Source organism: Pogona vitticeps, chromosome 5 (genome assembly GCF_051106095.1).
Source record: "Pogona vitticeps strain Pit_001003342236 chromosome 5, PviZW2.1, whole genome shotgun sequence".
NCBI classification, from domain to species: domain Eukaryota; kingdom Metazoa; phylum Chordata; class Lepidosauria; order Squamata; family Agamidae; genus Pogona; species Pogona vitticeps.
Window position 1 is genome coordinate 77,135,276 of NC_135787.1, and position 288,358 is coordinate 77,423,633.

At 40.7% G+C, this 288,358-nt stretch overlaps 1 protein-coding gene, 1 long non-coding RNA gene and 1 other non-coding gene across 3 annotated transcripts; all 3 read right to left on the reverse strand.

Moving 5' to 3' along the window:
* Positions 1 to 49,048: 49,048 nt before the first annotated feature.
* Positions 49,049 to 53,184, reverse strand: LOC144589429 (uncharacterized). Its single transcript, XR_013545521.1, has 2 exons — positions 53,058 to 53,184; positions 49,049 to 52,122 (listed from the first exon to the last, which is right to left on the reverse strand). It is a non-coding gene; the product is annotated as an uncharacterized LOC144589429 (long non-coding RNA).
* A 2,091-nt stretch (positions 53,185 to 55,275) lies between these two features.
* LOC144589430 (uncharacterized) lies at positions 55,276 to 199,028 on the reverse strand. The gene is made up of 2 exons (XM_078394027.1): positions 199,017 to 199,028; positions 55,276 to 59,908 (listed from the first exon to the last, which is right to left on the reverse strand). Exon 2 carries the CDS (start codon positions 59,841 to 59,843, stop codon positions 56,889 to 56,891), a length of 2,955 nt encoding a protein of 984 aa, XP_078250153.1. The 5' UTR covers positions 59,844 to 59,908; positions 199,017 to 199,028; the 3' UTR covers positions 55,276 to 56,888.
* LOC140707939 (U1 spliceosomal RNA) lies at positions 196,649 to 196,812 on the reverse strand. Its single transcript, XR_012088068.2, has one exon. It is a non-coding gene; the product is annotated as a U1 spliceosomal RNA (small nuclear RNA).
* Positions 199,029 to 288,358: the final 89,330 nt, after the last annotated feature.

Below are 288,358 nucleotides of genomic sequence, written 5' to 3' on the forward strand. Positions count from 1 at the left end.
TTTAATAACTCAAATGATAAGACAATCAATGTAATAAAGTATCTCTCACTCACACACTCTCTCACAGACCCTCACTATATAGCACAGTTCTTCACAATAGGAACAAACCCTAACACCCTAACCGGTCCCTAACCAGTCCCTATCTGGTCCCTATCTAGTCCCTATCTGGTCCCTATCTAAAGTATTCACACCCATTCACTCCCCTTATATACACTGGCTCCACCCCTTATGTCCCACCTTCCGTCACGCTATTGGCAGATGACATGCCTCTACAGCAATGACAGACAGGTGGCTTCCAAGCTACCGTAACAGTTTCAAGTTCAGTATTCATGTTCCTTTCATGGGTGTTAGAGTAGCCACTTGGTCTGATAACCTGAAATTGGTGAAGGGGCAAGACAACACTGTAAGACTAAAAATTGGCAAGGAAGTGATGGAGGGATGAGTGTTGGGTCCTTTCCTCGTACCTCCAGTTGAGAATTTGAGAATGTCACCTCTGGGAGTTGTTCCCAAGAAGGCGCCTGGAGAGTTTCAATTAATCCATCATTTATCGTTTCCAGCAGGGGATTCTGTTAATGACAGAATACTGCAAGAGCTGTGTAGTGTTTGCTACATATCCTTTGACGAAGAGGTCTGCATGGCATGGAGATGCGGCATTGGTGCTCAAGTTGGGAAATGTGATATCAAATCAGCATTTAGACTTCTTCCGGTTCATCTAGAAGACTTTGATCTTCTGGGATTTGCATTTGACGGAAGTTTCTATATGAATAGGGTATTGCCTATGGGATGTTCTATATCCTGTTCAGTTTTTGAGTGATTTAGCACCTTTTTGGAATGGGCACGTAGGTGTAAAATCAGTGGCTCCAAGGTTGTCCATTACCTTGATGATTCTTTATTTTGTGGTAATCAGGATACGTCACAATGTCAGGAACTGATGTGGGCATTTCAGGGATTAGCCAGGGAATTGGGTGTCCCCTTGGCTGAGGGAAAAACAGACGACCCCGGCCAGAGATTGGACTTTTTAGGCATCGGGTTGGACACTATTATGCAGGCTAGTCATTTACCAGAAGACAAGCTGACAGACCTGCAAGCAAAGTTGCAGGGAATGCTGGCATGTCAAAAAGTTGCCCTGAGAGAGCTACAGCAAATGGTAGGACACTTAAACTTTGCTTGCAAAGTGGTTGCTCCAGGAAGAGCCTTCCTAAGGCGATTATGTGACGCAATGAAGGGCCTTAAGAAGCCTCATCATAAGAGATGCTTAACGCAGGGTATGAAAGAGAACTTAAAAGTGTGGCTGCAGTTCCTCCAGGGTTTTAATGGTACCTCCTGTTGGAGGAACAACCTGAAGCTAGGGGCAGATCTTCAGGTGCAGAGAGATGCAGCGGGATCCCTGGGTTACAGCATCTTTTTTTGAGGCCGATGGTGTGCAGGAACAATGCCAGTTCAGTGGCACACATGGGGCATTACGAGGGATCTTACGTTTCTCAAGCTCTTTCCGATTGAGGGGCCTGTACAGCAGCTTGTACAGAATTTTTCAATTTTGGGGAGAAAGGTTTGGGGCAAGTTTGACCCTCTCTGGATGATCATATGATGAAGTTTGCAGTGCATTTACACTGCAGAGGATCTGCACCCTGGTTGATCCAGGGGCGGATGTTGTGATGAGATGGGTTATGTGGTTGAGATCTTGTACTGAAGATGGATTATGTAGTAGTGAATAATGGAAGAGGGATTCCATATTGGTTCTCTGCATAGATGATTCCTGCAATGCTAACAAAGTATCTGCTAGTAGGAGGATGGGAGTATGCTCTTCTGTAGGCCTGAGAAGAACATTCCATGATAAGATAGATGGACTTTGTTGTGACTTATTGCAAACCCAAATAACATCTGTTACCCATGGGAAAGAATTGGAGCGGAAAGTCAGGAAGTAAAGAAGGACTGTTTACCCAACGACGTACCGTGATTGGATAACACCGTGAGAAGGAAAAGATAAGGGATATGCCAGCTAAGCTTGAAAAAGGAACTTTTGCCTATGGACAGTGATGAGGAAGTAGGGTACAATATGGCTTAGTTTGATCAGACAATATGGATAAGTTTTTAGAGAGATGTGGTTATTAGCTGTAGTAAAATTAATAGAATATGATATTTCTTTTACAGGATTTTTCTTTTTATAGGATAATGATGTACTTTGGACTTTTACACTTATTTGGATTATTTTCATTATTTTGCTTTTCCTAATGGATTACCTTTTTAGATTAAAGGGGAGGCACCTGCCTTTTTACCTCCTTAACCAGTTTTCACTTGTTTTCTTGGATTTTTGGAACTTTTAGCTTTTTTAAATACTTTTATATTTTTCATGGATTCTTTACTCCATTACAATTTTGTAAATAACTTGGAAAATGATTCTTGGCTTGCTTATGCTTGAACTGACTATTTCTTTATTGAATTTTCTATTTTCTTCAATAAAACAATGATTATAAAAATCAATTGGTCTCTTGAACAGTAAACTTGTCATAGGTCAACCATGATGGTATTGCCTTGGCCAAATTTTACTTAAGGAGTCCTTGCCTGTGGAGCTTAGTATGTCCAAGGACTACAAAACCCACATTGTTTTCTATCTGAAATATCCTAAGGTACAAGAGTGTTCTTATTAGGACAGACTTGTGAGAGGGGGTTGTGCAAGGCCTTGCTGAGATCCAGGACTCTCTCAGCACCAATAGTGTGTGCAAACTCTTAATTACTCTCTGTCCGCCATCCAGGTGTCCTCTAGGGCAGTGGTCCCCAACCTTGGGCCTCCAGATGTTCTTGGACTACAACTCCCAGAAACCTTCACCACCACCTCTGCTGGCCAGGATTTCTGGGAGTTGAAGTCCAAGAACATCTGGAGGCCCAAGGTTGGGGACCACTGCTCTAGGGGACCCTTGGTTGTTACAGATATCTGCTCTGGCTTTTTATTCCAGGGTGCAGGGCTGTTATTGTGTATATTTTAGGATAAAGAAAGTGATTGAGGGTTTGAGCAGGGAAAGAGGGGTTGTGAAGGATTCTCGGTCATCTTTTCCCCCAGCGATATTGGTAAAGTTGGCGAACACGTGGCATACGGTGTGTAGCAATCATTTTGAGGCATGCCTGTTTAAGTCTGTGACACTTATTGCATTTTTGTTGCCCTTAGAGTAAGTGAAGTGGTAGCTTCAGCAAAAGCTGGCAGGTCCCTATCCTCTTTGCAGAGGACAGACATAATTGTAAGCGAGAATCAGTTAATCGTACTCTTACATAGGTCAAAAACAGACCAAAGAGGTAAAGGAAAGTTTATCGTTCTGGGGCAACGTTCCATAACTGAGATTTGCCCATTTAGTGCTACGCTAGCTTATTTTCAGTTTAGGAGAGATGAGGATGGGGTATTTTTGCAGCATCAGGATAAATCCCCCTTGATGAAATATCAATTCTGGAAAATAACATCTCAGGCCTTGTGTAAGGCTGAGATGCAGGGTTGGTGCTTTGGTACACATTCCTTTTGTATCAGAGCTGCATCTACTGCTGCAGCCCTTGGCTAATTAAAAGAAGAGATCAAGAAAGTGGGGAGATGGGTGTCACAGTGTTATCGGGATTATGTGCACCCCCAGCCTCAGTCCTGTTGTGTGTTGGGTTCTTTGTTTCAGGTCCACAAAGACCATTGGCCCGGGTTCGTGTTCTGTTGGTTGGGCACAGTTACTTGTTTTGGGTTGTGAAGTATGCCAGTTGGACTGGTTGGGGTCTAAACCTGGGACTGGGCACCTTCGTGGTGTTGGATTGGAGGGGATGGAGAGGCCTGTTGTGGGATAGGTTCCTCAAAATGGAGCCCCTGGATCCCTCGCAGGTGGTCCCAGACATTTTGGTGGTCCACCTGGGGGTAACAACTTGGCTCAGAAGTCGGGCAAGTCTTTGATACTATAGATTTTAGCTGACCTGAAGGTCTTTACAGAATGCTGTCCATCAGCACACATAGTATGGTCAGCTATTGTTCCAAGATTGTTATGGAGGGCTAGTTGTGATCCTAGGCTTATAGACAAGGCAAGGAAAAGAGTTAACTGAGAAGTCAGCAGGGCCGTTAGGTAAGGCTTAGGGTTGGTTATATCACATTTGAACATTAGAGTATCTAGGCCGGAGTTATATCGGCGTGATGGTGTTCGCTTGTCTGCATGAGGCTAGATATAGATTATGTGCAAGGGGGCCTTAGGGCTGAGATCTTCGGCTTGGTGGGGGGCATGGGGCATACGTCATAGCCCTATTGCCATGGCAGGCAGTGCAAAGGGAATAGGTTCAAGTGAATTCAAACGGTGGCATTTAGGGGGTGCCAAGCACCCATCCTCTCAGGGAGGAATTAGCAGAAGTTAGCTGAGGGGAGGGGAAGCTGGGTACTCCTGTTACATTATGCCCGGGGGCGTGCTGTATAGTAGAACAGCACGCTTGCGCATCAGGAATTCGCTGAAGAGAGTTCTGGAACCGAGAGTCAAAACTGACCACAGTTACAGACCAATATTGCACTATGGTAGGCCCCCTTGTGAAGGGGGAATTAAAGTTATTAAAGTTAATAAAATTGTGGCCCAGTTACCCCATGTCACGTGTCTCATCTCTTTATTCCAGGCTGGGTGGGCAGTCAGAGGCTTCTTGTGCATAGGACAAGCTTCAAAGTCAGATGTGGGGAATATGTGGGCCTTCAATTGTTTAAGACTATAATTCCCACAGTTCTTTGCCATTGACTCTGCTCTTTGGAGCTGATGGGAGTTTTAGGTTAAAAGTATTTGGAAAGCCAGAGGCTCCCAACCTTTGTCCTATAAGAACCATTGCTTCTTCATAAATGATGGACAGCTTTTATGATATATCCCTCCGGGTGCATCATTAATTCATTTGTTCATGCTCGCATTTTTAGAGCACTTAAATTCCCTAAATATAAAACATAAGATGATAGTTCCTTTCAGCTATACAATCTAAGTACCTGTAGTAAGCTTTTTGATTGTTATTATTTTCATACATTTCTCTGGATGAGACTTGAGAACATCTCTTGAAACTATCTAGAAACCGAAAACCTATTTCAGTTATTTAATCTCCTTTTTCCATCAGTTAAAATGTTGGTTAAAAGGGGGTCCTCTAGTTTAAGCATTTGAGTGACATTAAAGAGGTTTATTACTACTGAAAATGCCAGAGCCTTATAACAGCTTACTAAATGTCCCTGCTAGTAGAAAGGTCAAGGTATAAGATGTGACTAATACCACTGTCACTGAGCTCATATATTTCTATGCCATTTTTATTGTGCCTTTCTTTGGCACATATTGGATGGAAGCCTCATGATTTTTCATCCAGTTTAGAAAAGGAGATAATGGATAGCACTCATTTGAAGCCACAATACTTTCATTAAAAGCACTCCAACATTAGATGGATCATCCCTATCTGTTTCCTTTCTGTTCCTTTGTGGTGAATTGCTTAGGGAAACCATAATAGTGACAAAGAGAAATGTCCAAACAGGGTAAATGTACAGAAGCTTGGGGGTTAGTCAGGTTTCTCTCTCTTTCTCTCTCTCAGTCTCTTTCTCTCACACACGTTCAATATACTATGAAAGAGATTTATAGGTCCCATTCTCAGCAGCATTTATTTCCGGCAAAATAGCCCTGTAAGGGTCCATCAGTATGTATTTTGTATGCTTCTTCCCCTCCCCAATATCTAATTGAGAGAGGCTGCAAGATGTTCCATTGGAGGGAATTCACCACTTGAAAAATATCCAGATACTTCTCCATATGTAAACATGAGAAATCTGGCCTGTTAGATTTTGGGAGAGGGAGATGGACTTTCCTGGTCCACTGCACCCTGACCTGGATGCACATTTTGTACAATTGCAATTCCACATTTTTCAAAATCTAGACAAACACATCAAAGAAAATGCTCACATTTTGAAACAGTACATAGAAAAAGGTGTATATTTCAAAGCTGAGGACAAACTCACTAGAGTCAGTTGGTGGAGGCATTTAAACAATGAATACTAACAGAAAAATGCACATAAAATGCACATTAAAGCACACAACAAAAAAGTATCTGTTTCTATTTGTCTGTTAAAAATAATCTACACAGTGAGAGCACAGATCAAATGTGGAGGCATGAAAAAGGGGAAATCTGTGGAAACAGATTTGAAAAATAGGCATAGTCCTACTTCTGCCATCAAAGAGATATTGAAAATTTAGGATTTTTAAATGGCAAAGCCTTGCTGCCAGTTCTGGAACTTCAGTGGTTTGCATCATCCATGTAGACAATGGAGCAAAATGAATACCTTGTCATGTAGGAAAATATGGATTGTTTCCACAGCAAACAGCCAGTGGAGATTGACTGTGCCTATAGTTAATTAGGTGTCAAAAAGGAAGGTTTACAGAAACAAACAAAAACACACACCCCCAAGGAGAGAAACCAACAGTACTAAAACCTTGAGGCTAGAGCTGCTATGAAGAGGAGGCTAAGAGAGAAGTTCGTCTCCCCTATCCTGAACGTCAGACTGATTGATTATTAATTATTTTTCAAGATCATATACTTTATTGATTTATTTAATTCATTCCTTAGAAGCCTTTCTGACTACACAAAAGCCTTTGACTGTATGGACCACAGCAAACTATGGCTGGCAGGTTCTTAAAGAAATGGGAGTGCCTGATCACCTTATCCATCTCCTGAGAAACCTATATGTGGGACAGGAAGCAACAGTTAGAACTGGATATGGAACAACTGATTGGTTCAAAATTGGGAAAGGAATATGACAAGGCTGTATATTGTCCCCCGGCTTATTTAACTTCTGTGCAGAATACATCAAGCAAAAGATAGGACTGGAGGAATCCCAAGATGGAATTAAGACTGCCGGAAGAAATATCAGTAACCTCAGATATTCAGATGATACCACTCTGATGGCAGAAAGTGAGGAGGAATTAAAGAACCTCTTAATGAGGGTGAAAGAGGAGAATGCAAAAAATAATCTGAAGCTCAACATCAGAAAAACTAAGATCATGGCCACTGGTCCCATCACCTCCTGGCAAATAGAAGGGGAAGATATGGAGGCAGTGACAGATTTTACTTTCTTGGGCTCCCTGATGACTGCAAATGGGGACAGCAGCCACGAAATTAAAAGATGCCTGTTTCTTGGGAGGAAAGCGATGACAAACCTAGACAGCATCTTAAAAATCAGAGACATCACCTTGCCGACAAAAGTCTGCATAGTCAAAGCTATGGTTTTTCCAGTAGCAATGTATGGAAGTGAGAGCTGGACCATAAAGAAGGCTGACCACCGAAGAACTGATGCTCTTGAATTATGGTGCTGGAGGAGACTCTTGTAAGTCCCCTGGACTGCAAGACCTATCCATTTTGAAGGAAATCAAGCCTGAGTGCTCCCTGGAAGGACAGATCCTGAAGCTGAGGCTCCAATACTTTGGCCATCTGATGAGAAGAAAAGACTCCCTGGAAAAGACCCTGAAGTTGGGAAAGTGTGAAGGCGAGAGGAGAAGGGGACATCAGAGGACAAGATGATTGGACAGTGTCACTGAAGCTACCAACATGAATTTGACCAAACTCTGGGAGGCAGTGGAAGACAGAAGTGCGTTGGCGTGCTCTGGTCCATGAGGTCATGAAGAGTTGGATACAACTTAACGACTAAACAACAAAAAGAAACCTTTCAAACCCATAGTCTTCTCAAGATGATTCAAAACATAAGACCAATGGAAACATATTAATAAAACTGTATTAAGTATACCTTGACAATCTGCAATGTCATTGCTGTGGATAGGTCCACTACCAGTATCAATGGGAATTATTGTATGCATAGTTGCTACTGGCAGCTTTCAGGGTCCTGGAATGAGGCTTCCCCATATTTAGGCAGGGTGGTCTTTGAATGACAGAGGGACTACCTCTGGAGCCATATCTGATACCTTGCTAGCTTTGTAGAATCTAGCAAAATTAAGGCTCCTCTCATCTAGTCTTTGAGGGCCCAGGATCACCTCCACAAAGCAACAAAACATGGCTTTATGAAGGCATATTGTCTTGAATTGCATTACTGTTCATGTAAGGCCTGCTCAATTTGCCATGGCTAATGGGGGATAATTAATAAGATGCCATGTATCATGTGCTCAGTTGTGCAACTAAGAACCACCCAACACCCTGTCAATTAGCTGCGAAAATTGAGCCAAATTACACAAACCTAAGATGAACACCTAAACATGACGTGGTGGCACTGCGGGCTAAACCGTAGAAGCCTGTGCTGCAGGGTCAGAAGACCAGCAGTTGTAACATCGAATCCATGTGACGGAGTGAGCTCCCATCGCTTTGTCCAGCTCCTCGCCAACCTAGCGGTTCGAAAGCATGAAAATGTGAGTAGATAAATAGGTACCACCTTGGTGGGAAGGTAAAACAGCGTTCCCTAGTCATGCTGGCCACATGACAACGGAAACTGTCTTCGGAGAAGCGCTGGCTCTACGGCTTGAAAACGGGATGAGCACCACCCCCTAGAGTTGGACACGACTGGACTGAAAAATGTCAAGGGGAACTTTTACCTTTTTTACGATGAACACCAATAGGATTCCAGTCAATAAAAATAATAATAAAAAAGATAAATCCCACTTCAATAAAATGCAGTTTCTGTAATTATCACTAAGCTTAAGAATTAATCACAAGAAGATTTTTCAAGTAGTTTTTCATAATTTAAATATACTGACGAGGAAGCCTCTGTGTCTTGTTTGAAGGTGAATTCAACTAAGACGCTGCAGCGAGATACAAAAGGATGTTTTTACCGTAATGAAGTAACATGCACAAGACCTGTACTAGATGAGCAGGTCATCCTGTCCTGTGACATGACTGGTTGAAGAGATATATTGCATGGAAGTGACCTGATCAATGTGTAAACAGTGTGAATGTGATGAAAGAAGGGGAGTTATCACACTTTATTGCTGCGAGAAAAGGAGTGTTACAAAAACACACCTGTCCCTGTTTTGATTTATAAATGGTGGAAGGGAAGAGGCTCTGAATGTTACCATTTTCTGATTCAGCGAGTGTTGAGGTGAGCATGCAATACTTGTTGGAAGGACCTTTTGAGAAGAGAGTAAATGATACAATTATGCCCTTCCAAACAGCCATATTGCCAAGTGTCTTTGCCATAGGTACTGTGCACCTGCACCTTCCATTATAAAGAATTTGATATCCAGATTTGATTGGTCATGTTGTTTCAAGCTATAGTTCCCAGTATAGGGCATCCAGTATTTCCACCGTATGAAGTTTCAAAAGGGAGCAAAAATGTCCAAGTGATTTAATAGCATTGAATCTAAAAATGCACACTTGATAAGTAAGCTCCCACATTTCTACCCATATTAGGGAGATATTTAGAAGACCATAATAAATACCAAGCCAGACTTCACAACATTTCTTAAAAATATTGATCCACCATCTTTCTTTTTGAAAAAGCTCAAGGTAGTATGTAATTAATTTAAAAGTAACATTGTGAAAAAGGAGGTGAAAATATAGATTTTAAGACAGGAATACTGGGGAAAGAGAGAGAGGTAAATTATGGGCACTCCCTTGTGTTTTCCAGGCCCAGACACATATTGCATTCCACAACCCACTCGCCCCTATACCATTTGAATTTGGCAAGCATTTATAGTGACTTTTAAGGGGTTTTATGAGTACTCTCAAATAATGCTAATAATCTGTAGATGGTGGAACTATCACTTGCAGATGTGGATCATGGGATTTGCATGCCAGCCTACTGTCACTGGATGGAAGTGATGTAGGCAGGACATGGGCTCAAATAGAGCCCTTATTAAGGAGGACAGGGTTCAGTTTTTGAGCTAGCCAGTTCAGCATTTGCAATGTTGCTGCTATAAACAGTGATTGGGTCCCTGGCAAGTCCTCAGGTATGGCTCCTTGGTTACTTTGAGCTGCATGGTAGATTACAAGATGCCCACACAGGTAATTTAAGCTGATATATAATTAAGAGTGTGTGAAATCTTGCATTACTTACAGATCCCTGTGCCTTTTTTGGTTGGCCTAATGAAAGTATCACCTCAGTCCAGTTTCAACATCTTTCCAGATAGTATGCTAAACTGGCTATGTCAATATGAAGCGGAATACCTTTAAAGCACAGAAGAAAGGCCTGGCTGCTATAGGCAGAGGTTACACATTATCCTTCCTTGGAGGCACTTCACAATTTGCCCGAGGCCATTCAGTAAGGCATAAATGAAAGGGCTGAGAAAAGGCCCCTGATGAGCAGGGGAAAGAAAAAACCTCTTATCGCTCACTGTAGACTAGAAGGAAACAATAAAAGAGAGAGAGGCTGTTGGCCCAAAACCAGAGAGCAAAGCTGGTTGCCTTGTGTACACTGAAGGATTGTAACTATTACAAGAGCTTTTATAAGTTAAAGTTCTGCTGGTTTGTTCTCTGGAGTCGGGGGAAGCAAATGATCCTTTATTTGCTGCTTTGCTCCCTTTTCAGTCACCACCGTGATCCTGACCCCAGGGTGAAAAGAAAATTGCTTAGTGCAAAGGTATGAGCTTTGCAAAGTGCCAGGAGGCAACTGTTTTGCTTCCTCTACCTCTCCTTCCCCCGCTTTTCTTGTCGCTGTGCCTGCAGCAATGGTTGTCAGCAACACACATACCAGCTACAATAGGAAGAAAGTATCATATCATATATTATAGTACTGACACTTAGCAGCTCCATAGTTATCCGTTATAATCCCCTTTAATTCTCACTGTGGTAGGATAATGTCCTCTGTGGTGGGAGAGTGCAGCCAGAGCAAAGCTGTGATTGATGAGAATTCAGCCTCGTACTTATTTAAGCCAGCCTATTCTATTTCTGTTTGGGATTCAGCTCTCATTCTCAGAAGGCACAAGTGTCCTGTTCTTTTAATTTCCTTTATTACTTCCTGGTTTCTTCCTTTAATGGCTTCTGGCTGGCAGATTTCTGTTGCTTAGGGAGACACACAGCCATCTATTTTATAATTTGAAGGGGGGGCACATCCCTTTTAGCAACACAAAATAATTCATGACAAAGCTATACCACACATGACCTCTTCAAGTCCAAAATTCAAGTAGTCTTGTCAGAATGTTTTAGGTTTATTTTGAACTTTTGCGCATGGCATACTTGAAAAGGCATTCTGAAACTATTTTCTCATTTAAAAAAAATATCTAAAGACAAGCTAGGAATTTATGGAATTCTCTTAATGAATACAATTAATCTCATTTTAAAAACCCCTCAGACGTATCATTTGAGAAACCATCCATTTCCATTTATGTTTTGCTTAGAACACAGTTTAGTGACAATTTGAGAATACATGTGGAGCCTCCCTGCCCTACAAAGTGGTGTGAATTCTATTACACTTTTCATTCATTTGTTTATCTCACAGTTCTTCAGATCTTTTGTTTGAGGAAGTAAACCCAGTTTTACTTTTATTAGGGCTCTGCACTAGTTTTGGATGAATCCCAGTTTCAGAACAGAATTCAGGCCTGTTTATATGAAATATGAATGTAAGTAGAATGGCCAGATTCAGTTCCAGAGAAAAGCAAAAATTTCTTAGATCTTCACCACCACCACCACCATCATCATCTTAGAACTGCAGAGCTTGAAGGGTCTAACCTGTCAAGGGGAATCAAAACGCCCAACCTAAACTATTGAGTTGTCCAGCTGAAGCACTTCAGACGGATTTGCAATTTGAGCATTAAGAATTAACACAGAAAAACCAGACAAGGTGAATCCAACATGACTAAATGAGGAAAATATGGCAGTGTCACCAAGAAGGATGCTGGTTTTACTCAATGTCAGCTCTACTGTGCAAACTGAGATAAGACTCTCATCACTGCTGTCCAATTACAGTGCTCATGCAATCACTAAGTTATACATTTAATTATCACAATAGTGCTTCATTATTCCTTTGTCAAGTTCAGCAGTATTAGCAGCAGTCAGATCAAAAGACCTCTGAGAACATATTTGTGCCACTTGCAGCCTGAGGTAAATCTGAATCATTTCCCTAACTTTTGCCTTATTAATATGACATCTGTGCCCTTTCTCCTAATCCTCCCTTTAGCTTTCTTCTTTATCTTTGTAACACATGTTTATTTTGAGCTATTCTCTGTGTGTTTTAGGCAGCAAAACTAATTCTATCCTATTTCTTCCTTATCCCATTGGCCCTAGTTGCTTTTAAGTGTCCACTTCCACCCCCCTCATTCTTCATATGTGCATGTGTGTTTGTGTGTATTTATTCATTTACTTGACACACATAGTATGATTATACTATGCATCTAATTGTATTATGAATGTGAATCATAACAACACTACTATTTTTTATCACCTTGTAGCCAGGCAAGACCACATATGGCAAAAACTATGAGTGCTGAATCCTTTGGCAGCAGTTTTGAGTATGCCTCTTGCACAGAATCTCGGCAGGAAACCATGAAGAAATTGAGGTGAGGAAAATAGAGGCCACAACGCAGAAGTTTCTGATACCAGTCTAGGTCACCAAATACCTGATGAGATGATGGACTAGGTAACTCATCAGGCCTTGCTGTGCTCTTCAGCACAGTACTTCCGGGAATGCACTCAGGGGAATCTGTCTCGGAAATGAAGGTGGGAGAGGGGGCTATGCCAGCTAGAAGAATATTTCAGTTATACGTACTTAGTTGTCTGCTTTTCACTGCCCCACCTTTTTGCCTGTTTGCTTCCACCAACTACAGTGGCCTTACCATGGCCATCAAGCTGTCTTTCAAGGAAGCATCTTGACCATTAAATTTGATCCTTGATGCATTGTTCAGTGCAGTAGTATATTAACTCTGAATGATATACTGTAGAGAAGTTCTTGGGAGTTCTAGTTTAGTACATACAGCAGGGGGGCTTTGCTTGAATATTATCTTTGAGTCAGTTGCCTATCTCTGCCTGTCAATTTCTGCCAAAGACAGAGTGCCCACTGTGCATTATTTCAGTGTGCTATTTTAACCCTTCCTCCAAACTTTAAAAAAACAAACAGACAAACAAGATCGTCTATAGCGTAGTTCGCCAGCTCTAAAACTCTGCTCTAAAACAGACCAATCCAGAAACACAGACAAATACATACACACACTATCCAAAAGACAACACCAGAAAGCCAGTTGGAGTCATTGGTAAAAGCTGGATAGCAAAATACTGAAACTCATACTTATTTAAGCACTGCGGGTTAAACTGGTGAAGCCTCTGTGCTGCAGGGTCAGAAGACCAGCAGTCGTAAGATCAAATCCACACAACGGAGTGAGCTCCTGTCGCTTGTCCCAACCTAGCAGTTCAAAAGCATGAAAATGTGAGTAGATAAATAGGTACCACCATGGTGGGACAGTAACGGCGTCCTGTGTCTAGTCGAGCTGGCCACGTGACCATGAAAACTGTCTATGGACAAACACTGGCTCTATGGCTTGGAAATGGGGATGAGCACCACCCCCTAGAGTCGGACATGACTGGATTAATGTCAAGGGGAACCTTTACCTTTTACCTTGATCAACCCCAAGAGTGTGGGTTTGAAATATTCTTTCTAAAATAATTCATACTGCACATGTAGACTTACTACTTGACCTGAGTGAAAAGGGGCACATAATTTCCTGTCTCCTGCACCCTTTTTAATATTTTTATAAAATATGAATAATATATTATTTTTATACCATTTATGATATTGTCAGTACAGGTACAGGAAAAGACTTCCATAATCCCTGGTTTTTATATCATTCTCCTGACACATACCATTTCTCTACCCATTACGAAATATTAACTTCCAATGTGGAGCTGAAAAACTAGCATTCATGTTGATTCTCTCTTCCACTTGTCACAGGGACATATCAAACATTAAAATCAAATATCTACAATATTTACTCCTTTTACAAAGCCCTCTAGACAAAAAAATCTTTCAGTGCTACATACCTGAGATACCAGACAGGCAGAGAAAGCTGCATTATCTACCAAATGACTAATTTGAAAACAAAAGCAGACTAATTTGCCAAATGCAGATTGAACAAAGCTTATGTTATGAATGAATGAATGAATGAATGAATGAATGAATGAATGAATGAATTTATTAGGGTCAGGTGACCAGCTCATAAAATATATTATGTGGCTAAAATATACAAACCCTTTCATGGATTGCTGCCTTGTCATGGTGAAGGGGCTTGAGTAATTCAGAGAAGCTATGGATCCTGAAGCTGGGGCTCCAATACTTTGGCCATCTGATGAGAAGCCTCCCTGGAAAAGACCCTGATGTTGGGAAAGTGTGAAGGCAAGAAGAGAAGGGGATGACAGAGGATGAGATGGTTGGACAGTGTCATCAAAACTATCAACATGAATTTGACCAAACTCTGGGAGGCAGTGGAAGATAGAAGGGCCTGGCGTGCACTGGTCCACGGGGTCACGAAGAGTTGGACACGACTAAACGACTAAACAACAAAAATATACAAAATTCAGTTTTAAAATGTACAGTCAGTTCATAAAACATATGTGGCTAAAATATACAAAATGCAATTAAAAAAGTGTACAACAAATAATTAATTGTGTACTGGTTGTAAAATATGTGGAGAATCAAATATAGCATTTTTATAGCTATCCTTTGAACCATTGGATCATCTAGGGCAAACTGATTTGGACAGGGTCTTTGGGTTATAGGGAGTCCTTCCTACATATTTGTAAAGATCTGTAAATATTTCCTCCCTTTGGTTGGGACCACAACATTTCTCTACGCTAGACAATAAACCACCCTCATGTTAGAAGCAGTCAACTTGTGAACTCATGAGACTATAAGGGAGAATTGTGCCATTGCTGCTGCACAAAATGTTGCTGCAGAGCATATAATAAGGGAGTCTTGTGTTAGAATAAATAGGCTGTCTTTTCCTTCTAAGGGAGTGGTGTTTCTCATGATCTTTTTGTCCTCTAGACCTTGGGCCTCCAGATGTTCTTGGACTACAACTCCCAGAAGCCTTCACCACCATCTCTGCTGGCCAGGATTTCTGGGAGTTGAAGTCCAAGAACATCTGGAGGCCCAAGGTTGAGGACCACTGCTCTAGACTTATCTACTCTAAGATGCTGTTATGTTACTGAATCAGCAATGGCCTTTATAGTATGAGTATCAGTTGCAGATGATGGAGACAACAGAAATGGACAAAATTATCACACCTTGCCTGGTGGTTTCCAAGCATCCAAGATGCCATGACTGGATTGACCCTTACTGTCAAACAGTAAGACAGTTCTTATATTCCTACAGGTGGGATCTGCAACAATGGTTGAAATCCTGTAATTTGCAACTGGAGTAAACCAGTTGAGTGACTGGGGATTTGATGAGTGAGCTGTGAGTTCCACTGATTAAAGTGTGTTGAAACTAGAATAGGCCCATTGAATCAGTGGAACTTGCAGAGGACCTGACTCACCAAAACCCCCACTCATTCAGCCAGTCTGCTCTAGCTGCAAATTACTATGTGAAACAATGAGGTTTCAGCCAGTATTTTGTAGCATTTTGTTACAGTCAGCCAAAGTAAGCCCCCACCCCTACCCCCACCCGCACAGCTAGATATTTTAAGACTGATATGATAAAGTTCCTCTCAGTTCACCTCAGTTCAGTATCTGTAGAGTGAACAAGCAAACTTGTTCTTTAGAGCAATTATTCTTGAAGAAACTCAAATCCCAGAGACATAGAGCAAACAACCGCAGTAGGGCAATAGATCCAATTTTGTGCTATTCATTTTCTGTGGCTACCTGAGATTATTCAGTGGCAGCTTGCTGTGCATTTCATCTTCAAGATTCAGTGTGCGATTATCTAGGGGTGGGTGGGGGAATGTCCTGTAGTTTCAGGGAGAAATGGTTTGCAGTTAGAACCGAATTAGATAACAATGGATTTCTCATCCTGATCAAACTCAGATACCTGTAGGGATGGAAAATACTGTCCAAGTTGCCTTTCAAGTGAGGAAACACGTTCACAGATAGTTGAACAAATCATCTCCCTGTTTGGGACTATTTTGGCTGTCAGTGGAAACGTATCCAACTGTTTTGATTTCAGGTGTTATCTTCAGAGAGCTAATTTCACTTTGAAATCTTCTATCGTGTCAGTCAGTTTGACATTAGCTGAACGTTGCCCTTGCATGCTGACATGAAGTAGCCTACAGTGTCTAAAAATACAAGTGATGGAAGATAGCTTGATGAACCACAAATGTCTGAAGAATGTGTTGATGCACACTCTTGCTTTACCCTTTTCTCCATGTCTTAGTTCACAAAAGTGTGTTTGTGCCTTGATGGCTGAAGCATGTGTGACTTGGATGTGAAGATTATCCGTCAAACCTAACATCCAACTTTTATTGCTTCATACTATTTCACAAACAAAAGTTTGATTTCAGAGTTACCCTTCAACGAAGTAGGGATGAAGTAGGGCATTCTCAGCATGAGACCTAACTTAAGCACTGCCTTCTCAGGAATATGTGTCTGGGCTTTTCAGTTGCTTGATCCTGTGCTAAAACCTGTCTTCCATCTTCCCAAAATTCTTTTTTGTTCTGAAAATGGCTCACCTTACTATTGCAAGTTGCCCAAAGGCACTAGCTGTTTCTTTCCCTATGTATCTCTAAGTCCCTGTGCTGTTTGGCTGCTCATAGCGCCTGCTCTGAAAAAAACAAAAACAAATGCAAACCACAGAAATATAGTTAGTTAGCTATGTGCTGTCAAGTCGGTACTGACTTACAGCAACCCTCCTAGGGCTTTCAAGGTAAGAGAGGTGTCTTAGGAGTGGTTCTACCAATTCCATAACTCCAGTGAATTTTCATAGCTTTTAAAAGGGCTTCAAATCCTGGTCTACAGAGTCCTAGTCCAGTTACTCTATTCAGCAGTATAAGAAGCTATTTGTGGAGTCAGCATGTTAATTCAATTAGTCCGGCATTGTGAATTCTCACCAGTGGTGGCTCTCTAGGGATTCAGGCTGTTTTTGTTCCAAGTAATACTAAGAGATCCCCAGTGAACTTCCATCCAAGAGCTAAACAGGCCCATCCCTGCTTAGTATTGTGGAGTGTAAGACAAAACAGGCACATGGGCTCTGTGGCCAAAGGTAGGTGCAAGTACCCGCCACTCAACCCACAGTAATTTTCCTGAAGTTTTCTTCTCTTTTGCATTTTTTAAAAGGGGCAGTTTCTTTTCTGCCAATTCAGATAAAAATGCTTGGAAAATATTACAATAAATGTTAAGCACAGCACAACTATTTACAAAGACTCAGAAATGATTTTCATGGATTTTATTAGTGTGCATGCTGGGCATTCAGGAAAAAAATTATGCTGGCAAAATTGTATTTTAATTTAAAACTTTTTCAATTATTGTGGGCCTTTATCTTGCCTTAATAATATTGGATAGCTCAGTTGTTTAGATATCTGGCTATGGGACCAGAGGTTGGGAGTTCGATTCCCCCACTGTACCTCCTGCGACTAGAGTCAGCTTGTGTGGCCTTTGCCTCCAGAAGCAGGGAATGGTAAACCACTTCTGAGTATTCATGAATGAAAGAATCATAGAGTTGGAAGGGGCCTATAAGGCTATCAAGTCCACCCCCCCACTCAATGCAAGAATCCAAATCAAAGCAGATCTAACAGATGGTTATCCAGTTTACTCTTGAATGCTTCCAGGTTTCGAGCATTCATCACCTCCTAAGGACTGCTGGATACCTGAGTGGTGAAGGAATCTGGCTGTGGAGCTGGAGGTTGGGAGTTTGATTCACAGCCTAATTTACACTTCCGTTCATTTGTACTGATCACACAGGGGTCACAGATTGATTTGGAGCCAGTGTCCATTTTGGCTCCTCAGTCTGATGTTCTGTAATCCTCCTTTCAGCCCATAACCCCCCTTCTTCCTGCGATCCTTTTATGCTTCCCTGTCCAGCTGCTGCTGAAAAAGGCTTCATCTTTCCAAAGTTCTTTATATAATACAAAGACATACATACTGTGGAAACTTATATAGTCTTTCATATTTCCTTGAGATTGTGCTGGATAGCTGGATATAAGTGCTGGTTTAGGTATTTGTTTCCAGAGCCAGAAGTTGGGAGTTTGATTTTCCACTGTTACATCCTTGACCAGGGCTGGACTTGATGGTCCACAAGGTCCCTTCAGCTCTGCAGTTCAAAGATTTTGCATACAGGTATTCTGGCAGCAACTTATCAATTGAGAAGTCCAGTTCTAATGTATGTATGTATGTATGTATGTATGTATGTATGTATGTATGTATGTATGTATGTATGTATGTATGTATGTATGTATGTATGTATTTATTTATTTATTTATTTATTTATTTATTTATTTATTTATTTATTTATTTTCTAGTGATCTAGGACTAAAGTAGTGTATCAAAAGCAATATTCCACAATAATATAGAAAGGGGTCTGCACAATATGTTTTCAAATTAATTTTATTCTCCCCCCCCATCCAATTTTCCTTGGACTGTTGGCACTCTCATACTGCAGTACAGTGCAAGGTGTCGTCCTTTGCCACAAAACTTAATTCTGCCACCTGCCAGTCCATGGGTGATGTATCCCACCAAAGCATGAGGGAACAGGCATAAGCACAGATGATGTACAGCAAAAGAAATAATTTATGTAAGCTATTTTAAATCTGAGGTAGCCGAGGAATCACCTATTTCTGAATGTGGAGGGGAGTCAGTTTGAAAACAGCTTTTTTTAAAAAAAAATCATTAACTCAAAATCCTGCTGTCCAAAGTTCCCCAAATTTGGGACAGAGCAAGAGCAGACTGTTTGCTAGAACTCAGCCATATTTTGTACTGATCTAAAACCCAGTTTAAAAGTTATAATTTTTTTAATTTGAACTAATCCAGTGTTTAGATTTGCCTTGTAGAATGTTATTTTGCTGTGCTGCACAATAACATAGAAGCACTCTCGTGCAACAGTAATGACTGGCTAAAGGGAACCTATTCAGCTTTATGTAAAAGCGAAGGATCTGAATCAAGACTCTGTGGTCTAACTCTAACATGCTAAGTAGTACATACTTAGTACACCCTCTTTGAATACTATGGTTTTTACATATAAGGACATAATAAAAATCATCTGGTACTTAGCAGGTCTGAAAACTAGGTAAATATAACCTCAGATGAACAACAACACATGACATCCTACATTTTGTTATGATTTATTTAACCAAAATAAAGGCAAAATGGATAAGCCATGTGTGAAGAATGAAGTATATGTTGATTCTTTTCTTTTTCTATCTTGTATGCTTGGGATCACTGTTCTGTTGCATGATCCCATTTTGGCCAAGCTATAGCTGTCAGACAGATGGCTTCACATTTGACTCTAGAATACTTCAGTATATAGAGGCATTCATGATCAACTGAATGACTGCAATGTGACCAGGTCCTTATTTTAGCTGCAAAACAAGCCCAAAGGATCACCCCTTCACCACTGTGGTTGACAGTTGGTATGAGGTGTTTGTGCTGATATGGTGTGTTTGGTTTTCACCAAACATAGCACTATGCATTATGGTCAAACATCTCCACTTTGGTCTCATCTGTCCAAAGGACATTGTTCTTTTTAGAGAGAATAGGCTTTCTCCTGGCAACCCTTCCAAAGAAACCATATATGTTCAGTCTTTTTCTAATTGTACTGTCATGAACTTTGACATTTAACATGCTAATTGAGGCCTGTCTCAGACATAACTCTTGGGTATTTTACAAATTATCTGAGCACTGCACAGCCTGATCTTGGGGTGAATCTGCTTGGACACCCACTCCTGGGAAGATTGGAAACTGTTTTTAATGTTTTACACTTGTGACTAATCATCCTCACTGCAGAATGATGGACTTTTAATTGTTTGAAAATGGCCTTATAACCCTTCCTAGATTGATGGGCAGCAGCAATTGCTTCTCTGCAATAATTGCTGATGTCTTTCCTCCTTAACATTGTGTTAACATGCACCTGAATGCGCCAGACCAGCAAACTGCTAAAATGTTGGCTTTTATAGGGTGTACTTACTTTTTCACACATGACTTCTCCATTTCTTCTTCTTCTTCTTCTTCTTCTTCTTCTTCTTCTTCTTCTTCTTGTAAAATAAATTATGGCACAATGTAATGTTCATCTGAGGTTGTATTTCCTAATTTTCAGACCTGCTAAGGACCAGATGATTTTTTAAATGTCTTGATACATATAATTATAGAATTATAGAAATTATAGAATTTCTTTTTCACATGACTGTATGTTTTTCAGGAAAGATTGTCTCCAAAGATTCTTCTGGCATATGCTGGAGAACATTTCTTGGGTACAAGTCCATTCCAGGCAGAAAATAAATTCTTGTCCTCCTCACTCTGAAATTAAATTGCATCAATTGACACTGGAAAGTGGCATATTTACTACTTTACTGATTTGTGAAAGTCAGTGGAATGAGAAGCGGTCAGATATATCAGTGTCACTTATATTTCACTTACAAAGCAAGAGGAAACTTACGATCTCAATGTATGTGGAGCCACAGGCACTGAGCACAGGTGATGATCTATCTGTGCATGCCAAATTTGATGATAGGTACCTCATATCATATACTGTATCTATTTCAGGATACCGGAAAGGGAAATCTATCTGAAATGAGTCCCTGATTCCATCATGTGCAAATTAGCATGTCAAGAACAATGACATGCTTCCTGAATGGTAGTTCTGAAAGTGCAGTAGATATAAGAAATGAAATGGTCAGCAAAATCAAATGGTAAATCTTTTCCTGAATGTCACAGTCTCAGATTTCTCATCAACACATCTTTGCATGCTTCATGAGATTTTTTTTAAAAAAAATCTAAACACACACATTAAAAACTGGGTTCTTTCTGACATTTTGTTCATGGTTAGAAGATGAAAGCAGTGAAACATCTTCTCACTCCTCCAGAATACCATGGGAAACACTTGGAAATGCAGCAGGTGCTTGAAGATGAGGGAAAGTGAAAATTCAGAAAGCCTGGCCATGCCAATCACCACTTCCCTCAGTTCCAGCAAAGCTAGTCCCCAATATGAAACAGCAATCCTGCATGGAAGACTTCACCACCCCTTCTTTCCAACTGCATTTGCATCAGGCTCAGATCTTATAAGATACCTGTGAGCATAAAGGGGAATAAAGAGGATAAACTACCCCCACTGTTCCTTGAGTCTTGCAAAATCTTTGTTCAGGAGAAATAAACCAAGTAGCAGGATCTGGCACGCACCACCCTGGGAGTTGCAGGATCAGGGCCAACCTGAGCCAGGAGTGGCCTGGTGTTTGCAGGCTCAGGCCCTGGCCTGTGTAGCATGAGGCTCATCTGAGGCCTGGAGCAAAGGCCTATTTAAGTAATGGTTCTCCCTCCCATCCCAGAACTTCTGTCAGCGATAAAGGTCTTTTGGCCATGCTGTGGTATGTTTGCTGCCTTGCTGCTCCTGAGCTCCAGCGCTCCTGTTCCTGCCTTGGTCCCTGCTCTTGCCGCCTACATCTATCTATCTATCTATCTATCTATCTATCTATCTATCTATCTGTCTGTCTGTCTGTCTGTCTGTCTGTCTGTCTGTCTGTCTGTCTGTCTGTCTGTCTGTCTGTCTGTCTGTCTGTCTGTCTGTCTGTCTGTCTGTCTGTCTGTCTGTCTGTCTGTCTATCTATCTATCTATCTATCTATCTATCTATCTATCTATCTATCTATCTATCTATCTATCTATCTATCTATCTATCTATCTATCTATCTATCTAACTTATATGCCGCCAACACTACCCAAAGGTCTCTGGGTGGCTTACAACAATTAAAATACAATTAAAATATATACTCTAAAAATTGCCATCAGGACCCACAGTTGATATTATTTCAATTAAAAGACTTCTGGAACAGGAAGGTTTTGGCCTGGCGCTGAAATGTCATCAGCATCGGCGCGAGACGAATCTCAGTCAGGAGGGCATTCCATAGTCTGGGGGCAATTGCCGAAAAGGCCCTTTGTCTACAAGCCATCCCTTTTACCTCCTTGAGGGATGGCTCTTTCAAAAGAGCCCCCTGGCTAGATCTTAACTGCCGAGTAGGTTCATGTGGAAGGAGGCGGTCCTTCAGGTATCCAGTACAACTCAGCATTGTGCCTCCAGTGTTCCTGCACCAACTTCTATTCCTGTTCCTGCCTTGGTTCCTGCTCTTGCCACTGCTTGCCCACTGTATCTTAGCACCTGGTTCCTGCCTTGTTTTCCTGCCTCTGCTTAGTCACAACCAACTGCACAGTGAGTGCCGTGGGACTTGATCCTCTGCATGATGTACTGGGTTGTGGTGCCCTTGCCCCTGATGCGGGATTGCCTGAGATATCCTGGACTGTGACACCAAAAGGTCAGCCAACTGATACATCATATGAGGCTACCTATCATCTAATCTGGTACACACTATCACAGATAGATGATCACCCTTTGCATGTAGGCAGAAAAGAGGATAAACCACTTCCACTCTGTCTTGTAATAAACCATGAGGCCAGCCAACTATTGACTTTAGTACTAAAGATAAATAGAATAAGAAGCACACAGTGTTTCTAAAGAGGAAAGTTTATGACAATGGGAAGAATCAGAAAATAGTTAGGAAATGGAAATAGAAGATAATAAAAAGATAACAAAGTCCCTATTCTCTACATACCATACTGTATATCAGTCTGAAGGTGGGGGGGGAGGGTACAGAACCAAAGCAACACAAAAAATAGACATAATACACATATGCTACAATGAACAGGAGCCATGGCAACCCTCATAATCCATAATCTCAGCAACCACAGTAAATTTAATCAACCAGCCACAGCCTTAGCAGTCATAGCATGCTCACGCTGTGTAGCTATGTGAGGTATCAAGTACCTGCCTTTAAAGCAGGGGGGAATCCATTTCCAGTCAATGCTAGATGAATTAAGTTACAAGGGCTCAAGAGACTTAGGCAGTAAATAACACAAGTGTCCTAATACTTCCATGAGGCCTCCTCTTAATAGATGTCAGGAATTTTCTGGAACCTCTTGGGAACACTGGACCCAATCTCATGTTCAATCAGGGTTTCTTCACAGGAGAACACCAAAATGATACTCTTTCTAACACTATCATCATTCCAGGTATATCCTTGGTTTGTAGAGCAGGCAGAACACAGGTGTTTGTCATGTTACCCTGTGCTAGATGAAGAAATAAAGCCCAGCCACCATGTAAGGCATAGCAAATCACATGACGTAGAGTGCCACGTTCATTCTTGTGCCCCACAGCTCTGCACTGAAAACATTTCCATGTGTCAGCCAGTGGCATGTTTTTATAATAAAAAGGTTTGGAGTGCAGGGGTCCCTAGAAGTGCTGGTGAGGTCCAAACATGGGGAAATCACCCTCATGTTCCTTGAAGGGGACTTAATAACCAAACTTTATAAAAGAATAAAAATAAAAAAGAGTTTAGAGTGCTGGAGGTAGGAGTGTTAGAGGTCATATTTAGGCCCCTGGTGAGCTCCATGTGAGCCATGGCCTACACTTTGCCCACCGTGATGCAGCACTTGAAGTTGTTATAGCATAGAAAAGATGCTACTCAGGGCAAATATTGTCACTCCCCTGGTATCTCTCTCTCCCGCCACCCTATGAATCCTGTGCCAGAAAGGTGTCGTTTGCTACTGGCATGGTAGCCATCTTGAACAGCTTGGCATTTCTTCCTGAAAAACAGCAGTACTAAACTTCTGACACATTCTGTGAGATTCCCCATGTGATTTCTTAGGAAATTTAAAAAAAAAATGTGCATAGAAAGCTTACTTTGAGAAGAAAGGATTGATTTTCTTCACCAATTCCTCTCTCGGAAGGAGAGGCAGCAAGCATCATACCCGTTCCTTATTGTACCAAACCAATTTTTCCCAAATTGTGATAAAGATTTGGGTTACTGTTACTTGGTTTTAATTACAGGACATAGTAAGTCTGTACCAAGCATGACCCATCAAGGCAAGGTGCAGTAGCGGTGACATGGAATTTTTCAAGAGAACCTCAAAGCCAAGAGGGATTAAGATGGTACCAGTCCAGCAGTAGCGAACTGTCAAATACCTTCCAGACATCTGTGTGTAGACAGTGGTCTGACTTTCTCTTGCTGAGTCACAGCTTGTGTAGACCTGATGAGCAAGGTATTTCATTCAGTGACAGTTTTTAAATGAAAACTCTTTTTTTTTTTTTTGCACCTGTCCTTATATTTCCTTTTGTTCTGTTAGGGATCCAGATTTATCAGGGAGAAATAATAATAAAAATAATAACAAGCATGGCATTGGGCAATTTTCTTTAGTACAGAGCACAGTAATAAATCTAATTAGCATCCAAATTAAATTCTAAGAATTATTATTACACAGTAATATACTGTACCATGCTCAGAAATGATTTATTCTACCAACTGATCAGGAAATTAATCTCTTGTGTGCATTTATACATATTTGTCTGGGCTCTAATTGTGCACAGAGAAAATAACAAGTTTTAGTAAAAATAAGTCTGAAAACAGAAATGTTAAGAAAAGGCATTCTTCATTAAGATAAAAAAGGCTCTCAGCTGCTTAGAACTGTGGAAGCTGGAGCATTATGGTCATTTATCTTTTGTTGAATGCAGCAGTTTATCAGCTCCTTTTTGCCCTCTGTTATTTTTTTTCCTTTTTCTTTCCCCCCCTCATCTCATCAAGCAAGTCAGCCTCCCTAAGGTATTTGGCCAGCAAGTGATAAAATAACTTTTGTTCTGCTATCTATCTTAAGGGGAACATTTCTCTATATGAACTTTACTCCTCTTTTTCATTTTCCCTATTTCTTTTTCTTTTCTTTTTCGCTTGGCCACTTAGATTGCTGGTGAAAGGCACAACTGCTGGGCAAAACTTGGCTGGGTGCTCAGACACCATTTTCTGTTAGAAATTGTTAGGTGGCTGCTACTGGATGGAAAGAAAGGACACACTAAGATTACAATTAAGAGTTGAGGAGCATGTCTGACCCAGGACATTCTGATGCATAAGACAGAACAAATAGTGCCTCCTCAATATAGTTTAGTGCATTAGGCATCCTTGAGTCTTGAGAGACTATGGTAACATACTCTGAATAGAGGACTTGGAACAGCATCTAGTGTGGCTGAGAAGGCCAATATGAGAGTGACAGTCGACAATCCCTTCCACACTGAAGACAAATACAATCTGTCCCCTATCCAGCTCCCAGATTTTGCTGGTTTCGGGACTGCCTCTTTGCCTCAACCTGCTGAACAAGTGTCTCTTCAAATTGGGAGAGGCCATGCTGCACTGCCTGCCTCTACACTGAATGCTCAGATGTCAAGGTTTCCCATCATGTTGAGGTCCATTCCTACCGCTTTCAGATCCCACTTGCAGATATCCTTGTATCGCAGCTGTGGTCTCCCTCTGGGGCGATTTCCCTGCACTAATTCTCCATACAGGATATCTTTTGGAATCTGGCCATCTGCCATTCTCATGTCATGCCTGAGCCAACGTAGATGTCGTTGTTTAAGTAATATATACATGCTAAAAATTCCAGCTCGTTCTAGGACTACTTTGTTTGGAACTTTGTCCTGCCAGGTGATACCAAAAATGCATCAGAGGCAATGCATATGGAATGTGTTCAGCTTCCTCTCCTGCTGTGCACAAAGGGTCCAGGACTCACTACAGTACAGGAGTGTGCTCAGGACACAGGCTCTATAGACCTGGATCTTGGTAAATGACATCAGCTTCTTATTAAGCCATACTCTCTTTGCGAGTCTAGAGAAATAGAACGAGGTGAGTCCCACACCCTGGCTCATGACTTGTGTTTTTTTCAGGCTGATTGTTAATCCAAAGTCTTGGCAGGCCTTGTAAAAGTGATTCATGAATTGTTGGAGGTCTTCAGCAGAATGGGCAACAACAGCTGCGTCATCGATAAAGAGGAAGTTCCGCATGCATTTCAGCTGGACTTTGGTCTTTGCTCTCAATCTAGAGAGATTAAAGAGCTTTCCATCTGATTTAGTCCAGAGATATATACCTTCTGTTGCAGTTCCAAAGGCATGCTTCAGCATGACAGCAAAAAAGATCCCAAGCAGAGTCAGCGCGAGGACACAGCCTTGTTTCACTCCGCTTTGGCTGTCAAAGGGATCTGATGTTGAGCCATCAAAAACTACAATGCCCTTCATTTCCTCATGAAAGGACCTGATGATAAGGAGTCAAGGTGGACATCCAATCTTGGGAAGTATTTTGAAAAGGCCGTCCCTGCTAACCAAATCAAAGGCCTTTGTGAGATCTGTGAAGGCCACAAAGAGTGGCTGGTTTTGTTCCCTACATTTCTCCTGCAACTGTCTGAGGGAAAATGCCATGTCTGGTGGATCTATTAGCTCGAAATCCACATTGTGATTCTGGATAGACTCCGTCTGCAAGCACCTGGGGCCTCTTCAGCACAACATGGGCAAGCAGCTTCCCTACAATGCTGAGAAGAGAGATGCCACGGTAGTTATTACAGTCACCCTGTCTCCTTTGTTCTTATATAATGTGATGATGTTTGCATCCTTCATGTCCTGTGGTACTCCACCTTCCTTCTAGCAAAGACAAAAGACTTCATACAGCCTGATGGTGATGATCTCTTTACAGCACTTCAGCACTTCAGCAGGGATGTTATCCTTCCCAGGTGCCTTGCCAGAGGTGAGGGAATCCAAGGCCACTTTTATTTCTGCTAAAGTTAATTCACTGTTCAACTCTTCCAAGACAGACAGGCACTCGATGTTATTTAATGCCACTTCAGTTACTACATTCTCTCTGGAATATAACTTAGAGTGGTGCTGCATCCAGCATTCCATCTGCTGTGCTCGGTCCTGGATGATCACACCCATAGCAGACTTCAAGGAAGCAGATTCCTTCTGTATTGGACCTAAAGCCTGCTTCATACTATCATACATTCCCTTGGTGTTACCTGTGTCCACTGCTATCTGTATCTGAGAGGAGAGCTGAAGCCAATAATAGTTGGAACATCTCCTGGCAGCCTGCTGGACTTTGCTACAAGCAACTCGAAGAGCCTGCAAGTTGTACTCACTAGGACAGGCTTTGTATGCTGCTAGAGCTCTCCTCTTATCCTCAATGGCTGGCATCAACTCCTCCGAATGGGCACCAAACCATTCTGCCGTCTTTTTGGTCTGCTTGCCAAATGTGGACAAGGAGGTGTTATAAACAGCATCCTTGAAATGTTCCCATCATTCAGATGCATTTGCAGTTGCCGGGCCTGGAAGGGTTTCCTCAAGTGCTTGGGCAAATTCCTCCATTTTTCTTTGAGCGTGAGTCTTGCTGATGTCAATATGTGGCCTTCCTGTTTTATGTGATACAATCTCTTTGTTTGCAGTTTTACTCTATTACACACCAAGGAGTGATCAGTATTGCAATCAGCACTCTGATAACTGTGTGTGATCATAATACTAGGAAGGCTAGAGTGTCTAGTTAAGATCAAATCAAGCTGATGCCAATGCTTTGATCTTGGATGTCTCCAGGAAACTCTGTGTTGAAGCTTCATATTAAAGAACTTGTTGCTGACACAAAGACCACCGTAGTAGCAAAACTCCAGCAAGTGTTGGCCATTTTCGTTCATCTTTCCAATGCCAAAATGGCCTAGACAAGTGGGTCAGGATTGGTGATCAACACCAACTCTAGCATTAAAGTCTCCGAGAATGAACATCAGCTCTCTGGGAATTTTTTGATAGCAGCTGCCAAATTGTCATATAATTTGTCTTTGACTTCTGTTGAAGACGAGTGTTGGTGCATATGCACTAATGAGGGTGACCGGTCCCACTGATACATACATTACTGTATGCATACATTACTCAAATCCAGAGGATATGTTTTGGGACATAGGGAGGAAATCCCACAAGTATCTTTTCTCATCTTGGTCCTTAAATTGTAATAGTAACAAACAAAATAGCATTTGATTTGCTACCCATTCATGACACTCAAACTCTGTCACCTGGTGTTGTCAGGTAATAATGCCTAACAGGAGTACTGGCCTTGGAGCGAAAACTTGACATAGAGCTGCTGTTTACTGGTATAGATTGAGAGTGGGGGGGATATACTCTAGGGAAAAAACTGAAGAACATCCTTCTTGAGAGTTTTGTATTTCTTTCAATGCTGTTTTGCTCCAACATAAAAACTACAACAACTATGCTGCAGATCACACTGAAGCCAGTCCCTGGTGAATGACACGAAAAGTTGATGGTTTCGCTCAAGTATTTCTAATGGCTTTTGTGAATCTAGAGAGGCTATGTTGGAAAGCCAACCTCCTTACATGTGACTTAGAGTAATGTGGCAGCTGCCATTAGGAGGCAGAACTGAAGAACCTCCATGATACATTGGGAAATGACATATTGATTTTACGATCCCAGCCCGAGGGCTTTTCTGGGAACCAGAGTACCTTATCAATAAGCATACTGACTTTTATTCAGTGCTGATGTACTTCCCAATCTTGAGCATGGGAAATGTTCCGTTCTAGTCAATCATGGCTACTTCCTTTCAAGGGAGGCACAAATTTTAAGGCTGTTAGCTTCCTGGTGTGCAATTTGTTCTTGGACATTGAACACCAAATATCTCCCTCACAAAGCTGGAACAGAAACACGGAAACACACTGATCCACCCACACTGATCTTAAGTAGTTTATCTGGCAGATTACAACAGATTAGAAAAAGCGAATTTTTCATATCATCCAATTTAAATGGGATAGGTACTTCAAAGGAAGAATATTATACTTGATAGGAATTGGAAGATAGGAGGATTTCCATTCACCTTTGAAGTACTTTACGGTATGTCAAATGCAAACATGCTGAATTCCTTTTCTTACAACACTTCATTTTTGCTTAGCTGACATTCCAATTTTAATACAGAACACAATATGAGGTTTGATAGATACAAATCTACCTTGTGGCAGGTTCATATAGAACCTCACTTTATTTTCCTTCTATAAGTGTTTATTTTACCTGATAATCCAACTGTTTGACTCATAGATGAATAAATAGCCTTGGTTTTAAAAAATATGGTTTGAATCTTCATTCCGCCCCTCCCCCCATCAATGAAATCGAGTTCATATTCATAGAATGTGGCTTTCCTGACTCCCCCTTCCCTGATCACCCCCCCATTCTCTTTTAGGGTTGGGAGATCTTTGGAAATGGTGTGGGTCCTCATGCATGGAACTGCATGAGGAGACAAAGCTGTCAGAAAGCAAGTTCTGTTCATAAATTAAGGTGAGCATAGAACCTAAACTTTTTTTGTTTGCTGTGATATACAAGAGTTCTATATAGTGTTTGGTCTATGAATGCTCATTTCCCCATATATGCAGAGGAACCACCTATTGAAAGTGAAAGGGGAATAACTTTCTTTCCTCGTTGTTTTGCCTGTTGTCCCAAAAGTAAGTTTGTGGGGGTTGGCTTTTTTTCCGGCGAGCAATCATTTTAACAGGGTATGTCTTCAAAGCAGTCCACTCTAGTCTTTCCTTTATTTGATCGTGCTAGAGACACAAAGCCTGTTCACACTGTGAAATTTGCTGCAATCATGCCTATGTCCCAAAGCCCCTTATCTTCAGTGCAATCTATTTCAAACTCATTCTTCCACTCACACTGGAGCCTCAAGGCTTTTGGAGAACTATCTGCAATTTAGAGAGGTTCACCACTTCTCTACTGCTCCCCTCCACTTCCTAGTTGATTGTGAGGCATTATCCACTTCCCAGCAGGTCAATGGAGGTGGGAAGCTGACAGTGGCGTCAGAGAGGTTTGCCACCTCTTCAGTTGGTCCCCTTGACTCCCTCTATGCCTGCTGGGCTCCAAAGCATGCTTAAAACATGCATGGCCAAGTCCTGTGTCAGAAAGGTGCAGAGCAGCCCTTAAAAGGAAAGGGTGGATCATTCTAAATAGAAATACAAGCGGACAACGTCTTTTTTTTCCTATGCTGAACAGTGCCATCAGTGATCTATATATCAAGACTATATGCCAGTGTAGACAGGCTTTTCCCCACTAACTTGAGATGTCAAATTTCTGAATCAGTCTGAATTGTTCCACATCTTTCCACTTCATGACATTTTGTGTTGATCTGGATTTGGTCTGAATTGGGCTGACCCAGTCTGAATTTGTAATTTAACCAAAGTAGACGTACTATATTAGGAAGTAGAGATGTGATGCATTTTCATTAAATTCTTAAATTCTTTTTCAAGTAGATTGTCTCGGCATGAAAGGACAGCATGTTAAGCATGTTTTTAACCCCGTGATATCTAACCCTCAGCACAAGAATCAGGCAAGGAGCAGTATTTTTTTTCCTTTTTGTTTTCAAGGTTCCTAAAATTTGCACAGAGGGTCTTTGTGCATAATTTATGTTCTTCCCTTTGTGAAACAAAGCAAGACCTGCACACACAGAGAAAGTGCAGAAGGACAGAGTGATTAATTTAAAAAAGAACAAAAAATGCACCCAACATTTTGTCAAAGCATTTGAAACTCCATGAGAAGCTACCATGGTTTGGCACAATCTCCACAATTTATGCAATCTGAGCAATTTTCAAGATTTATGCAATTTGCATAAAAATAGTTCTCACAAATGTAAGAACTTTTTGAAAGTTTCATAAAATATCTGACTTGTTGTCAGAGAAGGAAATTAAACATATGTGATTTCTCTTTCTTATGTGAGAGAATGAGACAAGTAATGGTTTACATCTCTAATGCTAAGTCTTCAAAAGTCATTACCAGCATGTCTAGTAAATTCTACTTAGGTGAATGAATATCTCTTATTTTGAAGTGTGACTGATGCTACAGTAGCTGAATCACCTTACTTTTTCAGCTTATCAGAAATTTGGGGTGGAAGAAGCTATGTTCGTCTGCTGGTGCAAAAATGACAAAGACTCTAACACATTTTATTTGGCCTAAGCTTTGGCAGATGGCAGCCTACATCTTCAGATGCATTAAAACATCAGAGAAAAGCAATTATTCTGAGAGGAAAAATGGCTGTTCTCTTTGCCTTCACTGATAAAACTTCTATGCCTTCTTGGGCACTTCTTTAGTTTTTTAAGATAAGTTGCTGTTCCTTAGTGTCATGAAGAACTTCTGTTTTTCTCAGGCTAATGCTGCTTCATTCGTTTGCACTGTGTAGCACAAGGTTCTTATCTTTCACCCCTGTTATTTAATCCTGATATAATTTATTATGCCACTCAAAGAAATCATTCACAGTCTTTTTATGACTCTCATGCATATGATAAATCACTCTGGGTGACAGTTTCTTCCAGTTCAGAGCAGTACTGTCTTCCATCTCTGCCTACTTTATTGATAACCATCTTTGGATGGAGAACTGGCTCCTGTCCAGCTCTGATGATTCTGAAATAGTACTGACTTCCAAAAGTACAACTGTTACTAGACAACAAAGAACTTTGTTACTTCTTTTTAAAAACAGTTATGTGGGTTATAATCATTTAATTTAAAATTTAATTTTTATTTCAAAGAATATATGTGTGCATGGGTACACACAAGTTTGTATAAAATAAGCCATACAGAGGCATATATATTGGCTAAAATCTAGTCATAAATTACAACAAGACTAGGCCCATTGAACTGAAGGGAGTTACATAGGTGTTGCATCACCAAATCCCCACTGCTTTAATGGACGTACCCTAGCTGTGACATGCTACTGGATATCAGCCTTTGTGTTGTAGTAGCATGTAGCATATAATTCATATGTAGTAGCATATGAATTATATTAACATGCCATTATGCATGTTTGCTATCCATGGAGTTATCCTTGTGGACACACCTTCATCTTTCTGTGACCATAGTTCAACTCCTTTGTGCGGGATCAGACTATTTCTTGCCTAATGGGAAAGGAAAGGATACAGTCTTATGATCCTCTGACTGCCTCAAGCTGAATGGACTACAAACCTATGCTCTGGTTGGGGAGCTATGCCACCTAGTGACTGAAGACATTAATGCAGACCAGTACATTTAAATTAACTAAAAGTAATCTATGCCAGAATCTTATAGGGATTTTACTCTGGAATAAGTGAAACCATATAAATCATGGTAAATTATACCTAATTCATATGATATTGTTTGTGGATGGCACATACCCAGGCACATGCCTGGCTTCTTTTCAGTTAGCCACAATTTGCTGCTACAATTTACATGATTTCACTTACTCCAAAGTAAAATCCCTATAAGATTCTGGCCAATATGTTTTATAACCAAACTATACTAGGATACATACTGTGGGATCCCCTTCCATATAAATGCCATGTTTAGGGTGTCTAGATTATGGCTATAATGTTATAGCTCTGAAAACAGATAGACCAGTGTACCGTATTTTTCCGTGTATAAGACTATACTTTTGTCTAAAATCTTTAGACTAAAAATTGAAGGTTGTCTTATACATGGAAGTAAGCTGAGGAGAGAACAAAACAGGTGGAGGGGAAAGCAGGGCTCAAAGTGATCCTGCAGGGCTTTGATCCTGCTTCCCCCTCCACTTGCTAAGCTACACTTAGATTTCTTAATAGTGGGGTAGGAAAGTGGGGGGGGCATCTTATACATGGGGGCGTCCTATACACTGAAAAATGTGGTATTTTTTTATAATAGATTTCCTGGCTTTATTGAAATTTGTCACAGACACACATTTTTAAGGCATGATATTTTCTTCAGGTTGCAGTTGTGATATGCCTGTGTTTGGAATCTAATTTGCTATTTTCTGGTGAATAGCTTTGTGAAATCCTTTAATAAAACCTGATTTGGAAAAATTAAATGAATGAATAATAAAGCTACTATGTAAAAAAGCTACTACATATGATTTTGCTTCAGCAAAATCTTCTCATTGTTCGCTAACAATCTATTTGCATGGATTTTTGGAGCAGGGGGAAATATTCAGACTTGCCTGCCAATGCTCCAAGGTGGAATACTCTAGTAACTTACATTGTACCGTATATGTTAAATGTTATTTTAAGAAAGTAATCCAAAGGTTCATCCTATATCCTTTATGATACACCAGAGATGCTTGCAATGTTATTAGTCTTTGGTTACAATATGCAAGAAAAAAGTAATCAGATAGGAAGTCTTAACTGTAATTTTGTAATATGGTAATTTTTAATGTTAACTTAGTTTGGTAGTATCAGAAACTATAATCTGTTTCTGTTACACATATGACCAAGTGCTGTTGAATAGTTCAAGAAATGGGTCACAGTGACCTCACCATGATAAATGTGATAAACACTAATTCACTGCATATCTTTCCACCCCACGATTAAGTATTTATATAGTTTCAATCATTTCTAACAATGTTATTAAACTGCTAAAACATTTATTAGTTTAAAATATCTCCAGACTTTAGGAATGTGCTGAATCCATATATTACAAACAACAATAACAATGGATCTGACAACCAGCGATTTAAATGGAATTAATTTCCCCTCAGGGTTTCAGTGAAACCATAAACCAATCAAGCCCTCTTCTTGTGTTATATTATATCGTCAGATTGCAAAACCCTCCATGAAATTATTTCCTTGTAAATCACTGCAGCTCATCCATTATGCTGTAGAAATATGATTTTTTTTCCAAAAGTGAGAAATATAAAAGGCCACAGAGTTTTTCTCCCTCTGCAAATATCTGTCAGAAGTTTCTTAGCAGCCTGAAGGGCCAGAGTTTAAGCAATCAGATATTTGAAGTGCAATGAATGAATGAATCTGAAAGCATTTAATACAGCAAGCAACATTGCAGTAAATAAATTGGCAAGGGTGGAGATGGAACACGCCAACAGATATTTTGTTGAATTGTTTCTCTGCTTCTCTATAAGCATTTCCAACAACCCTGCAGAATTTCTTTCAACTGATTATGCATTTCTGTGCCAAGTTCTGGTAGATCTTCATTACAGACTTACTATGATGTTGCTGTTACATGCTGTCAAGTTGCTTCAGAGTCATGACAATCTAAATGGCTTCCAAGCAGTACAGCGAATTTAGTAGCAATTTCCTTACTTACTAGGACTCCTCCACAAGCTGGCCCTGATGCAGTGGTGCCTCGCTTAACAATTACCCTGCATTACGACGAATCCGCTTTATGATGATCTTTTTGTGATCACAATTGCAATCACATAACAATGGTCTAAATGGGGGAATTTCGCTTAGCAATGATCGGTTCCCTGCTTTGGGAACCGATTTTTGCTTTACGACGATCAAAAGCAGCTGATCGTCGGGTTTTCAAAATGGCTGCCGGGTGTTTAAAATGGCTCCCCACTGTGCTTAGGGACGGATTCCTCGCTATACAGGCAGCAAAAATGGCTGCCGTATGGAGGATCTTCGCTGGACTGCGAGTTTTTACCCCATTGAAACACATTGAATGGGTTTCAATCCTTTTCAATGGGCTTTTTAATTTTGCTTTACAATGTTTTCGCTTAACGGCGATTTTCCTGGAACGGATTATCGTCGTTAAGCGAGGCATCACTGTAATCTATTTTTAACACTGCCCACATCCTGATGAACAGAAAAAACAAGCTACAGATTCCAGCATTCCCATCAAAAACGAAAGACTTCTGAACACATTCAGATATCTTCCATCCTGATGGTCATTACAGTGGTGTACCATATAAGTGCATCTGTACTTTGAATTCTAGAAGATAGGATGGGTTGTAAGGCATCCTTTGTGTGTACTCACCATAGATAAGCTGTCATATTGTAAGTCCTGTATTTGCAAGAAATCAGGCTTACATATTTAAGAAAAATTACAGATGCCTTTAAACTCCTTACCAACTGGGTTATTATAGCCAGCATGTGAGACAAATAACCCTCAAATTAAACAAGACAGTTAAAGCAACTTCTGTTTCCAAGGCAATACATTTATTGAAGAATAAAGGACATTCGGAAAGAGTTGGATGCTTTTAAAATAAAGTAAACAATTTATGAGCTAAATAAATTGATGGGTATTTTAAGAATAACCCACCAAACCACATCTGAGGGGAAGGACATCCTCAGTTTAACTGAAATACTTTTGGCCTGGCCTTGACTCCTTATCATCTGCATGGAGACAAAGACAATCTCTTCGGCAAGCAAATGGGGCAGAGGGTGGGGGAGCTACTCCTTCAAGAAAGAAATTCAAACTAGTCAAGCCATTGTCTTGAAAGCCTTGGTTATCCAGTTGATTTCTATAAGGGTGAGTTAGCTAGGAAAGTGAACAGAAATGCAAATCAAGGCCTAGCCATGTGAAGATATGTCTGAAAGGAAATTGTATGGATTTATTACATGTCATCCAAGCCTCATGGCACAGTGGTTACAGTGCAGTACTGCAGTCATGACCTATGTTCGATCCCAGCAGATTCAGGTAGCTGGCTCAAGGTTGATGCAGCCTTCTCTCCTTCTTAGGTCAGTAAATTGAGTACCCAGCTGAATGGGCAGCGGACAATCTATAGGCTGCATAAGTAGACTTTAAACTGCTCAGAGATTGCTTTAAGCACTGTCGGGTGGCATATAAGCAGCACACTGCGATTGTTTGCTTTGGTTTGCTTTATTTATTTATTTATTTATGTATTTATTTATTTGATTTTTACCCCGCCCCTCTAGACCATGTCTACTCGGGGCGGCTTATTTATTTATTATATTGTAATTGCTTCCAAAATTTATTGAAATTGCTTTGTCTAATAGATTTGTTGATAGGGTGAAAAGGGAGATGAAAGCTCCCTTGCCACCCTTTGTCCATTTTCTCTTCCTCATCCCTCCTGAGCACGTTGGTGGGTTTCTGAGTGTGTGGGAAATACAGGTGAGATGGCGTAGCACAGGACAGAGAAGTGGTGATAACGGGGAGGACTGCTCCTAAGCTGTTTTGTCCTGAATTACTGAAAGAGTAATTAAAAGGGTTTAATTAATTATTTAATTAGGTGGTTTTTTAAAATGTTCTTTCCTTTTGAATAAATGGTCTCTGATGAGATTTGCAACAGAATGAGAAGAAGAGGAGGAGGAGGAGGAGGAAGAGGAATCTTTATTCAGGGAAAGAAGCTGACCAGATAGGCGGGATAGAAAATAAATAAATAAATAAATAAATAAATAAATAAATAAATAAATAAATAAATAAATAAATAAATAAATAAATAAATAAACAAACAAACAAACAAACAAACAAACAAACAAACAAACAAACAAGTAAGTAAGTAAGTAAGTAAGTAAGTAAGTAAGTAAGTAAGTAAGTAAGTAAGTAAGTAAGTTATTCATTTCTTCACTTCTCTGGTCCCAAGGAAATGACCCGGAGGGGCAGCTGCTCATTTTCTGACAATGATTGGGTTGTAGCTGGTCTTCTCCTCACCATTACATTATTCTTTGTATAGACACAGGTATGACTCATGGGCATCTTTTGCTTCTCCCCTTTCCATCAATGATTGTACCACAAAGGCTTGGAAACACTCAAGTGCCCTGGAATTGTTCTGTCTCTTTTTACCTCTTCCTTAGGTCTTAAGGTAATGTATGATTCTATTAGGACAGGAAACAAATGAAGTTTATTACTAAATTTTATGAAAACAAAGTTAACCATATTGCTCCCTATTGGCAATCCCCTAGAGACAAGCACCTTCTTTAGAACCAACTAAAAAGATATATAGATGTAGGTAGGGTTTTAAAATCTTGAGGTGTTGTAGGAGAGAGAGGAAGAAGGAGATATGCTGTCTTGATGCATGATGTTAATGCTTCCCTACTCCTAATAAAGAAATCCAGACAGCATATTTTATCCTATTGTCATCCACTGAGGTTCATTGCAGGTATTTTCCTTGTCATCATGCATCTTGTTGTAGGTTCTCACATTTTACTTTCAAACTGATCATCACTCCCATTTTATAATAATAATTAGGCATCTGGAGCCAGAGGTAAAGAGTACTCAGAAGTGGTTTACCATTCCCTTCTGAGGACATCCCTAGACTGTGCAGCTTGCCCAGGGCAACACAGGTTCATCTTCTGGGATGAACAGTGGAGAACTGAACTCTGGCTCTGTATCCAGATGCCTAAGTGGGCAATCAGACAAACATAGCTCACTGTTTTGTTTACCTTTGTTGTCGTTGGATTCACTCTATTTTCCAGTGGCCACAAGTAAGAGCGATTGATCTCACCCCTTCTGTGAGCTGTTCTACTCCTTTCTTGCACTGCCCTAGGGCTGCAGTTTGGAATGACTGAGAGTTGACCTGATTATCCTATTCTAGAGTCAATGTGGTGGCTCAATTCATTCCCAAATAGAGCTGTGGGCAGCATTCTCTTTGGTAAGAAGTCTGGGACCTATGCAATGGGTTGTGACAATAAGATACACTGTTTCAGATACGGGAGTATCTGTCTTAGGTTGATGTATTTCTGTAGAACTATGCCACTTACTAAATTAAACAAGAAAGAGGGAAGTGGCTGCAGTCCACAAAATGAGAGGTGCAACGAAAGGCAAAGAAAGGGGTGGGGAAGGGGCACCAATAATTGTCAAGGGGAGAAACTGAAGTGATCTGAAGTGCATCCTTCTCATGAGAGAAGAAAGATCTTCCATGTCACTGGAAGGATCTCTTAAGTGTCAGAGAAAATAAGATTGCACCAAAAATAAAAGCCTTTTGAATGCAACCTGTATCACTCACACTTCCCCCTGACTAGTTGTGCCCTAACTCACTAAGCTATTCAGCCAACTGACTCCCCTACTACTTCCCCTTAAACTGCATTAAAAAAGCCCCTCAAACTGTAACAATTTAATTAAAAATAAATGTTAAGTTTTGGTGCAAGTTAGCAGCAGGATCAGCTCATGTTCTTCACTGATAGTTAAAAGAAGTGAGCAAAGTTGTATTTTCTAACAGCTACCAAATATAAAGACCAGTTATATCCGCCATGATGTTTAAACAGCCACTGACTAAAAACACTTTTAAATCAATGTAAAAGCACAGTAGTAAAAGGTGTTTTTCTTTGTTTGTTCTCCATTAAACATTAAAGCATCTCAATTAAAACTGTCTCCTTGGTAGTTAATCAGTTGCTGAAATCCTACCTGAACAGAAATGTTTAGTGGAGGGACAACAGGAAAGGGGCTAATCTGGCCTCCCATGGAAAAGAATGTGGTTGCTTTTAGAGCTCCTTCAGTTTATACTACAATACCCACACAATTCATTTCCCTGTGGCTTCCAGCATCAGTCACAGGGGTGGGGTGTTATTTTGCTTCTTGAAGGTCCTTTTCTTTCGTATAGTTTCTAGAATTTTTGACATAAAATTCTAGCTGTCTCATTTCTATGAAACCATATGTAACTACCCTCTAATTTTAGAATACTGGCTACGCTGAGTTGTAACCGCTCCAAAAATAATCTAGACTGGAATAAATTTATTTTGTTTTGCAAGGTGACACATAAGCTTTACCAAATAAGAGGATGTAATAATCCTTCAAATATCGATAAGAATTATTGAAGGCAAAGAGTTTTACTATCTTCTGTCTGCTCTCTGATATTTTGGGTGCTTTTTAAAATTAAATTCATGGGAGATAATATTGTGTCCTAGATATTGCTCCAAAGTTTAATTTCCTAAACTTTTCTTTTTCCGAAGATGGTACACAAAGTTTTTCATAGTGTGCATCCTCAGCTTCTGTTGTCTTTGAAATGGCAGATGTTGCTTTGTGTTTGGATGAGAAGTAGTTAACTGATGAAAAAAAAGGAATCAGGTTCTGAGATGTTCCCTTGCTTGTGTCTCTTTGTGATGGTAGTGGGCACAAGAGAGAATAATCCCATAGGCCATCTTGACTGCTGACTCTGGTGTTATCAACATTCAGGCTGGTACTTGCTATGTAAAACTTCTCATCCTGTTTCCTTCTGGCAATGCACGCATCATGTCAGGCCATTTCCTGATATTTTGAATGATGAATACAGATGTAGTATCCCACATTCATAAACTTGAGGTTTCTGGAAGGACTGAGTTATTCTCCAAGGTGCTGCAAGACTTGCTAAAATGTTAACATGGCTATTTCTCTCAAAAGGCTTTGTGAAATGTAATTGTTTAGTTATATCTCACCTTTTTCCCAGTGAAGAGACTCAAAGTGGCATATAACAGTTCAGATAAATATATTTTAAATCCCCATAAGTTGAGATATTAATAGATGATGAAATGGTAATAGTCACCGGTTAAAACAAATTTAAAATCATGATAAAGAATATGCTTCATCCACTAGCAAAAGCTCCATGGCCCACCAGGTACTGCCTAATATAAACCAAGTGATTTGAATGGATCTTAAATCCATCAATTTGGTCTGATTTCATCATATGTAAGCAACTACTTATAATGTAGTTGCTTCTGAGCATAGCAAGTATTACTCCTGAGTAAACAGTCATAACATTTCACCGACCAATTCCAAAAGGAAGTGATGTACAGGGTAATCTGAGGCACACATTAGAAAGTGAGTCCTATTAAACACAGTGAAATATATTTCTGTGTAAATGTATGTAGTATCAAGACTCATATTACCTTACATTGGCCTAAATATGAATCACCAGGGAAAAGAAGAAACTATTTTTTCTGGCCATGTATTAATTTCTGTGATGTAAAACTTCTGTTTCTCTTTAAATTAGACATTGCTGGTTTATTTAAAGCTTTAGAGATCTTAAAACACACTTTTAACTGTACAATTTCTCCTTCCGAGAGCCTTATCTAGTGCATTTTTCTTCTTTTTCATTGTCATACATCTAAAAGCTATCTCATAAAAAGTTTAGAAGATATTCAGAAGTGTACTAAAAAGGGAAACTGATGTCATGCATGTGTGTTTGTTTAAAGCTATGTTAATAATGAAGTGGCTTTCCCACTGGGTGCAGGATACAGTCCTACACAAGAACAAAGGGAAACATTAAATGTGGGCATCTTTATGAGAAACTAATAGAGTATATTTCTATAACTTTTTATCCTCCTCTTCAAGATAGCTACGTATAACACTGACAAAATTTCCTATCTTTCTGAAAAGCGATTTAGAGAAGATACAAAGAAAACTGTATCTGAACTTAATTGGATTTAAATAGTTACTGTATATAACTTGTTCTGTTTCTATAGCAGAATTGCAAGTAATCTGTGTGTGTCCAGTCTGTCATGAATTTGATTATGAAAAGTGTAAAAGTAGAATAGAGATGGATTTTGTTTCATAACAGCAACGAAACAACTAGAAGCTGACTAATGTCCAGGTGTTAATTAGGAAGAAAAAATTGTACAAGGTCAGTTCTTTTTCCAGCAGAAGAAAAAAAAAAGTAAAGAAGAACAAGCTGACCCTTATCTTATCAAAACTCCAACGAACAAGGACACAAAGGCTTAATTTAAGAAAGATGGGCGAAGAGAGACGAGGAGAGCGACGGAGAAGAGATGGAAGGGAGAGAGACGACACACCGAGAGATATGCAGCCGACAGGACTTTATTTTGAGATTGCGTAAGAATGCTTATTTAAGATATAGTTAGACAGTTCATTATTTTCACTTTATAGAGGAAATGACTGGTGGCTAAGGCTGGGGGTTATTTTGGAAATACTGAATGAAGTTAAAATGAGCTTGTTGAAATGATATCTTTTGTAATAAAATATAAAAAGACAAATTGTCTGTAAGCTGTCTCCTTGTTTAGACTAAGCTACTGTAGTAAATTGGATATTTTGGAACTAGGATTGTTTTGATCTGGCCACATTACGCTACCAAATTAGGGTCCTAAATTAATGAAAGGAAGATTAGATCTTCCAGAGCTCCTAGACATTGTTTATTTAAAATCGGGACAGACTTGGGCGAAAGGGTGAGAAGTCGCCTAGAGCAAAGTTACAGGACCCGATTTTGCTGGAGATAGGGACGGATCATTCCTGGATCCCTCTCTGTCCCGTGTAAGGGCCGTTCTAAGGAACGCTTTTACCACACAGTCAGAACATGGAACTGGTAATTGAGGCAAAATTTGGACTCCCCACAACATTTTGTTTTTGCACATTTTATTTGTTGTTTTGTGTGTGGTTCAGACAAATGTATTTTTATTTACTGATGTTAATTTCCTCCAGTGAGTTGAAGCAGGTGTGCATGGCTCTTCTCATCACCTCATCCTCAGAACAATCCTGTGTGTGGGTCAGGATGAGAGAATAGAACTGCCAAGGTACTGAATGTCACAATTCTGTGGAAACATCAATGTCGGCCTCTGCAAATGTAGAGCTACATTCAGTACACATAGCTATACCAACACGGCAAAAATTCCTGTGCAATCGATAAGGCAAGGAAAGATGATGCACATAAATATTCTGCCACTATTTCAGTGTCCTTGAGCCCATTGAATCTATGGGAATAGCTGTGGATGGTGCAGCCTTTTCTTAAGTCATGTCAAATGTGCAACATTAAGTCTCCTGTCTACCATTTTCTTCGGCAGTGCTGCCAATGACTCCTACTGAAAGTACATTTCTGTCAAATTGGAATCAAATATTGTGGGTACCATTGCCTAAAAACCTGTTGCACAACTTTGAAGGTACAATGGAGTTTACATCAGAAGTAACAACCAATTGCTGTGGATTAAAGATGATTTCAGGTTGCACACAATTTCCACATGATTCTTGTGCATGATTTGTACATGATTCTTGTGCACACTGAAATTTCCAATTTGTTTCTGCTGCTAGGCAGGGGATTTTCTACTTTAAGAACTCTCAGTTACATAATTTACTGGGAACCCCCATGGCTACATTATGAGACTGGGACTCCTCAAACTGGCAGAACATAAATCAGCCCTCATCTCCAGATGGTTCTGGTATTTCAGCAAACCACCTAAACCAATTAACTGTGTGCAACTAGAATTAGAACATTTACTTTGGTAGGACTTTGTGAGGTGTTTTCTGAGAAGTAAAACTCACAGAAGACAAACTGCACATATTAAAATTCAAATGGATGAAATGCCTATAATTTAAAAATGCACAGACACTTAACATAATCAGTGGAGGGGTTGTGCAGATCAGGTGAAGTGCAGGAAAAGGGCACATGCTAGAGAAAAACGTACATTTCTTTGTTATTCTTTGAATAACAAAAGAAAAAACTAAAAAGTCTCACAGTGTGTGAAATAATAAGAAATCTTTATAGTTAATAATGTGCACGAATATTTCCCACCTGATCCCTATCTATCTGAGACATGAAATATTTGCTGTAGAATAAAACTAAGAACAGAATATTCTTTGTGCTCTCATTATTTGTGCCCAGCCAAAGAATAGTTACTGGCTTCTTTCAGGCTACTAGTCGCTTTTAAATGTTTCATTCAAAGGCTTTAGCCACAATTATCATGTTTTAAACTTTTTTCTACTGTATCTAGCAAATGGTCACATTAACACTATTGAAGTAGCTCATTCTGGTCAAAAATAGTTAAATTAAATTTGTTTTTAATTTTGCTTGTTATACGTATATGCCTTCAATTTTAAAATGTGCAACGCTCTGCTATAAATAGCAAAAGACTGTATCTCTCAAGAACTTGTGACTCACAAATCCAAGCATTATGTCCTTTCTAGTGGTGCCACATCTCTGTGGAACAGAGAGGCATGACTAGTGTCTATGTCTTTTCAGTGCCAAACAGTGTTCATTCTTCTATGGTTTAGGCCTTCAGTCACATGTATAGGACCTATGGCCTTCTGAGTATAAGCCAGTCATGGCGTATACTAAATAATGAACAGTAACATGCTATCAAGTTGATTCCATCTTATGGAGATCCTTCCAGGGTTTTCTAGGTACAAACTATTCAGAAGTAGCTTACCTGTCTCTCCTTCTGATGGTGCTCTTGGACCGTATTGCTTCCCTAAGGACATAAAAATGGTAGGGCATGTAACTCCATCAGACACACATGCCCTTTGTGATCACAGCTGGCCGCTCTCTTGTGAGGCACAGTGAGGACTGGAATTTCCAGCCCTGGGCTATGCAGCTAGGTGCTCCAGTCCACTAAGTTATACAAGCGAATATGTGCATATTTTAAAAACTGATTGTGGAAGTGTTCCAGTGAGAACAGTTGTTGAACTGACCCCATGCCTGTCAACCCCTGGATTAATCCTCTAGGACCTTGTCAACCATGGGAGTTCACCACATGGGATGATAAGACATGGGCAAGTCCCCTAACTTCCCCATGGGAGTGGGTGGCCCCAGCCACTATGAGGAGACACTCCAGAGGGAGATTACCCTGGATTTGAACATTCTGCAAAAAACATAATATATGGGGGGCCAGGGTGAAAATACTTCTGCAGGAGGAGAGCAAGATAATGAGATGGATGGGAAAGAATGAGCAATTAGATACTATCTGATGCAACTATGCAAAGAAGCTACAGTTCTATATCTAGTTATATGGGAGTAAGTCCCATTTTATTGAGAAAACATATGTAAGATGACATTACTGAAATTGCAAGAAGAGGACAGGAGAGAGAATGTGTCTCTTTTCCAGTTATTTCTGTTTTATGACAGCACACAACTAAATGTGTCAGTGCCACTTAGCCAGGTTTTAGGTCAACTTCTGAAAGAAAGACTGTTCAATTAGTCTCCTTTCAGTTCTGGATAGGTCTCTCGTGTACAATTAGAAGAAAAGGCATGCCATAACTCTTTTAGTAATAAGTGTCCTTATCCTTTTCTTCATCTATATAACTTTGGGAACAGCACAGAGCTAAATGGATGTGAAGAATCACTCTTTATGGCACACAGTAATGAGATATAAATAAACTCTTCCCCCATTTACAGAATGCATGCTTACTCCCAAAAAAATTATAAATAAATAAATAAATGAATAAAAGGCAATATAAAACAAGACAGAAATATTTATTAATCACTTAGGGAAAATGTAGCTAATCCCCTTCCCTGTTACAATTGTACCATCTTGTCAGAGTTGACATCTGTCTCCTGGGTAGGCTTCACTAAGATAATTAGCATATAGATAGATAGATAGATAGATAGATAGATAGATAGATAGATAGATAGATAGATAGATAGATAGATAGATAGATAGATAGATAGATAGATAGATAGATAGATAGATAGATAGATATAGATATAGATATAGATATAGATATATATATATATATATATATATATATATATATATATATATATATATATATATACATACACACACACACACACACACACACACACACACACACCACATTTAAAGTCTTGAAACTGCTAAATATTAAGGATAAGCGGAACCACTTGCTCCTTCTCTAGGAAGTTTTGGTAGAATGAGCAATGAATCTGTTCTGCTTCACCCAAATGTCAACACATATTGTGGAATATGGTAGTTATATTCCTAATCCACAGCTTACCAACTTGATGTGCATAGAAGCTACAAATATATAGCAAACTCCAGGCAACTCCAAAAGCAGCTCCACTTCACTTAGCTGAAGAAGAAGTGGGGCAAATAAGTGGCCAAACTACAGCACATCTGACGCAAAGGTATGTTTCACTCTGAGGAAATCCTGACTGTATCTTTTTGAAGGGACCCCTTTCTATGGGAATGGTGGTAATTTTCATACAGCAGATGTTGCTGCTTACCTAGGGTTGCCAGACGTCCAGCAAAAGGAGGACATGTCCTCCTGTTTAGCGTAATGTCCTTCATCCAGCAGGCAAAGCTTTACTTTACTTTATTGGTTGATTGCTTAAAACCATAGATCATTGCAATATATCAATGACAACATTAAACATATGTGGCACTGTTATATCACAATTTCACTTAAAAAGAACGATATAGGATTTTGGATGCTTGGCACAAATCTTCTTTGCTGCCAGGGCAAATTTTGCTACTTGGTGGGTAGTAAATACATCCCTGTCCACAAGCAGCATGCAGAGTTGAGCCAGAGGAGAGCTGTCACACAAAGTTCTAAGTATGCCTGCAAGGAATTTGCTCCTGGGATGATCATATAAAGGACATCTTAACAAATAATGAGAAACATCTTCAACTTCTCCTGATCCATATACAAAGCCTTTGATCAAAAGGAACATTTTCATATCTTCCTACTAATATTGCAGTCGGCATACACTGAAAGCGCAGAGCTGTAAATGCTTTTCTTAGAGGGGCTGAGGTTAAATTAACAAAGTAGTCCTCCCAACAGAATGATGTTTTATACAAAGGGAACCAACAATTATACAACGTTTCTGAGATGGCACGGAGATCCATCTTTAACCAATTGCTTAGCTCTGTTTGAAACAAAGGTAGGAAGGGAGTCTGGGTCAATCCCATAGTTCTGCAAAATGGGTCTAACTAAATTCACCCAGGATTTTTGAGATGGATTCTAAGCTGTTCTGTGTTGCACTTCCTAGAAAGGCGAGAATCATTCATACTGGCCAATTTCAGGCAATACATGGCCAGCACAATATGAGAGTGTATTTAAATTGGAATCAATCCTACTTCAGCCCTTAGATATGCAGAGGGTGTGTTGTGAGGGACAGTTAGAAGAGATTGAATAAAAGAATTTTGGATCACTTCTTCAGTGTGAGTCTTTATATAGCCCCATATCTCTGCCCCATATGTTATTTGGGGTACTATTTTCTTGGCAAACACCTCAATTGCAGGGGCCACCAACCTCCCGCCATGGGTTGAGGTAAACCGCAAAAGAGACTGAGAGGACTGAGACGCTTTCAGATGAATTGCTTTCAGATGGTATTTCCATGAAAGTTGGGCATTGAAACAAAGGCCAAGATATTTAAAATTGCATAGCTGCTCGATGGGTTTGCCATCAAGCTTCCATGTATGGATTTTCCTCTTCTTTCCAAAAACTACAACTTTAGTTTTGGTGTAATTGATAGTCAGGTGTTCTCTTGCACAGAATTTGCTCAAATTGGTCAAAAGTCTTCGCATACCAACTAATGTTGTGGAGATCATTGCAATATCATCTGCATATAGAAGGATCAAGGGCTTGACATCCCTAATTGTGGGTGGGAAAAATTCTAAGCCGCTCAATTCTTGGACTTGTTGGACTTCTTGTTAATATAGAAATTGAAGAGGAAAGAAGCCAGCAGGCATCCCTGATGGACTCCTTTTTCTGTTGGAATAGACTCAGACAACAGGCCATTTGCCCCAAGCCTTACCCTGAAGCTGGTATTAGAGTGAAGCATCTGAATTAAAAACAACAGTCTCCTATCTATGTTGGTGGTAGAAAGTTTTTGCTACAGATGGGCTCTGTCTACAAGGTCGAAGGCTGAACTGAAATCCACAAAGGCAACATACAGCTCCTTCTTAACTAATTGAGAATATTTTTGTATTAGATGATAGAGTACAAAACATTGGTCTAAAGTAGATTTCCCTTTTGGAACCCTGCCTGTTCTTCTGCTATTACTGAGTCTTACTGCTATTTCTGCAGCCCAGTGTTCTAGTTTGCCCAGTGAATATTTGGAGTATAGCTTAGAGACTACATTAAGGAGACTGATTGGTCTAAAATTATTTGGGTCAGCTTTAAAGCCTCTTTTATGAATAGGGACTATTATACTTACACCCCAACCCTGAGGTGTTTTACCATGCTGGTTTATATATGTAAACATTCTGGCAAGCACTGTACACCACCAGGTGGTATTCGACTTAAACAACTCTCCTGGGAGTATGTCTTTGCCGGGAGCTTTGTTGCTGGGCAAAGAGGTGATCAAGTCATTTATTTCATCTGGGGTGACTGGGTCCCAGTCAGGACAAGATGAGAAGGAGAGTGAGACTGTGTTAAAGGGTGGTTCTAGTTTAGGCCCAGCAGTGGAATGACTATAAAGAGCTGAGAAGTGGGCTTGCCATTGTGAGGAGGTTATTTGATTGTCTAAAGCAGTGGTCCCCAACCTTTGGCCTCCAGATGTTCTTGGACTACAATTCCCAGAAGCCTTCGCCACCACCTCTGCTGGCCAGAATTTCTGGGAGTTGAAGTCCAAAAACATCAGGAGGCCCAAGGTTGGGGACCACTGGTCTAAAGCACCAGAATAAGTATTGGTTCCCTTTGACACTAATGACCAAAACCTGACCGTATCTGTTTTCAAGGCTGCTGCACCTAACTCTAACCAAGATTTCCTTAGGTGCTCTTCCTTCTTCTGCTGAAGCAGGATTTCATATTCTCCGCGGAGCTGAACATAGGAAGAAAAGTTTTCTGGAGAATCGTCTAACCTCAGTCTCCTTATTGCTCTTGCCAGGATTTGTTTCTGGGAGGCACACTGGGCATCAAACCATCCCTGATATAATTTTCTGTCTGTGCAAGCAGGCTTAGAAGAAGACAAAAAAGGTCTAATTACCTTAACAACTTTGTCAAAAATTTCCAAAGGATCAGAGGAAGTAAGGATTTGTTCTCTTAAAAATAAGAGGTTGGGAGACATTAGAAAAGAATTTATCTGTTCTTGTAAATTTCCAGTCCATCGCAACCTTCTCTCACCATGAACAATCACATTTTCTTTGCATGGCATTATTAAGCTAAAAACCTTTAAAATGTCCGGCTTTTGCTTTGGGAATGGGGTGCCCAGCCTCCCCTGAGGTGGCCCCTACGGCCGCTAGAGGGCACCTGCTGCCTGAAATGGGAAGGGACTCTGGTCTTACGTGGCATGGGGGAATCCTAGGCATCTGTTGTTCTACCGCTGGTGGGGATGAAAGGATGGGGGGGAGCGAGAGTGAGTGGGAGGGGCTTCATCACCCAAAGGGAAAAGGACAGCCAAAGATGGTCATGGAACAAGAAGCTGGGAGGGGCGCCTGAGGATCAGGCCCTACATGTGAGTTGTCCTGTTTTGGGAGGTGTAGGCAAGTGTTGTTTTCCTATTTAGGTCTGTGACGACCGCCTACGGCACTCTTGTCAATCATGGGCTGATTTGCATGAACCTATGACAGGGCTGGAGAGGCACAGTCAGCAGCTACATGAGGCTTGGCGGGAGAAGGAGGAATCAGATAGAGATTGGGATGACAGGGAGATAGAGATAGATAAATAGAGATAGGGTTGGTTAGTTAGACAGAGAGAGAACAGACTGAGATAGATAGGGTTAATCAGAGAGATGGAGCTGATTAGGAAAATAGGTAGAGAAGGTGGTAATGGGATTGCAAGAGACAAGAAGTATGTACTGAGAGAACTGTTGGTGATTTGCTTAAGTATAATGCGTATCTGAGAAATTTCTGTTATTATTCACTCTGCTTCACTTCAATAAATAAGTTCTGTTTCTGTTCACAAGACAAGTGTTCTGACATACATCATTTAAATTGTGGATTGAAGTAATCCACTGGTGGCAGTGAGAAGAAAATAAGCCTTTGTAAGGGGAAAACAAGCAGGGGCCATGAGGGCAAACGTCACAAGGTCTGTCTCCCAGTATGTGGATGATAGGTTTTGTGGTGTGTTTACCAGGTGGAACATGAAGGCATAAATTACAGTAAATAATAAGTTGATTAGTCTGTAATGTACTGGTTCGAGCTGCCCATGGCTGTGTCTTTTACTGTTGAAGTTCAAGTAGTTGTGAGTGAATTTAGGAGCTTGATGTGCTGTTGCCTCATTCTTAAGGGCTAGTTGCCTGTCTTTGTGCGAGATCTTGGTGAAAAGTGCTACTGTAGAAAACATTCCTTTTCCCCTCCATGCTCTGGATGGCAGGCAGCTGGATGCTTACCAATTCCCAGTCCTACACAACTATTAACACACAACAAGTTTTGATGTAAGTACACATGGTGGAAATTTTTATCGTGGGAATGGTACTATTAACTCAAATAAAATAGTGGGAGAGTATCTTTAAACCTGCTCATTGCTGGGGCTCACTGACTATCAGATAAGCATGGGCTGGAATTTATTTTTATTTTTTAACCTGACTGTTTCTTGGTCGGTTCACTAAGAGAAGTTTATTGGCAGCTATTGTAATAAAATTGTATTGATTGCGGGTTTAATCTGGAATGATTCAAATGAAACATCCAATACGTCCTCCTCTGTCCTCTTTTTTGTCTTTCTATGTCCTCCTTTTGGTACCCATGTATCTGGCAGCCCTATGCTTACCTAAAGTTACTTAGTGGCTTGGACTCAGGTAAGCTTCAAATCTGGACTCTCCTGGTTGTTTACATTTCACCCACCACACAACAAAGTTTCCTGGCAAAGATTATAAAAGACTGTAAACTGGCAGTTGGCAAATTGTCATATTGGATATTCTTACTTGGTTGGTGGTGTTTCTTTGGTTGGCACTAGTGTTTTTGTTACGCTTCTGGCGCAGAGTAAATGAAGACACTTTACCAGTTCTTCTTTGACGGTTATATTTACATATATGTACACTTATATACAGGCAGGTCTCTACAGCACATCTAGAAGTATTCACACAGTCCAACAGCATGCGTGGCAGAAAATCACATCAGAAGAAGAGAACATATCACAGACGCAGTCCATATTTATACATAATCTTGTCTCTGTCCAGTCCAATCAGGTTCCAGGTGACCTCATCTCTGCACCTGGGCTCTTTCTGGTTTCACCTCATTGCATCAGCTTAGGATGATTCAGCTTTTCTCTCATCTGCACATAATGGCAGCTCGTTAATGAAACATATATGGGTTCAGGCCTATAAAATTCTATACCCTGACAGTTTTGAAGTTGTTTTGTTGCATTAGAGTCTTTTATTGTGGTTTTAATATGTGAAATCCACTTATTGGACTGTTTAGGAGATATTATTACCTGTCCCAATATCCATCACATTATTTGTGCATTTCCAAATCTCTGTTAAAAAACAAAACAAGCCACTCCACCAGATATAGTGGTGGTGACACAAATGACTATGACCTGGTGCAGAAGGACACCAGTCCTTGTGGGAGTCTCTGAGGCGAGACTACTCTTCCTTCTTCTTTCTTTCTTTCTTTCTTTCTTTCTTTCTTTCTTTCTTTCTTTCTTTCTTTCTTTCTTTCTTTCTTTCTTTCTTTCTTTCTTTCTTTCTTTCTTTCTTTCTTTCTTTCTTTCTTTTTTTAAGGGACAGAAGTGTATTACAATGGTAAAAGTTAAGTTTTGGAATCTATCAAAAACTTAGGTGAAGTGTGCTAGAAGTCTGGGAGTACAGAGGTCTCGACTACATACTTGAGCTATTCCTGGACAGTAGCCATAATAGCGCCCGTAACAAGTACAAGTACAGGTACAAAAATGATATATTTGCTTGCCATTCACAGCAGCAGAAAATCAAAGGGAACGCAATGAAAAAAACACATTTTGGCTTTATCAGACAGGTATGACTTCCCTGTTCTTTACTAAACAAAGGTGGGACTAGCCATAAAAGGTCCATATTCCCTGACTATAATGTCATGCTTGATTCAGTATGCTTGTTATAGGCTCCCATGTATATCCAAAGGAGCTATTTGGAAGGTCAGAATTTAGATTTTATTTATAGGTTTGTCGAAGATTCTTCTTCCTCTGTGTTAAGGGGGAAATGAAGCCAAGCTGGAGGGCTCTGTGTAAACATAATGAACTCAGCAGAAACATACAACAATGAAATATAAGCAGTAAGGATGGAATTATTTTGAGAAGAACATGGGTCTCTCAGTGTTTGTGGAAAATCACTGTCATATAGGTCTGCTATAATGACAGCAGCCCTTGAAAGTTATGCCTAGCACTTGGATAACTCAGATTTTGAGGGAAAGGCCAGACTTAGATACTCATTATTCTAGATTATAGATGGCACAATAATTAATTACTCTTAAGTGGTGGAGGAGTCTCATTAAGTTCTTTGCGCTCATTGACCATTATCAGTGATCCAGATCTGGATTTGCAGCATTTCTCAACTCCAGTGTGAATTGGTTTGCTTTTTTCCGCTGGTGGTGACTATACAATGAGTGGACCAATTTTTCCCATTTCATCACCAGAGCATCCCAACCTGCAACTTTTTCAGCCTAGAGCAGAAGTTTCTGGTTTTTGTTGCGGGTTGGGGCACTGTAGTTTAGTCTGTTCCAGTATGTACGAGCATTGGGAATGGACCAAAATCATGCCTTGCAGCTGTCGAGGTTTCCGAGGCTCTTTCCAGTGTGAATTCCCAGTATCATGACCCCAGGACCCTCTGGAACCCCTTCACATGGTGATGTAACATATTAGCCTATATAACAAATGTTCACATATGCCTCACTACTGAGTAAGGAAGAGATCCACCCAGATTTATTGTTGAACAAATCATAGAGAAATAGAAAGAGACCAAACATTTGATGCAGTAATTCAGTGAAATTTATAACTTACAGAAATGTGCTTCTTATTGTGATCAAGAAGTTGCAAAATTTACAAGCACAATATGAAAAGAGATTTCCTCTAGAACCTATGACACCTGTTATATGGAACAATAGTTATCTATGAACACCATTACAGATGGGCACAAACCAGCCAAACAGTGGTTTGTTGTTTGTTGAAGTCTGTGAACCACAAAGCACAAACTTCCCAAACTTTTGTAGAAAACTAACCACAAACTGATTGGGTTTGGTTGGATGTCCAGGAGCTCTAGAATGTCCCTGCCCCACCCCAGCCACCTAGAGACACCAAAATCATGCAGAAGTTTTCCCTGGCTCTCCTCTCCCTTCACATTTGGTGAAGTTTGAATATTAGACATCCAAGCTTTACACCCTTAATATCCTATTGTAGTGTAAGGATTTATCTACATACCTGGCGCGTTGCCTGTTGCATACAACTGGTGGCACACCCAGTCCCACAAGCAGTGCAAGACCAGGCATGCAAAGGGGAGCCTGCTGGGACTGGGGGAACACTTACATGATTACTCTCCCACCCTTCTTTCATGATTATCCTTCTGTCAGGAAGAATGTTTTCCTGGAAATGATTTGCATTGCTGTCAAAACATTCTAGCATCTCTTCTAAGATTCATAATGTCTATAGAATTTGTAATATTGGTCTTTACATCATCCATTTCGTTTTCAGAATTAATTCAGTCTATTTCTTCCGTATCTTTTTCAGATTATTGTATGAAGTGTGTGTTTAATCTTGTGCCTTATTTCTTCCCTCCACTTTTTTTTTTTTTGCAACATCAGGGAGTTCGTCATGCATGTCTTTCATAATCTGTTCCTTAATTCAGCAATATATTTTTAAAAATCTCAACCTTTCAGAGATCCAATTTCTTTCTTCTCTCTCTGCATCTTCAAAAATGCAAAAGGACATAAATACTAGATGCTTAGTCTTTTTGATCACGTGTCATAACTGTGGCTTGCAGCTGCTGATCATACAATTTCCATTTCTATTGAACATTTCAAGTAATACTATATGGTCATCTTGGCCATTATCACATCCCAGTCTCTACCTAAAGAGAGAACACACAGAGATGCATATGCACAGTTTTACTCCCCCACATTCTGTGGTCAATGAACTACTATTCAATTCTTTACAAAACCTCCAGTTATGAATGTGGGATGTTATGCTTTGTAACCATGATTCAAAAGTCAGAAAGTGTCCCAATATTAATGAACAATATTGTGCCCGCACTGCCAGCAGAAAGAAGAATGACAAGCTTGGATGTTGATGACACAAATGGCAGCAGTCAAAATGGTGTACATGATGCCTACTTGTGCTCACTATCATTCACGTGTGCCAAAAAACAGCCATGATAATAGCTTTGTGTTTGCATGAGAAGTGGTTAACTGATAAGAAAAGGAGGCAGCTTCTGGGATTTTCTCTTCCCTGGTATCTCTTTGTGAATGACAGTGATACTGGAGTGTTTCAAAAGAAGCAGCATGCATACAGGAATGTGTCAGTGTGAAAAACAGTGATCCTAATACAAAACCATAACAGGTAGAGAAATGATATTTCATTGATTTATTTTAAAACAACCCATTGGACTATTTCAGTGATGTGGAGAGGGGGGATTTGCTGGTTGGGTAACAGCCTATCCTCCATATTATTTTACCCAGGCTTCGTGCCCTGGAGAGGACACTCCAGCTTCACGTACAGTGTCAAAACACTAGATGCTGCTCCAAGTCCTCCATACAGAGCACATTACCATCGTCTCTTGAGACTGAAGGTTGCCTATGATGTCAAAAATACTTCATTGTGAAAAGCAGAGATTAATTTACTACTGAGAACAATTTAGTCTCAGGTGAGGCCTTTTATCACGCCATTACCCTGTCTTTTGGTCACTAAATGTTGTAGGAGCTTCATTCTCCACCTGTAATCGTATCTGCTATTTCCATAAGGTGCCACACATTCATTTCCCTCACCCCTGCCAGGTTCCCCACTCACCAGCCAGAGCACACTGCATTTCTCCTGCTCTTCATGTAATCATCCAGTGGCAGCAGAAGCCTTCCCTTCTCTGCCTCCTCCAGCAGCTACTCACTCAGATGAGGAGGCGTGGCAGGAATTCCCACAGCGCTGCCTTTGAGATAGTGAAGAAAGACATGAACAAAGATCAAGTCATTTGAAATGTGGTGTTGTTAGAGATACTAAAGACAACAAGAAAAGCAGAAACGTGGGTGCTCAATCAAGTCAAGCCTGAACTCTCATTGCCCCCTTACCCCGGAATAATGATGTAAGACAAGTATTATGGGATAAACATGGGCCACACTTTATTAAATAATCAATATTGCCCTCTGTGGAAAAAGGAGGGTCCTGCCATAGTGCGGAATCAGGTTTAAGCACAGAGGTCTCAATGGACCCCTTACCAAACAAATGGGTGAATCCCTAGCCACAAGTTTTCGTGGTCATGAAGACCACGAGAACCTAGCTGGCCCAAATTTGATCACCTCTGGACCTCAGGCCACCTTCTCCTTATGTACTGTTGGTCCGGTTGTGGTCCCAGTGCATCTTTTCCCCAAAGCACTATAATCGCGTGATCTGCAGCACTGGGAGGTTAGATGAGCTATACATGACCTGTGATTGTGATGGGACTCACCAAAACCTGTTCTATCCGCACTACCTATCATAGCATAGGGACTAGCAATGCCACGTCCCATGCCTGCCATCCAGCTTCTCAAGCTCCAAAAGCAGGGCCCCCTTGATGTCTTTAAGAAAGACATCTAAACCTCCATTTGATAGGTTCACTCCATCCGGCCAAAAAAGCTCAGGCCTATCCACACAGATCTCCTGGTGAACAATCACCTATCCAAGGCCACCTCAGACAGCTCTGCATACTTCCCTGTTAACACTCCTCTGTGCAGTGTTAACTTGCCGAATGTGCCTTGCAGCCCTCCATGCTAGCTGAGGGATGATGGTTGACCATACAATGCTCATAGCAGGGTATGTCGCCCTCAACCATGTGTGGTCATGTATTACATCCAGGATCAAGGCCTTTCCACCATGCATAGCCAGATCATTACTGCCCAAGTGTATTACCAACACATCTGGGGGATGCCGCCCAAATGCAGCCACTCTGCATAACTGGCCCTATAGCTTTCCTGAAAGCCCTTTCCTTTCAATCTGGGCTCTAGATCAAAGGCCCATATTGCTTCTCCATGGTGATATGGCAGCATATCGTGCTGCCCAGGAAAATGTAACTGTGACCAATTATCATGCTGTGCCTCCGTCTCACCATCACAACCTGACCTGCAATGACAAAACAAAACCAGGCACCTGCCTAGATGTGAGGTAGTGTTCTGATATACCTGTGGCAAGTTGAAGAAGACCACTGCCCAAGCCGTTTTATATCCTCTGGATGGTAACCTAGAGCCGCTGCAGTAGATGCATCACCAATTCTAAAAGAATGTCTACCAAACTTTAAGCCCTGAATTCCCATCTTGTGCAATGCTAGTTAATAATTATGTGGCTCCATGAGGATCCATACATCAGATCCATGTTTTGCACCATTGTGCTGGGGGGACTCCTGATTTTTGTGGTGTAGTCTGTGGGCACAAATGAGCCTTATGACTGTATGGTTGTTTGGGGATGATCCTATGTAAAAATCATGTGGATCTAAACACTGCTGAATAGCTCAATGGCTTAGGTCTCTTGCTGTGAAGCCAGAGGTTGGGCGTTCAGTTCCTCACTGTGTTTCCTTGTCAGGAGCTGGACTTGATGATCCATAGGATCCCTTTTGCCTCTGCAGTTCTATGATTGTTGTTGCTATTGTTACCATTATCATCCGTGCCTTGGATCAGTGTTTTTGCACCACTCCAAAGCAATGTGGTGAAGGACCCATGATTTCTGTGGTGTAGTCTGTGGGTACACATAGGATCTATGATCTAACAGTGGTTTAGGGAGGATAACATCTAAGTCTGTACCAAATTCAGTGTTGTTCTGAGGTCCAGCTTTACAGTTATAAATTTTTGTTTGGGGCACCCCATCTTTTGATTTTGCTTGTAGAATGCTTTTTGGTGTGTATCAGCAAAATATAACATTCTAAAAAATCTCTGCAGTTTCTGACAATTGATAACTGTGACAAACCCAGACCTACCGGGATATGTCACACAGTTACACTAAGCTGCCACCAACCATTCCCTATAAGAAGTCACACAGACCAGGGATGGATTTTTAAACAATAAAAAGAATAAGGTTTATTTTAAATACACACAGGGAAAAATAAAACAATCAGGTGAATAAATAAAGTAACGTGGCTTATTCTCACTCATACATGCATACAGTTTGGTTCACACAGAACCCTTAACTTGAAGCACAGACCCTGAACCTATCAGTTCTGGCTAACCAACAGACACCTGAACCTATCAGGTTGGTACTCTGACACACAGAAGTACCCTGTCTGGCACACAGACTTCCACAACAGCTTCTTCTTCCCAGCTGCTGCTTCGTCACAACCCAGTGTCTCTCAGTATCTCATCACACAGGCATCACATATTTATACAGTACAGCCCCTCCTCCTGATGTCCCGCCTTCCACTCCCCATAGGATGGAACTTTCCCTCCAAACCCATGACAGACAGGTAACATCAGTGCTGTATGTAACACCTCCCCTCTTTATAAGTTGTTTTGTAGGGGGAAAGCTAACGTGCTTTTCACCAAAAAAACAACCTGAATAAAACATACAACAACATTTATACATACCATATTATACTTACTTATACTTACATTCTAAGTTAAACCATAGCAAATAGGCATTTAAACATTTACCATATACATTACATCAATTTACCTTTATTCATACAAACCAAATTCAAAAAAACAGGTACATTTTACTTTTTGTCATCATTATATACACATAGTCCATGTTCTTTCGCCGTCTTCATTCTTCAGGTCTTCTTGATAAGGCGTCAGCAACACAGTTCACTGACCCTCTGACCACCTTCACTTCAAAGTCATAGTCCTGTAGGTTTAAAGCCCACCTCATAAGTTTGCTATTGTGGGTTTTCATTGTCTTTAACCATTGCAGTGGTGAATGGTCAGTGCACAGAATAAAATGTCTTCCCCAGATGTAAGGCTTGGCCTTCTGGATCGCGTAGACTATGGCCAAACACTCCTTCTCCACGGTTGCCAAATGTCTCTCACCTTTTTGGAGTTTCCTACTCAGGTAGGACACTGGATGTTGGTCACCATTCTCATCCTCCTGGCACAGAACTGCTCCTACCCCGCTGTTAGACGCATCGGTGTAGATGATGAACTCCCGGTCGAAGTCTGGAGCACGCAGGACAGGATAGTTGATTAACGCCTCCTTCAACCTCTGGAACGCCGCCTCACAGTCGCTGGTCCACGGGATGCGGTCATCAGCCTTCTTCCTCGTCAGATCGGTCAGCGGAGCCGCAATCTCGCTAAACCTCGGGATGAACTTTCTGTAGTAGCCCACCAACCCAAGAAATGATTTGACCTTTTTCTTGGTGTTGGGTCTAGGCCAATCACGAACAGCTTCTATTTTGGCCTCCAGGGGTTTTATCATTCCTCCCCCTACCATGTGACCTAAGTATTTTATTTCTGGGCTACCCAGCTGACACTTGCTGGCCTTTACTGTTAGCCCTGCTGCACTTAACCTCTGCAGCACTAACTCCAGGTGTATCAGGTGATCTTCCCAGGTATTACTGAAGATCCCTATGTCGTCAATGTAGGCCACTGTAAAGTCACTGAGCCCTGCCAAGGTCTGGTCCATCAGCCTTTGGAATGTGGCTGGTGCATTTCTGAGACCAAAGCTCAGGACTCAAAACTCATAGAGACCAAAAGGGCTGCAAAAGGCAGTCTTTTCTTGATCCCTGGGATCAATTCTTAATTGCCAATATCCCTTTACCAGGTCCAACGATGAGATGAACCGACAACCCCCTATGGTTTCAATCAGGTTGTCTAGCCTGGGCATTGGGTAGGCATCAGGAGTGGTTACACGGTTTAATTTCCTGTAATCGACACAAAACCTAATGCTCCCATCAGGCTTGTCCACAAGGACTATCGGAGAGGACCAAGGACTAGAAGAGGGGACGATTATGTTCTCCCTAAGCATCTCGTCCAGCTCCTTCCGCACCTTGTCCCTATAGGGTCCCGTTACTCGGTATGGGGATACTGCCTGCGGGGGTGCATCCCCTGTATGGATCCGATGCATCACTCCCTTCACTATCCCCGGCTTGTTGGAAAACACCTGCTGATATTTACTAAGCAGCATTTTTAGTTCTTGCTGCTGGTCTTGGGTGAGTGCAGGACTGATCTTTACCTCCTCTGGGTTGTATTTTACTTCCCCTCTACCCTCCCAGAAGGGTAATTCAGCTTCCTCACTCTCAGCTGCTTTTATCGCGAATAAAACCCTCTGTTCCCCTCTGTAGTAGGGTTTTAGGGCATTCACATGAACCACCCTCCTTGCTTGGTTCTCCTCCTGCTCTATTAGGTAGTTCAGGTCTGACATCTTGGAAATGACCCTATATGGTCCTGCCCATTTGAGCTGCAGTTTATTCTCTCTGCAGGGCCTAAGCCAAAGCACTTCCTCCCCTGGGTCAAAGCGCCTCTCTCTAGCTTTGTGGTCATACCATGTTTTCTGTCTGACCTTCTGAGCTTGCAGGTTTTCTGCTGCCAGCTCTAGATTTCTCCTTAGGTCATTCATCAAGGTGTCTATGTAAGTCACAACGTCTTGTGGGTCATCCTGGGTGATCTGCTCCCAATCTTGCTTGATCAAATCAAGGGGCCCTTTCACCCCTAAGTGTGCAGCAAACATGTCAGAGTGACCCCTTTGTAAGATCATGGGGCGATACTTTTCAGGTACCACTAGCTGACTCCTGATCCCATCTCCCCCTTTTGAGATATTCCTCAGGGTTTCTCTATATAAAATCCCCTTTTTCTCCAGAAATCTCACTGGGGTTTCAGGTGTTAGCTGGGCGTCAGTCACCTGTTCAAAACACTTTTGGAGAGTGGCGTCTGCCTTTTGCTCCTGTCCAAATCTGCTGTCTGTGGTTAAGGTTTCCACCACAGCTTCTGAACTCCCCTCTGCTTCCGTCTCTGGCTCATCATTACCCCCCTGAACTGTCCCTGTGGTGGCTTGTGAGCGTGTAATCACTAGCACCCGTTTCACATGTTCAGCCAGGTCATTTCCCACGAGCACGGCTGCTGGCAGAGTCGATGAAATCGCTAGCCGCCAAACTCCCCCCCAGCCTTGAAAGTTGACAGGTACCTCTGCTACTGGCAGAGAGATTACCTGCCCCTCAATCCCTGCCACCTTCATGCTCTCATTTGGGATTATAAACTCCCTAGGGATGATATCTGGATGGCACAGGGTTACCTGGGAACAAGTGTCCCGCAGCCCCCTATACTGACGGTCAAGTATTCCTACGTCCACCCCTGCCGTCTCAAACAACTGAGAATCTGTTTTCACCAGCAAGCAGCGTTTTACCTCCACAAGAGGACCATTTTCCTCAGCCTGATCAGCAGAGGTAGCTGTTCCAGACTGAGTAGCCATGGCAACAGGCTCCCTCAGTGACACTGAGCCTTGCTCTTTCTGGACACAGAACACAGCTTTTGGCTTGGTCCCACTAGAATTCTGAGGCACCATTCCTTTTAGCTGCTTTAATTTCTCACACTCTGAGATTAGATGACCCTTTCCCTGACAGAAATAACATTTTCTGGCGTATTTTGATTCTCTCTCCTCTTGTTTTGGTTTTCCCTCCAAAACCTGAGGTCTTAGTTTCATGTCTGAGGGCTTCCCTTCACCATGGGCCCCTCCCCCTTGCTGGCTTTTCCCTGGTCCCTGAGAGTACTTGCTGTAGGTTTCTTTGGGTTTACCTACAGATTTCCCCTCACCCAAGGGCTTTCTTATTTGGGAAATAAAATCTGCGATCTCTGCGGCTGCTGCCACAGACTTCGGTTTCCTTTCCCTCACCTGGAATTTCAATTCCCCTTGCAGGACTGAATAGAACTGTTCCAGTGCTATCAAGTCTTTCAGCTGCTCATAGGTCTCTGTCCCTTCCTGCGATAGCCATTTCTCAAGCAGCCTCACCAATTGGGCCCCCACTTGGGTAAAAGTCTGTTCTGGTTTTTTTGTGAGGGACCTGAATCTTTGTCTCAGCTGCTCTGCATTTATCCCATGTCTGGCAAACACCAGTTTTTTAAACTCTGGAAAATCTTTCATCAGTTCCTCAGGCATCTCGGCATAGACCTCAGCCAGGCTACCACTGATTAAAGATCGCATGATGGTCATCTTCTCAGTTTCCCTCACTGAGAAGTCCACAAACGCTCTTTCCACTAGGGAAAAGAACACCTCAGGACAATCTCCCTTGTGGTACACAGGGAATTTCTTCAGGTCAGCTTTAGACAGTTGGCCTCCCTCAGAATCCCTATTGTTATTATTGTTCTGGTTCACCAGTTCCAATTTTCTTAATTCAAACGCCATTCTCTCTCTCTCCAATCTTTCCTCCCTCTCCATTCTCTCTCTCTCTAATTCAAATTGCCGCTGTTTCTCTCTTTCCCTTTCCTCCATTTTTTCTCTCTCTAACCTTTCCTCCACTTCAAATTGCCTCATCCTCAGTTCATGCTGTTGGGCTATGAGCAATTTTCTAAGTTCTGGGTTCTGCTCTCCTGTGCTGTCACCTTGCACTGAGCCAAATTCATCCTCAGAACCTTGGTCAATCTGGGGGTCTTTCACTTCACTCATGTCTGCTATCTGGCTTCGAGTCAAGGGCATAATCCCCCCTCAGAACAGGCTGCTTTAAAAAGTCAAGCCTCAGAATAAAACGACCACTTTTTTTCCTTCTTGCCTCAGAACCAGCTTTCTCTAGGCTGCTGTTCTTTCAGCACTAACTTGCAACAGTATCGAGTCAGAGCCTACCCCCCTCTGCTGGGCCTCTCAGCTGGCAAGCTAGATCACTGTTACTACGCAGTTTTGCCTCAGCGTTTTCCCGCCAAAACTAGGCTGCCTCAGAGCACCTTAATCTAAGTCTCCCCAGTTGGCACGTTCTTCTACTAGCGCACCTCCCCGTGAGGTACACCTAGAAGATTACCTACGCGCCTCAGACTGTCCCTGACTAGACCCCCCTTGCTCTGGGCACACTTGCCAAGGCTTTGCTGGACCGCTGGACAACTGGACCAGTCGTATCCCACACGCTGGACACCAATCAATGTGACAAACCCAGACCTACCGGGATATGTCACACAGTTACACTAAGCTGCCACCAACCATTCCCTATAAGAAGTCACACAGACCAGGGATGGATTTTTAAACAATAAAAAGAATAAGGTTTATTTTAAATACACACAGGGAAAAATAAAACAATCAGGTGAATAAATAAAGTAACGTGGCTTATTCTCACTCATACATGCATACAGTTTGGTTCACACAGAACCCTTAACTTGAAGCACAGACCCTGAACCTATCAGTTCTGGCTAACCAACAGACACCTGAACCTATCAGGTTGGTACTCTGACACACAGAAGTACCCTGTCTGGCACACAGACTTCCACAACAGCTTCTTCTTCCCAGCTGCTGCTTCGTCACAACCCAGTGTCTCTCAGTATCTCATCACACAGGCATCACATATTTATACAGTACAGCCCCTCCTCCTGATGTCCCGCCTTCCACTCCCCATAGGATGGAACTTTCCCTCCAAACCCATGACAGACAGGTAACATCAGTGCTGTATGTAACAATAACTTCCAGGATGGACTTCCATAATGTGGTACAGGTGGGTGGGCAGATTTAAAAGCAGTTCAGAAATTGCAGCTTGCTCAGAATGCTGCTTGTAGATTAATAACCGGGACTGGCAGAGCCTGGAACATACCTTTTTCAAAGAAACTCATTGAATTACTCATTATTTCTTACCAGGCAGGTTGCTTCTATCATCATTGCACCAGTTGTACAAGTAATTTGTTGCCTTTTGCATTATTAATGTGTCACTATGTCATCACTAAAGGGCCAGAAATATCTGGAGAAAGAGTCTCTGGTTCCCTCTCGGGGGTCAGTTCTAATATTCCATCCTGGAAATATTTATAAGAATGCAAAAAGCAAAACAAAAGCATAATGCATGGGTACAACTGGAAGGAGACTCATGACTTGGGACTAGAGAACTCCTGGGTAGCAACTTAATAGGAGGAGGGACAGCTACAGACCTCCTAGCCACATTGAATGTCTGAATGATGTCTTGCTAGATCAAATGACCAAACATTCAAAGAATAAAGATATGTCAGTTATGGAAGACATCAGCTACCTTGATACCTGTTGGAAGATGAACTTGGCCAAAAACATGAGCTCCAAGAAATTTCTCACTTACCTTGCTGACAGAAACAACAAAAGAATAAGCTATTCTAAATCTAGTCCTTTCTAACATGGAAGAACTGGTCAACAAGGTGAAAATACTGGGAACTTTGCATAGAAGTGATCATGCCCTCTTAGGATGTGTTAAAATAAGGATAGGGAAGCCGAAGAGCCATAAAATGAGCACGCTAGATTTGAAAGCTGATTTCAGTCAAGGAAATACTGGGTGAGAACTGACAGTCAGTAATACTCAAAGAGAAGGGACTGCATGAATGTGAGTTTCTTAAAGGTAAAGGCACAATCATGAACAATTCCTACTGAAAAGAAAAGTAAGAGGCATGTAAAGAAACCTGGGGGACAACATGAGGATCTTTCAAATAAACCAGGATTTAAAAGAAACATAGCTAGGAAACAGAAGGGGATAACTACCACAGAAGAATATGAATAATTAACCAATATTTTAAGAGAGATGGACTGTAGCTCAACATGAGTTCAGATGTGCAAGAGAGGTTGAACATTGGAGAGTGGGGGAAACTAGAGAGTGTGAGAAACAGCCAGGAAGCACTGTGTGGAAAGGAAGGAGAAATACTAATGGGTGACAGAGAGACAACAGAACCTCTCATCACCTACATTACCTTTGTCTTCTCCAAAAGGAAAAACACTACAGATAGAAACAAAAGAAAAACAAAAAAGAAGACAGAACTGTTGTCACACTGAAGACTAACTGTTATATTTTGAACTATAGCAGTCATCAAGATTCCACGCTGTCTTTGTCTTCTTTATTGTTGATTTTTCTTTTCTGTTTTCCTGATATGCTAGCACAAACTAACAGGACTACCTCTTTTATAGAGGACAGGTAGAATAAAGGAGGAAGAAAGGGCGCAGCTTTCAAAGGGATATAGGGAGACAGCTAAGGAACATGTAGCAACTTTAAAATAATTCAGATCTGCAGGGCCAGATAAACTGTATCCAAGGGTATCAAAGGAGCTTGCAGATGTAATCTCAGATGTAATCTGAAGAACAGGTGACAACTTGGAAGACTAGAAGTGAATATATATCATCCGCATCTTCACAAAAAAAAGAGGGGAGGGCAGTAGGTTCTGGTGAACTGCCAAGCACTCTGCTTGATACAGAAATGCTTTTAGAACAGATCATCAAACAGTTGATCTGCAAGCATTTAGGAAAGAATGTTGTTACTAAAAGGACAGGTTGTTGTTTTCCCAAAAACTAGTAATTGCATGTTAATCTAACTTCTTCTTTGGGGAGTCACAAATTTGTTACATAAGGAGAATTGTGTACACATAGATGCAGTATATTATTTCAGCAAGGCATTTGTCAAAGTTTAACAGGATGTTTTTGTGGTCAAGCAGGTAAAATAAGAGCTAAATGAAGCTACTTTTAAGTAGATTTGCAGGTGGCTGATCATCCTTACCCAAAGAGTGCTCATCAATTTTCACACATATAAGCAACAGATGGGATGCTCCACAGGTTTGTCTTGGGCCTAGTGTTTTCAACACCTTTACAAATGACTTGAATAAGGGTATGGAGTTGACATCAAATTACTGAAAACTAGCTATTATTTCAGAAGACATGATAAGGATTCAAGGTGACATTGACAGACTGGAGCAGTGGGCCAAAAGAAACAAAATGAGTTTCAGCAGGGAGAAATGTAGAGTTTCATTTTTCAGCAAGAAATATAGGACACACAAATAGAGGACAGGTGATAGTTGGCTTGGTACTTGTACCAAGGAACCAGGCCTTTTCGGCAGTGGCTCCTCGCCTTTGGAATAAACTCCCTCCTGAGATTCATATGGCCCCTTCACTGGCATTTTCAAAAGCCAATTGAAAACTTAGCTGTTTAAGCAGGCCTTCCCTCCAGGCACTATTTGATTTATGTTTTTTATTTCCATTTTGAACAATTGATAATTGATGTTATATATTGATGTCATATTTAAATTGTTATATTTAAATTGTTTTATTTTAAGTGTTGTTAGCTGCCCAGAGTGGTCAATTTATCATATGGGTGGGATAAATAAATAAATATGTGTGGAAAAAACCTAGGAATCTTAGCACCCTATCAACTAACATGAATAAACAGTGTGATGCATCAGCAGACAAAGAGAATGTAATACTAGGCTGTGTCAATAGGCTGTGTCAATAGATGTACAGCGGAGCCATGACTTATGAATGCGAACATACGAACATTTCGACTTACAAACAGCTCCGTTTGCAAAATTTTGCTTTGACTTGCAAAAGGAGCTTCGACTTACGAACAAAAAATGCAGGGAAAGCGGGAAATGGACTTTGGACTGACTGGTACTGTATTTTAAAATGTAAAAAATTGGTTTTAAAGGTGCTTGCTTCGGTTTAAAGCTGCTTGGTTTTAAAGGTGTTTTGTTTAAAAGGTGTTTGTTCCCTCCCTCCCTCCTTTCCTGCCCTTTTTTTTAACCTAATCCTCCTAGGTTTAAAAAATTTCTCCCCCTAGTGGTAGAGGATGGATTAACCGGCATTGCATTAGTTCCTATGGGAACTAATGCTTCGACTTACAAACCCCGCCTCTACATACAAACAAAAACCAGCCAGAATGGATTAATCGGTTTTCAGTGCATTCCTATGGGAAATGCTGATTCGACTTATGAACTTTTTGACTTACAAACATCTTCTGGAATGGATTGAGTTCGTAAGTTGAGGCACTACTATATTGTGCTCAGAATGGGGGAAGTAAAATTACCACTCTGCTTTGATCAGACCTCACCTGTAAGACTGTGTACAATTATGGGTGCCAAAATGTAACAACGATATTAAAAAGCTGAAATGTCTCAGTAGAAGAGCAACTAAGATTATGAAAAGTCTGGAAACCAAGCCCAAAGAAGAATGATTAAAGAGGTTGGGTAGGCATAGCTGGAAAAGATCTGTCTTTGAATATCTGAAGGCTATCAAATTTGAACTTTTAAAAAATATTTATTTTTCTCCCACTGGTGATGAAATCTGGGAATTTATGTACATTCTTACAAAGAAATCTGCAAAATTCTAGCTCAGTTCTCTTGCATTTGCTCTACATCTACAGAACACCTATAAAGGCCTTTTGCAGATATTAGAATGAAAGTGTATTGTTTCAGGGTTGAGATTGCTACGTTGAATAAGATATATAGTACAGTGGTGCCTTGCTTAGCGATCGGTGCAGAAAAAAACATCGCTCTGGGAAAACATCGCTAAGCGAAACACGTTTTCCCATACAGAGGCATTGAAAACCGGATAATCCGTTCCAATGGGAACGGATTGCTGTCCTTAAGTGAAAATCGCCACAGGAAAAATCACTAAGTGAAACGCGGTTCCCCCATTGAAATGCATAGAAACATTTTCAATGCATTTCAATGGGGAAAAAAATCACAAAAAATTCAAAAAGAGTCAGAACGAAGCCAAATTAGTTTAACAAAGGGTTTGTTAAGTGCACTAATGATTTCAAGCACTCTAAACCCTTTTTAAACAATTTAACACATTTTAAAAATAGCGAAAACGGAGCTGTCAAAAACATCGCTAAGCGAAACAGGGGGACCTAAACTGTCATCGCTAAGCAAAGCAAGGTCCCGAACATCGCTATGCGAAATTTCCCCATTGGAAACATCGCTAAACAGAGCGCAAGATTGCTCCTAAATCCTCATCGCTAAGCGAATACATCGTTAAATGAGGCACGCACACACACACACACACACACACACACACACACACACAGAGTGGTGCCCTGCATAGCGACAATAATCCATTCCGGATATATCGTTGCTATCCAGAAACGTTGCTATATGGGGCAGAAAACCCCACAGGAACAGATTAAACTCAGTTCCTATGGGGGGAAAACTCACAGGTAAGCGAAGATTCCCCATCCGGCTGCCATTTTCGCCACCTCGGTAAGGGAGGCCATTTTCTTCATCCGGCAGCCATTTTGGAACCGCCAGTCAGCTGTTCCCAAAACATCGCAATGCGAAGATCGGTAAGCGAAACGCAATGCGATGTTTTGCCTATTAAAACATCGCAATGTGATCACAAAATCCGCATCGCTATGCGGATTCATCGTTAAACGGTGCGCTCGTTATATGAATTATAATATATGAATTACTATATATCTATAATATATATATAATTGATGTATTCATATATGATTTATATAGCAATGCACTATTGTTTACAATGAATAACACATATAATAATTAGCTACAAATAAACAATAATAATTGACTTTAAATATACTGCCAGAACTCTATCCCCTATTACAGGCAATAAAAAGTCATACAGCTATCATTAGTTGTTTTTGTTATATGCTCTCAGGTCACCTCCGACTTATGAGAATCTATGAATGAGAGATCCCCAAATGTCCTGTCCTCAACAGCCCTGCACAGCTCTTGTAAATTCAAGTCTGTGGTTCCATTGGGGAGCCAATCCATCTCATATTTGGTCTTCCTCTTTTCCTTCTGTCTCCATCTTTTACCACCATTATTATCTTTTCCAGAGAATCATTATCTGCTCAAAGTATGACAGCCTTAGTTTCATCATTCTGCCTGATGGATATTATTTGGTCAGACTTTGCATTATAGTACCTAACTGCTTGTGTTGCATCTTGTTTCAGTATTAGAGCCACTTAATTTCTTCAGGATTTGGCATTTCAAGAGTAGGACTCTTTCTAGTTGTCTGACTGAAAATATCCTATTCCAACCCACTTTTGTTCTCAGATGCTAAGCACTGCAATGTTCATGTTCCATTTCTAGCTTTATGGTTTCCATGTTTACCTTGATTCATACTCCTCATGTTCCATGTTCCAATTGTATATGTTGTGCAACATTGGACATTCTTTTTTCTTTTGTACATATCAGGTCCACATAAAGTCTAACTTCTCCAGATAGGTTTGGTAGCATCTATCCTGATCCCTTAGGTCTTAACTTAGTTTATTTTACTTTATAACAAACATAAAACATAAATGCACAAACCTAAAGAAAAAAAGTAATAACACAAAACATGAAAAACAACTATACAAACAGTACTTCTTCCCATTGGGCTCATTTGGAGATATTACCAATTTTTCTTCCCCTTATGGAGCCCCATTCTCCTTCCAAAATTGTATTGACTCTTGGGAAGGGACTCATCCCTTTATTAATACAAAATCAATAAATTCCCCCCAAATATCTATAAAAGTTAACTTCCTCTGCCAGTTTTTGAGCTGAGGTGCTATTCAGCAGCCCTACAGCAACACTTCTCCTTTTAATGCAAATTTTACACTGCGGAAACATTTGAATTGGATGCTTTGAGACCTTTCTGAGAAAAGTATCTATTCCCATAAATGCATTTGAGTAAAACAAGCTGATTTCAATTTAAATTCTGCATAGGCTGAATGGAGTTCTTAAAGCAATTCAACATTTCCTTAAGTCCAGGATGAATGGATTTGCTGAATAAATAAGTAATCTTTTAAGACAGAGGACATGAAGGTGTTTATATATATAGAATTCATTACCATATATAATTCCAAAAAGATTTTTGTGTGTGTGTGTGTGTGTGTGTGTGTGTGTGTTGTAATGTAAAGTGATCAAGACATGCATGATTTTTCACTATTAAATAACTGATATTCTAAAAGGAAGCTGAAATTCTTTAGTTATCTGTTAGTGTGCACTGATATTCTTGTTAATGCCCCCAAAGCCAATGATATTTTGTTCATCTACTGCTCTGAAAAAGAGAGAGACTAAAACTTTCTCTTCTCTCTAATGCTCCCCCAAGCATTAATTTGCTTCTTTGACTGATTTTCTAAAGCTTATAATTGGGCCAACCACAGGAGCTAATCAGCTATCATGGAAATCCAGGCATATGAAGATCGGAGAGACAAGTTCATGGCTCAAAAGAACATATTAAAAAAAGAGAGGAAGAAAACCTCTGCTTTTAAAAAATGTCACAATAAAGCCAGCCATTAAAATTATCACAGTCGTTAAAGTTATCTATTTTGAAACAGCACAATATCTTCTCCTTAAGAAAAGAAAAATCAACTCTCAACATTTCAGCAAAGCAGGAACAAAGAGAGAGAGAGAGAGAGATTAATCCATAGCTGATCTTTAGGAGGCACTGCAGTACTGTTAAGGAAGAGATTTTTTATCTGCATGAAGGCAGCTGTCTCGAAATCAGTTCTTGCTGACTCAGCCCTTCTAGGTGTGGCATTCCTCCACAGAAGATGAAGCAGTTTGGTTTTAACCAGGGCAGTGTTGGCAGGATACAAAAAGTGCTTATGCAGATCCTCAGTTTTCGATTGGCTGTTAAGTGGGTAGCTAGGCATACTATGAGACCCACAAAGCTGCCATAACATTCTGTCTCTTCCTCATAATGTTTACTGCAGTCATAGGCAACTATGTGTCCTCCAAATGTTCCAAGCAGCAGTTTCCGTAATGTCTGATCATTAGCTGCAGTTACTGGTCTGGGGTTTAAAGCAAAGCAAAAAGCGTGCTGCTTATATACCGCCCCATAGTGCTTCAAGCACTCTCTGGGTGGTTTACAAGTTAATTATGCAGGCTACACATTGCCCCCCCCCCAGCGAGCTGGGTACTCATTTTACCGACCTCGGAAAGATAGAAGGCTGAATCAACAACAGCAGAGTCTAGTACTGTAGTACCTTAAAGACTAAGGGAGCTGTACGATAATGTTTCTGAAGGTCAAAAAGCTCCTTACCCTTTATCTCCTGCAACTCTGTTTGTGACAGGAGATCTTTCTACTGTGCATCTTCCTATCTCAACATCACACCACTGACTGAAAGAAGCTGGAATAGAGAGATACACCATTTTAGTGCTTTGTCTTCTGTTGTTTCGCACTGGTCTGCTCACATCCTTCCTGTATTCTGCTACCACAATTATTTACTGGTGCACACAGTGTCTTGAAAATACCTGTAGCACTACAGTTAGTCTTTAAGGTACTACTAGACTCTGCTGTTGCTGAAGCTTATGCTGTTAGATATTTTGATACAGGGGGTCCTCAATATGAGCTGCTGGGCAGCTCAGTGGTTAGGTATGCAGAGGCAGAAGTTGGGAGTTCAATTCCCCACTGTGCCTCCCTGACAGGTGCTAGATTCAATGATCCATAGGGTCCCTTCCAGTACTGCATTTGTATAAGTGTAGGATGTAAACCATCTCATGCATGAGGTATTCATAATACCTTTCAATGGTAAGACGGCTATTTCTTCCATGCTAATATGCCAAATTCCTCTCTCACCTGCCTACTTGGAGTTGCCATTATGTTTCATCAAGGATGAGTCAGGTTGGGCAATCAAACTGTCTTTGAATGAAAGCATGCTGTGATTGCTTTATTAAAAAAATACAGAAAAGAGTGACCAAAGAAAATATTGGCAATGTACTGTCCAGTCTGTTAACAAGAGCCATGAGTGAATGTAAAACTACAGAGGCACAATGATTTGCAGTAATTGGCTTTCTGCACCAAGTGTTACTTAAGAAATGGTTATTTGTATGTTACCGGACCCAAACTATAACCATGATCAGCAATAGTTTTAAATCCTCCCATGTAAACTATGAATGCATGTTTTCATTAAAATTCCCAGAATGAACAAATTAGACCATGTCACTTTCAGGTACATTTATCTCAAAAATCCATTCTGTCCCATTTCCACATTACATTATAATTGGAAACATTTATGTAAACACTGAATTTACACCAGCATTTCTACCACCATTTTTCTCAATACGTTTTTGTGTGCTTTTTGAGCCAAAAATCACAGCAGAGTTAAATAGCTCTGAGCCTCACTAGATGGTACTAGGAGGAATCTGTGCTTCCTCACATGACTAAATAAGTGTAATTGTAAAAAGAAAATGGCCAAAATCCTATTACTCAGCATAGTAAATTGCACTAGAGCAGGTCCATTGAATCAAAGGTGATTCACCTCCCTTGTAAGTTTTATTAATTCAAATGGGCCAACTCTCACTCCAGCTTACTTTAACATAGTAAGCTACAGTTAGAGTAGGCCAATTTGAATCAATGTGACATCAGTTTTATCTGATGGATAAAGTTTTAGTCAAAAAAAGTGTATATATCAAGCTTTACAAAATATGCCTCAAATTGGATTATTACCACAAATACCATTCCATTTTAATTAAGCTAAACCCATATAGAAGGAAAAAAAGGTGTGAAGTCATGTTTACGATTGAAGAAGAAGACGAGAAGGAGGAGGAGGAGGAGGATCAACAAGTCGGAATCTGCTAACGCTACCATATCTTCCTGTTACTGTTTATTAAAATGAAAAGCAGGCTCAAAAGCCACATGTGATAGCAGGCTTTGTTCCACAACAAATCTAGGAATAGTTTGAGACTAGAGTAGCCATGTGTCAAACTTCACAGTCTATTTAGCCACAACCTACAAAATAGTGGAATCAGTTCACACATTTCAATATGTATAAATAATTCAGTAATACTATATGGTGTTATCTGTTCTATGAGAGGATACCTCTGAAGAATGTTTAAAAGCTATTACAACCACAAAATGTGATGACCATATTCAAGGTGCAGGCACCACTTAAATATTTTGGAGGCAGGATAATTTATGTTGTAACAGCTGTAGCAGCATCTCATTTGTGGCACACACTCATAAGGGAGGTTGGGCTTCCCCCATTTCTACTGAACTTCCAGTGGCAGCTAAAATTATTCTTTTTAAATGGTCATTGGTTTCTAGGATTATTTAAAACATGATTGGTGTGAAGGAGCAGTAGATCCAAAGGAGAAAGAGCAGAGTGAGCCATCCTCTCAGCTAGAAACGTCGTAACAGGAGAAAGTTATAGAAGTAGGGAAGACAAAAGAAAATAAGGAGTTGAAAATAATGGAAGGAAAGAAAGAGCGCTCAAAGGAGAAAGAGAAGATTGAAATATATCTAGCGGAAGGGAGAGAGGGAGAAGAGGGGAAGGAGTTAATTTTACCCGTGTGGGAGGAGGAGATGGGGGGAAAGTGCGAGGAGACAGTTCAATATAAGGAAGAGGGAGGAGACGAAAGGGGAGGAAGAAAAATATGAGAGAATGCGCTCGTTGTTAGAGGACTTTCTGAATTTGATGCTAGGAGGGTTGCTACCTGATCTGGAAAAATCTAAAGAAAAGAAGACTTCGGTCGAAGCCCTATAATGGATGGTTGTGGTTTTCCTGTGAGGATAGGGTCACTTGAGGAAGATGATTTGACCAGACCGTTCCTTCAGCCATCTACCTCCAGAGGGTTATTGGGCCAGACACCCATGTTGTGGGACAATATGTGGGACAATATTGTGGGACAATTGAGCACTCTGATCCAGAGTGCTTCATTGAGGAAGCCCACAGATCGGGAACATTTTGGACCAGCCTCTCAATGAATCTTGTTAATTTACAGAGTTATTGTCTTCCTTTATAGAACAGTTACCAGATCTCAGTTTTTTTGAACCGTTAGAAGTTGTAGTAGATTCACAAAATATCAAGCTGAATAAATGTGTTAATGTTCAAAAAGAGACTCAGACATCATTTCCCACCAAAAAGGAGGAACTTTTAATGAACCTAATCACAATTGGCTTTTACAGGATATTTGGATATACTTTCAAAGAACATTTTAAAACTATTTTCAAATGGTTTACAACTGTTTTAAATAAATTTAAATCATGTAGATCACTTTGGGAGCCCTCTAGTGCAGAATATTGATAAACAAATTCATTTGACAGAAAGAGAGTGCAATAGAATGAAAATCTATATCCTATTTTGTCCTCTCTTTTGGCAATTGATTTCCTTTTTACTGGCAGTATGTCAGCAGCTACTAGGGTGGTGCATAGATACCTAGTTCAGGTAAACTCTGTGCTTTCGACTGGATGCTGATTTAGTCTAAAGTAATTCAGACTCTGTATGATTTAATCTGGACCCTATACCTAAATTAGGATTATTCATTAGAGATGGGATATTCATATTTGTCTCACGGGGGAGACAAATGTGAATATCACCACCATATGTGGCCAGACAGATTGGAACCTCCCTCCAGAACAGGGCCATCCACTTAATGCTGGTGGCGTGCATGGCAGTCATCATTAGTGCTGTGCCAATCACTGAAGTAGCTCGGCTGGGGTTTCCGCACCTCCCTGCACTGCTGACCAATCCAGTGAGGAGGCAGGATGATGAGTTTTCTTGATCCGCTGCTCAGTGGTCAGCAGTGCAGGGAGATGGGGAAGCCCTGGCTGGGCTATTTCCACAATTGGTACAGCACGAACAACAATGGGCTGTGCGTGCCATGCCGCAAGCGTTAAGGGGGCAGCCCAGTTCTGGAGGGAGGGTCCATTTGGCCCAGCCATCTGTGGTGGTGATATTTGTATTCATCTCATATTCATAAATTTACTGGGAGTACCACCTGACAGACTGATGCCTATAGACACGTAAATGTGTCTCACCTGGAGAAAGACCTAAGCAAGAAGGGTTTGTGACCTAGGTAGGCCTAGCTCCACCCAGCTTCTTGTGCAGAAAAGTAGCTGCCTCCCTAGGAACTTGCCACCATCATGTATCCTATTATAGATTTAAGTTGACTGAAAAGAAATGCCTGAAATAATTCTTATGAATGTTGCACACACACATAAACAAAGGAGGGAGGGAGGGAGAACTTTTTTTTAATGAACCACCCAGAAAAAGCAAGACAAATGTTTTCCATATTATGGAGAAAGAGATGTATTATAAGTGATAAAACTAAATGTTGATCAGATAGACTAGTAAAATAATAGTAGATATTGAACTGAACCTAGAGTGAATACCATCTAATCCAAATTGTACCGAGATATTTGCCTAAATATTGGCATCCATCCACCCCAAGGTGATTTGGATGCCACCTGAACTGATCTGTTGTCAAAGGAAATGGAGTTTCTCATTATTGAGATTTCTGATATGGTATTTTCTTCTTTTGTTACACCAATTCCTGTCAAGTATTTTTGTTAAAATCTCAGCATTTTACACACCCCACCCCCAAAACTGGAGCAAATGTCAGAGATTTTTAAGGGTGCCCTAGCCAACACAAACATGATTGAAGGCTTCTTGAACTGCATCTATCTGCTGTTGTAGTGTGCAAATATCTGTGCTTCATCTCATTTTCATACTTTTATCTGAAGCCAATGCAGACCCAAATTAAAACTATAAATGGTATATAAGTATTTGGAAATAATGGGAAGGTATAAAGGTCATTTAATGTGATTTTTTTGCACATAAAGATGAATGAAATGGCAAATAAAAATAGAAGTCTTTTTATTCATTTTCACCATATGAATTAAATCTGTACTATAATAATAATACAGTAGTGCCTCACAAGACTAATGCCTCACAGGACAAAAAACTCACAAGACAAATGGTGTTGGCAATGGGGTTTATGACTCGCAAGACAAATGTTCCTATGATCGTGCTTCGCAAGACAAATGATTTCCATTTTTTGTTCCTGCCTCATGTTTGCTGGTTTTAAATGTTTTCCTATGATGTTTAAAAAGTTAACGGTTTTTGATTGAAATTTTTAAAATCATCTGCACAACATGTATGGCTTTAAAGAGCACTTAATAAACCCTTTGTAAACCAAATTTGACTTTGTTCTGACTTTTTGGGCCATAGGAATACATTAATTAGATTTCAATGCATTCCTATGGGAAAACGCATTTTGCAAGATGAATTTTTCGCAAGACAACATTAACCGCGGAACGAATTAAATTCATCTTATGAGGCACCACTGTATATGTATTTTGTGAGTGAAAAGAAATGCCTGAAATAATTCTTATGAATGTTGCACACACACATAAACAAAGGAGGGAGAACTTTTTTTTAATGAACCACCCAGAAAAAGCAAACTAGAGCCAATTTGGATGAGTCGAGAGAAGACATTTCACTATCGAAAATATTCATAGACTTGAACACAATAGATTCCTGTTGAAAGACAGGTAAAAATAGGATTGTACTAAAGTACTCTAACTAACAAGGCAAAAAAACTGGGAAACTAAGAGGTAGAAACTCAGAGCAATCAGCATCAACTGTAGACCATTCAACACCAGCTCTACAATCTGTTCAGTTCGACAATAGCCGTGAAATGTAACAACTAAATAAGTAAAGAACTGCATGAGATATTTGATGAAATTATCCTCACAAGCATATTAATTGAATTAGGGGTGAATTTCTTACCTCAGGTTGGATTGACTCATCAACAATTGTAGTCAATTATGAGTCAAGCTCAGCTAGCCTCCTTCCCTTCCCACTCACATCACCTTGATGTCTCCTTATTTGGTTCAGTTTCAAGCACGCTGTTTGATTTTCCCCACCCATTTTAGATATCTGGATCATTGAACTGGCCAGAATCGCTTCAGAAACTGTGGCTCCAGACCTTATACAAATTGGCCTGATTTGGTCTGGAATTCAGCATTTGGCTGAAGTAGATGCACAGCCCTAGGGCTACTCTGTTTCAGCATAGAAGACAAAAACATTGTCAGCTTGTTTGTTCCAATTGAACTTCTAATGTTCTGGCAACCAGTTAGCTTAAAAAAAAAAAAAACCCAGATCAAACACATCTTCATATTAGCTCCCATCTGTAGAGTTTCAGTGCCAGTGGTTGTTGTTTTGTAGCATCTTTCTCATCTGGCAGTCCATCAGTGCAATGTTTTCTTTCAGCAGATGTCTGCTTCACAGGCTTTCTTTCAAGGAAACAACTGGAATTTAATTCCTATTGGGTTGGCTGTGTGTTTTCTCTGTCATAGTAAATGTCTTACCTTCAAATAAGCATTTGAGGATATTCAGCTACTTTACACACAAACATTCATCTCTTGATTACATTAGAACTGTAGTGACCCTTATTTGTGGATAAGCTGCCACAGCTGCAAAACAATAGGTAGAAGTTTCATATAAACTTCAAACATGTTGTCATAAGTGATTCTTCTGTTTATCTAAATTGGGCAAAGCATAGACAACTACTGGCGACCACAATCCCTCATGTTTCATGTGACCATGCAGAAATTGTACTCTACCCATATACAGTTTGGTCAGTTATGAGCTATGATAGGGATAGTTGTCCAGCAATATCTGGAGGGGTAAATCCCACACTATCTCAAAATGGCTCCTAACTCAGACATGTAGGTTTTAGGAAGGGACATAAGTCTGGAGAGAAGAGGGAGATAAGGTCACATTCCATGGCTTCTGTTCTGTTCACAGAAGGAAAATGAGCCATTGATTTTTTAAAAATATGGAATTAACATATTTAGTTGTTTGGAAATCAGATAATGACTATATCAACCAAAAATGAGCATCATAGAACCCTTCACCTTTTTTTCTGCCTGCCATCTCAAGTGGCACAGTCCAGTTTTGCCTCCTCAGTCTACCTATCTGTTCTATGTAATATGTATAGTTACCTCAGGGTGCAAAGTTAAGTGTCTTAAGTTTCATTGTCTTCAGGGGGATAGTTAATAAATGTATAGGGCTAAGAAGTGCCCTTTTGAACTTTCATAGCATACTGCTCCTAAGAGCAGTTTGTAGCAGATTAGGAATTAACATTCAACTGTGATCTGAATTTCTAGGATTTTTAATAGACCACTGCCTGAACATGAGTTGACAGGGGAAGGCCACTGCAGAAAAAGACAATACTTGTCATTCTAGGAGGCATCAACAGAAGAACAGTATTCAGTTGAAGGAAAGTAATGGTACTGTGCTGTTCTCCTTTGGTTGTACCTCATCTAAAGTACTGTGCCCACTTCTGTGTACCATGGTACAAGAAGTGTATCAGCAAGGTGGAACATGTACAGAGGAGGATACTGAAAATGGGTAAACAAGGAGTCTTGTGGCATCTTTAGACCAACAAGTTTTATTTGACATGACCTTTCAAGGGCTTTAGCCCACTTTTCAAATGTAAGTAGTGGGCTAAAATCTAGAAAATTATATGTCAAGAAAGCATGCTAGTTTTAAGATATGTCAAGATTTTTTCTTGTTTCTCCTGAAGCAGATGAACATGGCTAACCCCTTAAAAGATGATAAATGGTTTGGGATCAAAGTCTTATGAGGAACAGTTTGAGAGAGTTGAACATGTTTGGCTGTATGGCCAAGGCTAATAGAGTTTTGTCAAGAGAACAAGCTGGTCATAACAAACACTGTTTTCCAACAAGAGGCAACTGTACACATGGACATCACCAGATGGGCAATACTGAAATCAGATTGACTACATTCTCTGCAGCCAAAGATGGAGAAGCTCTATACAGTCAGCAAAAACAAGACCTGGAGCTGAATGTGGCTCTGATCATCAGCTTCTTATAGCAAAATTCAAGCTTAAACTGAAGAAAGTAGGAAAAAACCACTGGGCTAGTCAGGTATAATCTAAACCAAATCCCTTATGAATACACAGTGGAAGTGAAGAACAGATTTAAGGAACTAGATTTGGTGGACAGAGTGCCTGAAGAACTATGGATGGAGGCTTGTAACATTGTACTGGAGGCAGCAACAAAAAACATCCCAAAGAAAAGGAAATGCAAGAAAACAAAGTGGCTGTTCAGCGAGGCCTTACAAATAGCAGAGAAGAGAAGGGAAATAAAATGCAAGGGAGACAGGGAAAGTTACAGAAAATTGAATGCAGACCTCCAAAGAATAACAAGGAGAGACAAGAAGGCCTTTTTCAATGAACACTGCAAAGAAATATAATAGAAAGGGAAAAACCAGAGATCTGTTTAAGAAACTGGAGATTTTAAAGGAACATTTTGTTCAATGATGGACATGATAAAGGACAAAAATGGTAGGGACCTAACAGAAGCAGAAGACATCAAAAAGAGGTGGCAAAAATACACAGAGGAATTATACCAGAAATATCTGGATATCCAAGACAACCCAGATATTGTGGTTGCTGAGCTTGAGCCAGACATCCTGGAAAGTTAGCATGGCTAACAACAAGGCCAGTGGAGGTGATGGCATTCCAGTTGAACTATTTAAAATCTTAAAAGATGAGGCTGTTAAGGTGCTACACTCCATATGCCAGCAAGTTTGGAAAATTCAGCAGTGGCCAGAGGATTGGTAAAGATCAGTCTGCATCCCAATCCCAAAGAAAGGCAGTGCCAAAGAATGCTCCAACTACTGTACAATTGCACTCATTTCACACGCTAGCAAGGTTATGCTCAAAATCCTACAAGGTAGGCTTCAGCAGTATGTGGACCGAAAACTCCCAGAAGTACATGCTGGATTTTGAAGGGGGAGAGGAACTAGAGACCAAATTGCTAACATGCGCTGGATTATGGAGAAAGCCAGAGAGTTCCAAAAAAAACATCTACTTCTGCATCATTGACTGTGCAAAGGCCTTTGACTGTGTGGACCACAGCAAACTATGGCAAGTCCTTAAAGAAATGGGAGTGCCTGACCACCTTATCTATCTCCTGAGAAATCTATATGTGGGACACGAAGCAAAGTTAGAACTAGATGTCGAACAACTGATTGGTTCAAAATTGGGAAAGAAGTACAGCAAGGCTGTATATTGTCTTCCTGCTTATTTAACTTATATGCAGAATAGATCATGCAAAAGGCTGGACTGGATAAATCCCAAATCGGAATTAAGATTGCTGGAAGAAATATCAACAACCTCCGATATGTAGTTGATACCACTGTGATGGCAGAAAGTGAGGAGGAATTAAAGAACCTCTTAATGAGGATGAAAGAGGAGAGTGCAAAAAATGGTCAGAAACTCAATACCAAAAGAACTAAGATCATGGCCACTGGTCCTATCACCTCCTGGCAAACAGAAGGGGAATATATGGAGGCAGTGATAGCTTTTACTTTCTTGCGCTCCCTGATGACTGCAGATGGTGACAGCAGTCACAAAATTAAAAGATACTTGCTTCTTGGGAGGAAAGCAATGACAAACCTAGACAGCATCCAAAAAATCAGAGACATCGCCTTGCCAACAAAGATCTGCATAGTCAAACCTATGCTTTTTCCAGTAGCAATATATGGAAGTGAGAGCTGGATTCTTGAGAGTCTCCTGGACTGCAAAGAGAACAAACCTATCAATTTTGAAGGAAATCAACCCTGAGTGCTCACTGGAAGGACAGATCCTGAAGTGGAGGCTCCAATACTTTGGCCATATCATGAGAAGAGAAAGATCCCTGGAAAAGACCCTGATGTTGGGAAAGTTTGAAGGCAAGAGGAGAAGGAGATGACAGAGGACGAGATGGTTGGACAATATCACTGAAGCTACCAACATCAATTTGACCAAATTCTGGGAGTCAGTGAAAATAGGTGGGCTTGGTGTGCTCTGGTTCATGGGGTCACAAGAAGTCATACATGTCTTAACTAAACAACAACAACAAAAGATGCTACAGAACCTGTTTGGGGAAGTTAGATGTTATGTGGACCTAATATGCAGTAAAGAGAAAGGAAAGTCTGATGTTCTTCAAGACATACACTTGGAATATGGAACCTGAGAAGTATGAATCAAGATAAACATGGAAACCATAAAGCAAGAAATAAACATAGCAATATTGCAGTGCTTGGCATCTGTGAACAAAAGTGCAGTGGAGTGAGATATTTTCAGTCAGACAATTACAAAGTGTTCTGCACTGGAAATGATAAATCTAGAAGAAATTGTGTAGCTGTAATATTGAAGCATAGGCAGTTAGAAGCTATAATGCAAGGTCTGATGAAAAAAAATCTATCAGACCATGGAAAATCCATCAACATAACTATTATTTAAGTCTATGCTCCAAATACCAAAGCTGAAGATGAAACTGAAAGCTTTTATGCAAGCATCCAAGAAGAACCTGATCACACAACAAGATATGCTTTACAAGCATAGGTGACTAGAACTCAAAAGTAGATAACAAAGAAAAACCAAATGTTGGAAAATTTGGCCTAGAGGAATGAAGCAGGAGAATAACTCATAGGGCTGTCTAAAGCCAACAATCAGTTTATTGCAAAAACTGGTTCAAGAAACTGAACAGATGACTGTACAAATGGACATCACCAGATGGCCAATATAGAAAACCAATAGACTATGTAATAGGAAGCAGGAGATGGAGAAGGTGTATTCGGTTTGCCGAAACAAGACCAGAAGCAGATTGTGGTACTGATCATGAATTGTTACTGTCAAACATTAGAACAAAGCTACTGGGGTGCACAAAAGAATGAGAAAATGAAAGAAGAAAGTGCCAAAGCAAGACTGAACATTGAGAAGAACTCCATAGTTCTAATGCTGACAATGAAGAAACTGAGATTATTAAAGACTTTGTATACCTTGGTTCAATCATCAATCCAAATGGAGACTGCAGCCAAGAAATCAGAAGAATATTGAGACTTGGAAGGGCAACAATGAAGGAACTGGAAAAAAGTATCAAATGTAAGGATGTATTACTGATTATTAACACTAAGATCACCCTTTTGTATTCCTGATTGTTATGTATGGGTTTGAAAGTTGGACAATGAAGAAGGTTGACTGGAAAAAATGGATTCATCTGAAATATGATCTTGGAGAAGAACTTTGCGGATTCCCTGGACCATCAGAACAATGAAAAAGTGGGTCTTAGACTAAACCTAAACAATCTCTGGAGGCAAAAATGACAAAACTGAGGCTGTTTGTGCACATCATGAGAAGGCAAGTTTCTCTGGAAAAGATAATAATGCTAGGAAAAGTTGAAAACAGCAAGGACCTGGGTGGGCTGGGGGGGACATCTTGTGGTTTTTTTTACTCTATTTTATTTCATTCTTTCACTTTACTCTGGCTCTTTTGTCCTTATTCATTTTTATTAAACAAACTTATATTCTAACACTTAGAGGTGGGATGGTGGATGGGCTTTAGCTTTCCCTACACTAAGTTACAATAATTATTTAAATGGTATTAATGTTTTGCTTACTGTTATTTATTCTAATTTAAATAATAGTGTGCAATTTATTTTGCTTATGTTAATTGTTCCTGTTAATTATTGTGTATTTACTCTTACCTTAATTGAATTTTCTTTGCCATCATTAGGTTGTTTTGTGCTAGGAATGGAGAGGAATGCCTGCCTTCCAGTGGGGGCTTTAAGAACATACAGGTGATTACGGATAGGGGGAGATATGTACACCTGCTAGTCATTCCAGAAGAATGGTGAACAGATACTTGAAAGCTGTCCATTGTTCTGGCAGTGTATACCTGCCAGGCTCCAGGTAGCCAGCTCAGTCATTCCTCCACTCTAACTTTGTTGCTGTTGAATGCCAGGTCTGTATCCAATAAAGCCCAGCTAATACAAGATCTTATTCTGGAAAAGGATGCAGATCTGGCTTGCATAACCAAGACGTGGATGGGTAGTAAAGGGGGGGTGCCCCTCTCTCTTGCCTGAACCCCCAAAGTAGACTGGAAAGTTGGGGGGGGAGTTGCCATTGCTTATAAGACACCTTTGAGGTTGCCAGGCTCTATGCTGTGGTGATACCAGGCCTAGACACCCTCCACATGTTGCTTGGGGCCAGGGACGGTATTGGGATCTTGCTGGCATACTGTGCTCCCCACAATCCAGCCATCTCCCTACTGGAGCTAACCAACTTTTTCTCTGCGGCTCTGTTGGGATACCAGAGACTGATTGTCTTGGGTCATTTCAACGTCCATGCAGAGGTGGAGGTTACTAGTCTGGCTCTTGAGTTCTTGGAAACCATGGCTTCCTTGGATATGTCCCAGCATGTTAATGGCCCCACACAGATGGATGGCCACACTTTGGACCTGGTTTTCTCCACTAAGCAGAGAGTGTGTGGCCTGATAGTGACTGACCTTCGATTGGTCCCCTTGACATGGTCGGACCACCACCTGATAAAGTGCAATCTCACTGTGGCCCTCCCTCCCTCCCTGTGGGGAGCAGAGACCTATTTTCATGATCCGACCTTGCAAGCTACTGTGTGGGATTTCGACTGACCTGGTGGATGCTTCTGTTGAGGCCCTGGCTGGTATGCCGCTGCTGCCAGGGCTGAAGGCACAATCACTCCTAAATGCCCTCTCTGCTGCAGAGCCCAACCAGCGCCTTTGTTTAACCAGCTGCTGCAGGCTATGAAGTGGAATAGGAGAAGGCTAGAGAGCATCTGGAGGTGGAACCTGATCAAAAATAACTTAAAAGCTGTCAAGGTTGCATCTAAGCTCTACCTTGCTAAGGTAGAGACTGCTAGAAAAGCCTGCTTCACTGTCCGGATAAGTGAAGCATCTAATCAGCAGGTGGAACTTTTCTGTATAGTATGCAACCTATCTAGAATTGGCCACAACAATTGGCCTCCATCTAGCATTTCTTGTGATCGATTTGCAGAATTTTTAAAATCAAAAGTGGAGGCCATCTGCTGGGAATTTGTACCCTCTTTGAAAAGAGTGGATTTAGCTGAGACATCCAGCACAGTGCCTTGTCCATTGAGAATTACTCTTTTTCAACATGTGACGTATAATATACCAGATGGGCAGGATAGAAATCAAATAAATAAATAAATAAATAAATAAATAAATAAATAAATAAATAAATAAATAAATAAATAAAAGAAGAACAAATGTGAGATTGATTGACTCTCTAAAGGAAGGCACAGGCTTGAGTTTAGAAGAGTTTTTCTTTCTTCTTTCTTTCTTTTTTTTATTTATATCCCGCCTATCTAGTCGATTAAGACCACTCTAGGTGGCTGAACAGGGCTGTTGAAAATAGGCCATTTTGGATATCATTCCTTCATAGGGTTGCCATAAGTCAGAAGCTATTTGATGGCAGATAAGACCAAAATACTATCAGTTCTCACATTGATAGTATTTTGAACCAAATGACCTTTGAGGTTCTTTACAATTCAACAGTTCTATGGGTAATGAAGATTGTGCCCGCAGGCTTCAATACATAGTTCAAGCACTGGCTGAATAATAGCACCAACTGAGGCATGAAACACAGATCTGAAGACAGAGGGGAAGACAACTCTGTTACCTGTCAGACAAAGCATTCACTCTGCACACAGTGTTATTCTATGTGATATAGTGGCCCTGAATGTCAACTAGGGCCCTTTATTTGCCCACAGAATCTTGGAAAGGCTCACTGGTGTTTCTGTGCTTTGTTATGGATTTCAGACATCTTTTAGGGTTTTTTTTTTTTTTTAAAAAAAATATGTGGCACCTGCTGGAATGTATTGCTATACTACTGCAATGGGTTTTTCTACAATGGTAATTCTGTAGTTCTGAGACTGATAATAGAGATTTAGTGAGAGATATAAAGAAGGCTAAACTGCATAATGACAACTGCTCTCTCTTGAGGAAGGAGAAGGAAAGAAAACTAAAGGAACAGAAAAGGAAATATTTCATTTATCATTTTACAATTTATGTTTTTTATGGCACAACAGAGACAAGTTGAGCTTGATGAGTTTAGCTTAGCATCCTCTCGTAGAACTGTGCTTCAGCAGAAAGAATACAGAATATTTTGCATAAAATACCTATATGTATCAGGTTACAACAGCTCATATCAAAAACAAATTATATTCCTGAGAATTCTCCATAGCTAGGAGTAGGCTTGTGGTACATTCTGCTTACAAGCATGGGAAATTGAGCTCTTCTTTTCATTCTATTTTCTATGTATTACATATGTAGTTTTCCAAAATCAGGTTTCATGCTTTTTAATGTTTTCATTTTTCACTGCCAATTTGCAATACATAGTGAATAGTTATGAAAAAATCTTTATTCATTAACTCAAAGGTTGGCTAAACAAACTATCTAGTATCCCACGTTGCTAAGGTCTTATCTCATAATTAATTATTCTTGAGAAATAAACACTTCAGTAGCTTAGCTGCAACCCCAAACACTTTGCAAGTTAGCTCCATTGATTTAATGAAGGAGTTAGGTAAAGGTAAAGATTCCCCTTGACGTTTAGTCCAGTCGTGTCCAACTCTCGGGCACAGTGCTCATCCCCGTCTCCAAGCCATAGAGCCAGTGTTTGTCCATAGACAGTTTCTATGGTTACATGGCCAGAGCGACTAGACATGGAACACCGTTACCTTCCCACCGAGGTAGTACCTATTTATCTACTTACATTTACATGCTTTCGAACTGCTAGGTTGGCAGGAGCTGGGACAAGCGATGGGAGCTCACTCTGTCGCATGGATTCGATCTTATGTCTACAGGTCTCCTGACCTTGCAGCACAGAGGCTTCTGCGGTTTAACCCTCAGCGCCACCATGTCCCACACAATGAAGGAGTTAATTCTGAGTAAGATTGAAAAATACAAGTCTGTTTAACAGCTGAAATGAGCAGAATCTGAATTTACACACAACCCCCTCTCACACTTAGCAAATCTCTTGATAAAGAATGAAATGTAATTCACCAATTCTTTCATCAAACATGTCATGACATTTAACGACACCCTGTTGAAAAGATGATCTAACACAGAGATTTTTTTTCTTCCCTCACAAGAGCAAAAAGACTAGCTTTTTCTCCATCACCAGCAGTCATGGGCATGAGTGTACACACAATCAAGCTTTTCAGTAGCTGGAAGTCTCAGTTAAAAAAATGTTACATGGCACCGTGGTTGAACTGCAGTACTGCAGGCAAAGCTCTGCTCACAGCCCAGGGTTCTATCCCAGGCAGCCAGTTTGAGGTATACTCAGCCTTCCTGCCTTCAGAGGTCAGCTTGTTGGAGGGTGGGCAATATGTAGCCTGCATAATTAAATTTGAAACTGTACAGAGTGTGCTTTGAGCTCTATGGGGCAGTATATAAGGAGCATGTTTCGTTTTTAATGTTGGATCATATGAGGTGTAAGTATTTTATTTGAGGGATAAATGTTTGTTTCTTTTAGGCAGCTTGCTGTGTAGCAGGCTGTAATGACAGCACATGTATCCATGGTATTTAGCAGTGTAGTGAAATGCCAAAAGGTGATGTCATTCCTGCCTGTCCATCACAGAAGCTCAAGAGGGAGGAGCTAAGGATAGGGCAGGAGGGGTGGAGTTAGAGACACAGTTGGAGATGTGGAATGGGAGTTAGGGTTTAGAAGAGAGAAGGAGAGGGTTAGTGATTTGAGCGGAGAGTGTTAGGAGAGGGAATTGAGATAAAAGATATTGAATGAGCCAGAATGAAGTTACTGATTCCTAAATTCTATAATCCTTAGTTTTGGCAGCACAGAGGTATAATATAATTAGTATTAGGAGAATACCTGGTAGCAGTGTGAAGAAAAAAGGGTGTGATCCCTTGTGAGGGCCAAATAAATAGGGGCAACAAAAGTAGATCGTCACAAGCAGCAACATATTTCAGGAGTCACAACGTGTATATTTTAGGCTGATGGCATGCATGGACTTCCCATTTTCAAGTTAGCCATATGGGAGAGCTGATCCTCATAACAATGGGAGGGGGGAGACAATGTGATGCTGTGAGTAGAATCAGGGCTATTACAAACTAGTAATGTTTATGGTTTTTGTTTGGCTGTATTGACTTCCCAAAATGCCTACAGGTATTTCCTTGTTTCAGCTGGCATTTTTGTAATAATAATTTATGTGGATTTTTTTTTAAATGCCAGTAAATTTCCCTGTCAGTTTTCCATGTAGACTTACCTGGGACTTAAGCTTTAAACAGGTGATGACTCATGCTGATGTGTGACCATGGTGTGGTGCATTGGGTAGTGAACCACATCAAGGTTTCAGCTGTTGGGCTGTAGTTGGGAAGCAACTTGTGTGCTGGGTTGAATGGAGGGGCAGAAGGATACGGTGGGAGGACCTTCTGCCTTTGCCAAGGGAGTGGAGCTTTAGACTTCAATTGGATATTTTAATTGTTTACTTGGGAAGTAAATACTGGATTTGTTAAAAAGTATAGAATACATTTTGAGAATGGTTATGGATTTACAAACAGTTCAGAGTTAGTGGATCCAGGCCACCAAGTTTGGTCTATAAAGTTTTAAAGGTGACTGTGATCTAATGAAAATGAATAAAGACCATCTGTGATTCTGAGTTACCCTTTTATACCCTTTAATAAAACAAGTTCTGTTGTTGACAGCAAGTGTCAAAGTTCTTTACACTGTGGATAAAAGAAATCCCCTGGTGGCAGTGAGAGAAAAAGAAGGAATCTCACCAGTGTGGACCCTTGGGTTGAGGGAAACAAACCGGGGCACAGGGTGTATGTCACAGTTAGTTACAGTCAATTGGTCACAGCAGCAGCTAGTGTGAGGAGATGAGCTCTTGGGGAGTTCCTGGTAGGTCTCATGGTGCAAAACATTATATCCACCTTTTTTGGTAGGGATTGCATAGGCTGCAGTTCACCTAGGGTCACGAGGCTCAGTGGACTGTGGCACTGGAGATACCCCTATCAAGGGGCACCTAAACACATGTTGGTTAGAACACAGTACAATTCAGAAATAGGAACTACACCAGATTTCATGGGGGAAACCTTATTGTTTACCCTCATGAACAATGCAGTAGCAACTTTAATTAATACATTTTCATTCTTTTATGTTAAATATTACATACATATATTACTTTTATATAGCAATATTCATATATTCTCTTATCAAAATTTTACATACATATATTTCCTTTATATAGGACATATTCATATATTCTGACCAATTTCTCTTTTGATTAAATTAAACTTATTACTCTACCCATTTAAACATTTATTCTATTTATAACCCTTTTCATCAATTACCTCAATACAAATTACATTACTTTTTCATTTATTTACTACTTACCATTAATTTTAACACGACATTGCATTACTTTATATTTCAACATATGAACATAACCAGAACATTTTATACAGTGTTACTTTTAATATCAGTCATTACATGTTTTTCTTCACTTTTCAGTCTTCTGCTCTTTGAGATAATGCGTCCCATTACTTCGAGTACCAGGTATACTCGAGGAGTCATGTGGGGAATTGAGACCAGGCATCTGCAATCTTATTCTGACTCGTTCTTTTGCTTTGGGTCTCCCAATTAAAATCTTTCAGATTTTGTGACCCTCTTGCAAGTTTGTTGTTTTTGGATTTCACAGTTCATAACCTTACATAGAGTTTCAATCTTTGCAATGTCCAATCAATTGATAATCTTGCCTTCAAGTTGTCAAATAAATGTCTCTCACCTGCTCAGTCTTTATTGTTGATCAGAGTCCCATAGTGCAGGTTCCCTCTGCCCTCCACTTGGCACCACATAGCTATCGACTCCCCACGTGACTTCTCGATGTTCGCAGTGAACCCTCAGATGTATTCAGACATCACAAGGACAGATCCTGACATCCGCACTCTCCTCCAAGGCTCGTCAATCACTGGGCACTTTGATGTCCATTCGATCTCTACTAGTCTCTGTTTCCCAATAAAGCCTGTTTTCTTTATGACTTGTGGCTTTATTAATTGAGGAAAGAACAGGTAGTGTCTTCCCCTTCTCTAGAACGTATATGGCTGTGGCTGTATTTTTCTTTGTATTCTTATATCTTAAGCTTTTATCCTCATCTATTAATTCACTTATAAGTATTTTTGTTAAGATGGTCTCCCTATGACTGGAATTACTATCACAGGTCATCTCCCTATTTACTGGCAAGTTTCTTTGGAGTATCTTCCTAATCACTAGGTCTATTTTTGATTCTCATTTGCTTTACTATGTAGGGGTTTGTCTTTCAAGGTTCTAAGTGCTGTTATCTGTGCAGAATGAATAGGTTTCTTATCCCTCCATTGCTGCTGCACTAAACTCACAAATACCGCACCTGCCAAAAGCAATTTAACCCCCTCTATGATATTCAGATTCACTACTTCTTCCTCCTGAATTATATAGTTTATGTATGTCCTTCATTTTATCAATTACTCTAAATAGACCCATCCATGCTAGTTGAAGTTTATTCCCTTTTATGGGTCTTAACATTAACACTTCATCTCCAGGGTTATACACTCTTTCCCTGGCTCTTTTATTGTACCATTGTTTTCGCTTGGTTTGCTTGTTTTTCAAACTTTCGGCTGCTAACTGCAAAGATTGATGTAAGGCGTTCCAGTGCATCTATATATTGGATCACTGATTCAGGATCCTCCTCCCTATGTTCCTCCCAGTTTTAGTGAAGTAGATCTAGGGGTCCTCTAACCTTCCATTCAAATAACAATTCAAAAGGGGTAAATCCTGTACCTTCTTGGGGCACCAACCTATAGACATATAATAATGGTTGTAGTTTATAGTCCCAGTCATTTGGATTCTCTGCTGTATATGCACAAATGATTCTCATTAGCATCCTATTAAACTTCTCAACCAACCCATTTGTCTGTGGATGATAAGCAGATGATGTAATATGAGTAATCCTGCAGACTTGCCACAATCTTTTCATTAGTTTAGAGGTAAATGAAGTCCCCAAGTCGGTAATAATCTCAGAAGCAAAACCCATGTGACACATATAGCTTATTAATACATCTGCCACAGTCTAATTTCAATGTTTTGCAATGGTACCACTTCAGGATACTTAGTGGTATAATCAATTATGGATAATATAAATTTATTCCCTCTTTTGGTCACTCTGGGTAGTGGTCCCACTATGTCCAGGCCTATTCTTTGAAATAGAGTAGGGATGATTGGCAAAGGACACAACTTAGCCCTGGTCCTGTCGTTTCCAGTCCCTTGTCTTTAGCAGGTGTCAAAGTTTTGACAATACCCTTTGACTTGCTTCCCCATTCCAGGCCAATAGAAATTTTCAACAGTTCGTTGCTTAGTTCTTGAGATCCCTAAATGGGCTGCAAATATATCTTTGTGCACCTTTTCTATAATTCTTTCTCTATATTTAAAAGGAATGACTAGTTGTTTATGTATACTTTCCCCTTCCCTCTTAGGATTCACTCTGTACAATAGGTCCTTCTCCACACAGTATCTTTTGGGGTTTTCAGGGGTCAGTGGCCCTTTCTTAGCTAGTCTAAAACATTCATTTAAAGTAGAGTCTTCTTTTTGTTCTTGTCTAAAAGACTGATTATGAGGATTCCTCATAGAGACTGAATCAGCTGTTTCATTCTCTTCTATTATTTTGTTAGGGTTATCATATTCTTCCTCAGGTGCTTCCCTTTTTTCCTTTCTGGGAGTGAGCAGTTACTAGAACACTCTTCACATGCTCAGATAGATGAAGTCCTACTAAGCATGGGGCAGGAATTTGATTGGATATGGCTACTTTCCAACCTCCATTCCACCCTTTATATTTTATTTGTATTTCAGCCATTGATAACGTAATTAATTCAGTTCCAATTCCTTTAATGGTAATTGTAGCATTCACCCTTATTATGTTAAGCAGTCATGCATATTCATGTTGCAGGCTAATGTTGCTGAGAGGCGGAGCCAAGAGATATGTAAAAATAGGCACAGTCAGACAACAGTCAGTCAGTCAGAGTGAAGAAAGAGATCAGAGTGGAGAGATAGAGTGTGGTATTTGGGAGATCTGAGGTGTGATTAGAGTGAAGAGTGAATAAGAACTGTTATAACCAATAGAAGGTTAAGATTGATGATAAATAAACCAGTAGAAGTTACCTATGATTAATAATCAAACATCTGTAATCAATAAACAAATTTTATTTAAAAGACAGTGAAGTTTGGACCTTCATCTTCATCCTTCCATAGTTAATGTTGATTTAGTGATCAACTGGTGGCAGCGGGTGAAAAGAAGTATTAGTTTGCCTTCGTGTGCTCTGTGTTTGGAGAGACAGACAAGGGGCACGAGGAGCAAACACAACAGTAATGTTTTCATTTCTTATTATATTTTCATTAGGAATTATGTCAGGGTGACATAATGTTACTTGAGAGCAAGAGCCTTTTAATGCCAGATACTTATTATCATTTACATAAATAACTTCACCAGAGCAGCAAAGAAGTTCCTGGTTACTTTCTATCAAATAATATTGTATTACTCTCATTAAAGGAGGTTCTTGGTCTTGGCTTTCTGCTCTTGTTGTGGTTGTTATGGCTACTGGTTCAACTGTCTCTGTGGTATTTCTCTTATGCTGTACACAATATATCTGCTTTGGCTGACTGGAATTTCTCACCTCTTTTTGCTGACCAACATCTCTATTCTTGGTGGTCTGGCATTGAGCCCAAAAATGCCCTTTCTCTCCAAATCCATAACATGTCTTATTTGCTCTATTCTGTTTTGTGTTAATGTTGGAATCTGTTATTTCATATTAATTGTTTTTATTACATGTTTTTGTGAGCTGCCCAGAGTAGACTATGTCTAAATGGGTGACATATGAGCTCAATAAATAAAATAATAAATAGGTTCAAAATATGGTTTATTGATATTTCCTTCAGACCTATGTTGTTTCAGGTGACTTAGCTCTGGGGATGAGGGTTTGTTTTTAAAATGGCTTCCAGCAGCTTGTGTACTCCTGAGGTATTCTCTATTGCCTCTCCTTCTGTCATCCCACACTTTCCCTCCAATTTTTACTTCAGAAAACTTTGGATTTCTCATTTCATTTATATCATCTGTTTTTTCACAGGCCTCTTGTACACTTTTAGGGTTTTTGTCCTTTACTAAATATCTCAACTCCCCCAGTAAAATTGAATAAAACTGCTCCAGCCCTATTATGTTTTTCATTTCTTCTAGAGACGTGACTTTCTCACACTGCAACCATTTCTCCAGGTACTAGACCAACCTTGACCCTAGATGTGAATAAGATTCTTCAAGTTCCTTTGTCAAGGTACGAAACATTTGCCTCAGATGTTCAGCATTAATGTAATATTGAGCATAAACCATTTTTCTAAACACCTCAAAATCTCTTGCTTGATCTAGGGGCATTTGTGAATAGAGGTCTGCTAAATCCCCACTTATTTGAGATCTTAGCACAATCATTTTTTCACCCTCTTTCACATTAAAGTTCCAACAACCTCACTCAAAAGAAATAATAAATGCTTCTGGGCAGTCTCCTTTTCTATACTGTGGAAATTTCTTAAGATCTATTTTACATTTCTCTCATTAGCATCATCAATATTATTGTTGTTATTATTTAGAGGTGCCAATTCTAATCTTTTCAGTTCTCATTGATACTCCATTTGTCTCTTTTCTTGTTCCATTGCGATTTCTCTCTCTTTTAGGAGCATATTTATATGTATTTATTAGGATAAGTTGGTTTATTCTGCAGAGAGATAGTCAAGCTTCTGTTTAAAAATACGTTTTCCCTTGTCTGAGTTACTGTTACTCTGTAGCTTTCCTTTGGCAGCTAAGGATTGCTACTTTGTTTCTACTGGCACCCAACCAAGCTGTTCTTTGATCTGAGACAATCTATTTTCTTGTCTCCAGACTCAAAACTATTTCAGATTATTTTCCCAAGCCTCTGCTTGTTCCTTTTACCTCAGACCTGTTTCTGACCCTGGCTTCCACTTTTGTCCACCAACGCTCCCTTAGCTCTTGGAGCCTTGGATATAAAGCTAACACACTGGTCTATTCAAATCTTTTTTATTATTGCTTTAATAACTTGGGTTAAGGTATAGGGTACAGAAGGTAAAAGGGGGTGTGAGGGGGAAAAGAGTTGGGGTTGAGGAGGAGAGAAGAAACAAAATATGCAGGCATCCATTCTATTCATATTGCTATATCATAATTCAAATTCTGCTTTTCTACTATTTTCTGCCTTCTAGATTTTAGTTCACATTTTGCTCTATGTTATTCAAACATTGTCTGGTGACTCTAACCATTTATAGAATAAGTCCTATCTTTCAGTTGCTTTTTGTAAAGGACAGTCCTTCATCACTTCTGATAGAATGTCCATTTCTGCCATTTCCCTTATCTTCTCCATAAGATTTTCTTGTTTTGGTAGCACCAGACTTTTCCAATTTTTAGCATAGAGAATTCTGGCTTCAGTGACTATATATATATAACTATTGCGTGGATTCGATCTTCAGCTGTAAGATTGAATCCACGTGATGGAGTGAGCGCCCACAGCTTGTCCCAGCTCCTGCCAACCTAGCAGTTTGAAAGCGTGCAAATGTGAGTAGATAAATAGGGACCACCTCAGTGGGAAGGTAACAGTGCTCCATGTCTAAGTTGCTCTAGCCACTTGACCACGGAAGATTGTCTTCGAACAAACACTGGCTCTATGGCTTGGAAACGGGGATGAGCACCGCCCCCTAGAGTCAAATACGACTGGACAAAAATTATCAAGGGGAACCTTTACCTTTACCTTATACACTTCTTTGCTTTATCTATTTTATCTGGTATCATATTCAATAAAAACAGTTCTGAGGTTAATGGAACCTTACAAAGCAATATTTATTGTAACACAGTATGCACTCCTATCCCATATTATTTCGCTACTCTACAAGTCCACCACATATGATAATAGCTTCCCACGTGTGCTTCACATTTCCAACAGACATTTGATACATTTGTATTCATCTTTGACAATTTTTCTGGAGTCATATGCCACCTATAAAACATCTTATTTATATTCTCCTTAATATTAACCAATTTTGTGTGCTTTATATGATTTTGCCATATTTGCAACCACTGATCAATATCAGTATTATGACCTATATTTTGTGCCCACTTAATCATATATTCTTTAATCAATTCATCTTGCATTTTAATTTCATACAGATAATTATACATTTTCTTAATTATTCTGTCTTTTGAGCCTAATAAAAATTTATCAAATATCATTTGTTCTGAATAGAAACCCTCTATTTTCTCTTTTTTGTATTTAGATTCCAGCTGTGCTCTGGACCACCAAGCCTCTAGCTCTTCTTTAGACCTTAACTCACAATCCTTTTAAAATAAATCTTGATATCTTAGAAGTTTTGCTTTTGTCATAAGATTAGGTTGTGTAAAGGCCTCTATAGGTGATACCGATGCTGGTGTTTTTTGTTGAATAATCTTTTTCCAAGTTCCTAATAAAGCTCTTCTTCTCATATGTGAATTAAAATGTTTTTGCTCTTTATCCTTTTTATACCATAAAAAAGCATGCCGGCCAATCTGCAAATCATGTCCTTCCAAATTGAGTAATCTATCATTTTCCAAATTTATACATTCTTTTATCTAATCTAATACACATTATCTATAATACAGAACCCAATCTGGAAGGCCAAAACCCACCCTCTGTTTGGCATCTTGCAATGCTTTAATTTTAATATTTGTTTTTTACCTTGCCATAAAAATCTAATAATTATCTTACTGAGTTCTTGAAGAAAGGACTGTTTTAATATTATAGGGATTGTCTGAAATAAAAATAGAATTTCTGGCAAGACATTCATTTTGATAGTTGCAATTCTTCCCATCAACGATAGTTGTAATTTGTCCCATCTCTCCAAGTTGATCTGTATCTCTTTAATCAATTTCATATAATTATCTTTGAATAATATGCTTGTCTTCTTTGTAATTTGAATCCCTAAATATCTAATTCTCTTTTCCTCTTGGAAGTTAGTCTTTTCTATTAATTTCTGTCGTTCTTGTTCTCTCATATTTTTAACAAGTATTTTTGTTTTTAGTTCATTCTCATTTTCATTTATTCTCATTATTCTCATATTTTTTGGTTTATTCTCATTTCTGCCATGTCACCAAAGTTTTTCAGCATCTCCATCAAGTCTTCTATTGAGTCCAATGGATCTTCCATAATAATGACTAAATCATCTGCAAAAGCTTGGAGCTTATAAGTATGACCTGTTACTTTCAGTCCTTTTAATTCCTTTTTGTCTCTGATTTGTTCAGTTAAAATTTCTAGAGTCAAGATAAATAGTGCCACCTGATCCTGGGTGTCCTATGAAACAATTAGCTGACCCATGGGGCACACCACAAGTGGTGCCTGAATCTGCACTGCTCTCAGGAACAGGACCCTTTGGCATTGAATTCCAGCAGACCAGGCAGGGTTGAACCAAAGCCAAAGAGCAGGGAGCATTATTAGTATAGGACCTTTGAATCAAATGACCACTATAAAAATGATCCCCCAGGGCAGGGGAAGAGGGGGTCATCAACTGCAGCCACAAGCCATGATGATGCATGTCCTAGCACATTCAAGGTGTATTGCCGTTCTCATGCAGACCCCCTGATCGTAGAGCAACCACACATGTCCCAGGAAGTCTACGTAAGCCCTGTATATTATGTCAATGTACTGGATCAAAGCAAAAGCCCTTGAAAGGTATGTCTTGACTATTGTCTCAGCGTACATCAAAAAGCCTGGGAGCCAGTTAACCCAACATCTCTCTGGCTTCTTTTTCTTGAATTTCTCTTTCTCTCTATCCTCCTCTTTGTCCCCTTTTACCTTTTCAAGCTCTTTATTCAGCAAGTCAAATACATCTACATATTTATTTCTCTAGATCGTCTCTATAGTAGCTGGGAGAAGGTGATTGCCCAAAGGCAGAGATTGGTCCCCGTATGGAAGGGCACTCCGAGGCACAGAATTGTATCCTGTGTTGAGTATGACTGGGTGACTAGGTTGGCAAAGACCTTCATAGAATCCTGGCACATGACTGGGTGAGGGTGACTTGGAATAAGGGGCTGTCCAGGGCTTCATGGCTGGTGCAGACACTCCCACCGCAGGTGGCACCGCAGCACTGCTACTAGCTGTTAAACCATGTGCCATTTGAGATACTGCTGGAGGGCTAACTTCCCTCCAAGGCCACATCCCTTCCACTTTTGCTGTGCTAGGTGTATGTGCAAATCCACCTGGTGCTGACAGTGTGTGCACTGCAGCACTGGAGGAGGTCCCAGACACTTGAAGGCCAGGCCCCACCAAAGCACCATCAACCTTGATCTGCCTGCTGGTCTGAATTCCTTCATCCTGGCAAAGACGTTCCACCAAGGATGTTCCTGCTGAACCAGCACACTCCTTCTCTAAAAGAGCAGTGCGTGACAATATTACATCACCCAACTGCCGCAACTCTGCCATTGTACAGGCCTTGGACTCCCTACAAGACCTTCTAGGACTAGGTGTATCAGTACTCTCTGCACCATGAGCCATCACCCTTTTCCTTTCTAACTCACTTAATTTCACCAGAATAGCACTATAGTCGCGCCAGTCTTCATCCTACGATGAAGCGAGTGCAGGTGGTGGTCTTGCAGGGGCCCTGCGCTTAGCAGGCTGCTTGCCTTTCTCTGAATTTTGTCCCTATTTCGGCCCCATGCTGGGATGCTGAAATTTATTGAATAACTTTAAGCTGTTGTTGTACTATATTACTGTTCACCAACTATCAAGGAAATGCTGTTGTTATGTAATTATTACTTTACATATAACAAGTAACTACAATTGAACCAACAGGGGGCAGTGTGTCTCTACTAAATAAAGCATAGCAATAATGAAAATATAAACTCCTAATGATTGTTAGGTTCAAGACAAATTACTCCAAACTGGATATGAGCAGCAATATGTCTCCAAGCTGCAATAAAGACTATTACCAACCAACACAACATTTTAAAAATAAATTATATATCAAAAACATATAATGACACAAGCAGCCTGATAACCAATTACCCCCCCCTAAATTATTCCAAGGCAACTTGTACCAACACCCCCCCTTCCCAAAGTGGCTTTACCAGTGCCAGGCAGCCCGTGAGCTCCCTTGCCTCAGTGAGAATTCGAACTCAAAGCCCCTAGCCCTAAGTGGTGCCTGCTTTTTTAAAATTATTATTCTTTTATTCTTATTCTTATTCTTATTTTTATTCTTATTATTCTTATTATTCTTATTATTCTTATTATTCTTATTAAAATTTGAATTAAATCAAGGGCAAAAAAGGAGGGGAGGTACCAATAAATCTCCTTGACCCAAAGATCCGATCTTCCTGCAGCAGCCACGTGCGAGGAAAATGAAAGCGCTCAGACAGAACTGCTCACCTTTCCCTGTTCAGCCGATCGAAGAAAATGGCCAGGCAGGAGAGACACTGAGCCTTAAAGGGTCCATCCTTCCTCCCCTCAGAAAAAGCAGTGTCATTGCTTGCGACACCGATCTCCGAGCAGGTAAGCAAAGCATCCCCACCATGGCAGCCGTGCGCCCGGTGGAGCTATCACTATGCAGCAAGGGGGGTGGTTGAGTTAAACGTTTAATAAACTGTGACCCCAATTTTAACTCATCAAATGTGTCTGGCCTTTTTATTTCAAGTGGTTGGGCAATAAATACCCCACACTTCTGCCCCTCACTTCCCTTAGGCATGCATAACATGCTACCTCTGACAAAATTATTTATTCAGGAAGGCCCTGTATCCTCTTTAGTGTTTCACCCCTCAACAAGGAATGGGAAATGGAGTGAAAATGGGCTTTGCTGTTATGCCATGATGTACATTTTGTAGTGCAAGGATGGGCAGAAGGTGCTTTTGCCTATGGATTTCACATTTCTTCACTATCACCCATGCTGGCAGCAGTTGCTGATGGATAAAGTTCAACAGACCTGGAGACTAACCTTCTACCCACCACTGCTGGTAGGATACCCTTGCCTGGTATACCAAAGCAACCAGTGATAGAAAGGGACAAATGATTCAGAGGAGTGTTGGTACTAACTTCAGTTGCAGCATTTGTAAATATTGTTTTATATCTCAGAGCCTCTAGCTTCATGTGAATGGTCAGTGGAACATGATGGCTCCAATTTTATACGTTCATGGAATCTGCTCCAACTTTTGCACCTCAGAATAATTATCTGAGGTGCTGAACTTAACCCTCTCCAAAAGATTCGGCACCTTGGATAGCACATTAAAATCTGGATTAAAACCTGCTCTACATTCATGGTACCTGAGGAACTGGAGTGACCCAATTTCTGTGTAAATGTTTCAAGTATGAGGATAGACTGTTGGAAAAAAAGAAATGCAGATGACAGGGTATGTGATGTGTATTTCAGAAGGAAGGAGAAATGAACCCAGAGGAGTACTTAAATTAAAATAAATTGCACTAAAGATAAGGAGGTTCTAAGCACTGGCTGGATCATACTAAATTTCACACTGTGTACAGGCCCTTAACTAAACAGCTTCCAAATAAAACATTGATAATGTGTTGAGATGGCAGGACAAAATGCAAATCCCTTTGTGATCATGTGCTGATTTATATTTTTTAAAGAGTTTTTAATGAAACACTAGGAATTGGATGTGATAGATCTCAGATTTTATTACATAGAGGCATATTTTCAAGAGGCCATTGTAAAGGCTGAATTGTCTTCTTAATTAAAACACCTAGGGTGAGAAGAGCACTTTTGTCTCTGCTTGACTGGGTGAGTGCCCTGAGAGGTCACCGACAGGATAAACATGTTTCCTTTAAATTGGAGATTTACAAATATATGTCAAATGTATTGAGCTGCACAGGGAAAACATTATTCCTGAATATGTATTAGATTTAATATCATTTTATAATTAAGTCTGTAAATAAATGCCCTGTTGCTGGCATGAAGAATAGCCTCCAGGTAAACAGGAAAGGAAACTTAAAAACAAAACAAAATGAAAAGAAATTGGTTCTTGTCTTTCAGGCCATAAATGTGTTTCTTAAATAAAGCAAAAGCTAGCCTATCTGTCCTAAGTAGTAGGACAGATAAGCTGCAGTATCCTTATTTGCAGATTTACAAAGCTGTGCTTTTTTTAATTACTAAGGTCCAGAATCCTGTTGCCATTTTTTCGTGCACATAAGGGGAACTGCACAATGATTCCCCCGTCCCCTCCACTTGCAGACCTGTGGCCTGCACTGTACTTGAACTCCAGGCATACAAATCAGAATTGATCATGATTCTGAGAGACATGAACTTTCTTCATCTGGAATCCATGACACCGCTTGCCCCACTTTCTATTTCTGGTTCTCCATTAAAACAGTCAGACAAACAAATGCAAGCAAGGGGGTAAATCTTATCCATTTTGGGGACATGCTAGTCCTTAATATTGTAGACAAAATTCTAGTAGGTAGTAGGTAGTATTTGTTCCAATATACCAAAAGGAGAAAAGAGAGAAGAAAATATTTCTGGTGTGTAACACTAAATCTCATTAAAATTCTTCAAATTCCAAAGGCATGCGGATAATAAGCAGATCTGTTAAAAGGCTGATGCTGTAATATTACTCTTTTGAGAGAGAGAGAGAGAGAGAGAGAGAGAAATAAAGTGCACATTAAAAGAGATCAGAAGTCTTGGCCTTTAGATGTTTGAAAGACATTTTCTCTTGGAACTAAAGTACTTTAAGAGTTCAGAGTTTCACTAAGGCGATCGGCAAAAATCAATGCTCTTGCAAAGATAAAAGGTGTAACAGTGGGACTTCCAGGGATCAAAGCATTTTAAAAGAATGATTTCCTCAACTCCTTAACCCCTGTACAAGTCACAGAAATCTTTTAAATAATATAGCTTATGTTATTGTTACAGATGGTTAAACACAGTCTGAAACAAGGAAGTGACACCTCTAACTGCTCAGAAATGGCATTCAGAATTCAAGTACACCTTTCAATGATACATTACAAATGGTATTTAGTATTCTCAGTAAAATATGCCAGTATTTCAGTTTGCATGCAACAAGGTCCTAGTTGCGGCTTTCAGGAAGTGGTGTCTTAAGAAATTCTCATTTAAAAACACAGCCTGATAGGGTCACAGCTTTTGTATGAATGAATGAATGAATGAATGAATGAATTAATGAATGAATGAAAAGAACTCCCAGAACCATAATTCAGTGAGAACAGTCCAGTCCTAATTATATGAAGCAGAGATGTCAAACCTCTACGGTCTTTTTTTAGAGGCAGCATCCATAGAGACTCTTTTGCCCATGCGCCCTTGCAGGTCACATGGAAAACATGTGACTTGCAAAGGTATAGCAGCATCTTTCAGAAGCTTGAAAAAACAGTGCAAAGATTGTGTGAAGGTAAGAGGGCTTGGCAATGGTGCGGCTAAAAAATATTGTAAATAAATAAATAAATAAATATACCTCCTGCCATTTCTTGGCTCAACATGGGGCCTTCTGGATGTTTGTTGGACTGCAATTCTCATCAGTCCTCACAAGCACAGCCAATTGTTAAGGATCTCTGCAATAACATCCAGAGGGATACAGATGCCCATCTCATCTTAATAAATAATGACCAAAGATAAGCTGTATGAAATGACTGCAGTGATATGTTGTTTTAAAGCTGAAGTCCTATACACACCTACACAGAGTGGATGTAAGTCTTACAAAACTCAGTGGGACTTCCTTTTGAGTAGACATGGATAGAAATGTAGTGTAAGTTCACAAATATGGTCCTAAACCTATCATTTGGTTCCAAAGAAGATCATTAATACATCCATAGTCACAAAAGATTTAAAGGAAAAAAATGAAAGAAAAAAAAGAGAACAAAAGGATCCACATAGCAAATAGTCTGGGAAATGGGAAAGACCTGCTACTTTTGGAAGAAGTTTGAAAACTTCCCTCTCTTTGGTGTGATTGCTCCAAATACCAAATTATCTTTTAAGGAGTAGATGTATTGTTCAGATTCTTAGAAAGCGGGGAAAACCATGTGGACAGATGTATGATGCTGCCAAATGTTTCAGTTTTCTCCACAGATGATTTACAGTTCTCTATTAAAATAAAAGTCAAGGAGAAACCAAATTCCCATTGAGCCTGGAAGAATTTTGCTGCATATCTGAGAAAAGAACAGGGCAGGGATGTAGAAAAGAACGAAAAAAAAATCTCAGCTTTCCTTACATGATGCCATGGGAAATTTGTGAAGTGCGTTGATCAACAAAACTCACAAGCACATTTGATTTTATCCAAAAATTCTTGAAAAAGAAACACTTTACAATTTTCTTTTTAATGGGGCTTAATATAAAGATGGGTGAACATTCCAAAGCTCTTTGCAGATTAATTATCTTTTTTTCTATGTAAGCACTGAGAAAATCGAGATAGTTTCTGGAGTCCTCCAGAAATATCTTGAGAAAATGCTACTGTGAATCTTTGCCATTCCTAAATGGTCTTTCAGCAATCCTACGTATATGCCCAAGACATCCCCACATCTTTTCATTTGCTTTGCTAGTTCTGCTGCTGCTTCTGCTGCTACAGGTATCTGGTTGAGTGTGCATTTGATCCAACATAGAGACATATTTAAAGATTTTAGAAGCTTACATCTCATGGGGAAGTGGTGCTCCCTTGGAATTTGCATGAGGAATGAAGAGATAACCCTGTCCTAGCCATATACTATATGGTGTTCAAAGTAAGACTTTTCATCCTTCAGCACAACTGAAATTGATGTCTTAAAAAACTCCAAGAGATAGGATTTGGCTCAAAATATCTCGGATAATTGATCACTGTCCAAGATCCTAGCACAGGGTGAGCAAAGTGTGGTTCATAAGATACACACAGGTCTTGAGGACTCTAACACATCCACAGCATCCTTACACCCCATTTAATTTTTCTTTCTCCAAATGTCACTTTGCATCTTTTAGGATTGTGGGGAAATATACTGCCCAGAGCAGCATTTGGCTAGATTGGTGGTATATACATTGGATAAATAAATCAAATATCTATAGAGATTTGCCATATCTGCTCCCACGCTCCCAAACTGTGTGAGGCTGGGGAAGGACCCCCCCCCCAAAAAAAACCCTATGAAGTAGTCTAGAAGAGGTCTGGTGCAGCCAGAAAAAAAAGTAAAATTGCTTCCTGGACCTATTTAAAAAGGATTGGGGGCTTAGAGCAAAACTAAGAAAATTATTTTTGGGGTGGGGCTGCAGAAACTGTTGGCCAATCAACAGTGGGCATGCCTCAAATTCTGGGAGTTGTCCACCCCAAGCTAGCATCATGTTTTCCAAACTGGATTTTTCCTGTCTGTTGGATCTGGATTGTGCATGGTTAGCTTCATTGCTTCTGCATTCTCCAGACATTTATTCGTCCCCTCCTGCCCGAGCCATGTAATTACCAAGGTGAGAATGTCTTCTGTATCTTACATTTCTTACCTCTAATTTTGCCAACATCGCTTCTCTTTCTCAACGCATTTCTAGAGCTATTCTATTTCTAGGGCTCTCACTTCTGCTGCTTTAAACTTTCCAGTAGAGAGAGATAATTACATCTGATGGATAAAAGTGACAGAACTTCTCACCCCCAGTAGAGATTTATTAAAGGGAGGAGAGGCTGCATCAATTGGTCTTAGGGAGATAAACCAGTCACCTTTCCTTTTAGGCTCACAGGTCAAGGTACCATTACAGTTGGTAAAACAATAGTGGAGAAGGCTTGCATTTTCCCCAGGGAACTAACATTTTAGACTCTTAGGCAGAAAAGCCCAACAGAAAGACCACAAATATGCTTCAAAGTTTACTCAAGAATCTACATGATATCCAGCAAGCGCATAAAGCTTCATAAAATGAGCATGCCATAGAGTGGTCCTTCAGAACAGGTAACCAGGTCCTGGTCTTGAAGATATTCCAGACCAATAGAATGGACACATTATGGGATGGACCATGTAAAGTGAAAGCAGAGGTGACTGGCTCATCTGTTTAAGATCAATTGATGAGAAATTTTGTCACCTTTATCCATCAGATGTGATTATTTGATCCAGTCACTTTTAAATGAGTAGTTTTCATGAGACATCTTAGTGGGACCCATACAGTAGAAATTACATATACTTAGATTTGCGGGACAGGGAATTTTGTAGTACAGAGTCTTTATAGCAGAGGGTGTGGATGAGAGAGGAGGACAGAAAAAGAGATGATACCATATTGATATCCCAGGATGGAGTCCAGGCATTAGGGAAAATCAGGTATAACTAGCTCTGATTATTAATGAAGCAATGAGGTTGTTAATGAAGCAATGAGGTGGATCAGAAAGTGCTTGACAGCTGTATGTAGGTATTGCTCTTATTTTAACACAACTTCTTCAAGCCACATGTGAGGATTGCTAATCATAGCTGGCACAGAGAATGGCTTACTTTTTAATTTCTTTTATTCAGCCCTGGGGCCTTTTTAACTGCTTGTAATTTCTTCATCCTCCAGAGAAAGATGAATCTTTACCTTTTTGATTTGTTTCTATTAGCCTTGAGAAAGACACTTTCAGATTTATTACTTTATCCTATTAATTAATGTAATTAATATATTTACTTCCATCCTGAGAAATGTATAAAGGCTTTTTAATTATCCTGTGCTTCATATATTTTTCCCCAGTCTTGGGAGACACAGACCTTATTTGAATAATGAAACTTCATCAGCCTTCAAAGCCCTGTTTCTCAGCAGCCTGGATTCATACTGTCAACACCTCAGTCACCAGAAATGGATTTGCATTCAAAACAAACTTGTGTCATCTGCATGTACCAGACCCTGGGACGCTGATCTAGATGAACTCTCAGGAGTCTAGATTAATATTCCAAATACATAGCGCTCATCATAGAAAGCGTCCCTATCTGTTACAGCAAAGTTGGGGTGGCATATTTGTGCCCTTTTCAAGGGGCAAATGCTGCTTCTGTTGCCAAGTAAGCAATATTGAATTCCTGAGATTTGAGGGCCAACACTGGTGACTATGGTTAAATCTTTGTGTTGTCATAGAGGATGAGAAGACTAGAGTTGATATCAGAGGTTTAGATTTTATCCCTTCAGGTTTTATGCTATAGCTACCAAGGCTTCTGCAACAGGAAGTTCCATGAGTTGTTATGTTGGTGCTCTACTCCTTGCCTCATCTGAAATGCTACAATGGGCCCAACTTCAGAGCATCAAAATCTAAAATATGAGTGAAGGGTAGTGGGGACAAAATGGCAGATGTATGTACGTGGATCCACTGTGCCATTTGGAGAAATGTAAAAAACAAAACAAAAAACAAAGTCATCATGTTGAGTCATGGAACCTAGTGCCATCTGAGAAAGGTGAAGATAAGATCTAGGCATTAAAGCTCCCCCCCCCATACATATCACCTTTTCCATTACTGTTCATTTTAAGATTTGTACCCCTTCTGGAGACCTGGAAAACCAGAGAATAATTTGAAACTTCCTTTTAGCAGCCATAGACCTGACAGTCCTAATTACTATATTTTGCCTGATGTCCTTCCCTTCAAGATCAGCCACAATGTCCAAATACTTTTGTGCTGCACAATATCATGCCTATATTGTCAGCAGGAAAAAGGATGCCAAGTTTTACATAGCAAAGGGCAGCCGGAATGTTGGCAACACCAATGGGAACAATCAAGATGGGATACAGGATATCCTCTTCTGCTCACTACCATGCACAAAGCGACATCAAGTGAGGGAAAACCCCAGAAGTGGACTCCTTTTTAATCAGTTAACCACTTCTCACTCAGACACATAACAATCGTCAGGCCTGATTTTCAACAAGGGTGAATGGTAGTGAGCAGAAGAGAGTATCCTGTAGACCATCTTGACTGCTGCCATTGGTGTTGTCAACCAAAAGGCTGCCTTTTGCTGTGTAAAGTGTGGCATCCTTTTTCCTCCTGGCACTGTGGGCATTATATTGTGCAGCAATATTGGGTCATTTCCTGGTGTTTTCAATCATGGATACAGAAGCATAATATCCCACATTCATAAACCAAAGGGTTGTTTTTTTGTTTTGAAGAATTGAATTTCCAGTGCTACATGGTTCTAATAGTGTGATAATAGTTTAACATTTATGGTTCAATCCTATGGAATCTTGTAGTTTGATGAAGTACTTAAAATTATCTGTTACAGAGTATTACTGTGGTACCCTGAACTACAGAGAGGGTTTCACTGGATTTTTGTCTCCCACAACTGACCATCCCACTTAACAAGACATGAAAACACTTTGTGTGATGTTTCTTGGGACCTGGAGAAGGTTTCCATGAGGAGGATGAGCAGGAGAATCCACCTCAGATAGCCCAGATGCACATACTGACTTCTAACAATATTTTCTTGATATTTGTGGTTTTGATAATGTAGAAGAAAAGGCAGGAATCCAGAAAATAATTGGAACTCCACGTATTTCCTTCCAGTTGTGTCAGGTTGCAATTCTTCCTTACGATCAACAACATCTGTCTTGCCCTTAAATTGTTTTTCTGTACAGAAGATAAATATTCCTGATATGTTGTACTTTATGTAGTGTATCACTTCTTTAAAAAAATACTGCTTTGCCAGAGGTGAAACATAATTATGCTGCATTTCATATCCAATCAAAGCTTGGCTTTATAGTAATTTCCTTACATGGACTCTGAAACCTGTATTTTGTAATAAAGGCAATGAGAGGAATTATAATTAAGAAAGATGCTATTTCATATAGCACCTCCTATAATGCCTCAGACAGGGAGCTTTCTGGTCCAAAATATGTTGCTGTCTGAGGTTGAACAGGAAATGTTTTCCTTGCAAAGATTCAGAGGCTAACCAAGTTCTTTAGGCATTTGCTGGAAAAAAATCCAACAGGCACCTCACTTCATAAGAGGTAATAAAACATTAAAATGCAAAAAGAATAAATGAAATAACTTATACATCTGCTGTCCTCTAAGTCACTGAGGCTCTCACCTCACTTTGCCTAACTGTGGGGCTGGCCATCTTCAGTAAATGTAATGCAAATTTGGAAAGTTCTGCTCAAGTGAGAGATCTGAAATAAAATTCAAAGAAAATCAAAGAAGTGTGCTAAGTAGAAAAATGCCTTGGATGTATGCATGGGTTATAGATCTCTGAAAATTTTCATTTATTTATAAGGTATGAATGTGGAGTTAGCTTTTGATTTACCATTTCTTAACTCACCACTTTGAACTTCCAAATTTGAAAGTCACTGTTGGGTGCTCTTTGTGTCTCATGAAATAGAAACTTGTCCCCAGAATTTGCTGAGAATCTATGCTGCATTGCCTTTTAGTTGTATAAATAGCTGATAATTATCCTGTCACCATGACCAATGAATTTATCTAAGATATTTTATAAAATATCTTAGAGCTATAAAATATCTTATAGCAAATAATTGGTCATGGTGGCAGGATAATGCAATAATATTTTATAAAATATTTTGCAAAATGCCTCATTTTCATGTACAAGATGATTTAGTGGTAGACATCTGCAAAAGTATTATATTTCCATCCTTCTATTAATCACTTATGCAAATTGTCTCACAAACCTGTGAGAAAGTATATTCAGCGTTAAAAAAATATATGTATTTACCTTTCCTTTATATTTTCTTCTATAATATGCTGTAGTATTGGGTGAATGCAAATGACAGTTTATCAGATGCTAGTCATGAATTGCAGCCATACAACCAGCAGAGTTGCCAGGTCAGGAACTTACAATGCCCTCGTATTTCAGGGACAAAGCAGAAGTAATTTCAAAATTGTGAGTGGTGGATAGCATAGAGCAGCCATTCTTAGGGTTGCCAGATATCCAGCAAAAGGAGGACATGTCCTACTTTTCAGGATCATGTCCACCATCTGGCAGGCAAAGGTAAAAAATTATAAAATGTCCGGCTTTTGTATCTCCACCCCCACCAACCAAACAAGCCACCTCTCTCTGTTACTTCCTTAGTTGCGGCAGGATGCTTGGTTCTTTCAGAGATCGGAGATAAGCCAGCTTGATTGTTTAGGGCTGCTACAGCCCAGGGCAGTCAATCCAGGGCTTGCAAGAGAGAGGGAAGGGTGGCTTCATAAAGCTTGTTTATTGCTTCCGCCTGAGCTGAATAAAGCAAGAAGGAAGGTGCGAGAGAGAAACCGGGTGGAAACGGACTGGAGAGGTGTGGAATGTGCTTGTTTGCCTGCTTTCCTCTGCCAAAGGGGAGGCTGGTCTGTGGTTCTAAGAGGGGTGGCAGTTCAGAGCCAGGGAAAAAGGGGCTGGTCCAGTCCTTCCTTCCTCCTAAAGCCCAGGAAGATGAGGCACTTTTATCCCCCCTTCTGCCACGACCCCATGCACCCCTGACTCTGGGGCATGTGCATAGTGTGTTTCCAGGTCCAGGAGCCAGAAGCATGTGCAGAGTTATCCCCCATGCTTGTAGGAGCTGGGAATTCATACACACACAAAAGTGGATTTCTCTCAGCTTGAAAAATTGCAAAGGGTGGAGAAAATAGCTTTGTGTCTGTAGCAGTCAATATCAATTCAACACACACCCACTACTGTCATATATCCACGGCAGCAGAACATTACCATCATTATACATTATTCCTTCACAAACTATGTATTTTGCAGATTTTTTTCAGCTGTGTATCAATTTTCTAGTCCTGAGAGTTATGTTACAATGACTTAGTGATATCTCCCAGGTCTTAAGTTACTGTACCTTATGAAATATTCCAGGATACCCTAGATGCTTATGTTCTATTTACTTGGAAAGTTGTTACAATATATTTTATAATCTGCATATTATTATATTTGTCATTTTTGCATGTAAAGACAAATCACTAGTATGCATATGAATTAATTTATCTATTCATTTAATTGGTTTTGCACAGGATTCAGGTCTGCAGAAATAAGGAATGTTCTTTCGAACAAGTACTTTATAGGTCCCTTCATTACTGCTCCAAGGAAATGTAAGTCATTTTATTCTGTGTATATGGATTTTATGAAATTGAGCTAAGATCATTGCAGTTTTCACTGCAATGCCAATGAAAATGGCCTCATCTTAAATAATAAATACTTAATATGCCATTCCTTGTGCAGGTCATGAATGTAATTTGAATAAAATTTGACTCACAGAGGACACCTTTTTGGCATTGAAATGATAATCACTACAAATGATGTGTAATTTGTAACTGTAAGGACTTTCTATCCTTTTAATTTAAGCGAGATGCATACCCAGAATCATAAAAAGAGCAGAAAGACTGATGAGCTGGTGTCATGAAACTTGAGATACTGACATGGTCTTTTGAAGTTCTTTTGATTAATACATTTATTTATTGGATGCATTTATGTTGTTTATGAGAGGATGAATGATCAGCATTTAAAATTATGCTGGATTATACTAATCGGCAGAATAAAGAGCATATTCACAATATTGCTCCTGTGTTGTCAACAGCAAAGAGGATGCCAAATTTTACACAGAAAAGAGGAGCCAGAATGTTGACAAAACATCAATAGCAGTACTTAAGATGGTCTACAGAATACCCTCTTGTGCTCACTGCCATTGACAAAGTGATACCAACCAAGGGAAAATCCCAGAAGCCGAGTCCTTTTTTCATCAGTTAACCACTTCTCACCCAAACACAGAGCAATTGCAGAACACGATTATTGCTGCACTTTAGTATAACAATAATTCCTCACTGATACTAAGCCTAATCTCTATGAGCACAAGGTTGTTTTTTTCATTCATTTTGGATGGGGAGGACTACAGACTTGAAAAATTGCAGAATGGTTCATTCCTATATTTCTATAATATCCGGGTCAACTATGCTTCTGATTGTATGGTGGCTATTGCCATCATGTATCTGAGATTGATGATGGCCTCCATGTTACTTTTCCCAGAGAAATAAATGGTGGAAACTGTGCTTTATTTCTTTTCTTTTTCACAACCTTTCTTTTGTGCCTTTCATCCAGTGATACTACTGTTCTATCTGTCAGTCTGCCACCTTCTAAAAGCTGGACCTTAGTCATGGTGAATATTTTTGTTTTCTAATAAAACATTGTAAAAAAAAGGAGGTGGCATTATACAAGTTAGAGGAAGTTCCACACTTATTGCTTTGTTATGGTGGCTTGGTCTCTAGTGGAGCTGTTGCAAGTGGTCCCAACATTCTCCTTCCTGTGCTACTTTGGCCATCTTTTCTCGACTGCAGCCTCCATGCCACATACTGATTTAAGGTTTAGGGCAAAAAATGCCTTGTGCTTCCCAACCTCTGGTATCCTAGAGCCTTTCCTAAAAAAACAAAAAAAAAAGTAAATAACTTGTCCCGCACCTACTCATGGATTCTGATTCAGGGCAGTCTTTCTAGTAAGGTGTCCACTATCAGTCCTGTCAACTAGCTAGATCCTGGCTGGGGTCATAAACTGCAGCCAGAGGCACAGCAGGGGCTCATCCCAATGTAAATTTGGGTTAATCGCTCCCCTCCTATGGAACAATCCATCATACACAAGCCATGCTTGTTCTCTGAAGTCCACATATGCCTTATAGATCAAGTCTAAATATTGGAATAAGGATTGCGCCCATCAAGGCTGGGCATTTACTACAACCCTGGTGTATATTGAGAACCTGGGCAGCCGATTTGCCCGTGTCCTGTCTGGTCTCTTCCACCTGCATTTCTCTTTGTCCTTGTCGTCCTCCTCATCCAAATCCTTCTTTCCACATTTCTGTTCAGCTCTTCAAATAAATCTATCTATTTTCTTCTCAAATCTTTTCTTTAGACGCTGGGGTGAGGTGATCATGCAGGGGCATAGCAGATCCCCAAACAGCAAGGCTTGCAGTGGCACGGTGTTATAACCCGTGTCTGAGACCGATGGTTATGGCCAACCCCCTTCACTCACCATCATATTTATCAGGACTGGAGATGTAACTAATGTGTCTGGAGTAGTCCAGCCACCAAAGTGAGCATTCATACTAGGCCATGGAGTATTTGGAGCCCTAACTCTGAGTATTATATGCTGAGTAAATTGGGGAATTAAATTGTCCATTGCCTGGCCAAGGCCAAGCAGGTGACAGTGGAGAAGTGCATTAGCTGACTTACCTGACAGAGGCATCATCACCCTGGCACCTCCCTGCTGTACATGCAGTCTGCATCAACATCATCCATCACCTGCTGCCTGCCAAGTACTTCAGCCCTGATTGTTGCTGTGATCATGGTCAATCTCCCTTCTTCAGTGCACTGCTGCAGTGGTGTTACTACAGCCCAACTGCTTCTTGTCTGGACGCCCCCTCCACTTCCAGGACCACAAACTAAAATTATGAGCCAGATCTCTGAGATCTCATGATGACTCTTAGATTCCTTAGCCAATTGGGGTGGTTGCGCCTTGCTGGACTGTGGGGCCTATTTCATTGTTCTTTTGAATTCTAAGGCCAAAATTTTTCCCCTCCACTGCTGCCAGATGGAGCAAGCTTCTTCATTTGACAAAGAATGAGGCAGTGACCCTGAGGTTCAGGCCATTTCTTGGCCAATTGTTTTTTTCTAGTAATACCCTGACCCCTTCTCAAGGCCATTTTGTCACCTAAAATTCAATTCTAATTAAAAGCACAGCGGGCTGAGGTATACTCCGACCCCGCTTGTGCAGCAATCCTCAGTATACCATTACCATACTGAGTGGCACAATCTAGGCATGAGAAATGCGACCCACTGTACCAATTTATCCCCTCCTATATTTTTCTTACAGGGAAATACTTATTTACTCCAATTACTATTATGGTTATTCACTCTTAATAATTAATCAATTCATTTAAATAATTTCAATCAATTAATTAATTTCTCCATTACTTATGTATTCAATTATAATCACCTCTACTCTTTAGCAAATATTAGTTAATTATAATACTATTTATTAATTTATTTATTGACCTAATTTTATCAATTAATTATTTAATTACGTATTTATTTAATTGAAATGTCCTCTAATCTCAATCAAGTCTTAGGAAAGGATAACAATTAACTCTAAAATAATGAATAATTATTTATGCTAAGTGGATATCTAAATGTCGTTGTTTAGTCATGTCCGACTCTTCGTGACCCCATGGACCAGAGCACGCCAGGCCCTCCAGTCTTCCACTGCCTCTCAGAGTTGGGTCAAATTCATCTTGGTCGCCTCGATGACACTGTCCAATCATCTCGTCCTCTGATGTCCCTTTCTCCTCTTGCCTTCACACTTTCCCAACATCAGGGTATTTTCCAGGAAGTCTTCTCTTCTCATTAGATAGCCAAAGTAGTAGAGCCTCAGCTTCAGGATCTGTCCTTCCAGTGAGGACTCAGGGTCGATTTCCTTCAGAGTGGATAGGTTTGTTCCCGTTGCAGTCTAGGGGACTCTCAAGAGTCTCCTCCAGCACCACAATTCAAAAACATTAATTCTTTGGCGGTCAGCCTTCTTTAAGGTCCAGCTCTCACTTCCACACATTGCTACTGGAAAAACCATAGCTTTGAATATGGAGACCATTTGCAGCAAGGTGATGTCTCTGCTTTTTAAGATGTTGTCTAGGTTTGTCATTGTTTTCCTCCCAAGAAAAAGGTGTCTTTTAATTTCGTGGCTGCTGTCCCCATCTTCAGTGGTCATGGAGCCCAAGAAAGTAAAATCTGTCACTACCTCCATAACTTCCACTTCTATTTGCCAGGTGGTGATGGGATCAATGGCCAGGATCTTAGGTTTTTTGATGTTGAGCTTCAGACCATTTTTTTGTGCTCTCCTCTTTCACCCTCATTAAGAGGTTCTTTAATTTCTCCTCACTTTTTGCCAACAGACTGGTATCACCTGCATATCTGAGGTTGTTGCTATTTCGTTCGGCAATCTTAATTCCGGATCAGGATTCCTCCAGTCTTGCCTTTCACATGAAGTATCTTGCATATAAATTAAATAAGCTGGGGGACAATATACAGCCTTGTCGTAGTCCTTTCCCAATTATGAACCATTCAGTTGTTCCATATCTAGTTCTAACTGTTGCTTCCTGTCCCACATATAGATTTCTCGGGAGATAGATAAGGTGGTCAGGCACTGCCATTTCTTTAAGGACTTGCCATAGTTTGCTGTGATCCACACAGTGAAAGGATTTTGCGTAGTCCATGAAGCAGAAGTAGATGTTTTTCTGGAACTCTCTGGCTTTCTCCATAATCCAGCACATGTTAGCAATTTGTTCTCTACTTCCTCTGCCCCTTCGAAATCCAGCTTGTACTTCTGGGAGTTCTTGGTCCACAAACTACTGAAGCCTGCCTTGGAGGATTTTGAGCATAATCTTGCTAATGTGTGAAATTAGTGCAATTGTACGGTAGTTGGAGCATTCTTTTTCACTGCCCTTCTTTGGGATTGGGATGTAGACTAATCTTTTCCAATCCTCTGGCCACTGCTGAGTTTTCCAAACTTGCTGGCATATTGAGTGTAGCACCTTAACAGCATCATCTTTTAAGATTTTAAATAGTTCGACTGGAATGCCATCACCTCCACCATCCTTGTTGTTAGCCATGCTTTCTAAAGCCCACTTCACTTCCCTCTCCAGGATGTCAGGCTCACAATAGTAGATATGATAATCATCTCAATCAAATTTGCCCATTCCTGTCCATTTTCGTTCACTGATGCCCTAGATGTCAATGTTTATTCTTGCCATCTCTTGCTTCCCAAGGTTCATAGATCTTACATTCCAGGTTCTTATGCAGTATTTTTCTTTGCAGCATCAGACTTTCCTTTCACTTCCAGGCGTGTCCACAGCTGAGCATCCTTTCGACTTTGGCCCAACCACTTCATTAGCTCTGGAGCTACTTCTACTTGTGCTCCACTCTTCCTCAGTAGCATGTTGGATGCATTCCAACATGAGGGGCTCATCTTCCGGCCTTCTTGTTTCTGTCCATGGGGTTTTCTTGGCAAAGATATTGGAGTGGCTTGACAGTTCCTGCTCCAGGTGGATAGTGTTTAGTCAGAAGTCTCCACTATGACCTGTCTGTCTTGGGTGTCCCTGCATGGCATAGCCCATAACTTCTCTGAATTACTCAAGCCCTCTCACCACAACAAGACACCAATCTATGAAGAAGAATATCTAAATAGGTAAGGGCAATTAATAAATTGAAGGAGCCTACGAAAGATAATTAATATTAAATTTATTTAAAGCCATTGTCTACTAACAGAAACATACTTGGACAACCGCTCCGTACTTATTTCTAATTAATTCCAAGCAGGGCCAAAATACTTTGAGCTAAGCCTTTCCAAAGAAGGGGGGGGGTGGAGTGGTGTGCCAAGAAGCTTAGGAGCTTAAAGGATGAGCCAATCTGCAGCCAACTCCAGCAGACAAGCACCAACAAAAGGTAACGTGTTTCTCTACTCTCACGTGTAACTAAATTAAAAGCCAGTGCCTGAACTAATATTCTTACTATATATAATTTTTATGATGAACCCTAAAATGGCAACTTAACTCTTAAAGTTAACCCCAGAAGGCTGTTCGCGCCGCTGCGCTTTCAAACCCACCCCCTTTGTGCTATACTAATCCAAATCAACTATAAAGAAATAATTCAATAACCAAATCGATCTGAGAAAACAATATCAAATTGGAAAATAAGCAAGAGATAAATGTCAGTCAAACTGAGGGAGGGAACCAATGCTACCTGCCCAATCCGGAACGCTGAAATATGCGGGCCTCACAACCAACTACGTAGTTGGATAAACAACCAAGCACCCAGACTCCTTCCTTGATGGTTGGCAGGAAAGGAAGAGGGTGGGGAGAGAGGGGAACATCCTTAAATAGCTTTCCCCCCTCTCGCCAACAATGATTACCGCTACACTGGGAGTCTCACGTCATCCAGGGAGGGAGACAAAGGCGAGCTGCGCTGCTGAAGCTTCCTGCTCAGCAACAGCTCAATCAATCTGGAAAAGTGTAGAGTCTGCTACTTAGATACTGAGATATTCAAACTCTGTGGTGCAGCCTCAGTCCTAAAGAGCTGCTGCTAAATGAGACTCTGCATCCATTCACAGCAGGTGAGCCCAATGAGGATCTCAGAAAGCAATTGAGTATGGCAAGATAATAGTGATTTACTGGAGCAGAAGGAAGTCTTAAATGGGGCTTTAAAATATTCTTGCAAAACAGAATTTTGATCTTTTTGTTTTTTAATGAAAGCATAAACAATTCTACAATACTACTGACATTTTTCACCACAATCTTGTTATCCCTGTGTTATGTACATATTGGTTTACATATATGTACACATGTGTTGGCATATCAAGAATGTTACCATAGAATCATAGAAAAGTGAAGTTGGAAAGGGCCTACAAGGCCATCAAGTCCAACCCCCTCAATGCAGGAATACAATCAAAGCATATCTGATTCCCACATATCAAAGTATGTTGGAATCAGTTTCATCTTATGTAGGCTGACAGAAGAATGCATCTAGCCAATTCAGAGCTGGTGAATGTAGTACAACTCCCAGGATCCCCTAGCCAGCAAAGTCATTAGCCATAGGTAGACAAGAGATTCTTCAAGCTGTAGTTTCAACAGATGGCTTTTCCAAGTTGTAAACCACGCCCATTTTAACAAACAACATAATATGAATGCAGCATGCGGATGATGGTTAATGTGGCACTCAGCCATCTTCTTCAGTTTCTTTGGATTCTTTTCTCTTACGAACTTCAACAGTGATTTTACATTGTTTTAGTTTTTGAATATATATATTCTACTGAAAGATCTTTGTGATTTTTTCTCCACCTTTGTTAGGAAATAGAGCCCCCAAGATGTTCCCTGAAGATGCGGTTATATTGAAAGAGAAAACTCATAATGAAATGAGTGCTGATTAAGGATTTTATCAGTTCATTAAAGATGCTCATATAACAAGTTCATGAACATCTTTGATAAACATTTGGATTTGCTGTGCATGAACTGCTGCTGAATAGACCTTAAATTGTCCCTACGTTTATTCATTATGGATGCTTATTAATTTCTCATGAATTATTATAAAAGTCACACTCCTGTGACAAGCATGCAGATATCAAAAATCATCTTCTATGGCATAGTTCAGTTACTACTATAACTAAAATAATATTATTGTCTATTATAAAGGTGAATTAATTAATTGAAATATATTATTAATGCATTAATCTTCCTTTGATTAGATTTAATTTAATCAGATGTATTCTAAGAAACACATGCAGGGGAATAATCAAATAGTTATAAATGATCACCAGATATCAAAATGATTATTCATAACAATATATCTCATGTTCAGTATAGCTGTATTCAGTTGTTCCAAAGCCTGGAATCATCAACATGGTGAGAGAGGAAAAGCTAACCCTATCCCCACCCCCTTTGTCAATCTGATCACATGATCTTTTGGACCATCAAGTCAGAACTCACTTACAGTGACCCTAACAGGGCTTTCAAAGTAAGTGAGAAATTTAAGGAGTAGTTTACTAGTTCTGCTCTCTCAGTGAGTTTATGTGGCCAAGGAAGGATTTGAACTCTGTTGTCACGCAGCCCAGTGTCCCCTGTTTGTTTTCCTACTCACAGATTCACCTTTGGACATGACGTGTTTTTTTCACCCTTTTTCGCTGCCATCAGAGGATATTACCCTCACTGTACCAATTATGAATCTCAGACTATTGCTGCCAAATATAACAAGGTTTATTTATGGTTGGGTAGGTAAATCACAGAAGAAAAATCATGGATGTTCTTTTATTTTTCATTCAATAAACGTGGATTTGATTACAGATACGCTTGCTTGTATTCATTCACTTTAATCAAGGTCTCAATATATTTTGACTGTCTATATATTTCTTATTACTTTTAACTCTTTTATATTCTCTAACACACCAACTTTCCAGTCTCTTGTCTAAACACTTATCGATCTTCTCCCTAACTGACTCTCTGTCTCACCCAATTCTCCTGATTCCTCCCCTCCTGTCCTGTCATAGGCTCCTGCACTAGAGCTCTAAAATGACTGACAGGTGTGACGTGGGGGCTGTCCGCCACACCTGTATTCCGGAGTCACTCTATTCACTGCACCACACTGGGAATCTGTACTTGATCACATGAGTAGCAATAAATCTGAACAGAACTCTGTGCCCGCAGTCTGTGCTACCGCTGCCACTGCTGTCTGCAACTCTGCTGCCGCCATCCACTGCCACTCACTGCGGTGGTCTCTGCTGCCATGGCCTGCCTTAAGGGAATCCAGGCTGCCCTTTGTAAAGATGGTGGCTGCAGCTTCCCTGCTCTAAGAGAAGCTGCAGCCACCATCTTTGCAAAGGGCAGTCAGTGTCCCTTAAGGAAGGTAGTGGTAGAGGAGGCCACTGTAGCAGGTGGCAATGGATGACATCTGTGCTGGGTGGCAGCAGATGGTGGCAGCAGCTAAGGTAGGGAGGGGAAGAGGAGGGGGAGTGCTGGAGTGGGTGGGTGGTTGTGGTGCTCGTAGGCTGCCTGTGGGCTTGCCAATTAGCTGCTCTGTGGGCCCATAGGCAGAGTGGGAAGGCCATAATTTATCCCCTATGGGGGATAAATAAAAATGCACAAATATTTGTCCCCTCATATTTGTCGGGGTCTCTGGAATTGATGAATACAAAGGTGAAAATAAATGAAACAGCAATTTTTAAGAAATATCACAATTCTTTTTTTTTTTTAAATTCACCCCTATGTCTACTCATCACTGCCAATTCTGGTCCTGTTAGTCAGTATTTTGTCAATAATGTTAATGTCAGGAAGCAACCATATAGTTATTCAGACCTATATTCTGCTTTGGGTGATTGGGGCAATTTCAGTGGCAGCCTTCAAGCATGCATTGAAGGAGTGCTACCACTGTCCATCCATTCCTTCTCTTCACCAGACTAGTTCATCCACACTCCTGTTTGGTGGAGATAAATAAGGAGAGTAAAAACTATCAATATGGCAGGGGCTATAGCTGACTGAGGAAACAGCCCACCAGAGGGGCCTATGTTAACTGTTCCTTCAACCAAATTTCAGCCATTATACTAGTTCTCAGCTAAGTCCTGTTGATTAACTGTATAAATGGTGTCATCAGCTGGAGATGGAAATCTTTAATTTAATTTGATTTAAAACTGCCTATCTCTCCTTTTGGGGACGTGGTGGCGCTGCAGGCTAAACCGCAGAAGCCTGTGCTGCAGGGTCAGAAGACCAAGCAGTCGTAAGATTGAATCCACGCGATGGAGTGACCTCCCGTCGCTTGTCCCAGCTCCCGCCAACCTAGCAGTTTGAAAGCAAGCAAATGCAAGTAGATAAATAGGGACCACTTCAGTGGGAAGGTAACAGCGTTCCGTGTCTAAGTCGCACTGGCCATGTGACCACGGAAGATTGTCTTCGGACAAACGCTGGCTCTATGGCTTGGAAGCGGGGATGAGCACCGCCCCCTAGAGTATGTATGTATGTATGTATGTATGTATGTATGTATGTATGTATGTATGTATGTATGTATGTATGTATGTATGTATGTATGTATGTATGTATGTATGTATGTATGTATGTATGTATGTATGTATGTATGTATGTATGTATGTATGTATGTGTTACATACAGCACTGATGGTACCTGTCTGTCATGGGTTTGGAGGGAAAGTTCCATCCTATGGGGAGTGGAAGGCGGGACATCAGGGAGGAGGGGCTGTACTGTATATATATTTGGAGCTTGTGTGGAGAAGTTTAGTTGGGGGAGTTGGAGTCTGCGTGTCAGACCGGGTACAACTGTGTGTCAGTTGGTACATACCTGATAGGTTCAGGTTTCTATATAGGTAGCCAGAACTGATAGGTTCAGGGTCTGTGCTTTACTTTAAAGGGTTCTGTGTGAACCAATCTGATGTATGTATGATTGAGACTAAGCCACGTTACAGTATCTTATTTACTTGATCTTTTTATTTACCCTGTTTGTTATTTAAATAAACCTTGTTCTTTTGTTTAGTAAAATCCATTCCTGGTCTGTGTGACTTCTTATAGGGAATGGTTGGTGGCAGCATATTTATAGTGTGGCATACTCCAGTAGGTCTGGGGTTGTCACATTGATTGGTGTCCAGCGTGTGGGATACGACTGGTCCAGTTGTCCAGTGGTCCAGCAAAGCCTTGGCAAGTGTGCCCAGAGCAAGGGGGGTCTAGTCAGGGAAAATCTGAGAGCGCGTAGGTAATCTTCTAGGCTTACCTCACGGGGAGGTACGCTAGTGGAAGAACGTGCCACCTCAGATTGGGGACTAGATTAGGGAGCTCTGAGGCAACCCGTTTTGGCGGGAAAGGGCTGAGGCAAAGCTGTGTGAAGTAACAGTGATCTAGCCTGTCTGCTGAGAGGCCTAGCAGAGGGGGTGGATTCTGCCTGGCAACAGTTGCAAGTTAGTGCTGAAGGAACAGCAGCAATCTATAGAAGGCTGTTCCTGAGGCAAAAGGAAAAAAGTCGTCGCTTTATTTTGAGGCTTGACTTTTGAAGGCAGCCTGTTCTGGGGGGGGATTATGCCCTTGACTCGAAGCCAAATGGCCGAAATGGGTGAAGTGAGAGAACCACAGGTAGACCAAGGTTCTGAGGAGGAATTTGGCTCAGTGCAGGATGAGAGCATGGGAGAACAGAACCCAGAACTCAGAAAAATGCTCCTAGCCCAACAGCATGAACTGAGGGTGAGGGAAATGGAGGAAAGATTAGGGAGAGAAAGAATGGCGTTTGAAAGGGAAAAGGAAGAGAAACAGGAAAGGGAGAGGCAAAGGCAATTTGAAATGGAGGAAAGGGAAAGAGAGAAACAAAGACAATTTGAGTTAGAGAAAATGGCGTTTGAGCTGAAGAAGCTGGAGATAATGAATAGAAATAGTAATAACAATAATAATGAGGGGAACCCAGGGAATGGGGAAGGCAGCCTGTCTAAAACTGACCTGAAGAAATTCCCTGTGTACCACAAGGGAGATTGCCCTGAGGTGTTCTTTTCCCTCATGGAAAGAGCGTTTGTGGACTTCTCAGTAAGGGAAACTGAGAAGATGACCATTATGCGATCTTTAATCAGTGGCAGCCTGGCAGAAGTCTATGCAGAGATGCCAGTGGAACTGCTGAGAGACTTCGCGGAGTTTAAAAAATGGGTGTTTGCCAGACATGGGATAAATGCTGAACAGCTGAGGCAAAGATTCAGGTCACTCACAAAGAAACCAGAGCAGACTTTTACCCAAGTGGGGGCCCAACTGGTGAGGTTGCTAGAGAAATGGCTGTCTCAGGAGGGGACAGAGACCTTCCAGCAGCTCAAAGACCTGATAGCGCTGGAACAGTTTTATTCAGTCCTGCATGGGGAACTCAAGTTCCAGGTGAGGGAGAGGAAACCGAAATCTGTGACAGAGGCGGCAGAGATCGCAGATTTTATTTACCAAATAAGAAAGCCCTTAGGTGCTGAGGGGAAATCTGTAGGTAAACCCAAAGAAACCTACAGCAAGTACTCTCAGGGACCAGGGAAAAACCAGCAAGGGGGAGGGGCCCATGTTGAAGGGAAGCCCTCAGACATGAAACCACCAAGACCTCAGATTTTGGAGGGAAAACCCAAACCAGATGAGAAAGACTCCAAGTACAGCAGAAAATGTTATTTCTGTCAAGGAAAGGGCCATCTAATCTCAGAGTGTGAGAAATTAAAGCAGCTAAAGGGAAATTTGCCTCATGATTTGAGTGGAACCAAGCCAAAAGCTGTGTTCTGTGTCCAGACAGAGCAAAGCTCCTTGCCACTGAGGGAGCCTGTTACCATGGCTACTCAATCTGGAACAGTTACATCTGCTGATCAGGCTGGGGAAAATGGTCCTCTTGTGGAGGTCAAGCGCTGCTTACTAGTGAGGACAGATTCGCAGTTGTTTGAGACCGCAGGGGTGGACGTAGGAATACTTGACCATCAGTATAGGGGGCTAAGGGATACTTGTTCCCAGGTGACCCTGTGCCATCCAGACATTATTCCTATGAAGTATATAATCCCAAATGAGAGCTTGAAGGTGGCAGGGATTGAGGGACAGGTGATCTCACTGCCAGTAGCTGAGGTACCTGTGAGCTTTCAAGGCTGGAGGGGAGTTTGGCGGCTAGCGATTTCATCGACTCTGCCAGCAGCCGTGCTCGTGGGAAATGACCTGGCTGAACATGTGAAACGGGTGCTAGTGATTACACGCTCACAAGCTACCACGGGGACAGTTCAGGGGGGTACTGAAGAGCCCGAGGCTGGAGCAGATGAGGGTAGTTCCGAAGCTGTGGTAGAAACCTTAACCACAGACAGCAAATTTGGCCAAGAGCAAAAGGCAGACGCCACTCTCCGAAAGTGTTTTGAAAAGGTGACAGACACCCAGCTAACACCTGAAACCCCAGCGAGATTTCACGAGAAAAAGGGAATTTTATATAGAGAGACCCTGAGGAATATCTCAAAAGGGGGAGATGGGATCAGAAGTCAGCTAGTGGTACCTGAAAAGTATCGCCCCATGATCTTACAAAGGGGGCACTCTGACATGTTTGCTGCGCACTTAGGGGTGAACAAAACACAGCAGAGAATCACACAGAATTTTTACTGGCCTGAAATAGGGAAGCAGATCAAGGAGTTCTGTAAACAATGTGATGTGTGTCAGAGGCAGGGGAATAACCGTGACAGGACCAAAGCAAAGTTGTGCCCTTTGCCTGTGATTGACACTCCGTTCAAATGCATAGGGGTGGATATTGTGGGACCTTTGCCCAAGGCCACAAAGAGGGGGAACCGGTTCATTCTCACCATTGTGGACCATGCCACGAGGTACCCCGAAGCCATTCCCTTGACTAACATCGAAACTAACACAGTGGCAGATGCCTTGGTGGGGTATATGTCCAGGATGGGATTTGCCTCAGAAATAATCACAGATTTGGGCGCATCGTTTACATCGAAGCTCATGAAACGCTTATGGCAAATCTGTGGAATTAAACACAAGGAAACCACTGCCTATCACCCCGAAAATAATGGGTTAACGGAGAAGTTCAATGGGACTCTGATGCGCATGATTAGGGCTTACTTGGCAGAGAATCCAAACAATTGGGACCAGAAGCTGCAATCCCTTTTGTTTGCTTATCGATCAGTGCCACAAGCCAGTACCGGGTTCAGTCCGTTTGAACTTTTGTTTGGGAGAAGGGTGAAAGGGCCACTTGATTTAATCAAGCAAAATTGGGAGCAGATCACCCAGGATGACCCACAAGACGTTGTGACATATATAGACTCTTTAATGAATGACCTAAAGAGAAACCTAGAGCTAGCAGCAGAAAACCTGCAAGCTCAGAAGGTCGGACAGAAAACCTGGTATGACCAGAAAGCCAGGGAGAGGCACTTTAACCCAGGGGAGGAAGTGCTTTGGCCTAGGCCCGGCAAAGAGAGCAAACTGCAGCTGGGTATCCCAGAAATAAAATACTTGGGTCACATAGTAGGGGGAGGAATGATCAAACCCCTAGAGGCCAAGATAGAAGCCGTTCGTGATTGGCCCAGGCCCAACACCAAGAAAAAAGTCAAATCATTTCTTGGGTTGGTGGGCTACTACAGAAAGTTCATCCCGAGGTTTAGCAAGATAGCGACTCCGCTGACCGATCTGACGCGGAAGAAGACTGATGACCGCATCCCGTGGACCAGCGACTGTGAGGAGGCGTTCCAGAGGTTGAAGGAGGCGCTCATCAATTATCCAGTGCTGCGTGCTCCAGACTTCGACCGGGAGTTCATCATCTACACCGATGCGTCTAACAGCGGGGTAGGAGCAGTTCTTTGCCAGGAGGATGAAAATGGTGACCAGCATCCAGTGTCCTACCTGAGTAGGAAACTCCAGAAAGGTGAGAGACATTTGGCAACCGTGGAAAAGGAGTGCCTGGCCATAGTATACGCGATCCAGAAGGCCAAACCTTACATCTGGGGAAGACATTTTGTTCTGTGCACTGACCACTCACCACTGCAGTGGTTAAAGACAATGAAAACCCATAATAGTAAACTTATGAGGTGGGCTTTAAACCTGCAAGATTATGACTTTGAAGTGAAGGTGGTCAGAGGGTCAATGAACTGTGTTGCTGATGCATTGTCAAGAAGACCCGAAGAGTGAAGACGGCGAAGAAACATGGACTATGTATATTTGGTGACCAAAAGTTAAATGTACCTGTTTATTAAGCATGCTTGGTTTGTATTAATAAAGGTAATTTAATGTATTGTAAATGTTAATGTTTAAATGCCTAATTTATATGTTTAACCTAGAGTGTAAGTATGGGATTGTGTTATTGTATATCTGTTTTTGTGTGTTTTGATCCTGGTTGTTTTTTTGGAGAAAAGCACTTTAGCTTTTCCCCTGCAAAACAACTTATAAAGAGGGGAGGTGTTACATACAGCACTGATGGTACCTGTCTGTCATGGGTTTGGAGGGAAAGTTCCATCCTATGGGGAGTGGAAGGCGGGACATCAGGGAGGAGGGGCTGTACTGTATATATATTTGGAGCTTGTGTGGAGAAGTTTAGTTGGGGGAGTTGGAGTCTGCGTGTCAGACCGGGTACAACTGTGTGTCAGTTGGTACATACCTGATAGGTTCAGGTTTCTATATAGGTAGCCAGAACTGATAGGTTCAGGGTCTGTGCTTTACTTTAAAGGGTTCTGTGTGAACCAATCTGATGTATGTATGATTGAGACTAAGCCACGTTACAGTATCTTATTTACTTGATCTTTTTATTTACCCTGTTTGTTATTTAAATAAACCTTGTTCTTTTGTTTAGTAAAATCCATTCCTGGTCTGTGTGACTTCTTATAGGGAATGGTTGGTGGCAGCATATTTATAGTGTGGCATACTCCAGTAGGTCTGGGGTTGTCACAGTATGTATGTATGTATGTATGTATGTATGTATGTATGTATGTATGTATGTATGTATGTATGTATGTATGTATGTATGTATGTATGTATGTATGTATGTATGTATGTATGTATGTATGTATGTATGTATGTATGTATGTATGTTCATTCTTTCATTTTAGGCCACAAGGGACCCAAGGCAGCTCACAAATTATTTAAAAGGAATAAAAACTTTGCCATTAAAATCAACCAGATCTATAATGATATTAAAACAATTAGTTAAAACAACTAAAAACACCCTAAAACACATTAAAACGTAATAAAATAATAATAAAATCAAGCACTCAAAATCAAAACCTTTCATTTGCCCAAATAGCTATTAAACACATTTAAAAGAGATCATTTTCATATGTCACCAAAAGGATAAGAGAGAGGGGGCTAACTTAGCTTTCTCAGGAAGAGCTTTCCACAACCTGGGAGCAGCTGCAGAGAAGGTCCTCCTTCATGTTCTCATCAGATGAACCTGGAAAGGCAGGGAACTGAGAGAAGGGCCTCCCATGTAGATCTTAGGAGCCAAGAGGATTCATATGCGGAGATAGCCTGGACCAAATCATATAGAGCTTTATAGGTCATAATCAGCACATTGAACTGGACCGGGAAACAGACTGGTGAGACAAACTGTTGTAAGAGAGACGTAACATGCTTCTAGCAGAGGTCTTTGGATAGTAAATGTTCACCACCACAGCAACCCACCCTGAAGCTTTGGAAAGCTTCTCCAGGGCAAAAGGAATCTCGAGGGAGTCTCATAAAGTGGGTGGTAGTGGAGAAAATAGGAAGTTTATATTAAATTAAAGATCTCTGTCAGCATCCTATGACATCACCATTTACACTGGTGGAGTTGTGCCAGTTGGATTCCAGCCATTACATAAGAACACAGAGCACATTTAAAAGAAGCAGAAATGTCATTTTCTGCTATTTTAGAGTTCCAATTAAGATTTTTTTCTCCTGCAAAAACACCATAAATATGCTGATTGCAAAAATTCCCTCTACAGAACATGAGCATCTGCAAGAGCTAGTGATGTCTCTAATTTCAGATAAATACTGAAGTGAAAAGAATATGTCCTCCCTTAATGTTTGAGCTAAACATCCATTAATGTTAATGAGAGTTAGATGTGCATATCGCGGGAATGATGTAGCCCAGAGCTACTTTATTTATGAAATCAGGATCTCATCTTATTATCTAATTATCTGTGTCTTATCCAAAATGATAATTGCCCTTTGGTAAATGAGAAGATCACTGAAACCGATGAGAAGATAACTGTTGCTCTTATTCTTCATGCGGTATATGGTATAAAGGCCATAAGCTGCAGATAGATTTATAAGAAAGCAAAATGTTCCACTGGTAAGATTAACATTTGAGCTGTCTATACTGAGGCCTGCACACATTCAGAAGGTCCTGAAGTAGGAACCAGAAAGATGTCAAGTACGGATTGTGTCAGTGTGCTATTGCTACCTAGTTCCGCCTAAAATGTCATGGAGGACAGCCTCACCACCAACAAAGCCTCATAAAAACTGCATAATGGGCCAGAGTCAGCCAAGGTAATACTTTCTGTGCCCATAAGGGTTTCAAGAGCAGACTTGCTTAATAGTCTGGACAACAGCAGTCCAAGTAACTTTTCACAGTACAATGCTGTGTATGCTTACTGAGAATTAAGGTCCATGGAATTCTGTGACTTATACCCAGGTGACTGTGTACATGATAGCCATATCGCTCTCCCCTGTGCTGGACACAGGTTTTCATGGCAACTTGAGCATAATTCTAGTGTGACCATTCAGAATCACTAGCTTCCTCAGAAGGCCTTCTCCAGATTACCTTTGACAGGTGAAAACAGAGAAGGAACGGCTTCTCAGAATGACACTTTTTTTGTTGTTTATTTGATGTTTAAGTTCAAGTTTATTTAAAAGCCAGACATTTTTTAAAAGAGGGAAGAGAGGTCAGGCAGAAGAATCTCTGCCCAGATGGTCATATATGGAAGCAATTTTCATTTTTATGAAGAAAGATCTGGAGGTCCCGGACAACCCAGACAGTATGGCTGCTGACCTTGAGGCAGAGATCCTGAAGAGTAAGTCAAGTGGGCCTTAGAAAGCATGGCTAACAACAAGGCCAGTGGAGGTGATGGCATTCCAGATGAACTATATAAAATCTTAAAAGATGATGCTGTTAAGGTCCTATACTCAATATGCCAGCAAGTTTAGAAAAATCAGCAATGGTCAGAGGAGAATGCTCCAACTACTGTACAATTTGACTCATTTCACACACTAGCAAGGTTATACACAAAATCCTACAACGTAGACTTCAGCAGTATGTGGACCAAGAATTCCCAGAACGACAAGCTGGATTTCAAAGGGGCAGGGGAACTAGAAACCAAATTGCTAACATGTGCTGGATTATGGAGAAAGCCAAAGAGTTCCAGAAAAACATCTACTTCTGCTTCATGGACTACGCAAAATCCTTTCACTGTGTGGACCACAGCAAACTATGGCAAGTCCTTAAAGAAATGGGAGTGCCTGACCACCTTATCTATCTCCTGAGAAATCTTTATGTGGGACAGGAAGCAACAGTTAAAACTAAATATGGAACAACTGATTGATTCAAAATTGGGAAAGAAGTACGACAAGGCTGTATATTGTCTCCCTGCATATTTAACTTATATACAGAATATATCATGCAAAAGGCAGGACTTGATGAATCCCAAACCGGAATTAAGATTGATGGAAGAAATATCAACAACCTCAGAAATGCAGATGATACCAGTCTGATGGCAGAAAGTGAGGAGAAATTAAAGAACCTCTTAATGAGGGTGAAAGAGGTAGCGCAAAAAATGGTCTGAAGCTCAGCATCAAAAAAACTAAGATCCTGGCCACTGGTCCCATCACCTCCTGGCAAATAGAAGTGGAAGTTATGGAGGCAGTGACAGATTTTACTTTCTTGGGCTCCATGATCACTGCAGATGGTGACAGCAGCCACAAAATTAAAAGACCCCTGCTTCTTGGGAGGAAAGTGATGACAAATCTTGACAGCATCTTAAAAAGCAGAGACATCACCTTGCCGACAAAGATCCGCATAGTCAATGCTACGGTTTTTCCAGTAGTGATGTGTGGATGGGAGAGCTGGACCATAAAGAAGGCTGACCGCTGAAGAATTGATGCTTTTGAATTGTGGTGCTGGGGGAGACTCTTGAGAGTCCCTTGGACTGCAAGGAGAACAAACCTATCCATTCTGAAGGAAATCAACCGTGAGTGCTCACTGGAAGGACAGATCCTGAAGCTGAGCCTCCAATACTTTGGCCATCTAATGAGAAGAGTAGACTCCCTGGAAAAGCCCCTGATGTTGGGAAAGTGTGAAGGCAAGAGGAGAAGGGGACATCAGAGAATTAGATGGTTGGACAGTGTTATTGAAGCTACCAACATGAATTTGACCAAACTCTGAGAGGCAGTGGAAGACAGGAGGGCCTGGCGTGATCTGGTCCATGGGGTCATGAAGCATCAGAAATGACTTAATGACTAAACAACAAAAAATGGGATCCAAATGTTAAGAATTATTATTACAGATATTTAGACCTATCTGATTTGAATATATTTGGAACTATCTGACTATGTCATTATTTGGTGAATTTTAAATATTTCAGCATCTGAATGCACATCCCTATGAATCACCCATACTGAATCTCTCTAAGGTTTTCCATTGTCTAATAGTGTTGAACTGTACAGTGGTCAGTAGGAAGGATATGAAATCTGTGTCATCTTCCAACCTTTTGCATATTCTTCCCCCTTAAAAATGCTTATTTACCTGGAACAAATTTGGAATTTGGAAAAGGAGAAAGTCTGCAGAAATATGCTTGATAAATCTGGCAGTTCCTAGTCAAGCGTACCCAGAATTCGTACTTTCCCCCAGAATATGGTTTCAATAGGTCACTTCAACTAATGCATATACAAATGAAAATTAATTTAGAATATATGTAGGATACAGCCATTTTCACATATTGTTTGTGTGAAAAGACAAAGGGATAGAGAAGCTGGACAACCACACTAGAAACCTCCGTAGCTGTCTCTCTACTCTTCTGACCCTGTGTACATAACTAGTGGGAGTAAATGGGCTGGGGATGACTTCATGTCTTTATCTTTTGGCATGGAGGTTTCCCCAGAACTTGGAACCCTAAATTACTAGAGTTCTAGGACATGGAGAAACCTCTGTCTTTTCTGCCTCTGGCATTCATTATAACATATGGATGATTAGGACAGCAAAGGTATAGTCCCTCAGCTCCTCTCTACACAATTTACCTTTAATGTGGTAGGAATTTATGCTCCCCATATGGTGAGTTACACTAACCAGAACCAAAAAATCTGAGAGTGGTGTTACCATTTTCAAATATAAAGGAATCTTTATTGGGAGATTTATGAGGAGATTTTATCTGTGATGTTATCTGTGGGGGGAAAATTCTTATTGAAAATGCTTGTCCATCCTGACAAACATGCGTAGGATGCATTCATTCATTGATCCAAGGCAACACACAACATGTTATTGTTTGAAGCTCAGCACTTTGTTTTGTTGATTTCAGCAATGATGTTCAGGAAGTGTGTAACTTTTTCCTACTGAATTCAATGGGACTTCAAAGATCTCATTGCCCCTCCTCTTCCATAACATCCAATATTGCCTGAAGAAGTGGACTTCACTCCAAGGAAGCTTATGCTCGGTAACCAGTAGCATGCATTAGCCTTTAAGATACCACAATACACTTCTGTTGTTTTTGCTGCAACAGACTAACTCAGCTACCTCCTGGAAAAATGTAATATTTCATAGTTGTATACAATGTCCCACTACCATTTTCTATATAAATACAGTAGTTGTCAGACAATGATGCGGTGCAGGATGTTCTGATATATCGATTTGGGTTTAGAGTTAATAGACAATACCAGAGAACTAATAGATGATACCAGAGAACATCTGTGGTGATGATGGTGAAGGTTAGCCAAGTTTTTACCATCATATCTTGTTTGGATCTTCCTCAGTCAACCCAAAGCCCAAAACTTCCATATCTCACCCTCAAAATTGTGCTTGAGATGTTTTATTCCACTGCTTGACTATTTATCATCTACTTTAGAGTATTTCTGAGTTTACAGTAAATCAACGGATATGCTGGAAATCCTACAGAGGGAGATGCCAGGAAAAAAATGTGTGTGCGTGTTTTATATATATCCAGCATCTGCACAGTTCCTTGGTGTTCTTTCTTCTAGCACAGATTAATGTACTCTGTACCATCCATTTCAGCAGCCCAACAGAAAAGAATATATTTACATTCACACTGTTTGTTTCTTCAACCTATTTATTGGGTAGCTTAGCCTCAAGTTGTTTTTAATTAGTTGATAAGGGAAGCAATGATTCTAAGCTACATGAACATTTTATTATGGAAGCATTTGAGTATTAATTGCTGCCAATTTATCTGCCCCAAAGCTCTCTGGTGCTGTGGGGAAAGAATGGATTTATTATTGTTTGCTCTATATTTATGAGCCCTATCTCAACATCAAAATATTAGTAAACAACAACAACAAAAACCCTTTTGAATATGAATTTTCACTCTTTTTTTGTTCACTGCTTGAAGAACAGACTCTGGTTCTTATCAGTTGCACTTATTGCACAGAAACTGATTTTAATTAAGATCTTCTGATTCACTGCTTGTTAAAATTTGGCTGTACCTGTTTGAGGCAGTGTGCATGGGCCACAAATTGAGACTCTCTCTATGGGTGGAAGCCAAGATACAGAAACAATTGGGTGTCCAGTGTCTTGTGTGTCCAGGATCAAAACCAAAGATAAGACAATTGGGACTTTGATCCAGGGGACTAAATATTAGAAGGGACTAAAATCTAGAGGTGAGGGTTAGGAAAATACCCCCCGGTTTCACTTACAATCCATTTTTGCTTGTTTGTTTTATTGCCTTCTCTTTTTTTTGTGAGGGATAGGGACACTTTTTTTCTCCTCCTTTGTCTCAGTGGTGGCTCATGCCCATGCCTCTGAGGGTGGAGCGAGTTGGAGACTGTTGTTTGTCTTGGATACCAAAATAGCTAGTTTCACTTCTGCGTGTCTCTAATATTATCCTCTTCACTCCAGCAACATTCAGTGGCTGACTTCAGAACTTGGGAAGGTGGCTTTTAATCAGGAATTGGTTGTAGTGATAGGCCCTATTCAGACATGCTACAAGTGTTAAGTAAACACGTGAGGATAGGAGCGTGCAAGCCCTGCCCCCATTAGAGAGAGAGAGAGAGAGAGAGAGAGAGAGAGAGAGAGAGAGAGAGAGGACAATGGGAGGAAAGAGTGTGCCATGAGTACTGTTCAAAACACCACAGTACACAAACCCTAGGAGCCACAGAATCCAGCAACCATTATTCCAGCAAACAGACCCCCTCAACACAAAAAGAGCATAGAGAGAGAGAGAGAAGACAATAGGGGGGAGAGACTTGAATCTAAGCCACATTTTACAGCAAGCATGCCAGCAGCACAGCAGACCCTTGCAGAAAATGTTCTGATTTTAAAACAAAAGAACTTTGGAGTATAAACTCCATTTTACAGCAAGCATGCCAGCAACACGGCAGACACTTGCAGAAAATGTTCTGATTTTAAAACAAAAAAACTTCTAAACTCTATTTTACAGCATGCATGCCAGCCAACACAGTAGACCCTTGCAGAAAATGTTCTGATTTTAAAACAAAAAAACTTTGGAGTCACAATTTAAAGCCACACATTTTAAAACAAAAGAGAGGTCACAGTACACAAACTCTAGGAGCCACAGAATGCAAAAAATAAATAAATGTTACTGTGGCGATCTACCCTTTGTGGCCCCCATTTCTTTGGGTCCTACAAAGGAACATGCCCTTTTTGCTGCCACCAGATATTCTCCTAATACCAATTTATGTCCCACACAAGTGCTACCAACATTAAGGGTCATAGAACTTAGGAAGCAGAGGTTTGAATTAAGTATTATTTTATTATTAAACAAATCAAAAGGTAAATCACATATGAGTTGGATCAGATGTTAATACAGTGGTGCCCCACGTAGTGATGTTAATCCGTTCCAGGATTAACATCGCTATCCGGATTCTTCACTATGCGGGGGGGGGGACCCATAGGAATGCATTAAACTCTATTTAATGCATTCCTATTGGGGAAAAACTCACCGGTAAGCGAAGAATCCCCCATCCGGCCACCATTTTCGCCACCTCGGTAAGCGAGGCACAAAAACGCGGCGGGCAGCCATTTTCCCCCAGCTGGGCGGAGCTGACTTCCGAGCGCCCGCTGTGGACGTGGACGCTTCCCCGGAGGTTGCTCTGAAGCCTGCGCCGCCCAGCTGGGCAGCGCAGGCTTCAGAGCAACCTCAGGGGAAGTGTCCACGTCCACAGCGGGCGCTCTGAACCTTCTCCCCCCAGCTGGGCGGAGCTGGCTTCCCAGCGCCCGCGGTGGACGCTTCCCCGGAGGTTGCTCTGAAGCCTGCTTCAGAGCAACCTCTGGGGAACCGTCCACCACGGGCGCTCTGAACCTTCTCCCCCCAGCTGGGCGGCGCTGGCCTCAGAGCGCCAGTGGTGGACGCTTCCCTGGAGGTTGCTTTGAAGCCTGTGCCACCCAGCTGGGCAGCACTGGATTCAGAGTGACCTCCGGGGAAGGGTCCACCGTGGGCGCTCGGAAGCGCCCGCCGGTCAGCTGGGGGGAAATGGGGCCTATGGGGAAAAATCGCTTTGCGAAACACTGCAATGCAATCGCTTTTGCAATCGCAAAATCCGCATCGCTATGCGGATTCGTCGTTAAACGGGGCACTCGTTATACGAGGCACCACTGTATATTTTGGTTCATGTAGTCAATCACTTTTATTCTGAGCTGTTGTGTGCTTTCAATCAATATCTCTCAGGTAGTGTTTATACATTCATTCCTGCTTGTTCAATGTGTTCTAAACTTCTCTATTTCCTCTCCTAACCCCCTTAGATCTATTCACTAACCCTCTCTTTCATTCTCCTAAACCCTAACACTCTTTAACTCTCCCTAACTCCAATTGCCTAACTGTCCCTTCAATTCCCTGTCACTGTAGCTCCGTCCCGCCTGCTCTATCCTCAGCTCCTCCCCCTTGAGCTCCTGTGATGGAAAGGCAGGAATGACATCCACTTTTTGCATTCCGCTACAGTTAGATTTTAAAATTACAATCTATTTTCCACATTTAATTTAAATTTAATATTACATTCTACATTTCTCATTTTAAATCCACATCGCAAAACCCATCCGAGTACAGAAACATAAACTCCCCCACCTAGCTCAAACCCAAGCTGCAAAAACCTTGTACAGTAAATACAGTGCACTCACCCAGAACAGGCAGTCTCTCTGTTTTAAAAAAGGAAAGTCAAAAATCCAAAGAGCTACCAACCCCCCCCCCCAAGCCCCATTGGAAATGGGGGAAAACAAACAAACCCCTCCAAGACCCATCACAGCATATAAATATAATCCCACCACCCAGCTCAAAACCATGCTGCAGAAACACCCAGAACAGTCTTTTAAAAGTATGAAACAGTACCTTACCTCCCTGCAAACACATACACACTCATTCTGAAGCAGAAAGAGGCAGTCCCAAACCTTCAATGATGACACACACACACTCTAACTGCTGGGGTGAAAGAGCTACAAAGAAGCAGCCTCATTCCCACCTATAGTTAGAAATTTGAATTTCCCGCCTTTTTTCTGTTCATAAGGGGAAGCTCCAGTAGCAAGTAGAAGCAAAATTTTGCAACCGGAGCTGTTCATAAGTTTAAATGGTCATAAGTAGTGGCGTTTGTAAGTCGAGGCACCACTGTATGTATGTATGTATGTATGTATGTATGTATGTATGTATGTATGTATGTATGTATGTATGTATGTATGTATGTATGTATGTATGTATGTATGTATGTATGTATGTCCTGAGGAAGGTACTGAATGTTGAAGAATGACAGTGCATGATGGCCTAAACATTTTAATGAGATTTTTTATGTCTTTTTCTCCCTAACAGCTTAGAAAGGAAAGTCTTAGAGACTGATTTCCAAAAACAATCCACCATTTTGGATATTCATTATTTCTCATGTTGTCATCAAGCAACAGAATGACATGAGGGAGAAGACTCAAAATGATGGCTTTGATACCAACACAGTTGCTGTTGAACCTATTACTGACAATGCATAAAACAACACAGTTGCTATGGTCATTAGTATTGGCAGTGAATAAAACAAGAAGCCCTAGGGAAAAAATAGTTTCAACTTTTTTGAACTGTTGCCGTCTGGCAAAAGATATAGAACAATTAAGACTCAGACCACACGTTTTCTGAATAGTTTTTATCCCAGAGCTATAATTGTACAGTGGTGCCCCGTATAGCGAGATTAATCCGTTCCGGATTAACCTTCACTATGGGGAAACATCGCTATACAGAATGGGGAAACCCATTGGAATGCATTAAACTTCGTTTAATGCGTTCCAAATGGGCACAAAACTCACCGTTCTGCGATGTTTCCCCATAGCGGCAGCCATTTTTGCGCCCTCGGTAAGCGAGGGCAGGGCGCAAAAACGCTGTGCATGGCCATTTTGGGTCGGCCGGTGGCCATTTTGGAACCGCCGAACAGCTGATTCCCCGACATCGCAATGCGAAGATCGGTAAGTGAAATGCTTACCGATCTTCGCAATGCGAGTTTTGCCCATTGGAACCGTCGGTATGCCTTCGCATTAGTGATCCAAAAAAATGGATCGCTATGTGAATTCGTCATTATATGATGCACTCGTTAAGCGAGGCACCACTGTATTTAATAATGAGCTTAAAGACCACCGGTAGTGAATAGTTGGACAGTGTTACTTAGCCTGTTGTGTAGATGTTTGTATTATTAGTAGGGGATTTTTAGTGGGTGGGGAGTGTTTGGGGATTTTTTATGTGTGTGCATGCGGGTCTGGTCTCTGGGTGCCTGTGTGGATTCCATTGTATGGGTGTACTATGTATGTACTTACAATGACAATAAATGTATTTGATTTGATTTGATTAGTTATGCTAAAGATAATCCCCACCTTTGGAACATTGCTGGAGAATTTATCCTCCCTTGGAGGGAAATTGGGTGAAATGGTTCCCTACTCTTCTCTTCCTACTAATCAGGAGGATAATTTGAAAAAGCTATGTGTACATTGTTATGGTAATTAGAAGCACAGTTTGCCTCAAAAAAACTTCAAAATGAGCTTCCACCACAGTAGCCTCCAAACTCAACTTGTTTTTTTCTCCGTTCTTCCATTAAATCAGTTGTCCCAACAGGCTGGCATTCAAAGACTTACTCTAGGTATTTGTAATCCTTCTTGATGTAGAAGCCTTGGCAATAGTGGCACAGAATATCAGAGAAAAAATCCACATGGATTTATGATGAATCTTACACAAGACCCAGCAAGACAGTAGAGTCTGGGGAAACACCTCATGTGTTGTGGGTTCTATGAGAAGTGAGCCTTGCTGCAGCTGGTAAGAACAACTGGTGCAGGTGCTGGGCGCATTTTCCCACCTTCCCAATTGGATAGGCACATGCATGCACATGTATGCATATACAGACCATCAAATTTTTATTCTGGATTGCCATATTGCCAGGTTAGCCTAGATTCTGGATTTATAGTCACCTCATGATCACTTCCACAATGAGCTAGCCCTGAAGGAGTTGCCCCCTTCTCAAACCTGCCTTTGAAACATTGGAGGAGTTCCCTGCCTCATTTCACTTTTTGGCCTTGTATCTCAGGGAATGGGGTGACATAAGATGACAATTCTATTGTAGAACTACATTTTGCCTATTCCTGACTGAAACAGAAGGGATGATGTGAGCAAGAGAGAATAAATTGGTATCCAGACTGTGGGGAAGGTTATGCTTGTGTGGATGAAGGAAGTCCACCCACATAGTCCCTTTCTCTAGAGAAAGTTTGCATAACATGTGACCTGCCAAGCTGAACACAAACCACCGCTCATGTGTCGGGTTCATTTCTTGTTGCTCAGAAAGGAAGAGAAGTGATATGTGCTTGAAGAACCATCATGTTGGGCTGGTAACCTCTAATATTTTATGATAGCTACTAGAGACGGGCGCCAACTGCCAAACTGCTGGTCTATCCAGCATTCTGACCACACAGTGACCAAATATAATGGTCTATAGAGAGTCCAAAAGCAGAACTGTTGGGCTTTCTGTAGAACCAGAGTCTAAGGTATCTGAGAACTACTTAGTTTCTTACTTAGGCCACTAAAGCCTTTCCCAAATCTTGTCAAATGAAGAAGCACAAACTCACAATCACTTTCTGGAACTGCTAAATTGTTTGTTCCTTCCTTGGAAGTGGTACCATTGCTATCACCCTGAGTATTACGCAGGTTCCACTTTTGCAAATTATAACAGTGAAGAATCCCATTAAAGAAGACAGCATGAATTCTCTACAAATCCCACACAGGGCTTTTTAACTTTACATTATCTAAAAAAGCCGTTTGTCCAAGACAGAATGAGAGGGGGACAGAACATCAAAGCATAACAAACAACGTGGAGCTGTACAAAGAATATGAGAAGGAGAGCAATTTCAGACAGCTGCAAAAATATTATTTCTTACAGCTGACCTTGCCTGAATGTTATTTTCTATTTAGAAACTGTTCGTTTTACAATCCCATTATAGCATACAAAGCATTATACACTCCTCCCAGCCCCCAATAATAGAAGGAATTCAGTGAAGAAAGAAAAACATTGCAGAGCACATAAGTCTGACAAGTGAAACCAGTGGCAAAATTAACTATTCCTGATGGTTACTATGAAAAGCTAGTTACTTTTTCATCTTCTTCATTTGGTGCTTCTAATGAGTTAATGATTTCCTGTGCCACTGAAAAGTAGTTGGACATATCCTACGCAGAAAAGATTTCAAATAACAATTGTGGGTGTTAAAAATATCATTAAATTGTAACATAACATAGAAAACATATCCATCAAACCTCATATGTTATTCCATATTCAAGACAATGGCCCAAATCCAGTTGTTTAGTGAAGCAAATTGCACTAGTGTATGCCCATTGAATCCATGAGGATTTGGTTAGTCAAGTCCTCCATATGTTGTACTGATTCAAATGGGCTTACTCTAGTTGTGACTTATCAATGTTTTCAGTCTACATGATGCAAACATACATGCTAGATATTTGTTCAAATGGAAATTGAAGGTGGAAAATAGCAGTTCTGCATATGATAATCAACTAAACAATCTGATAGAAAGAACTGCATGAAAGAATGCCTGGAATTCTGTTGCTTTGCATAACAAAAGGCATAACATTCACTGGGTCCTAGCTGACAATTAAAGATCTCCTGCTTCAGTTCTCAGAGGTATATGCACATGCTGGCTTAGTGCATGCTTGAGAATCCCAGCGGAGATGTCTTACTTGCTAGCTAGAAACCAATAAATGTTACATATTTTATTGCACAAAATGACAAATTTTCAGTCAATAACTGAATGACCAGAACTCTGCATGGATGAGTCAGCAAAGTTGATTAATTGCCTTTGACCATTTTTGCCTCTCCAGGGTGAATAAGATCTTTATCCACATACATTTTTAGCAAGGTACACATGACTCTGTTTTATGCTTACTGTTAGATAGTGGGGTTCGACACCAATAAAGAGCCATGACACAGTAATAATTCCACTCGATTTACTGAAGACTGAGAAACACACACACACACACACACACACACACACACACACACACACACACACACACACACACATGTATAAAAAACCCCACCTCTCATTTGGAGGTTTCCAACCCTCCCTACTCTATTGGCTAATTGCCCAGTGTCTATACTCAGGCTCCTACTAAAACCTGGAACGGACAACAGTGGAGTTGATCTCTATACACAACACTTACATAATTACGTTCTTTATACCTTTAGTCACTCTGCACCTAACTGTTCTGTGAATGACCACTCAAAGGTAAAGATATTTTATACCTTTTCCATTTTTTTGGAAAAAAATGTAAGCATTAATCCTAATTATTATTTAATTAATGTCATTTCCCTCCCTGTAACCTATGTTTAAGGTTTTGGGTGGGTTTGAACATGTTTTTCAATAATCTGGTGAGAAAGGCATGTTTCAACTTGCTTATGGTTCAAATGTAGGTTGCAGAAGTGTTATAGAAATTCCCTAGGATAATTAAGAGTACTAGTCTGAACACATTCAAGGACAGATGCTCAGGTTTTTCTGAAAGAGGATTTGTGCTCGCTAGAGAAATGACTGACCAGATATTCCACAATTAAAAAAGAAAAGACAGACACAAGGCATACTTGCCTCTAGCTTATGCCCTGTGTCAGCAGCAGTTTTCTACACATCAGTAGTCTTTCTTCATTGTATAGTCATAATTTATGTATGAGCCTGTTTCAGTTCAAAATATTTATCTTTTTTTTTTACCACTCCTTTCCCCAATATTTCCAATATCCACTCTCTAGTACTTGCCATCTTTTTATCTGTCTCAGGCACCAAAATACATTGGGACAATCCTGACCTTGGATCATAGAGTTATACAATAGATTAGTAATTACATAAAAATCTACATGCCATTTTCAGCTACTTATGTATCCTCTTCATACAGAAAAAAACACCCCTGTATGATGCATGAATGAAACCCCCAGAGAAATTTTATGAAACTTATCAAAACTCTTTTTTGTCTTCTCTCAAAATGTCTCAGCTGTTTCGCCTGAGGAGAGATCTCCAAACTTGCATCATATTCAACTTGAATCAAAGTTTGAGGCATGTAGTCTTCTCAGACTTCTTTGGGCTTGGCTTGAAATCACTCAGATGTAGAGATGTGGACAAATATAAAAATGGATCATCTTTTTTGATTAAAATAGCCAATTTGTTAAAATTTCATCCATTCATATTTGTGGGTTCCAGAGACCCCCACGCATACGAAGGGATGGATATTTTACCAGTTTTTAGTCATCCTTCATATTACAAAAAAACAAGCAAACAACCATTCTGCCTACTGGCCGCCAATTAGGTTATCAGTGGCCGATAGGCAGCCATCCGCCCACAGCCACCCACCTCCACAGTTTACCCCCACCCCCTTCCTCTTAGTACATTAACCCCACTCCCACCGACACCCCCTTAATCACCACAGCCAAGGTCTTCATCTGGCTTCCCAGCCATGGCATGTAAAAAGGGGAACTGTCTGCCCTTTGCAAAAATGGCAGCTGAGACTTCGTTTAGGGTAGGGAAGCTGCAGCTGCCATCTTTGCAAAGGGCAGCCTGGATTCTCTTAAGGCAGGCTAAGGGAATCCAGGCTGCCCTTTGCAAAGATGGCAGCTGCAGCTTCTCTACCCTAAATTAAGCTTCAGCTGCCATCTTTGCAAAGGGCAGCAAGTCCCCCTTTTTACATGCCATGACTGGGAGGCCAGATGAAGACCTTGGCAGCAATGATTAAGGTAAGGGAGTGTCAGGGGGAGCTAAGGTAGGAAGAGGAAGGGGGTGAGGTAGTCTGTGTGGGTAGTTGGCTGTGAGTGGGAATGGCTTCCTTTCAGCCATGATCACCTGATTGGCGGCCAGTAGGCAGAATGGCTTTTGTTTGTTTTTTTAATAGGAAGGGGGTATCGGTGGGGGGTGGAGGGGGGTGGTTGCAGCGTGGCGGTGGGAGATGGCAGTGGTGGTGGGGCAGTGGCAGCGGGGAAGTGGGATAGTGTGATTTTTTAAATACCCCCCACAAATCAACAAATAATTTCATTATTTGTCACTTCATGGGGGCAATTTCATGCTTCGTGAGTCGTCAGCTTTTGACAACCCATGAAGCAGGACGACTCACCAAAACACTGAGTCGTCCCCAACTCTACTCAGATTTTTCCTTGAGAATGGAATCCCAAACTTGGTTAGTGTTTCGCTTTAAGCAAAACTTTTGGAGACAACAGTAGAAAAATAAATGAATATATATAAAATATCCTGTCTAGCCTGAGAAGTGGATCTAGAAAAAGAGCATTCAAATCCCAGCTCCATCATCACTGCACTAGATGGCTTGGAGTTGTATTTTTATTGCTCACAGTCTGTTCCTCTTCCCTGTTTCAATTGCAAAGAAAGAACTGCAGATGGTGATACAGTCAGTATAAAAAGCAACTAGTTTCTGCGGTTCCAAAGGAATAAAACCCATGAATATTCCCTGCTGAAAACAGAAGGTCCTGTTCTGTAACTGATAACTTGAGGAAAAAGTAGCCAAAAATTATCAATTAACTCCTTTAAAAAAGTACTTGTTTAGGTATAATAAAAGAGACTCTTGTCAGGACAAGCCTTGTCATTAGGCAGGATGATGTAGCATTTTTTTTCAGTCATCAAAGGGCAGCATTTTGTTAGTTATTTCATTTGTTATTGTTATTTTATCACTAGCAATAAAGAGAGAGGTTTGTGGGTTCTTCTACATCATGCACAAAAATAGGTCAGCTTGTTTTAGATACCAGAAATCTTCATTTGGATAAAAAGGTGTGTGTACACTGTTTAATTATTTGCCTCATTCAACAAAATGTCCTGGATGCTGTGGTAACCTCTAACATTTTATGATGGCCACTAGAGATGGGCACCAACTGCCGAACTGCTGAATCAGCAGTTTGTCTTGGTTCATCTGTCAGCCAATCTATGCTGTCCTCTGAAGATGCTGGCCACAGAGACTGGCAAAACGTTAGGAAGAACAACCTTCAGAACACGGCCAAAGAGCCCGAAAACCCCACAACAACCGTTTCCTCAACTCTTGGGAACATATTTTAAGGTGCATAGGAGGATGCAATAGTGAAACTAAATAACCCGCCTTTTAAATACCCCCCCCTTCAGGTTCTGTTTTCAAAAAAATATTATGTCAATTCTAAAATGGCCTTGTTCAATTCCTCCTCTCCCTCCCGTGGTGGCATTTTCTTAGGTACTAAAGGGATGCCTGGATAGCTCAGTGGTTTAGGTATCTGGTTGTCAGGGATATTGACAAGTCTTTGGTAACAAGTCCCAAGTTCCAAGTCTCTATTAAAAACAAGCTTTTTTCTCTAGAAAAAAAGGGAGAAGGTGGGTGGATTCCAAGTCATGAAACAAGTTTGAGTCAATGGGGAAAAAAAACAAAAACAAAATGAGTTGAGTCTGTGTAGAGTCACTGGTGCAACTTAAATCTGATTTGACAGAGATTCCCACAATTTGAGTCCTCATCCCTTCTGGCTGCAGAGCCAGTGGTTGGGAGTTTGATTCCACACTGTGTCTCCTGGGAGAAGAGCCACAGTCCCTGGGCATCCACAGAAGAAGGGAATGGTAAACCACTTCTGAGTGTTTACTACTTAGAAGACCCTGGAAAGAGGCACCATAAGTTGGAATCATCTCAACAACACACAATTAAGAATGGACAATTCCTGTTTGTTTTTTTTTTTTAATTCTAATGGATCAACATCTTCCCCAACTCCTTTTGCATTAAGTTTTATTGTATATTTTTGCTAGTATTTATTTTATTTTATTTGTTATGATGATGTAGGTAAATTTCTTCTAGCTTTTCCCTTTTATGACAGCAACATTAACTATTATCCATCTACCAGCACCCCCAGGGACAGCTGTTGACAATTTTTTTTTAAAAAAAAACCTATCTGTCATGGCATATGTTAGTGTTATGACTAAAGCAACCCACTTTGCCCACAAGTAAGCCCTTATGCCTTAGGACATCAAGCAAACACTGCTGCTGCAAATTATGGGCTCTCTCCTATTAGATGATTTCCCTGCTTGTCAGGAATTGTACTTGTCACTGTGCTGAGATGCAGTTTATAATGAAAGTGATAATGTACCATATGGTACTTGCTGTAGGAAGGCAGGAACACATTCAGCTACTCACAGGCTATTAATCAAGTCCTGGCGTTCAGCACTCTGAAACTACACAATCCCGCTCCTGCATTCTGGACTAGGAAAATCACTCATCCAAATTCCTTCAAGGATCTTTGAGTTACTTATTGTACGATTCCACCAAAAGCAACAATGTATTATCAGAAAACTGGTTTCACTTTCCCCAAAGCTGCTGTGTAAAAAAAAAAAAAAAAAAAGCGGCCACGATTTATGTGTGCAATGGCCATCAATAGCATTTTCTTTCTTCCTCCCTCCCTCTCTTACACACACAGTGATCAACTTTGTTATAGTTATTCACAGAAAATAACAGACTATTTCTCATTAGTGATTCAAGGCTTTGTTCTCCATTCCCCTCATGACTTTTCCCCTATGTATGTATGTATGCATGTATGCATGTATGCATGTATGCATGTATGCATGTATGCATGTATGTATGTATGTATGTATGTATGTATGTACGTACGTACGTACGTACGTGCGTGCGTGCGTGCGTGCGTGCGTGCGTGCGTGTGTGTGCGTGTGCGTATGTATGTATTATTTATAGGACATGTAGTGGTTCTCCAGGTCTGACAGTCTAGTACCAATCATTCTTACCAAGTCCAACAAACATTTATCAGAGGAAGGGAGGAAGGATTCATGGTTTCAGAGGTGAACAAGACCAGCCCCTCCCCCCAAGTTTTCTTTCAAGTCTTCTTTTAACTTGTGGAGAGATTGAACCTGGAGGTACCTCCCAGTTCTAAATCAAGGATTTTTGGACCTTGAAGTGCTAGAACAAGAATAGCTGGATTTCTTGCACACACTAGTCCTTCTACGCTAAATGTGGTGCAGCACAAACCAATCACCTTCAAAGGAGCTGGTGCTATTTAGCAGTAAGATCTCTTTTGTTAAGGAGCATCAGCATTCATCTCCTAACATACAGCCCTTGCATATGTTGATTAAGATTTGATACTGCTGAAGAAATAAAATGGCTTGGGGTGTAGGTGCTTCTTGCAAGCTATTTTTGATGCATAATATAGTTTAGACAGACTTCTACAATGGCACACAGCAAAGGAGTTATCTCTGTTAGAGGGAGATATGGTGTAGGTGCTGTTGCTATGTGTTACAGAAGAACGGTGAACAGATGCTTGAAATCTGTTCACTGTTCTAGCACTGTGACCTCCTGCCAGACTTGAGGTAGTCAGCTGGCCCTCCATTCTAAACCTGGTGTTGTTGAATGCCAGATCTGTATCAAATAAGTCCCAGATCATACGAGATCTGATTCTGGAGGAGGATGCAGATTTGGCATGCATAACCGAAACATGGATGGGCGGAGATGGGGGTGTTCCCCTGACTCTTGCCTGCCCTCCCGGTTATGCAGTCCAACATCAGGGTAGACTGGCAGGGCAGGGTGGGGGAGTAGCCATTGTTTATAAAAACACCCTTCAGGTTGTTAGACTCTCTGCTCTGGCGACGCCGGGTCTAGAGGCCCTCCACGTATTGGTTGAGCCAAGAATGGTATTGGGATCTTGCTGGGTTACTGCACTCCCTGCGACCCAGCCATTTCCTCACTGGAGCTGGCAGACTTTGTCTCCACAGCACTGTTGGTGTCCCCAAGGCTTTTGGTCTTGGGTGACTTCAATGTGCATGTGGAGGCAGAGGTTCCCGGTCCAGCTCTTGAGTTCTTGGACATCATGGCCTCCTTGGACATGCCCCAACATGTCAATAACCCCAACCATGTAGGTGGCCACACAGTGGACCTGGAGTTTTCCACTGAGCAGAGTAAGTGTGCTCCAATGGTGACTGACCGTCTGTCTGTCCCCTTATCATGGACAGATCACTGCGTAGTGAAATTCAACCTCACAGTGGCTCCCCCCCACAGGGAGAATAGACCGGTTGTTATCGTCCACCCTCGAAGGTTACTGGATCCTATAGGATTCCAGGATACCATGAGAGGGATTCTGGCCAATCTGACTGGTGCTCCTATTGAGGCTCTGGTGTATAGCTGGCTGGCTGCCACCACCAGGGCCGTTGACACGACCACATTTAAATGTGCTCTCCAGTGCAGAGATTGCTCTTTGTCCTGGTTTAATCCAGAGCTGCAATTAATGAAGCGAAATAGGAGAAGGCTAGAGCTCATATAGAGGCAGAACTTGATGGAAAATAATCAAATAGCTGTCAGGATTGTGACTAACCTTTACCAATCTAAGGTGAAGGCTGCTAGTTGATCATACTTCGCTGTCCGGATAAACGAAGCTTCCAATCAGCAGGCAGAACTTTTCCGTATAGTTTGCAATCTTTCCAGAACTGTTCATGGTGATTGGCTGCCCTCTAGCATCTCACCTGACCAATTTACAGCCTTTTTTAAAATCAAAAGTGGAGGCCATCCGCTGGGATCTTACCCCCTATTTGGAAATAGTAGACTGAGCTGAGATGTCCAGCGCTGTGTCCTGCCTGATGAGACTTAACCACTTTCAGCCTATGACATCAGATATGGTGGACAGAGTGCTTGACTGCAGTTGTGCCACCTCCTCCTCCTCCTTGACCCTTGCCCGGCCTGGCTAATCAAAGCAGCAAGGCCTATAACATCTGAATGGGCTACAGCAATAATTAATGGGTCTCCCTAGGAGACAAAACTCTCAAGGAGACACTCATTAGGCCCATTAGGAAGAAACTGTGCTTGGCGGTGGACGATATTGGTAATTATAGGCCCGTCGCCAATATTTCTTTCCTTAGCAAGGTAGTTGAGAGGGTGGTGGCCAATCAGCTACAGGCTCTTCCGGATGAAACCAATGCCCTGGATCCATTCCAGTCGGGCTTCAGACCATGCCATGGCACAGAAACAGCATTGGTCACCCTGTTTGATGACTTGCTGAGGGAGGCCGACAAGGGCAAAATCTCTCTGCTACTCCTTCTCAGTATCTCAGGCACCTTTGATACCGTCAACCACAGTATTCTCGTGGGGAGGCTCTCTGAGTTGGGAATCAGTAGCCTGGCTTTGGCCTGGCTCCGTTCCTTCTTGGAGGACCGTCCCCAGAGAGTGCAGATTGGAGAGAATTTCTCAGCCCTGTGGAGTCTCAACTGTGGGGTCCCACAGGGCTCGATTAGCTCTCCAATACTGTTTAACATCTATATGAGGCCACTGGGAGGGGTCATCAGGGGATGTGGGGCTTCATGTCATCAGTACACTGATGATACTCAGCGCTACATCTCCTTTTTTCCAACAACAATGAATGCTATCTTGTCCCTTCAACCTGCCTGGGGGTTGTTCAGCAATGATGGCAAGAGAAAGGGCTGAATCCAGGCAAGACAGAGGTCCTTTGGGTGGGTGCCCCAGACATCAGTGGTCTGGGAAACTCCCCCTCTTTTTTGGGGGGGCGGGTGACTCTTACCACCAAGAGTGAGGTTCACAGCTTGGGTGTACATCTGGACCCGGTGCTCACCATGGAGACCCAGGCGTCGTCAGTGGTCCATTCCGCACACTTCCACCTTCGGCGGATTGCCCAGCTGCATTCCTATCTTGATGTGGGGGCACTCACCACTTTGGTCCATACACTCTTGAGACTACTGTAATGTACTCTATGTGGGGCTGCCTTTGAGATTGACGTGGAAACTTCAGATGGTACAAAATGCTGCGGCCAGACTTCTAACTGGGGTGAAGAGACACCAATATATTTCCCCCACGCTGCCCTCCTTGCATTGGTTGTCCATTCGCTTCCGCATTGATTTAAAAGTTCTTACAATTACTTATGAAACCCTAAACAGTTTAGGACCTTATCTTCCAGAGTGTCTTCCCCCATCCAGTTCTACCAGAGACACTCATTCTAGTCAGGCTGGGCGACTGAAGGGCGTAGCGCCAAGAGAGGCCTGGAAGGAAAGAGCGAGGAACTGGGCCTTCTTGGCAGTGGCCCCTTGCCTCTGGAACAACTTGCCCATTGAGATCCACCTGGCTCCCTCTCTGGGTGTCTTTAGAAGTAAACTTAAAAGACATGGCTATTTAGGCAGGCTTTCCTTCCTGCTGTATCTTAATATTTACATTTTCACATCTTAGATTTTTGCATGTTTATTGATTCTATTGTTTTTAGATTTTATAATGCCACCCAGAGTAGACCACTGGTCTAAATGGCGGGATATAAATCTAATAAAATAAATAAATAAAAGATGCTCCCCAGTCCCTTGGACCAGATGGCAACGAATTCAGAAATACTTGTCTAAGCAGATGACCTCAGTCATTCACCATTTGTGTAGTACCTGCCTGCATTAGAGAGTCTAAAGCAGAAAGGGGGGGCAACATTGAATGTGCACTTTGTGTCCCATGAGTAGAAAACTCATGCATGTTGCATTGGGAAAAAGCAACAGTGAAGGGTGAGAGAGAAAATCTCATTATTTGTTTGCAGAAGGAGTGAACTGTATACCATTGGTGCGTTCCCTGCAGAAATATATCTTCTTTGGAACACTGTTGCTGGTTTGCCTGTGTAACAAAGTCACAATTTTTCCCTTTTGAAAGGCCTTTTTTGGTTGATCCATATTTCAGCCCCTGCAACCTGAATTCTTTCTGAATAAAAAAAGTGGTCAGAGCCAGTCATTCTTTTTCAGAATAGGCAAGTTTGGGCTTTTCAATTTATTTGATTTGACTTAAATCTGGGGACTCTCAAGGTCACTTGTTTCTCCATGTGGGGGAGACAATTTTACTTTTTTCAAAAAAAATCATAACTCTAAAATCCTTTGCCCAAACTTCCCCAAGTACGGCACAGGGCAAGAGCAGACTGGCTGTTACCTGTGTGCCAAATTTGCTGCTAATCCAAAGTCCAATTTCGACATTATATATATATTTTGTTTGGGCTGCTCCAAGTTTTAGAATTGCCTTGTAGAATGATGGTTTGCTGTGCAAGAAAATCTGGAAAGTAAAAAATTGCCTCATGTCCAGAGCCGCCCAGAGACCTCTGGGTAGTGTGGGCGGCATATAAATTGAATAAATAAATAAATAAATAAATAAATAAATAAATAAATAAATAAATAAATAAATAAATAAATAAATAAATAAATAAATAAATAAATAAATAAATAAATAATATAAAGGGTCTGTGGCACCTCAAGAAGCAGCTCATTTTATGGCATATGTGTCTGTGAACATTGTGCATCATCCGCATAAACTTATGCTTTAATAAATATTTTAATCTTTAATTGTTTTTGTAGCAACAGACTTCCAGACTAACTCAAATATGTGCTGCCTGTAGAGGATTTCGAACAGGCAGAAATCTCTTCCAGAGGCAGAAATCCCCATGTGTCAGGAGAACCCTGTTTTGCTGGCTGATCTCAAATATCTCCCGGTAAATGAATCTGCTAGAATTGCATTGCTAGCTGTGATTTCTCTCCACAGAAGTTTAAAAAAAAAAGGGAGAAGGGTGGGAGAAAAGAATTGGAATAAAGAAAGAATAAAACTATGCCAGATCCAATTTTCTCCAATGCAGGGACATAGACTCTAAGCTTGTGCAAATTTAGGCCACAAGGAGGAAAGACCTAAGTAATTTCTAAAACCCCAAACCTAGGAGAAGTTTGGATTCAGCACAGCTTCACCTTGTGCAGTGGCAGCTAGCTAAGATTGTACTCTATTACAGCTACCACCCTCCATGGAAACTGTAGAATATGAAGTGGCAGGAACATTTTAGAAACTATTAATCCTGGTGGATAATACTTTGATTTTAGCAAAAATATTGGCTTTATGCCTCATTGACTGTTGCATTATCTTTCTTTCCTTTGTTTCACACCTCATTTAACCATATTCTTCTGGAGTATCTGTCTGACCCACATCTAATGGGTCACTTTGTTACAAATGACCATCTCCAAAGTCATTTCCAATGATGCCAACCACTTACAGTAAAAGTTTTGAAGTGCTCTAGTATGTTTCAGCTTGAGGACGGGGAATGGAGCACTGGAAAACTGCAAATCTGAATGGAGAGACCGTTGCTTAATCCTTTTCTTGACAGCCTTTCTCTATTAAACTCCTTTCTACCCTGTCCCTTTCTCTCACTGTTGAGTTTTCAAATGCATATGATTAGATTATTATTTTTGAAAGGTGCATTGAGATAACAATGGATCATATTTCATAGAACCTCAAGAGAGACTCCCAAGGAAATATGGAGAAGGGTTGAAATATCCAGCTGATAATCCATATTTATGAAATATTTATTGAGAAGGTTTTGCCCTAGTTTCCAAAGTTTTTCTATCTATCCAAGAGGTCTATAGCCTCAGAAGGATTGTGTAGCCCTTTGTCTTTGTAAAAGCTGTACTGATTGCTCCTCAGAAAGAAGAGTTCTTCTGTAAGGTTAATAGTTTTATTTTAAAAACATTTTCTGCCAGTCGACCTAGAACATTGATTAAGCTCACTGGCCCATAATGTTCAAACTGTCTCCACATCCCTTTTTAATAATTGATCTTTACTTTTGGGAACAGATCACTGATGCTTATAGCAAAGGCATGGACCAGTGGCAATGGCAGCTGGCAGACTGATAGTCCAAGAGGATTTTCACTTCATATTTTTGCCTGATCTACAGAGACATTGTTAACCTTAGTCTTCCTTTCTGTTTCTCTGATTAGGGTCACATAGTGTTTCTTCTTCCTTCTACCTAGGTTCAACTTAAACAGCTTCTCCATAGCTGCTGAACAAACCTGCACACACAGATGTCTGCTTTATGTTCTTCTGAAACCAAGTTTAATGTTCAGTTCTCTTCCTTTCACATTTCTGGGGTAACCGCTGCTGTTTAATAGCCACAAACTGAGTACACACTTGCTGTGCTCTCCTAGTGTAAGCTAAGCACCAAATGTTTTCTAATCCTCTATGGTGAAGGCTGATTTTAGGGACAAAATATCTCAGTTTCCCTTCCCTGAAAAGCCAGTTTAGGCACTGGTAGTTCAGGAATAAAAGGCTTGTGCAATAAAGATAGATGCACATTTTCAACTGGGTTGCTTATTTGCTTGCCTGTTATTTATTGGTCTAAATATTGTTAACAATGTTCTTCACATCGACTTTTTTATTTCCCCTTTTCCCCTCCTTGTTTGAGCAATAAACCAAGTGTTCTGGAGAAATCTGATCCTCTAATTTCAGTTTGAGCTTCCTCTTTATCAGTATCATTATTTTTGAAAAAGTTGCCTCTTTTATTTTTGTAGTCAAAAGTCACAGTAACTACAAATGTTACCCAGCAATTATCTTTTTTTTTTTTTTTTGCATGTATGGATTGGATTGTCAATAGAAGACTAGAAATGACAATCAATAGAAAGTTAAAAGTCTCTCAAAGTTCTTTAAAGCCATTTTTCACACAACAATCTTACTTCCTCCACCACTAGCAATTTCCACCCTGATTTTTTTACCCCATCTAGAGGTTCTAGGAAGCATATCAGTTTCCTCAGACTTCAGCCAGCACCTTGAAACCTGATAACCCTATCTGGCATCAATCACTGCTTCATTCTTAGTTTCACACATGGAATTCCTACAAGTACATAATGCCAAACCATGTCCCAGTGTAACAGCAGCAACTGTCAAATGCTCCACTAAATACCCACCACAATTAACTGAACATAAACTGAAAGGCTGTTAGGATAAACAGATCTACAACTACTCTGAAAAGAGTTCAATAAAAAGATAGGGTTTATTAGACCAAGGCAGAAAAAGGGTAACTATTCCTCACTAGTTTGAATTCCTGCTCTTGTGTCATCATGGCATGTGGAAAAAACTAATAGGATTTTATTTTAAAGGGATGATTTATCTTCTGCCAGGCATTTGTACAGTGAAGATATTCTTAAAGATGAATCTGTAACAAAAAGAAAGATGACACTGGAAGAAAATCAATGTGCTAGCATCACTCTGGAATAGTGTTTGAACTGATACAGTGAATAAACTCTTTTGGAGTTCCTTTTCCCATAATAGGAGTATTTGATAGCAAGATTTAATACTTAATACAGAACAAGCAATTATAGAATCATAGAATAATGGAGTTGGAAGGGGCCTATTAGGCCACTGAGTTTACCCTCTGCTCAATGCAGGAATCCAAATCAAAGCAGATCTGACAGATGGTTGTCTAATTTTCTCTTGAATGCCCTCAGCATTGGAGTGCTTGCTTCCTCCTGAGGTAATTGGTTCCAGTGCTCTAATAGTTAGGAAGTTTTTCCTGACATTTGGCCAAAATCTGGCTCCCTGTAACTTGAGCCCTTATCTGTCCTGCACTCTGGGATGATCAAGGACAGATCCTGCCCCTCTCTCAAGTATTTGAGAAATGCTATCATATCTCCCCTCAGACTTCTTTTCTCAAGGCTAAACATGTCCAGTTTTTTTCTGTCTTTCTTCATAGGGCTTCATTTGCATTGCCCTGATCCTCCTAATTACTCCCCATTGAACTCATTCCAGTTTGTCAGCTTCCTTCTTAAAGTGTGGTGCCCAGATCTAGACACAGTATTCAAGATGAGGCCTAACTGCAAATTTGATAAGCAATTAATATTAGCAAGGGTGGAGCAACCCAGAGGTTTGATGAAGGACACCCAAATTCAGAGGACATTGAAACTTAGAGGTAAATCCACTAATTGGTGTTATGAAAATAAATGGCAGCACCTCCTGGCCCATTTCAGTCACCCCCCCGCCTGAAAACATAAATTTTTTTTGCAGTAAACCATATTGTTTTTCATGGGGAGGTTCATTCCCATAACTCAGGACAGAGTGGGTGGGACTTGCCCTGGGTGCCAGGCTAGCCAGCTATCACAGCCATTGAGTTTCAGGGGCCAAACTGAGACCAAGAGGCAGGCCTGTGTTGATATCACAGAGACACAGTATGCAAAATAGATAAGTCTAATGCTTAGGTCTAATGCAGTGGTCAGAAAACAGGGGTAAATTATCCCAAATGGGGTAAAAATCAAAATCCTGGGGGGTAATGAGCAGAACGCTACCCCCCCACTCCCACCCCCTGCAGCCGAATCTCAAACTGGAAGCCACCTCTTCTTCCTTGGTTGCGGCACTTGTAAATCCTCTGTTCTTTTAGAGATCGGAGATAAGGTGGCTTGATTGGTTACAGCTGTAGAACAGCCCCGGGCAGTCAATCCAGCTTGTGAATGACTGCTTCCGCCGGAGGTGACTGCAAGCACGATGAGGGGAAGCTGCAATTAAGGAGGGAAGGGAGGTGCGAGAGAGTGACGGGTGGCTTCATCAGCTTGTTTAAATGTATGTAGAAAATTGAGGGAGGGAGGGAGGGTGAGTGGATGTGTGCATGTATGTGTGTGTCTATGAGAGAGAGAGAGAGGAGAGAGAGAGAGAGAGAGTCTGACTCAAAACTGAAAAAAAGAACAGGCAAGAAGGATGGAAGGCTTGAATTAAGGGGGGAAAGGTGGTTTCATCAAGCTTGTTTAAATGTAATGAGAGGAAATGGACATACTGAATGAAGCAACTGATTGTTGAAAATTGAGGGAGGAAGGGTTTGTTTGTGTGTGCGTGAGAGAGAGAGACACACAGAGAGAGACAGAGACAGAGGCAGAGACAGAGAGACTTGACACTTTCATAAAACCATGAAAAAAGGAACCTTCTAATATTTAATCTCCACTGCATTTAGCTCTGCAGTTTCTGCTGAGAACAGCAGAAGCCTGACGTGTGTAGCAATCATATTTCACTATTTCTCATCCCCAAAGCAGACAAGAGTATAATAGTTTATTCCCAGAATCTGAATCCCAGTCATTCTGCTGCTGGTCCTACTTTGACTGCAGCACCAAACAAAAGACTGTGGGTTTCTTTACTGAGTCAATCTATCTCATGTGCAGTCTTCCTCTTTTCCTACTGCATTGCACTTTTTCCTGCATTGCTGCCTTTTCCAGTGAGCTTCTCTTCTTATGATGCCACTGTAGTACAGTACCCTTTGTTTGGTTATTTTAGCTTCTAGTGAAAGCTCACATTTAATATGCTTTACTTATATTTCTGACAAGTCATAATAAGTTTGTCATCGCTTTCCTCCCAAGAAGCAGGTATCTTTTATGCCTCCATATCTTTATTTGCCAGTAGGTGATGGGACCAGTGGCCATGATCTTAGGTTTTTTTTTTATGTTGACCTTCAGACCATTTTTGCGCTCTCCTCTTTCACCCTCATTACGAGGTTCTTTAATTCCTCCTCACTTTCTGCCATCAGAGTGGTATCATCTGCATATCTGAGGTTGTTGATATTTCTTCCGGCACTCTTAATTCTGGTTTGGGATTCATCCAGTCCTGCCTTTCACATGATGTATTCTGCATATAAGTTAAATAAGCAGGGGGACAATATACAGCCTTGTCGTTCTCCTTTCCCAATTTTGAACCAATCAGTTGTTGCATATCCAGTTCTAACTTTTGCTTCCTGTCCCACATATAGATTTCTCAGGAGGTAGATAAGGTGGTCAGGCACTCCCATTTCTTTAAGGACTTGCCATAGTTTGCTGTGGCCCACACAGTCAAAGGCTTTTGCGTAGTCAATGAAGCAGATCTAGATGTTTTTCTGGAGCTCTCTGGCTTTCCTCCATAATCCAGCGCATGTTAGCAATTTGGTCTCCAGTTCCTCTGCCCCTTTGAAATCCAGCTTGTACTTCTGGGAGTTCTCGGTCCACATACTGCGGAAACCTACCTTGGAGGATTTTGAGCATAACCTTGCTAGCGTGTGAAATGAGTGCAATTGTACTGTAGTTGGAGTATTCTTTGGCACTGCCCTTCTTTGGGATTGGGATATAGACTAATCTTTTCCAATCCTCTGGCCACTGCTGAGTTTTCATTGATGATGATAATAAAAATAGTGCACTGGTCCATTGATATTGGGCTGTGGTACCAGGGTGGGTGACATGACCTTTAGCCTGGTTTGTTCCTTTATGTAAAAAACACACAGAATGATTAAAGTGGTAGGAAACCCCCCCCCCCAACAACTCTGCGTTGGCTGTCTCTAGTCATTGCTAGCACCACTCTGGCAGCCATTGATGATGATTAAATCCTCTGCGAGCTAGCAAAAATTTAATGCAACTTGCTAGGCACAATGGACACCTTACTACTTCCTATACCTCCCCATGGCTGGAATGCAATGTGTTCCTGCAATAATAGTGCACATCTTTATTAAATTTGGTGCATCCTGCTAGTTTGGTACATAGCTTGGCAGCCATTGAAACTAATGATATATCCTGCTAGTTCGGTACACATCCTGTGTAGATTCAATAATATTTTGAATTCAAATAATGTATGATTTCCTTCCTTTCAAATCAAGGGGTAATGTCAGTGCATATAAAATTTTTTTTGGGGGGGTAAAAGGTAAAAAAAGTTCCCTGACCCCTGGTCTGATGCTTAACTGAGTTTTGTCTGGATTCTGGGCCGACCCTTGGGCCAACCTAGAATCCAAACAAAACGCAGCCAAGCAGATAATATAGCAACCCAGAGCTGAGAAAACCCTGCATCATTTCCAGCTTCTGAACAGCTACAGTGGTTGCCATCATTCCCATTAGATCTCACATCATACAGAGAGATTCTTTTCAGATTTTTCAGTGCTGTTGGGGTTTACAGATTGCTCACTATCAGTCTGTGGGTCTCCCCCCCACACACCTCATACAAGACTTGTGGAAAACGAAAGCCTATGAATCTCAACTTTGGCATTCTACTTCCTATCTTGCTCCAAATGGCAGTATGAGTCAAAGTGGACACATTCACCAGCTACCTCCTCAGTCCCCTCCTGGCTATTTAGTACATTGACACTGCATATGTAGTACATATTCAAAGATCTTTCCACTGAGCCAGTAAGTCCTGGTGCAAGCTGAGAATGCATATAGAATAGATGCTCAGGCTTTCAAGCAAATTCACACACAGAAAACCCCAAGAATGCTTCTCCTACACCACTAATCTTAGTGAGATTTGTCTCACTGACTGAAGATCTGGGGAATCATAGCAATCCCCCAAGACATCAGCTGGAACTCTCAGATCTCCAGACCCTGGTTATAAATTGAGAATGGTATATTTTGTGGAAGCAGGCTGTCACCATAGTAGAGGAATCCATAAGAGAGTCTGACCTATGAAATAACTTTATGGTGAGTCAATGCTGTAAACCTCCTGCCATTACATGTTGTGAGTTAAGATCTCCTGCAGGAGAGAGATCAGGGTCCTCAGCTCTAAGGAGCTCCACTTAAGCACATTTGTCATTTCTAAATATATACATACAATTAATGTAGAAAATTCTTTTGACCATCTTTCCTGCCCCTCTCTCAAGAAATGCTGTGAAATCTTCTTTAACTTGTACTGCCTAGAGATAATGACTAGGGTCAGTTTACTATGGAAATAGTAGATATTTGTTTGATTTAATGGGTCGGAGACCACAAATAAAGATTGGATTGGATTGGATATTTGTTTGATTGATTTACAAGCTGAAATCCAGTAGTAAGTCACAACTAGCATAGGCCCATTGAATCAGAGGGGGTGTGCGGAGTCCACTCCTTTGTAAGTTCCGTTGATTCAATGGGTTGGCTCTAATTGTGACATACTACTGAATTTCAGCTGTAATAGTTTTGCTCTTCACCAAGAAAGAAAGAAAGAAAGAAAGAAAGAAAGAAAGAAAGAAAGAAAGAAAGAAAGAAAGAAAGAAAGAAAGAAAGAAAGAAAGAAAGATCCTCTTGATTGGTGAATAATAAGGACAATATCAAACTAGAAATAAAACTGTGGCTGATAGTTAAGGAGAAAAAAATTGAAAAAATGTATTTAGCAGATGTCAAAACCAGAGAGTATTAGTGCCTGTTATATGTTCACAACAGAGAGAGAGCTAATGCACCAAACACTCTGCTTTCAGTAGACCTTAATGGATCTCAATACCATGAAGAATTATGAGGACCAAGATGATTGGCTGCATAAATAGGGAAACCTTGATGGTGTCATGAAGTCATAACAATTGAAATTACATCTTCGGGCAAGGTCAATGGTGGAACACATGTTATCTTTCCATTTATAGGGGTTTGAGCAGAAGTTTGGAAGTTTCTTTTTAAAAAAACACTTTACAAAATGTCTGTTACAGCACAGCAGCAACAGAAGGGAGAGAGACAATTTTCTTCTTTTGTGATTTCCTCCATTTTTATCTTGCTCTTCTACTCCTTTCAAGCAGCATATGTGGAGAGACACTCAGGGAAAGCAATAGGGTTGTATAAATGTTTTACGTGCCTAAAAATTCTGTTGGTGATGGCAGTCATCGTGCTGCCAATGGCAAGGTGGAACCCACCTTGAATACTTAGAATAGTTGGGCTGTGTATTATGAGAAATAAAACAAATGATCGGGGAAAGAACTGATAGGTCTAATGAAAAAAAGAAAAAGAAAGAAAGAAAGGGAGAGAGAGAGAAGGCGAATGTTCCTCTGATATGTATTCCAAGACAATCAATTGAGCTGTCCTACCTACCTATTTGTAATGCTCTTATAATAATAACAATCAAGGATGGTCTCTCAAAAGGCTATTTGTACAAAATCACAACTAATTTCTTGCCAAATGCCAAATGTTCCCATCAAGTGCGAGCAGAGTTCGCATTTGATTAAAATATCTCAAGAGGTCCCCTGCCTGTCAGAGATACCAAATTAAAATTGTTAGTTGAGATTCATCAGTTACAGAACTTCGGGTCCTGTGATTTGAAAAGTCGCAGTGGCAACTTCCCACAAGGCTAACATCATTATCTATATAAGACCAGAATTAATGAGAGCCAAGGGAATTGTGCTGCCAAAATGAAGCAAAGGAACTTAATTTTTAAAAACTCCATGGACTGGCTCATCCTGAGTTGATCTGCAGGGAGTCTGATGTGATGCCTGGAGTTCTCCCCTCCCTGCCTCTCTATCTTTCAAAGAAGGCCGAGGGGGATGCTTTCACAACTGCTGCATCATATTGCTATGCATAAAAACTGGCAGACTGGGCACAGGATCAAGAAGCTTTCGATATGTAGTGATCTTTGGTATTCACAAAAGACTTGATCAGCATGCTTTAACTTTGGTCTGCATAGGAACAGGATAGTATCTTAAGGTCTGACATGTAGCACAGTCCTGTCCAGAGCTTTGAAATGGTTCCCTTTTCAAGTATAACTACCAGAAAACCCAGCTGGTGTCTGGTCAGTTCCAAAATTAAGCCAGCTAGTCACTGTGTTGGCTGCAGGAATCTGGGAGATGCAGTCCAGAGAAGCAACTGCTCCCAGCTCTGATCCAACCAAATCTGAGCATTTGTAAATCTCACAATTCTGTTGGGTCATTAACATGGGACTGATGGTCCAGATCCACCAAATGGTATATTTGAAGTCCCAAAATCATTAAGAATGAACCTTAGTAATATCTTTTGCAAAGCTTTTTCTGTGAAGAGGAAAAAGTGGCTGTCTATAATGCTTGTAGGTGAGTTGCCATTAAATACGGACAACTCCTGAGGTGATGTGGAACGGTTGCTTACAAACTTTTTCAAATGAAATTTGAGTTGCATGGTCTCCTAGAGCCAGGTCACTGCATAAAATAAGAGCGAGGATGTAACACAGTTCATCTGTGAAAAATATTTTTTTTTTAAACTCAAGTTTCTGTAGGGGCTTTTTAAATCTATAAGGTACTATTGACCTGTTTTACTGCTTGTGGTGATAAGATGGATTTCTGTATTATGAAAAAGAGAAACATAAACATCCCTTCATATGCTGCCTTTTCATAAGCCATGAAAGAATGTGTTCTAGGGTAGTTATTTACAGATATGTTGATTAAATGTGTTATGTGCCCTCAAGCCACATCCAACCCTAAACAGGGTTTTCAAGTTAAGTGAGGTGTTTAGTGAGTGGTTTTACTATTGCCATTGCCTACTCAGTGAGTTTCCGTGGTCAAATAGAAATTTAAACCTTGTCTCCTGAATCCTACTCCATTCCTCTGTCTACTCAGTACTCCATGCTTAACTAGTGTCTTTAAAATATTATCCATTACATGTTGTGTACATTTTTAAAAAATTGTTCAGTCACTCCAGTTGGATTTCACTCTCTGCTCCAGATAGTCTTGAACTCTTGTGTAATGCAAATTGCCACATGAGATTACAGGATGAAACCCATGCAACCAAAATTAAAAATAATCAAAGCAAAATATCCCCAGTATCCTAATCAATAAAAATTAACAAAAAATGAAGGTGACCTACAGCTGACCCTTGATATAAACAACTCCAACCAAATTACAAAACCATAAATAATAAACAATATATACAATACATACCAAAGAATAAAAAATAATAAAATGTCATTAAATCCAAAACAAACATATAGGCCACAAGAGATTAACACTGAGTGTTGCAATTCTGTCTTCAGTAATTTTCTGAAAGTTTGTAGGGAAGGGGCCTGTCTAATCTGTACAGGATGCTTGTTCCACAAGGAGGGTGTCACTGATGAAGACACTCAGTTCTTAAAGATAGTTTTCTTTACTTCCTTCAGGGTAGTTATCCTCAATAATGAGGTCTGAGATGAATGGGTTGATAGGATAGATATTTTTGAGAGAGCCACTCTGACAATAACAAGGTATGGCATAGAAGAAAATGAGATCAGTGCAGGTGAGCCAGAATTTTGGTGATATTATCAAAATTTCTCATCCTAAAAATTAACCTGGCTGCTGCATTCTGGACCTGTTTGAGCTTCAATACCATCTTCAAGGAAATCCCTACATAATGACCACTGCAGTAGTCTATTACTGAGATTACCAATTCATAGATTGATGTTTTAAGAAATCTCTCGTCCAAGTAGAGGTGCAGCTGAGCATCTGAGATGGAAAAAAAGCTGCTCTAACTTTTGGTGCAGTACATGGACTGATTTTAGTACTTTAGAGCAGAAAGCTTCAAAAGGGGAGAAAAGGAGGAACCTGGGAACTACAGACTAGTCAGCCTGACATCAATCTTTGGAAAAATCCAGGAGCAGATTAATGCAGTCACTCTGCAAACACCTTGAAAACAGTGCAGGAATAACCAGAAGCCAACATGGATTTGTCAAGAAAAACCCTGCCAGGTTAATCTTATCTCATTTTTTTTTGATCAAGTAACTTCCCTGGTAGACAGTGGAAATGCTATAGAAATAGATGCAATATAGTTTGACTTCAGCAAAGCTTTTGAGAAAGTACCCCTGATATTCTGATTATCAAGCTAACTAGGTGTGGGCTGGATAGAACAACTCTCAGGTAGATACACAGATGGTTACAGAATCAAACTCAGAGAATGCTTACCAATGGCTGCATCTCAAATTGGATGTACCCAGTGGGGTACCACAAAGCACAGTCCTGGTTTGATGCTCTTCAACATTATTATTAATGACTTGGAGGAGGGAATGCAGGAACACTTTTCAAATTTGTGGAAGACACGCAAAGCGGAAAAAACCATTTAAAACATCATTTTGTGATCGCAATTGTGATCGCAAAAACATTGTCATGAAGCGGATTCGCCATTAAACAGGGTAATCGTTAAGCGGGGCATGACTGTAGACTGAAAAACTAATAAATGGGAGCTTACCATTAAGTTTAACTGGTCATAAGAAATGGCAAGACTCATATCAGCTCATAGATCCGTAAGTTTTGCTTACAACATAACAGGACTGACATGTGTTGCAAAATGTAGAACAGGGACAAAGTAAAACATAGAAACACCAGAAGTTGAATGTATGTTTTGCTTCCTGATTTTTATGTTATGCTTCACAGTATTTTTCTGTTAATTTTCCCCTGAGTCCTGTTCCCCCCTCCTTTCTTTGACAGAGTTCACATTTGCAGTCAATTAAATCAGATTGCCACAACTTGCTAAAGAAATGCAAACACAGGGAGAATTATTGGCAGTATATATCTTTTCGCTCTACTGCACATATTAATTTCAACACTGCTTTTGCCATCTGTTCACAATCTAATTTTAAATACAAAATAAAACACACAAATGTGCAGGTGGAAATGGTGTGAGCCCACATGCCATGGAAGTGTATATGTTCATGCTATGCTTCAACACATTGCACAGGAAAAGTCAAATAGACAGAGTAATAATGAAGTCAAAATTGCACATGGATAATTGCAAGGGGTGGATATTTTTTTATAGAATTGACTGCAAGTTTAAGTTCAGTCACGAAACATGTACTATAAATTATATTATTTAAGGGCTGTTCCACATACATAATTAGTTCTCCATATTGTAATTGATTTAGCATTGATATATTGATTTTTCCCCCAGCATCCATATAACAAAGGGATTGCTTCAGCTGAAAAAAAAAAATCAGAATCTATGACTTCTTGTTCCCACTTGGGACTTTTTAAAAGCATATTAGTTCATTCCAAAGGGGTGGGGTTTAGCACTAAGGCATTTCCCAGAGGAAATTCTCTTCTATGAAACAAGGAGCTTTAAATTAAGCTTTGAATTAAATAAATGAATAAAGAAGCTACAGAACAGAAAAGTAACAGTGAAGTTGAGTTTTCTTCATATTTTGGAAATAAATAAAACATTCAAGGGATTTCGTGAGGAAAAACTATTTTAAGAGAAGTGGCTTGTAAAAACAGGGTCGGAAACAAATTGCAATTAATAATGCAGCCCTTCATTTGGGTGTGGGAGAAAGGGCGCTGAATTTCCTAAATGGTAGACACCCCCAAATTCTGTTGGAACAAAATTAAGTTCATAATGAACTCCAGCACAGAAATCAAAGCTTAACCTTGGGACATTTTTATTAATCATATTTATGTGTATATCTATTGTATATTGATATGTGAGTCAGAATTCTGTTGGTTAGTTAACACTGTAGCTCTCTCGAGTGCCTAAATTGAAAGATCACTGTATTCTCTTTATGCTTAAGCTCCATGGGTAAGCTTACTTGCAAATAAATATAGGCTTACATATAGAAATCTCTGTTTTTCTATAGGCCTTTATAGGCTTTTCTTATCCTGAGGACAGGTTAGCTATCTGTTTCACAATGCTATTTTCCAGTTTTGTTTTCCTTCGCATGTCCTTTCTTTGACTTCAAAAATAACTCTCAAGGAAGAGTATGTGCTTACCAATTAACTATATGGGAAAATAGAAGCTTATGAAGATATGTGGAATAGCAAATGGAATTTGTTTATATAGCTGTGCTGGCCAAGTCTGTGATATCAGACATCTGTGCCTGGGAACTCAACATTTTATCAATTTGCTCAATAGAGAATGTCTCTGAAGAAACAAATGCTATCATTTTGCAAATCAGTGCGGGATCTCCTTCTCACTATCCCAATTAGTAAGCTTCTCTTCAAGCATTTTGCCAATTAGGAAAGAATGTGTTATGATCCTAGCCAAGGAGGCAGGTGCTATCTGCCTTACAAGTATAAAAGGATTAGTATTTGGTGTCAATGTTCAACTTCAGCATAGGTTAATTTGGTCCATATGGTCTGCACAGGCGGTGTAGGATTTGGATAACTGGAACAAGCCTGTTACTGTTTTGAGGGGCTCTCCTTGCAGAAGAGTTTTTGGATTGTATCTTTCCTTCACTGTCTCTTTGCATTTGAGTTAGTATTTTATCCTTTTCATACCATGGCTTTTCTCCTTTTTTAATTATTATTCTTTCAATAAAGTTTTGTAGCCTTTTTCCTTCACTGATGTGTTATTGCCTTGGGTCTAAAGGAACCCCTTGCTTGTGGCAAGACAGCTTGTGGCTGACCTTTGTCATGTATCAGTCATGTGAGTTGGTGTACAACAAGGAATACAAGCAGAAACACATTAACTGGTGGAACTTTGCTACTGTTATTTATGTCATTGTATTTACTCTGCATAATGATCAAATAAGATTTTAGGCATTCTATTCTGTTGATTGATTTATCTTTTATTATACAGGTCCAGAGCACAGCCACACAAGTATTAACATTGAAAAAGTAATTGTCAGAAAACAATCTTCTGATATAAGAAATAGTAAGCACCAAATGCTGCTGTGCATGGGTAATTTGGCAGCCCTACACCAGTTTACAGGGCACATATTCAGCACTTTCTCGAGATCAGAGCCTGCATCAATAATGTATCACTATTAACAAAATGTTGAGTTGGCAAACAAACAACAACTAACATGGGACAATTCACAAGAGGAGTCTTGTAGCAATGCACTAAGGAGATACAAGAGCAGCACCTGGTTCTAGACATTTAACCCTCTCCACCTGGATTGGGGCCTGAAACACCAAGTTACATCATGGATAGGTGGAGGACAAATTGTAAGAAAGTACAATTTATGATATTGCACAACATCATTTCTGATCATGGAACATGTTTTGGTAAAGCATCAACCTTAGCTTCCAGCTTCCTGGCTCTGAATTTCACCCACCATGAGATTTTGGGCTCAACTAGTAGCATGATTTTAGTGTATCCAGAACATATGTTTTGGAGGATGCATGCAAGCAATGCTGCATGATCAATTGCACTATTAGGCAAGTGGTCTATTGTGCCAGTGGTTGAACAACCAATTGCATAACAGATACCTTACTAAATAATGAAACTACATCCATAACATATGTTGGTTACACCCATAGAAATTCCCAGTGGAATATTGGCAAAAAGCCAAATATGTTGTCTCATGTCATCATTTTTTAAAATAAGCATCCTGCGAGTCATTTTTAAAGCACTTAGTACCTTCTCATTAAAGTCCACAAGAACCCTATTCACAAGAACCCTATGAGGTAGAAGAGGCTAAGAGAGAAATATGATTTTCTCACGCTGGTATACAACTCTATGGAAAAGATAGAAAATATTACCTTTGTGATTGGTTTAATTTAGTGTCTTTCCTCTGCCAGCCCATTGACAAAAGTATTCACAACATCAGCCAAGTATTGAATTATTAATTCCCTGCCTTTGCAATCTGGCCACTCCATGTGCATTGTCAAAAGCTCAGTCTTTGCTATCCTGGTGCCTTCCAGGTGTTTTCAGTTACAAATCCCATGCGTATGTGTGTGTGTGTGGGGGGTGTTCACCAGATAGGAAAAAGTTCAGCAGTATATTTTAGGCCAATTCATTTTCTCCCACATAGAAACTGTGATCAAAATGAAATTGGAACAGATTTCCACCCAAAGCAATGATGGTTAACAGAATGTGACTGAGAAAAGTTCCTTTGGAAGAACAAGGTGACTTCTTCAGAAGATAATCTTGATGTCAAAACCCATCACAGGCAGTTCCACAGTTTGAAAAAGAGAGGTCAAGGGGAGGCAGAGGGAGAATTGCAAAGCCAAAGAGGTATATAGTCAGACTTCATATAACCTAGCCTTCATTTTCCCCCTATTTCATTCCTCAAGGCTGCTATTGAATTGACATTTCTCTAAGTACCCTTGCTATATGTAGTCATTTACTGGGTTTTGAGAAGTACACAGCCAAATTCTAAGTAATTTGAAACCTTTCCTCTGGGTTGAGATATCTTGTGAAAATGTGATTTAGCCACAGAGCCTGCACCCTAAGTGAAGGTGTCAAAGGTTGCTTCTATGTGCAAGGGGAAAGCAAAGGAGATAGAGTTGAGACCAATCAACAGCTAGTAATAAAAAGTGATTTCTATATTAGGGTTGTGTGGAAAATTTACTAAGGATGAAACAAGATGGCCAGGACTGTCATTCTATTAGGCTTGGGGAGGTGACCACCTCAGGCAGCAGATTATGGGCATCATGGAAAACACTGCAAATCCTTAATTATTTCATTTGTTGCTATTATATTTTTAAATATTTTTTTGTTGGGGAGCAGGAATGAGGAGAGTAGCTTGTAGAGTTTTCTATATCATGTGCAACAATAACTTGGATAGTTTTGGACACTAAAACCTTGATTTCAGAGATTATTCCTTCCCCACAGAAAACTGAAGGTGGGTTCAAAACTGTTCTTGATGGCAAGGCATTTTAAATGGCTCTCAGTAAAATGAGGTATAAAAAGAAAAAAGAAAAAGTGTGAATGAAAAATCTTCAAACAGCAACAAAAATAAAGCTTGTAAAAGTAATCACACACGGGGTTTTCATGTTGTCAAACTGGGTGCACGACTAATTATGCAACTGGTGTCTAAGTATGTCACAAAGGCAACCAGCAAGGCTGCTGGGTTACACTCTGTGACTGCAACAGGATTACAGCCTATATGTCGATGTTATGTTAGGTGCTGTCAAGTCAGAATTGACGTATAGCCCTAATAGGGCTTTCAAGGTAAATAAGGTATTTAAAGAGTGTTTTCACCAGTTCCACACCCACTGTGAGTTTCCATGGTTGAGTGGGTCTTTGAACTCAGAGCTCCTGAATCCTAGTCCATCAGTTTATCTACTATGCCACACCTGGGTATCTCTGCAAGTCAATATCAAAAGTGAATTAATATAAGTTTCACTGAACAACAAATTGGAGTGACCATAGTGGCCATTTTGGAAGACACATTCATTGACTATGCAAAAGCCTTTGACTGTGTGGACCACAACAAACTATGGCAAGTCCTTAAAGAAATGGGAGTGCCTGACCACCTTATCTATCTCCTGAGAAACCTATATGTGGGACAGAAAGCAACAGTTAGAACTGGATATGGAAACACTGATTGGAGGAGACTCTTGAGAGTCACCTGGACTGCAAGGAGAACATATCTATCCATTCTAAAGGAAATCAAGCCCGAGTGCTCACTGGAAGGACAGATCCTGAAGGACAGCTCCAATACTTTGGCCATCTCATGAGAAGAGAAGACTCCCTGGAAAAGACGCTGATGTTGGGAAAGTCTGAAGGCAGGAGAAGGGGACGACAGAGGATGAGATGGTTGGACAGTGTCATCAAAGTGACCAACATGAATTTAACCCAACTCTGGGAGGCAGTGGAAAACAGGAGGGCCTGGCGGGCTCTGGTCCATTGGGTCACAAAGAGTCAGACATGACTAAACGACTAAACAACAACAACAACAACAACAACAAATGGACACAAAAAACTAAGCATGTCTGTTAATTCTAATGCAAAGATGACATATTTGCTCCTGCAGATCAGTCTGAGAGAACTATCACCTATTTTAAAAGATGATACAGAATTATGGCAATTGTGCATATATTATAAAACTATGCTCTGGATCTGCATTTCACCGCTAAGAGAGGTATCTGTTCTTCTGAACGGGGGACATCATTCATGTCCTTTAAATCTGTTTCAGAAAATGATATGCATATAATGCACAATGCTGTGACATACATTACAAAAACAGCATGCCTGCATTTTCAGATACGTGTTCTGAAGATGTAGCACTAGCATGCAGAAAAGACAGAAAACTTGGGCATATAAAAATAGGTGTTTCACACATATCAGTGTTGATTGGATTTGACCATTGAGCGTGTTGTTTTGTCCTTTAAAGTACATTTTCCATGTAGTGAGAGGTACACAATGCACTATTGCCTATTTCAAGGGAAAAAGATGACATGATGATACTCTGAATCAGCATGCAAGTGTGCTAGAAAACAATTATCTTTGATGGTGCAGGTGTGCTTTCATTCCTGACTCCAGAAAATGTGTGTCAGAGAGACTAAAGGGAGCATTTCTTCCATTATTAAAAATAAATTATCTGCAGAAGTGCGGCACAATTGGGATCATTCAAATGTTTTAGAGTAGCAAAAAGCAAGGAAGGTGGTGAGGCTGGAGCGGGAGGAGAGAAAGACTATTTTGTATAATTAACAGTGGAATATAATGGAACATAATGCAGAAGTGACAGGCCATAAGCCAAAGCAAAATTAAATGAGCCCCAGCCTTTTTTTTTTTTTTTTTTTTTTTTTTTTGTGGTTAGTTAAAGATAAATGCACAGGATCTTTTTTTTCTCACCAGAAGTAATTAGTGTAAGAAAATTGTAAGCTATGAATGTAATGTTGATGACTAGGGAAGAAAAATCTCTTACTCTCCACCACCATCATCTGAGATCCCATTTGACTATTCCTTAGGACAGGGGTCAGGGGAATTTTTTTACCTTTTACCCCCTAAAAAAATTATATACGCCAACATTACCCCCTTGATTTGAAAGGAAGGTTCTCAGTCACGTGCGTCTCGGTTACGCGCAGCCAGTTGACCACCGCTGCCAAAGCCTCACTTCCCAGGCCGCCTCTGCCTGGTGGGGCCATGCTCAGTTCTTGGCCCCGCAGGGGCAGCTCCCTTTCTCCGCCAGCAGGCAGCTCCCGGGTGGCCATCGAAGAGCAGCAGGTGGCTCACCTGCCTGGGACCGCCTCCCGCACTGGCTCCAGCGGCTGCTCGCCAGGGTGGCCGCATCGGGCCTCTCCGTCAAAGCACTGCAACACCTGCCACATGGAGGGCGAGAAGCTCTGCCAGGCCCGGCTGGCCAGCGCAGAGGTGCTGCTGAAGGAAGCTACACGGCTGGGTGAGCGCTGCTGCCGCCCCACGGGCTCCTCCAGGAACAGGGATGGGGCGTGGGGTGGCATCAGTGTCCTGCCACTGGGAGGCTGAAACTGGCCTGGGCCGTTATCATGGCCACACCCGCCCCCCTCTGCTGTGATCTACCTCTCCAGGCACTGGAAGGAGACGCTCCTCCTGGCTGGGGCGCTCCGGCCACTTGCCCTGGCCTCGCCCTCTGCCATGGCTGACCCTGCTGCCACCTCCTCAGCTGCTGTATGCTGCTGGCCGGGGCCCATTGCTAGCCGCCATCCACCATGGCTCAGTTGCAGCCAGGCTGGAGAAGTGGGCAGAAAGGAGGCAATCAGGCAGCTGAGGACCCCCCCTCCGGGCAGAAGAGGAGGAGGAGGAGGGAAAGGGGTTAGGGTCGTGTCCTCATTACCCCCAGGATTTTCATTTTTACCCCATTTGGGGTAATTTACCCCTGTTCTCTGACCACTGCCTTAGGACCTCCTGTAGATCTAGACCAGCAGTTCTTAACTTTTTCTAACCCCATTTAAGTATCTTTTTTTGCTGCAGACCATCAAGATTTATTTATTTATTTATTTAAAATCTTAAAATGCATCAAATATTTATTTAAAGATTCTCATGAAGAGTTTCATTGATAGATATTTCTTGTTCTAATGGTGACACTTTTTAAAGATTACTGGACGAAGCTTCATTTTGCTTTCAACAGGATGCACCCTCATCAACAGCATCAGTTCTTTTACAGTTCAAATTCAGCCAGTGATCCATTCTGAGGCTCAGCCAAAATGTAGTTACAAAATTCATTGTGATAGTATCAAAAAGTCTCTTTCCCTGATGATAACCAAATGGTTTTATTGGCAGAAATCAAAGAAGAAACACAATCATGAAGTCCATCTGAACGCACACTCACACTGACACTGACTGACTCTTGACTCTCTCTTTCCGTGGCTTCTGACTGTCCGTGCAGTGGCAAGAAATGTCACGTCTTATCTCTCAGCCACTCAGTGTCATTCACTTGCATATTCTCACCATGTTTGATATTCTCACCATGTGAGAAAATCAAACAGTTATTTTCATAACCAAACAGTTATTTGCTATCAAGCAGTTATCTTCACATCAAACAGTTATTTGTTATCAGTTATTTTCATAGCCATTTTTACTTTTGTTTTTTTAAAGGTGGCAGTAGGTTAGAAAAGCCAGCTTTTACACAAGTAAGCAAGGGAAATTAAGATTTTTATTTTACGTTTCCTTTTCTTTCATTCATTCATTCGTTCATTCGTTCGTTTGTTTGTTCATTCATTCATTCATTTTATTTTAGCTGCAAAAGATCATAACATTTCTTTAGGCCTTCATGAACCCCCTGTGAGGACTTCATGGCCCCTGGAGATTCACAGATCACAGGTTCAGAACCTCTGGTCTAGACAGCTCACTCATTTATGGACATTGATATTCTGCTAGTCAGAGCAATTGAATAAGTACTTTAAAAAGGTCATTTGAAAGAAAGCAGGTCCTTTTGCTTTGAAAAAAAGACATACATAATCTAGCTCTGGGCAAAGAAGACCTCTCTCTCTATTCCGCTGCAAGCTTCTTCCGCTGTTCCCTCCAATCAGTGACCAAGATAACACACACACAAACACACACATATTCTGTTGGCGCTGGGATATATTCTTGCCCAAGTAAAAATTCCAGAGTACTGCAATGTATAACAAAGTCCTATATCTAAAGACATATTTGTGTGTGCAAAATTATGTGTGTTCTACAAGAACCGGGCTCAGAGCCTGAAATCAAATCCACACCAGGTAGAAGGTTTGCTTTGAGTAGCTGTCACCCTTCTGTTCATAAATAGTGTTACCTATAACATTTCTGTATCCTAAAAATATAGTACCGCTACTGCTATTCCCAATTGAAAATAATAAGAACGTTGTTTTGAACTAAACATATTAGGAAGCAAATAGAAAACCCAAGACTGTATTTCTCAGCTCTCCCAATATCCAGAACACAGCAAACTCTTTAAGAAATCTGTAGAAATAGCACTGAACTGCACAGTCTCTGATGTTCCAGGCAATCCTCAGTTCTTTGATTTATTTGCAAAGCAAGCAACTAATTGCATATTATCTCCCTCACAAAGAGGACAAAGGTGATTTTCATTAGCAACAGCTTATTTAATCTGGTGGTGAGGTTTCAAATTTGGGCAAGGGTTAGAGTTGTTTTTTATGCAAGCACATCAGATTCTCTCCAACCTGTTTTGATTTTTTTTAAAGCATGCAGTGTTTTTTTTTTGTTCCAGAAAATTTCACATTAGGGGTGGGGGATAACAACAATAGATTTGTTGGGCCATTTTTGTCCCAGCCCTTTTTTTTTCCATTATAGAAAAACAATGTACATGGCAAGGAGATGTAAGTTGGGGACAATAAGTTACTATTGTCCTGGGGACAATGTCATAAAATGCCTAAAATGTAAGTCTGGTTCTCTGTGGGTTTGGTATCAGTATCACAGATCTGAGGGAGTGAGAGTTCTCATCCTGGTGTATAAAAATTAAAGCTCCGGGAGTTCTTGCATGAGACTGAGCTCTAGTTTGCATGTTGAGGGAAGGTATTGCTTGAAATTTGTCACTGTATAGATATGATTGCAAAGAGAGATAGAAAAGGTGAAATATAAATTGTTCACATGGGTTTTAGTAGGGCCACGTTTGTCAAAAGACTCAGATTTCTGAGGGATGTCAGTGCTGACACCTGAATGAGTAAGTCTTATTTCGTGTGTCATTGTGGGACATCTGATTTATGAATGTTGGCAAATTCTTATCAATATTGAACTGAAATTAAATAGTTACCCATCCCTACTGAGCAAAAGCATTCTTGCTCATTGACTCCAACAGGCCCATCAGGAGCTTGGTCCAGGAACAAGGCTGAATCCAATTCCACAAGGAGAATGAAACCACATTCAAAACAGACCATTACATGTTACCAATTAATGTTCTTGCTTTACTCTCTGTATGTGGATCATGTTCTAGCTTCTTAGTCCTGTTCTACTCTTTCCCTAGATACCAGTTCAAGACAGTCACTGAAAAGTGAGTTCCTCATTGATGAATATTTTGCTATATCACAGAGAAAAAAAGGCAGTTACTGCTCAAGATCAAGAAACATGTTTCTCTGAGTAGCGACATATGCCTGATCAACTGTGCTGATTGCCATTTAAAAGCTCAGATCCTTCCACTTTACAGTACTATATTTTTACAGGAGTTCTGTTATCTCTTCCCTTCTGGCATCTTATATATAATCAGACTCATCAATATGTCACCAGGCAGCATAATTTCAAAGCTATGAGCTGGCATTTAGCAACGTGGTTGCCATAAGCATTAGCAGAGGTCATGCAGCTAAATCCTCACCAACTTGTATGAAACCTTTTCTCCCAGTTGTTTGGGGCAAATATAAGGTTATTACACTAAAGAATGAGCTGGTAGAGATAAAAAAGCAGTGTTAAAAGAACAGTACCTCCCGATTTGCAGGAGCTGTTCATTAATTTCAGCTTACAGGCACAATGCTCTCATAACCTAGAGAAAAGGGGTAGTTTGTTAATGCAGAATGCTGTAATCCTCTCACATGATCAGTTGAGAACTATGGGTATAAATATGCAGCCAAGTGCACACTGTTCTGTACATATGAGCAAGGATCTCATCTATCAACAATGTATAGTACAGTGGACCCTCTACTTACGGAATTAATCCATATTGGAACGGTGGCTGCAGGTCAAAAAGTCTGTAGGTCAAGTCTCCATTGACCTACAATGCATTGAAAACCGATTAATCCCGTAACCGGCCATTTTTGTCCCATTTTTGTTCCATTTTGGTTTCTTTCTGGTCTGTGGATTGATTCTCCAGCTGCAAGTCGAACTTAAATTTTGCGGCCAGAGAAGTCTGTAACTCAAAAAGTCTGTAAGTCGAGCCGTCTGTAAGTTGAGGGTCCACTGTATAGTGTTTGTTTGATCCTTTTTCGTACAGTGATGCCCCTCTTGACAAAGATAATCCGTTCCAGGAAAATCGCTGTTAAGTAAAATCGTCGTCAAGCAGAAAAAAATGCATTGGAATGCATTGAAAACTGGTCAATGCATTCCAATGGGGAAATACCTCATCGTCTGGCGAAGATTGCCCATAGAGAACCACCAATCAGCTGTTAAAAATCGCTGTCTTCCAAAACAGGGGTCCGGAAAGCAGCCATTTTGCAAAGGGAGGGAAGCCATTTCGCAGAGGGAACCCATTTTGCAGAATCAGAAAAATCGTCATATAGCGAACAAGCGGTTCACAAAGCAGACTCCTAATCAACGTAATGCGGATTTCCCCCATTGGAACCATCGTTTTGTGATCGCAACAGCGATCACAAAAAAGTCATCGTTAAGTAATTTTGACGTCATGCGGGGTAAGCGTCTAGCAGGGCAACACTGTATTTGTACACTCAGTGTTTTTAGCTTTAAGTACTATCCTTTTATGATGTAAACTGCCTTGGGTCCTTTTTAAGAAGAAAAGTGAGGTAGAAGATATTTTAAACAAACAGCTTTTAAAGAGAAAGTGCATTAAAATGTGCATCATTTGATACTAGTCTCATAGACTAGCATCAAAAGTTCTTATTATCAAAAAGAAAAACATAAAACATCTCCCAGTTGATTTAGCATACGCAAGTTACATGCCTGTTACCTGTCAATACAGAATTTATAAAACTGGTCTTTAATGGACTTTAAGTATGCAGATGATATCTGCTATAAGTTCTTCCCCTTACAGTTATTTGTCCCATGATAGCCAATCTGGTTTCCTCACCCAAGTTCCAAAGAGCGTGTTAGCATGTGTGTGTTGCACCACAAGACCAGAATCCAGCTGTGTGCTTCTGCTTGTTCCCTCTCTTTTCATTGAGACTGACTAGCCCTTGTCCAGCTTGCAATTTCAACCACATGTATCCAGAAAATCTATGGGCTGGGACATCCTGGAGCAGAGGTTTTTGGTATCATGTCAGACCGCAATAGAGGGGAGGAAAAGAAATGTCTATTTTGTTGGCTTTGGCCACCACACATGGTACACTGTTGGATCTTAAGCTAAGAAGTCTTGTGACATCTTGAAGACAGACATGTTTATTATGACATAAAGTGCATGTATTGCACTCCACTTTATCAAATGCATATAGTATTTGGTTGGGGGAGGGTGTTTTTACACAATCAAGGTGGAACAACGTGCAGAAAGCATCAACAGTGACAATCAAATTATTAATAGAAATCATTCTGGCAAGAATCAACGGGAGTCATTTTTGTTGTTACATTTACAAGCCTCATCAGGTTAAGTACTGTATTTTACAAGTTTATAAACCAATCAATGATTTATGCTAGGGGATTTGGGGACCAAATTTATTTCTGAATCCAGACATTTTTTGGGTTGTGCTAGTAATAAAAATCAGCATGTCATATTAATTCAGGATATTTCTTTGTTTTGAGGAGAGGGGATAGGTATTTTATAGCATAGCATAGAGTATATCCCAACATTATCGTGGCTCACTTTACAACCCTTTGCTTTTACAACCACTCCAATATTACCCACTGGCATCTGTTTTTATGACCCCTATGATATCAAAATGTGCAGCAACAGAGGAGTATAAAAGTAATCAAGTGGAATGGAAGGAAGAAGCAAAACAGCAGAGTACAGCTGGGGGAAGAAAGAGATCTATGGTGGACAGAGAGAGCCAGAAACATAGTAGTAGATGTGGGGTGGGGATGAGGAGAGAAGAGAGAGAATGGAATGGGAGGGCAGAAAGAGCAAGTGAGATGATGAAGGATGGATAGATGGAGAGAGAAAAAGTAAGATAGAGCTGATACCTATCTGAGGAGCAAATCTCTATTTAACATCGTCCACACTGGCATATACGTATGATATATGGTTTGCTGATGGCACAGCTTGGATCTCAAAAACAAAAAAACAAAAAACAAACCCACATCTGCATGTGTTTCTACTTATACTGAAACATATTTCCCCTTTAAGAATTGTCATGCACCTTTATGACCCAGCAGGAGGGCATGCATTCTTTTTGGCATGCTACTTGTTTAGCCTGCTTAGCTGGCAGACAGCAGTTATTGTGGATGCCGATTCCAAGGGAGAGTGAGAGAGAAAGTGGGGGGATAAGAAGGGAAGGGAAGCAGGGAGAGGGAAAATGGAAAGGACACAGAGAGAGAGAGGAGTGATGTGAAAAAACCCACTAATTTTACTTCACCTGACCTTCTGCAGATGATGAGGGAAACTGATTAATAGACAGCTGATCGATCTACAAGGGGCCATTTGCTGTTTGGACAGGAGAAGCACACCATATGGCACATTCCTCTTCCTTCTGACCTCAACATATCTAGACAGTCCAAGACATTACCTTGTAATTTTTATAACAACCCTATAAGTCTTATTATTATACCTCTATTGAAGCTAAAGGGCTTTGAGTGAGACAGAGAGAGAAAGGTTTGTGTAAGGCCATTTTGTGACTTCATGTCAGAGGAGATATGAGATGTAGAAAGGGAGCCTTCTGGAGGTCAGCAGCAAAGAAAGATGGAAGAGGAAGAAAAGGCCAAAGTCTGCAAGGGATGAATGTGAAAAAAAAATACAGGTCCATAGAGTTCAAACTTTTCCTTGGTTGGCAGTCAGGACTAAGTCATCTAGCCAAAAGTTTTATAGAAAGAAAGACATGGTTGCATCAAGATATCAGTTTTATCTTCCAACCATTGTAAAAGATGCATATGTGGAAGTATTCTGTTACAATTTTCGGCACCCTCATTTAGATTCCCCCCCCCCCGCTGTTCATAGAGAAGCTAAATATGAATGTGTGGACCTAAATTCACTAATCAAAATGTTTATCTGAACTAGAGCAGAGCCACTGAATCTATTGAAATGACATGCAGTATGTAGCGGCTTACCCAGTGCCCATTGATTCAAGCGGCTATTGTAAGGGGGACTAACAGTTTGATTTAGGCTATAACATTTCCCTGGCACACACATTTCTTACAAGTGGAGAAAGCAGCTAAAGAAGCTGGTAAGATTCATGTTTAATATATATATATACTTTTCAAACAGAAGCAATTATGTCAACTACAGTTTCCTCCTTGGATGTCAGATCCTCTTACAGAATTAATGAGTGGTTTAGTGAGACTTACAATAATGTAATGGGATAGAGGTTAAGACTAATTCAACAGAAAATAAATGGATGATTTATTGAATATGTCAGTGTTAAGGTCTGAGACAAATAGTGAACAGGAAAAGAAAGAATGATAAAGTCAGAAATGCAAGAACTAAACATGTTGCCATTCATCCACATGGAATCAACAGAATTACCAGCAGATCAAAAGTTTAACTCCCTCCTCCAATAAAATACTTCATATTGGCATCCGGCAACATGACTTCATTACAGCTTCTGGTATATTTAACATGGTTTCCTTTTTACCGTATCGATATATATATCTGATGATCCTGCATCACCATCATTTATCGAAACAGCACCATTCACTCCTCCACAGCTAAGTGCTTTCCCTTGCTTCTCTTATGAGCCCTTGTAGCAGAGATTTATCGCCTGTGCAAGTTTCACCTTGAGCTTTAAACTTGGAATAAAGACTCCAAGTGACTAATCACTAAAAGCCTTTGAATTCTGCTGTGGGAGAAGGAGAAGAGAAACCCTGAGACTTGGACATTTTCCCAGAAGCAGTCATTTTCCTTTCACTCTATTTTCCTGGATCCCTTATGCCACGATATGCAGCTCATTCCTAATTATTCAGTGCTTTTCATAGTTTAGCAGCCCAGATCATAGCAAGTAACAAAATGTATTATGAATGGTGCTGTACAGTTGCTGTTGTGTAGCAGTGGCTGGGAAGCTGAGCTATAAATTAAGGATCCCCCTATCAGAATCATTCCCCTTTGAGAGTCTCAGCGCAGTTATCTGAGGAGTGCTTAGTCTCAGTTTCCAAATATCCAAATCGGTGGGTAATGACACTAATCTATCTGGTGTGATTGTTTCAAAGATTACAGTAAATAATGAGTTGGACTTAGTCTTGTTCTCAAATCACATATTAAGGGAAATGCATATTTTCTACTATGACAACATTCCCTCAAGGCACAGTTCTTTCAGAGAACAGTCAGAATTGTATATGAAGCCATGTTGTCAACCAATCATAAAACAAAAGCAAGCTTGTTTATGGAATGCAGGTTGAAGCAAGCTTGGATAATGAGATTTCTTTCTTTACTCCAGGCAGCTCCATCTAATTGCATCATTTAGGTTGGACCCAAGTCATTCTTGGTGTAGACCAGTGGTTCTTAACCTTGGGTTACTCAGGTGTTTTTGGACTCCAACTCCCAGAAGCCTTCACCACCAGCTGTGCTGGCTGGGGTTTCTGGGAGTTGCAGTTCAAAAACACCTGAGTAACCCAAGGTTAAGAACCACTGGTGTAGACCATGGAAATCAATGGGACTTAACTTCATGCTTAGGTGCATTCCTAAAGGAAAGAAGGGCCGAAGGAACAACATCACAAACATGAGAAGCTCCAATATATTCCAACCCTTCCCGGGCTCTTGGTAGCAGATTGGAAGTTTCAGCAGAGTCTCTTTTTAAAATCCTTCTCTCTTTTATAGGTCTTGGTATTTTCTTTCATTTCACAAAATAAACTTCGTAAAATAAGGCATTGTGGAAAAACTTTGTAGGAAGGCATGGAATTGATGGTGGCTCACACCACTTAAGACAGCAGGAGAACATCCTGAGAAACAAGAAAGGGTTGTGGTTGTGAAGTGCAATGACCCAATGCTGAATTTGTGACTAAAGACTATTGAAGGGAAACGATGGCATTAGGCCAAAAGAAGTGAAAAGGAAAGGAAAAGAAAAGAGATATGCTTGTTATTATACTGGAGAAATCCACTTATTAATATTTCAACAGGGAAAAAAAACTCTTTAAATTTATTTTCAGAAGCACCTACAGTTGCCTTTCATGTTTCCAAGCATGTCCCTTTGTTCTTGTTAGCAGGAACAGAAACAAATAGGAAGTGACTTCAGAGAAGGAGGAAATAAATAAGCCTAGTAGTGCTGATCTACATGTAGCTCTTGAAAAGAGAAAAGAGGGGAAAAAAACTTGCTACATGTGTTGGTGCCTTGTTCCAAAACGCTCAGCATACAGCTTTGCTGCCTTCACCTTTACTGGCATGCCCTATGCTTCTGAAAATGCTGTGATTTTCTCTCATATTCAGAGAATGCTGCTGAAAACATCTTCCCCCTTAAGTGGCCTGTGGGCACATGTAGGCATGTGGGACACTATGTGGACATAGTTGTCTTAAAGGGAGGATATCCTTTGAACAGCTCTAGAATGCCCACCAGCTCCTGCCAAAAAAAAGGAACAAGAAGACTTTTTTGAGGCAAGTTGGTCTGGCCTGAAAAGATGAAGCCATAACACATTATGAAGTTTCCCGACAGGTTTACTGCTTGGTTTGACACCTACATGATTCTGCTCGTTATTGCCACATATTGAGTTCACCTTACCGTATCTCAAATTAGCATGTAATAAGTCAAACAATATTATTTATTATTTATTTAATTTATATGGTATGTGGAAGATATTAAGGAGGACTAAAGAACTTCCATGTTAAAGACATGGGTACTAACCAACAGTTTGTTTACTGAGTTTCCATATTTGTTACATTATAGGCAGTTCTATACCCTTCATATTCTTATCATTTTCCTCTAACCCAACACCCAAAACCAAGCAATTTATGCACATGATAACATATCAGGTGGGCAGCAACAATAAAAAGGTCAGCAAGGGAAGGAAGGAGAGGGAAGGGGAGGTCCAGAAGCAAGTTAAGGTCAGTTACACAGGCACAATAATAAAGCAGGAAATGATTATACCAGATTTTAGAGATTGATTGCATGTATGTCCCAGAATGCTTAAAATGACACAAATAGTTCCAGCTTTTCAGTTTTACTGTCCCAACAGCCCTCTGAAATAGGAATTGGCTGTGAGACACTGGTCCCCTCAATATCACTGGGGTTTGTTCATGATAAGAGTAAAAACGTCATAGTTTCACACTCCAGTCAGTGTACCACATATTTCTCATGAATGTCTTGTTTACTATATGCTTTCTCTTTGGCAACTAATTATAGAAGCTCATAAGACAATTTTTCTACCTGTGATAAGTTTGAGGCTTTGCAATTCAGAGGAATGACATATTTGGTTACTGTGGGATCTCTTAAAATCAACAATCTCTACCCTGGGTTGGTTTCAGTAATCTATGATCAAGTGGAACACCAAGGTGTCTAGACTGGAGGTTCTTGAACTGTGATACTTGAACCACTAATGGTCCACAAAATGCCTCTAAGGTGATCTGTGGAACAAAGAAAAGTCCAGAATATCTGTATTTTATTAATTTTTCCCCAGGGATGGAGATTGTGCCATTTTACGCTACTTGTGCAGAAGAGACTTTTCAGGGCTTTCTGTCCTGAATCAGGATGCATGTGGAGCCTGACGCACGGTTAGAACTGACTAACATTATGGGTGACTTCACATGCATTGTGTCAGAAAGACAAGATGACACTATCGAAAATATGATGTATGTGTGTGTTTGGGTTTGTAGAACCCAGACATTGGCCAGAGAGATCTCAGTGAAAGAGCTCCAAAGGTTGTTAGACATGAAGTACTGGAAATGACCGACCAGATCATCAGCCCTAGACAGCACAGCCCATGGTGAGGGATGATGTAAATTGCAGTCCAACTACATGTGGAAGGTCACTCATTCCTACAGTGAAAACATATGATCTAATTAATGAAAGGAGGAAAGAAACAGCACTAAGAATAGGATGCAGGTTGGAACAATGAAATAATATAACCACAAAATGAGAAACGAATTAAAAATGAAATCAGAATAGCCACAGAAAATACAGGAAATCAAATTAAAACAAGCAATGAAAATTTATGTGGTTAGATTGATCAGCATGAAGGCCTAGTGAATTCCATCAGTCCATCAGGTAAATAGAGTTCTAAAGGGTGCCATTTGCTGTATTTTTCAAATTCAAAGAGAGCCCCATCCTTCTGCCGAGTGTTTCCTCCCCTCTCTTTCATTGGTTAGAAGCAGTTGTTTGTTTGCTGTTGATCTGTTCAATTGGTTGCTAAGCATGAGTGCAATAAAGAAATTACAAGTCTGTAATTCCAAACAACTGTTATAAAAGATTTTTTTTTACTCTTTCTACTACAAATGTCTCAGAGTGAGTTGTTGAGGCTTTTTAAGTGTGGTTAATGAGAAAGGGGTAGCTATTGTCTTCCATAGATCGCTGTACTTCTATTGCATAGCAAAAAAGGAATTTTACCAGAAATTCAAAACTTTGCAACACCATTTTCATGCCATGGTGTAACACAAGAAGCAGATCCTGTCAAAATTCTTTTTAACTGGAAGTGGTATAGGATCCTGATCTTCTATAGGCATAGAATCCAGAGCAGGTATAAGATCCTGATCTTGCTTTCCCTGGTTACATTATTTACTTTTAGGAGTCATTTATCAATCTATGCTACTTAAGTTAAAAGCCGTGTGTTTTTTTTTCTTACATAAAGAAAGCTTCACACAGCAGTAGGCTGATTAACAGAAATGAGAGATAGGACCTAAAACTTGATTAATTTATTCCAGAGTTACAAATGAAATCTGATCAACTTAATAACTAGAAAATAAGAATCAAAGTGGGTGGTCCATAGCACTACAGATAGGTCTGAAATCAAAGGCATCTGTCAACAACAGTACGGTGTTTAAATTTGTAAGACTCGTATATAACACCTTAAATTTATATGCAGTTTTCACATACGGGTATGTGAAAATTCTGGGTTTCTGGGATTATGGATTACTTTCAATGATTGAAATCCACAATTAAGTGCCATTTATTTCAAAGGAGTCAATCCATAAGGCAGAAATTCATATTGGGTCAACTAGGGAGTGAAGATAAGTTTATTTTTCATTCTGATACACACATTTTTGCACTTCTGAATCACCATGTGCAAAGCACTGAAAGTAACTATTTTAAAAATCTATGCAAACATGCTTCTATTGGGGGAAAGCATACATGCGCACACATGCAAATGTGTGGTATAGTAAAAATGTGGAGAAATGTGTACATGGGGCAAAGTTTTCTACAAAAATGCATATATTGTGAGAAATGTGCATGTAAAGTATAGTACAATATTATTGTATACAGTTTAATAATTATGTGTCTGATTTCTTTTTAATTTTTATTCATATTCAATGGGAATAGGATTTGGGGTCAAGATATGGGGGGGTTGGGGGGATGGATATGGGTAGGAAAAGAGTAAAATTCCAGAGAGCAAGAGAGTATTTTTTTACATTGGCTTATACAGTTCTTCTAAGAGGAAGATCACAAAACAATTTAGCACATTTTACCAGAATTTCTATAGTTCTATAATAAACCTCTCCATTCCCTACTTGGACCTTCATACTCTTCTTTTATCTATACTTTCCAATCCATATTTTGATTCCAATTCCAAAATCGTTCCCAGTTTTTGAGAGTTTTTGGGGATGAACTTTCATCCAATATCTTTTTTATGAACTCCTCTAGGGACAGTACTTATTATTTCTTCCAGTATTTCCCTAATTATGTATTATCAAATATCTCATTTCTTTATCTACAATCTCAGGCATAATGTTCAGTAAAAATAGTTCCGGTTTAAATGGTACCGCGCAAGATACAATTTTTTTTTTGTAACATTTCATGTATTGATCTCCAATAATGTTTTGTTTCCCTACATGTTCACCAAATATAATAAAAAGTACCCTCCTGCATTTTACATTTCCAACATTTGTTGGAAACATTTTCATACATTTTAGACAGTTTAGCTGGAGTCATATGTTATCTATAAAACATCTTATATATTTTTTCTTTGAAGCTTACTGATTTCGTAAGTTTAATATTATTCTGCCAAATTTGTGCCCAATGCTAGTCTAGATCAATATTATGAGCAAAATTTTGTGCCCATTTTATCATAATTATGTGTCTGAATTTTTATGCAAATATGAACATCTCTCCAAGTTCTGGATCAAATGAACTGCAAATTGTACAGATGAGAAACTAAAGGAAAACTAAAGGTGACTTTTTGTCCATCTTTGTTGTTGGTTTTCTGTAATAGACATCCAGGGCAGAAACCTATTGCCTAAAGTGACTGAGAAGGGCTATTGTATAAGCAATGTCATTTATTTGCTGGGCTATTCACTGTATGTCCAGTCTTCCCTCTGTTACACAGCTAATTGTGCAATTAGTCATCCATCCACATGCATGACAAAAAGATGTGAAAATTGCTTATACAATTTCCCTTACCAGTGTGCTGTTTTTCCAATAGGATTTTGCTCTAGATCTCTTATTTACTAAAATTACAAAGACAGGCCAGAACTCTGTGCAAAATCTTTTAAAAAAGAGGATCAAAAGGGCTTAATTTGGGCATTATAAGGTCTTCCTCCTGCCCTCTCTCTTGCCTTCCTTAAGAATGATAAAGATAAAGAAGATGAAGATGATGATAAATATTGGCAGTAGAATGAACATTTGAATTGCAAAAGTCCAAGACATGAACTGATGGGAAGAACCTGGTAATTGAGCCAAGTAAACAATTTCATATGTGAGAAATAGCAAAAGCACACATGCTTCAGATTCCTAGTTCTCCAGAACATACTGGTGAGTCTTCAAAGAGTTATCGACAGAGAATAATACAGTATAGTCCTTCAGTTGCATCAGTAGCAGTTACACAGGTTGCCTTGACATCCAGTTCCAGAGTGCCTTCTGCAGTTCTTTCACCATACAGCATTTACTAAGTGTATGAATGTAATCAGTTTATCACACTCTCTGCCTAGTGAATGCCTGGAATGACATATGACAAAGAATATTATTAGAGGTTCTCATAAAACTAAAACATGTAAGGAAGGCAGGGGAAAAAACTTAATCCCTGCAGTAGTAGCAGTGGCAGCAGCATCTATAACAACAGTACAAAATATTAGATTGCACACACATATTTAGCCCACTAAATCTGACACAATAGGAAGCTTTAGTATTAGTTTTGGTTCTACTAAAGATCATTAGTCCTCATTTCCTGATCTCCCCTAAATTCCATCATGTGTTTCCACAAGGATACCAGCAGAATCTGATAAACCTCAGCTGAAATTGAAAAGGAGATGTATATTATGTGTATGCTTAATTTCTACGAGATTACAGCGTCTTGGTACAGAATCTGGGTTATCATGCCACAGAATGTGGAGTTTTACATTATCATGTGTACAGAGAGTGTGACTACACAATGAGGGAAATGCAAATTCACACTCATGAACTCACTGCAAAGTCACACTGGGGAACTCAAGTCTGCTGATTTTAAGTAGCCACACTTAAACCAAACTGCTTGCTTGCAGTGCTGCTTACAACCCCACAAGTAGTGCTGATCAAAGGACTGCATTAACAAGATTCTTCCTCTTCCTCTTCCTCTTTCATCAATTTCATCAATTGTCAGTTCTGACATGGTGCGTTGGTCTCTGTTCTTAACCTCTTCAATAAAATAAAATAAACAGGAGTGTTTCTGAGGAGGAGAAGCTTTAAATAAAAAATAAGGAAAAGTGTGAGGAGAGAGATTTTGCTGTAGAAAGCGTGTGCTGTTGTTTCCTTGTGTGTGAGTGCATGCTCTTCCTCCCACCCTCATAAAGTAAGAAGCAAAATGGAAGGTGCTGTGGTTCTGGGTGCATGTATAGTTCATCCTCCCTTCTGCATTGGTTCACACATTCAGACTCCTTTGAACCAATTAACATGGTTAAGCAAGGCACCACTGTATATCAGATTATCACTTCTAGTGAAAGATTCATGCTATTATTTTGTTCCTGCTTCCATGTTCTTTCAATCATGATTTTAAAATTGTAAACAAAAAGTATTGTCAGTCAATCTTAAGTAGGAATAAATCTAGAAATGTTTAAACAGGTATCAGTTTATAGTGTTGTCGGTGGCAACTGATGTGGTTCAAGTGTTACTCAAATGAGTTATTGTTCTTTATATCCTGGGGAGAGGGACCATGACAGGAGAGAAAGAGAGAGAGAGAGAGAGAGAGAGAGAGCCCAGCCAGACTACTGACAAGAAGACCATACACCAATACTTTTGGGTTAAGCAATATTCATGTAACATTTATTGATGGGGCATAAGACATAGAACATAAGACAAAAGGTATCAAGAGACCTCTATTTTATACTTCCCATTCACAGAAGATACTCACTCATCCAGAAGGCCCTTCTTTGACAGAGGATCAGTCCTCAGAAAGGGTGATGGGAGTAATTGTTGCAGTGCTGTTGAAGCCCTTCCTGGGTCATCCCTCTTATAGGCCTTTTCCTTGTGGGCTGTGTTAATGGGCTACACCTGGGCTGGCACAAGCACATGAGGGCAGACCCTGGCTTCCTGGGCAGATACAATTTGCTGATGTCAAACGAAACTGCTCTTTGCACGTATCTCCCGCTGCAGATGTGGTCGCTTTTTATTTATTTATTATTTATTTATTATTAGATTTTTATCCCGCACCTTCTAGACAAAGTCTACTCAGGGTGGCTTACATAAAATCATTCATAAAATAATATACATATACAGTTAAAACAGCAATTTAAATTAACAAAATTGACATTGGTCAAGATGGAATGAATAAAGAAAACTAAATAAAAAGAAAAATCAAGTATTGATAGGAGGGAAGGCCTGCATAAAGAGCCAGGTTTTTAAATAGCTCTTAAAAACACCCAGCGAGGGTGCCAGGTGAATCTCTGATGGCAAACTCTTCCAAAGTCGAGGGGCCACCGCTGAGAAGGCCTGGTTTCTTGTTCTTTTTTTTCTGACCTCTTTCGACATTAGGCCCCTCAACTTTCTTTCCTGACTATGATGAGTGACTCGAGTAGATCTAGGTGGGAGAAGGCGTTCTGCTAAGTATTGAGGTCCTAAACCTAAACTGCTTCCCTCATCCTCAAGCCTGCTTTCTCCAGTTTTAGTTATATTTGGACTTCTTCTTCCAGTTCACTTCCCTCTTGTCTGGGCAAAACAAATGCAAACGTTCAAACCTTTGCCCACGCAGCAGTCTCTTATTAATAATGAAACTGTATCTGTCTGAAACTTGCACCTTCTTTTGCAACTCTGTATTAGACACACTATCCCTTGCTGTCTTCCATCTTTTGTTTAGGCCTGGGTGCTAGTCTTTTCTGGAATCCATACACTCTCTGTTACACACTACCACTCATAACACAAGTTCAATCTTCAGACTTCTCACTTTGTTGCACAGAAATGCTCTGACTTCATTTGCTGACCTTGAAATTAAATTAAATTTCAAAAATGTAGTTCAGAAGACGACTTCCTTCCCAACACAGTAGAGATAAGAAACGGGGGTTATTTATTGACTGAGAAGTAACAGCATAGTAATTTTTTCATGCTGCAGTTCAGAGAATGGGAAATGTTCAACTCAAAGATCCAAGTTAAGACATCTGTTGGAATTCTTTAAAATTAAAATCATTACAATTAAGATGATACTGGAAATTGTATATGTTTTATGATCAAGAGAACTGAATGCTGGAATATTTTGTCTGGTGGCAGACAGTTGAGGCCTCCTGGACGTTTAACTAAATCTCTTATAATCTCTTATTGTAAATTATACTGATTAGGGCTGATAGCAACTGTAAGCAGAAGACATCTGCAGGACCACATTTGTGCTTGCCTGATTATTTTAGATGGGGCTTTGCAATTAGATTCTAAACTATTTCCATGATTTTCCTTCAGCCTCTTACTTGCCCAGCCTGCTGCCTGGCACAGCCATAATCTAAGGTCTTCTTGAAAACAAGCCAATAATGTATGATATAAAGATTTAAACTTTTGGCGATCTAAGAGCGGTTTTTTTCCTGATTGCACTCTATGAACCAGCTCATTTCCAGTTCTAGTCCACTGGATCTGTGCACAAGGCAATCTGGAGAGTTCATTGATGACACTTCATTTGGACTTCTATAAATTAATCTTCTAAAATTTAATGTGAATCATTCAGTTTTTTTCCCTAACAGGTATTAATTCCCTTTTGATGCTCATCCAAAATGGGTAGTTCTGGAAGCATACTAAAACTGTTCATAAAGAGTCTCTACTCTCTTTTTTATTTCTGAGGATTGTTCTTTTATCTAAAATCACTTATAAACAATATAATATTAATAGATCATTTAAAATATAGACACAAACTGTTTAGAAAAATGATATTAATATTCTTTGGAACTCTTGCTGATGAGTTTTTAAAACTCATGGAGAAGACCAAGACTTCAAATTCAGCTTTTTCCTTGAATGTTTGACTTTTGATTTATTCTAGATATAGCAGTGTGAAAATGATTAACTAATATTGCCATTAAATTTGTGCAAGGAATGTGTGCTGAAATGTCAGTGATATTTGAATTTCCATTGACTGCACTGAGGACTTATGTGGAAGAAAAAACTATCATGTTAAGTAACTACCTATCACTGCAGAAATCCCCTAGACTATATATTTGTTTTTATCCAAGCATAGGAGCTCAAGCATACCTCACTCTCAATACACAAATTATGCCTTCTGGCTTATGGTGATCCCAATATGGGTTTTGAAGGTCAAGAAATATTCAAGGAGTAGTTTACCATCACCACCCTGTGAGTCTCTGTGGCTGACTGGGGATTTGAACCCAGGTCTCCTGAATCCTAGATCGACACTTGTATCAACAACACTATACTGGTTATCAGTTTTCCTCTCAGTTAATACCATTTGACAGGAACCAAAGAGTAGCTAATTCTGGTTCATACTACTTCTACCTTGTAACAAGTATTTACAAATCTTAATGACCAATATCTTTCTGTGTACACTGCTGAACTTCACGTTTCTCAAAAGTGCCATGAAGAGTGCCTCCCCAAAACAACCAACCAACCAACCACCTGATTTTCACCTAACAGATTCAGGTAGCCTGTTCAAGGTTGATTCAACTTTCCATCCTTCTAAGGTCCTTAAATTAAGGAAGGGAAGTAATGTGTACCCTGCATAATTACATTGTAAATCACTCAAATAGTGCTTTAAGTACTATGGGGTGGTATATAAGCAGCACTCTTTAACAGAACTGATACTAGCCTAGCCTGATATGGCTGTCATGGGACAAATAGCTACTTTCCATTCCAGTATATTTTTATTAAACTACAATTAAAAAAAATCCTTTTAAAACCTGGACTCCAAACTATTTGTAGCTGTTCTACCAAAGAGTGGCTTACCTTTCCTCCCAAATCAACAAGGACTTAATTCCTGTGTGATATGTAACATACTACTAATAATAATTGCCATAACAGCCATAATTGCTATCAAGTCAATTCTGACCTATGACAGCCCTTTTCAGGATTTTCCAGGTAGAGAATACTTGGAAGCTGTTTACTATTCCCTTTTTCTGTGGGTGCTCTGGAACTGTGCAGCTTGCCCAAGTCTACATAGGCTGGTTCTACTCACAGGACACACAGTGGGGAATTGAACTCCCAACCTCTGGCTCTGCAGCCAGTTAACTAAACTTCTGAGATATCCAGCCAGCTGATATTTAATATAGCAGGTGCCAAACTGAATAACAATGTCTAATGACCTCTTGTAGGCTTTCAGCTCTGCTTTTCATTAGCTTAGCTATGCAAGGAAGACATGCAATAATAATTTTATTTTTCCAATGTGCTCTCTTAAAAAGCAGAAGCTGCCGTTTACCTGAACAGAAGATTATTACAGAGCTATTCTTGATAATGAGCATTTAAAATGAATAATTAGATGGCGAAATCATAACTAAAGGAACTTTTCAAATGATATCGTGATGATTTTTTTAAAAAATGAATCTATTTTCTTGTCTTTTCCAGAACATCTGCCTTGTTCCTATTTCGCATCACTTTCCTTTTTTCACTGCAAATAGTCTGTATTTTCACTCTGAACAGTTCCTATGTCAGTGTGACTTCAGTTCACAAAGCAGAAGGAACTAAATGCATATTGGATTAGGAATCCATGAATCACTTCTTAGGGTACCAGCATCCAGTGACTGCTACTGAATTTCCCATCCTTGCCACAGCTGCAAAAAACAAACTCCATGGCATATGCTATATCTCACCCTATGCTGGCTCAAAGCCAGGATCTTTAGAATTAATCAAAGCTCTCTAGCTGAATGTGTAAATTTCTCTGTTATGCTTTCTTCCTTATAGGAACATTTTAACATCTCAAAACATTGCTTCTTCAAATTTGAGAAATGGATCATTTCTTATAATTTTTTTTTAAAATTCCAAAATGTGCTTTGCCAGGGACACCCACCCACTTTCCTTCCTTCCTTCCTTCCTTCCTTCCTTCCTTCCTTCCTTCCTTCCTTCCTTCCTTCCTTCCTTCCTTCCTTCCTTCCTTCCTTCCTTCCTTCCTTCCTTCCTTCCTTCCTTCCTTCCTTCCTTCCTTCACATCCACAGTGGCTTATAAACAAAAAAATATAATGTGGAATAACTACAATAACAGCACAAAGCACTGAAAAAGACACAAGATAGCTGCAATAAAACATCATAAAAGCCCTCTCTCCACTGCACCTAAAAAGAAAGAAACATAGTATTGGTGATCAAAATGAAGTTTTTCAAGACTATGGGCCTTTATAGAAACCGAGAGTGGGCAAAATGTAGCACACTGGCCCCACACATGACCCACAGCAGCAATTCTTTAAACAATGAAATAGCTGCTTCTGCTCCCTGAGGCATCCAGAGGTGACATTTTTGGCTAGGCACTGGAGGATGCCCTAGAGCTTCCAAAATAAAAAATCCACATTGTAAGTGGCTGTTTGGGCATTTAGGTTTTGTTAGCTTAAGTTTGGGACACACTTCTGGGCCTACTTGGGGGGTGGCAGGTTGTGGGATCACATATTTTGCCTCTATATCCAGCTATGTTAGGCACCCAGATATAAACAGGAAGCTTTTATGAAAATAGCAGAAGTCTAATGGGGATGGGACAAAGTAGGAAGGATGTGCCAAAGTCTGGGCCCATTATCTACAGAAATCTGACATGTAGGGCTGCCCACTCTCAGGGCTGAAGATTCAGGGAACTGCTTAGCTTACTTTTTATTTTCTTCTCAGCCTGCTTTGGTTATTCTTGAATTCTTGGCAAGCTGAAGTTGGGAGTATCATACCATTTGGAGGAACAACACTGTGACTAGAAATGGGCATGGACCTTTGGTTCAGTGGTTTGGCCCTCAAAGGAACAGGTGTTTGGCAGTTCTCAGCCCTGCCTGCTCTGGTGAGTGCCCGCTCAAAGGCAGAGCCCTGGACTTCCTTGCCCCACCTCCTCCAGGTGCTGCCTCTGAGTGAACACCCACTGGAGGAGGCAGTGCTGGGAAGTGCTGAACGCCTGTTCATCCAAATGAGGAACCAGCACAAACTGCTGAACTAGTGACTTGCGCCCATCTCTACTCATGATTCATGAGTAGAGATGGGGATGAATTGCCATTTTGGAGAGTTGTTGTGCTTTGTGATCTGTCAAAGTTGATGAAGCACGAAGCACAAATATCCTCCCCATGAACCAACAAAGCACGAATATATTTGTTGGCTTATGGGGGGGTGTCTTTAAAAAGCTGACCCCTCCACTCCCACAGCCTGCCCCCTGCCCCCTGCCACTACTCCTGTTGCTTCCCTACCTTGGCTGCCGCAGTCTGTGCCGCTGCTGCTGCCGCCATCCATGGAGGCTTGTGCCATGGCGGCCTCCTCAGTCACCATCCAGCACTGCTTGCTGCTATGGCCTGCCTTAAATGAATCTAGGCTGCCTAAGAGAAGCTGCAGCCGCCAATTTTGCAAAGGGTAGCCTGGATTAACTTAAGGCAGGCTAAGGGAATCTGGACTGCCCTTTGCAAAGATGGTGGCTGTAACTTCCCTGCCCTAAAAGAAGTTGGAGCTGCCATTTTTGCAAAGGGCAGCCAGTGTTCCTTACAGCAGGCCATGGCTGCAGAAGCTACTGCAGTGGGCAGCAATGGATGGCGGCAACAGCGGGTGGCAGTAGATGACAGCAGTGGTGGGCAATGGTGGATGGTGGCAGTAGCTAAGGTAGGGAGGGGAATGGGGCAGGGGATAGGCTGTGGGGCTGGCTGGCTACCTATCAGCCCACTGATCAGCTGATTGGTGGGCCCATAGGCAGAATGGGAAGGCCATATGAAGAGTATGGGGGATGAATAAAAATTGGGAAATATTTGTCCCTTCCTATTTGTTGGGGTCTCTGGAATTGATGGATATGAAGGGATGAATAATTAACAAATCAGCAAGTTTTTGCAAACATCATGATCCCTTTTTTTATTCGTCCCCATGTCTACTCATGAGACTTCTTATTGCACAACCCCTGGTGGTAGCAGCACAAAACTTAGAAAATCTTTGACTTTCTAACCCTTGCCTGTATTGCCTCTGTAACATCATAAAGCTTTTCCTTTAAGCTGAGATTTTGGCCATAAAACTTCTGAGAATAAGATGTTGATGGCTTGGCAATTCTACATGGGACAAGGGGCTATTTCATTAAATTCTCCTCCTCCCTTTCTGTTCAGCCTTATGTCAAATTGCATTTACTATCTCTTGTTTCTAGACAATATATAAGCTAGTATCTTAATAAGAATCACCACTGTTATTAAAACAATGTACTTAAAAATTTAAAAGGTTTTGTTAACAGGAGGAATGCAGTGCCTTGGGCAGGCAATGAGGGGAAATGAGGTGGTTTATAAACCTTTGACATCTATCAGCTTTCTGCTCATAAAATAATCCCAAGAAGATTAAAAAAAAATCTGATAATCATTGCTGGGTGCACTGTGCTACGATTCAGCCTTGAGGGCACAACAAGCTGTGAACAAGTGTATTAGCCACAGATCAAAAGAGCCCATGAATGACTTTGCATTTTTAACCTCTGACCGAATCACACACTTTCCTGAGTATTCCTGCTGTTAATTGGGTGCACTTAACAGATAAGTAGCAATAAGGGGAAAGCTGCTACTGGAAGGGAAAAGTCTATGATTAATTATGGCATACAGTTTCAATTATTTGAAAGATTTGTGTAAGACACATATTTTTCCAGCAACAGTATTAGTATCCCATGCCATCCCTTGAATGTTTTTTTATTAGTGTGTTTTGCATAGAGGAAAGTATGAATCACAATATTAAAAAGATTCAGAAATATTATTAAATTAACATAAAAAACCATTCAGATGAATCTCTCTCTGTGTGTGTGTTTGTGTTTGTGTGTGTGTGTGTGTGTGTGTGTGTGTGTGTGTGTGTGATATTTTACAGAGGCTGTGACAAAACAACATTTATATATATAGGAATATAGTGGGCAGTTTTGAAGAATAGCTGTGCTATAAAAATATGTGAGTTTAATAAATAGTTTCACTAAAGATCCCCTCAAAAAACCTTTGAAAATGTTGTTTGACAGAAATACTGATAATTCTCTTGTATGTCACAATTAGAGATGGGGCAAATCAAAAATATGGTGATTTGTTTTGATCCGTTATTCCTCAAGGTTAACAAATCAACGAATATGAATATACGCATATTCTTCAACGAATCAACAGATCGATCCATCGATTCATCTGCACTTTAGATGGCTATAACACTGTCCCCCCGATGACCTAGAGACATCAAATTTGCAGAAAAGCCTCCTCAGATGCTTTTCTATAACTCCTAAAAGTTGGTGAACATTGGATCACAGACCCCTGAGTTATATAGTCACAAAGAGGACCCCCTTAGGAAAGCTCCTCCCAGGTACTTAGAGAATCCAGAATCACAACGGAGCTTCCTATGTCTTTCCCCAACACGCCTGCCCACTTTGGTGAAGATTGGATATCGGAATTCCAAGTTATTCGCCCACAAATTGGGTCACCCCAGGAGAGTTTACCACACGGCACAGAAGCCCCTGGCATTGAGGGAGTTATATTTAGCCCCAGCAGAATGAGAGATCCCTTTGGCAGAGGCATGCATGACATTACATTTGCCAGTGAAGCAGAGGTTGCCCTCAAGAGGACTGGAGGCAAGGAGGTATTTGGCATCACAGCAGGCTTTTTGGCTCCGTCAGGCACTGAGAAAGTTGGCAGCAGGAAAACAGTCTCTCTTGACCCCATTGGGCACTGAGAGAAAAGGCAGCCGGAAAGCAGGCTTTTTTGGCCACATTGGGCACTGAGGTAGTTGGCAGCAGCAAAGAACCGTGTCTTGCCCCATCGGGGCCCTGAGGCAAAAGGCAGCAGAGCAGACTCTGGTCTTCTTCAGCAACATCAGATTTGCCTACAAAGGAAAGGTTTTTGTCCCCAGGAAGCAACTGAGGTTGCTTGCAACTCCCAACAGCACCAGCAGCACCATCAGATGAACAGGGTTGGTGCTACTAATCCACAGGGCCATGGGGCTATCGGAAACAGATGAGCTCTGCAATCTGAAGCCGGGTGATGGGGCAATAAAGATGCTTGTTTAGAATGAAAAACCTGGAAATTGCAACCTGGCTGCTGAGACCATCCGGATATGATAAAGATAGCCCTCAGAGGTTGGGGGGAGCTTAGACAGAGAGGCCCTCTTGGCACGGGTTGAAAACCAGATGAGTTGTGCAGTCTGAAGCTGGGCAATGGGATGATGCCTGGACAGGCTTTGGGTGGGGCTGAGACAGGCCCTCTTTGGCACAGAGGACACCCGGACAGGCTTTGGGTGGGGCAGAGCCTAGGAGACTCAACTTAGTTCCTGAGACTGCCCGGATATGATAAAGATAGCCCTCGGAGGTTTTTTGGGGGTGAGACAGGCTGGCCCTCTTGCCACATTCGAGGATGGGGACAGGCTTTGCATGTACCAAAAGAGGGTTGGCTAGCACTCTAGTCACATCCAGGGATGCCGGAACAGGCTCTGGGTGTGTCAAGAGGGTTGTCTGGCCTTCTTGTCTTGTTTGGGGGTGCCGAGACAGGCTCTGGGTGTGCCAAGAGAGAGTTTAGGCTTGGATGCTAAGAGGACCAGCCTGGGTCTGCCCCACCAAAAGGCTGTCTGCACGTCACCCCATCACCAAATTGCCTGGCTTCAGATTGCAGAGCTGATCTTGTTTAACCTGTGCCCAGGCAGGAGTTCTGTTAGCCCACCAGGACTACATAACACAGCAGGCAGGCAGGGAGGCAGAAGGTGGGACAAACTTTGCCTGCCGGGACTACGTAACCCAACAGGCAGGGAGGGAGGCAGAAGGTGGAACAAACTTTGCCTGCCGGGACTACGTAACCCAGCAGGCAGGGAGTGAGGCAGAAGGTGGAACAAACTTTGGCTGCCAGGACTATGTAACCCAGCAGGCAGGGACGGAGGCAGAAGGTGGAACAAACTTGGAAACAGCAGCAGGCATGAGTTCTACAAAAATTGGCCCACTGGGCCAACATGACCCAGCAGGCAGCAGTTATCCTGGTGAAGCACCTGGAAACAGTAGCAGGGAGGAGTTCTTTAAAAATTGGCCCGCTGGGCTGACGTGACCCAGCAGGCAGCAGTTATCCCGGTGAAGAGCCTGGAAACAGCAGCAGGGAGCAGTTCTACAAAAATTGGACCACTGGGCTGACGTGACCCAGCAGGCAGGCAGGCAGGCAGGCAGGCAGGCAGGCAGGCAGGCAGGCAGGCAGGCAGGCAGGACTTAGTTAGAACTTGGCCCAAGGAGGCGACTGGAATCAGTAGCTGGAATTTTGATGGAGTGGCAGGTTTACAGGCTGGCAGCCAAGTAGTCAGGTCTTTTTTTTCTAGGAGGACTGGAGGGTGGGCAGGTGGGCAGGCAGGCGGGCAACGGGCAGGTGGTGTGTTATTGGAACCCTACCTCTTTGGGTTCAGTGAGGGGAAGCCCAACAAGAGAAGATTCACTTTGATGAATGACAGTCTCCCAACAGTAACGGGATCCGAACATGAGCTGCGTGATCGGAGTATGTCTCTGAGATGGGAAAACACATGCTCGCTCTGGACACTGGTGGGGGGGATGGAAAGGAGATCCATGGCCACATTGAACAACTCTGGCCATATGACTAGTTTCCTAGCTCAGTAATGGAGGGGATTGGACTGGTGGGGCTGAGGGGGCTCAGCCAGATATTCCCGCACCATTATCTCTGCCAAACCCTCCTCAGCTGGCTATCTTTCTTCTGAGACAAGTGCCAAGGTCACCACAGAGCTCCAGTAATTTGGTGGTGAATGGAGCCTTCTACAGAAGTCCTTCCCTGTGGTTTGGGCAAACCACTCTGCCCCTTGTGATCTGATGTTCCCATTGCCCCACACAAGCGTTGTGCCCCCAACACCCTGCAGACATCAGTGGAGAGCTCCGTTCTCCACTCCTCAAGGTCTGAGGTGCGTGCTGCCAAGCCCCCTTGTTTCAAGCACACAGGCAGGCCAGGCAGTAAGCTCTGTCACTGTAGACAGGATGGAGTCGCTTCTGCCTGCCTGCCTGCAACCTCTTCACCCAAGCCCTGGTCCATGGAAGGAGGGAGGATCCTGGTGCCACAGGAGTCTCCAGGGACTGATTGAGGGCATGAATCAGGGGGATGACGTGCCCCAGGCTGCTATATAACCACACAAGATGTCCATGATTTCCAGGAAGGGCTTGAGCACCTCCGCGATCTGGGAGAGGGCCAGCCAATCCATGGCACTGATGCCACCTCTCTCCCCCTGGGTAGAATGGGCATGGAGGACATGATGTCCTCCAAAACAGCCTTCTGCTCCACCAGGCGGGACACCATGGTGTAGGTGGAGTTCCACCTGATGGGCAGGTCTGTCAGGAGAATGTGGGTCTCCTGACCCAACTCCTCCTGACTCTCACGCAGCTGGCAGGCAGCTTTCAGGCTGTGGGAGAACTGGCACACCAGTTGGTGCCATTGCTCCAGGAGTGCCCATGTCTCCTGGGTGCCTGCATCCCACTTGGATTTGACATGGCTGACCAGGTCTAGGGCACCACACACCACAAAGTGTAATTTGTGCGCCATGCATACGATGCCCTCAAAGCCTGTATATTTGGGTGGAAAAAGAAATTCACCATGGAAAAGGAAATAGAGGGCCAACTCCCGTTCTTAGATGTCATGGTCCTATGCAAAACTGACCTCTGACGGGACACAAGGTCTACAGAAAACCCACCCACACAGACCGGTACCTACACAAAAACTCCAACCACCACCCACAGCAAAAAGAGGCATAATCAAAACACTGGTAGACCATGCAAATCGGAACTGTCAAGCTCAGTTTCTCAGCACTGACCTCAACCATCTGAATTGGGCCCTACAGGCAAATGGCTACTCCAAAAATGAAATCACAGGAGCCATCAAACCAAGAAAACAACACTGAACTGAAGAAGAAAAACAGCCACCCACAAATAAAGTATTTCTGCCATACATCAAAGGGGTCACGGACCGCATGGGGAAATTTTTGAAAAAGCACAACCTACGAACAGTATTCAAGCCCACCACAAAAATTCAACAAATGTTACGGTCAGCAAAGGACAGAACGGACCCCCTCACCACTGCAGGAGTATACTGGATAACTTGCAGTTGTGGCCAGGAATATATTGGAACCACAAAACTAATCATCCACACAAGAATCAAAGAACATGAGAGACACTGCAGACTAAAACAACCAGAAAAATCTGCAGTAGCTGAACATGCCCTGAAACAAACTGGACATGAAATTCTATTTCAAAATACTGAAATACTGAACATCACCAGCAGTCATTGCGGTAGACTGCACAGGGAAGCCATTGAAATCCACAAGCACTAGCAGAACTTCAACAAAAATGAGGAAAGTGTGAAGTTCAACAAAACTTGGCTCCCAGCTCTCAAAAATACAGCGTGCAAAAGGTCAACAAACTCTACCGAGCCACTACACACAAAAGACCAGCTAATAACACCCATCAACCACAGTGACAGATAATCTCTTCTCCTTATTACAACAATACACCCACAACAAGACACACTAATCACCCATCTACAGAAAAAGACAAAAAGCCTATTTCACAGCCATAAATACTGCACTCCCAAGCCAACTACACCAGAGCACAGAGTGCTGTCCTCTGAAGATGCTGGCCACAGAGACTGGCGAAACGTTAGGAAGAACAACCTTCAGAACACGGCCAAAGAGCCCAAAAAACCCACAGCAACCATTAGATACCGGCTGTGAAAGCCTTCGCAAATACAGTATGTGTAAATTTTATTTTTAGAATGATGGTGGTGTAATTCTTTTACTAAAATGTGACCTGCCTGCCTAAACAAAGCCCCCCTCAGTATAATGTAATTAGGGAAATTCCCCCCAACCCACTGTGGCAGAGAAGCCAAAAAAGTCCAGAAAGAAAAGCCTTGCCAGCAAAGTCTCAGTCAGACACCCCTACACCCAAATACGTTTTGGAAGAAAAAGGAATGATGGATCCAGCCACCCACCAAATTCCCTGAGAGACACAAGCTTCCATAAAATGAACTTTTGAAAACTGAATAATCCTCCCACCTAGACACGTACACACAACAAATTTGGGGAAAGGAAAAAAATGATTCTTCTCAAATAAACGTTTGAAAACTGAATATAAAGGAAGAGGTTCCACAGTCACACGACAACAGTCCACACACACACACACACACACACACACACACACACACACACACACACACACACACACACACACACACACACACACACACACACACACACACACACACACACACACACACCCCACAAGCCTCCAGGAAAAAAAAATGGTTTGATTGATTTGAATTTGAAATGAAATTAAGCCCTTCTGAAGAAGTAGCCTAAGCTACTTGAAATCCCTCCCCAAATTCCCAGTAAAGTTGTTGATGATTGATGAATGATGATAAAAAAGAAAATATATAAGTCTTTGCTTTGCTGCTGCAAAAGTGAAACTGCAAGAGCACCAGCAAGCAGCAACTGTCCTCACTCCAAAGAGCACAAACAGATGTGGGGAACGGCCTGACGGGAAAAGCTTATATGAAGCATCTGTAAAAGTAGATACATCTTTCAGCAGCGCTATTGGCTGCCGGACATGCCAGTCCAGGATCTCTGTCCTGATTGGCCAGAACTTCGAATTGGTGCCAGCAAGCTCAGAGAGGTAACGAATATAGACAAAAATGAACAGATCGATAAAAAAAAAAGAGGAAATATTTGTCAAGCCATATTAATCCTGATTTAAAATTTTACAAATATGTATCGACAAATATATGATAAATCGGCTATATTTGTCAGAAAAACTGATCCATTTTTATATTCGTCCCCATCTCTAGTCACAATCTCTTATGCCTATTTCCTAACTGAAGTCTCATTAACATCTGGGGGATTTACTCTGAAATGTGTACACTTTGTAAAGGAATCCTTTATTTCTTTACCAGAAAAATGTATCTGTAAAATAACCTAAATGCCTTTGAATAATAATTTGAAATAAAGAGAAACAGAGAAGCAAGTCTGCATTCAAAAATGAACTGAACAATATTGTTAAACCGGCCTTTTACATTTAGAAATCCTACAGTAATTCTCTTGTCTTACACATGAGGTAATGTTTTTGCTTGGTTGCCAAGCCGTGGATTTGTTTGGAAGAGGTTTGTAGAGTTTTCCTCGCCCAGCAATGGGCAACATGTTACATATGAGACTCTGGAGCCCCAGGGCCAGGCCAGGTATTCTCTAATATGCCTCCCAACCATCAGAGCAACAAGATCCCTTTTACTTTCTAGATATCATAGGGGGGTTATTTCAACAGGTTTCCAGCTATCATTTAGATCCAAAATGACTTCTGATTACTCTTGATTCTGGAAACAAAACAGAAGAGAACCAAATAACAAACAGGCAGGCAGATAAACAAACGAATGAACAAACCCAAAGCCACCACTCTTTTGCCTGGAACAAATCTGGAGGAGTAATGTGGTAAATTCTTCTCTATGCTTCCTAGAGGGGATGAAGGCTATTTTAATTTTTTTAAAAACGTTAATTGACAAATTTAGGGATGTGATGAGTACATGCAAAATTGTTCATTATTTGTAATTTTCAGAATATTGCCATGCCAAGATCCCCCACAAGTTTCATATCCACAGACAAGCATCCAAACAATATTTTAGACCTGAAACCTAATGAATATTACTCTTTCCTTAACCCTTTATTACTCCAAACCTGCTGGAATAGAATAAAGTAGCCCAGAATAGCAAATTTCAAGTAGGATAGCGCAACCAAATTCATAACACACATGTGACTAGATGAGATAAATGCAGCAAGCCACAAATCTTCTGCAGAAACAGCATGCCATTTTCTACCCATTCCAGGTAGAACATTAATTTTGAAAAAAATATATGCTGGAACAGAGATTTCTGAGACAGTCCAATCAAATTCAAATTTTCTGCCTGGTGATGTTTTGTGGCTGGTTGCATCAATCCTCTCAAGCTGTAGGGGTTGGGTGAATTTGGTTGGGCTGGCCGACTCGGTAGTCACCCTTTTGGGCTGTTTTTTACAATATGGATGTTCTGTTTGTAATGGGTACTGAAACGTTGCTCCAGGGCCATTTTTTGGCCGGTTCCATTTGTGCCCCTTTGTTGAATGGATCTGGTAGATTTAGTTGGGCTGTTCCAGGCTGTTTTTTGCTACATCATTTTTCTGCCCTGAATGGTACCTGTTGCTGTTTCTGAAAACTGTCGCTTTTTGCATCCATCATGTGCATTGTGAATTTAGTTGGGTTATCCTATGTGGAAATCGCTGTTCTGGGCCATTGTGTTCCATTTTGGTGGGTTTTGGGGGGTAATAAAGGGTAACGAAAGAGCAATACTTATTAGGTCTATTGTCTAAAATATTATTTTAGTATTTATCCAGCACATCCCACTGTTATTGGCATCTATTTTTATTAAGAAATCTCCATTGTGTTCCATTCCAGCTTTTACCTAGCCCTCAATTAAGCACAAAACATGATGAAAGATATAATCTTAAAGCTGTTACTTTCTTTTATTCTTTCTTTCTCTGTTTATGATGACAAAAACTGACATGCACCACAACTACACCTATGTCCAAATGTGCAGTGAATTTGCAGCAACTTTGGATATGTCACATGATGCACATCCTGGTGTGGTTTAAAAAGTGTGCCTTGGTGCCATTTTTCAAGCGCACCGGGGTTCCCATCATTGGCCAACCAGCTCTGGGTGATTTCCCGGCTATTGGCAACAATGGAATTGGGTCTTGACATGTGGTTGAAAAGGCATTACTGGAGATGTTCTTCAGACAAGTACAGCATTGCTGCCCAGTCGCCTTGGCACTGGCTAGCTGGCAATGATGTTCTTTTGAGGAGGGGGAAGCTCCAGTAACTCCTTTTCCCCGTCATGTCAAATGGTTGAGCAGCTGCTCTGACACACCCCCCCCAGCACTATCATCAGCAGCAGTAAGCCTTCTGACCGGCAGCTACTCCATGTCCTTCTTTGATGCAAGGAATCGCATTAAAGCAGGACATGTGAAACAGGTATTTTCGTGCCTATTTTCGGATAACTGCAGTAAAACGCTTACTGTAGGTTATCTGAAATGTGTAGTTCCTGCTATGGCTGCTGTTTTGAAAATTGCCACAGTGATGGACCAAGGAAATCATAAGAGTTCTTCAGCAGAGAAATATAGAAATGGTCCCTAAAGGATGGGGAATTTGTAAAGGGGGAGAAAATTCTCAATTGCCAGGAGATCTAATATTTGATGTGAAACAAATACCATATCTCTAGACAATTTTAATTGGCTTTTGATATTCCTTCACCCTTTTATTTTGCTGTCTTTATAGTAATAATAAATCTGTAAGTCAGTTATTTTGAGCTTGATGTCTGCATATATAAAGGCAAAACTGACTGAAATAAAGGAACATATTTTTATAAGCCATGTCTAATAATGTTCGCTGTTACATTCTTGACTGTGAGAATCATTTCCTAGTGCTTTGCTTCATGGAGTATCTATTCCTCCATAAGCCTATTTAAAGTGCTAATAGACTTAAGAACCTGTTTGTAATGGAATATGTATATGGTCTAAGAAGTAGTCTAATGCATTCAAACTCAAGACTCTCATATTAATTTTCTCAAGACTCTTGAACACTTTATAGTGCTAATTACGTCTATTACTGTGTCATTTGCTTGGGAACGATATGTATGTTTGCCTTCAAAAAAAGAGAAATCCCTAATTTTGCTTAGTAATGAAGAAAGTTCTATTTCAGTAAGCTTCTCAGATCTAATGACTCTGATTTCATTTAGAAATAATAGGTTTACGCACACAAAGAATAGTGACACATATGTTTAATGCCGATAACTGACTGCTTATCGAATGTGCTCTAATTAGGCACTCCTGCATTACAGGGGATAATATAGATTCTGCCAGGACACAGTATATGAAGCATGTGTCTTTTCTAACTGAGACAGTGATTTTGTTATGGCTGTGATTTACAGTAATAATTTCACTGTTAACAAGCTTCTGGGGGAATTGGTTAAAAGGGCTGAGTTAGCTTACAGTCACACTAGCTAACTGGGATCTCCTATACATGAAAAAAATAAAACAAAATGAAGCAGGCCTGCCTAGAATCTCCTAATCAGACAAAACAAAATTGTTGTCCTGGTAACAGAACACACATAACAGAGAGACACCAGAGATTACAATTTTATTGCCCTGCTTCTGGTAGCCCACAATGATAAGAATGTTCTGTGACTGTGTCTGAACTGAACAAGGAACGACTGAAGTGTTGACCTCTGCTAATTTATCTGTTGCCTTCATCAACATAGTAGAATACTTGTTGAACAAACCAGGATGTTAACATCCAGTAAAAATCAGACCTGATCCAAAAGTAGGGATAGAAAAGAATATTATTGTATGCAACAGTCTCCATGGAAGTAATCTTTTATCACCTCCTGAGACTCATTACATGAGCAAAGCCTTCTCACTTTTGAACAAAGGGAAGAAAATAACAGTTTTCTCACTCCAAGCAGGTGTGCATTTGCAAGTCTTACAGGGTGTTTCAGAGAAACAGGATGCACACAAAACAATTCACACGTGGAAATGGTTAAAATGCACACTTGAAAACATGTACAATTTTAATTATTAAACTTGAATCAATGGGAGTGAGTTGCATAATTTATGAAATAACTGTACACATTATTTAAAAAAATGCACACTATAAAGATCACCCACATAACTAGTGGTGATCCTTATGTACTGCAAAGGGCCACTGCAGCATGGTTAAATATAGTATAGTGGAGGACAGGGAATTCTCAGCAGGCCAGTTGCCTTAGAATTGGCTTCCTTGTTTTTCCTCTGCAAGCCACAGGAAATCAAAGTAAGAACAGGAAGCTGGTAATAGCAATGATGCCAAACGGCCTCCTACAAATAACCTTTAGCACAGTACTGCTTGCATCCTAGAAGGTGCTGTTTATTTCCTTGTTCATGCTTAATACTAATCCCTTAGAGCAGGGGTCTCCAAACTACGGCCTGCGGGCCACATCTGGCCCATGTTGCCATTTTGTCTGGCCCATTGTCTTCAGCCCATGCACGTGCATGGGGCAGCAGGCGGGGTTACGGGCATCCGGGTGGGCAGGAGTGTGTGCACACATAGATACACACACACACACACCTTCAGTCCTCAAAAACATTGCAAATATATTATGTGGCCCTCATTGTGAAGTTTGAAAACCCCTGCCTTGGAAGAATAGTTCCCTTGGGTCTTCGACTTAAACTCCCAGAAGCCTTCACAACTAACTATGCTGGTTAGGATTTGTGGGGGCTGTGCTTCAAGAACACCTAGGTTGGGGCCCACTGCCTTAGAGTCTGCAGTTGCAATTTAACCCATTGGATGAGAGGGTGCAATGCAGGAGATGACCTGTGGTTGTTTATAGGTGCAGTTAATTTGAAAATTTGTTCAAATCACAGCAGATCAATTATTACAACTGATAAATCTTACAAAGCAGAGGTTAGAAACATTCTACAAGGCAATTCTAAAAATGGGGGAAGCTCAAAGAAACAACAAAAATACTTTTAAATTGGTCTCTGGATCATTACTTCATTTCAACAGCAGGTTGTTCCATTCTATAGATCTATAGTCTCTTCTATAAGCCATTTATCTATAGGCCAATCCAAGCCACATGTCCACAAGTCATGTTCCCAATGCTCCCTTGGACCCTAAAAATAGGACCTGATTAACAAAAAAGAGAAAAGGGAGGGAGGAAACAGGACAAAAAGGGTAGAGGCAATAGAAAAGGAAGTATAAAGTATAATTTTGAGTTTCAAACCTGACTCAGTGTGTTTTATTTATCAGAGACATCATACAACACAAATTGTTCAACAGGGAACAATAAGGAACTCTGCATTGGCTCAGAGGCAGCCATCCTCAATTAGCTTGGATAAGGAGAGGGAGGATATTGCCAGTTAATGCTGTGACCACATATTACTTCAGCATAAACTTTATGGAGCAATGCACTGGAAGATGCTGACTTCTTTTGGACCTTGCAGGCATCACACACTACAGGATTTCCATGCATTCTGCCAAGTTTTTTTAAAAATAGTTTCATGTCTGAACAAGGGAAAATGAAAAGAACACCTAAGGGATTCAGTAATGTACGGATTGAGAAATGCACAAACAGCAGAAAGAAAGAATTTGCTGAATAAAGTGAAAAAAGTATTGGGAATTACAAAATATTATATTGACAGAAAAGGATTACACAGTTTAATTAAAAAGAAAGGGAAATATTATTAATTCAAATAGCTTATATGGTATCTGGGCAAATGGAATCCCGGCAGGAGGTATATAATACAGATTATTTTGAGGCCAATTAAAAATATTCACCAGGAGAATAAAAATGCAAGGAAAGCATGTTATGAATGATCACAAAGTCATCCTTCATGCCCCTGCAGGGCCAGGTTGTATTCCTATCCAGTTCTGCTGACAGAACTTTCCATGGGATCAGGGCAAGAAACTTGACTTATAAAAATACAATTATGAGGAACAAGAGCAATGTGCTTCATTAAGCACTTAAACACTCTCAGGAGCTGGAAACATATGTCTTGTGTGATAAACTGTGAGATACCTTGATTGCTAAATTATGCCTATTTCTCATAAGAATTTATCTACAGCTTGAAAAAGAGATGGCATTGATTTGGGGCCCAGATTTCATCCCATCGCAGATCTCTTCCAAATGAGTAAGGTAAAGGTAAAGGTTCCCCTTGACATTTAGTCCAGTCATGTCCGATTCTAGGGCACAGTGCTCATCCCTGTTTCCAAGCCATAGAGCCAGCGTTTGTCCGAATACAGTTTCCATGATCATGTGGCCAGTGCGACCAGACACAGAATGCTGTTCTATTTATCTACTTGCATTTGCATGCTTTCGAACTGCTAGGTTGGCAGGAGCTGGGACAAACAACAGGAGCTCGCTCCATCACGTGGATTCGATCTTACAACTGCTGGTCTTCTGACCTTGCAGCACAGAGACTTCTGCAGTTTAACCCGCAGCACCACCACATCCCTCTTCAAACCACCACCCCCGTGCAACCAATGCAATAACCAATAACAACACATCTTGCCACTGCTATAAAAGAGGGAGAGATGGAGGGAAAAGAGGAAAGGTGATGGGTGAGCAGCAGACTGGATGGTGAGTAGATGTGCCCATCAGCTTTTAAGCTGGGCAGGCAGACCAGGGGGGAAAAATCTCCTTTTCCAGTCCACTTGCACCATTTTGATCTCTCCCTGCCAGCCAGCACCAGGCCAGAAGGAAAACCCCACTCCCCACTAGCCAATCAGTCAAGTAGCCACCCCTCACCCATCCACTAGACCAGTGGTCCCCAACCTTGGGCCTCCAGATGTTCTCGGACTACAACTCCCAGAAGCCTTCACCACCACCTCTGTTGGCCAGTATTTCTGGGAGTTGAAGTCCAAGAACATCTGGAGGCCCAAGGTTGGGGACCACAGCACTAGACTGCATGGCCACCACCATGCCTATTCTGTTGTTCTGGCCTAAGTGAGCTCTTCTTGGCAGCAACTGGGGTGCCCAGGGAAGTTGGGTTCCTGTTTTAGCAAAAACTGGGATTACTCTTTTGTTTCCTATCTCAAAGCCTTTTTGTACTAAATACTAGAGTTCTCATTTTCCTGCAGAAGGTGTGGGTGTGATTTCTTTTCAAAGAGTAATGTGTTTGCTCTTAGTCATCTTAATGTCCAAGAGCCCTGACCAGTTAATTTAGCTATTGTTTGTTGTGTTGGCAGATTATGAACTCAGATCCCAGAAACTAATCAATTATTGAGCAGTAAAAGTTAACAAATAAGCAGAGTCTGAGCACACAGTAGCAACTGAAATTAGTTTCAAATGGTTGTGTGTAGAGTTACAAAAATTCTGTAGGGGATACTACCTCAAATGCAAATCATGCAGGACTGTCAAACATATCTATCAGTGAAAAGTATATTTAAGTATACACTACTACTCCGGGAAACCTCCCAATCTCTATGGGGGGTCCCTTATCAAAACATTGCCAAGCATTATTTACATCCCTACTCAGGCGGAAGCCAGAGACCATGCTATGTATTGGTCGCTGTAGCGTTCACCCTAAGTTATGTGTTGTTATACATTATTCATGTTATATGTTAATGTAGTTAACAGGTGGGGCCGAAAGAGATGTTAAAAGGTGGAGCCTGAGAGGAGAGAGTCAGTCAGTCAGTCAGAGTCTGAGTCTGGAATCAGAGAGAGAAAGATAGTTTGGGGGGGGGGTTGAGGAGTGATTAGTTAGAATGTAACCTGTGATGATTAATATGTTAATATTGATGATTGATGAATCTTGAAGAATATGCTTATGAATTATTCCAGAAACCACCTGTAATTAAAAAACCTGTTTTGATGAAAAGTCAATACTGGATGGACATTTGTCTTTTCTACGTAAACTACATTGATCAAAGAGATCAACTGGTGGCAGCGTATCAGGGGGTGTGCTGAGGTACCTCGTGAGCTCTGTGGTTGGGGAAACAAGCAGGGGCCACAAGGGTAAACAGCACAGTTGCTCTAATCTGTGTTTTACAGTATTCATGGGGAAGCTTGGTACTGATACAGGGAACTTACTGTACCTTCAAGAATAATCTATTTATCTATCATGTTTAAGGATGCTTCACATATTCTGCTGCTCCTACAGAACATTTAGGGGATCCTATATCAGCACCTTGACCTATTTCCAATGCTAATTGCCCCGTGTATGCTGGCAGCAACAAACATTTTGCAGGTAGGCTTTCATCCCAGCTGAATGTCAAGCAGGCATTCCAGAAGTGTTGCTGGGTTGATAGCCTGGCAGCCAAGCTCCCGTGTGTCTGTAGTGTACCACCTTTCCTCCAATCTGGAAGTACTAAGTACACTGCCAAAAGTTTGGATGAGGAAGTTCAACTTTTAGATCTTCACACAGCAGCCGACACGACTGCTCTACCTACCTGCAATCGAATGGCTGAGATCCTGTTGCACACTTATACAAACTTTTCCTCATGAATTTTGATAAATTAAGCAATCTCTGTAGACATTATGTGTTGTGTGCTGAGTCACATGACTTGGTGGGGAACAGATAGATAATGCCTGTGGAGATTTTTTTAAACTTACCGTATTTTTCGCTCCATAAGACGCAGTTCCACCCCCAAAAGAGGGGGGAAAGGTATGTGCGTCTTATGGAGCAAACACTATAAAAAAGGTTCAGGCATTATCACCCAGAAGCTTCCCACTGCCATGCTGGGAAGCCTCTGAACTCGCACCAGAGGCTGCTTGCTATGGCAGCCACATTAGACCTCACCACTCTGCCAACTACACTGCTGGCTTTCCAAGATCTGCCTCCTGGAACCCACCTGGAAAACCAGCAGGGCCAACAGGCCTATGGCAGCAAATTTAAATGACAGAGGGCAGTGAAAACAGGCAAGGACCAAAGGGGAAAGAGTGATTCTAAAAAGACCAGGGGAAACCACAAATGCAGACCCCCACTACCATAAATTAGGCAGTTGATTTTCCCACATTTGAGGAAATCACAGGGATCAGCACACCCAAAGTGCAATGGATAAGCCTTACCCCAGGAAAACCACTTTTATGATCATGGTATCTCCCCTGCCAGGTATGAGTTGGAGTGGCCCCTACACCTACACCCCTGCCCCCCAAGGCATGGTGACCTCCGGCTGCACCTCCTGCTCAGAACAGGGCTGCACAACTCCAGTCCCGCCAGAGGCTAAGAGAGCTCCACAGTGTTTTGGGGTGCCCCACGGGGCTAGGTGTTTCTCCCACAATCCTCCAGTGCACAGATATTAGCATACTGAATGTGCGGGGAATGCAGGGAAAGCGGGAAATTCAGACTTTCAGTTAGTGAAGAAGCTGCTTATCTGCTTCCTTGCTAGTCCAAGCAGTTAGAGAGCCAGGAGAGAGACCGGGACTGCCTGGTATTGTCATTTTAAAATGTAAAATTTAGTTTAAAAGCTGCTTGTTAGTGCTTGGGTGAAAAGGTGCTCCGTTTGAGTTGAAACCTGCTTGTGTAGAAATGTGCATACTTGCTTTAAAAGCTGCTAGTTTTGCTTTAAAATCTGCCTGGCAAGCCTTTCAGACCAGCGCCAATCAGCTATTAGGTGTTGAGGGGGAAGGGGGAAGGAGCGGAGAAGAGCACAAAATGGCTGCCGGCTGGGTGCCGGCTTTTAGCTGTCTGGTGCTCTTTTTCGGCTGTTCAGGGGGGCTACCAAGGCACTGAGGAGCTGGGCTCAGTCTACAGTACCTGGTAAGTGACTTTCTTTTAATTTTTAAAAGTTTCTGACCTTTTTTCCCCATAAGAATGCATTAATTAATTTTCAATGCATTCCTATGGGAAATTTGGATTCGACTTGCAAACTTTTCAGCTAGTTCTGGGCATCTAATAGAGAATATATTTCCAAAGAGTGTTGAAACAAGGAAACTAACTGTGCTTTATGAGCCAGAACACAAACTTGGCTGCTGATCACAAATTAACCCTGCATACATGGGAAAGCAAAATTCAGTCTTACTTTTAGTTGTTTTCAAGTCCTTATGGTTGTGGTATCTCTTTGATGTATCCAAATCAGAACAGAGCCAGGAAGTCTCAGAGACAGGGCATAGTTATTTGGTTAGTGTTTTTGGAACAGAGTACTTGCCTGTAACACATAGTACATTTGCTGATACAGTAGTTTGAAAATTAAGAAAGTCAAAATTCTTCGAGACTTCTAACTGGATTACAGTATCTGCTTCCTGATTTCAGCTACTATAGTTTGTATTCAGTTTTTTTGGCTCACCAAGAACATTGTTCCTGGCTTTGTGTTGAATAACCTGTTGTGCCTTGCATGCTATAAACGTTCAATCATGTCAGAAAACTGAGATTTGGTCTTATGCTGAGAATCTGCTACTGCTGGTGAATAGGATTAGGTTAAGCTTTGTGTTGCTTTTCTTTTGCATAGCCTAAAGTAAATAAGGAAAACCAGCTATTACATAGTTTAATTCCACTATGTATCCTCCACACAACTAAAAGGGACCTCTCAATGCAGTGCCAAATAAGGCAAACCATTTCTAACTTAATATAGGCTTGAGATGTAGCTGGGCAGAGTTGCCCAACAATCTCATCTATCATTGAGACATTTCTATAAGAATGGGGAGGAGGTGGATGAAAGGAAATGTAAAATATAAGTAGTATAGGTCTTATCACTAGCTGATAATGGTCTATAGGTACTTGACTTAAATTTATGGTACATAATCTAAAGTACACAAACCTTTAAGTCTCTCCATTTGTTAATGACAGTGGTAATGGTTCTTAATGCCACTGTTGACTGCTGTTCACTTTACATGGTTCAAATGTTATTCTGTTATAGTTTATTCAATATTTTATTACACTATTTGGTTCACAATATTTTTTCCTGTGTTCCTCTTCTAAAAATTAGGTGTGTCTTAAGGTCAGGTGCGTCTTATGGAGCAAAATGTGGTAATGCAAATCACGTCAAATCACGTCTAAATTTGTAGTGTTTGTGTAACTGTGCAACAGGATTTCAGCCAATATATACTTCCATGAAAGAGAAGCAACTGAGTAGCAAGCATCTTTCTCAATACGTATGTGTGACGATCACCTCTTTGAAACACCTAGTTTTTGAGCCCTCACAAAGGTTCCAGTCTTTGCTTCCCTCGCTGCCACCAGTGGATTACCTCTGTTTGTCCATACACTTGTCTGGTAAATGAAAACAGAAATTATTTATTGAAGTGTAGCAAAGTTAATAATAATCACAGATGTTCTTCAGTTGTTCATTGTACACAAGCAAATCATTCACAGGTCTCTCTATACATACTTTCTTCTTGCCATATAATTAATAACCACCTTCTCTATCTATTTATCTTAACCAGCTTAGCTCTATTAATATCTGTTCCTTCTCTCTCTGACTCTATTGACTCTTGACTGACTCTTGACTGACTCCTCCTCTCAGGCTCTGCCTTTTAACCTCTTTCTCGGCTCCACCTCTCCACCACATTTGCTTAGAACATGAATAATACATTACTTATTTAGCATAATAAGGGTGAACGCTACATACCTCCCCCTTTAAATATGTTTGTTTAGGAGGGGAAACACATTTTCCATCCCAAACAAACACGCATAATGGCATAAAAACTACTTACCCTCAGGCACAATTTTGCAAACAATACAAAATCATATATCTCTATAACACAATATCTCCTCACTTTACACCTTCCAATACAATACAATAATATACTTTACCTTTTGATGGACACTTACGACATTTAATTTTACAATCCTACAGAACCATAACATTTTCATGAAAATTTTACATAGATAATTAACCAGTAAATCAATAGTCCATTCCAGTTTATTTTAAAAGTCCTTGCATCCTTCACGTTTCAGTTCATCAATATTCAGTTTTTCCACACTATACACAAACAAAACAATTATTATAACATTACCAATTTTGTTTATTCCCCCCCCCATTAGTCATTTGGCTTTTGAGGTGCTCTCTGAGTCTCTTTTACTCTGTGGTTTGCAGAGTCCCAGTATTTCACCTTTCCATTGTAGTCAGGTGTGCTGTGGTCTGGTCTGGTCATTATCACCTCCTTCAGCTGGTCACAGGACTGCTGGCACTCAGGGGTCCCTCTGATGATCACTGGCTCCTTCTTCCACGTTCTCTTCCATTGACTGGTGGTCATCGGACACTTGGTTGTCCACTGGATGTCCTCTGCTGGTCAGTAGTTAGAGACGTGTGCTTTAAGTCTGGCTCAGGGCTTCACTTTTTCAGCTGGGGAAAGGGTAGGCAATCCCCCCTCCTCCTCCCGAATGCCTCTGGATGCATCCCTCTTTAAGAAGTTAGGGCTTACACCTTTCTCCTCACTCACACATTCACCCACAGGTACTTTCATTGAAACATTTTCCCTATGTGGGGGACCACTATCATGGGTCACTTTAATATTCTCATGCAAGTTTTTCTTAAGTGCAATTAACAATTGGTTTGTTTTAGATGCACTGAGTATGTTAGCTTATTCTATTTCTTTATTCAATGATATGCTAGATAGGGGGTTGCCTTGCAAGGATTTAAGGACTACTTGTTCTGCACCTGCCAAAAGCACTTTTCTCCCGTCTATAATTCTCAGTTCTACTACTTGGTCCTCAGGACAGAATACTCTTTCCTGGGCCTCATACAAGCCTTTCCCTTTTTCAGTACTTCCCAAGCTTGGCTCTGCCACTTCTAAAGACTTTTTTATATATATAAAAGCTCCTTATCCAGGCAAGACGTTTCAGGGCATTCAGTAGATAATAAAGTGGGTGTACTGGTGGTTGCTTCAAAGCAACCTACCAGACTAATTTCCTCCTTCTGCTGAGCCAAACTGTGTAGCCTGTATAATTAAAATTGCAAACTGCCCGGAGAGTGCTTGCAGCGCTATGGGGCAGTATATAAGTCCAAAAAAAACCCCAAACTATTTTATTTGAATTCTTTAGAAGCATAAGATCAGCTTCTGGATGATAATTAGGCTGACTTCCAAAGAGACTTTTTCCCTCCAGGCCTCCCTCTGCTACTGTACCCATTTCTGCTGCAGTGTGTTCCTGGCCCCCTTGTGAGCATGTAGGTACAAAAGCACTCTTAACATGCTCTATCAAATGTAAACCCTCTCTATATGTCAGGTCTTTATCAGTCATAGCCCTCTCTGGGTGTTCAGGGGTCACTGGAATGGGATTCTCTCTAACTTTTGTAGTACAGTAATTCAAAATACTATCTTCCATCTGTTCTTCAATACAGGAAGGATCATTAGGGGTTTTCAAAATAACCTCATCAGCCAATTTGGTTACCTCATGGTTCTTTTCTAACTTGGGGGATCTCTGGTTTGACTCAGATGTATGGGATTCCATTTTTCCCTCAGGGATTGTTAACTGCTCTTTCATGGAACCTGTTACTTCACAAGCACTCTGCACATACTTAGTGAGATCTAGCCCTATTAAACAAGGTGCAGGAATTTGATCAGAAATTGCCACGTCCCAATTTCCAATCCAATCTCTATAGCTTATTTTCACTTTAGCCATGGGTAAAATCACTGGAGTAGAACTTATTCCCTTGATGGTAACAGTCTGGTTTGGGAGAATTTGTTCTTCAGGAATCACCTTGGGATGACACAGTGTTATGTTAGGACAAGTATCAACCACTCCAACATAAGACTTTTCATTAATAAGAATTCTCTCACTAGGGTTATGTATTAAAATATCTTCTGCCTTTACTAGAAAACAATGAATGGCCTGGCTAATGTCAGATCAGAATTTTCTGTTGTGCCAGTTGCCATGGAGACAGAACTACCATTGTTACTGCTTCTCTCAGTAGGTTCAGCTGGTTTTAAACAGTAAACCTTCTTGGTCTGACCATCATCCTTCCCAATATTAAATTTATTTTTCATACAATTGAACTGTAAATGACCGAACTCTCCACAGTTATAACATTTGTAAAACCTTTTCTCATTCTGAGGCGATCTGTTCAACTTTAACTTTTCCTCAGGGTTCATTTGGGTCTGAGAACTAGGTCATGCTAATTTAGGTGAAGTACTACCCTGGCCTTCTTTCCCTAAAGCTTTGCTGAGGTGATTTTTATTAAAGGGTTTCTTATTGTTCTCCCAGTTCTGCTTGCTAAATTTACCTTGAAGAACTTTTAGTCTCGAATCTCCCCAATGTAATCCACTGTTTCACCTGTTTCTAATATATTTTTAGGATTTTTGTCCTTAACTAAGTAATGCAATTCTCCAGGCAAAATAGAATAAAATTGTTCCAACCCAATCAGATTTCAGCAGTTTATCCCCTAGCTGAGAATAAGATTCCTCAGGCTTTTTGGTCAGGGAATGAAATGTTCACTTCAGGTGTTATGCACTGATATCAAATCTAGAAAATACCATTTTTCTATATGATTCAAAATCTTTAGCTTGCTCCAGAGGCATCTGAGAATACAACTCGGCTAAATCTCCACTTATTTGGGATCTCAAAACCATCATCCTTTCATCATCCTTAATATTAAAGTCCCAGCATACTCTTTCAAATGATATGAGGAAAGATTCAGGGGAACCTCCTTTTCTATATTGAGGAAATTTAAGTCGATTTTTGAGAGATTTCCCTCACTAGTGTAGTTATTGTTATTACTATTATTGTTTTGAGCAGCCAATTCTAATCTTCTCATTTCCATTTGAAACCCCATTTGTCTTTTTTTCTTGCTCCAATGCGATTGTCTCTCTCTTAATTCTATTTGTCTGGCCTCAGCTCTCTCCTTTTCTCTGATTTCTAGTTCCCTGAGCTCTAACTCCTTAGCTTTCTCTTCAGCTCTAGCTTTTTCTCTAATTCCTTCAATTTAAATTCTTGATGTAATTTCCATTTTTCAAAATCTAGGGAGCTTAGACCACTTTCTCTCCCTGGGGCACCCTCATGAGTCTCCTCCTGTTCCACAGCTAGAGGGTCTCAATTTCCCTCCACTTCCTGAGGTAAACTTTGTGCCTCTTGAGGATCAATTACCTCCATTACTAGCTTTCTAATTCTTTGGGTGGCATAAGTATGTGTACTTCTTTTATAAGAGCTGGTTAGTCAGGCCTCTTTTTAAAACACTTTCTGTTGCTTTCTTTTTTACAGTATTTTTCTGGGGTACTATGTAGCTCTCACTTGGCAGCTAAAGACAGCTACACTTTTTCTGGCACCGCGGCAGCCATGATGTTTCTTGGTCTGAGACAACCTTCTTGCCCCCAGACACAAAACAATTTCTGTTTTCAAGCCTCAGCTTTTTAAGTTCCTTTCAACCTCAGACCTGTTCTGACCCTGTCTTCTACCTTCTATCCACAAGTGCTCTTTTAACTCTCAGAGCCTTGGATTTTAAGCTAGCCCACTGGGAAGGTTCAAATCCTGAGGTAACCTCAAAAGGAATTTTCCCTTCAAAGTTGTTCCCTATCTTAGTCCTCCTCCCCCCAGATCTGGGATCAGAAGCCCTGTGACTAAGCTTTACCACTAAAGGTCTAGCAGGTAACCCACTTCTTTACCACAGACCTCTAACTAAAAGATACCCTTGAGTCCAAGAAAATTCACATTTAACTCTGGCTTGACTGAGTTCTTTTGCATCCCACCTCTGGACACCAATTGTGATGATCAGTTTGTTAATATCTGTTCCTTCTCTCTCTGACTCTCTTGAATGACTCCTCCTCTCAGGCCCCGCCTTTTAACCTCTCTCTTGGCTCTGCCTCTCCACCACATTTGCCTAGAACATGAATAATACATAACTTATTTAGCATAATAAGGGTGAACACTACAGTATGTAAAGAATTATATTATGGGGGTGTAGCTCTTGAGGATCAAGAGCTCATTTTAGCTCATTCCTTCCGCTTAACCATCCATATTTATTCAAAACCATGTATGGGGGTCCCCTTGAACAAAATGGAGTGGGGGCCTGCTGGGAAAAAAAGAATAACTAAAAATTCAGATTGAATCAAATAATAAATCCACTTTCCTCTTCTTCCCAGCAGACCTCACAGCCAATCTTGCATAGTTCCAAGTGCAGTCTGGCCTTCCAAAGAAGTGTTTGGGGCTCCCATATGAGGAGAGAGTGGTAATATTCTTCTGTGAACTTCTTTACATTAACTTATCTGAGAACTCAAGTCATTGTTAACAAAAGCTGGGACTGTTATTCTTCTACAAAAGCTGCTAGACAGCATTTAACTTGACAGGTTATTTATAATAAAATTGGACCCTTTTTATCAATATATATTAAAAAGGTAACCATTTTGATAAGAGCTATTATTGGACATCTGAAAAAAGTTAATAAATTGATTATATGAAGGCTTCTAGCAACAGATGCAGAAGCTCTTTGGGAAAAGTACTTTTATAAATGACAGGCTACAATCAGAGAAACTGGAAGATCTAAATGGATTGGCAAGGCCTGCTGGTAAAGTCAAGGAATAACTACAATGTTGCATTTACAGGAGAAGTAATAAATCTCAATTGTAGAAATAACACTCTAAGGAAAAAAGGAACAATCTTTCAGCATTCTACTAAAATCTAATTCATCAGATTGAGGAAAATAACCCAGTCTAGAATATAGACCTGTTATTCAATGTAGCAAAAGAGCTGTTTCACTCATCTGTACACATCTATTTGTGTGCCTGTGTGTGTATGTACACACATGTACAGCTCACACACTTCTACATGTGTGTACATACACACACATGGCTTATCTATCTATCTCTGGACCGTTTGGGCAAATGCAGACTGCCTATCAGCACAACCTATCCTTGACCAGACCATATCTATATGCCTCCTTTCCTCCAGTGTGTATGTGAAGACCTGTATGGTGTATGGGTGAGAAAGATAATACATCTGTATGCATGTGTGGTTCTGCCTCGTAACTCCAATTGCTGACCACTGGTTCCTTTGTCTTCAGTGCAACCAACCCCAATGAATACCATATACTTGAGAGAGAAAGAGAGTACACACGTATAGATTCAACTGACTTCAGTTGATTGGAATTAAGCAAGTATTTCATGCTTTTCTATTGAAATGAAGGCTATTGTTGTTAAAGTCCTCAGGTAAACACTAAGAACCATCAGTGGCCCACCCCCTTTTGAATAATATGACACAGGACAAATATAGAGAACAGCATTTTATTGCAAAGTAAAAGAAAGGCAGAACAACCCTGAAAATTAAAATATCACCAAATTCTTTGGCACTTGCTTCAAACACTCAAGCAGCTTCAAACAATGTAATAATGATTTATGTCTTGAAAATTTAAGGGCTGCAATTATGAGATTTTGAAAATCATCATGGAAAATGATATATATCATTGCTTGGTTATATTTTTAAAAATGCAGCTGAAAGAATAATTCTCTGTTGAATTCCGTCTTTCTTTTAGAAGATGATTTACAATAAGGACAGTCATCCCTCTGGGCATTTTGAAAACAATATGACACATAAAATGAATTTTGTGAATGTCACTGAGTAAGTGAAGAGAAAGCAGATACATGCACATTTTTGGAAGCTAAAGAATATGCTGGTTAGCTATTAATTAAAAAACAACACTGCCATTCATCAAAGTTACTTTCTTGTAAGGTTGGATGCAAACCCCACTGCTGTTACTCATTCTGCTCTGCTTCTGCTTATTCTGAGATTCACTTACACAACAGTGTACTTATCTTTTTATATAATCAATATAAATTACATGACCAGCAGATGCACATGGAGCCCAAAACAGAGGATAAAACTGTAAGGTAGGATCAGCACACTGCTATACCTACTAGAAACAGTAAAAGACTGCTGTTACATCCTGATCCTAATTTCAAAAATTGGCAACACCTGAATGTTGTAGTTTTCCTCCTCCTCCAGTTTTCATTGTGTGCTGTGTCTATGAGCACTGATTAGGAATTACTTTATCCAGTATCTTTGAAGAAATCCTGCAGTTGTTGATATTTCCTTATAGTTGTGTGAAGAGAGGTTAATTGCACCGAATATGCATCTTTCACCATCTACTGTAATACTCTGGGATTTATATAATGATTTTACCTCACATTTATTACAATAGGAGGGAAATAATTTAAACAACAGCAATATGGAAGACTGCCCTGTGAAGGAAGTGAGGCTGCAGGCTAGTAAAATCCCCAACCAAGGAAAGGGAGAAGCAGGAGCAATCAAGTTCACTAAAGCAGATACATAGGTGCACAATCCAAGATCATAGTTCAAGAGAAAGTCCAAAGGGTCAAAGGTACAGGCAATCTAGAGCAAGGATTCAATTAAATGGGAAGAAGATAGAGTCTGTTCAATAAAGTGCTTCCAGCAGTTTGTAGAGCACACTAAACACTGTTTCCTAGCTGTGCTGCTGGAGACCTGCCCAACACATATCTGCAGATGTTCCGATGCCAAATGAAGAACCCAGTTGCAGAGTTTGGTCCCTGAGTCTCTCTGGGATAAATAGCATGTTTATGAGGAGACTGCCTACTCACACCTCCCCTTAGATTAGATTAGGCATCCTTCAGTCTCGAGAGACTATGGTATCGTGCTCTGTATGGAGGACTTGGAACAGTGCCTAGTGTGGCTGAAAAGGCCAATTTGAGAGTGACAATTCCCTTCCACACTGAAGACAAATACAATCTGTACCCCGTCTAGTTCCCTGATTTTGCTGCTTTCAAGACTGCCTCTTTGCCTTGGCCTGCAGCCAAGCATTCCACCTTGGGGTTTTAAGCCAGGTTCATACCTTCAAGTTTCTTCAATCTCAAGAGCTGAGAGATCATCCCACCCACCCCCTTAGACTCAGGTCCTGAGTCCCCTTCACCGATAGGCTCAGCTCCTGGGTGCCTGCTAGTCCAAGATTTGCACAGCCAAACAGGTCCTCTAATCCATCAAGCTTTTGAGTTTCAATCCGTCAGACTCGCCTTCTGCTGTGATCATGTGTCACGTTTCCAGGTGTTTTAACAGGCAAAAGTCGAGCAAACCAGTCCAATGTCAGACGTCCACTAGATGCAAAATAGATACCAAAATGCCAGAGCCAAAACACAAACCATAGTCCAAAGTCAGAGTCCAAAGCCAAGGGTCCAGAAGACAAGGTCCAAGATGAGCAGGAGCGTGGATGCAAGCCAGAGGATTGACTTGTTGCTTCCATGAGCTTCCCAGCCATCTGGGAGCTGATTATATAGCAAAACAGTCATTGAACTGCTGGAAGCCTTTCATTCTGTCAAAACTCAGGACTAGCTGACTGGATGTTTCTGCGGGCAGCATTCAGACGATCCTCTGACCTTCGCGTCAAGTCTTTGCCGAAGCCTGGCCCTTACCCTGGCTACTGGGGGAGGAGAATTTGGTGGTGATTCAACTGTCTGTGCTTCTAATCTCTCAGCATTCTCCTCAGCTATAGTTAATCCCTCAGGTTCCGGATCTTCGGCTGAACTCATGACATCATGGCAACAAAGGCAGTGACAGTTCTCCCTTTTTCCCACTCTCCTGGCAGAACCCTACGAGAACGTGAGATATGGCAGCTGCTCTGATTTTAGAGTGCTGAGGTGTAAATCATACCATTGTGCTGATCAATATTAATTACTTTTTAAAAATTGTATGCATACCAATGAATTATGTTATCAGTTACCACATTTTTACCATGAATGTCTCATCAATTACTTTCCAGAATTCTTTTCTAGAAATTTCTCTAGATATCATGATTGGAGAAAGAAGAGCATTTAGGAGACTTCAAATAAAAGGCAAATATCGAGGAAATCCAATTGATTACCTCACTTTGCTTGTAATCGTTCTATGAACTGCTAATGGCTTCAGCCTGAGCTGGTGCTGCTTGAATGTTGATATTGGCAGTCAATTGTTTTTATTTTGTTTTGTTTTCAATCTTGGATGAATCTGCCCACAGTTATCAACCAGCAGTGGTGATGAATCAGCATGCCAGCAGCTGCTCACTAGAATACTTTACACCCACACTGACTAATTTGAATGGAGTTCAGATTCATTGATCCTTTCCCTAGTACTGTGGTGCAGCATCTGCTTTCTTTTGCAATAGTCGACCTTTGAGCCTTGCTTTGGTAACACAAATACATGTTTTTTTCTTCTCTATGTGTTTGGAATATACATGCTTAGTCACTATGGTGATTGTATTATAAAATGTTGAATTATTATCAGAGTTGCTGTACTACAAAAGGTGATGAGCCCATGTGATCTGGAATGTCCCTATTCAACATGCCACTTCTTCCCTACACTTACTGAGTAACTTCTCCAAGCTACTGCTTGGTCATCTGTGATGTATGTGAGAGACAATCTTTCAAATTTTTAGACCTCCTGCTTCCTTCAGCTACAAAGAGCACAACCAATGTCAGGGAAATTACCCCCCCACACCTCAGAATAAAGACACAAGACAACTATTATGGGATAAACATGGCCCACTGTGAATGTGTTCTGGGTTCTTTGCAGGCTGTTCCTCTCCTTGCACCACAAAAAATGACTCAGAGTTATGAATAAACAAATTTTTATTGTTAACACCAACTGCTTCATCTCTGCTTATTTCACTTGGAGAACGTATAGATAACTGGGGAGGGGATTCCTCCCATAACCATAACATAGAACTTTCATAGTCAACATTGTTAATAATAAGTTTTGGCTTCTTTCTCATTTTGTCGGTTCCCTCAAACAATTGCGCACCGCATACAGTGTCCCACAGCACGGGTGATGAGCCCACTCTCCTTCTAACGGCTCCTCTGTCACCATCTTCGGGTCCACTGGGTACACTGGTCGCTCTGGACCTAGACTCCTTGGATAAACTAGGATGGTCCATTCTAGGGGACTCAAGACAGAAATGATTGGGCGAAATCGCCCTTTAGTAGATGTTCCTTCTCCTATGTCCTCTAGACTCCCAGCCACTCTCTTTTGTAGTACAGAGAAAGCATGTACATTTTCACGAACTTTTTCTGCTTTTTTTCTTTGTATACAATCACTTTCTCCGTTTCCTTAGAGGACCCTCTTGCCTCTGTTGTTAAGAACAAGTCCACTTTCTCTCAATCTTCACCTGACTCCCCTACTTTCTCCTCTTTCCTCGCCAACTGCTCTAACGGTTCTCCCCCCTCATGTCTTTCCTTTCCTCAAGACCATCCTAGACCTTCTGCGTAGCTGTCTTTCTCCTTCTCCTCCTCTTGCATCTCAGTAACTTGTTCTTTTGTTCCTTTTATTTCTCCTTTATTTCCTTTCTCTGTGTTTTTATTTGTCTGTCCTAAGTTATGCTCATGAGGAGACACCTCACTCTGGCTCCTGTTCTCACACCCACGCTTTATTGAATATTCATAATTAACCTCAATAAAAAGGGGGGAGTTCTGCTGTAGTACGGAATCAGGTTCTGCAGAGAGGTCTCAACAGACCCCTTACCAAACAAATAGGTGAGTCCCAAGTCCCAGGTTCTCGCAGTTGTGAAGACAGTGAGAACCTGGCTGGCTCAAATTTGACCACCCCCAGACCTCCAACCCCCTACTCATTGTTGACTGTTGGTCTGGGAATGGCCCCATCAGATCTTCTCCCCCAAGCACTGTAATCACATGATCTGCAGCTCTTGGAGATCAGATGAGCTATATGTTAGCTATGGTTGCAAGGGGATTCACTGAAACCTGTTCTATCCACACTACCCACCTGTGTGACCAAATATGACCACCTCTCAAAATGCCGCTGCACCTTATCCAGTATGGAATAGGTGAAAAATCTCATGTCCAATGTCTAATCAGGAGGCAGGTCAAAATTTCCTATCCAGCCCCAAAAGGCAACCAGTAAAACTCACACTAGTACATAGGGCAGGTGGGTGGGTTGCCAAAAAAGGAAGAGGCGGAAGAGAGGGGGGAACATGCTTTAAATATCGCCCTTCCTCCCAGGTTGTTCTCACAAGACCGCAGCATCTTGCAACATCCAGGGAGGGAAATAATGGCAGCCTGCACTGCTGAAGAAAGCTCACCAGTGGACTGAACATTACCCCAGCACTGTAATCACACGATCCACAGTGCTAGGAGATCAGATAAGCTGTATGTTACCTGTGGTTGCGAGGGGACTCACCGAAACCTGTTCTATCCACACTACCTGCCACAGCGTAGGGACTAGCTGCACTAAATCCCATGCCCACCATCCAACTACTCAAGCTTCAAAAGCAGCCCCCCGAGGTCTGCAAGAAATATCTCAAACCTATATCAGATAGGTGCATTCCATTATGCCGAGAAAGCTCAGGCCTATTGACACGGATCTCCTGGTGACCAATCACTGATCCAAGGCCATTGCATACTGCTCTGCACACTTCCCAGTTAACACTCCTTCATGCAGTGTTAACTCACTGCACTTGGTGTTCATCCTGCCACATCAGCCAAGTGATGACCATGGACCAAATAATACTCAGGGTAGGGTACATTGCCCTCAGCCATCTGAGGTCACGTATGACATCCAATATCAAGCCCATGCCACCATGCCTGGCCAGATTGTTATCACCCAAGTGTATGAGTAACACATCTGGGGGTTGCACGCCAAATGTAGCTGCTCTGCAAAATTGGCTCCATTGCATTCCACGGATCCCTTTCCAGACAATTTGGGCTTTAACTCCGAGTCCCAAATTGCTCCCTTATGCAGACTTATCTGCGTATCTTGCTGCCCAGAACACATAATTGTGGCCAAGTATCATGGCATGCCGCCATCTCCCCAGCGGTACTGGACCTGTAAAGACAAAAAGGCCAGGGACCTACCTAGATGTGAGGGAGTACTCGGACATACCTGTGGTAAGCTGTTGATGACCAACACCCTAATTGTTTAAAATCATTGAGATGTTAGCCTAAAGAGACCTTTGGGTAGTGTGGGTGGCATATAAATAAATAAATAAATAAATAAATAAATAAATAAATAGATAGATAGATAGATAGATAGATAGATAGATAGATAGATAGATAGATAGATAGATAGATAGATAGATAGATAGATAGATAGATAGATAGATAGATAGATAGATAGATAGATAGATAGATAGATAGATAAAGTGGCTGCAGTTGAAGCTGCCCCAATTCTAAAAGAATGAGTGTGAAATTTCAGACCTTGAATCCCCACCTTACTTAATGCCAAATCGGTCTACTGTATTTCCAAAACTGATACCTCATTAAAGGGGACCCATCTTTGAATATGAAAAAATAATCCTGTCCCTGCCCCCTAAGTTCGAGATATACACATCACTCTTACCAGATATAGCTGTGCTAAGTGGCCAAATTAAGATCAGCACCTCTACCCCACTGGTCGGCCTTGGATCGGCGAATGTGAATCCAGACCATGTTGTCTTTCAACTTAATGTCATGCCATTGCAAGGCTACTTTCGACACATTGCCTTTCCCTGTAGCTACCACCTCACTAATCCTCAAAGTGCTGAAAGATGTCAGTAACACTGCAGCCCTAAACAACACAGCCTCATATTCATCCTTACAAATGACAAGCCATTGCTGGCAGATTTTTTTCCAACAATGCTGGGGATATTGGGGCCCTGGAATCATTAATCTGACCCCTTTCTTTAGTCCAGCTTTCAATCATTTTCTTGATGCAAAAGTCAGAAGTATAATCCTGATACCCTTATATTCTAGCCTGAAAGGCTAGTGCTGACATTCTACCCTGGATGGATCCTGGTGCTAGACCCTTCCTATGCAAATACACTATGAATTTATTCATGAAGGCTTTCATGGCCAGGATCTAATGGTTGTTGTGGATTTTTGGGGCTCTTTGGCTGTGTTCTGAAGGTTGTTCTTCCTAACGTTTCGCCAGTCTCTGTGGCCAGCATCTTCAGAGGACAGCAACCAAGCCTGCCCCATATATATATGTATATTTAATTATTAGTATTCATATTCTATTTTATTGCTGAAACACACAATCAATTGCTATGAATGTCTAAATGAACAATGTCCAAGGCAAAGCTGCTATGGAGCCAACCCAGCCAGTGTCCAGGCACCCCGCCCAGCTAGACCCTATGGGCGCACTTCTACCATTCATGATATGCAATCCTCCCCCTTTGCTATGATTTTTTTTTAAAAAAAGCATTGCAATAAAATGAAAAATATCCATGCTGTCAGTCCCAATATTCAAGACCGAAGCACACAAGCAAACAATTGGGGGGGGGGGGAGGGATGATGCAAAAAAAAAAAAAAAAAACACCATCCACTAAGTGCAACCATCAAGTCCAAACCAGGCCAGAGTGATGGAGGTCAATAAAAGGCAATTGAGCTGCAGAGCTCCATCCTTGTCTGTTGCCAGAAAGGAAGAGGCCAAAGGGAGGGGGAACATCCTTTAAATATTGTTCTCGTTCCCCCTCCCTTCCCAGTGTCTTGCAATATCCCAGGAGGGAGATAATGGAGGCATGTGCTGCCAAAGTAGAGTGGTCATATAGACCAGGTGGGTGGGATATAAACCAACCAACCAACCAACCAACCAACCAACCAATAAATAAATAAATAAATAAATAAAGCAAGCTCATCAGCGGACCGGACAATGGGAGTTGTTGTCCACTATATCTGGAAAACCACAGGTTCTCCCATTCTTATATACGCCAATATCAATTTCATTCTTCTTGTGATTGTAGTCCTAAAGCTAAAAAATCACAAGAACCATGTAGATGTGGGATGCCCCTGAGGGTTGTTTGACAAAATAATGCCATTATATAATTAGCATTATTATTTCAGTGATCATAGAACTGGCAAATAATGTATCAGTAGCAATGTGCTTTTGAGATTAGCAAAACAAAATGTATGATACCCCATTTCTTTGGAGACTTTGGACCAAATGTTTGGAAGTCCTACAATGCAGATATTGAGCCATCTATATAAGACATCAAAGAAAATATAACAGGGATAATCCAATTTCTTTTGATTTTGGTTTGTGGGATTGTGACAGGGCAACCCTGACTGGTAGGTATGGCATGACTCCACTTTCTCCTTTTAATTCTCTGCTTTATTTTATTATCATTGCATACCAAAATCAATTGGTGCTTACAACTTCATGAGAGAATATGTTAGTGGAACAGGGGGAAAAGCATCCAAATCGGAGGAATCACATACTATAATAGGAAGAAGCAGACAATATAGATATACATTCTAACATGAGCTGAGCAGAGTTTGAACTGTCATTTATATTCACATATCACTTTGGAACAGGATTGGAAAAGTATCTGGTCATATATACATTTGATAATTTTTCCCGTGTCTGAAAGAAAATATGATGTTAATCCAGTGAGACTTGGACCCCATGCTGCTTCAAATAAGATTAAAAGGGCTCTCTCTGAGGGTGAAGTTCTATTAAGTTTATAAATATTCATTGCTATATCAAAACGCTTAAAGCAGTCTGGATTCCACTTAATTTCACATGGAAAGTAATCTTTTCAAAGGAATACTGTTAATTAGATTTACAGGCAGGAGGAAAAATCTAGAATTTTCAGTTACCAAAGAAGAAGGAAGGAAGGAAGGAAGGAAGGAAGGAAGGAAGGAAGGAAGGAAGGAAGGAAGAAGATGAGGAAGGCGACTCAGGGAGGTCATATCAGTTACTTAAGGTTAGCCCTAATTTGTACTTTGGCACCCCATTACGTCTTTTTGAAAGCTTTAATGTAATTATTAATTGTTAATGATGACTGAAAATGATATTTATAGACCCAAAGTTTAACTGTGTTTACACAAGTGATATTGCAGAACAGAGGAGGCTCAAGAGGTTTTACCTTCCAAATATGAGAGAGTGGGGGAGGAAATTGATCTTCGAATGTGTTAACAAACCACAGTAACATGGAGTCCAGAAAATACAATGACACAGTAGTTGGGGGTATGCATTAACACTAAAATTTGAATTCAGAATTTAGATTTGAAATTCAGAATTACAGCTTCTCATATATGGAATCCCGAATTTAGGATATGGAATTTTAAAAATTCAGAATGTCCCACTATTCAGAATTCCATTAGAGTCAATATGACTACTACATAGTCGTTATTTCCCCCTTTTAAAGAGCACAAACAAGAAAAAGGTTTCTTAAATATTTTCCCTGTGTCCTCTGATACCTTGCCAGTGACTGTACCAAATGGAAATTGTACCAACACCCAATAGTGCTTAGGCTTTTGGAAAAGACTACAATGGGCATACTGATTGAACCCTCAACTGTGGAAATGCCAGCAGTACTGGAGAAGCAGAGGACGGATCTTATTCTGCCATGGGCCAAGATCCTAAGCAGCACTGGCAGGCAGACTGTAGTAGCAGATAGCCTGTGGTGGATGAGAGAACTGTGCCAAAGCACGGGGCAGAGCACAGTTGAGTGAATGAGTACAGTCTTGGAGCAGCAGTTAGAAGAATGAAAGAGGCAGAAGAAAGGAACAGCAGATTCAATATCTAGTGTTGTGAGAAGACTCTGCCATTCTCTCTTACTTAAAGGGGACTTCAGGGAAGCCCAGCAATGATAGGCTGATCTTTTTCAACAGATCCAGGTTCCAGGCATGAGGAGTGTGGACTGACAATGTCCCCTGCCTGAAAGAACATTTTTTCACTGGGCCATGTTTATAAAGACAGTGTCCCAGAAAACTTGCCCTGTTGTTGCAGGAGTGGACTCTAGTTTACAATTGCTGGTGCTACTGTTTGGTTACTATGAACATGAGTGGTTTCTTCATGGTCTCTGTAACCACTCAGTGCTAGCCGGACCTTCTTCACTCAGTGCGACTGCTGCATGTGATGAAAAGCTGGCTGACATTATTCTCCCCCTTGCTGTTTCTTAATATTGCCCACTGTTTAATCCGGGCATCCAAGATGGTAGCTAGAATGTCCTCTTTCTTCCCCAATGAGGCAAATCTGCAGTGGAACAGTTCTTTAAGCTTACAAGTCAGGGCCACCACTTCAGGTAAAAAAAAAAGAGATTGTTCTCCCTCTATGGGATTCCTCATCCAACTGGACTGCCACCTTATTATGTCCTCCATCATGCCAACCAAACCCTGGAACATTGAGATCACTTGGCTAAGGATGGTTGTCTCCTCACTAAGTACCTGGGTCATATTCAGAAAGCTTCAGTGGACACAAACTGCTCGACCCATTACATCCACTCTTGTCCCAGAGGAGCAGCCTCACCAATGGAAGTCTCCAGTGCCAAACTGTGCCGTTTGCCACTCCAGCACTCTTTCAAGCAGGCAGAAAATGGAGTTCCACTGGGTTTCCACATCCTGGATTAGGTGGTGCAATGGCAATCCCAATTTGTCTTGTTTCCACTGTAGTAGCTGTCGGCTCTTGACACTGTGACAAAAATGCCCTGCCAACTTTCTGGACCACTCAATTATATGAGGTATGCATGTGTCCTTCATTCCATGCAAAGCATCCAAAACTACTAGGTTGAAAGTGGGAGCTATACACTGCAACTCTTTCAGAGTCGTTTGAGATGGCAATTGGTATTAAATTAATAAAATACCAATAATTCTTCAACAAACATACAGAAACCAGTGTTCTCCATCAGAGAGAATGGCTAATCATCTAGAGCTATTATTTCCCCTAGGTGATGAGTCATCCTGGCATTTTTATGTTTGCAGAAGATCTTCCAAGTATCTCCAGGGTAGCTTGGTGCTTATTTCTGAAATTTGGCTCTGGAATTTGCTGCCTTGCTGCTATTTAACCATCTTCCTTCTTGTGTCTGTGGGTTGGTGACTCAACCCATGCCCTCTGATGAATCTTATCCCTCACAATAAGGAAATCACTTGCCCGCACAGTAATAATTTCTCTTGCCAAAAGCAATGCCCTGTGCCAAGTCTTCATGAGGCTGAGTATGCAACTATTGGAGAGATGGCCCAAGTCCTACTGAAGATTGAATATCTTCTTGCAGTGCCAGCAGTCAGCCATGCCAGCATCTGTTGCACACTGTTGAAAATGCCTTTAGATTCTTGACTTCTTGGGAGCTCCTGCATATTTTGACTGCATGCTTCCAGATTGTTAACTTGTCATCACCATTAATTCTGGCAACTGGTAGGGCAAGTGTAGCTGGAAGGGCAGGGATAACTTCAGTATCACATGCTTCTTGACCTCCACTTCAAATTTGTATGTACTTGAAGGAGAGCTCCCACCCACCATCAAGTTGCTGTACAGAGGAGAAATTTGCTGGAAATGGGGTCTGGGACTAAATGCTTCCTTAAATATGAGGGAGTTGTATGGTATAGGTATGTAAGGCAATGTCTGATGCTCTTCATCAGTCTCTTTCCCAACAACAATAGCAGCAGCACTGCTGCTGCCATGCTGACAGTGTCAGTCTGAGTGTTGATGGCATCCTTGTCCTTCTTGGGCACATCAGCTCTTTGGAAGAAAAGTGACTCCTTTGTTATATTTTTCAGCCCCTTGCCCTGGCTGTATTTTACAATGACATCACTGGAACATGTGTGAGATTCCACTCATATCGGTCTCTCCTTGAACCAGATGCTTCTCTGCCACATTCATGGCAGAGACACACACATACTGTACTGCTGTCTGCTAATGTTTCACAGTAGCAATACTGAATAATACAGTATCAACACAGTATCAATTCCGAACATGGCAGATGGGGGTGACTGATTTTATTTGGGGGGGGGGCTCAGAATAACAATTGTAGGCTGCCTTTTTCCTCTCCCACTCCTCTCAGTAAAAACTGCTGCAGTGGATGCAGGCAGCATTCTTGCAGCCTTCCCAAAGCACCCACTTTTCCTACTTTTTCTACCATACTCTTCTATTACATTCACATTTCATACTGCCTGCAGGTTCTACTCAAAGAAGAACAGTATCTGATTCTGCTGCAGCACAAACCATTGCAATGAAAATCACACACACACACACACACACACAGAGAGAGAGAGAGAGAGAGAGAGAGAGAGAGAGAGAGAGAGTCTATTAACTTAATCAATCTATAGAAAACAAAATTTTATTTTCCTACTGATAGGGGCCTATACCTAATATAATATTTCCCTGTTAATTTGTAAAATTATCAGTCTATAAATAAACTAATCCAAAATCTTATTCCTAATGATATGAAGTAAACAATATACAATTAGAACATAAATGTAAGTTGAGGGTTCAGAAAAGGACACAGAGAAAACTGCTGCAGTACAAGTTTGCAGTAGAGCAGGACCTAACTGTTGGAATTGTATTTATGACCTTGCATGCTATCTGTAGTTTGACTGACTTGGAGGGACTTTTTGGGATGGGGATGATTGTCCAACACTAACCAATCATTCCTTCCAGCCTTTGAATTCAATCTGCTGAGTGTTCTATCCTTCACTTTGTCACTTGATTGTAGTTGCTTTGTTGCTGTTGATCTCTTCAGTTGGTTGCTAATGTCTGTGCAGTAAAGAATGCAGTATAAATTCAGTGATTTCAAGCAACTGTAACTAAAGAAACATCCTTTTATTCTTTTTTTTTTCTGCAAATGTCTCTTTGGCAGACAGCCCACATGTCACTCTTGTCAGTCATTTTAGAGCTATAGTGCAGGAGCCTATGACAGGACAGGAGGGGCGAAGTCAAGAGAACAGGGAGTGCCAGAGAGGTGGTTAGGGAGTGACAGAGAGTTAGTTAGGGAGAAGGCTGTGAAGTTTTTAGACAAGATATTGCACAATTGGTGGGTTAGAGAATATTAAAGAGTTAAAAGGAATGAGAAATACATAAACAGTCTGAATATATTGAGACCTTGATTAAAGCAAATGAATACGAGCAAGCGTATAAGTAATCAAATCCATGTCTATTGAATGAATGATAATAGAACATCCATGATTTTCCTTCTGTGATTCACTTACTACTCCATAAATAAACCTTGTTATATTTGGCAGCAAGAGTGTGAGGTTCATAATTGAGATAGTGAGGATAATATCCTCTGGTGGCAGTGAAAAAGGGGGAAAAAACAAGTTGAACAAGGTGAATTTGTGTGAGAGGCAAAACATACAGGGGTCACTGGAGGTGCACAACAGTCTCAGAGTGAGTTATTAACACTTTAAGTGCCTGTTAATGAGAAAGATATGGACTCTGGAGAACTTACAACTATTATCTTCTGCAGATCTCTGTACTTCTACTGTGTAGCAAAAAGAGAATTTTAGCACAAACTCAAAACTCTGCAACATTACAGCAAATGCTTAGGGGAAATACAAGCAGCCACCCATCAATTTTAAATAAGCAATGGGACATCATTTACAGATTGTGTTCTCATCATTTACAGATTGTGTTCTCATCCCAGCCTCCTTCCTTGGGAAACCCATAGCAACCCCAATCAGGAGACTGAATTCTCTGCCACTACTACCTTGCCAGAATGTCTTGAAGTTTCATTTCTGAAGAAATCACTCCAAGATGCCTGAGAAATAGGTCTCACTTTCACTTCTTCCTCCAGCAAGCAAAAAACTAGTCTTTTGTTCTCTAATCTATAGGAGTAGATGGGACTCTGAATATTAGCAATTATTATTACAGATATTTGAAACTATCATAGATTGATTTGGGTATATCATATGGCATTATTTGGTGAATTCCAAGTATTTACGAATCTGAATGTACATTCCTAGAAAAAAGCCCTATATTTCTCTATTACTCCCTGCAGTGATTGTAGTGATTGGGATCCCTGATGACTGCAGATGGTGACAGCAGCCACGAAATTAAAAGACTTCTTGGGAGGAAAGCGATGACAAACCTAGACAGCATCTTAAAAAGCAGAGACATCACATTGCCTACAAAGGTCTACATAGTCAAAGCTATGTTTTTTCCGGTAGAGATGTAAGGAAGTGAGTGCTGGACCATAAAGAAGGTTGACCACCGAAAAATTGATGTTTTTAAATTTATTTATTTATTTATTTATTTATTTATTTATTTATTTATTTATTTATTTATTTAACTTGTATGCCGCCCACTCTACCCAAAGGTCTCTGGGTGGCTTACAACAATTAAAATACAATAAAAATACAATAAAAGATAAAATGATTACAATGCAATTAAAATAGATATTCTAAAAATTGCCACCAGGACCCACAGTTGATGTTATTTCAATTAAAAGCCTTCTGGAACAGGAGGATTTTGACCTAGTGCCGAAATGTCATCAGCGTTGGAGCCAGACAAATCTCAGTTGGGAGAGCATTCCATAGTCTGGGGGCAGCTGCCAAAAAGCCCCTTTGTCTACAAGCCATCCGTCTTACCTCCTTGAGGGATGGCTCTTTCAAAAGGGCCCCCGGCTAGATCTTAACTGCCGGGTAGGCTCATATGGAAGGAGGCTGTCCTTCAGGTATCCAAATTGTGGTGCTGGAGGACACTCTTGAGAGTTCCCTGGACTGCAAGGAGAATAAACCTATCCATTCTAAAGGAAATCAACCCTGAGTGCTCACTGGAAGGACAGGACCTGGAGCTGAGGCTCCAATACTTTGGCCATTTCATGAGAAGAGAAGACTCTCTGGAAAAGACCCTGATGTTGGAAAAGTGTGAAGGCAAGAGGAGAAGGGGACGACAGAGGACGAGATGGCTGGACAGTGTCATCAAAGCTACCACATGACTTTGATCAAACTCTGGGAGGCAGTGATAGACAGGAGAGCCTGGCATGCATTGGTCCATGGGGCATGAAGAGTCAGACATGACTTAATGACTAAACAACAACAACAAAAAGTGATTGTGTGCTGAGACTTTCCCCCATACAGCAAGTCTGTATGTCAAGGAAGACATGGTTTTAGGAAACATATTATCCATCTGCTGTCTATGTGCAATAGTAGACCAGACTAGAAATGGAATCTCACTTTAACACTGATGTTAGGACATAATATTTATCATACTGAGGGTAGTAGGCTGATGTGGGGGTAGTGGACACAAACCTGGTACATGCAATTCTGTTATTCAACACTTCAGCACCTCTTAGCACATATTGCTTGAAGCAACCTTCTCATTCGGTTGGATGGGAGGGCCAGCCCTGCCCTTCCTCTTCAATATTTAAGCCCTCAGTGCTTGGAAGCTGGAAACTAAGTTCTACATACTGCTCATATTCACTTTGAGCAACCCAGCATGCCAAATGTGAAAAAAATATTCTACACAAAACACTGGAAGCAGGGCAAAATTATATCCTTAATGAAACAAAAACCTTTCTGCAATGTAAGTCTGAAATGACTTGAAGTGAAGTGAAAGCAAGAGAAAATAAAGGGCTAACATTATTAATGAAGGTTACAATAGCTACTGAATCAGAAAGTACCATAATTTAATTCTAAATGTGCATTTCTAATCATATCATTATCATCTGAACCATAGAGTAATGGGCGCTAATGTGTCTATCTTTTGAACTCCGATTCATAAACACAATATGAAAGGGAAAATCACCAATTTAAATGAACCATAAGTATAAAGCAAGGTCTTAGACCAAAGAATTAAATGGGGGGGGGGGGGTATAACTTTTAAACAGGCAAGTGAAGCACTCATTCATTGAATTTATTATGCTGTCTCTGAAAAGCTAGCTAGCTTTTTCATTGCTACTTTTCAGGAGGTGGGGTTAATTTTGTCAACCATTTCATTGCTCACCTTCTTGCAGAATTAAACAAATGCATACACTTTGGCCGAATTCCCATTGTAAAATACCACACACATAAGGGCTATCATACAAGCAATTTTGGCATGTTGTTGCCTGTCTGTCAAGTACCCAGGTGAGACCAAGGTATAGCCAAGCATATAGTGGATGGTTAGCTCAACTGTGCATATAGCTTTTAAAATGACATGCTTCCACTGCATGGTTCCAACAGAATTATGTGGCATTTGTATATGCACAAGACTGCTCTGCACAACTGTAACCTACCAACCCAAATTCAACCCAACAACCCTGTTGATGGCATCCTTAGTGAAAATCTTGCCCCCATTATGCTGTCAAAGGGAGAGAGAAGAAACAAATTTATCAAGTCCTTGGTGGACATCCAACAGCATTTGGAGGTGTATGGATCACCACATTTCTAGAGGAAGAAATAGTGACACCATCCTTGGACCTGGAAAACCTGATCATTCATTTCTAATCTATGGAGACTGTCTATAGTTTTTCAGGAACATTACATGGGATATGTGGAAGCCAGATGTCAAGGTAAATTTATAGGCCTGAGCAGAATAAGGTGTGTTAATGAGCAGCCATAATCAATAGGTGTGTAGAAATGCTGAGTCATGATGACTCAGGAGAGCTGACTCATGTACGATGCAATGTCTATTGTGATTGGACACAGATAGATGTGCATATGTGTACTCTGTACAGTAGATGTACCTTCTGTTCTGATGAGTGTTATGCTGTTATGCTGCCAGACTATATTGCTGTATATAGCCTGTAAATACACACTGATGTTGGTGAAGCTGCCTGCGTGTGCGTGATTCTTTTGGACTGCCTGGACTGGACTTTATTCCACTTACTCTGCTGAATTTCCGTGTTCTTGTGCTAACACCAGTGTCCCAGCTATCCCTCCTTCTTTCAATGTGCAGCAGGTCAAAATTCTTAACGTGACGTTATCTTGATATACTGTAGTTTCTCCCACCCATGGCAAATGAAATTACTAATGGTTAATAGGAGAAGAGCCATGTAATTTGAATTAATATCACACTACATGTAGTTTTATAAAAAGAAGGAGAGGAAAAGAGGAGAGGAGAGAAGAGAGGAGTATATTGAGTAGTGGGAGCTGCATGTCCTCTGCTCAGGGTATCCTTTATAAAATATCTTTATTTTGCATTTTTTTGGTTTGACCTAAGCACTCAAGTGTATTTCAGGGCTCAGATCTGACATAAGGAGTGGAGTTGATTTCAGCATATCGAGTCACTATAGCATAAAACCTTCACAAATTAAACATTACTCATTATTTATGTTAATAATGACTAATTAATGATATTACTGGTCTTCATAATGGATCAGATTTAGAATATGCACTTAAACAGTTGTATACCAGTAATATAAGCCTTTGATTCCCCACCTCTGTGTTTATTCTCTAGATCTGATGGTTACCTGGGACAATAGAGAATACTTAATTTTATTCTTTAACTGAGGCATTGGCGTCAATGCTGCGATTGCTGGCAAGGCATTGCCTTTGGCCAAAGCAATCGACCATTGCTATCCACCCGGGATGGAGCGAGACTGCATTTAAGTCTCACGAGTGGTTGTGCGAGAGGCAGGAAAAGCCCTGGGTATTTAAGGGACTTCGCCCCTTGCACTGCCCTCTTCCTTTTTTGGGGGCTCCCACCCGCCCTCCTTTTTTCTAGTGTGAGTTTGTCTGGTCGCCTTTCAGGGGCCGGATAGGAATTTTTGACCTTCATCCTGATTGGATTATGGATGGGGGGATTTTTTTGCCTCTTTTGGCAAAGGATTGCCATTATCGTATTTTGATGTTAACAACAAAGTGGCCCATATTTAATCCATATCTTTGTCTCGCATCATTATTCCGGGGTTGGGATAGCAATAGAGAGGGTCTCTGTCTATCTTTCTTCACTCCTCTTTTCCTTCTGGGTGCTTCTCTTTTGTTATAATATGGGGGAAGATTCAGAAATAGCCTGGCACTGATAGCTGTAATCAAGTCTCAGCTGGGCTCACAATTAATGCTCATCACTCACTGATAGTAGCATCTACTGATGATTCACATGAGACTGAGCCATTAAAGAATAATAATCACAGACACTACTTTCATAATCACTCTCTGTTGACTTGAGTACAAGATGTCTTTAATGGAGATAGTTCACACTTGAGCTAAGAACCCTCTATCTTGAATAATATGAAGGGGCCAACAAGACACAATATGGGAGACACTGAACAGTCCTATCATATATATATATAAAACTTATATATATATATTCTCATATTTTTTAAATGGAAACAATGGTCAGAGGATAAAAGTTTTGATAAGAAAAGATAAGAAAAAGCCTATGAAGAAATTATTAAACATTCTCTCTACCCACTACCTGCAGTTAAACCGCAGAAGCCTCTGTACTGCAGGGTCAGAAGACCAGCAGTTGTAAGATCAAAGCCACATGACGGAGTGAGCTCCCGTTGGTTGTCCCAGCTCCTACCAACCTAGCAGTTCGAAAGCATGCAAATGTGAGTAGATAAATAGGTACCACCTCGGTGGGAAGGTAACAGCGTTCCATGTCTAGTCACATTGGCCACGTGACCACAGAAACTGTCTTCGGACAAACACTGGCTCTATGGATTGGAGACAGGGATGAACACCGCGCCCTGGAGTCAGACATGACTGGACTAAATGTCAAGGGCAACCTTTACCTTTACCTACCCACTACCACAATGAAAATAATGATCTTGACAGCAACACGTGAGTACAATGTACTCCATACCTACAAAGTATTGGTTCCCTATCTTTTGCACCATGTCTAAATTTGAAAAAAAAAATCCTACACCATGCCGAGCTTGAACTTAAGTGATGTGCATGTTCTCTAATTCTGAAAGACATAAGATAGTAAACCTATTTATTCTCCAAAGCCAGTTCTGCTGTGTTCTAAGGGACATACTCTCAAGCAAGTGGGCATAGGATTACAGTCTGTAATCCTGCATCAGCATATGCAGATGCAGTAGAAATTTCCTGTGAGTAGACACATACTGTATACCTGCTTCATACCCATTCCCCTCTTCCAAGCACAATTAAAGACATTCAGAGGATAATGACAGCAACCGTCATCATTTCTGTACACATGATTTTCATAATGCCAAGACACATCAAAAGCACTTTGTCCTTTTCACACATGTACCTTCTGGGTTCATGTGTCAGCATCTTCTTCTACCATAGGAAAAAAGGATAATAAATCTGCCATGGGAGATTACTTTTATACAAGTAATTTCTAGTAACTGGATGAATTCACCTACTGGCTGGTCTTCAATACTTCTATTCAGTTATGTTACCAGTGTTGAGAATAGACTGGGATCTGAGGCAGACAGATCCTAACAATGCTTATTCTGACCCTAGCAATACTTATTTTGGTATCAGCCCACTGACTTCAAGGAGGTTTACACCCACATACTTCTTTAGGACTGTGGTCTGCTCCTCTAAGCTAAGCACATTCTTTTTAGTATTATCATTTACTCTGTAACTCAATAAATTACATTTTGCCATGTTAATATAACTAGATATAAATTGTTGTATGGCTATTTACTAATGTCTGGTATCATTGTGCAAACCATTGCCTCAGGCCATGCCATCGCATTTGATTCCATAATCCCCAACTGAGTTCACTTTTTTCACTAACTAAACTTTCACAATTGCATAATGCAGTAATTGGGCATTTAGTAATGGAAATGAAAGCTAGACACACAGGAATGGGTTCACCTGGAGTTTCATCAGGCCATCCAATATCACATTCATTTAGGGCTCAAAAAAATCACCATTTGTTACAAAGTGGGGTATTTGGAGTGAAGGAAACAACATGGTGTGGCATCAGAAAGCCTTAAGTTAGAAGGAAAAGAAAGGAAGGATAAAAAAAAGGAAGAGAGGGAAGGAAGACAGAAGGGAAGGAACAATTGTGTTCTGGCTTTTAAAAAAGAAGATAAAACAGCTTCTTAGACTTGTCCATTTTGATTTCCTCAGTGCTTTTTTCCTCTCTTTTTTTCAAGTTCTCTATTATACATAGAGTGAAGCTGCACATAACAATGCCTGCCAGAGAAATATACTTAAAAGCTATTTACATATTTATATGTATTGTGCAGTGTGAAGGATAGTTCGACAGCAGGCATGCCGTGGAGAGTTAGCTAAATGGCAGACAAAAATTGTTTTCCTTTGTTGTCTCCCAATCTTACAGGGCTGGAGGCAAACAGACCATGCCTATCTCCGTTTCCTTTGGATTTGCTCCATACATTTGGTCATGGAGGACAGCTATTCTTTTCTTCTTTTCTGCCAAACAAACCTGGATAAATGTTGACAAGCGATGGACATTTGTGTGGGCCAAACTTTTGACATTCATTTCTCTCAGGCATTCAGTGTCTATTGTTCTGGGTGAATGCAGAGGGGGGAAACCCACACAAAACCAAACCAAAAAAAAAAAAAAAGGTTAAAGACATTGAACAAATGTTACCCAAAAGAACATTTAGGTGTGTGTAAGTGTGGATGTCTTTAAAGCTTAACAAACCAGGAGAAATGGATAAAAATGACGGGTATGGTTCACACATGCATATACATCAACTGATTTATCTGTCTTTGATTCCTATATATGTCTTATTTGCACATATGTGTTCATCACTTATTGGGAACAGTAGCAAGGGATAACTTGACTGGGAGCATCAGTCACCATAGCTTTCACCATAGGTTGAATTCTAATGTTCCGCAAAATGTACTGCTTTTCAAATGATCCAATTCATACATTCAGCTTCTGCTCTTCAAGTGTGCAATAAATGAACACCAAAGACAAAAATCCCTTCTTCACTTTGATCTATGTATGTATAAGCTGCTACAGTTCAGGACAGAAAATAACCACTGTAACAGCCTCCTCATGCGTCACAAAGGGGCTATTACGTCACACTCACTCATTCTTAATTCACGCTGCCACCAACCATTCCCTCAAATAATACTTCAGGCCAGTGTATGATTTTAAAGTAAAAGAACTTGTGTTTATTGTGTACAACAAAAGGAATGGTAAATCACTTGAAGAAAAATAATAAGGCAATCACTGTAATAAAGTAACACTGACACACACACTCTCACAGATCCTCACTAGATAGCACAGTTCTTACTTCACAATATCTTCAAGCCCTAACCTTCCCTATCTCGTCCCTATCTCCCTATCTCAAATCCCTATCTCATCCCTATCTAAAGCACTCACACCATTCACTCCCCTTATATACACTAGCTCCACCCCTTAAGTCCCACCTTCCGTCACGCTATTGGCAGATGACATACAGCTTCCGCAGTGATGGACAGGTGATGTCAACGTTACTGTAACAACCACCTTAAAGAGTTTTGGTTTACTTTTTTTTTTTAAAAAAGAAACTAGCACTGAACCAAACTTTTTGTTTAAAATGGAGGCCTAAAATGTTGTTGGGAATGGGCAAGAATGGCAGCAAAAGTTGTAAAATAGCTTTCCTTGCTTTTTCCCCTCCATTTTTGGGTGCAGCACATCCTTTCCCAGGAGGAAGTACTAAGCATATACAGTTTTGATCAGCTGATGGTATTCTGTGAGGAGAATGTCAACCACCATAGTAACTGAGCTGCAGAGTTAGAGGTAGACATTTCTGCTCAGCCCTATTGGCTGAATATATCCCAAGACCTACCTCCTTGTTCAAACATGTGAAAGGGTGCCTCTTTACATTTTAGTATATCCCTCATATATGACATTCTGAGTAATACAAAAAGAAGCTGATAATGTCATTTTTGGAGGTCGGCTGCCCGTGGACATTGTTTGATATTGCATCAGGCATACTTTAGATTTACAAATTTCAAATATGACGATAATTGTGAAGAACCATTGCCCTGGTTGATTTAATCATTGAAAAAGTCAATTCCCTCTCATCAGTGCACTTCCTATAACATCTGGTTTCTTTCAGTGCAGTAGCAAAAGAGAACAAAGCAGATTTGACAGAGCACCTCAACTGACATAAATTGAATATATTTATACATGATTAAAGCAAACACACATTTATTTCTGAGTCAGAAGAATGAAGGGATTGATGTATTTGAAATTGTTTTTTGTGACTTAATCATGTATCCCAAATATGCTATATTGCCACCACAGATATTCATATCTGAGAGCACATTCTGTAACGGCCTCTAAGATCTTTGCAGGATATGCAATTAACCTTTGGTGATTGCTCTTAATAACACTAGCTGGGACTTTCTTCCCACACTCACCTTTCACTCTCATGCACTAGGGTTTTAATCAAACCAACTTGCACAGAGTCAGGTCTGACCTCATTGGAATTGAGGGTTGGTATTGGGTTAATAGTGAAGGATTTTTGAATACTTCCCATATTTCCTCAGCCCACTGAGGATCTCAGCACTCCTCAGAATGAGGTCAACCTACCAACAGCCAGAGTACATAACATCTGCTTCTCACCATCATGGTTCACTGAAATAACAGCAAGGGGCATTTTTGGTCTTGTAAATTGGCTGAAACAAAAAAAAAATGCCATCAACAAAAGTAGTAGATTTCTTGTGACAAATGTTGTCCTAAGGTGTGTTTTTTTGGTCTTTTTTTTTAAAGGGCTGCACAAGTCTGGCAGGCACCTGAAACTTGGGGAGTTTATTTGCAACTGTTCAGGAGAGAATGCAATAGAACCTGAAGTTCTAGTTCCAACTGAATTCTGCAACAGAATATTACTATAGTGGACTAAAATGTTCTTTCCTTGTGCACGAGGGTCAAAGACATGTGAAATGGCTTAGATATTTGTGATACACATGCTTGACAAATTTCGCTATGAGAGAGGGAGCTCTACTGATATTAATTGGAAGGAAATGGACTAAAACAATTCCAGGGTTGGTATAGTTCTTCCCCCATTCTAGGGGCATGCTGGAGCAGACAGGACACAGAAGGCCTGAGGAACCACACCATATTCCAATGTAACCAGAGAATGCCCACAGAATTCTTCCTTTTGTGGCATCCAGGGTTGTTGTTCCAATATTAGACAGGTGTTCTGGATATTTTCAACAGCTAATGGAGGAGAGTTGAAGGGTTAGCCTCTGTAAGAGTGGACCTTTCACTCTGTCTTGAGAGGGTGACATCCAAAAGAAAAAGGTCTATAGCCCCTGGGATAGCATTTCAGGAAACATAGTATTGCAACCTTATCAAATCACAAATAGTGAGCAAATTTGTTACTTCTTAAAGATAGAAGGAGAGCTAGTTATATCAGCTCCAGACTGACATTGCTGATAGGCCTGATCTTGGAACTTCTAAGGTGAACAAAGGAGTTTTAATCTGGTGGAGGTGAATCGTTAAACATCCCTATTATTCGCTATGTGAATGTTGTGTTCTGGTAAACCTATGCCAGCTAAGTTCTCTATGGGCATAAATGGGGCATCTGGGACATATATGTCTCTGGAGTAGTAGATCTCCTTTCCACTGGTGGAGACACATCTCCACTCCCATCCTTTTGAAGATCAGCAGACCTGAGGGTTGTGTTTCCTCTATTAGTCAGGAACATGAGTGGGCATTAACACTGCATGATAGCAATAGAAGCACTGTGTCTTTTACTTCCAGTGGAACGACAAGAAGTGGGTGGCTAATCTGGCTTTCCAGGGGAGTGCATAAGAATGCCTCTAGATTCATAGGGACTCAAAAGCATTCTTAAATACTTAAAGGGATGGGCTGCTGCAGGTGCAGTGTCTACAGAATCAGGGTACGTAGTGCCAGCAAATAGAAATAATAAAAAGCTGCACATAATTTCATGCATAAACCATATCTCAACAAAATGTCCTCTCTAATTCATTGCTTGTTAATGTGGTAGTGAATGTGACTGAACATGTTGTCACTCAGCACTGGTTTCCATGCCTGCACCAGGAAATGGCTTGGTCACCATGTCCTTAGAATGATGCAATCAAGGCAGCTCCATGTGATAAAAAGCTCATTTATGCAACTGAAGTGCTGTGGAAGCCAAATAAAGGAAGGGGTGTTCTTTTCAGCCTGCTTTTTAACACCAACTGTGTATTAACTGTGCTTAGTAACAGCAGAAACCTAAAATCAGACAAAGCACCCAAGTGTCACAAATCAATTTCAAGTCCATCAACCACAATAGCCACCTATTGTGAACAAAATATTAACTCGCAGAAACAATACTGAGAGTCAGTTTTTATTCTTGCTCTCCCAAACTCATTTCATGGGGGTATGAAATATTGTTTCATATCTATAGGGAGGCTCAAAGTCTTTTTTTTTTTAAAGCATTTTCTACACTTGCCAAATGTGAAAAATACTATGGCACCCACTTATTTCCAAAAATATTGGTGAAGCTGAAATGAAATTCTACACTATGAATTATGGCTAACTAAAGCCTGCCCGAGTAATATGTGAACATGGAGAGCCCCTAACGAAACAGGCTAAGGTTGAAAGTTTTTGTTCACTGACTAAGGAAAGTTGCTCAATGCTTTGCCCTCCCACTCAGGAATAAAGAGGTGAGACTCAGATGATGGGATGAAACAGGGCTACATTTTATTAACCATAAGACTTATTCAACTTGTAGCCCAATTCAAAACATGCTGTAGTGTGGAATGATGCTGATGGTGTAGGTCTCACAGGGCCCCTTCTTCACAACAATGGGTAAGTGTCCTGCCCTGAGGTCGCACGGTCCTGAAGACAGTGCAGCCCTGGCTTACTATGATCTGACCACCCCCAGGCCTTTAGCCCCCTGTCTACTGCCAGCCTTCAGCCCAAAAGTGACTCCAGAGTGTCCTCCACCCCCTACACCGTAATCTTGCGATTCAGAGCTCTCAGGGTTCAGACACGTTATAGATCGCCTGTTCTCCATGGGGAACTCATCGATCCATTTTCACTACCTACCACTGTCCATCTCCAAATATAGGCCCCTTTGCAGATCCTGCAAAAAGATCTCCAAACCTAAATCCGACAAATGCACCCCATCATTTCTAAATAACTCCATGTATTCATATCTCTGGGTGCTCAATCACCAAGCCCAACTCCTTGCATACAGCTCTGCACACTTCACTATTTACACTCCAGTGAGCTTTATTAATGCAATGAGGGAAACAATCAGCCCTCCACACCATCCTGGGGATCATAGTGGACCACACAATTCGTGTGAACAGATGTTCATACACACAAGTCCCATATGATGTCAATTATTAACGACTTGCTGCTCTGCTTAACTAAGTCATTACTATCCAGATGAATGACCAGCACATCAGAGCAGTGGAAAGCCATATTGCTAAACTCACCTGGCAGATATGCTTTGATTGTATTCCTGTGTTGAGCAGGGGGTTGGACTTGATTTCTATGAACTCGTGCCAAAACATCCTTCTCTGTCCTTTCCTTCTATGCAAGCTGAAGCCTCCAGACCTAAATTGCATCCCCAGGCCATTCTTTCTGCATAACACGAAGCCCAAAAGATGAAACTATATCCAATGTTGAAAATCCGTTTCCACCTCTTGATGCCCCATGTACCTGCAAAACAAGTAAAACAAACAAACAAACAAAAAACAGCCAGCAGCCAGCCTACACCTGTGGCAGTGTATGGACATACAATTGGAATGTATTCGTGGACCAGCAACCCATCCTTTTAATCTCCGCGCAACCATAGCCCAGTGCAGCCGTGTGTCCCAAAATGCCAGCCGTGTAAGCCAATCTGCTGCAGAGTGAGATCTGTCACCTTCCAAAACTGGTATTTAGTAAGCAGCTGGCCAACGCTATGGCAAAAGAAGTATGCTCACCACTTAATGCTAGGTAACTCTCAATGGCACAAACAGGGCATATATGTATCCTTGACAGAGCACTGTTCCAATGCAATATCCTCTCCCTTTCCTCTTTGGTCCATCTTGGAACGCCTTATGTGCATACAAACCTTTCTTTCAACTATCTGCATGTCATCTTTCTGCAATGCTGCGTGCGCCCTATCCTCTTTTCCTGCAGCTACCACCTCACTAACTCTAAGGGCACAGAGAAATGCCACCAGTGATGTTGCCCTGAATAGTGCCACTTCATAATTATCCCTACAAATATTCACTCATTGGGAAGCCTAACCCTTTCCTTACTCCAGGCCTCTATCATTTTCCTGATACAAAAATTCCCTGTATGATCAGGGTAGCCTTGTGCCTTGGCAGAAAAGGTCAAAGCTGGCTATAGCCATCACCCTGTCATGCATATTCAGCAGTGCATTTGTATGAATCAATAGGGAGCTGTTGGGAGGCAGAGTCAGATATATAGAAGGTGGGCTGAAGCAGTTAGGGAGTAAATAGGGAGAGATAGGGAAGAGATAGAGGAGAGAGGTTTGAAGAGAAGGTTTGGGTTGTGAGACAGAGAGAGTGTGTAGAGACTGAACAGTCAGAGTGTTATCTGTATTAGTTTATAGAAGAGGTTAAAGGAAAATACTGAACGCTTTGTGTAACTGTAAGAATGTGCTTAAGAACTATTCCTGAAACAACTTGTAACCAATAAACCTGTTTTTATTTCAAAGTTATGTACTGAATGGATCTCAGTCTTTCACAGGAAACATAGTGGTAAAGAGATCAACTCGGGGAAGGTTGTTAAAAGATGTGGTAGGACAGTGGTCCCCAACCTTGGGCCTCCAGATGTTCTTGAACTACAACTCCCAGAAGCCTTCACCACCACCTCTGCTGGCCAGGATTTCTGGGAGTTGAAGTCCAAGAACATCTGGAGGCCCAAGGTTGGGGACCACTGTGGTAGGATACGTAATGTGAGCTCCTTCTTTGATGAAACAAGCAGAGGCCACGTGGTAAACGTCATACTGACATTTTACCCTGTATGGAACTAGGTGATAAACCCTTCCTGCGCAGATCTATTGCGAATTGTTGCAGATGCTCCACCAGGGCAGGCCAACTAGTCTGTAAACCCAAACTAACTCTAAATTCTTGAGACTCTGTATTCACAGCCAAATAGCCTTCCATGTACTTGGAGCCAATGCAAGCCCTATTGCATCCTCAGCTTCATCCCACCAATTAGCCAGACCTCCAGAGGAAGACTCTTGGACACTCTTGGACACTCTCCTTGAACCACTCCATCTGTTGATGGCATCAGCTATGCTCTTCTTGAGCCTAGGGATGTGCCTTGCCTGCAGTACAATGTTAAACTTCAGGGTGCTCAATGTGAAAGCCCTAACTAACCTCATAACTCATTTGGATTGGGAGAAAAGTTTAATGACATGAAGAACAGCCTGGTTGTCACACCAGAAATGCACCACAGAGTTGTGTTTGTTTGTTTGTTTGTTTATCTTACCCCCTCATACACATATATGTTAAAACCTTAAAGGGATGGGCTGCTGCAGGTGTAATGTCTACAAAATCGGGCTATGGGTTCTGCCTCATTCCCTATTGTCTCCTCCCCCCCCTTGGGCTCCCAAGCCTGACTTCAGCTGCCCCCAAATGGGAGCAGGCCCTGGAGAGACCTTGCTCCCTTAAAGCCCCCCCCCTTTGCTTAGTGTTCCCTTATCCCCTATTATTTTATTTTATTATTCCAATGTCCCTTACGGTAACAAAAATGGAGGGGAATCTAGTCCCCAAGGCCAAACTACTAGGGTGAGTGTGCCGATGCAACCCCCCAAGTCTGTAGAAGTCCTCTAAGGAAAAAAGGACAGCTGTGTCACAGAGGAAGGTATGAGCAGCCTCTCCTCCCCAGTTGCAAGCCTCGTAAGAGGCCGATTAGGGAAGGAGCACCTGTTAAATTAGGCGCTTCTTCCGGGCAAATAGACGCTGTGTGGCAAAGTGCCTCACCCACGGAGCCTGCCATCCTTCCTGCCAACATAAGATTGGATACAAGTTTTTTTTTCAGAATCCAAGCAAATGAAGTAGTTACCTTTTCCCCAAAAAGTGATAATGGCTTGAAGCTAACCAGGAAGAATTGACAACGGAGACCGATTGGAATGGAATATGAATGACTGATCAGAAATTTTGTGTAAATTTAGCACACAGAACAAGTTGTGTGGAATTCAAATGGCACAAGCTTTATTCGAAACCAGCATATTTAGCTGAGGTGTTCACTATATTGTTTTATTCAGATATTTATATAGCTGTGCATCTGAAGTAAACACAAGGAAAACTTAACTATATGATTTACTTATAGTTTTGCTGTAAAATTTGAAATCACCACTGCCTAAAACATAAGGAGAGATGCAAAACAATGAGCCCCTTTATTTTCATTTAACCAACTGGGTGCAAACGTGGCCTGAAATCAAATTCTAATACCATCAGGGAGATGTTTTGCATTGTGGGATGAAAATTATTTTCACACTTTCAATCTTCCCCTTTTCCTTGATATTGAAGATGCACTCCAGAGAATCAGATAATTCTGATTATTTTACTCTTCACTACACTCAGAGGTCTCAAAAGACGACACTTATTACTTCAAATGTAAGACACTGCTGTGCGAATGAAATAAGTTTGCAAGTAATAAGAGCAAATTTTCTCTGGTAGCAGTATGCTTCTTTGAAAAATCCTGAACAATGTTTGGTTTCTCTCTTTTTTAATAGACAACAGTAGACCCCGGGATAAAGGGCAATATACAGTGAATTTGTTGGTAAATCAATTGGCAATTGCTTTTTTCCTTTTTTCCCGAGGAAATAAAGCTCCAGAAAAATGCAACAACCAGCCACGGAATATAAGCACTGACTAGGCAGAAGGGATATTATTAGTTTTTTCTCTCTCTCTTCATTAGTGTGAAGGATCTACCACTACTTTACATAACTTTGCATGTGATAGCATACAGAGCCATTTAATTGTCTTAAAAAACCTGAAATCTCCACATGTTGTTTGGAGTGCAACACCTATTAGAGCTTTGTGGAGAGTAGGGTGGCCATATGTCCTTCTTTAGGGACATATGTCCTCCCTTGAAGAGCTATCCTTCTATTTTGTGATGCATGTTCTTCCTTTTGATATGTAAGTGACCTGTGAGTTTCTCTGGCCAGACAGGGAAAGTACAGACTTTGGACCGGTAAATGTCAATCAGCCTTCTTTCATTTCTTATGTAAAGTAGTTCTTTTTTTAAAGGGGGTGTGTGCTATTTTGTAAGAAAAAACAGAAACCACTCACACTGGTATAATTACTGATACATGGGAGGAAGGGTATGGTTTGGTAAGTCACTGTATGAACATCAGATGTGAGGTCAGTCCAATGGGAGGGCATTCTGAAAGCACTGCTCAGACCATTCCTCTGAAATAACTGATTGTTGACTACCTAGATATTCCAACAAAACAACAGTGACTCCTGTTTATTTTATTTTCTGTAAACTGAAAAAATATACAGCACAGAGGCATTACAGAGGATTATTAAACATTATGACTTATTTATGTATTTATTTGATTTATATCTCATCTTTCTCTCAACGTTGTGTCCCACAATGGTTACCTAGTTACAAATTCATGTACTATGGTGAGCAATGGTTTGTTTCCAATTACCTATCCAATTGTGATATCAGCATATATTTCTTTAAATTAACTTATGCAAATGTAATGCAAAACTGTCTTCATTTTTGTGAAAAATGTCCTCCATATTGGAGTTCCTTATCTTTCATGTTCCCTTTTTTTTGCCTTTGATGTCTTTGGTTGTGTGTGTGTGTGTGTGTGTGTGTGTGTGTGTGTGTGTGTGTGTGTGTTTGACAACTGAGCAGTGGCTGCTTTAGTGAAGAAATAGGGAGAACATGAAAGTAGCCCAAATGTTAGCTTTCTGTTAGTTTGTCTCTACATCAGGAGTCTTCAGATGTGATGGGGTCAAGGTCCAAGCCCCTCCCATAGGAGAAACTGTCTTGGTTCCCACCATACTGCTATCATCATTAATAAAATATTTAGCTACCAACAACTCGATTCTGACCTAAACTGACCCTTTCTAGGGATTTCTGGGTACACAGAACTCAGAAGTGATTTACTCTTCCTTTATTCTAGGTTTGCTCTGGGACTGTATAGTTTGCCCAAGCCTAGCTCTTCTCTTGTGAGGCACCGTGAGGAATCAAACCCTTGAGCTCTGCCTCCCTAGGCAGATGCTCAACTCCCTGAGCTATCCAACCAGCTGTTAGCATTAACTGATGCTAAAATCTGGTGATAGAAGCAAACAGCCCTTCCCTCTGTATTGGTAAAAATGCTTTCCCCCCCCCTTTAAAATGATGCAGAGGGAGCATACACCTTGTTCTAATAACTGAATCATACTTTGTGTTAACTTTGCTTTAAAAATAAAAAAACCCCACACATTAAGTCGTGTATTGCTTACCCCTTCTCTAAGCCAATTGGCTGAGGGTTATGTTTTAAATTTAATACTTCCTTTTAGAATAAAAGGCACCAGCACTGCACACACTTAATGTGCATCCTTTGTGATGGGTGAGCTCATGTGGACTAGGCCTGGTCTATGCTGTGCAGTTGAGTGAGATGAGAATGAAAGAACCCAAGTCTTAAGATGGTAAGATGGGCTGGACTATTTACAGTCCCTGGAGGGAGATAACTAATTGAATGTACCTCTGGTATTTAGTAATATACCTGGCACTTTACAGAATGGCATAAGCATTTTTCTCTCTTCCTACCCCAGCAAAGCTTACCATATAATTCATTAAAGGGAACAGCATAGGACTGAAGTAAATGAAGGAATATTTCCAAAATACTTACATGTTCTTCGGCTTGGGTTCTGGCAGGGAAGAAAGATATAAATGAACATATAAGGAAATAAGAATGTTATAAATAGAGTAACGAGGGGAGAATTTTGATTTGGTTGATTTTTGCTCAGAATGTTCTTAAAAGCTGTCCATTTCTCCATATCTGGTGAACAAAGAACTTGATACCATCATCATATCATCAGATAAGGCAAAAGTGACAGATTTTCCATCTTTAATATGGAACAGAATTGAAAACTATTATCTGGCCCTATTCATACATTATTCACATCTGATTATGTCTATGTGCAAAAGGCCCTGTGCAGATCTGAGCCTGCGGATGGAGCCAGCAGTGTGCCCTTGTTCCTGTTTCAATTCAGAGATGGCATCTTATATACGGGCCATTTGCAACAAAGGCTAAAAGTTACCAACAACTAAGTCCTGTTGAAATAGGATCTATTTCTAAATAGGCAGCCATAGGACTGTAGTGTATTACTGCAATCTTGTACACATACGGGGAAGTGTGAAACATACATACATTCAGTTGTAATTGTTAAAATGATATTTTCCTGTGGAGCAAGTCCCAGTTTATTTAATGATTGTCTGAACTAGCAAATATCTAATTATATGTGTATGGACTTACAGCCATTCAAAGCACAGGTTTTCATTTACAAATGTATATCAAGTTACTAGAAATTAAGTGAAATTGGCTCCAAAGCACCCCAACTGTATACCAAAGCCCTAGTTTATATAAATGGATTATTATTTCCCCCTTGACAGGGACCATAAGAATACATAGGGGGAAAACTGTATAAATGATTCTTTCAGAGATTTTGACAGGTAACAGAAGGTTATTCTCTGACTGAGGGACAGTTCACAGATGAATGTACTGTTTCATGACTACATCAACATTTGGTAATTTTCTTGTGTGAATGATCTGTCCTGCAATGACACTTACAAACAGCTTAACATGAATCAATGCCAACTCAAATGCAATTATCTTCAATGGAGGCAGCTTACATATTTGACTAATCAAGTAAGCCATCAAGCAACCAACATGCATCTATCCATCAGCTCTTAATGACTCACAGCTGAATGTATTAGTGGAGTCCTTTAAAAATATGGCTGTGGTACTTGACATGAAATGCAACATTTGGTTCAGACCTTAATTTGATGTTTCAGAAATCATCCCAATCCAGTCTGGGGGAATTTAAAAATCATCTTATTTGACTAAGATAGTGAATGGGAGCTAAGATTCAGTAAACCAAAAATGTATATTTGCCATGATAAAATCTGAAACCTCACGTTTTTGTATTTTTGTCCCCCTTTGTCAAAACTGGAAGGAAACTCCAGTAATAATTTGTCACTAAAGAGGGAATTATGCCTACCAAACTGCAGATAAATAAGGGCAGAATAGTTATTTTTTGTTCTACACAACTTACAAGTTTCACAAAACTGGAAGGCAAAGATGATCCTTCTAAAGGCTTTTAAGTTTCAGGATAACAAGAACAAGAACAACAAGAACAAGAACAAAAACAACGATGATAATAATAATAATAATAATAATAATAATAATAATAATAATAATAATAATAATAATAATAATAATAATAATAATAATAATAATAATAATAATAATAATAATAATAATAATAATAATAATAATAATAATAATAATAAAAGAGTTGAAGTTAAAGAATTGGAAAAATTAACAATATACAGAGACGTGGCAATTGAAACATTTTGCTTGCAGATGAAACATATCTCAGTGATCCCCATTATCATTGGGGCTTTGGGAACAATATCAAGAAATTTCACACAGTATTATAAGCAGTTGCAGAGTCCAGAAATAACATCACTAGAGCAACAAAAAAAGCTATATTAGGAACAGCATAAATACTATATTGATATTATTGATATTTAACATATACTTAGGTTTTTGCTTAAAACTGGACTGGAGTGGCTGTTTTAGAACTGGCTGCTTCATTTTAGGGACGTGGTGGCGCTGTGGGCTAAACCGCAGAAGCCTGTGCTGCAGGGTCAGAAGACCAAGCAGTCGTAAGATCGAATCCACGCGACGGAGTGAGCTCCTGTCACTTGTTCCAGCTCCCGCCAACCTAGCGGTTCGAAAGCATGCAAATGCAAGTAGATAAATAGGGACCACCTCGGTGGGAAGGTAAACAGCGTTCCGTGTCTAAATCACACTGGCCATGTGACCACGGAAAGATTGTCTTCAGACAAACGCTGGCTCTATGGCTTGAAGAGCGGGATGAGCGCCGCCCCCTAAAGTCGGACACGACTGGACAAAAATTGTCAAGGGGAACCTTTACCTTTACCTTTTACCTGCTTCATTTTAGATAGATAGATAGATAGATAGATAGATAGATAGATAGATAGATAGATAGATAGATAGATAGATAGATAGATAGATAGATAGATAGATAGATAGATAGATAGATAGATAGATAGATATGCATGTCAACACTACAGGTGCATGGGAAAACCAGACCCTCCCCCCTCCCAAACTGGCAGGTCCACTTACCACTCACTGCACAGCATGCATGGCCAGTATTGTTCTCATTGCTTCCCCACTTGCCTGTGCTGCTGACCACTCTGGCAAGGAGGCAGGATGACAAACTGAGTGATCAGCTGTTTGAGGAAGCAAGGAAGTGCCAGCCAGGCTGCTTCCCAGATTGGTGTGATGGGAAAGATGCCAGCTGTGAGCGTCATGCATGTCACATGGCAAGCAGTAAGTGGACTTCTTGGTTCAGGGGGAAGGTCAGGTTTTATATAAAATCCAGTCAACTCTGACTTATGGTGACCCTTTGAAAGGTTTCTTAGGTACAGAGTACTTAGATTTTTTTTTTTTACCAGTTCCTTGTTTTGGAGTGAACCTAGGACTGTGCAGCTTACCCAATGTTACATAGGGTGGCTGTTCTGCTGGGGGAGGGGATACAGCATAGAAGCAAACACTAACCTCTGGTTCTGATACCTAGCTCATTGAGTTATCCAGCCAGCTCCAGATGAACAGGTACATGGATTTATGTGCAAGAAAAGATTTTCCATTTGAATAATTTCCAATGAAAGACATATTAGTGCCCCTTAGTGCCTTTTGGAACATTATTCTGAAAAGGTGAGCACATGTGACTTTGGGCAACAAACCTGCAAAGTTTCAGATATATAGATGTATGTGGAAGTGAGTCTTCAGCCATGGTTTGGGGTGGAATATATTACAGAAATATACCTAGGCAAAAATCCTGTAAAGTTTTAAAAGGACCAATATAGATACTGGGAAGTTATGGTGACTCAACAAGAATTTAATGTTATTAAAAACAGTCAAATACAGCAGCACTGGAAGAACAGCCATGACGCTGTTCCACTCTTGCCCTTCCCAGCCTTGCCTAACAACTGTGATGTTTTGTATAGTTGCACAGTGGTGACAGTCTTGTAAGGACAGAATCAGCAAGTCTGATAGAGATAAGCAACACAAAAAGAATTGCATGAGTTGTTCCTTGAAGGTGCACTAAGAATGTCCTGGAGAAAATCTATTCAGACAAGAGCCATACAGACTTTGGGCATTTTACAGAAGACATGGTACGCTTGTTCCCGAATTTTAAAAATAAAATAATTTTCATTTTTAAAAGACAATTCAAACTTTAAAAACATATTTTTTCGATTACTCAAACAGACAAGGAATTCAGAAGCCACTGGCAATGGTGCGGCTAAAAAATATTGTAAATAAATAAATAAATAAATAAATAAATTTTCATTTGTTTAAATTTTTGTAAAAGGGAAATGTGTTAACTGGTCTAAACTGGATTGTTCAGAGAAAGCAAGATGCACAAAACAGTGAGGTACATTGAAGAAACTGTATATGTACAAAATCATCAGCATTATCACTACTACTAATTTAAAGAAACATTATGTTAAACTACTGACTAAAACCTGGGGCAGAAATACAAGGGAAGTGAATCAGAATGGATTGTGATTTTTTTTTTTTAAAAAAAACTTTTTCTAGAAACATCAAACAAAGACTGTTTAGGATTAAATTTTTTCCCACCACTATGTCCTGCACAATTAAATACAATGTATGTAGACAAGTGACTAGCGTAGCATGGCATGTTGGTGTTTAATAGAACTCACAATATACACAAAGGAATACATTTGGATAAAATAGTCTCTTTTTGATAATTAGGGGAAGTGATGATGATGGATTCATTGCCTAAATTCTACACTTTGAACATGGAAACACAAACAACACAGAGGTTAAATTAGCAAAAACTCAACAAAGATAAGAGTATCATCATGAATAAAAGAAAAGTTTTTCACTACAGGAACATGTCTGAGAAACATTGATTAAAATATTGCAATAGCAAGAGAAAAGGGCTTTGAAATCATAGACAAAGAGAAACTGAAACCATCCCAACCCACAACCCAGCAGAGAAACACTTGCTGGTTACTACAGAATTGACTGCTCTTGTAAAATATGCCTGTGGATTAGAAAGTTTACCTATCAATTAATCCCAGTCCTCTCCCCTTATCTTTCCCCCACTCTCAGCATTTTCAAAGAAGTGAATGAATGAAACCGAGAGGCATTATTTCTGGGTCTGCCTTTGTATAGTAGAAAGTGCAATGACTTTCTGTGTGGGAACCATCTTCTGGTTTGCACCAAATTGATCCAAAAGGACCTAATTTGTCTTGGGATTATGACTATGAATCTGGTGGAGACCCCTATTATTTTATGTCTGTTCCACAGGATCAGATCAGCAGCTGATGGCAATGCAATCCAGCATCCTACCACTGCTATGTGTAGACAAGAATAAACAAATGACAACTATGTAAACCCTCAACTGGATCTAGTCTAATAAATTATAACTACATAACCAGTTCTTATATTTATAGCTGTTATAGTACTCGATAAAGCCAGTGTGGTGTATTGGTTACAGTGCTGAATTGGGACCTGGGAGATTCAGGTTCAACTTCTCTTTGAACCATAAAATTCATTGCTGTCCTATAGTTAGTCACTATATCTCAGCCTGAGCATTGTTATGTTCTCAATGAGCCTTCAGTTAATTAGAGGCATGATGGGTTAGACATGTAATGAACCAATATGTTGAGCAGGGACCATAAAACTTTCAAAGACAGATCATGACATTTTCTTAACATTTTCATTTATACAAGGAAAATTTATCAAGACAGCATGACTGCCCTCACCCCACCACACTGCCTGGAACATAATTTCTCATAAAAATTTTCTCCATCTAATCATTGAAGGTAAAGTTATTTTAAGTGTCTATGGTTTATAAACATTTTTTAAAAACCACTTAGAATAAAAAATGAGTATTTAAAAATCAATTGTGGTTAATTTCCCTGGAGGAAAGATTGTAATAATTGTGAAATGAAGTTGTGATAAACTAAAAGAAATAGTGTACTCTCTAGGCTTTAATCCCAAACCACAGTTTAATTAAACATCAAAATGTTATGCAAGAAGCCACAGTATAGGGTTTACCTTCAATTAACAGCAACAGAAGAGAAAAACTTAAAGATCCATGTGGCTGTCAGGAGTAGGGTGCTTAACTGCCACTTGTGTTTTTGGAATCTTCCAGAAAAAAAAATTATAATATTATTTTAGAGTGTATAATCACAGACCCATAGGGCTACTGTTTATCCAAAAGGTCAGCTGTGAAACAGCCAATTATAGTGTGTCATGAGCTCAGAGCACAAGAAAATGAGCTGCACAGATGCCAGAGGGCTCTAGAGGTCAGGAAGTATTTTCAATATATTACTGGCCAAGCATTTTTAGCAAGTCTATGCCACTAGTTGTTTGAAATATCAAGCAGTGATATTCTAAAGCAGTCGTCCTCAAACACCCCCCCCCTTTTTTTTTTTTGGCCATTTCCATAAACACAGCATGAAAGAAATATAGGTTGAATCAGGATTGTATAAGCTGCACAATGAACCTGATAAGGCAGTGTATGAAGAATCGTTTCCAGTCTGTGGCCCCCTTCAGATGTGCCAGGGCCCCTCAGGAAGCAATATGGCCCCCTTTAAGAATGGATGTAAAACATGCTATAAATAGCATGTAGACTCTATGTATTGAAGAAATCCTAAAGGCAAAAGTAGATGTCAATAACGTCTAAGAGTCAGATCAAGTCCATTTTTGTGGTGGCTGTAAGGCTGATGAGAGGGAGGGCTGGTGCCAGTTAATAGTTCCCAGGAGAAGGCATCCGGTTATCAATAGGTAGGGAGATAACCCAGGGTCATTCTGAAACTATCTGAGAAGAGGATCTGCTAATTGGTCATAACACGTAGCTGTATTCTAATGAGAAATAAAAGTAGGTTATTGTAGAGAACCTCTTGTCTTCAGGAAAGTTCTGAGAAACCCCCACAGGAATTAGCTTATGGTTGTCATCCTAAGGAGGGAGGAAAGTACAAGAATAGTTAAGAGAAAGAGTAGAGTGAGACTCTGTTCCTTGCATTTCAGCCTGCTATTTTCGCTGTGAGAGTTGTGCTTTGTATGGGCTCAGAAACCTATTTATTCTTAGGTCTCCCAGGTAAATAGAACAAGCTAGGTAGCTTTCTTATTTGTGTGTGTGTGTGAATGTTCTTTACCTGTATTCTCTGTGATTTGAGCTTTTCTTATTTATTGCAATTAGCTTATTCTAAAAGCATTTTTATCTCCTGTGTTGGCTTTCCCCCCTATTCTTTCATAAAAAAATTATCCATATCGGTGTGCTTTCTCAGACTATGTTGAGGAACAGGATGGGCCTATGTCCAATTTAGGCCACTTAGAGCACTGGTTCTTAACCTTTGTTACTCAGATGTTTTTGGACTGCAACTCCCAGAAGGCTTCACCATCAGCTCTGCTGGCTGGAGTTTCTGGGAGTTGCAGTTCAAAAACACCTGAGTAACAAAGGTTAAGAACCACTGACTTAGAGTACTCTCAGATTTGCTGCCAGATTAAACTGGGTTCTGTTCTTATTTGCAGGGCTGGTGTTGGCTCTGGAAGGAAGGGAGTCACTTGACTTGTTAATCTCAGGAAACTTCAGTGGGTCCAAAATGCAGCAGCCAGATTGCTAAATGGAGCTGGGCCCAGGGATCACACAACCCTTCTATTATAGCAACTCCACTGGCTGCCGATCCATTTCTGGGCAGAATTCAAATTGATAGTTTTAAGTAGAGATGGGAATGAATCAGAAAAATGGTGACTCACTTTGTTCATGATTCATTAAGTTCAATGAATTATGAATTTACAGTTGTTTCTGATGAATCAATGTATTGATTTGTCAATTCATTTTTTACTTAAAAACTCTATAAAATAGCCAGTCCCTCAAACACTCAAAGACATGAAATTCTCTGGGAAGCTCCCCCTTACTCTCCTCTACAAGCCCTTCAAAAGTTTAGTGACGTTTGGGTTTTGAATGTCCGAGTTATACACCCACAAGGAGGGCCCCCAGGAAAGTTCTCTGTAGGCACCTAGAGACATCAAAATCACAGAAAAGCTTCTCTTGACTCTCCTTTACAATCCCCCCAACTTTGGTGAAGACTGGGTTTCAGACATCCAGGCTATACAGCCACACATTGGGCTCCCTCAGGAAAATGCCCTTTAGCAGGTGATTTGGGGAAATCCAATTTTCACCAAACTTGGATGGATTGTAGAGGAGAGTCAGAGGAAGCTTCACTGTCATGTGGATGTCTATAGGTACCTTGGGGGCCATTTTATACCCACATGAATTAATGAACCAAACTTTGCTAAAAATCATTTATCATAAACACCAATGGCACAGATTTGTATGAATATGAATGGATGATTAGCAATTTTTGAACAAATTACGTGATTCTTTTTTAAATTCATGCCCATCTCTAATTTTAACCTATAAAGCCCTAAAAAGCTTTGGCCCAAGCTACCGTATCGCAAGGACCACATATCAGAGGACAGCACTCTGTCCTCTGGGGTGCTGTCCTCTGAAGATGCCCGGCCACAGAGACTGGCGAAACGTTAGGAAGAACAACCTTCCGAACATGGCCAAAGAGCCCGAAAAACCCACAACACTCATTAGATCCTAGCCATGAAAGCCTTCATGAATACTTCATAGATGAGTTTGGTGTGGACATGGGAGAGGCCTTCTCTGTTGCTGTTCTCAGAATTTGGAACTCCCTCTTACAGGAGACTAGACCGGCCCCATTTTTACTTTCTTTCTGCAAGTAGGCAAAGTTTTCTCTTTTCAGGTAAGCTTTCTGTGAGTGACTGTCTGCCTGAGTGGGATTTTTTTAAATGGGTTGTTGTGCCTTACTGCTTTGAATGTGTTTTGGTGTTACTTATGGTTTTTTGGCATTATATTAATTGATCCTTTTAGTATTGAATACTCAATATTATTACCTTAAAAGCTGTATTTTAAATGTTGTAAGCCGTGTTGGGTTCTTTTAAAGGAGAAAGTCAGGTTAAAAATAGTTAATAAAATAAAATAAAGTAAAATCAACCAACCAACCAACCAACCAACCAATCAATCAATCAATCAATCAATCAATCTCAGGGAAGGGATAGCAATTGCCAGCAGATTCAGGCTTCTAGTACATAGCTGGCATTGGCTGGGCATCTGTGGATCTTGGAGTAACTTGGTGCAAGTAAATATGTGCACCCATTGAGGAGCCTCTGTTAGAATATAGTTCTCTCCTTTTGCAAATAGTGTACTGAGAGCTGTCAGCAGCCACGCGTTCTGGGAGAGACAGACTAGCTTGCAGGTCACATCACAGACACTGGCTTTTCTGCTTCACTCCAGAGGCAGCTCCAAGTCCTGTTATCTGTCTTCTCATGGTGCTGCAGTTGGTCATCCATTTTTCCTACAGTGCTGTAGCAGAATCAGAGTTCAACAAGTTGAAGATTCAGTACTTTTTGACATTTGCCACGCTGTTTAGACCTCCCTGCCTCCTCTGAGCTCAGATGCCATTCTTAACATAGCTTGCAAAGAAATAGTTTTTCCCAGAAGTATATTGTTGCAAATGCATGCTGTTGTAATAAGAAATATTTGAGGGCAGTTTGGTCCTGAATGGATAATTAAGAAACATTAAATTTATAAAACACAAGCTGAGAGTTGTCTTGCAGCTAGATGGGCAGTATAAAAGTCAAACAAATTCATAAATAAAATAAAACTTTCATTTTTGGATAGAAACTTGGTCCCACAAACTGTATTTTTAACCTTTCCCTGTAGGGTAGAATTGCTCAGAGATCATGATTATGAGCACCAGCACTTTAGAGTTTGCCACCGCACCAGTTTCCTAAGAGGAATCTTTATGATCCATGGCAGTACAACAAAGCATATTAGGTCTCTTTGTTTCAGTTGCGTATATGCACTAATGGAGTCTGACTCTGAATTGGCTAATTATCTACATGAGAAGGTTTAAAAGCTGTAATAGATAGTTCAATGAAAATATTGAATCAGAATGACAGTGGTGAAAGACAATAAACTCTAAGGGTTATTAGGAAAGGACTTGAAAATAAACTGTTCAACATTTTTAATACTCTTACAGTAATCTACAATATAGACACATGTGGAAACAGTGCATCAAGTGAGAGTCTTTTCATCTCTAATGGGCCATTATCAAAATGGGAATACAGTGGAACCTCTACTTACGAATGTCCCTACCTACGAACATTTCAACTTACAAACAGCTCCATTTGCAAAAATTTGCTTCTACTTGCGAACAGAGCTTCAACATACGAATGGAAAAAGGCATGGAAAAAGGGTAGGAAATTTAAATTTGCTAACTGTTGGTGGCGAAGAGGCTGCTTCTTTGTAGCTCTTTCATCCCAATGGTTAGGAAAAGGGAGGCTCAGCCTCCTGGGCTTCCAGCGCTGCCGCGATCCCCACCTTCAGAGGCCTCCCAGGGCTTCCCCACCATCATCAGAGACCTCCCAGGGGTCCCCCACTGCTGCGATCGCCACCTTCAGAGGCATCCCAGGGCTTCCCCACTGCCATTGGAGACATCCTGGGGGTCCCCCGCTGCCATGAACTCTGCCTTCGGAGGCCTCCCAGGGCTTCCCAGCCACCATCAGAGACCTCCCAGGGGTCCCCCACTGCTGCGATCGCCACCTTCAGAGGCATCCCAGGGCTTCCCCACTGCCATTGGAGACCTCCTGGGGGTCCCCCGCTGCCATGAACTCTGCCTTCGGAGGCCTCCCAGGGCTTCCCAGCCACCATCAGAGACCTCCCGGGGAAGAATAGTAGAAACCATTTCCACCAAAGCATGCTGTCACCTGAAAATATAGCCCTGTTTTCTTTCTCATCCTATAACCTTGTGTGAGGAGGAAGTAGCAGGAACATCAAAGAGTGAGCCGTCCCCTCAACCAACCAAGATAGAACAAGAGATAAAACCTGAAAGGGAGTTAGGAGCAAGACCGAAGGAAAAGCAAGTGACAGATGCGCGCGCGAAGGAGGAAAGAAAGATCCGCGAGGCTGAGATAGGAGAGGGAGAAGGCGGGGTAGAGCGCAAGGAGGAGAAACGGAAGAAACGGTCAGAAACGCCAGTTGAAAGGGAGGAAAAGACATGGAACCGTGACAGGGAGAAAATAGACGTGTTTTTGACGACAGAAGAAGGGAATAGATCAAAGGAGATGCAAAAAGTAACCGTGATAGAGGAGAAAGTGACTGAAGAACCAGACGATGAAGTGAGGGTGTTCTCAGTCCCACAGAAGAGGCTAGCCGAGAGCGAAATAGATGACGAATATAAAGATCCAGCTAAAGGAAAGTTCAAGCCTATAATACCTGGTCTTAGCCCTGAAGAATGGACAGTTCTGGTGTATCACAGGGCTCAAGGTCCAGAGAAAATGGTACATCAATTAGATCCGGAAGCGGAGAAAGAGCTGTCGAAAGAGGGAGATTGGGCCCGCCATCCCTGTTGCGGGACCCTCTGTGTAGTCCGCAACGAGTTTCAGAGAATGCCAACCGAGAAAGAGAAAAATGTGAAAACCTACTATTAAAAGAGTTACCTGTTGACAAATCGTTAGCTTGGTTTTGGGATGATTCCCCACCTCATTTGATGTTACAAAAACCTGTTGATGTTGAAAGAAAAGTTGACTCAAGATTTGTTAATAAAAATTCTTTATTTCTTAATCCTGAAGCCTCTTTCGTCATTCCTGAAGCAGAATCTCATAAAGATGTAGACGAACCCCCCCACACCTTGCTATTTGTCTTTCTTTGGAAAAATAGCATACAATATATTTGCATAAGAAATATTGTTTTGCTCTGGAAGATTAAAGCAATTTAATTCATATCCCTCAGGCAACCAGAGCTTCAGCTCAGATAGTCATCTGTAACATCTGTCAGCACCATCGTACAATAAACTATACTGTACTATCATTGACATGTGTGTGCACACATGGACATACGCACAAACAAACACAAGAGTGAAAAGGTGCATTATTTCATGAATGCTATAATGAGCACTACTGATACATAATGTATTTTAGATATTTTAATGGGATGGATATCTACAGTAATCATATAAATGTTCATATCTAATATTGGTACAATTAGGAATAGAACTCATGATGTGCCTAACCTACTGTGTTAATTGCAAGGATATTTGAGCCTGATACCCCACATATAGGATACTTTCACAAAGTAGCAGATACACAAATTGCCAAAAAAGCTTTAAAATAACTGCTGTCCAACACATGCATATTTTTATCCAGTTTCAATTCATATGTCCTACTCACAAGTACACGTACCAGTAATAATATGAATTCCTCTTATATACCTCTTCTGGTGTGTTGAGAATTCTTGATCATTTTCATGGTTTGTGTAGTCCATGACTAACTGTAGCCTATTGGTTCATGGTTTTTAGTGGAAATTCATTTTTTCCTTCTAATTAAACCAAGATGCAGATCGAAAATTTACGAAACAGAAAAAGCTACATTCCCTAACCAAGCTCCTAATTTCCCTTTTCTGTTCTTGAACATTACGGGGTCATTGACAGTACCCAAGAGCTTACCACAGATGCACATTAATTACCCATTCTCTAATTACTAGGGTACCAATATAACCATTCAGCCATTCATTAAGCTTTCTTCTCAACTTTGCCAAAGCCCCAGGGATATATGCAAGAAGCATAGAACTCAGCAATGTTAATTGAAGCCTATTAACTCATAAAATGAATAAAAAGCTTAGCTATTGATAAAAAGCCTTTCATTTCATTACCTATAGCCATGATGCACAGATGAACATTTTCTTTCTGTATGTATATTATAGTTTGCTTCCAGATAATATAGCTGCTCACATACAATTTTGTCTACAAACATACAGGTCATAAACGATCTAGTTTCTCCATGTATAATATTATGCATGAGTACATGCATGAGAGTGGTATGCAAGAAGAGACAGAAAAAATACAAAATAATTCAACCTTACATTTTGCTATTTCTAGATAATTTTAACCATATTCAGCATTTGCAATTTTTGCTCATTACTAATTACAAAATGAGAAAAAAAAAATCAGACTTGCTTTTCATGATAAAAGCTGCTGTTTTACATGAGCTGAATATGAGCGGGGAAATCTTTCTTCTAGTTTTCAGCATAGTGTCATGTCTGTATAACCACAACTGTTTATCTAGTGCTGATCTTGAATAAGCTGCTGGATGATGTTCCACTTAACATCTGTCACACTGATCCAATATGCTAGATCCAGGTGAGATGAACAACTGGATGTTAATAGATATTTGCATTGGGATAGGATATCCAGGGGTGCGCATAACCAAATGGCCATGTTGACTCCACTACAGTATTATGAGAAATGGATTCCCCTCCCCCAAAGTTCTAAATTTCCATATGTACTTGAATTTGCCTCAGTGGATGTGTTTTCAGATGTGTCTTCTCTGCTAGTCAAACTGCAAGGTTGAATTAAACCAAAGAAGCATCAGGATACTTTTAACTGGCCTCTTTCCTTGACATCCACACTTTGTGAACAGTTTTCTATCATTGCAAAAAAAAAGTATGCAACGTTACCCAAACTCAAGGACATTGTTGGGGGTGATGGTGGAAATGCTCACAAAGCACAGCCGTTCAGTTTGTCTGAACAACAATTTAAATAGAGTTTTTCCAACTTTGAGACTGGGTATGTTCATTTGCTGCTTTGTCTCTATAAAGAGTTAATAGCATCTTGGGTAACAAAACAGATTTTTTTTTGTGTGAAGTTAATCTTTTTGTAACAAGTATATCTTTCTTAAGGACTGAGAAATCTTGTGAATCAATCTGTTTCCATTTGAAGTTCTTTGCCTGAAGAAAAAACATTGGAAGGTTTCGTGGCTGTAATTGAATACTGGCAGATTTTGACTTCAGTCCACTAGATACTGAGACTGTTAGAAAGAAAAAAATGTTAAATGTGTGCTTTTGTTGCTTTCCTACCTTATCACCTGTGTACTTGAGGAAGGGGAGCTAGTGCCAGAAGTTATTAATTTCAGGCATAGATAAGGATGTGGATGTTTTGTGTGTGTGTGTGTGTTTGAAAGAGAGAGGGAAAAGAGAAAGAAGGAGAGGAGTACTGAATAGAATGTTACAGACTGACTAACGAAAGGCCCTTCAAATTCAGATTTAACTGAATGCTTGTTGGGTGATCCTCAGTTATTTTCACAATCTCAGATTGACATCAGAATATTGTTGTGATAAAATGGAAGCACCAAATGATGATAAAGCAGGTGTTAAAACAGGGAAAAGGTATCTGCCATGCCTATGAAGTTCTGAAACGGCAGGTTCATGCAGGGAATAAGAAATGCAGTGTGAGCAGGCTTTTTAATGACCTCTGTAAGGACAAAGGCAAGAAGAAAGCTATTGGCAGCTACAGTATGTGTGGAGCAATGTCACGTGGGACATAAGGGGGATGTTGATGGTAACATGCAGTGGTTTCTCAAATCAGAGAATAGTTAACTGCAACCAAAAAACCCCTGTGTGAAAGAGGAACAAAGGCATGGGTCCTGGGTGTACCCAGTTTTGTTATCAAGCTTTATAAAAATCCTCTCACAAAATGATAGCGGTCACCCTGTCATGCACATTCAGCAGTGTATTTGAATGAACCAATAGGGAGCTGTTGGGAGGCGGAGCCAGCTACAGAGAAGGGGGGCTGAAGCAGAGAGTAGGGGAGATTTTTAAAATGGGTGGATAATTTGGAAGCTTTGTGGCAGAGAGAGATTTTAGTGAGTGAAGAGTCAGAGTGTTATCTGTATTAGTTAAGTATAGAAAAGGTTAAAGGAATATACTGAATACGCTGTGTAACTTTAAAAACATGCTTAGGAACTACAGTATTCATGAAACAACTTGTAACCAATAAACCTGTTCTTATTTCCAAGGTTAAGTACTGGATGGACCTTAGTCTTCCACAGTGAACATCGTTAGTAAAGGGATCAACTGGTGGCAGTGTAGTAAAAGCCATGGTGGGTGCCTGAGAGCTGATACGTAATCTAAGTACACGCAAGAAGCATGTCAGAGATTGATGGTAAACAACAGGGTACTGAGACAAGTAGTGTTAGTTTGTAGGATGGTTATGACAGATACAATTTGCCTTTGCTATTCCATAGACAACCTTGACTCTGTTAGGCTAGTGCCCAAGATAGCAAGATTATATATTTTATACTAATAAAGTTCCTCTGTGTTAGAACAGAGTTTTGTTTCAGTAATTATTTTTCTGACACAGGTATGTCTGATGAGTTGTACAGAGAGATGTGGCTGTGAAAATAAGTGTGTCACAGTGCAATCCTGTACATATCTACTTATAACTAATTGCCTTTGAATTGTAAAGTAGTTCTCCAAAGAAGTATGAAGAATTGCAGTATCAATAAATATATGTTGCAAACAACTTCAATGCACCAATACTCTTGGGCACTCCCTCTCTCCACAATATTATCTTAATATTTTTTTTCATCCCAAAGATTACTAGTTTATTATGAAAACAAGAACCAATAATAAGAACAACACCCATATGAGTTGGAGACTCACTGTGAGTCTTCAGCTGATTCTCCTCCCCACCTATATAGGTTTGGCAATGACTGGATTTGGGATACCTGAGTTACAGTCCCCAGGGGCTGGCCTGGAGAAAATTCAATGAGTGGTTTATGTGAAGGAATTTGAGACAGTGTCGCTCATCATGAGATAGACTGGGGAGGGAACAGAAAGTGGTGAGATGTCAGAAGAGGACGGAAGTGACAAATGGACTAGCTAGCCAAGCATCTTCTTCTCACACTGGCTGCTGCAAAAGTGAAACCATCAGCTGAACTGCCCAGGGTATATAACCAGCTACTCCCAGAGAGTGGACTTGGAGCTCCATAGTTGGCTGCCTGACCTGACAATCCTACACAAAATTTTATTTAGGTCCACCACAGCATTACCTAGAAAATTAATTGAGTGGCATCAGGCTATCAGGTGAGGAACCACACAAATAGAAAAACAAAACTTGTGAATTGCCAACACCAATAATAGTTCAGTGATTTATTTCATTCAGGGCAGGTCCATTTCCCCAAAGTGTCACAAGACAAAAAATATGGCCCAATTTACTGGGTTTTATTTTCCCCCCTTCATGGTTCATTTTGTGTCCATCTCTACTTGGGACTCTAGAATATAGAAATTAGCATTGATAGAAAAACTGTGCGTTCAGATAAATATATCAGAATTTTAGCAGAGACTCATTTTGAAACTTTGTTGTTGGTACATTCTGACAAGTTGCGTATGATTTATGGTGACCTGATAAATTAGCAATTTTCAGAACATCTTGCTCTCAACAGCCCTGCTCCATTCTTACAAAATCAAGCTTGTGGCTTCCTTTAGGGAGTCCACCCATCTCATAAAGTTATGTAGTTCTTCTGTAGTCATGATTTTGGTCTTCTTAATGTTCAACTGTAGTCCTGCTTTGGCAATTTCTTCTTTCACTTTCCCAATATATTGTTTCAAGTCTTTGCTGCTTCCTGCCAGTAAGATGATATAATCTGCATATCTTAAATTATTGATGTTTCTTTCACCAGTTTTCACTTCTTCTAAATCAAGTCTGGCTTTCTGTATAATATGTTCTGTGCACAGAATGAATAAAAAGAGAAATAAAAGGCACCCTTGTCTGACACCTCTGGCTATAGGAAGACATTATGTGGATCTATATTCTATCCTAATGGGAGTTTATTGTCCACAAAATAGGTTTGTCATCAGAACTATCAAATGCTGAGGCACATCTACTGTATCTCTTTTAGAACATTTCATAGCTTCTAATGATCTACACAGTCAAAGATTTTGCTGTAATCTATAAAACATAGATTAATCTTGGTGCACTCCAGTAGTGAACAAATGTTTGCAATCTGATCTTGAATGCCTCTTCCTTTTCATCGTCCATCTTGAACATTATACATTTCTCATTCCATATAAAGTAAAACCCTTTATCACAACAACTTGAGCATCACTTTCCTTGCATGAGAAATTAAACCAAAAGTCCTATAGGTATTGCACTCCTTTCTTGAGAACTGAAATGTATATTAAGCATTTCCAACCTACAGCCCCTTTTTCATATTTGTTGGCATTTTCTTGTTGGATTTTGATAGATTTAGTCTCTATGGCTTGAAATATTTCTAATGGTATCCCATCTACCCCTGGTGATTTATTTCTTTTTGGTGCGTTCACAGCAGCTTTCACTTCCATTTCTAGAACTGAAGTGAAAGCTGTCCTTCAAATGGATTCTGTTGTTTGTTTGTTTGTTTATTTATTATCTGCCTCTGTCCTTTAAAGGACCCAAGGCAGCTGCATAGGTCTTCTGTATAGATTTTTTTACCTTCTGTTTATTTTCACCTTCTGTTTATTTTCCCCTGACCAGATAGTGTGTTTTCTTGTTGGCCATACAGCATTTATCATTTATTTGCAATAAACAGATTGTTGGCTTTGCAGAACTCTATGAATTGTTCTCCTGCTTAATTTCTGTCTCCTAGACCAAATTTTACAACACCTTTTGGTCCTGCTTTGTTTCCTACTTTTGTGTTCCAGTCACCTACAGTTATAAGCACATCTTGTTTTGGTGTGCAATCAATTTCCTCCTGAATGCTTGCATGAAAGCTTTGAACTTCATTGTCTTCAGCATCAGTAATTGGAGCATAAACTCAAATGACAGTTATGTTGATAAGTTTTTTGCAGAGTCTGATTGATATTATTCTGTCAGATCTTGCATTATAGCATCTAACTGCTGGTGCTACGTCTTGCCTTAGTATAAGAGCCACTCTGTTTCTTCTGAGTTCATAATTTCCAGATTAGAACTATTTTAGTCATCTGATTGAAAATATCTCATTCTAGCCCACTTTAGTTCACTGTCACCAAGCACGGCAATGTTTATATGCTCCATTTCTTGTATTACAATTCCATGTTTACTCCTCATGTTCCATGTTCCAACTATATATGTTGTTCAGTCTTGCACTTGTGTGCACATCAGCTATTAGATGTGGGAAAATTGTATGCCTTTAAAATGTATATATCTATGGCAGTAGCAAATGAATATTATAAATGTATATAAATGTATATATCTGTATGCTAGTAGCAGACATCATGCCCTAGCTGCAAGACACGTACATAACTGCTAACTTCCAGTAACGGATAAATCATTGACCTGCTGTCTATTGTCTCTGGGTAATGTAGTTACAGTGTCTACCTGAGGAATGTTTACATTGGCTGTGTATTTGAAGTTAGCTGTGTCTGTTTACGATTAACTGTCTGTTTACCAGCCTGTCTGTTTACCAACCACTGTGTTTACTGATGCCTGTGTATTCAAGGAAATTAGCTGCCTCTAACTCTGGTTATTCTTTTGTGTATTCAAGAAATTAGTTACCTCTGTATTGATTAACTTGTTCAAAGGTAGGGGATACAATAAACTGAGGGGAGGCCGGATAGAGGAGAAAAAAGAAGAACTGACACTGAACAGGTGCCTCACGGCAGGCTGTTCTGTATTCATCCGGATCCCACCCTGAAAACCACACTCGAGTGTCCCGTCTTTTCCTTTCTCCTTGCTGGTTGAGGAGAAAGATCCCTGCCCTGAGGCTTCATCTGCAAGATCCCTACTTCCTCTCATCTTGCAGATCCCGACAAAATGGTGCCCTCTCTGAGGTCCACTCTTGAAGACCACCTACTCATCACGCCCGGTATGGAAGGGCTACAGCGCGCGCACACATCCTCTGGATCCCGATGAGTAGGACTGAGGTCAACTTTCGACAATTCGCACTCATTTCGCCTGGCACAGGCCCCAAGACGCGTCAATCATCCGCAAGGATCCCTCGGGTGAGTGGAATTTGTCAAGTAAGACACCTACACTTCTAAGAAATATGGGGACTTCGTTATCAAGTCTTCAGGAACAATTTCTAGTGTGTACTTGCCTCCAAGACACACGTAACATCTTTTTCGATCCAGAATTCGAGGCTAATCTAATTAAACAACTCCCTCAAATTCTGTCTCCGCTCCCTTCAGCCTCTTTGGCTTGCCTGGAGCAGCATGAGGACATCTCCTGGGAAACCCAGGATGAAGCACTGACACCTCAAGCAACTGATATTGATAACCATCCTTCAATGGATACAACAGGTGCTTGTTCAGAAACTTGTCCAGAAACTGGTTGTGTCATTTCCCCCCCTCCTGTCATTGAGGGAGCAACAGAAACACAGAGAGATGTGCCAGCTGTTTCTGCTGGTTGTGAATTGTTCCCAGCTCAAGGCATCCACAAACTGCAAAGCAGTAACCAGGACAATGGGATGGACTCTTTCTCTGCCCCATGGCTTAATGACTGCAAGGCCTTGATAAAAGATTCCTTTCCACCAGCAGAAGGACTCACTTGCCTTCCAGAATGGCAAGATGTAGCAGTTAAGCAAACAAAAATTAATGCTGGTGCATCACCTGATGGTCCTCTAATGTTTATGGGAGGAGCTGCATTTGCTACTGCTGTTCAGCAAAGCTTCATGACAACAGCTTTAACTCAAGCAGCAGGAGTATCTATAAACGCATTCCAATCAGCAAATCAAACTGCATGCCTGACTCCCTTGCTTGCTGGTCTGAAAGAAGCAGCAGCTACCTCAGTGACTCCGCCGGTTCAGCCAAAGTTGCATTATGTCCCAGCGAATTGGGACCCAGGCCCGGAGTTCTGTGATAATAGACTGGGGGTACAAAAGCAGCTTTACAAGCATTAGATACATCATATAAGGAAGGGGAGGAGAAAGAGAATCTAAGGAGGGTAACTGTTACACACCAACATGAAGCTTGTTTTGGACTGCTTTTTCCATGTGCATAATCCTGTTTGGGTGAAAAATCCTACTCAGCCGGACATGGCAATTATATAGATCACCAAAGAATGCCTCCCACCTGGACAGTAGAGAGACTAATGCTGCATATTGGGGTGGGAGGAGGCGAACCAGAAAGTTTTCCCCATTACCTTCCAATTTGGAGAAAGCATTGTTTACACTCAAGCCACTTGAAAGGATCCAAATGATGTCCTGCACACTCTAGGTTCCATGTTCTTAGAACTACAAATCCTATCATACCTTGCATTGCTGTGAGCATATGGGACTTCATACAAGCCTGCATTCCTGTCTCTGCCTTCCAGGAGTAACTGTCACATCCCTGAGAAAATGTTTGTTCCAAATGCTGTAAATTGTTAAAAATGTTTGTTTCTCTTTCTGCAGGATAAGAGTGCATGATGTGTTTCCTCTGTTAGCCAGATCTTAAAGTATTGAATTTTAGAGAAGCAATTCTTAGTTTTATGCTCAGAATTAACTGCAGTTTTAGCCTTTGAGTTTTTCCTAATATGAATTTAATTTTGTTGTAGACACTGTATGTTTATTCTTTTACATGTCACAGTTTTCCTTGAAAATTATTTTCTAATGTAATATGAAAACTTTGTCTGTTTATCCCTGAGACAGAGAAACATATTATTCACTACAAGTAGGCCCCACAGTAGGCAATTTTGTACACTGTGATGCTGATACATCTGACATGCTTGCCTGTAGAAACATATTTTCAGTCCAAGGGAAATTTAAGGGCACTAGCAGGCAACTTTTTAATTCAGTCAGTTGTACAGTTTAAGAACTTTGCCCCAGAGCCAGGCAGATGCATACCAGCATCATTCTTTACTACTCATACCTCAAAATACGTTGCTGTTCTTTTGCTAAGCTCTATATGTATCTCTCCAGTCAAGTGTCATACAAGAAATTCATGGTGTGTGTGTCTCCAGTGGGGAAGTTGTCTGTATCACATATTTCTATGCAAAAGTTCTGTATACCTTAAAACTTTTTGCTTTTTTCTATTAGCAGTATGTTGTGCTTATATATCTGTATAATATGTTTTCAATATGTTTTCTTTTCCTGAAAATTGTTAAGTACTCTTATTATGCAAACATTATTGTAATTGTAATTTTAGCTATCCAATATTGTGTTTCTTTAATCTACACTGTAATGTTGATGTCATCAGAATTTGCCATCTAGTTCTCTTGCCAGATTCCAGGTTTGTTCCATCGAAACAATGTTTTAAAGTTGTAAAGAAAGAGTTTTGGCTCTCAGCGCAACAAGGAAGCAGGTTTGGCTATTTGAATGCTTTCCTTATTCCCAGTGGCCTGGAACATGCTATTCAGCCCTCTGCTGAAGATGAGCCTGACTTCATATCATACCTGGATTCGGAATTTTCAGGAGTTTACAACAGCCATTGTCTTCAACAAAATAAATAAAAAACGGTTGGGATGTGGGAAAATTGTATGCCTTTAAAATGTATATATCTATGGCAGTAGCAAATGAATATTATAAATGTATATAAATGTATATATCTGTATGCTAGTAGCAGACATCATGCCCTAGCTGCAAGACACGTACATAACTGCTAACTTCCAGTAACGGATAAATCATTGACCTGCTGTCTATTGTCTCTGGGTAATGTAGTTACAGTGTCTACCTGAGGAATGTTTACATTGGCTGTGTATTTGAAGTTAGCTGTGTCTGTTTACGATTAACTGTCTGTTTACCAGCCTGTCTGTTTACCAACCACTGTGTTTACTGATGCCTGTGTATTCAAGGAAATTAGCTGCCTCTAACTCTGGTTATTCTTTTGTGTATTCAAGAAATTAGTTACCTCTGTATTGATTAACTTGTTCAAAGGTAGGGGATACAATAAACTGAGGGGAGGCCGGATAGAGGAGAAAAAAGAAGAACTGACACTGAACAGGTGCCTCACGGCAGGCTGTTCTGTATTCATCCGGATCCCACCCTGAAAACCACACTCGAGTGTCCCGTCTTTTCCTTTCTCCTTGCTGGTTGAGGAGAAAGATCCCTGCCCTGAGGCTTCATCTGCAAGATCCCTACTTCCTCTCATCTTGCAGATCCCGACAATTAGACATCCTTTCGGTTTTAATCTCATGTCATGAGCAACAGCACCAATTGTGCATTTTCTTTGCTCTTTCCCAATAGCTGAAATGAAAGAGTCCAATGGAAAGGCAAGAGCCAATACAACTGGTTCCAGTGGTCGAAGGAGTTTCCAGAAGGACACAAACTGCCTCCGGGACTCCGGCTCTGGATTTTGCCTCAAGGTTAACTCCTGAAGCCTTTTCCATCAGTGGATATAGCCACAAGGCAGTGGACTATTTGGAATATTTCAGTGATGTGGAGAGGGGGGATTTGCTGCTTGGGTAACAGCCTATCCTCCATATTATTATACCCAGGGTTCATGCTCTGGAGAGGACACTCCAGCTTTACATCAGTGTTGAAGTCCTCCATACAGAGGATAGCAAAAACATTACCATAGTCTCTTAACACTGAAAGATGCCTATGTATGTCCCAATAGCTGTTTGTGTGCTTTCCCAACTGGGGAGTCACATCTTCCAGCACTATCTGATTTCATTTTGAACTGTTTCATCATAGGGTTTTCATGGTAAGGAAAATTTAGTAGTGGTTTACCATTGCCATCTTCTTTGCAGTATGAACAAAAGTTAGCTTGATTGCCACCACCATTTCCTCTTCCACCAGTCTCTCTTCAGCTACTGCTGCTGCCCTGTAGCTGCAACACTTATCATCACTGAAACTAACTATTCTCATCTACTGATGTGACCATTATCCTTTGAGAGGGTGGATGCGTTTTAATCTGATGCCTCAGCTGTAACCATTCTGTCTTGGCTGATCCTGCTAGGAATCCAAGCTTGTAATGTAGTGTGGCCTCCTGACAGCATTGCCCTCAGCTTCAGTGACGTACTGAAACCCGTTCATCACATTAAAATGTGCATCTAAGAAGGGGTTGTACAGTATCCTTTTATTCAGTATGTAATAATTATAAAGATTTTTTTTTGCTATCCCCCAGCCTCTCTGGTTAACCTATGGAAAGATCTGTTGACTTAATTTAGTAATATAATCTGATGCTCTTCCTGTGCATGTTATTTTGGGGGACTGTGGTATTTATTGTTGTTTTTATATAGTGTATTCGTATTTAAATAATTAGCAGTAAGTTCACAACTGCATAAAGAAAGTGTATAGAGGGAATAGATTATTTTTCTCAAAGTTTTTTTTTAAATCTTATCTTATCAAAATGTTTTAGAGCACAGGATATACCATTCATCTGTACAGATTAAGCCAAGGTGATACAATTGAAAGATGTCATGTAATTTCCATTTTGATTTTATGTGTTTCAGCCAGCTCTCTTCTAGACGGAACTCAATACAGGGATTTTGCACTTGCTGTCACGTTCTTTATCTAATTCAGGAGGAAAGAAAGCACATTATAATTGCAAAAGCAAATTAATTCACTTCTTATTGATCTCCAATGACTGGCTATAATACTCACTACTCTGCCAAAGTGCTAGGAATGATTCCCTGCAAAGCAATGGTGAGATTAGCAATTGGGGGTCTATGCAAAATGAGCATACAATTTACAGAATACAAGATCACAGCTTTAAACTATCTCTCTCAGAATAATAAGATCCTCACGTGATGTGCCATGGACACAAACTAGGTCAGAGCTGGGCAACTGTTGTTAGTGAGTCGCCATTCACATTCATTTTCATATAGACATTTCTTAACTATATGCATTTTGTATGCAACTGGTCCTGGCATCTGAATTTTTGTGTGGAATTTTTGAGCCAAGAACATCACATAGTGGATCAGAGAAGTGCAATAAATTAAGGGAAGTTGTGATGTAATATTAGTATCATATTAACAGCGTCATTCAAAACTGAAGTTAGTGGACAATTAGTGCAGGGAAAGTGCCCCAGAGGGAGACCAAAGCTACAATACACGTATATCTGGAAGCAGGGTCTGAAGGCCTTAGGAATGGACCTCAACAGATGGGAAACCCTGATGTCTGAGCATTCAGCCTGGAGGCAGGCGGTGCATCATGGTATCTCCCAATTTGAAGAGACACTTGTTCAGCAGTCTGAGGCAAAAAGGCAGTCCCGAAACCAGCAAAATCAGGGAGCTGGACAGGGGACAGACTGTATTTGTCTTCAGTGTGGAAGGGATTGTCACTCTCGAATTGGCCTTCTCAGCCACACTAAGACAAGTCCTCTATTCAGAGCACGTTACCATAGTCTCTCAAGACTGAAGGATGCCTACTACCTTCAGCTCTAAGTCAGTGTTTGGTATCAGTAACGGATTGGGTGAAGGTAAATAAACTGAAACTTAATCCAGACAAGATAGAGGTGCTTCTGGCTAACCAAAAGGCAGATCAAGGAACAGGGATGCAGCCTGTACAAAATGGGGTTACACTCCCTCTGAAAACACAAGTGTGCAGCTTGGGAATACTCCTGGATTAATCTCTGAGCCTGGATGCCCAGGTCTCAGCGGTGACCAGGAGTGTATTTGCACACTTTAAATTAGTACACCAGCTTTGTCTGTTTCTGGAGAGATCTGATCTGGCCACTGTCACACATGTTCTAGTAACTTCCTGGCTGGAATACTGTAACACACTCTATGTGGGGCTGCCAATGGAAAGTGTCAGGAAACTTCAGCAGGTCCAAAATGCACCTGCCAGATTGCTGACTGGGGCTGTTTACAGGGATCACATAACCTCCCTATTACAGCAGCTCCACTGGTTGCTGATTAGTTCCCGGGCACAATTCAAAGTGCTCATTTTAACCTTTAAAGGCCTAAATGTCCTGGGATCAAGCCATCTCAAAGACCATGTCTCCCATTATGAACTAGCTCAGGTGTTAAGATCACCAGGAGAGGTCTGCCAACTTCATATATGTGTTTGATGCAGCCATGGGAGAGAGCCTTGTCTGTTGCTGTTTCCAGACTCTGGAACTGCCCCCCCCATAGGAGGCCAGACAGGCCCCATCTTTGCAGTCCTTCTGCAAACAGGCAAATACTTTCTCTTCAGGCAAGCTTTATCTCAGTGACTGGCTACATGAGTGGCTGGCTACATGGCTAGTTACATGAGTGACTTTCAGATGGATTGTTATGCATTACTGCTCTGACTGGGTGTTTAGTATTACTTGTGTTTACCATCTTTCAGAATTTGTTTGTTCCTTTTCAGTATTTTCATACTTGTTTTAACTTTAATGTTGTCTTTTAGTGATGTAAGCTGCCTCTTTACACTCATTGTTCTTAGCTTTAAATGTTGTCTTTTAATCATGTAAACCACCATTGTATACTCAATTGTTTTTCAGTTTTAAATATTGTCTTTCAGTGATAAAAATTGCCTTGGGTCCTTTTTAAGGAGAAAGGCACACTAACTAACTAACTAACTAACTAACTAACTAACTAACTAACTAACTAACTAACTAACTAACTAACTAACTAACTAACTAACTAACTAACTAACTAACTAACTAACTAACTAACTAACAAGACTGACCATTCAGGGGAAAATTTTGAAGGGAATTTTGGGAGCATCCCTATTCCTGTTCAAATAACATTTTGGAAACCACAAAGAGAGCTGCTTGTAAAATGTGTTATACAGAAGACATGAATGCTGCCATCGCTTTTCCTGCCAGATGGCTGTCACCACCAAAATGTCAAACATAATCATTAAAATCCTTACTTTAGAGTGCATTTCACAGTTTGTGTGTGTGGTGAGAAGCACTTCACACCATGTGAACTTTAAGAGAACACTGCTGAATATAATTTAGAGCTTTGTTTTCAGTCAACTCTTTTAGATGCTTCACCTAAGGTAATAGTACTCCACAGTAAAATTAGGAACAATCAGCACTACCACCTACAAGCTTTTTAAAAATGTTGGCAACGAGCTATCATTTCTAAGTATAATCAGTAAAATCACATTTTGTAAAGAAAGCAATGTCTGAATCTAAAACCCAAGCAAGTCACAAATTCTCTTTGGCTCTATCTGTTATCCACCATATTGTACCTTCTGTCTACTGTATTCTGCACAGTCCAATCTCTAATGCATCAGGCACTTGATTTTCTCTATCAACTTTAACTTCTCCTCACATACATACAGTACCTTGTCACGGAATGTAAGACAATGGGCTGTGTGTTTGTTGAAGCAGGATTTACTGTGTATCTGTCTGAGTAAGGTAGATCATCTCTGGTCCCACAAAAACTCCACCACCAACAGAGCTTATTTCTGACACTAGAAACCAAGCAGTTTGAGATTCAGCTATGCCATCTAGACTGCAATACTGCTATCATAAATATTATTGCCTGTACTCTCAAGTCATTGTCCTCAAAGGATGATAAAACCACAGTCACAAACTAACACTTAATCTGAGCAACATGAGTACTGTACTTACATTCCTGTTACCTTGTTTGACTGTTGCCTAAGAATCTTGACACTTGTTAAATTTTCAATTAGCTTTTGCATTACGTTTTGCTTTGGTCTGTCTTTGATATGGATTCCTGCACATAGCAGGGTGTTGAACTCAGTGGCCATATAGGTCCCTCCCAAATGCATTATGCTATGATTCTACCAAATCTCAGTCTTTTGGGAATCTAGTACTGTCTCCACAATTGACTCTGGAAAATTGTAAAAGAGGGTTTTTGTTGTTGCTGTTGTTGTTGTTTGTACAATTATCCAACCAGTAGCCATAACTCAATGGAGAAGCTGCAAGCCAAAAAAAAAAAAAAAAAGAAGAAGAAGAAGAAAGAAAGAAAAAAATAATAATTCTTCTAAACTCTACCCTCTACCCTCAGATCCTGGTCTGCTGTCTTTGGAACTTGATCTTGACCAACAACATCTGATAGACTCCACTGTTTGGATTCATTGCATTCAAATGAGGTTATCAGTTTTCAAACTGGCTGAGAGGTTCCCCTTGACAATTTTTGTCCAGTCGTGTTCGACTCTAGGGGGCGGTGCTCATCCCCATTTCAAAGCCATAGAGCCAGCGTTTTGTCCGAAGACAATCTTCTGTGGTCACATGGCCAGTGCAACTTAGACATGGAATGCTGTTACCTTCCCACCGAAGTGGTCCCTATTTATCTACTTGCATTTGCATGCTTTCGAACCGCTGGGTTGGCAGGAGCTGGGATAAAGGGATGGGAGCTCACTCCGTTGCGTGGATTCAATCTTACGACTGCTGGTCTTCTGACCCTGCAGCACTGCAAACAAAACAACAGGGTCTGCCCACTTCATGAGAGTTTAATAAATATCAGCAGTTTGTAACCATTCCCTCACACACACACACACACACAGCCATGGCACAGAAACCAGCTAAATAAGGTTTTTCTCAGTCTATGCAGCCAACTACAAAATGAAGTGAAATGATGCTGAAGTGGCTTCCTCTGGGAACTGTGCATTTGAATACCAACAGATGTAGGCAGATGGCCAGCCAGGTTTTTTTTTGTTTTGTTTTTTTGCTAAATGTGCCAGACACCAAGTGGGATTAAAAAAAAACCCTCAAAAGAGATATGGCCCAACACATAGGATGTCAAGCTATTGTGGATGTTTGCTTTAATTTAAAAAATGTTCTGCTGATATAAGAACATTCTCTCCTTTTTTCCCCTCCTTCCCCCCATTTATACAGGATGCAGGGGTTCTGCAACTGCATAATCCTCACTTGATAGAGAGTCAACATTTATGCTCTTTCCCAATTGAGCAAGAGATGTCTGCATTCAAATATGGATGCTGAATTGTAATGAACATTTGGGGCCAATTAAACTTAATGGACTTTCTTAATGTCCCTAGGCCCACTGGATAGTATCCTACATTTTCTCAGAAATCATTCCAACAAAGTTTACTTGGATTTAATCCCCAGCTGTAGAAGAAGGATGAAGAAAGATGGAAAAGAATTTTTCTGTTCTCTAGCTCTTACTCTGATCTGTGCCTGTCAAAGAGCCCACTTTCCAAAACAGGGGCCATTGTTGATGTTCAATTGAGGAAATCACTTGCCTTTCAGATATTAAGAATTCACTCCTTACAGGTTGACACCTAAGTGGCCAGGTCATTCTTTCCTCCTTTGCTTCCTTGTATCCCTCTTCAGCCTCCTGGAAATTTGTTGGCCCACTCCTACCTTTGCAAATACCTTTGGTCTGTGAACCAATGCATATGAGAAAATCAGATTGTTTGTATTTGTTTTGCTTTCGAATTGCAGGATTTTTTGTCTGACTCTGCTCCAGCTAAAAATAAGTTACTTCCATTTAATCCAGGTGTCTGCAATTCTTGTGTTTTAGCATCCCATAGGAAGCCCATTTCTTCCATAAACCATATGTACACAAACACACACACACACACACACATATCCAACTCTGACACTAGGCAATGACAGAATGGCCTCCCAAGAGGGGCTCTACAACAGCACAAATTTTCCTAATCCACCTGGGAGGCTTGGCTGCACTTAGAACAGTGCATAGGCAATTCACTCTTCTTGCATACAAAATGCCATTTATGGCATCTCAGCAAGGGCTCAGCCAAAGTGCTTATTTGCTATTTACCTGGGACTGCAAAACAAAACAAAACATTTTGCATTAATAAAAGCATAGTCTCCAAATCCCTTGAGGTACTAGTTCCTCTCTATTTGGCACTAGTTAGGTCTCATCTTGAGTACTGTGTTGAGTTTTGGATACCACATTTCAGGAAGGATGCTGACAAATTTGAACAAGTTCAGAGGAGGGCAACAAGGATGATCAGGGGGCTGGCAACCAAGCCTTATGAGGAAAGATTGAAAGAATTGGGCCTGTTTAGCCTTGAGAAAAGAAAACTGAGGGGAGGTATGATAGCACATTTCAAATACTTGACAGGCTGTCATACAAAGGAGGGGCAGGATCTGTTCTCTATCATCTCATAGTGTATGACATGCAACAATGGATTTAAGTTACAGGAAGCCAGATTTTGGCTGAATATCAGGTAAAACATCCTAACTCTTAGAGCAGTATGACAGTGGAACCAATTACCTTGAGAGATGGTAAGTGCTCCAACACTGGAGGCATTCAAAAGAGATTTAGACAAATATCTTGCACTGAGCAAGGGGTTGGATCTCATAGACCTCTACCAACTTCATGATTCTTTGATTTTATGATTCTGTGAAAACAAAACAAAACAAAACAAAACAAAGAGCTTTGCCAAGCAGCTGGCAGGTTGTAACACAGTGCTTATCACCTGCATATCGATTACTGCCTGACAAGTTCTGCAGGGCACTTCCAGTTCTTGGCTCCCAGCTGCATGGCTTGAGCTAGGGGTTGGTCACTCCTGGTGTTTTTATTTTTCTGCATCATTTGATGAATCATTTCTGCAGTGCTGCTCAAGCACTTGGAATCTCAAAACCTTGCCTCAGCGTTGTGCACAAAAGCATGAAGCTTTAAAGGCTTTATTAAGGGTCGACATGGCAATAAAGCAGAAAGTTGATCCCCTGGGATGGTTGACGAAATGCATTCCACAATTTTTCCTTAGAAAAATTATTAAAGTTACTGGTAAGGAATATTGCATTTTATTTCTAATGAAGTTAAGTCACCATAATATAAAATAACGGAGAATATATCAAGTAGTAAAAGGAAAGAAACAAAAGACTCAGGACGAAGAAATTAAAACTCCAGAAGGCAATTCAATGAAATTGCACACAATTAAAGTACATTTCAGGTGATTTTAAAGGTATATTCATGGCACATTTACTTAAGAATAAACTCCTTTGAACTCACTATGACATACTTCGGAGAAAATAAGAATTAAAAATTAGGTTGTCAATCCCACAGAGTCTTATGTGTTCCTATTTTGGGGCTAATTTACACAACAAGCAAAAAGAAAGCTTTTCCTGCACTGTATCTTTCATATTGCAGGTGTGTCTGTGAAATGAGAACAGAACAGTTCAGCCATTTTCTTATCTAATTATCTTTCTGTGTGGATGAAGTTTTTTGTTGCTCCCCCATAGACAAGGAGACAAAGAAAGCTAAGCTAGAAAAAGTTTCCCCATACATAGATATATCTGTATGCATGTATCTGTATGTATTATTTTAAAATACTCGGTGTGTTTTGGAAAATACTGCAGTTTCTTGAAAAGAGCAGAGCTTGCGTACTGTGGCAGCATTTGAAAAGTCTTTGACAAGCACAAACTCTTTATCTGCTCCTGATCTAGGGATCTCAGATGCCTTGGTGAGAAAGAGACAGGGACAGAACTTGACTGTAATATATAGGATAATTTCCGATCTCTACAGGGCTTGTGGCTGCATGCTAACATCATTGGGCCAGGTGTCCCGCCTCCCTTATTCTGGCTTGCAAACACACCCATGTCAAGGCTATCTGGGAGAAACTGCCCTTCCAGGTCATTTAAAAATAATAAATATAGACCTTTTGAGAAACATGTTCTTCCCTTGGCCTTGTTTGTTCTGTTTTGAGTGCCTTCTCTATTTTTTTCCTTTTCCATACACACAGACACATCTATTGAACGAAACTATTTTATTTTGTGGAGCATGGGAACTAGACATAAATGGGCAAATATGCTTCTTTTATCTTCGTTGACATTCACATTTTCAAGCTCAAGTTTGTTCTCTCCTGATTTGGCATCAGTTTATAATTTTGCAAATGGTCTTTCTGGAACTTATGCATTTTCAAGTTCATTTAATTTTTATATGAATAAAAATCCATGCAACTTTTTGTATGCAATCTCATTTTAATATACATTTTTTGCAGTCATTTCTTCCATATATGCCCATTTGTGGACAACAGCCTCAATGCACATATTTTGAGCTCAACTTCCCCAGTGTAAGTGGTGGGAATATTAGGAGATTTTTTTACATTGTTCAGTCAGAGAATTGTATGACACAATTTGGAAAATAGCAGGATTGAAGGATAATTGCATTTCAGTTCACATATTAATTTGGGAAGCATAAATTGGGTTGTTTATATGAATACATGAACAAAACTGATTTTCACACTATTTTCTTTGGGCATTTTCTTTTTCTGTTCTTGGAAGCTCTTGTTAGATGGACTAAACTTCTTGAACCAGCATACTACTTTCTTATGGCAGTATGAGTTTTTCTTCCAAGTCTAGTGATGCTTCTGAAAGAGATATTTATCACTGAATGCTTTGTCTCCAAAGTGCAGCAAGCCGTTGCCAAGAATTGTTGGCAGCGGCATTGTTCTCTTCCCTCTAATAATTTATCCTATGAATTCTGGAGCTAAATATGTTAATAAGTTCTGCATTCTGCATATTTTCCCTCTCAAGGGAGCATAGACAGGTGTGTAGTAAAAGACAAACTCACCAAACAGGGGAAACTGTAGGGCTTCCTGACATCAACCAACAAACAGGAAAAGTTCAGCTTCGAAAAGCTCCACTCAGTAGATTATGAAGATCAGTTCAATTGCTTGAGAATCAGATTATGTGGTAAATTCAGTGCATTTTTCCTCCCCTTCCAGCATTATCCTTCTAGGCATGCAAATCTTTCAGAGCTACACTCAGAAAAATCAACATGGGAATAAAGATATGTTGATCTTCTAACAGCCAATTACAAAACAGGAGCAACTAATCTCATTTGCCAGCTGGATACAGAGACAAGCATATTTGAATAAACAGACATTGAAAGAAGGATCGAAGTTAGTGTGGGAAGAAGACTTAGGAATAAAGAACAAATGATGAAGAATGGAGGAAGATGTGGGAAATGAGGGTTTTAAGATTTATGTCAGTGAGAATAAGAGAACTTTTTTTCAAATTGGGTTTCAGATGGTATTTGACACCAATAAAATTTAATAAAATTAAAGCTAGTTATCTGAATGTCTGTTGGAAATGTGAGAAGGAAATTCATACATACTTTCATATGTGGTGGGAATGTGAAAAATTACAAAGATTTTGGAAACTAATTTTTAAAGAACTAAATTATATATGTGAAAAAGATATAGAATTTAATCCTGAGATTGCTCTGTTATTGATATTTGAAAATGAGGAATATGATAAATGACTAAAGAATTGATTACTAATTTATTAACAGCAGCTAGATTAATAATAGCTAAGCAATGGAAATCAAAATTTTAATTTTGAATTGAAGAATGGTATAATGAAATATGGAATATAGCTATAAATGATAACTTGTAATTTAAAGGTTAAGAAAGGAGAGATAAAAAGAATATTTTTTATGAAATGTGGGGCAAGTTTTTGAATATGTGTTAACAAGAGGAAAAGGGAAAGCTCCAAATCAAGAATCAATGCAGTTCTGGAGAAGAGGACAATAAAAGAAGAAGAAGAATATAGATGGAGGAAGAAGAGGATTATTGCAAGAGGTCCCATCTATGGTGGTGGGGAACACAATTAATTTGTATTTTGGTTTATGTATTTTATATTTATATTTGTTATAGTTAAAATAAAATAAAATTCCTTTAAAAAAGAATAAACAGACACTATTTCCCCCTTAATAGTCTTTTTTATAAAGGTATGTGAACTATATAATCTAGTTTGGTGGAAATCTATAGTCCCAGGAAGAATGTAAGTGTCTTTCCCACTTCTATTAGCAGAGTAGTGGAGATAGAAAGGAAAGAGAAAAGAAAAAAGAAGCTGTTGCAGGTAAGAAGGAAGGTACAATTAAGATTTTGGAAGGTTTGGGAAGAGTGTCCTCCCACTTGTGAAAGAAGACTCATCTTTAGGAGTGAAAAGAATTCAGCAGCATTCCTAGAAAGTTTCAGTCCATGCTTCCTTGAAAAAGCCTGATCTTTTCACTTTTTATATCTTTGAACAGGAAGAGCACCTTGACATGGGGGGGGGGGAGGTAGTGCTACAAGCTCTGTGATCAGCAAAATGCAAATGAAAAGCAAAATTTACTCAGCAGAGAATATGTATTGCTGAATATTACTCAAGAATGTAAATACCAGGCAATAATGTCATTTGCATAAGAGTGGGAAACTGTCTGCATCTACAGTCATCCTTGAATATAATATGCATACCAGCTATATCTGTTTTCATAGTCTATTAAGGGAAAGATTGCAGATGAGATACATACGGGTCTCATATATTGTGTTTGGACAAAAATGAACTGACAATGAAAAGAAATGGAATGACACTACTACCATTTATGTTTGCCCCTGAAAAAGCCAACCATTTTCACCCTGGAGTATGTAATTACAAATACATCTATAACTAGAGATGTGCACTGTCTGTGTGTGCATTTCTGAGGTGATCATATATATACACATAAACACACACACACACACATACATTCATGGGGTTAATAATGTTGAAATCAATATACATATATATATCATTTATTTGATTAATTCTGTTACTAATTATCGGCTACTCTTTAGTTGTTAAATCTTTTGGTTTCTTTTTTCTTTCTTGGTTGGCATGGAGTGGAAAGCTTCCCTGCCTCAGAGGGGGACTTTTTAATATCAGAGTGATTTCTAGCAAAGGGAGATGTGGTGTAGGTGCTGTTGCCATTCATTTCAGAAGAATGTTGAACAGATGCTTGAAATCTGTTCATTGTTCTGGCACTGTGACCTCCTGCCAGACTCGAGGTAGTCAACTCAGTCGGTCCTCCGCTCTAAACCTGGTGTTGTTGAATGACATCTGTATCAAATAAGTCCCAGATCATACAAGATCTGATTCTAGAGGAGGATGCAGATCTGGCATGCATAACTGAAACATGGATGGGCAGGGATGCAGGTGTTCCCCTAACTCTTGCCTGCCCTCCCGGTTATGCAGTTCAACACCAGGGTAGACTGGAGGGGCGGGGCGGGGGACTAGGTATTGTCTACGAAAACACCCTTCAGGTTGCTAGGCGCTCTGCTCTGGTGACGCCAGTCTAGAGGCCCTCCATGTGTCAATTGGGGCCAGGGATAGTATAGGAATCTTGCTGGGTTACCACACTCCCTGGGACCCAGCCATTTCCTTACCGGAGCTGGCGGACTTTGTCTCCACAGCACTGTTGGGGTCCCCAAGGCTTTTGGTCTTGGGTGACTTCAATGTGCATGCGGAGGCAGAGGTTTCCAGTCCAGCTCTTGAGTTCTTGGAGACCATGGCCTCCTTGGACATGTCCCAACATGTCAACAGCCCTACCCACGTGGGTGGCTACACACTGGACCTGGAGTTCTCCACTGAGCAGAGTGAGTGTGCTCCAATGGTGACTGACCTAGTGTCTGTCCCCTTGTCATGATCGGATCATTGCCTAATTAAATGCAATCTCACAGTGGCTCTCCCTGCCCACAGGGAGCAAGGACCTGTTTTAATGGTTCACCCTCAAAGGTTATTGGATCTTATAGGATTCCAGGACACCATGAGAAGGATTCTGGCTGATTTGACTGGCGCTCTGTCAAGGCTCTGGTTGATAGCTGGCTGGCCGCCACCACCAGGGCTGTTGACACGATCACACCTAAACGCCTTCTCCGGAGCAGAGATCGCCCTTCACCCTGGTTTAATCCAGAGCTGCAATCAATGAAGCAAAATAGGAGAAGGCTGGAACCCAGATGGAGGTGGAACCCGATGGAAAATAATCAAATAGCTGTCAGGATCACAACTAATCTTTATCAATCTAAGGTGAAGGTTGCTAGTTGATCTTACTTCGCTGTCCAGATAAGCGAAGCCTCCAACCAGCAGGTGGAACTTTTCTGTGTAGTCTGCGATCTATCCAGAGTTGGTCATAGTGACTGGCCTCCGCCTAGCATCTTACCTGACCAATTTGCAGCCTTTTAAAAATCAAAAGTGGAGGCCATCCGCTGGGATCTTACCCCCTATTTCAAAACAGTGGATTGAGCAAAGACATCCAGTGCTCTGTCTTGCCCAATGAGACTTAACCACTTTCAGCCTGTGACGTCAGACATGGTGGACAGAGTGCTTGACCACTGTCGTGCCACCACCTCTTGCCTTGACCCTTGCCCAGCCTGGCTAATCAAAGCAACCAGGCCTATAACATCTGAATGGGCTATGACAATAATTAATGGGTCTCTCCAGGAGAGACCCATTGCCCTCAAGGAAATACTCTTTAGGCCCAATAGGAAGAAACCAAGGCAGGTGATCTTGGTAATTATAGGCCTGTTACCAATATTTCTTTCCTCAGCAAGGTAGTTGAGAGGGTAGTGACCGATCAGCTGCAGTCTCTTCTGGATGAAACCAATGCCCTGAATCCATTCCAGCTGGGCTTCAGGCCTTGCAATAGCATGGAAACAACATTGGTCGCCCTGTTTGATGAATTGCTGAGGGAGGCTGGCAGAGGCAAAATGTCTCTGCTGGTCCTTCTCGATATCTCAACCGCCTTTGAGACCACAGTATTCTCCTGGGGAGGCTCTCTGAGTTGGGAATCGGTGGCCTGGCTCTTGCCTGGCTCCATTCCTTCTTGGAGGACTGTCCCCAGAGTGTTCAGATTGGAGAGAGTTTCTCGGCCCTGTGGAGCCTCAATTGTGGGCTTGATTATCTCTCCAATGCTATTTAACATTTATATGAGGCAGCTGGGAGCGGTCATCAGGGGATGTGGGGCTTCGTGTCATCAGTACATTGATGATACTCAGCTCTACATCTCCTTTTTGCCAACAACAGTGGATGCCGTTTTGTCCCTTGAATGCTGCCTGGGGGCTGTTCAGCAATGGATGCAGGTGAATGGACTGAGGTTGAATCTGGGCAAAACGGAGGTCCTTCAGGTGGGTGTCCCAGACATCAGTGGTCTGGGAAACTCCCTTTACTTTGGGGGTGTGTGACTCTTACCACCAAGAGTGAGGTTTGCAGTTTGGGTATACATCTGGATCCGGCGCTCATCATGGAGACCCAGGTGTCGTTAGTGGTCCATTCCACACATTTCTACCTTTGGTGGATTGCCCAGCTGCGTCTCTATCTTGATGTGGGGGCGCTCACCACTTTGGTCCATGCACTCATAGTCTTAAGATTCGACTACTGTAAAGCACTCTACATGGGGCTGCTTTTGAGACTGATGCAGAAACTTCAGATGGTACAAAATGCAGCAGCCAGGGTTCTTACAGGGGTGAAAAGGTACCAACATATTTCCCTGACACTGGCTGCCTTGCATTGGCTGCCCATTCATTTCTGCGATTACATATAAATAAGTTCTTATGATTACATATAAAGCCCTAAATGGTTTAGGACCTCGATATCTGGCAGAGCGCCTTCTGCCACCCAGTTCTGCCAGAGTCATTCGTTCCAGCCAGGTTGGGTGGCTGAGGGGCCTAACGGAGGTCCAGAAGAAGGGGACCTCAGCTGAGAGGCCAAGGGAGTTCCAGAAGGAGAGAACAAGGAACTGGGCCTTTTTGGCAGCGGCTCCTCGCCTTTGGAACAACTTGGCAGTGGAAATCTGCCTGGTTCCCTCTCTGGGTGTTTTCAGGAATAAACTTAAAACCTGGCTATTTGGGCAGGCTTTCCCTCCTGCCATATCTTAATTTCTTATACTTCCGCTACCTTGGATCTATAATATGTTTTTGGTTTTATTGTTTTTAAATTTGTACACCACCCAGAGTAGACCTTTGGTCTTGATGGGTGGGATAGAAATCCAATAAGTAAGTAAGTAAGTAAGTAAGTAAGTAAGTAAGTAAGTAAGTAAGTAAGTAAGTAAGTAAGTAAACAAACAAACAAACAAACAAACAAACAAACAAACAAACAAACAAACCCTATTAGGATCAGTATAAGTCAGTTTTGACTTGGTAGCATATAATGTACACCCAAAGTCAGAGACAGCTTTTCAACAACTTGTAGTATTGGGATCTTTTGAACTCCATTTTGTGAGCTTTAAACTAATTTTGTATACATTCAACCTAATATATTATGTACACATGGCCATGAAATCAATAGAAATTGCCACTTGAAATGAGTCAAATGACTTTATTTAGTGCAAAGTCTAAGTATGAATGCAGAGTGCAGGACAATGTTTGCTGTCCAATAGAATGGACAAGTGTCCAAATCAGGACTGCCATACAAATGTGCTATGAACCCTGACATTTTATGAAATGGCTAAGAGTGCTCACTTTAAGACAGCCAGTTTTCGTAACCTATCTCATAACAGAGTGATTTAACATTGATTCATCTAATAATATTTTCTATACCTTTATAAGGCTAGGAGCTGGCAATGAACAAAATTGTTTTCTTTTCATAAGGTTCACTTTTTTCCCCCCAAGCACAAATTCTTTTCCCCACGTCCAGATGAAAAGTACAAGTTTTTCTGCAGACAAAAATAAATTTTCATATGAAAGAAAAACATGTATGTGTTTTCTGTGCAGTTTTCCCATTTTTGCCATCAGTTTTCCTTGCTATATTTCTTAATATAGATTTTTCTGTAATGTATAATTTTAATGAAATTAACATGAATTATGACTGCTCATATTAAAATGCAAACCAGATTAATTTCACCTCATACTTCATCAGGCACCCTTCTTCCTAAATTTAGAATAGGTTTACTGAAACAATAGGAATTACAAAAGCATTGACTTACTAAAATCTTAGTAACTCAATCAGTCTTACCCTAGTTGGAACCAGAGATGGGCACGAACTGAAACACGAACCACAAAAACTGACAAACTGAGCTGGTTTGTGGTTCAGTTCATGACCCAGTTTGGGGATCTTGTTTTGCCATTGCAAAAGAAAGTGCCAAACTTTTTCCCCTGTGCTCACTGGAAGGACAGATCCTCAAGCTGAGGCTTCAATACTTTGGCCATCTCATGAAAAGAGAAATCTCCCTGGAAAAGACCCTGGTGTTGGGAAAGAGTGAAGGCAAGAGGAGAAGGGGACAACAAAGGACAAGATGATTGGACAGTGTCATCGAAGTGACCAACATGAATTTGACCAAACTCTGGGAGCCAGTGGAAGACAGGAGGACCTGGCGTGCTCTGGTCCATGGGGTCACAAAGAGTCTTGGACATGACTGAACAACTAAACAACAACAATAACTGTTTCAAATAACTGGTGATATACTGTGATTAATTCTTTCAACGTTTTGGGGCAGAAAATGATCCTATTTTAGCTCTAATAACTGAATGATTGTAATAGTGAAATCAGTACTACCACACATCTAAATAGAGAGTGGTATTACTGGGTTTAGTAGCTGGCCCAGCGAGTACTGAAGGAGAGGGAGGAAAAATATCAGCATAAAAAAAGTTGAGTGGGAGGAAGAAGAGTGATAAAACACTGTGATGAAGGGTGGAAATAATGGGTTAAAAGTTGTCACTAAGGTGAAGCTGGATACACATGCTAGTGCTAAATAAAATCTTCTGTATATATCAATCAGTATTCTTCTGTATCAAATTCATATTAGCACTACCTTGCCACTCAGTGGTTTAATTTAACATCAGTTTATTAAATTATGTCCTTCCCAAGAAGTTATAGGGTGATTTCACAACCTTGACCAAAGGACTTTACACTTGTACCTCAGATAATTTGTAAGACAGAGCTACCTTTTTAAAGTAACTCAATAGCCAATTAACATTGTGACCTTACAGTCATGACATACTTAGCTTGAGTGAAAAGACATTGGCTTCAGGATTAAAGAAGAATCTAATGATGGCTACAATACATGGAATTACATTAGAACATAATGCAGGAATACATTTGATACTCACTATTTAATTGAGTGGAATAATTATCATGTTCTCTTTTTATCCATGGAAAGTTTTCTGTGTTCCTTAAGGATGCAAGTTCACATTTAGCTGTCTTTCATTTTTCTAAAGGACAGCTCAAGCTATTCAGCTGGCTTTAATTAGATACTGTAGGTAATTTTTCTAGACTTTGTCTCAAGGATATCCTTTGATTTTTAACAGCTTAGTGTTTTCTTTATCTAAATTTGAAAATTGGATTAAGTGTATATTGATTTTTTTTTTGGTGGGCACTTAAATGTGCAGGTGAGAAATTAATTCATAGTCACAGCAAAGACCTTTGAAGAAATGGAAACAGTTATACTTTGAAATAGGCCTTGAACTTACAACATATCTTCAGCAAATGACCTGGGAAGTACTGGGTAGGCATTCCACCTGTCAGGTGGGCATGTCAGGCTAGAACAACCAGAGATAGGCCATATCTGGTGAAAACACCCAGAATGCTGCAGATGTTATGACCATGATCATGCTGACTGTTGTATGCTAAGAGATGTAGTCAACAAAATAACTTTTCTACCTCGAGGCACAAGTGCCCACCTCTGGCCAAAATGGAGGTATTACAGGAAGGCAGTCAATGAAATCTTTACACTTACAGTCCAGAATGAGTCAGAGGGTATACTCAAGCCCTTATGAATGCTTCTAGCCTAGGCTTTTTTTACAGGGCTGAGCAGCACGACCAGTTTTTAATGGTTACAGATCGCCTTTACTTTTTTCGTCCCCTATTAGAATGATAGCAGTGCTTGCTTGTATAACATTGTGTGGGGAAGTATTAATAATGGTACATATATTTGCCTCTGTTGGACATGTTGGACATGGTCTAAGTATTTTAATTGCAAAATGTTTTCAATCCAGCCTCAGGCATCTGTAGGTCTGAAAATACCAGGATGAAGATAATTCAGTGGCAAAGTTTAATATTTGAAACAGACCTCAATTTAAACTATTATGGTTTGTGAGCACACTTCCAGTTCTATCTCTCTGTCATGAAACCACTGTGTAAACAGGGATGGAGGGAAGATATTATTTACAAGGGAAAAGTCTTAAAACAGAGTTCTTAGTTCCAAAGAGTTTGGCTAGCTGTCACATCAACTGAGAAACAATAGCTGCACTTTGTATGGAGAAAGTGAGGCTGCTTTTGAGCCCAGCACTTCCGTCATTCAGCCAATTAAAGCTGTATCGAGAGCTGCCATTGCAAGGAAAGGCAGTTACATTCTAATGAGCTCCTAATATTGTTTACATTCTTGAGCTGTAGTTTTAATTCTCTGGCAAAAACTTCAAATCATGATGACAAGAAAAGATCCCTTGTTAGCAAAAACTTTGTGGGAATATGGCTTCTGTTCTGAGATCTTCACAGTACAAAAAGCTGAAGAAAAGTACATTATATTTAACAATAATCGCTAGCACTCTGTGTATGTTTGTATGTTATTCTGAAGGCAAGTTGCATCTCTCCTGCTACCATTCTAAGGAAAGGAATGTACATTTTTATTCACATCAGTGTACACAAAACAGAATATGACCATATCTTTTCACGATGTCAGTTCCAATCAAGGAGAACTCATAAAGGTTTGTTGATGTTGTTTATGTGGTGATGTGTTTTTTTAATGCTCTCTCCCAAATAAATATGGGAATATTCTGCATTCAGCAGAATGGAGGAGACTTGTGCTTCTTGTTACTCATCACTTACATGGGAACACAGAAATCTACCTTGCAGCAAAATCAGTTGTATTGTCCATCTACTACATATGGTCTGTTGTCCAAAACCCTGCAGAGGTTCAAGCAAAGGACTTTCTGATGTCCTCTTGGGACTATGTGTCATGTTTGGGTCAGGATAATGGGTTAGGAGAAACAGGGTTGAGTTCAGATCTTCTTCTGCCTAGGACAATGACATCATTAGCAAAAAATAATGGGGAGTGGGAATAACAAATACAAGAAAAGAATCTGATTCATAATTCTTTTCCATTTCTACTCTACCATCAGATTTGATGGTATTTAAAGTGATGCACAGGAACAGTAACTTGACCATATCCATCGATGGCACGCAGTCTACAGTCCACATCTAGAGTCCTCTTATTGTTATTTTTATAATTATTCTGTTTTCTTATAGGTACCTATACCATTGATAAATGAAGGGCTGTTCTTGGAAAAATTATGATCAACAAGAGAGAACCTTGGTATAATTCAAGACACCAGTTCTTATGTTTGTAGAACCAATTATTTTAATATTCCTTGACATGCATTTTTAGCCTTAAAGCTCTAGTAAGAAATGACTAGAATGCCATGTTCTTTCAACAGCAATTTAGTTGTCTATCAACTGACCATTTTTAGCTAGGTATATGAAAGCTAAGTGAGATAGGTGTTTCTTTCCTTTGAACATCAAATCAAAAGAACAAAATACTTGTGTACATCAGGTTGCACAATTTGGGCCTTGGAACAGCATGCATTCTCTTGACTCTTGCACAATCCCCCAAGGCTCCTTGATCTCAGTGGAGATTGATGGGGGTTGAGAATACCTTGGTAAAGGAGTGTGTGTTGATATATGTTTCTGTATATATGTGCACCTGTACTGATGTGTGTATAAAGAGATGTATGCATGTCTACACATGCATATACACCACCAGCACCCACTTGACACCAGCCACAGTCCTCAGGGACAAAGAGTTGTCTAGTTCAGATAAAATTCTTATGGTGCCTCATGGATTTCCTAGGCAGAGTTCAAAGAACTGCTTAATAAAAGTTGTTTCTTGCTTTACATTGCATAACACATGTAGAAAGCCTCTGCAACCAGTGAGGTTGGTTTGCTTCCCATTGGTAGCATGCTCCCTGACAAATGGGGCTTACTGTCACATAATACATGGCATTGTGAAAAGTGCTGTGCTTGAGTTTGTATCAGACAACACAGAACTTCTCTCTGGTATCTCATATAAGTGGTTCTAACATTCAAGTTGTCACTCTATTAAATAGTTATAGATTGACCAGGTCAACTCATCTAAACAGGTATGTCTTTCTTTACAACCTTCCAGAAGATCTGCTGACCATCTGTTCAAAAAAAAAAAAAAACCATCAGAAATGTTAACTGATAACAAAGATGTTCACCCAAATGTCAGTGAGTAGGAAACTACATACAAGAGAGAATTCCTGCTTAAGATAGTGTGGCGGATGCCCAAGTCGCTCCTGTCAATCACAGCGGAACCTCATGTGCTTAAGCCAATGAGAGGACAGGAGAGGCAGAGATTTCTCAGTTAGTCAGTTGGAGAGTTGGAGAGAAGAAGGAGTGAGGTTTGCAGAAAGAGAGCAAGAGATAGTCAGAGATAGAGAGAGAATTGTTACTAATAAATATAAACTGGTTAAATTGAAAAAAGAAAACAAAAAGTGATCTAATGTGCAACATAAAATATAATATTTCAATGATTGTAATCTAATGAAAATGAATAAAGACCATCTGTGATTGTGAGTTACCCTTTCATACCTTTTAATAAAACTAATTCTGTTGTTGGCAGCAAGTGTAAGAGTAAAGTTCTTTGCTGTGTGAATAAGAGAAATCCACTGGTGGCAGTGAGAGAGAAAGAAGGAACATTGCTAGCGTGGACAGATAGTAAAATGTGAGAGGTCAAATCTTGTATGTAGTTACATCAAAGCAAATCTTGGAAAAGTTTGTTTGTTTGTTTGTTTGTTTTGACAGCACCTTCAGAATCTGCGTGGCAGTGAGGCTATTTTAAACTATGGTTTACTACAAGGTACGTATAGTATTGTTTGTAGACCACACAGGAAATAAAGAAATACCCTGAACCATAGAGAAATACCCTGATGATGATGATGTTGATGACAATGACGATGAACAACAACAACAACAAATCTCCATGGGCATAGGCCTTGTTAAGGTGGGGTGGGAGGCTTGCGTGCTTCAGTGAAGTTGAGAGTTATGCTGGTTGTAGTGTCGCTATCTATTGGATCTCCCAAGCCAGACAGATCTTAGCTGAGAAGCCAGACGAACTTTGTCCACCAGCCATCAGTTATGATGAGAGGAAATTCACATTGTATTGGTAATTGTTCAAATCAACAAGAACCACGTCAGATGCTATAACCCCTGGACATCTGGTGACAAATGGGTTACAGGGTGCAGCAGACTCTGTTGAGGAACCAGAACAGGCTGCTGCAAAGCTACTGGAATAATGTAAATGTAAAACTTGGAAAAAGATCTGGATCCACAGCTGTGCAGATTGGGTGGGGGGACTCTTTGCCCTCCCTGCCAGACTGAGGCAAGTGTCTGGGGAATGCAGTGATGCTGTCCACATGCTTGAGCTGAGGATGAGGATAGGGACAGTGGTGGCAAAGTGGCCCCAACATCATCCTGGCCTCTTTAAATAAGCTATTCTAAGAGGGAGATTGGCAGCCAATCACACTCCAATTATCTGGTCACATGAGACATTTTGATTTTGCCAATAGTCACTGGCTCAGGCCTGGACAGTGGAGGCAGAGCAATGATTGGTGGTGAATGGCTTATTTGGAACTGTGACAATGCAGTTGACACTACTTCATGGTTTGTTAGGCCAATAGGCCTACACAGTTGGCCAGGGTCCATTGTATAGTAGCTGCTGCATGGGTCATCTTGGTTTACTTATTTATTTATTTAATTTATTTATTTAACTTAAATGCCACCCACACTACCCAAAGGTCTCTGGGCAGCTTACAACAATTAAAATACAATTAAAATACAGTCGTGCCCCGCTGGATGATTATCCCGCTCTACGACGAATCCGCATTATGTCAATGTTTTTGCAATCGCTTTTGAGATCGCAAAATGATGGTTTAAATGGTTTTTTTTTTTTTTGTTTCACGTTGATCTCTTCCCTGTTTCGGGAACCGATTTTTCGCTTTACGCCGATCAGCCAACAGCTTATTGTCAGGTTTCAAAATGGCTGCCAGCTTTCAAAATGGACCCTCGCTGTTTTCTAGGAAGGATTCCTCACTATACAGGCACCAAAATGGCCACCGTATGGAGGATCTTCACTGGACTGTGAGTTTTTCAGTCCATTGGAACGCATTGAATGGGTTTTCAATGCGTTTCAATGGGACTTTTTTGTTTCATTTGACAATGTTTTCGCTCTGCAGCGATTTTGCTGGAACGAATTAACATCATCAAGCGAGGGACCACTATATATACTCTAAAAATTGCCATACTTGGTGTGACCTAGCCACAGTTGTGGCTGCAGTTGATGATGTCAGCCATGCCTTCACTGTGAAAGGTATGATAACAAACACTTAGTGCAGAATTCGGGACTGTTCAATTTTCCCTGTACATTGGCAGGGCAGATAATTCAATTCTGCCTCCAATGCTAGGAGTTTAGTGCACAAGAAGCATGCAATAGGAAGCCCTGCAAGTTTAATCACGTATGTTCCATATGTGAAGGACCACATGCATTCCCAACCTGCCTTAAAGGGCAACCTGGAAAAGGAAACAAAAAGAAACTGAGAGGAAGCTAGAAGTCCTTTTGTTACTTTAGTTCTCCAAAAGAACTCTCATCCATTTAAGCTGGGAGTCTCAATCCAGTTGGTTTAGAGGATACCCAAGGAAGGAGGATACTTGGTAGATGGGTTTATGTTTGAGTTTAGGATTCCAATTGTTGAGACTAGGGTAGTATTGTGGGCTGATGATCCAAGGTCTGTGGTAGGTATGTAGGCCATGGTGAAAGCCAAGAGAGACAAGAGGTCCATGAAGGCAGAGTGCCTGGTCTCTTCAATATCCCTGCAGTGCCGTACTTGAGGATCTCTCCATAGAGTGTTGCTGGAACTCAGTAAGTTCCAGCTTAATTATCATTTGTCATATCCTGAGGAAGATTTGGTAAATGATGGCATACCACAGGAGTTGTGCAATGCATGCAATAAACATCCTTCGATGCTGCAGTGCACATGGTGCACACTTTGTGGAGTGGGTGTGGAGCCGGCAAAGTGTGACATTAAGTCAGTATTTCACCCAGATGCCTTTGAGTTGCTGTGGTTTACATTTAAGGGTTCATTTTATATGGATAGTGTGCTCACTAAGTAATGTTCCATCTCATGTGTATCATTCAAACATTACATGTCATACTCAGAACTATATATAGATAAAGGGATTCATATGTCTACTTTAGGGCTTGCCTTATTCTTGAAGGACCTGCAGTGGGGCCTTGAAGTTGAGATTCTTGGCTGGGTGTAGGGCAAGGAGCTTACCAAAGGCTAGCACCATCACCTTGGCAGTTAGTGAGGACAGGGAGGTTCTTAGTGGTGAGTTCCCAAGGGGCACCCTGGTGGGTGTTAGTCCATCCAACATCCTGGCACTGCAGATGCCAAGATCTCATTAGCAGTGTGGGGGATGAGTGGTTGGTTGGCCCTATCCACTGTCCGCCTAAGGTCACAAGTCTTGGGCTGAGGGCAGCCTGGGAAGGTCACACAGTGTTTGCTGGCCAGAAACAGTCTACCTAGAATGCAAGACAGATCCAAGGCTTTGGACTCACCCATGCCAGGGCAGGAGCAGAGCTCAGGGGGGACCCCCAGCTCCTGACCCAGATTTATGCAGAAGGGTAGATCCCTCAGCCATAGGTGGGTGGTTGCAGTTTAAATATCCAATAAAGCCCATTAAAATTAATCACCTGTATCTCATCTCATTGTTCCGAGGAGTATGTGGAGAGAATTGATTTGCTAAAAGCAAAATAAACAACCCAGTGTCCAGTTTCATGCTCAATGCTTTTAAAGATAGAGTCAAAACCACCACTCACCCTGCATAGTGTACTCTGTTGTATGCCGTCTATTTCAGAGAGCCTTTGGTATGAATATGTTAGCATGTGTTTTGGGCATTTTTAAAAATGGATCCAACGATTAAAACAACAATTAAGCATTTTTTTACCTTCATTATTTAACTTGCAGCTGATTTAATTTATATTGAGCTTTAACTTTCAAGACATACGTATTTTTTTAAAGGAAAATGCAAGAACAAACTCGGCCAATCGTTAAATCTTCAGACATTCACAGTGTCTGTCCAGGAAGGCAATTATTATACAATGCATCAGTTTCAATATTGGGGTTATGTGGGGAGGCATTAGTAGGATCTGAACTAGGTTTTATTACAGCAGTGACAGTTGTGATGTGACTGACCTTTTTAGAGCAAATATTCTAACAACATTATGTAGCCCTGCATTTAATTAATTAACTTGGCTTTTGCTTGTGGAAAGATGACCTAGCTTTACCAGAATATGAAGTTAAAATTGCAGTTGAAATTTCCCATTATACTTCTGGATTATATGCAGCTAGCCCAGAGAAGCATTGCTGAAGAATTAAAGCTCAAGAGGGGAAAAAAATAAATGAGTGTCCTCTCAGCCTAACCTACCAACCTGTCAGCTCAGTGGCTACAGCACAGAATCCCTTAACCACGAGCAGTTGCCCTTGAAAACCATTCTTATCTATTAGAGGGAACATAGATGAGCATCCATGGGAATGCTCATCTGAAGTGAGCATTACTGAAGTGGAGGATTTAAAAAGAGGAAGAATAAACAGTAGATATAGGTGTGTGTGTGTGTGTGTATTTCAAGCTATATCCTCTAAAAGGTCCATGGGGTAAATTTGAAGTTCTCTTTTAACAAGATTCAACATTCAGGAAAAGAGAGAGAGAGAGAGAGAGAGAGAGAGAGAGAGAGAGAGAGAAAGGAAAGCTGACTTTTCTTCAAAAAGGTTTCTAATGTTTTTCCCAAGTTAACACTTAAAAGTGCTGCTGCAGAAACTTGAGCAGAATTTTAAACTGTAAAAGTTCTTCAACATCTTTTTCTCAAGAGCCTGAAGTATAGCCTTGTATACAAAATATGCCATAACCTTCCATCTGTACCTTGTGTGAAAGTAGAACACACCTGACTACAGCTGTACGTTGTGAGGTACAGTACGTGGCTCTTATTGCTATGGTGGTCCTGTCTTGCCGGGACATGTAGGAAATAATTCCCCAACTTGGAACTCTCCGTATGTGCCAGACTAGAGTTCCCAGAATCCCTAGCTACCATGGGCACACTTGCTGGGAGTGATGGAAGTTGTAGTCCAGCAAAAGTGGAGGCTGTTGTGTTTGAGAAGACTAGTTTATAAAAATTCTAAGGTAAATGTTTAAACAATTGTACAAAATTCAAAATATTCCTCAGAAATTTACGATTACGTGTTTATACAGCTCTGATGTGAGTGTATCCATGAATATATCTATATTTTATTTGTTTGTTTTGTGTTTGAAAATTTGTGTTTATGAATAAATGACCAAACAACTAGAGAAGTAAAAGTATCTTGCTTGTTTCAAATAGAAGTCTACAAAGGGAAAGATTCTGGTTAGTTTTCCAATGAAAACCTTCAAAGGAACAATGGTATTATGAGAATTAAGACACAACTGAAAGGAAGGAAGCGTAAAATGCAGGATAGGTAAAGGTAAAGGTTCCCCTTGACAGTTTGTCCAGTCGTGTTCGACTCTAGGGTGCGGTGCTCATCTCTGATTCCAAGCCATAGAGCTAGCATTTGTCTGAAGACAATCTTCCGTGGTCACATGGCCAGTACAACTTAGACACGGAACGCTGTTACCTTCCCACTGAGGTGGTCCCTATTTATCTACTTGCATTTGCATGCTTTCGTACCGCTAGCTTGGCGGGAGCTGGGACAAGCAACAGGTGCTCACTTTGTCACGTGGATTCTTACAGCTGAAGATCTACAGACCTTACAGCACCGAGGCTTCTGTGGTTTAACATGCAGCACCACCACGTCCCACTAAATGTAGGATAACCATAGTCAAAGTTTAGCAAAATAACAGTGATCACTAGATTGGGAAGGCATGGGGTGGGGGAGCAGAAGAGCACATGTGGTTATGGTGGTAGAACTCACCAGCATGAGCTTCATAATGTTTTCCTTCAGACCTAGATGCCTCAAGATCTCTGGACCTGAAGAACCACAGACGCAATACCTTTATATTAAAATCTGCCCCGGAGATCTTCTTCTGGATACCACTGTAATGGGAGAGGAAGAAGCTGGTAGGGTCTTCTTGGTAGTAGCATTTTGACTTTGGAATGTTCTTCAGAGTGCTTTTCCTTTCTGGGTCTGCATTTGGTGTTAGGTGAAAATCTAATCCCCCTCATGGTCTTCAACAGTGCAATAGTATGCATGTGTACACTGCAAAACCCAGTGAGTGTAATGGGACTGACCCCTGAAGAAATGGTTTGCACCATTATGTCAAGAATTGTTTTTTGTTTTTTTCTCTCTTCTCTCTTTACTGGGCTATGTTCCTTGAGCAATTTAATTACTAACATTCCTTTTAATGATCTAATTCTTTTTTTTTTTTAATATCATGGAAAGAACCCCGCTGAGAATATATGCTGAATAATGTGATATTAATTATCCAAATAAATATGTCAATAATTCATTACCTGCCTGAATTGTACAGCTCAGTAAAGGCTAAAAGTACCTTACTGTGAAATGTGTGTTCCTGCATCATGAATAAATAGCACAGATGGAATCCACTAACAGTATCTTTCAGCTCTGCCAGGAAGGTAAGAGGTGAGGACAAAAAATATAATCACCCTGTATCAACATACACTCACACTCTTGCACGCATTCAAAACATGTGTCAGAGACCACTTTTTTCATGCCAAGAGTGATAAATGTGTGAAACCGGCTGTCAGGCAAAGTTGCTGAGGCAAAAACACAGGGGCTGTAAGAGAAAAATGAGATGCCTTCCATAGGGAAGCTGAGTACTAAGAATGGATGAACTCAGAAGGAATGGATGGCCTTTTTCACTCCCCAGTGAGTTCTTATGTTCTCTTCTCAGTTGTCTTTCTAGCAATCATTTAATTGAAAAATTCAGTCTGGTTACAGCTCACAGATTCATGGTAGCGCAGTATTTGGAACAGCTTCAGTCTGGACAACAACTGATATCCCTTGCTACACAGTTAGACATTAGTATAACATCCGACAACTTCAGAAGGGCAGTGAACATGGTATTTTTATTTCATCTAAATGGGCTGTCATGTTAGTATACATGTCAGGCCATCTTGTATTAACCTCAAGTCTCATTTAAGCATTGCTTTTTATGTCATTATGATGTCTGCCTGGTACGAGCACTAGTTCTGAAACTGCAGGGTTTTTGCCTGAATGGTGACAAGGAAAAAAAAATGTGATGCAGATTTGTAGTCTTGTTCCTTAACATCCTTCCTGCATTGCTGACAATGTTCATATATTTTGCCAAGCACAAGAAGTTAGTAAATTGGATTCTAAGTTGTTTTCTTTGCTTTTATGTGAAAAGTTGTCAAGAGTGTTTATGATTTCAAACACACATCTCCACAGCCAGCAAATTGCAGTGGTCAGAATGTTTGGCTTGGATGCTGGAAAATCCAGGTTGAAACCTCTCGGATAAAGACTTAGGTCTCTCCTTTAAGGACAAGAAGGGCCCTCCTGGCATTCATTCACCAAGGAAAGTTAGGGAATGGATCCTTGGATGTTACGTTAACAAATTCAGCCTGTTAACCTGAGAGGGTCAGACTCCCATGAAAACTTTGTACCCAGCCAACCAGTTATCAAAAATCATATCCCACCTCCTGTTCCTGGCTTTTTTCCTTATGCCCTCACTGCCCCTTGAAAATATGGTGTACCTCTGAGCACAGGGCATGGCTTCCCAGACAATGTGCACCCATTTGGCTGCAATTGGCTTTCACTGGCTACCTCACCTCATGTAGAACTTTCTGCATTAGGCAAACTTTGATGAGATGGGAGACAGCCACACAGCTGGGCTCTGATGGGAGAAAGCCCACTTACTATTCTTTGTCCTATGATGTCTCAGCTCAGCAGGGTATGCTGATCTGCATAGATGCCATTGTTTGAGACAGCATGCATGTTGGTCTTTTGGGAGGTCCTTCAGATTGGAGGAGCTGATTGCAGGTTCCAGCAATGTCGTCCACAGGAGGGCGGTGCATAAGAAGGATGCACAACCAATGGGGCAGAGGGTCAGATATTTGAGGGAGGGGTTCACCTGCCCTGACTATCTACAGCAATACCATCTGGGGATGGACCTCTACTGCTTAATAAGGATGGCACTCCATTATTTGTTACTAATGTAATGGAGTATTTCGGGGTGTAGTAGCATGGGTGGCCTAGCCTGCCCAGGATTTTGCCTCTCACTTCTTTCATATTGGGGCAACCACTGTGTCAACCAGATTAGGCATGCCTCTTGACCACATTAAGTAGATAGACAGATGGAAGTTAGAGGATCACAAAGGCTACATCTACAGTACACAATTCTGATGTTTCTCTTTTTCAGTTCTGTCAACAGGTTGGGTAGTTGAGGTATGGATTGCTGGCCACAGCATTGTCCACTGGGTGGTGCAATATGCTATTTCTAGTGCTTGGGGATGGCACCTTGGTTTTGATCAGCTGACATGATTTACAGGGGGGGATTGGAGGAGCATGTGGTGGCCCATAATGCCCTTCTTCTGGCAGTGACTCAAAATACACAGACCCTTGGATAATATTCTTTTTTCAGCTTGGAGAACATAACATAATGGCAACTAAGGGGCTGGATGTGACATATTCCATTAAGGCAGATTTGAGACTTAGTCACAACTGCTCCCTTGCCATTCAAATCATGTTGTTGGACCTCCTTGAGAGGCAGAGATGAGCGACTCATGCAAGGTAGACATTGCAAGGCAGAAGGTTACCAGGTCTGTTGGCTGACTGGTAGCATCCTGGGTTAAACAACCAAACATTTCGTTTAAAGAGTCACACACATTTCAGGCTGATTGGTTCCATTTACTGGGCTAGGGACAGGATATACTGTATGGTTGTGTGATATCGGCAGATTGGTTGCAGCTGTAGTTCTGTGGTGGGAGCTGAGGATGGTCCAGCTCTTGTAGTAGATTGAGGCATTGGGGTTGGATCTAGATGTCATGAGGGCAAAAACAGGAGCCTGCTCAGCCAGGATGGTAAAGGAAACTCTGTGTGTGGGGAGCCTGGGACAGGATCATGGCTGGCCTCAGGTGAAAGAAAGTAATGTAGTGGTGTACGCCTGTGTGGTTTCCAGATGATGGCACTTCCGGTGGAACTTTCAGCAGGTGCTGAAGCAAATTGTGATGGGCATTCGGGGGGGGGTGTGTCAGCTGGGCCTCTTGATGCACTCGATCCAACTTCTCAATGCAGGCCAGGGACTGCTGCTATACCAATAAAGTTGTGGCCTCTTCTCTTCCACAACAATTGTGCATTGTTTTTCTTTGGATTAGTTTAGCAAGAACGGGGAGTCTGTTCAGCCATAAGCTAGCAGCAAGCACATCATAGGGTAATATGTGCAAAAAAATATGAGTACATATGATCCTACATGAGAAAGATTGAGAGAGGTAATGTAGATTCACTGCACTATCTCCTAGACAAATGTTATGTACACAATGCTGGATAGTGTGGTTGAGTGGTTGAGTGGTTGAGGCATCTGGCTGTGTAGCCAGAAGCTGTGAGCCCAGCTCCCCACTGTGCTTCCTTGACAAGCTGGGCTCACAGCTTCTGGCTAAACAGGCCCACAGGGTCCCTTCCAGCTCTGCAGTTCTACAGTTATCACTATATTATTATAACACACAAACAAATACCTTTGCATGAGCCACATCTTAAACCTCTACTGTGATACCTTGGAAGAAAGAATAGGGTATAAAATTCACTACAGCATGCATGTTCACATCTTCCTCATTAAATAAGGAACTCAAGGATGGGAAGGAACTCTTCCCATCCTTGAGTTCCTTATTTAATAATCAAATCAATACTACACAAGCTGACTTTCCCCCCAGAAGGAACTGTGAGGAAGCAAACTCTCAACATCTGGCTTCGCAGCCAAGTACTCAATCCACTATCTAGCCAGTTTGTCTCCATTTAGACATATGTACATCTTCTTTTGTTTCTGTCAGTATTCCAGCCTCTCCACATATTGGCAAAAAAGTGTTGTGGGGACCGGCAAAAGTGTTTATCCAGCCTTCACAATATGCATTTAAATATTTGTTCTGCATTTCAGGTACTCTATAAAGTTTGGTAATGTGACAGGCTTCTGTCAAAAATGGTACCTAAGCACAAGATAAAATATATGGGAAACTAACATCAGTCATTAAAAAGACATTTGCCATCCAAGCAGAAAGAAGAAAACCCCTACCAACAGCATTTTTAAAATGTACTTCACAGGAATGATACGATTCAAAACACTATCATGAAGGTGATCTTGGCAGACAGTGATAGAAAGAGCTGATCTGCATCATTTTCATTCCAAATGAGAGAACACAGAAGCCTTATTTAGTCATTTGGAAATTGTGCTTACCTACCATAGGCAAAGGGGAATACTCCAGTCCCACCCCTTCTGTGTTTGATATTCTTGCTCTCCTGTATATGGGGAAAGTTTGGAGAGGAGCACCTTGTAATCCATGGAGACTTTCTACATGATTTGGGACTCTGAGTCTCCAGGTACCTATTCACATAGAGCAGCCTCATGGATAGCAGTAGAACTTATCTTCAGGCACATCACTTCCAGTGAAGATTTCCAAATGATTGAATAGAGCTAAAAATGAGCCTCACCAGACAAGAGGATTGGGAGGAATCTTTTTAGTGCTTGAGACACTCCCGGCAGTACTCTGACTCTTAAGCAATGGAAGGCTTTCCTGGTTATAAAGAGGACTCTGATATGGACCTGGAGGTTTACAAGCAAAAAGTGCAGCTGTGCTAAAACGACTGACCAGTACCTCAAGGTTTTGTAGGGCTTTTTGAAACTTCTATTTTGTATCTTATATGTATATAAGAGATATACATATCTCTTATATATCTTCATTTCCTAGCAATAGCCTTCTACATTCTATGTAGGACAAGCAGGTCTGTCCAGAAAACAAATATCAGGAATGGCAATATTTAAAAAACAGTCAACAAATGTGTCAGCTTTTCAAGGCACTTTTGTCACCGATCATGAAATGCCTGTTCTGGAACAACAGAACTCCAGATAGGGTTTAAGCCAAAATAGAAATGCAATTAATCAAGTAGTTCAGTACTTGATAGCTGTATTCTGGAGCTTTAACAGGGACAAAGTGTTTTATTTATTTAATCACACAACATCAAAGGCTGATACACTCGTGCATGTAATGACTAAGCCTCTGTGAATTGCCCCCAAAGCAGATGTTTTGTCACAACACTTAATTATAATCCAAATTTTCCATGCAATAGATACTTGGAGAACTTGTTGAAAAACAGCCTTGAGTATTGCCTTGTGTTTGGGTAAGAAATGGTTAACTGATGAAGAAAGGAGTAGTGTCTCTTTGTTTTTTTTTTTTTTTAATAATTTTATTTTATTTAGAAACAAGGATAGAGGGTACAGAAAGAAAGAGGGGATAGGAAAGGAAAAATAGTTTTTGGGGGATAGGAGAGCATAAAGTATAACATCATCCAATCAATTCATATTACTAATACATATCAACTTTTTGCTTTTTCACAGTTTGATTACCCTCCTGCTTTTATCTTATCATTTAATTTTAATTTTATTCTATGTTATTCCAACATCGTCTGGTAGCTGCTGCCATTTATACAATACATCCCATCTTTCCGTTTCTTTTTGAATTGAACAGTCTTTCAGCCCATCTGACAGAATATCCATTTTTTTCACTTCCCATATTTTCACCATAAAATTATCTGGTTTCAGTATCTCTGCCTCCTTAAGATTTTTGTCATAGTGCTTTTTAATTTTGGAAGCTGCATGGGTCACTGGATAACTCTCTACTGCATTCATATTACCTGGTGTCATATCTAATACAGACGATTCTAAAGTCTGTACAACTTCATTTAAGTTTTGTTTGGCATCTGCTGTCCCCTCTTTCGTCCCTTTCATCAAATTTTCTATTTTGCTAAGACCTGCATTCACTCGCTGGAACCCTGTTAATATTAGCCTTTGTATATTAATCTGCCATTCCTTTTCTATTTCTTGCACCACTATTCCAGAATTTTGGGATTGAAGAGACCAAGCCTCCATTTGTTCTTTTGAATTTTTGGGGTCCATCTCAGGCTTTGGGGTTTGTTTAAATACCACAATAATCACCCCCTAGAAATCCTTCCCGTTTCCACAATTTTATCAACAATTCAAACCCCTCATCATAAACCTCCCCTTAGATCTCCCTCCAATCTTTGTCCAGATATTGTAGTATAAAAATCAACTTTTAGCCCAGCAAATACAATATCAATTAGAACCGTGACGCAGTCATTTCTTCTTCTCCTGAGTTCAGCAAGCTTCTATTTTTAGACTCACACGTGGTCACAAACAAAACAACAGTCACAGAGTCTCAAACTGTCCAGTAGATTGTCCTTGGAGCTCGTCTTGTGATCTTCATTAACCCCTTAATGCTCCTTAGTCCAGTCGGCCACGTCAGCTCCAACCACCAGATTCTATTATTTATAGTTCACAAAGTCCAGAGAAGGCAAAGAATAACACAGTAGTGTCTCTTTGTGAGTGGTAGTGAGAACAAGAAGTGCTGAGATTGGTGTCACAAATATTCAGGCTGCCCTTTGCTGTGTAAATTTGGGATCCTTTT

Coding starts and splice junctions, on each gene's coding strand:
- LOC144589430 (XM_078394027.1), bottom strand. CDS start 59,843: ATGCCCTTGACTCGAAGCCAGATAGCAGACATGAGTGAAGTGAAAGAC.